General features: G+C 42.1%; 4 protein-coding genes across 11 annotated transcripts; 2 read left to right on the top strand and 2 right to left on the bottom strand.

Annotated features, from left to right (window-relative positions):
• Nucleotides 1-63,501: 63,501 nt before the first annotated feature.
• On the top strand, nt 63,502-118,048 carry APBB1IP (amyloid beta precursor protein binding family B member 1 interacting protein). The gene is made up of 13 exons (XM_075828719.1): nt 63,502-63,573; nt 69,997-70,084; nt 71,237-71,514; nt 72,338-72,415; nt 76,968-77,127; nt 78,282-78,403; nt 94,300-94,374; nt 98,888-99,031; nt 103,935-104,045; nt 110,371-110,469; nt 110,995-111,097; nt 114,588-114,676; nt 117,143-118,048. The coding sequence occupies exons 1-13, from the start codon at nt 63,502-63,504 to the stop codon at nt 117,704-117,706; spliced, it is 1,983 nt and encodes a 660-aa protein (XP_075684834.1). The 3' UTR covers nt 117,707-118,048.
• A 9,227-nt stretch (nt 118,049-127,275) lies between these two features.
• LOC142652087 (protein nucleotidyltransferase YdiU-like) lies at nt 127,276-162,576 on the bottom strand. Its single transcript, XM_075827526.1, has 20 exons — nt 162,120-162,576; nt 159,706-160,008; nt 159,116-159,234; nt 155,374-155,502; nt 154,768-154,832; nt 152,837-152,893; nt 151,827-151,925; nt 151,308-151,375; nt 149,270-149,357; nt 146,465-146,534; nt 144,863-144,935; nt 140,797-140,880; nt 138,768-138,897; nt 136,739-136,783; nt 136,576-136,657; nt 136,395-136,487; nt 133,652-133,731; nt 129,118-129,161; nt 128,748-128,827; nt 127,276-127,453 (listed from the first exon to the last, which is right to left on the bottom strand). Exons 2-20 carry the CDS (start codon nt 159,908-159,910, stop codon nt 127,331-127,333), a joined length of 1,734 nt encoding a protein of 577 aa, XP_075683641.1. The 5' UTR covers nt 159,911-160,008; nt 162,120-162,576; the 3' UTR covers nt 127,276-127,330.
• On the top strand, nt 162,190-182,672 carry PDSS1 (decaprenyl diphosphate synthase subunit 1). Of its 2 annotated transcripts, none has more exons than XM_075827525.1 (11): nt 162,190-162,331; nt 169,736-169,794; nt 173,525-173,657; nt 174,976-175,106; nt 175,602-175,743; nt 176,637-176,748; nt 177,148-177,257; nt 178,322-178,402; nt 179,290-179,403; nt 180,516-180,596; nt 181,512-182,672. In XM_075827525.1, the coding sequence occupies exons 1-11, from the start codon at nt 162,248-162,250 to the stop codon at nt 181,650-181,652; spliced, it is 1,188 nt and encodes a 395-aa protein (XP_075683640.1). In that variant the 5' UTR covers nt 162,190-162,247; the 3' UTR covers nt 181,653-182,672. The 2 variants fall into 2 exon arrangements, with proteins under 2 accessions (XP_075683640.1, XP_075683639.1); XM_075827524.1 differs by having other exon boundaries at nt 173,522-173,657.
• A 9,781-nt stretch (nt 182,673-192,453) lies between these two features.
• ABI1 (abl interactor 1) lies at nt 192,454-261,021 on the bottom strand. Of its 7 annotated transcripts, XM_075827517.1 has the most exons (12): nt 260,797-261,020; nt 234,951-235,118; nt 222,676-222,852; nt 213,759-213,773; nt 212,888-212,988; nt 211,340-211,480; nt 210,086-210,186; nt 208,559-208,624; nt 203,687-203,863; nt 199,050-199,136; nt 194,131-194,316; nt 192,454-193,141 (listed from the first exon to the last, which is right to left on the bottom strand). In XM_075827517.1, exons 1-12 carry the CDS (start codon nt 260,911-260,913, stop codon nt 192,966-192,968), a joined length of 1,512 nt encoding a protein of 503 aa, XP_075683632.1. In that variant the 5' UTR covers nt 260,914-261,020; the 3' UTR covers nt 192,454-192,965. The 7 variants fall into 7 exon arrangements, with proteins under 7 accessions (XP_075683632.1, XP_075683636.1, XP_075683634.1 ...); XM_075827521.1 differs by lacking the exon at nt 199,050-199,136 and having other exon boundaries at nt 260,797-261,021; XM_075827519.1 differs by lacking the exon at nt 208,559-208,624.
• Between the last annotated feature and the right edge of the window lie 21,105 nt (nt 261,022-282,126).

Raw genomic sequence — 282,126 nt, 5'->3', positions numbered from 1 at the left:
GTTTCACGCAACGGACACTCGCTGTGTGAAAACTCACACATGTGTGAATAGCCCCATTGATATCAATGTGGCCGTATGCTGTGCGTTGTTTTAACGCACAGCACACGGACGAGAATCACACTCGTCTGAATGAGCCCTAAGTCTATCATGTGTGATACTGTCTGCTGGGGCCATGTATCTAAGGCAGGATTCACCCGGGCACATTACGTCCGTAATGGACGGAACGTATTTCATCCGCAAGTCCCGGACCGAACACACTGCAGGGAGCCTGGCTCCTAGTATCATAGTTATGTACGACGCTAGGAGTCACTGCCTCTACGTGGAACTACTGTCCCGTACTGAAAACATGATTACAGTACGGGACAGTAGTTCCACGGAGAGGCAGTGACTCCTAGCATCGTACATAACTATGATGCTAGGAGCCCGGCTCACTGCAGTGTGCTCGGTCCGGGACTTGCAGCCGAAATACGTTCCGTCCATTACGGACGTAATGTGCTCGTGTGAATCCAGCCTAAGTCTTTCATGTGTGATGCTGTCTGCTGGGGACATATATCTAAGATTATCATGTGTGATACTGTCTGCTGAGACAATGTATCCAATTCTATCCGGCATGGTAGCTATAGGAGCCTTAGTCTTATAGATATGCTATCTCCGATATGTATTTATTTTTCGGGGGGGACGGGGGTGTAAACACATATAACTCGAGGCTTGTGCCCCTGATCTTTTAAGACCCTAGCAATGCCCCTGGATGTAGCCAAACAATTTTCTGCATCTTGCAAATTTATTCACGTTTTATCGGCATATACGCTAAGCTGTTTGTATATATGACATTTTAAATATCCTGAATGGTTGTAAACTGCATGGGGGACTGAGGACAAGATAGAATTTATGTCCTTTTACCTTATCTTTTTGCACAGATGAATTATATAATAGCAGGACCAGAATCAAATCAGAACCTTACACCAAGACATTAAAGAGAAACTGTCACCTGCCCAAAAACTACAGTTGACATCTCAGTTAGATTGCAGGCACCTTACAGATTCTGATGCTTTTTTTTTTTTTTCTTCAAGCCCCCACCTTTGCTGAGATATCGGGGCGTTCGTTCTGGTGTCTGATATGCAAATGAGGAGTTTGACTGTCAAGTGGGCGGTTCCCCCTTATCAAGTGACAGGTGTAATCCGCCCACTTGACTGTCAAAGGCTTCATTTGCATATCAGGCACCAGAACTAACAGCCTTGATATCTCAGCAACGGTGGGGGCTAGAACAAAAAAAACAAAAAGCGGCAGAATCTGTGAGGTGACTGCAATCTAACTGAGATGTCAGCTGCAGTTTTTGGGAAGGTGACAGTTTCTCTTTAACAATACTAATGGCAGTAAATCATATGTGGAAACAGAAAATACAATGAAGGTCGTGTTCACATTAGTGTCTTTTTTTAGCCTTTTGGGCCTGTATGTTTTAAAACAACTAAAGCATTTTTTGCATCAGTTATCATTGCATCAGATAGGGCAAAACTCGGTTATACACCTGGTCAGTACACCCCCGGCCCTTCCAACCCATAACCCCTATCATGGTTTATTTCATCAATTAATCTATAGGTATTTTGCTTGTGGATATAGTAGACAAAATTGCACTGTAATCTTTTCTCTGGAAATTGAGTTTTGTACGTGTTTATAGGATTAGATTACAGATAAGCAGCAGATCTCCTACTGAAAGATGATGTCGATTCCCCCAACAGTGCAAAATAGTCATATGAGCCGAATACCTACTATCAAAATGGTAAATAAAATCTAATGTAATGGAGAAAAAATGAATAAAACTCTACAGGTCGATAAAACCAATACATTCAAAAAAGTTGTCATCCAGAAATACACAAAAAAAGTATCAATGTCCGCAGTTTATGAAATATATGGGAATTTGCATAGTATATTTTCCTGCATATTTCATTACATTCAGAGGAGGAAGTCGATGAAGATTTAAAGTAAACCAACATTTGACTTTTTTGAACTGTGAAATGCTTATTTTCCCCTGCAGGGGCGCTGCAGAAAAATGAAACACTTGCTACTGGCTTTCACCAAAGATTACAGCTGATCGCTGGGGTTCCCAGCAGTGATATAACTTATGATCTCCTTGTCATCAGGGAATCAAATGTAAAACTTTTTAGGTATGTAGCGGATATGCAACTGATTATATATCCTTTTTAGGAAATGGATCGATTGTACTGTATTGTGACCCCCTAGGTGAATATGTTCACTTTTATTAAATTTATAGTAATATTTGTTTCGTTTTTGCTCTTCTTTTTATTTAGGCCTGAGTAATGTTTCAATCACATAGATATTTGCCTTGACCTTGGATTTATTTATCCACACAGTAATAATGAGGTGACAGACTCATCGTCGGGGCTTCTCTAATGTGATTACATGAGTTATCCAACAGTAATGTAATGCTTTATTAAAAATCCCAGCTATACAAGTGGGTGTAAAGTTTGGTATCACTGAGAAATTGCTTGAGGGAATTGACAACAGTTCTCTCCGTCAAATTCCCCCTCTGTTGGCAGCACTTAGAGCTTGGCAGATGTGTGGTATTCTAGCTGTTAGGTTATAAAGATATTAAGGGGAAATTTTACCCAGCAACTTCTGTGGCTCTTCACAGAGGTGCGGATTATTGGGCATTTCCCTAACAGTGAAGTTTATCTCCCCGAAACCCCACCATGCTTGACAGAAGGCATGAAGTACCGTCCAGTATCCTGTCCTTTTGGGTGTGTTCACATCAGCGTCGGGCTTCCGTTGATGGGTTCTGTTAGACCTGTCCGTCGGAGGAACCCCTCAACAGAAAGGCAAACCTAAACCATAGCTTCCGTTTGCATTACCATTGCAAATGGTTTCCATTTGTTTCCGTTCTGGGTGGTCGACTGTGCTATTGTTTCCTCCCAAAAAAAACGGAAACATTACGGAACGGAAACAAATGGAAAACATTTGCAATGGAAGCATTACCATTGAAATCAATGGTAATGCAAACGGAAGCTATGGTTCCTCAGACGGAACCCATCAACGGAACCCCCGACGCTGATGTGAACAGTTCCTTCATACACCTCAAACATACAGTATACTTATACTTCCATAATACTCTTTTCCAGTCATCCATCATCCAATGTCTGTGTTGTTTTGCTCATTTTAAATATTGTTTTTTTTTTTCATGTATAATTTTTGCCTCTCTGCCTGTAAGATCTAGATCGTGGAGTTCTTTTTTTTACTATTGCAGATTACACTGGTATTTAGTATGTGCAATAGTCACAAAATTAGGACCTATAAGGCCCTATTCACACTGCATTTGCAATCTCTGTCGAAATACTCCAGACGTAAACTTCCAACAGTCGCCCATAGGCTCCCATGTTAAAAATAACATACTGCGCAGTATACATCTTTTTAAGGAACTCCCAGGAACAGGTAACTTTTCCAATATTTGCTCAATCAGCCATCAGCCTCTCTTTGGAACAGTACAGTCCACTATGATATTCCATACAGTTAAATAGTAGACATACCGACCTATATTGGAGCAATGGATGCCAAAAGGACATTCTTTTGGTATCCGTCTGAAGAATAGGGCTCTATAAATACGTTCAGTGTATATGGCCAGAGCTTTCCCAGCGCATACACCGAATAGACGCTGCAGTGTGAATATGGCCTAATGCTACTGTTTTCAAAGTGCAGACTCTGATGTACTTATGCCCTTGATCAGTTGTGCACCTTGGCCTTCTTTTTCAGCCTTTTCTATTCTGGTTATACTAAGTTTGTCATTAGTAAACACGTTTGTATAAAATCTTCAGTTTCTTGGCAGTCTGACATATGGAATAGTCTTTATTTCAAAAAGCAACAATAAACTTTTGAACCCAGAATTGAACTTTAGAAAGGCCAGTGCACGACATACCTGGTCAACTAAGAAAGACAATTTACCTGCTTTACTGAACAATTGTATTAAAAAAAAAAAATGAACTTTTGTAGTATGGACTGTAGTATTAGGCCACCCATACCCATGGGGGGAGCTTTGAGAAAGGATTACAATTTCACCCAGGGGGACTTTTGCTCAAGTGCAGTAATAATGGTCTGAGTCCTTTTCATGGCTGAGACCTTACTTCCAGAGAAGCAAAATCCTAGGCTGTGTTGGCAGTTTCCGTCACATTAGACGGAATAATAGCGCAGCACGAAATGCTATTATTGCGGTCAAACAAAGGACACCACGACATGCTGGTAGAGAATCAATGGAGAGGTGGCCATTCATGTGCGCGTCTCTCTAGTGATTCGAATGGAAGTTACGAAAACAACTGAGCCACCTTACCAAGTGAGACAGGGTCGGGTGACCCCCATTCTGGGGAAAAGAGCAGGTACAAGAGCTGGGACCCACATCTTTCAGACACTGATGCCATAAATGTCTCAAATGGGAATACCCCTTTAATAAGCCAACTTGGAAGAGCGGAGGGTATTTCAACAGCAAAGAGGGGAACAACTCCATGTCATTGTCTATGGCCTCAAAATGAGATACTCAACATCCCCCTATGAATGTGATGTTAGGGTCTTCCTGTTCTGTACAACATTGCTTCAATTCATTGATGTTTGAAGGCATTCGTTTACTCTCCAAAGATCCCATCAAAGCGTCTCAACACAGTTGTGGTCTGTACTTCGACTAAGACATTTCAAGTAGTTGATTTTAGTCTTCTTTAGTCATACAGAAGTTTGCAGGTGAGATGGTGGGCATAGAGTTTAAGGGGGGTGTACTTACTTTTCCCATGACGTATGTGTATGTAGATATATATATATATAAATATTTTAGCCAAATGCTACGGCATTAGAAGAATTGTTGATCCGGAGGAAAAGTTGGATCCCACCTTGAATATAATGATCAACAATTTTTTATCAAGAGGCTATCCCCAACGAATTGTGTATAAACATAGAAATAGGATTCAACAGTACTCAAGAGCACAAGCACTACATAATAACCGTGTCAGTGACAGTCTAAATAGGATGCCTTTTGTTTCAACTTACAATGATTTGAGCCATGAGATCGGTAAGATTATTAGGAACCATTGGTCTATAGTAAGGGATGGACAAAGAGAGATTGTCATACAGACGCCCGACTAACCTAAAAGATAGATTAGTCAAGACTGTTATTACAAATTGTTCCGGAACACAACAATCATACTTAAAATCTGCCAAAATGGGTAGCTTCCCCAGTTTGGGATGTATTCATTGTTCTTTGATGAAGAAAGGGAATGTTTTTGTACATCCACATACAAAACAAATTTTCAAGATTAAAATTTTTTTGACCTGCAATTCAGATTGGATAGTGTACGTATTATGGTGCCCATGTAATCTTCTTTATGTGGGTGAGACTACATGTGACATGAAGACACACTTAAATAATCATAGGTATAGTATACGTAAGGAAAAGATGGATTTACCTGTTTCGAAACATTTTCTTGAAAAGGGACATTGTGAATGTGATCATGTCCCAGTTCCTAAACGTGGGGGTGATAGGCTCACTACTTTGAAAAAGCTTGAACTGGAATGGATCTTTAGATTAGAAACACTGAAACCCAAGGGTCTCAATGTACATTTTCAAATCTCTAGACTGATGTTTAGATAAACCTTGTACAGTATGTAACCTTTTTTAGGTGGGTTTGCTCTTGAGCCTCACCACTGTTCTGCCGACGTTCGATGAAATATAATTGTGATTTGATGATATTCATTTTTAATACTAATTTTTGATCTCTTATCTTATATGCAGATATTGGATGTGGAAAGAGTAGGAGCTACACACCACCCAACAACAGGCGATATTCAGTAGCATCAACTACATTTGATAAATATTAAGTTATTACTGTAACTAATAATTTTCTCCGATGTCTGTCAACGACCAACATAGCTTTGAATTGTCTTCAGTGAGATTTTGCCTGTCAGTCCCGTGCCGCCACTAAATCTGCCTAATCCTCCATAATGTTATGGTTGTAATTTTGTTTGCCCTGCAAATATATTTGACTGTTATGCCGAAAATGTACCGGCCATCGCACATAAGTGCAGATGGTGGGATATATTAAGCATAGAGTTTGCCAGACATACTACATAATAGATGTGGATGAGTGGACAATGACCCGGTCTGCATTTTTAGGGCATTACATATAGATTTTCATTGCATTACCCAGTGATCCGAATAGTGGTGTGCATTGGTCACAAGGACTATGTTGACTGCCATTACGAAGTAACACTCAATGAGCAGGCGTTCTTACAATTAGCGGCCTTGTAGTCTAGACAACGTGACAACTTCTCCTAATTGGCCCTCTATATAGTAATCATGGTTACGGGGGACGCTGCCCTTTGATTGGCCTATGGCTTTTGTTTAGCATGACGTAGAGTAACACATGCGCTGTTGGTTGTTGAAGATGCCGAAGGATTATATACAGATGATTCCAGTTAGCTGAAATATGGGTCCGCAGTTCTGGGATTGGTGAGTGACTCTCTACTCCTCCTCCTTATGAATATGTTTGTATATGGATATTTGATTTATTAAATATACTACACTGTTTTTATCACTTTTCTGCGACACAACGGGTCCAACACTGTATGCAATAAGTCTGTACGTCTATGCACATGTTTTATATATTTTATTAGTCAGGTATTGATACAAATTTTTATGTTTTTGTATTGATTACCACTGAACATGTAATTAGTATTCAAGGGTATAAAACCCTACTGTGCGAATATCACTTTAGCATGAGAAAGTTCCTGTGAGAGGACTGAAGTTTAGCCTTTTTGTGACATGGAACAATAAACTACATTTTCTATTTGCAACAATATCTGCGATCATTTCGTCTTTGGTGTAACTACAGGACTATATGGATTATGGTCAGGCTCGCATAGCACCCGCTACTCTATGTCCTGAAGTCGTGCTTTTTTCTACCATATATATATATATAGAAGGAGAAAGCAGCAGCACTCACAGAGAAACCATTGAACGGGTGCCCAGCAAAAACGTCCTGATCCTCGGACGAAGTGTCAGTTCAGTGTAGATAGGATTGCCATCTGATGCTTTCATTTCTCCGTTTTATCTTTGAGGTTCTCTAATGTTCTCCTTTTTGTGATAATTTATGACACATTGGTATTATTTATTTATTTTTATGTTTATTTCTATGAACACTAATTTTTATATTTTTGCATTTCTTTTAGATCCAAACACCACTCCCAACAGAACTTCGGGATCTCTCATATTTATATCTAATAGTAATGAATTTGTTAAACAGACATTATACATTGCTATATTACGAGTTTTCGGTCCTAGAAACATATTAATAAAATATTTTTTTACCTGGTGTTTATTTCTAGTCTCCTTTTTTTAGCGATAAGTAACTGGGAGATATTGTGGTACTATTTATATTTATATACTATGTTGCGAAAAGAGGCACTATTGGTCCATTACACGTGAGAGGTTGACGGAATATCCTGTGCACATGAAGATGTTGCCAGTGGATTCTGGAAACCCTGGGGGTGCGATCGTTCTGAACACGCAACAGTGAGCAGAGATCCACATACCCACGTGTGGATCAACAGCAGTAATCTCTTATTATAATGACGAAAGTCCGATATACTTAATCGCTATTTTTTTCTTTCCCTAAGATATCTCCGTTACTTAGCAGCAGAAGCCCTCAATAGAGTATATGTTTTTTTCCATTTTTGGACCTATTGACTCGTTATAGCTATGTTATTATGGTATAATAATATATGATAATGCCATCTGATACTGTAGCCACGATGTGCGGCTGATTCATATCAGTTGCTTGGCAACTGAGGACGTCACCATTCACATGATCTAGACAGTGGAACGTACTATGTCGTCAACATGCGCCTTGTGCGCCTTGTTGCCTTGCAATGGTATACTTCCGCTTTTACTCTTTACACAGTCGCACTACTTCTTGATTACAACGTGGTGTACAGCTGAACATCGCTATGGATTCCAATGGCCTGACATGCTAACGAAGACCTGAAGTTCTGATTGTTGAGCGGATCTGTGATGCTTTATTCCAACACTGCTGAGGCTTAAATGATTATGTCCTAATCACTTGTTTTTAACGTTTACTGTACTATGTATTGTTGTTCACAATAATGTAGATGCACATCAGCACTTTATGTATCATGTTTATATGTTCATTGATACCTTAAATTATTTGTTGATAACGATTTTGGCACCAAGCACTTTATTTGTATTTTAATGAAATCAATTATGCAAAGTGATCTCAGCCCTATATATGTTTGCAATACTAGATGTGTCACTATGCTTGATAAAGATCCTATTGTAGGATTGAAACGTCGCTTTTGTATTGGGATTGAATAAACCACCATTTTCTTCACATTGGAGTGCTGCAAATCTTCTTTCTATATATATATATATATATATATATATATATATATAAAAAACTTTGTGAGCTTGGCGGTAGTCCTGCGTTGTAGTTACTGAATTTAGTTTCTTCGACCATGTTATTGATTGAAATATATGGTACTTAACAGAACAAATCACCATGTAGTAATTCTGTTACCCAAAAGGTTTTTCCTGCTGAAACAGCCAAACCTTTAATTAAAAACTACTTTGAAGTGTGTCACGGCTATATTTTTCCAGGTCACATGGTATTGTGTCATGTTATTTTCCTACTGCTACATTACCGGCATTGTCCAGACACGTCTTACTGGGCTATAGAACATTTCTTGCTGTGATTTGATAGTTAGCAGGAACTCCATAATTACAGCACAATGTATTCATTAAATGCAACTGTTTCTTTTTCATACTTTTCCATGGCTTTCTCTGTTCTACATCCTTCAAACACTAACGGAAAAATCGCAGTTCTCTTCTATAGCCACTTGAAAACATTTTAATTGCCATATTTTGCTTCATTCCAGACACAACTTGAGTTATACACAGGTCAAAAATAAATGGCCAAAGGGGAAAAGAATGTAATATGTAAGTTGGATACACATTTTATATACAAATGTCTGTTGGTATTTATATACTTTGTGATTATGAATGTGTAATTTATACCAATACCCCCAGAGTTAAAAGATACAATTCTGACTATCTACAGCCAGAACTAGGGGGAGTTTATTGTATACAATTTATACATTGAATCCAATAATAAAACAGTTTGCAGTTAGCCTTGATCTTCGCCTAGTGGCAGCAAGAAAATTGTTATTTACTCTATAGCAATACAGTGGATTTGGAACTGTCACGATCACAGGGTATGTGGACCCACTAGGCCGCTCCGCCGTAGCGGAGAGGCAGCTGGCCTAGTCACAGTCTATACAAGTCTGTAGTAGTTTGTAACACACGGGTGCCTGAACTGGTCCAGGCAGTGGCTGTGGCTTCAGCACGGATGGAGGTAGGTGCAGAAGGTTGCACCAGACGTGGCGGACAGTAGAAGACGTGGCAGAAGATACTGGACGTGGCAGAAGACACCGGACGTGGCAGAAGACACTGTACCAGGCAAACAACAGCACGTGCAGTAGACACGACTCCAACACTAGTAGGCACAGGAACAAGAACACAGCACGGGATACAGGAACAGGTAACAGGACACGGGTAACACTAAGGGACCATTTGCAAAACAGACTTGGGATAAACTTACAATGCTCAGGCAAGGATCAGAAGGGCAGGGGCTTTCTTATAGTCCAGCAAGTCATGTGAGTTGATGATAATGATTGTTTTCATGTGCGCGCGCTGGCCCTTAAGAGCGGGAACGAGCATGCGTGCGCACCCTATGAGACACAGCGGACCACAGAGGAAGTTAGCACTGGCGTCTCCTAGGAATCCATGGCTGCGGGCGTCGGGAGGTGAGTAAACACGATGGCCCGCGGCCATGGACGCTACAGGAACTCTGTATCAGGCAAATACTGCCCTGACCCCTTTAAAAATATATTATGAATCAGCTAAGAATTTTGGTCCTAAGGTATTCTTATCAGCTGAATTTTTTCTACTTCAATTTGAAGTAAACTAAATATAGAATAATATAGAACATATCAAATCTAATTCCTATCTGAATACCATCCATGACAGACTGTATTCTGGCTATGAGATGCAGACTACAGACTTTTGCAAAAAGTTGCCAAAAATGTCCTAATTCCCTGCAACTTTTCTGCTCCGTGTTTCGCTAACAAAGGGGTATTTCCATTATGCCGATTTATGGCGTATCCACAGAAAATGTGTCCCACACCTAGAGGAAGAACAGAAACCTGTGAATCCCTGTTGGCCAATGCTGCGCAGCCGGTTTCCTCATTGATTTACCTCTCTATTGAAGTTTATGGAAGTTACAGAAAAAGTTAGTGCTGTCTGCTCAGATATTTCTGTAACTCCTATAGACTTGAAGTGCACTTTAATGTTTAGAGGTCATCATTGTAAGTCCTACTATTAAAAAGAGAACCTTCATGGTACTAAAACCAGTGCACGTATAAGTGATGACAGCAGCAAATTAGTTTGTAGACTGTTCTAAAACAGTAAAGATGAATCTATGTTCATGAGTTTCCTGGAGATAGCTGAAAAACAAGATATTTAAATTTTTATTGTATATATATTATATAATATAGTATTGTTATTGTTGCCATTCTTCTTCTAATCATTGAACACAGGGTATGAGATGTCTTCCTTACATCTATTTTTTTTAGTAATTCATAAAAATAAAAAGGAAAATAATAAGCGAATATTTAAATTATTTTCTAAAGACAGACCCAAATAATACAGTGGAATCTATATATCACTATGGGATCACTAATGCAAAACGGCCTCATCGATAACAGCGAGGATAACAAACAGGACTAAGAAAACATCACCTGCTGCGTTAAAATCAAGTAATGTAGCTTGAAATGTTTGGGATTCCATTTATAATCTCTATTGTGTTGGGTGACCTCAATCCTTTTGAGGTTCAGCTAACAAATGTAAGCTATGTCTATGGGTTGAGTAAATAACTAGTACATGTAGCAGGTTGTATAGTAAAACCTCGTCATTAGATCTCATGCACATGGGCATATTATGACTCCATACAAGCCTTGAGGGGTACAGAGCCATACGGCACCCATAGAAGTCTAAGGGGCCATACTGTATCTTCATATGCCTCTCCTTTCATAGGGAGGGATGTTGTCAAATTCATACGAAATCCATCTAAAAGTACGGCATGTTCCACTTCCATCAGATGTTGTACACAACTGTAGGGACGCCAAGCAGTGCCCATAGCTTTGCCTTGAACATGAGCCCTAAATCATGGCCATTACTTATGTTTTGTTTTTTTGTTATACTTCAAAATCTTAATTTTAGATTTCAGAAAGAAGGAATTTATAAAGGGACCTTTGATTTATGTCCAGCAAATTCAAGGAAATATGATGAGTCAGATGAGTAACGATATACAATTCACATAACTTCTAAGAAAGCAAATGACTCCTTATTTAAGAAGTCTGCTACTTTAGGTAAATGATGTAACTTAGGAGCTCCTAACACGTGGGCCGGGCAACAAGTTTAACAACTTCTAGAGAAGCAAGAGTGCTGACTGCATCAAATGGACCATTTGTGGGGATGAGTTGTTGCGGCACAGTGCGGCACACTTACTACTCATGTTTTTTTTTTCTGAAAGCCTTTTATGTGTGAACCTTGCAGTAGGCTGATGCTGTAAAAATCTGCAGCGAAACCCAAGAAACTCAGTAACAGAACAGAAAGAACAACTAGCGATTGTCGCCTGGCTACACCATTCCTCGGTGGCAGCTTTAAAGGGGTTGTCCAGTCATAAGAAAATTATAGCCTATCCTCAGGATAGACCATCAATATCTGATCGGTGGGGGTCTGACTCCCAGCACCCCCGCCGATCAGCGGTTTTGAAGGGGCCGTAGTGCTCTTAGGCGCGCTGCCTCCCCTTCTTTCCTTATCTGCTGTAAATCACCAAGACACTTGTAGCGGCAGTTCACAGTATTACAGCCTTCTGCTATTGAAGTAAATGGGAGAAGGCTGTAATATTGTGAACCGCCGCTACAAGTGTGTTGGCGATTCACAATACAAACAGTGACAATAATAAAGGAAAAGCATTACTGAAGATAGGCCATCAGTTTTTTATGACTGGACAACCCCTTTAACCCCTTAATGACCGGGCCTGAAAAGGTCTTAATGACCACCTACATTTTTCAGTTTTTAGCTCTCTGCATTTCAGCAGCCATAACTTTTTTATTTCTTCACTGACGTGGCCGTATGAGGCCTTGTTTTATGCAGGAAAAATTGTATTATTTTTTTCACTGTTTGGAATTATTTTTACGGCATGAATATAGGAGAAAGCGATTCTTGGTGTGGTTTTTCTTGTTTATTTTTTATCCCGTTCATGTTTCACACTAAATAACCAGTTAGATTAGTTCCTCAGGTTATTACGGTCGTTTAGATACCTAATATGTGTAGGTTTTTTGTTTTTATTTAGTGTAGGGGGCAATAAAATATATTTTATGCAAAATAATTACTTTTTTATTTATTTATTTATTTCGTTACTTTTTTTAAATCCCATTAAGGGATAACTTTAGCATACTCCTGTATACTAATACATTACACTGTGTCACTATGACACAGGCTGCTGTTAGGGCAGCGATCAAAGAGGAAAATTCTGCTTGCCGTGGTCACAGACTGCGGCGATCAAAGGGATAGACAGTTGAGGTCCGAATGTTTTCCGACCCCAGCTGTATTTAGCAGGCTTCCCTAAGATCAGGAGCTGTTAGTTACAGCTCCTGCTTAGAGGATGAGCGGTCACAGGAGCATCTTCTGCAGCGACGCCAAAAGACGTCGCTGTAGACTAAGCACATGCACCGCCTGCCGACAAAAGACGGTGGGCGTCAAGGAAAGGGTTAAAAAAAATCTAGACAGTCAGCACAAGGGTAAGAGCCCAGCTCATTTTTAAGACAATCTCTTTTTGTTAGAAGGGTCCCTTGACTGTTAGGTAATCACAGAATGTTCCGCTGCTGTTCTCCAGTATTCAGCTTTCATTTATAAGGGAACCAAGCAGCAAGTCTTTTATTTCCCTGCACCACCACCACAGGGAAAATAAAGCATTATTGCACATTTCACATTTAAAATCTGGGTAATTTACAGATGTGTCGGGTCCTCCGGGCTGAAGGATGGTCTTTGTAGCCTTTCTCTTCCCTGCTTAATAGATGAGGGTCCTGAATGAGAACCAAAATTCCCTAATATGGTATCTGAAAATGGATCTTCTAAACCAGACAACCACATTTAATATTAAAAGTGGCTCAAAATATTTACAGACCCCCTGCAGTATTCTATTATCTCAATCATGTAAACTATATGCTTCACCTCATTATATTATAATGCTTACTTATTTTATTCTGTACCATATTGCTGTCAGTGTGCAGTGTTCTGGTCCTTGTCTTGCCCTATGTCTGTCGGGAGCAGTCCCGGGATTTTTGCCATGGTCTTTCATGGAGGATGAAAGGCATAACCGATTCACAAAGTACATTAGTTATGCCATAGTGTAAATTTACATGAAATTAGCTCTTATATCCAAAATTATTATAACGCTAGCCTAAACAGGGGATTTTGTAGATTACCCTTTGACTAATTGATATGGATTACATTTTATATATTTGCGTTACTGGTGTTATTTTCTGAGGTGCCTCAATAGAGGCTACAGTTTCGTAATCACTAGACATTTCTGTATAAAAGCATGGCTATGGTTTTTAGGGTGACATGTTCTCTTTCTAAAAGACAAGCTGGTAATTTCCGTACTGACAGATATGTGAAGCATTTATCTCAAGAAATACGGAACACCTTAACCCTATAACTTGTCGTTACTATAGTTAAAACCACAGTTCACAAACTTATTGTTGGTTTTTAAAGAAATAAGAGAATATGAAAATAGAAATGAATGAAGAAAATCCTACCTAGGACTATAATTGTTTACATGAATTTTGGAAATGGTATGGACCATCACTAACAAGCAAAGGGGCTTGAACTAGTGAATGGTAGATACTGATATGAATACAAAAGATGTTATTTTCCAAGTTAAATAGGTTTATTTAAAACCACGTCACCACAGCAATTACTACAGGAAGTTATGTGTTATGCTAGTATAAGGTCTGCTCGCCCCAGGGGGTGTAGGTCCTAGTGCAGGTTGTGTCACAGAATAGATGGTATGCAGACAGGAGTGATGTCTAAACTTTCACACTGGTGGTGAATGGCCACCATAAACAATTACAACAATTCTTCTCAGTAGCCACTGAGAGGCACAGTTCTTAAAACACACGGTTCAGACAGACATATGATGGCTTTATTGCTGTATACTTGTTGTAGACAGGGCCATGGGTGTCCCTCCCTGGTACAGGGGCTGCTCTGGCAATTCAGGGCTAGTAGGCCAAAAAATGGCAGCTGCTGGCTGCTTCACTTAAGGCCTAATGCCCCTTGAGATGGTGCTTGCTGGTTGATGATTCACAGACCTCTAGGCCTAATTTGGGACTGTCTCTACCCTTAGTCTTGCACAATGCTGACCACTGCAGGTACAACCTCTCTCTGACTGGCCTGAACATTTCCTTTACGTTTCCACTAGCAAGCTCTCTGTACAATGTGCGCTGCCACCCCACCCAATGCTCGCTCTGTAGGACCTGGTGATAATACTGGCCCAACGATTAATGCAGTTCGGCCCGGTTTTCACCAGTCTCCTGAAGGCTCCTCAGTTCCGATTTCAATCTGATCGGTCCTGGCTTCTTTCTCTAATTTGTTCCTTTAGTCGGGTATGCGTCCCTTTCTCCCTGTACTCCAGTCACCGCCTAGCTTGCAGTCTCTCTTGAACTTGGAAACATGTGGCGCCCTTCTTATGGTCCCAGCCCAGTCAGTCCCAACCAGTACAGCGAACATGTCTACCTCCGACAGAAGCCTTCTCAGTCATAGCTCTATCTCTCTCTCTCTCTCTCTCTCTCTCTCTCTCTCTCTCTCTCTGCAGCTTCTCCTCACCCAGCAGCTTATCACCATCAGCAGCATGTCACTGCTTCTATCTCCACCAGCGCTGCATCTTGTCACTACTCCTTATTCCCTCCTGCACAGACTTGTTACTTCATGGGCATCACTCAGCACTGTTTGGCGGGCTCCCTGCTGTTCTACACACTAAGCTCATCTCCTGGCACTAAGCTCTGCGCCCAGCAAGGCACCGAGACCGCGCATCCCAGTGCTTACAATTTATATAGAGCCAGCAAGCTAACCAGCCCTTACAAGACCTGCAGGAACAGAGTTAAAAAGCGCTATATACACAGTGGGCAGACTAAAAAAATTTTAGTGTTGTTGGGGAGCTTGGTGATGGCAGCACTGTATAGCATTGTTAGTTGGGCAACTGTATGGAAATTTTAGTTTGGCATTATTGTGACATAGGCACTGTATGGTATGGTCATTTGGACACTATAAAGAGTACAACATTTGTAGGGCATCAATAGAAAGTACTGCACAAAGCACTGTCCAACATAAGCCCTGTGTAAGAGTCCTAACGACCTTACTGATGAGCTTCACTCTGTACTTAAGGGGGTTTTCCCATAATCAATATTTATCACCTATCCACAGGAGAGGCTGTCGAATATAACACTCAACAGCCCCACAGAAATAAAATAGTGGTGGCCGAGCACGCACACTACTGCGTCATTCCTATGGGGCTTCCAGAAACGGCAAGGTAAGCCAGTTCTTATGATCAATAGGGGTTCCAGCGGTCGGACATCCGCTGTCAGATATTTATCACCCGTCCTGTGGATAAGAGATAAATAACAATTAGGAGAAAGCACCTTTAATTGCTGTGCCTACATACTTCTAATATTCTGAAAAAAAATAGGTACACCCCTAAAAGACTTACATGCATACACACTGCAGCTAATTTTTATCATGCACGTATTTAAGTGCCACCACAATGTCACCTTAAGAGAGCTAGCCACACTGCTAATATAGCATTGACAGCCACAGTAACCCGCATAAAAGACAGACAATGCCCCTTTGTACCAGCCAACATGCTACAGCCAATGAGTTCCCATAAGTGCCTGCCTGAGCCACAATGCCCCTACCCCATAACAGTAAGAGTCCCTGTAACAGAGCTTGAACATTATTTTACTGACCTCCGTTTACTTATCCCCACTGTGTGACGTGCTGATGTCCAAAGCTCACATGTGTGGATGAAATGAAGAAAATGCTAAAAGAGGTACAGACCAGCCATAATAGGTACTATACCGCTTATATAGGAACATGCAAAGGTCTGTGTCTGTCCCAGATGACATTAACGGCCTCCATAGAAAGCCAGGTGGAACCTACAGGAGCTGTAAAGACAGTCTGCTTCCCCTAAAGGGATTTGTGGGGGGGGGGGGGCGGGTAAGACAAGTCAGCAGTCGCACTCAGGGCCCTGGTATAAGAGGGGGCCCAAAAGTCCCTCTACCACATAAGAAGACACCAGTATTATAAATGGCACCTGTAACAGGTGCCCTGCTACAGATTTTGCATTGGGGCCCTAGAGTTTCAAGATATGTCTCTGCGTGTTGATGAACCACTAATGTCTGTCATGAGACAATCCCTTTAAGGGTATGTCCACACGGCTTATTTACGGACGTAATTCTGGCATTTTCCGCCTCGATTTATGGCCGAAAATGCGGCTCGATAGCGTCGGCAAACATCTGCCCATTTATTTGAATGGGTCTTACGATGTTCTGTTCCGACGGTCATTTTTTGTACGCCCCGCTGTCAAAAGGCGGGGCGTAAATAGACGCCCGCGTCAAAGAAGTGCCTGTCACTTCTTCAGACGTAAATGGAGCCGTTTTCCATTGACTCCATGGAAAACCAGCTCCATTTACGTCCGTAATTGACGCAGCGAAAAAGCACCTCAACATGCCATTATGGCTGAAATTATGGTGCTGTTTTCTCCTGAAAACAGCCCCGTAATTTCAGCCGTAACGGACGCTGCCGTGTGAACATACCCTAAAGGTTATGTACTCCTTTTAAATAATTTTTTTGTTTTTTAAGAATTAAAAATGTCTAGCAGTGTTTTGTGCAACTTTCTAAATACTTTTTATTAAAAATTATTTTTACTTTTTGAGATACAGCTGTGGACGTGACAGAAACAGGTTTCAGCACTAGATACAGTTGCTCTGTACACAGGATACAAAGCAGCTGTATCTCAAAAAGTAAAAATTATGTTTAATAAAAAGTATTTTGAACGTTGCACCAATCACACTGTTTTATTTAAAGGCGTACATAGTCTTTAAGTTAATTACAGTTTTCTGTGACTGTCTGATCATTTAGAACATTTGATAACCCAGCATCTATCAAGTCATCATGTTCAGATTATAGAAATATCGCCGTAATATTACCTAAATAATTTGGCTTTTCCATTATTAGCTATTTTCCACTCCCTAAAGTAGAATATAAAGGTTACATATAAATTTACCTCTTCCCCCACTCGTTGACTGTTTAGCATTTGCAGAAATATTACACCATCTCGTTGACTACAGATAAATGGAGGATGGCGTAACGATTTTCTTTCGTAACTGTCATCAAAGACACAAGCAGCTTAGGCAATACTTACAGGCTCTTATCATTCTGCTCCAGAGCAAACCTTATCTCTGCTCACTATTCAGAGCCGTCCTATAAACTACGTCCATTTTTCATGAGCCCTTTATCTCATCCATAGACCAATCATGTAAATTAGGATGGAAAGCAACGGAGAATGTAAAGAAGTGACAGAAGTCATTGGATTCAGCACCTGATTTAATATATTCTTGTAATATGCTCGGTTTGGTGTCCTTTGCAATGTTCCTGGGCAAAGACTGTGCTGTCTATTTGCATTAGTGTCTCGTCTACATCATAAAGTCGTGATAGGCCAATATTAGGTGTGACGTTTGTCTCCTCTAAGCTGCAGTGTATGCGTTGCAGCCAGATTAACAGCAGAGCTGAAGCGGAAAATTAATGTAGTTACAGTGTACGTATATACTATATATAGATAGAGCAGCGTTCATAGGAAGTTAAGTGTTCACAGCGTAGGTTAGACTTTCATGAACCTTGACGAATATATTCTAGAATTGCTTGTATGAGATTACAAAAAATAAAAAATTTACATATACGGCGCAGCTCTTTTCCATAGGTTGCATCTGGTATTACTGTGCAGCTCCATTCCCTTGAATGAGACCAACCTGCAATACCAGGCACAACCTGTAGACAAGAGTGGCGCTGTTGCTGGGACAAATTTATTTTTTTTCTTTAGTCTCATATAACTTCTTCGAGTTACAATTCTCTTGTATAGTGTTAGTACCAAAAAAAGTTCCCATTGGCCACTGAAGTAAAATAGCCTTTAGTCTTAAAGTAGGCCGGCAGTAAAGTCACAAGCTGATTTTTTTTTTATTTAACCCCTCCCAGCCCTGCACCGTAATTGTAGGGCAATCAAAGCTAGTAGTTAATGCCCACATTTAGGGCACAATAATCACCCAAGAAGTTGGCAGGGATTAACTATGCACTCACTGAATCAAGATGATGGATTACATTTACCTCTAGTGCTATGGGAAAACCACTGATTACACCTTTAAGGATATTATTTATGAATAATAAGTTGTGACAAATAATGATACTTTGTTGCATGTAACACGCTCAGCTCTGCTACATCTATATTTCGATTTCTTTCTCAAGGGTGAGGCTGCACTTTGAAAGAATCTACATTTTGCTTCTATTGACTTGGAAAGAAGAAGGAAACATTGCAAATGTTCCTATTATTAATGTGCAATACACTACACCCAAACTTTAAAGGGTCAATCTAAAAGCAAAGAAGAAAAAAGAAAGAAACAAAAACAGAGACTCCAAACGCAGCTTCACATGCAGGCTAGCTTTATTTATTTGGATATTTCTGTGTACATAAATACAGTACACTGGGTGTTCACGAGTCAATGAATGAAAACCACAGCCGTTTCAGAACTGTTGACATTCGTGTTACCCTTGTTATGTCTTTCTATTCAGTACGTTGCGCTCACAGCGGTGCACTGCAGGACCTGATATTGTCTTTAATACCTTATTACCATTGCAATAACCAAATGCAGTTATTATGTATTCACATGTTAATGCAACCACTTGGGCATTTATGTGGTCAAGGCGTCTTCCCATTACAGACATCCTGCACATATGCCATAAATCTCTGATAAGCCATAAATAGCTAATAGGCCTGAATGTCTGATCCATAGTAATATACCATCAATGACAACCCCTTTAAAGAACAATGCTGCCAACGTCAGGCGGGTTGCAGCACTTCATTTCCAACCATAGAATGGGTACAGAACTGATTAAATAAAGACATAGGGATACATTATGATACCATGGATAGATAGATAGATAGATAGATAGATAGATAGATAGATAGATAGATAGATAGATAGATAGATAGATAGATAGATAGATAGATAGATAGATAGATAGATAGATAGATAGATAGATAGATAGATAGATAGATAGATAGTACTGAATAGAACGACATAAAAAGGGTAACACGAATGTCAACAGTTCTGAAAAGGCTGTGGTTTTCATTCATTGACTCGTGAACACCCAGTGTACTGTATTTATGTACACAGAAATATCCAAATAAATAAAGCTAGCCTGCATGTGAAGCTGCGTTTGGAGTCTAAAGTTTGGGTGTAGTGTATTGCACATTAATAATAGGAACATTTGCAATGTTTCCTTGTTCTTTCCAAGTCAATAGCAGAAAAATGTAGATTTTTTCATAGTGCAGGCTCACCCTTGAGAAAAAAAAAATCTAAATATAGATGTAGCAGAGCTGAGCGTGTTACATGCAACAAAGTATCATTATTTGTCACAACTTATTATTCATAAATAATATCCTTAAATGTGTAATCAGTGGTTTTCCCATAGCACTAGAGGTAAATGTAATCCATCACCTTGATTCAGTGAGTGCATAGTTAATCCCTGCCAACTTCTTGGGTGATTATTGTGCCCTAAATGTGGGCATTAACTCCTAGCTTTGAGTGCCAATAGATGGATAAATGGATAGATATTGGACGGATAGATACTGTAGATAGATATGAGATAGATAGATATGAGATAGATGGATGGATGGATGGATGGATGGATGGATGGATAGATAGATAGATAGATAGATAGATAGATAGATAGATAGATAGATAGATAGATAGATAGATAGATAGATAGATAGATAGATAGATAGATAGATAGATAGATAGATAGATAGATAGATAGATAGATAGATAGATAGACAGACAATGAATCTGTAACAATCTTTTGTCCCACTAGATGGAGACTGTGGGGCGTAATAATAGGTACATTTAATGCTGCAATGTCTCATCTTATCTTGAAGAACACTGTATTTTAAATGCTTTATGTTATTTAATAGATTCCTCTTTTGTCCAACACGGACTGGATCCTTTATGCAGCCGCCTCATACATAATGTCATTCTCTGCCTTGCCTGCCTTTCTGTTATCACTGGCAGAGCATCATGTAGCTTTCACTAAGGCCCTACATGGAAGGAATATCAATGGGATGGTAATAGCTGTGGGTGACTGAGCTGACACAACTCGTGCGGCTCTGCTGGATACCTGCCAGTAAATGCTGAGCTCAAATTCTTATATACATTCTGCAGAGACGTGCAGCAATTGTACATTAAAAGAGACATCTTACTGATGTACTAAAGACGGAAAATGATCTCTCAATGGTATCTGTTTTCAGTATTACCCTGATGTACAGATAGAGCAGATGTCTCCAACCTGTGGTTCCCCAGCTGTTGTGAAACTACAACACCCAACATGCAGTGACAACGGTTCCTTCCCATTTCAAAATATTTTTCAAGCTTACTAAGGGCGGGTTCACACATGGCGGAATTTCACTTAAATTCCGCTGCGGACACTCCGCAGCGTTAATCCGCAGCGGAGCCGTTTCTCCATTGACTTTCACTTTAATTTAGCAGTGTTCGTTTACACGATGCGTACAATTCCGCTGCGGAGCATAGGCTGCGGAGCGGAATTTGGTGTCCGCAGCATGCTCTGTCTGTTGCGGAGCAGTGGCGGACTGGTTGCGGACTCATGGCGGAATTTCTCCATTGACTTCAATGGAGAGTCAAAATTCCGCAATGAAGTCCGCAGATCTTATGTGTGCTGCGGAGCGTATTGTTTTTACTACCATGACATTTCTTCATTCTGGCTGGACCTATGTATTTCTAGGTCTACAGCCAGACTGAGGAAGTCAATGGGGCTCCCGTAATGACGGGAGCGTTGCTAGGAGACGTCTGCAAATAGTCACTGTCCAGGGTGCTGAAAGAGTTAAGCGATCGGCAGTAACTGTTTCTGCACCCGGGACAGTGACTACCGATCTCAATATACATGTATCTGTAAAAAAACATATAAGTTCATACTTACCGAGAACTCCCTGCGTCTGTCTCCAGTCCGGCCTCCCAGGATGACGTTTCATTCTAAGTGACGGCTGCAGCCAATCACAGGCCAAGCACAGGCTGCAGCGGTCACATGGACTGGAGCGTCATCCAGGGAGGTCGGGCTGGATGCCGAAAGAGGGACGCGTCACCAAGACAACGGGCGGTAAGTATGAATTTCTTTGACTTTCACTAGGGAAAGTGCTGTCCCTTCTCTCTATCCTGCACTGAATAGGGAGAAGGGAAGCACTTTTCCTGCAGTCCGCAGCGGCCAGTCCGCATCAATTTTCTGCACATTTTGTGCAGATCCGCAGCCGTAATCCGCAACCCGGATTAGGTGCGGCATTGATGCGGACAGTTGCGGAGGAATTCCGCCATGTGTGGTCATGCCCTTACAGTAGTAACTCCAGTGGTGTAGCTATAGGTCTCAATCTATTCTTGGAAGACCACATGCCCCATTGAGAAAGGCATGTGTTACAATAGTGCCCCCTAGTTTAGCTTTGATAGGAATTCCTTGTTCCAAAGGAAACCTGACTTGGTGATGGATTCCTTAAAAACTGTACAGTAAATATAGGACTCCCTAAAAAAGTGTTTGCTTTTAGAAATGGTCCCTCGACGATGAGCTAATGGGCCGCGTCTGCCATTCAAGGGAATAGGACCGAGCTGTAATACCAGATATAACCCATGAACAAGTGTGGCGCTTTTTCTGGAAAAAAAATACCCTACAGCCTTTTTGTTTTTATTAGAACATGCAAAAAAAATCCCAAATATTTATCTATGGAAAGGTTACAGCATGCATAGAGGATACACCACCACCGCTCTTTGTATTTTAGATACACCACTTCCTCTTTGGGGGAGGGGGAGTATGCCTAAACTAAAGAAGAAGTTTCACAGTGACTCATAAATACTTAGGTTTAAAAGGTAAAACACATTTGTTTTATGTGTTTTAAATTCTGCCTTATTCCAAGATAGGACAATTCGCAACATATCGTAAAGGTAAGAGGCTATCAACAATGTTACTACGATGGTAATTAATAAATCTATTATTCAGGGAAACTATATCCGCTTTAGAAGTTACTTATGTCAACAGATTATCATAGAAGAGGGATGATAGAAAATTGAGTAACAAATTGGAGCCCTGTGGCTGGAGATATGGTGAATTGTATAGGTTCTAGAAAGGATTCTTTACATTAAGAGTAATGATGTTATAGAGTCTTACTATAAGTGTTATATTTATGAGCAGATTAGAATAGAATAACAGTATTAATAAATTCTTAAATTATATTTATCATTTGCATTAACAGAATGTGGAAATGGAGCTCGTCTTGGTGATTTAAGTACATGTTATATTTGCTAGAAAAGGTTTTTTGCAGTAAGAGCATTATAAGTCTATGTTCACACGTGGCAGAGTAGTTGCAAAAATTTCTGCTGCAGGAATCCATTCTATACATCTAATTTCTGCAGCGTGTGAGCATGTAATTTATTACAAACCCTTGGATGGATTTTCTGTAGAAACTTCTGCAATAGAACTCTACCTTATGTGAACAGACCCTAGAGCGGAACTATAAAGATAAAGTATATGTGTTCATGAGAAATGTTGGCACATTTGGTATATCATTATTGTTATTAGGCTTTCTTTCAAAAAGTTTTTATACATTCCTATGACCATACCAAAAATGTTGATTATCTGGCAACTGTAAAGGCCCCAATGATTTTACTGTAAGTGACTGAGGTTCAATTCCGTTTTTGCCTCTTCTGAATCAGTGCAGTAAAGAGTTAACTTATTATGGACCATTTTAAACATAAATATATTTAATTAAATTGCGTTACATTTTCCTAAGATTGATAAAGTAGATATATAGTATCTGCTCATTATAATTATCCCGTCACCTATATAAAGGAGGAATTTATACAAAATCTAACTGCACATGGAGGATTGTATGACTTAGGACTATGGTCACTTGAAGACCTCAGCTGCTATTAGATCTACCGGAAGCTGCCGAGCCTTCATCTATGGTGTTCAATGCTGCTATAGGGGAGGATGAATAGACGTTGGTCTTGTTCGTCCTACTTGTAATATTGTGAAGTATTTGATCAATCTACATTGCAATGGGGCAACTTTGTTTCATATTGCATGGTAAAAAGTACACTATATTTTTAAAAGGTTAAAACAATGACAATATATATATATATATATATATATATATATATATATATATATATACACTGTGTATGGTTTTTTTTAACGATATCAAGAGCATATAGTTAAGGGGTGCAGAGGTTGTGAGCTATGAAGCTTAAGGTGACCAAAAGGTCCCCCTTTCCCATACGAGGAGACCAGTATTATAAGTGACACGTGGCTGTTGGGGACCCTTTTGTTGCTACTTTTTTTGCAGAACCTTTGACTACAATAAGTTTCTTTCAACATCAACATATAGGAGGCTTATTCTTTGTAATGTCAGTTTGATCCATAGACTATAATGTTGATGACCACCCGGAATATGTGTGTTCCTTTACACAAGCCCATACACCGTAAGGATGAGAAATTTACTAATACTTCACATGCAGCAGTATAGATTTCTATGTTCTACCTGAAGATACACTTTAAAAGTATGAAGATAAAACTCACAAAAATTACCCCCCCCCCTCCCCCCTGGTGTTCCTCTTTTGGAGGGCCAGTCCTTATTTTGACCCAAGTCAATGTTCTTCTTTTTTTGACCTGGGAAATAGATTTGCATTAATGAACTTACTATTTTGTTTCTGAAACGACCGGTCTTGTTTCATAACTGTCTATTACACTCCAACTTATATATCATTTCGTGATTTGGTGCAATTTGGATCTTAACATTTTTTATATTTAGATGATTTTTGTGCTAATATGTAAATAAAAACTATTCAAGCGTGCAGACATGTAATAAAAAATGGATATTTTACATTATGAACCATAAGTGTCCCTCCTTGAACATACATAAAGTTGGGAGGTATGGCTGTGGTAACCGCTCAAGCTTCAGATATGAAAACTTCTGTATATAGTGAGAACTACTTTCTACTTCTAGTGAAGGGAAAAAACGGCAAAACTTGGAAAACATTATTTTACGCCATAAAATTATTCAAAATGCTAATAAAAATAGACACACAACATGCTGATATGGTCTACAGGACAAATAGTGGATAGCGGAACGTTCTATTCTGAATTCTGAGCCTTTACTAACATCCAAGGTATCGTGTGTACACAGGAAATGTATGCTACGATGTATAAAAGATAACAGGAGCAGTGCATTGTGGTTAGGCTTCGTTCACATCTGCGTTGTGGCATTCGTTTTAGTGGATACGTTGAAATTAAAATAATTGACTGAGGGCCTGTTCACATCAGCGTTCGCTTTCCGTTCCGGGGTTCCGTCTGAGGTTTCTGTCGGGTGAACCCCGCAACGGAAAGTGAAACCACAGCTTCCGTTTCAGTCACCATTGATATCAATGGTGATGGAAACATCGCTAGTGGTTTCCGTTCGTCACCATTCCGGAAGGTTTCTGTTTTAACGAAGGAATCAATAGAGGAGTCGACTGCGCTATTGATTCCGTCGGAAAACCGGAAATCTGCCGGAATCGTGACGAACGGAAACCACTAGCGATGTTTCCATCACCATTGATATCAATGGTGACTGAAACGGAAGCTGTGGTTTCACTTTCACTTTCCGTTGTGGGGTTCACCTGACGGAAACCTCCGATGGAACCCCGGAACGGAAAGTGAACGGTGATGTGAACAGGCCCTTAAATATGTTCGTTTTTGATGGATCAGTCAAAACAACTGATTATTTTCTTTCCGTTTGTGTCAGTTTGTCATCCGTTATACTCCGTTTTTAACGGATCCGTTTTTATCTTTGCATCTTTCCTGTAGTCTGTGCATGTGCAGAACAAAAATGGATCCATTGAACGTAATGCATAACTGATACAAACTGATGGCATATCAGTTTGTATCCGTCATCCATTGACTTCAATCTTAAAAAAAGCCAGAAAGCTCCTTTCCGTCAGGTTTCTGTTATTTTTGACTGACACAATAGCGCAGCAGACTACAGTAATTCTTCTGTCAAAAAAACGGAAACCTGACGGAACGGAGCCTAAGGCTGTGTTCCGCTGAAGGGTTCCGTCGGGTTAACGCCTCAGCAGAAAGGCAAACGGAAACCTCAGCTTCCGTTTCCCTCACCATTGAACTCAATGTTGAACCGTTGTGACGGGGTTCCGTAGTTTTGACAGAATCAGAGGGAAATGGAAGCTTAGGTTTCTGTTTGCCTTTCTGTTGAGGGGTTAACCCGACGGAACCTCAGATGGAGCCCCTCAATGGAAGAGCAACGATAATGTGAACAGGCCCTTAGATATGTATCACATAATGTCTGACTTACACTGTATTGGCATGGATTGATTTAGAATTCTAATCCATGTTTCATTCTGCCGTTGTTGATTTCTTCTGCCTTGTTTTGTCAGTGAATTCTTCCTGTTCCGGTAAATACCGGCTGATTAGACTGTGTATGCATTACTTGATTACAGAATAATGAATTTGAAAGAAACCACAACAAAAATTGGAGCCAAAATCATACAAAAATACATTTAAAAACCGCCATGAAAAATGGGTTGAAAAATGTTAACAACTATAGAAAACTAGAAGTTAAAGAACTCATGTGTGAACCCAGCTTTAGGGAGGTGAGCTAAATTGTTGTCTGTTTCCAAGGGCAACCAGCAGAATTTTCAAAGCAGTTATGTTTATGAATAAAGTATAATGAAAAAAACTGTATGAAATAGCAAAAAATCAGTACAGAACATTAAAGCATTTGTAGAATTAAAGATACTCCTTCCTAAAGGGTTATATTATGGAGAGCTGTAAACACATGGCGCTCCAAAATAATGGCTGCACTGAAAATTGTGTAGCCGCAAGTCAGGTGGCAGGTTGTAGAGACGGATAGACACCCAGTAAAGAAGGCAAAAATGGCTTCTGGATTGTTACCTGCAAAGTGCTCAGTGAGTGCTCTGTATACAATTGAGGCAATGTTGGTGTAGGCCAAGAGATTGGTCACGTGAGTTTTTGGGCCTAACTAGACAATTGTCCCAAGATCAGGGCTCTTTTCCTCTGTAACTTGGGCTGCAAAAGGTGTCTCTGCCCCAATGTCTTTACACATGTCAGTTACTTACTATATTTGAAAACCGCAGCAAAAATGTGTCAGAATATAACAGTTAGTAAATAGTCAAGGTGAAATGTTCCCAGAACTGCTTCGACAGAAAACCACAGTCACACATATATTTTTATACTGCTGTTTTGCTTCCTTGAAGATGATGAAGAAAAACTACACAAAAAAAAGTAACATATCTACAAAGAAAAGGGCAGGTGGTGGATTTAAAGAAACACTAAACCTACAAATGAGTGATACAAGTTAACAGGAGATAACCTTGCCTACAATGTTTCTCAGTCTGCAGAATATCCTGCTGGTTCATGAAGCTAAAAGCCCTACTACACCGGCTGATTTTGGCCGATGTAGCGAGCGCCGATCACGAGACACGGAGCTTTGAATAGGGACGAGCGGTCGTTACTCTGATCGCTCGTCCCCATACATTATTATCAGGTCGGCAGCGCGTCTCCCTGTTTACACCTGGAGATGTGCTGCCGACAATGATAATATTTTATTTTTTTTAAACGATACGATCAGAAGATGAACGAGCGTTTGTTAGTTCATCTGCTGATCGCTGCCCTGTTTACACAGGGCAATTATCGGCAACGAGCGTTCCATGAACACTTGTCTGCACGATAATCGCCCACTGTACAACCCCCTTAACAGTCTTGCAGAGAACACAGATGTGAATTTTCTTCTTATTGATGTCTTACAATTTTGGCTGGTAGGTGGCTGAAGGTTGGGACTAAGCCAAGGGGCGGGGTTTAATGTCCTGCTTAATATTCTGTTGCAGACAAAGCAGTGGTGTAGGTTCCTTCTGCAGCCAGTTGTCTTACAACTAGGCAAAGGATCGTCCAGTTTTGTCAGAAGAAGTATAATGGCTGTGTGAAGATAGCCTAACTACAATGTAACATCTGATGACCTAGGCTGTGTTCACACGTCATGGTCAATTAGCATGTTCGCAGCAAAAAAATGGAAATTGCCCCCGACGTGTGTACACAGCCTAATAGTCACCAAAACCGGTACTTGTGGACATGCTCTAATATACTCATTTACAATACATTCTCATACATTAACCCATATGTAAATAAAAACATAGTAAAAAAACAAACAAAAAAAATCAACAAATGATACTTTATAGTTTAAGGGGGTTTTCCCACCAGGGACATTTGTGACATATCTACAGGATATGTCATAAATGTTTGATAGATACGGGTCCCATGTCTGGGACCTGCACCTGTCTCTAGAAGGGGACCCCCTAAACCCCGTTCTATGCTCTGTGTCGCGGCTGAAGCAGGTGAATTCCAACCATAAAGAAGAAAACAGAGTAACTCGCTGAGTTACGCTGTTCTGTAAGTCCCATAGGGCAGAATAGTAGTTACAGAAACAGCGTAGCTCAGCGAGTTACGCTGTTTTCATAACTGACAACCATAAAGTCAGGAAGTAGCTGGAAGGCAGCGAGAGAAGAAGAAGGTAAAACGGGGTTTAGGGGGCCCCGTTCTAGAGATAGGTGCCGATAGGGACCCGCATCTATCTGACATTTATGACATATCCTGTGAATTTGTCATAAATGTCCCTGTTGGGAAAACCTCTTTAAGCATCGATTATTATTTTTTTGAGCAAGCCCTTAGGAATTAAAGAAGCAAATTCATTTGTTTGTGACATTTTCCCCTAAAATCAAAAAAGGCCATCAAATATAAGCTTTTGAGTTTTCCCAAGTTTTAACATAGTTTGATGTAAACCAATATGGCTTGTATTACAATCTTATATAGGTATAACGTACACACCAATAATTAGTAAATCTGCCATTTACAGCAACCTGTAATGTGTGAATGGTATACAGAATACAGGTTGTTGTAAAAGAGCCAGTAGTCTGCTGACAGGGTGGCAGTAAAGAAGCTGGCTCATCTCCTGCATTATTAGACCAATCCCACAGAAGAAATTTGATCATACAACTTGCCTCAAGTACTATCTTTAAAGGGAAACTCCAACCAAAACTAATGTTTGCTATGTGTTCCATGAAGGAATTCCATGTGTCAGTCTTTTACTTGTCCTTTCTCCTGCTGCTTCTCGCACTAAATATGACACTGGATCCATTGTATATCAACAGTGTAGATCAGGCTTCGATTACATGGTTATTCTTTCTTGAGTCACTGGAGAGTTCCTGAGCAACTCATACTGGCACCAGAACTTCCTGTATGATTGTATGAACTTGACTTCCACATTGGCTCTCTACAGAGGGGGCCAAGGGATTAAAGAGGTTGTTTGCTTTTTACAATTCCATTTAGTTAATGGGTCTCCTGAAAATAAGCTAATCATTGGATATCCGTTTGCCGGCACCCCCATCTGTAATTTTGGGGTACAGGGCAGCATGTGTTTAATATCCCTGCAGTGCCACCACTGGCGAAACAAAGCATTGAATGGTGTAAATTGGGCTGTGCGTGTAATGCAAAGATATGCCGGGTTCTCCAAAATGAGACGCTTTTCTCCACTCTTGCAAATAAATGAGGGTCATGAACATAGGACTCCCCTATATTAACTATGACTTCCCTAATAAGTAATTTCAAACTGGTATTTCTTAACCAGACCACCCTTTTATAGAACTCTAAATAGTTAAAATTAGAACGATTCAGTCATAGTAATGCATAGATTAGGAGAACTCATGCTTCTGTATGGCACTATCTACAAGGAGGAGGTGAGGGGTGCTATCTACAAGGCGGAGTTGGGGGTTCTATTACAAGAGGGGGCTGTATGGCACTATCTACAATGGCGAGCACTATCAACAGGGGGGCTGTATGGCACTATCTACAAGGGGGAGGTGGGGGCACTATTTGCAAGGGGGGTTGTATGGCACTATCTACAAGGGGGAGGTGGGGAGTACTGTCAACATTGGGGCTATATGGCACTATCTACAAGTGGGAGGTGGGGTACGCTATCTACAAGGGGAGGTAGCGGGCACTATCTACATGGGGAGCTGTATGGCACTATCTACAAGGGGCAGGTGGGGAGCACTATCTACAGGGGGCACGCTCTACAGGGCAGCTGTATAGCACTGTCTACAGGGGGCTGTATGGCAGAATCTACAGGGGGGGACTGTAAGGCACAATCTACAGGGGGAATGTATGGCACCCCCTCGAAGGGGGGTCCAGTCAAAAGATTTTCTATGGGGCCCAGTCTTTCCTAATTATGCCCTTGTATATATACTGCAAGATCCCAACCTAGAGGAGTATTAAAAATCCCTCACTATTTCCTGGGGTCCTGTGCTGAAAAATGATCTCGTTCTCTCACATTTTTTTCTATGAAATTGGCCCTAGTGTGTGTCTGTGGAAATTTGACTGTGAGCCCTATTAGGTACAGGGATTGATATAAAAGGTGGCTATCTCTGTACATCATTGCAGAATATGTTGGCGATAAAGTTGTCACTACCCCTCATAAAACTTTGATCCTGTGTTCTTAAATATTTGGGGTTCTTTTTACAACTCAGAGAAATGTAGCCTGTCACATTTTTTTTCTCCTGATCCAGATAGGTATTGGTCTGTTGTATTCATAAGGCTAGTTCTCCACCCGCCTCTCCCTACCTCTTCCCCCTTCTCCATTGACTGATGGCCACTTTGTATACAGGGAGATACACTACACCCATCAGTCAATGTTGAGGGAGGTGGGGGTGCTCCCATCTCTTGAATAAAACAGACTCATAATCATAAGCCAGTTCACTGTATTCTGTCTTTGCAGCTATTAACCAAGTGGCAGCATGATTTTTGTTGTGCTGTTTGGTTTGATAGCCCAGTAGACCTGTCATTAGAATATGTTGCCCTTAAAGGGGTTTTCCCACAAGACACATATATCCCCTATTCACAGGATAGAGGATACATGTGTGATCGCTGTTGGTCAGACTGCTGGTACCCCCAGCGATGAGGAGAACGGAGGACCGAAAGTCCCCCGAAGTGTTCCATGAGAATGGTCGGCCAGTGCTCCATTCATTTTTATTGTACTACCGGGAACGCTGTCTCCAGCAGCTCCATAGAAATCAATGGGCCGCTGGTCAAGCATGCGCACTACCACTCCATTCTCATTGAGCACTACGGGGGACTTTCGGTCCCCATTCTCCTCATTGCTGGGAGTCCCAGCAGTCAGACCCATAGCGATAACACATGTATCCCTATCCTGTGGATAGGGATACATGTGATAGTGGGAAAACCCCTTTAAATAACACAGCATTTTATGGTGACAGATCTGCTTTAAAGGGATATTCTGGTTTCAGCAAATAGATTTAACTTTTTGTATAATAAAAAGTTATGAAATTTTCCAATATAATTTCTGTATCAATTTCTACCGTTTCCAAGATCTCTGCTTGCCATCATTCAATAGATGCCTTCATTGTTTACTTCTAGTGGATACAAATCTGTCGTGGTCATGTGACTGACACACAGGTGCACGGCTCGTTACCGTTACAGAACGGTTATTAGAGTTGAGTCTTGTAACGAGCCGTGCACCTGCGTGTCCATCACATGATCACAGAAAGAAATACATCCACTAGAAGTAAACAATGAAGGTTCCTATATAATGACTGCAAACAGTGATCTTGAAACGTGTTTAGATTAGAAAATGCAGAAAATAACATTTATTAGAGTTACTGTGAATTGGATTTCCGTATAGCCCAACCTTTTGAATAGTTTCACAAAACATCACTATGATCATTTCCCCTTGCACCATCATTAGGACTCAAACAGTTCCCTTCATTTCCTCATTGCTTAATATACAAAGAAGATTCTGCATGTTTAACCCATTTGTGGCAGGCAAAGCTGTACCAAAAAACGTACACAAGCTCCACATTCTAAAAAGTCGCTGCACTTATAAAGTTAATGGTTATACAGGAGAGTATGTGAAACTTGATATCAAAAATGAGAAGTGAAACTGAGCGTTAGGGAATAATGTAGCCATTACATATTACTTATTTGTTTAAAATCAAATATTACAAAATTCATTTCTATGATTTGTTTCAAAACTTTCTCTCAAACTCAGGAAAAGTCCAGGCAATGTGAAACGTTTTGGCCAGTGGTGTACGCAGAAGAGAGAGGGCCTCAAAGCAAATTTCCATCTAGGTCCCCCATTATGATGCTGGTTTTGCCATTAAGGACAGAAGGACCTGGTGTTCATTTCCCCTTTTACCACGATCCTTGGGCAAAATCCAGGATCGGCCATAGATGTGGGCGACGCACAGGACGCATATGCCGCCCCTCCTAAAGAGGGCGCTCCAGGGGTGCTTGTGACACCACAAATTTTAATATTTCATTGTTTCGTACTCATAGTCAAGATAAACTTGGCTACATCTGTATGGAAATCGTACTCACACCAAGAAACATTGTCAGTGTCAACTCAGCTTAATAGGTACCTATAAAGATTCGAGTAGAGGCTTATTATTGGGCTGAAATACTTGACAATGTGTTTAAACCATCAGGTGAAAAGATGATTTTTAGCCAGAGCTTAACAGAAGATGGCTGAAGACAATGGAAACCAGGAAAAATACAGTTAGGCAAGAGGAACAAAGGAGGAGCGGATTACATCAGACCTGGCTACAGGATGCTAGTCGGCAGCATAACAGCAATATGACAGTATATAAAATCCATGATTCATGGGACATGCACTCCCCGTCTGAAATCTTTCAATTTTATAATAAACAAACATTATAAGAATGACCTTGTATGAGGTCAGTAGTGGATCCTCGGACCTGAAAAACAAAAAAAGAACATACAAGGATTTCATGGAAAACAACAATATTAGTCCAAGTCTTGTGGTGTGTAGTCCACAACAGTAGGGAACCAAGGTACAAGTTCCAAGTAAGAAACCCATATTCGGATTAGGGAAGCCACAGCTTGCCAATAGTTCTACCAACCCACAATTTTCTTAAAACAGTAAAGTGTTCCAAAGCGTAACACAGCTGGAAGTTTGTGGTGGTATTCTCCCTACAGTGGGCTGTGTCTGATGGACGTGTCTTTCTTTATGTGACTTTTTCCCTCAATTTTTTAATTACGTAAGTGCAGAGCATGGGGTTTGTGGTCCTGATTTTCTTGTCGGACTCAGGATCCATCAGCTCATAGGTGGTGTTGGTAGGAGTTAAGCAGTTTTGGACAAAGGCTCCGTTCACTATTATTGGAATGTGCTGTTAGCCACACGGCTACAACAGCGGCACGATCATTGCCACTGCCTAACCGGTCCCACTGGGAGAAGACTCTATTCTATACACCTTTGTATATTCAGGACCAGATTGCAAAGGGATCTCACCCTGCAGCCTCCACAGGAGAATTCTCTGCGACTTATATGCGAGTACCTGCATACCCACACCACATTTTACTCATGGTGGTAAACTGTCTCAATAATATCTTGTCTTGAGTGATGACGGGGACTATGAACCTAAGAGCATCATAGACACTGTTGACAACAGATAAAACCCCTCGCTTGGTGAATGTGTCTTGTTTGATGTCTCAAAGCAAACCAAGGCTGCCTTGCATGATAGGAACATCAGAACTGAGATTATGGTCTTTCAAGTTGACTGCATGATCATCAGAGGGGATCGCTTTCAATACCTACCACCTGGCTGTTGGAGATAATGTTGTAAAGTCTGAGGTTTGCTAAAGACAGCATTTCCTGTATTCTAGTGAGGAGATCAATCACTTCTTCACTTGTGGGTAAGAATTTAAGTCCATCATCTACATAGAAAGTCTTCTCAACAAATTGACCAGTGTCAGATCCATACTTCTCACCTTCCTGGGCCATCCTCTCTAGTCCATAGATTGCCACAGCTGGGGAAGGGCTGTTCTCAAAGGCATGTACCTTCATTTGGTAATCTTTGATCTCGTTGTTGATGTCATTTTCCTTGTGCCCTACGAAACTTGGGAAGTTCCTATTGTCTTTTTTGACAATGAAGCAATGGAACATTCTGCAACAGGTTCTTGTCCTAAACGAATTAGCACTCCTATGAGGCTGATGTTTAGGTTAGGCCCATTGAGGATTAGGTGGTTGATTGCGACAACTTCAAAATGAGCGCTGGATTCAAATATGACTCTGATTTGGTATGGCTTGCGAGGGTGATAAACACCAAAGGATGTAAAGTACCACCACTTTTCTCCTTCCTGTAGCGGTGGTGCAGGTTCTGCATTATCTCTGTTGAATATATTCTGCATGAAGTCTACAACATGTATTTCCATCTCTGGTTTCCTCTTTAGGGTGGGTTTTAAAGAGGAATATTCAACAACTGCTTGCTGTAGATTGTTTGGTACTTTCGCACTTGGAGAGCTGAGTGGTAAAGGTGCTACCCAGCTGTTGAAATCGACCTGAGCGAATTCTTTGTCCATAACCGTGAGAATTTTTTTATCCTCACTTGCAGGTGCCAACTTCTTCTCCTCACTTCTAAAACTGTACACTGTTGATCCAAGGCTGTTATGCCAGGACAGGAACATGTTCATATTATCTTGGTGGTCATGCTGCCACTTACTGTTGCTCAGTTTCTTTTTTACCCAGTAATTTGTGGGCATGGCTGAAGATAAGTGCTGTGACCATTTGGTAAGATATGTGTGTTAAATTAGGAAATCTTGGTAGGCTTCTTCATCTTGTTTACACAGACGTTGCCTATGATAACTCAGCCTAGATCAACTCAATGGGCAAACGGAGCATCACGTGATCTATTGGTTTGCTGATGTACCTTGTTTACCCTGATAATGTCTCTACCAAGCAGAAGTAAGATCTCTGCACTCTTGTCGAGGGCTGATATTCAATTGGCTATAGTCGCTAGCTGAGGGTGATGAAGAGCATCTTCTGGCGTAGGAATCTCTTCTCTGTTGGATGGTATCTGGTTACACTCAACAACTATGGGTAAGAGTATGCCAATATTGTCCTTGAGAGAAGCTATTATGAGTCCACTGGCTCTTCTTCCAGAGACCACTGTAATACCACTGCAAGTACCCAAGGTATAATGGTAAACATTTCCTTTTAAGTTTAATAGATCAAAGAGTTACGATCTTGTGAGAGATCAGTTGCTAGGATCATCCGGAGTGGTATACACCTTTAGATTATTTTCTGGTTGACTTTTGAGGTATACATTAACTAAATATATCTTCGCGCAGGACTTGTCACAAAACTCTTCTTTGCAGACTTCTGTGCATAAAGAAGATACAATAGTAGAATTAGCTGCTTGATCTTCATTCTCCCCACCATGCCTTGTCATAGGTGGGGAATGTGCTGACAGCGCAGGGTTGAGTTGAGATGGATGAAACACTTAATAGCAGTTTTACAGTCCTTAACAAAATTTTCAGTAGACCAACATCTGAAACATACTCTAAATTTCTTTAAAAGCTCTTTGCGTTCCTGGAGCGGTTTCTTCCTGAAGCCGATGCACTTCTTGAGGGGATGTGGGATGTGGCTTCGTATGATTAGGATATAGGCAATTCGAATTTTATAACCTTTCACCTTGATTGCTCTTTTGGGACTGAAATGGGTGTGGAAAGGATATCAGTCTTTTTCACTGACGCTGGACCTCTGCGGTCCTTCTAGTTAGAGTGCTGTCTGACATACTTAAGAGAAGGTGAACCAGGACCACCGGATTCACCGCAGGAAAAGTTTGGGTCATTCTTGGATTCTGCAATGTTAAACTTATGTTTAAAATTGTTAAAAGTATGTAAACGGAGGAAAAGAAACTTGATATTCTCTTCTGTTTCTTGACACAAGTATAGCCGACTTTTCTTGAATACTGTATGGCAGCTCGGAAACTATTGGGTTTACCCCACGAGCAGTGTCCAGGTAACTGAAGAAAGGTAGGTAAGGGTCTGCCTTGGCCAGCTAGAGTTGAGTTCTATGAGTAGGTCGCTGAGTTCTTGTTTTTTTGATTGTACTTGCCAGATATTTTCGGAAAGCCTTTCAGTCGTTTGAACAGAGCATTCTCTATGTCTTTCGGACTGCCAAAGCTTTGCTCTCGAAAACCATAGAATATGGCCTGCGAAAGGATTATCAATGTGGACAGATCCAAGTCTTTTGACACGTTCTATAGACTGTGGGACGAGCCACCTGATCAGCAGATCTAGCCAAGGCCATTAATTACGGTTCTGAAGACATATTTCCAGCCTCTGTAGTTCTCAGGTAGTTCTCAGGCTGGTCATCAAACCTTGTGAGGTCGGTCTTTGTAAGTTCACTTCGAACCATGTACCTTTCAAACTCTGACATGTCTGATTTCCCTGAGTTTGGGCAGAGAATTGCCTGAGTAGTGCTGATCATTTCGTTTGTGGTGTTCTGGCTAAGAGACATAGGGAAATACGGGTCTGCATAGTCATTCAACCCAGGAACTGGTTTAAAGTCTATAGGTCTAGCCACACTTGGAACTGGAACTACGTGGCTGTCAGAGTTTGGTGACTTGCTGGTATACAGGCATGCACATGGGAGCTGGTGTGTTGAGCTTGCTATGATGTGTGGTCCTGGTGCACTATGATGTGTGAAGAAGTGTCAGGATGACAAATGGGAAGTGCATTATACTGACCTTGGATGCTGCACAAGAATCTGTGCCCTGTAGCTCTGGAGAAATGTCTGCACTGCCAGGAACATTTGCAACAGTCAGGAGTTCATTGTTTTAACTTAGCACATAGTCTCTTGTGCATTTAAAGAGGCTCTGTCACCACATTATAAGTGCCCTATCTCCTATATAATCTGATCGGCGCTGTAATGTAGATTACAGCAGTGTTTTTATTTAGAAAATTATCAATATTGACGGAGTTATGACCTATTTTAGATTTATGCTAATGACTTTCTTAATGCCCAACTGGGTGTGTTTTTACTTTTTGACCAAGTGGGCGTTGTGGAGAGAAGTGTATGACGCTGACCAATCAGTGACCAATCAGCGTCATACACTTCTCTCCATTCATTTTCTCAGCGCATCGTAATCTTGCTAGATCATGATGTGCTGTCACATACTCACACATTAACGTTACTGAAGTGTCTTGACAGTAAATAGACATCGCTTCCAGCCAGGACGTGATGTCTATTCACAATCCCGACACTTCGGTAACGTTTGTGTGGGACTTACAGCAGAGCAATCTCGCGAGATCTCGCTATAAATGACAGCTTACAGCGTGATCTCGATGTGCTGTGCTGTAAGTCACACACAAACGTTACCGAAGTGTCGGGATTGTGAATAGACAACCCGTTCTGGTTGGACGGGATGTCTATTTACTGTCAAGACACTTCAGTAACATTAATGTGTGTGTATGTGGCTGCACATAGTGAACAACGCAGGATCACTATGTGCTGTGTAAATGACTGGAGAGAAGTGTATGACGCTGCTCAGTGAATCAAGCTTGGGTGTAAGGCAGAGAGGTGTATGATGCAGATTGGCCAGCGTCATACACCTCTTTGTCATACGCCCACTTGGTTGAAAATTAAAAAACGCCCAGTTGGGCATTAAGAACCTCATTTGCATAAATGTTCTAAAGGTCATAACTTGGTTAAAAAAGATCGTTTTTAAAATAAAAACACATTGCTAGTAACTACATTCCAGCGCCGATAAACTGATGTAGGAGATAGGGCATTTTTTATCTGGTGACAGAGCCTCTTTAAACAGATGCTGTCTCTTTCCCCGTTCACTGGCATCCTGTTCTAAGACCTTTAACATTGCCATGGCTGTGGCATGCTCATATTGTTTCTCTAGAGCATCATTTTCTGCCTTTTTGCTTGCTGCACTCACTTCCATTTCTGTCTTTTTTTTTCTGCCCCGTCAGCCTGTATCTTAGTAGCCTCTGCTTCTGCATGAGCTCTTATAAGCTGCTCGCTGAGCGTGGAATATTTTGAAGGTCGTGACTTGATGATCGCTATAAATGCCTGGTGGACTCAGCAATGTGAGATAACATTTCCAGTCGTAGTGCAATTTATGCCTTTGTCTTAGACTTAACTTCACGTACTAAGCTCTTTCATTCCGAATTAAGATGTTGGAAACTTTGCAATTCTTCTAAAGAATCCTGTGTATTGAGTTTTTTCAAAATGCTAACATAATCCTGGCTTTTAATTGTATAAATTTCACATATTGTGCAAAGCTTTCATAGATCTGTAGTGGCACATTATATGCAGGCTGAGGGATGTTGGTGATATGATTCAGCAATTTTTTGCCATATGTTTGAGGCATTAGAAAATAGTTCATGTTTTATACTTTCAAGATTCTCTTTAAAGAGGCTCTGTCACCAGATTATAAATGCTCTATCTCCTACATAATGTGATCGGCGCTGTAATGTAGATAACAACAGTGGTTTTTATTTTGAAAAACGATCAATTTTGACCAAGTAATGAGCAATTTTAGATTTATGCTAATGACTTTCTTAATAGACAACTAGGCGTGTTTTTACTTTTTACCAACTGGGCGTTGTACAGAGGAATGTATGACGCTGACCAATCAGTGACCAATCAGCTTCATACACTTCTCATTGGTCCAGCCCAGTTTCTTTCACTGCACAATCACGCTGTAACAATGGGCTGGAAAATAAGAAGTGTATGGTCACTGATTGGTCACTGATTTGTCAGCGTCATACACTTCTCTTCACAACGTCCAGTTGGTAAAATGTAAAAACACGCCCAGTTGTCTATTAAGAAACAAATTAGCATAAATCTAAAATTGTTCATAACTTGGTCAAAAATGATCGTTTTTCAGATTATGTAGGAGATAGAGCACTTATAATTTGGCGACAGAGCCTCTTTAACCTTCCAAGTAGGCTTGTTAGAGGGTTTAGTTTTCTAAATGGACTGCAGACTGGGATCCATACTTTCTTCTTACGCTGATTGTAGGTATCGTTCACCTTGAGAAGATGGTGCAATGTTTCCTTCAGACATGACACCACACAGACAGAACGGATGGAATGAAGTGGTATTTGCCATTAGGCACCCGAGGGCAGTTGTTCTTATTTTTTTTAGTTTTTTAGTTTTGGTTTGTTTTTTAAACAGTTAAGGACACCGCGGTCAGACAATTGCTTAAGAATCCACCAGGAGGAAGGGTGGTTTATCTCAGCAGAAGTAGCTTGTGTGCAGTGATTTGTGTACAGACAGAGTCACTGAAAAAAAATGTGGGTAGAAGACTAATTTTTTTCACAACACAAATGTCAAATATTATGTTGAGAAAAGTGGCAGGCGACTAAACAGGCGTATTCAATCTCAGTGCCTAGGGCAGCATGAATTGTAAATATTGCCCATTTAAAGCCTATGCCCACACCAATTTACATAGATAGATATAATCTATATAAAAGGTTGAGCAATCTATTAAATACAGTATTTGCACCAATCATGATTTATATTCATGTAATTTAGTCAAGAGCTGCATTTAGAATTCTGCTGATTGTCATTGGAAACAGCCATCAAGCTTATTGACAGACAAACCTCTAACAGCTTATCTCAGCTCCTGTAATGTGGAAGGTGAGTGTAATGACAGCGGTGGGTGCCGCTTCTGCCAGCGATCCCTGCCACCAGCCTTGTCCTGGCTGCTGGCATCTGCTGTATGTGTGTTCCCCTGCTCATGGCCGTATGGTTCCTAGAGCGCCTGAGCAACTTTGGCGCAACCTAGTTGTGTCCCACAAAGGTTCCTGTTTACATATGATTCCAGTCCGCCTGTATCCAGCTACCCACTACCAGCCGGTGTTCAGTGATCCACTACAGCCTGTATCCTGTAATCCGCCATCAGTCTGCATCCTGCTGTCTACTGCCAGTCTTCACTCAAATCTGTGACGAGCCTGAAGCTTCCTGCCTATACTGAACTGTGTTGTATGATCCGCATCCACCTGCCAAGGTACCATCTACCAGTGCCTGCACCCTCAGTGTGTGAAAACCGTTGTATCCTTGTCCACTGGGCCAGTCCCTACTATCACGGGGACCACCTCAAGAGGTAGCGACCTGGTAGCCTCCCCGCAGCGAAGTCCAGATCCCCATACGGGGGTTAAAAGGTGAATACCAGGGAGGCTACTTAGATAACACCCTAAGAGGTGGCTGTTAGCCAAACCAGTGGAGTAGTCCAGTGGGTCACCTGCTGGTCATAACAGTGAGTTTCTTTTTCCCACATCAGATTACTTGTCTAAAGACTACATTTCACAGAATGCAAATAACCAGATAAAAGGTGTTTGCGTACATTGAACTAGAAGCAATTCTAGGAGATTTCAGCTCTGAATCCTGTAGAATATTGAATACAGCTCTGGGCTATAATATAGGCTGTAATCCAGGATCAATACCAGATAGGTAATGTAATGTATTTGAAAAGCTACTTATATGAAGCGGTTGACTTGGCATATCTGGGAACTGTTAGATTGGTTGTCGGGGCAAAGATATTGAAAAGGCCTTTCTTAATGGAACACTTCAGGCAATACGGATATACTATGTAATGCCTAGTGCACGACCTGAGGTGACAGTGCATGACTCCAGGATTAAAAGGTCACCCACTGCCGATATAGACCCAACACTAGGCATCACAGTGTATCAGTTTTAACAGAAGCGTTCCTTTAAACCCTGCTATACGCATGATGATTCATAATCACTTGATTTCCCAGCAATCTGAATTTAATTATCGTCTGCCCATTTTTACGCTACCCCTCCTTTATTCACAGAGATCACTATCTGCACCTCACATCCAAATGGAGATGTCCCTTCCCCTTAACAGTTAGGCCTATATCAGCTGCTATGCCTGCTACCCAGATAGTTACACCCATGCAGGGGCATAGCTTTAGGGCCTGCAGAGGGAGCAGATGCACCTCGTCCCTGTTGCCCAAGGGAGCCCAAAAGCCCCTCTGCCACATAAGAAGACACCGGTATTATAAATGGTACATAGTAGCTGGGGGTCTGGTTACATGTATTGTAATGAGCCCAAGAGCTTCAAAATATACCTATGCGCTCATGGAGAGATGTTTAAGAAACACAGGGAAATTTACAAAATAGATAATTTTGCGATCAAATTAAATTTTGCTTGCGTAACCTTTGGCTAAAGGGCCGATCATCTGATGCAATTTCCAACCTTGTATAAGGGCCGTACCCAGGGCTGCCATCATAAATATCTAGGACCCATACAGGCAAATGGTCAGGGCCCCTGTACTCCTGAATAGGACCATTAACTTCCATCTCGTACCCTATTTTGTACATTTAGTACCTGAGGAAGGCTGTTTTACTTCTTCTCAGGTACAGCATAGTGACCTGCTGATTTTGAAATGAAGGGGAATTATATGATCTTTATGCAGTCTCTCGGGTCCATAGCAAATAGCTAATGGGTCCATCTGGGAAATTAAACAGAATATTAATTGGGGCCTTTGAATTCACAACTTATGTGAAAGGAAGGGCACCATGTTGGAAATTAAGTTGGCACTTTATTGTCTAAATAGTGCCCTTTCATTTTGTAAGTGAAAGTTGATAGCTTCTATGCCACAACTGGTGGGTAGACAATGGGTTGAAGCTGACTTTAGGCCCCTTAATTGGTTAGGCCCCTGACAGCAGTACAAATAGTACTGCCATGATGGTGGCTGTTATCATACCCCTGACATGACTATAGATATAAACATTACCTGCATTAGGCGCTACACCATCACAAATATTAGGTCTTTTACTGTTTTGTAATTATTGTTTATCCAGCTTTCAGCCATGTAATGTAAGTGTGTCAGAACAAAAAAAAACTAAATATATACTGTATATAGCATAGCGTATTATAAAAATAAAATACGCAAAACTTTGCTTCCGCATTGAGCCTGTACTGCTAGTATAATCTTTATTGCTGTCTCAAGAATCTTAGTTGTGAAAGGAGAACTACCAAACCACAATTTATGATCTGATCTGATGTTGCATCGGGACAGTTTACACCAGAAATACATTTTTAAATGGAGCTACAGACCTATAGTCTACATGGAGACATATAATCCGAAAGAATATTTGGGGAAACCCCCGCCCCCCCCCCCCCCCATCGCACTTGAAGCCAGGATTGTTTTGTAACTTGGATGTATAAAAGGGATATAATCCGTCCGTATAACTTTAGTTACAGTTAGTGGGAACGAATTGCTGGCAAGTCAGTTTATAGGCTGAAGTGACAGTAAAGATAGCCGTAGACTTAACAATTATCTTAGTGACTTTGTTTTCTGAACCCAACAGAACATTACAATAAGCACAAAAGGAGTCAGTTATGTTGCTAAACCAGAGATTGATAAAACCATAGAAAAGCCTGTACAAAGTATGACTCCCTGGCTGCGCTTCACCAACATCTGGGGGGCACCTCACTGATTGAGAACATATAACTGTATTCTATGATTTCTCCAAGATTGTACAAAAAGAGTTTGTACAAAGTTTAGAATACATAATCTGCTCTTAAAGGGGTTTTCTGAGTTATTTAAAAAACTGGCCATGGCCGGAGGGATGCAAAAAAAAAAAAAACATTGCTCAACTCACGGATCCCTGTCGTTCCAGCTACTCTCCTTACTTTGTGGCCCGCCGCTGTGTATTGACATAGCTGAAGCGATGATGTGCTTGTATGCCACATGATCGCTGCAACATAAGTAAACTGATTGAGATCATCAGAAGATTAAAAACTTCAGAATAAATCCTTGGATTAATGTCCCATCTCCAAGTTCTAGTACCCATATGTTTTAATATTATAACTGTAGACTGTTACAACTATAGAGAAACCTTGAGAAGACCACCCCTGATCTAGATTACAATTTTCTGTGACGGATCTTCAATGCCTTTATATATATATATATATATATATATATATATATATATAGGCCCTCTTCTTTGAGAGGCGCACCCCTCTAGAAGACCATTTTTTCTTCTATTTTGGATGTTTGTTTTAATAAGAACCTTTCACCTGCACATACATGTGCAGCTGAGTGCAGCATGTAATGGGGAGGGCTGCACAAACCCTGGGGCACTTTTAATCTTTTTTTCTACCCTCCTCCGTTATTTAGATATCGGTGCCGTCATATTTGGCGCCTGATATTTAAATAACCCCCTGAACTGTCAATGGAGCGTGTAATGGCAAGAAGGCATGTAACATGGCTGTGACACTGTCCAATCAGCTACGGACAGTATCACAGCCCAGATCGGCAGACAAGTACAAGACTGTGTGATCTCTCGCAAGAGATCACAGTCTTCTTCTTGTCTGCCGAGGGCTGAAGAGTCAGAGCTTGCGTGCACATGCGCTCTCCCCTCTCTCCAGCTCTTGCACTGTCTGCAGCAGTGATATGCCCCCTTGCCATTACATGCCCCCTTGCCAGTTCGGCAGACAAGTACAAGACTGTGTTATCTCTTGCGAGAAATCAGTCTTGTCCTTGTCTGACGATAACTGAAGTGTGGGAGCGTGCGCGCGCACACGCTCTCCTCTCTCCAGCTCTTGCTGTGATACTGTTCATCGTTGATTGACCTGTGTCACAGCCATGTTATACGCACCCTTGCCATTACACGACCCATTGACAGTTCAGGGGGTTATTTAAATATCGGCCGTCTGAAGAGGCATCTGCATTATGTAAGCGATCAAAGAATTTAAACTTCTAGTCCCCTAATGGGACAAAAACAAGTTAAATTAAGTTTGATAACAATAAAACAAAAGTGTCTCCTTCGCCAAAATAAACCCACAAAAAACTATTAGTTTTATTTTTTAAATTATAACCATTACCATTATGTGGTAATGCCGCAATTTTAATGACCTGGAGAACATAAGATGACACATCAATTAAAACGCATTGTGCAGGGGATAAAAAAAAGTAAAAAGGTTATGGTCTCGGAAAAAGGCATTTTATTCAGAAAGAGTATTAAAACATTTATTTTTTTAAACGATATTATATGAATTTGGTATCGCCATGCTTCATTTCCGTTAGTGATCCATCTTGGTCCAGCTGACCATGTGATCTCTATGAGATCTATGAGGTCTGTCATACATTGTAGTTATAGGTTGAGCTCCTTCACAACCCTACAGTACTTGTGAGTGCAAGTTTATTCATAGATACAAGCATGAGGGTTGACTCCAGGATCATTGACAATTTCACTGACCTTTTGACTACATTCATCTAAACACCTGTATACACTGGCACCATCTATTTATATCTAAAATGAGTTGACCCTTGTAATACAAACACTTAAGGTAATAACTAACTTCAATATTGATGGATGATGTCAATGGTAGACCTCAATACATTCCTTCCTGATTGCAAATTTTGAAAATGACTAAGAAGGTATTTGTTCTTTCCTCGGTGGTGACTTTTGTAGGACACAAGGCCATCATTTGAAATATCTGGATGCCATATAGTGAAATGTTCAGGATTCTCTTTGGGCTCCCTCCCATGTGTCTCATGGTCAATCTTGTACACCATTGTGTGCATTTGGCTAACACCTGGGGGACGGTGTTTTTTAGAGGGATAGAATGATATTAATGTAGAATGCAGATCATCTAAGCCCTCCTTCCCATGAAGAGGTTGGGTAATATATGGGCTCATGTGGAAGGATGGATTTGATATAATATGAACTCCATGCAACCTTTAAGGCATCAGTCCATGGGGGGCTGGGATGACCGAAAACTAGTTGGGGTCCATGCAGTCTTACTGATGTAAAATGAGCGGGCACCATGTTAGGGCAAAAACAATTATGAAATAGAGTAGCACTTATTAAATTAATGTAAGTGAAGCTGCAAGGGCTCCTTGTAGTGACTGTTGGATGGCAAATGGCAGCTAAAAAGGGCAAGTGCTGGCCTATTTGTTAGACTTACTTGCATGGGCCCTCGACAGCAATGACTCTCGAGATGATGGTAGAGATCTTGGCATAGGAAAAGACTAAATTAAGTCTAGTATTGTAAGCTATATTTTATTATCCTTTGTCTAATAGTCTAACAGTGATGAACTTTTAAAAAATGTAGTAAAAAAATATATAATTTTTTGCAAATTATTTTGTGTTTTCTTTTTTTTTTTCCGGGAAGAAAGCTGTCTACTAAAATCGGCTCTTTGGAATGTTTTTACTGTTATAAATACTTATTCACATTTGCATAAGTAAGTACTTCCAAAAAATAAGAAGTAATAATGGAAGTTTGCAAAAATAAAAGCCTTCTTCAAGGATTTCCCAAAAATAACTAAGAAAAAAATTGTACTGAAAATTCACCTACTACAAGAACTTGTAAAACAGCAAAAAAAGAATGTAACTTCTTGATAAATATTTACAAGATTATACTGCAAAAGGGAATTTTTCATGTATTTATTTTAGTTTAATTAATTAGATGTAAGTCTGTAGAAGAGAATTAGGCAGTGATAACATTCCAAACAGATAAACAGAGACCCCAAAGCAAATTCCAACAGATTTGATGGTAAGAGTAATAATATTCTACCTTCAAAACAACAGACACCACAACAAAGCCCCACGGATCCCATTCTAAGTCAATACGTTCAGTCAGGCGCCGGCAATAGCCGTTGCACTACTGTTCCAGCAAGACATCGTAGTTTCCATTATAAATAGAAGCCACGATGCAGATGTGAACATTAATGTGTCTTAATATGTTTGTACTTTCTTTAAATGTTGTAGCTATCTTTCTTTTTTGTTTTTTAAACTTTCCTATGGGTGGCCATATTGGAGACGCACTTTTCCTTTCTACACTGTATATACAGTGCAGCAGTGTGTGTGTGTGTGTGTGTGTGTGTGTGTGTGTGTGTGCTTTATGGCAGCTGCAATAAATAAGAGTTAAAGGGGTTGTCCCAAGATTAACATTTATCACCTATTAACAGGATAGGTGATGAATGTGTGATCGCTGGGGGGCTGACCGCTGGAACCCCTACCGATCAGACAACAGGGGGTCCTGAACCACACGTTCTTCCTCACTGCACAACCAGCAACCTCAGTGGTCACACATTTATCACCTTTTCTTTGGACAATCGCTTAATGGATAGAAATGTTAATAAACGAATACAGTCTGCAGGAAGTGGTGAAGTACAGACCCCTCCTGCAGAGACCAAGAAGTGACAAAGGAGATGCATACAAAGACTTATCTTTATTTAGTGTGTCAGAGTAATAAATCTAATAACTGTTAGATTTATATTGTATTAATATTATCAAAATGACTGCATTATATTGTTTGAGATATGTATTAGATATGTTTTAGATATCTTTTTAATCGTCTCTTAAATTAATGTATTCCCTATCATCCAAGATAGGGTAAAGATGACATCATCTGGTATTCCAAACTAATGAATACTAGGAAGAAAGTCATTACCTTATATGGAAGTATTTTTGGGTGTATGCCTATATGTACTTGGCATCATCTGATTGGTTAATGTGTGTTAAGTGAAGGCATGAACCTATAAATAAAGGCTACGTCCACAGCCATTTTAGATTTCTGTACATCAAACCATTTTATGTGCAATCTCTCCCGATCGGTCATTTTTGTAAATATGAATGAATCCTGGACAAATTCTGTTATGGAGAAAAGGAACTCAAGAGTGATGGGGATTAATCTCACAAGTGTATAGTGTTACTATTCAGTTTTATCCAGGTCAGATAATTTTTTTTATATTTAATAACATTTATTAAAATATAATATGTAATGTTGCGATAATACATAAAGCAAATCATAAAGGTTTTTGTTTTTTTAATTCTTTATTTTAGTTTTAAACAAGGGTAAAAAGGGGGAAAGTGTTACAAAAAATAAAAGGAGGTTAGGGACAGTGTTCCAATATAAGCATTTATCCCGGAAAAAGAGGGAACACATGTCTCTACTGTTAGGTACAAACAAATAAAAATCAAAGATACAAATGGGAATATCATCTATATGTATATTGTATATACCTTGGCATGAATTGTCTTAAGTTTGATATGAGACTGACGCTTACATCGTTATTCAAAAATAATTATCAGAGTCCTTTGGAAAAAAATAAAAGGGGGGATAAGAAGGGAGTTCATATTCCAGCGGCACAAGTCAACTGGGCAGACGGATCAAGGCAGAAGGTACATGTAGTCAAAACCCTCGGAGAGTGTTGAAACTCCAACCACTTGTACTATGTTTTGTAGTATCTGTTATACTATTGTATACTCTACTGTTACAGAGGTCAGGTTTTCCATTAACATTATGTCATTGATTTTAGCAATCCCCTGGGATAGAGTGGTAGCTATATTTTTCTTCCACAAAAGTGGGATACATTGTCGTGCTGCCATTACAAAAAAACAAAGTAGTGAACGCTTATATGCTTTAATTGAGACATCACAGTGATGAAGAAGGAACAACGCGGGATCCAAGGGAAAAATAGAATGCAAACGAGAGGGGACTATGTACCACCTGATCAACAATTTATAGTTCGTTTCCTGATATCGAGAGCAAATAGAGGTCTTATGTGCTAGCGTAAGAATGCGAGTCTGTTGTGTAGGAGATAAAGAGAGATCTAAATCCGTCTCACATTTAAGTAAATATGATGGAGGAGCTTGGAGAAGCGAGTAAACCGTGGACAGAGTATGTCTTAGTGGGCCTGAGCCCACACAAAGGGCCTCAAATGGTGTCTCTGTACCTCTAAACAAAGAGATTGAATTTAAGGAAGTACAAAGTTAAAGTGCTCTCCATTGTGCCAACGGACTAGGGTCCACTATGGCAGATAATTCAGGAATTGTAAGCCAATCCGTACTTGAGAGAAAACTGGATGCGCAAAATTTTTGATTAGAAATCCACCTTCGAAAAATCGGATCTTCCAAGCCGGTAACAAAACGTGGGTTCCCTAAAATTGGGTAAAGAGAAGAGTATGTGGGGAGAAACAATGTCCTAACAACTGTCATTGAACAACATAATAACGTTGGCCCAATGGTTGGATGGAAGCAAAGATTCTTTAGATGTTTAGGCTCAATTCATGGAGAAGCCATAAGTTGAATAGGTGTAAACATTTGCCCTAAGGCAACCCAAGGTTTTTCCCTCGTGTGTCTGCACCAGTCAATGACCTGTGCTAGATGGGTGGCTAAATTATAGGATTTTATATCTGGAAGGGAAGTCGTCTTCTCTCCTTTGATCTACACAACAGAGTGCGCCTTAAACGTGGTGATTTCCCAGTCCAAATGAAGGTAAAGTGGCGTAACTACCGCCGTAGCAGCAGTAGCCCGCGGCATGAGGGGGCCCGTGTCGCCCGCCGGCACGGGCCCCCACCATGGCCGCAGGCTCCGCTAGCAGCCGCTATAGCTGCTACAGCAGGACGCCACTGATCACTACGGCAGAGCAGGGAGGTATCTCCCCGCTCTGCCATTAAAAAAAAGACATGTATCTCCTATCCACAGGACAGGGGATACATGTGTGATCACTGGCAGCGATAAGGAGAACGGGGGACTGAAAGTCCCCTGAAGTTCTCCATCACAAACCTCGGACTTCCGGGGTCTGTGTCGGCAGCTCCGTAGAAATGAATGGAGCGCCGGTCGCGCTTGTGCGCATGCGTGACCTGCGCTCCTTTCATTTTTATTGAGCTGCCGACACAGACGCCGGAAGTCAGAGGTTAGTCATGGAGAACTTGGGGGGACTTTCAGTCCCCCGTTCTACCTATCAATGCCAGCGATCGCACATGTATCCCCTATCCTGTTGATAGGGGATGCATGTTATTTGTAGGACACAACAACACTGTAGGTCGCATTTTTTTTGGGGGGACGGGACGCTGTATGGCGTTCCCTGCAGGGGGGGACGCTGTATGGCGTTCCCTGCAGGGGGGGCGCTGTATGGCGTTCCCTGCATGGGGGGGGCGCTGTATGGTGTTATCTACAGGGGGGACTGTATGGCGTTCCCTGCAGGGGGGGCTGTATGGCGTTCTCTACAGCAGCGTTAGCGCCATACAGCCCCCTCTGTAGAAAACGCCACACAGTCCCCCCTGTAGATAACGCCACACAGTCCCCCCTGTAGATAACGCCACACAGTACCCCCTGTAGATAACACCACACAGTCCCCCCTGTAGATAACGCCACACAGTCCCCCTGTAGATAACGCCACACAGTCCCCCCTGTAGATAACGCCACACAGTCCCCCCTGTAGATAACGCCACACAGTCCCCCCTGTAGATAACGCCACACAGTCCCCCCTGTAGATAACGCCACACAGTCCCCCTCTGTAGATAACGCCATACAGTCCCCCTCTGTAGATATCTACAAAGGGGGCTGTATGGCGTTATCTACAGGGGGGGGGGCTGTATTGCGTTATCTACAGGGGGGGCTGTATGGCGTTATCTACAGGGGGGGGCTGTAAAAAAGGCACTTTCTACAAGGGGGGGGTTGTGTGACTCCCAGGTGAGGCCACAGTCAAAAGTTTGCTATGGGGCCCAGTGTTTCCTAGTTACGCCCCTGTGAAGGTGGTTTGTATAGAATTAATCGTTCTAAAAAACGAAGTAGGGATCTTAATCTGGAGTGTCTGAAACATATATAGAATACGAGGCAATATGTTCATTTTGAAGATAGTGCAACGTTCCATCCATGTGAATGCACCCTTAGTCCATCTTGTACAGTCGGCTTGAATATTAAAGAGTAGAGGGCAAAAATGTAATCTGTATATATCTTTTGCGTTTGGGGAGAGAGACACTCCCAGATATTTCAAGGCTTTATTATTCCGTTTAAAACTAAATAACTGTGTCAGGCCCCCCGCCACTGTGAATGAAAGATTGACATTTATTGCCTCAGATTTAGTGAGATTTATCTTGAAATTAGACAGCTGGGTAAAAAAATTTAATTCTTGAATTAAGTTTGGGACTGAAACAATTGGGTTGGTCACAAAGAACAAAAGAACGTCGGCATATGCAGCTACGTTATCTTCTCGTAACCCCACTCGCACACCCGTTATATCAGGATTTAAATTCAGTTTTAATTAGCTACGACCAGACTTGCTTGCCAAAATGAAGCAGATCCAACACCCTGACTCCACCATTAACATGCAGGTTTAATTATGAGGCTAAATAAAAATGTGTCAGACAGTTAAAAATCCAACCAATCCTTGTTTCCACAAATGCAGGACTTTAACATTGATGGCTTACATACACGGATCAACACAATGAAGGGGTCCCACCTGGCAAATGGATGAGCTACAGTATCCGGCAAAGCCGCTTGAATGGACAAGTTGCGGTGCCTATGTAAACAATAAAAGGGACCTGGCACTCTCAGAATTAATGTTAAAGTCCCTGAGAACCTCTTTGAAGTACCTTTACCCTTTATAAGATTGCCAGACTCATACAGTAAAAACTACTGGTCCTCTAAAGACCTTTATATAAACATAGTGGACACTATAAGGCATTTATATAATATGCATGATCTTAATTTTGCAAAAATAATATTTTCATTTTGAGACTTAAAAGTAGTTCACTTTTTCAATAATCACCTGACTTGTTCTTTAATAAATTACTGTTCTGTTAATATAGTCATATGTACTACAAATTATGTATGGTAGAAATATGTTGCTTGGATCATTTGAAGGGTGCGGCCCTGTGGGCATCTCAGGCATAAAGTATGTGGTTGTTTAACACTAGAAATAGACGAGTGGCTCTTTCACTTGTTGATTGTTCTTACACTGCAACAAGAGACCAAATTGAGATTGCAAACTACATGTAAGAACCCAGCCACAGTTTATTATTCCTTTATTATTACTCATTTACGTAGGGGCCCGTAGATGGGGAGACTGCCACTATCTGCCTGCAGAAGATGGTGTGAACCCACTGTGTTGCCAAGGGATGTAAGGTGGGGCTAAACCAGGGAGCAGAGTCTAAGGTAGTCACCCTTTAACCCCTATACAGGGATCTGGGCTTCCCTGCTGGGGAATCCCAGGTCACTACCCACAGAGTGGTCTTCCTTGGCGACGGCCGATGTTAAAAGCTGTGGTACAGAAAAAGCAGGCAGAATGCCAAGGTATTGCGCCACCGTCCCAAGTGAATGGGACAGTGGGGCAATACCTTGCATGGCCGCTACAAATGTAACGGTGCGTGCAAGTACAAACAGTTAGAAAAAACATGTAAACAATGAAGAGGCTGCCGCACTAGTACCTGCGCCGTAGCCACTTCAAAGAGCTGATCGGCGGGGGTGCCAATAGTTGGACCCCCACCGATCTAATATTGATGGCCTATCCTAGGATAGGCCATCAATTTTAATAACTCAAGTAAGACCTTTAACGTTTCTCCACTAGGGGTGGAATGGGGGGCACTGAACCCTATTATCCCAGGACTGAAGGTGGTGTCCAGAACCATCATCAGAAGGAGACCCCATTCTGATGTTTGCTATGGTTACCCTTCCTCTCTACATCCAACAATATTTTATGAATAATAAGTAATAGATTGGCGCACGATTAGAAGCCTGTGTATAACACAACAGCCCATTATATTCTGAACAGTACAGTCATCTTACAACCTATTAACGTGCATCAAATAATATGATCTGCTACATGTTGCCTAATTTGTACCATATGGTGGAGGGGGGGGCAAAGTGTTAATTTCAACTACAACTAGGGCTCATTATTTTTGATTAATGGAAAGTCAAATAAAGTAACTGAAACTCTTCCTGTTACCTGAATGACCTGCGTGATGACCTTGTATTTCTTTTTTCCGTAGTTTAACCCCTTCACATCCAGAGGCTTTACACACAATGGGGTCTAATTATATTTTTTATACTTATGCCATACATTTTACAGGTTTGACATGTCTCTAACTATTATCATAAAATTATGATTAATATAGCTATAGGGAGGGCACAAGTTGCAGTTACATCTAGGCCTGGCATCTGAAGTTACCCAAAGGCCTCTCTGCCACATAGGAGAACAGTAAAGGCATGCCAACATATTTATTTTGCATTTCTTACATAGCACATGGAACATATTCCACAGCGCTGTACACAGATTGTCTCCACTCACATATATATTTTTCTCCCCAATGGGGTTTATAATCTAATATGCCTATCTCACCAACTAGAGCCATGCCATGGAAAGCCAATAAACCATCAGGATGGTTTCGCAGGGGGGAGGATACCAGACTACACAGAGTCAACCCATGCAAACACAGGGACAACATACAGATGTTGCCCTTGGTCAGATTTTAACCCAGGACCCCAGTGCTAACAGAAAAGCCCTAACTTGAAGCTCCAGGGATCCAATGCAAAATCTGTAATAGGGCCCCCACCTAACATGCGCCATTTATAGTACTGGTGTCTTCTTATGTGGCAGAGGGGCATTTGCCCCCTTCAGACACCAGTGCCCCATATGCGACTGCTACCTCTGCACCCCCTATAACTACACCCCTGAGTGCTAACTTCTGAGCCACAGTGATGCCTATAAATATTTCGCATTCAGGTCTACGAGCTGAGACCAACGCTTTTGTCTGGATTACATTATTGGTATTTGTATATATTTTTCTGTCTGAGTAAGTTAATGTGAATATTCCCAAACATAAGATAAACTAAATACTCTCACGAGTCACTGACAGGAAAGCTGATCTTATTTAATAGAACCAGGAATTCTCCCACTACAAGAAAAATATAGTGGTGACATCATTGGCATTACATCACTCTGTGTTCTTCTTATAATGAAGTGGACTTCTGATATATTACCAAAAATTACTTCTAGAGTTTCCCAGTCAATGAACAGTAACCAGAGGCTGTCAATAACAACCAGAGGACCAAGGCGATGAAACAGAGGAGAGCAATACAAAGACTGCAGAAATGGTGAACATGTGTGTATATTCTGCTACCCAAACATACATTGGTGTAGGGGCAGATATAGAGGGTGCAGATGATACAGTCGCACCCAGACCCTAGCCATGCCACATAAGAAGACACCTGGTGGATAGAGGGCCCGTTATAGATTTTGCATTATGGCTCTGCATCTGTTCACAATAGTATCTTTATATTGTCACTACTGCCAGTCCATATCCAGAGTATGCAACTGGAGTGTGACGGGAAAGGGGAGTGGCTTGTCAGAAAGTGCGTGGCTTAAAATGTGCCAGTGTGTGCCAAAAATGGGCCAAAAAACTGGCAAAGAATTCTGGAGAAAAATAAGCCAACTCAAAAGTGATGTGAGGAAAAGGAAAATTCATAGGACATTGGAAAGGATATGGGAGAAAACAAGCATGAAGTCCTCCAGTCCCAGGTGGTTAGCGTTGTACTAGCATATACCAGCAACAAAAAAAGGCACCCCAATTTAATCATTGTAATGGGGCCCCTAACATCTATGTACACCCCTGTGATTGACTGTTAGCTCTATATGCTTGCTCTTACATTGACAGTTGTCAATCACTGATCAGGACCGCCCACTGGACTCCTAAACCCAGAATAAGTAGGAATTTAAATGAAAAAATTCCAAGTTATATTGAACGTTTTCCCACAAAACTAGATATAAATCTGCTCAGCTGCCTGCAGAGCAGTCTGCATTTACTTAGTGACAGGTTCTCTTTAAAGGAGATTTTTAGAAAAACAGATTGATAGCCTATTCTTAGGATACGCCATCAATGTGTGATCAGTGGTGGTCTGCTACATGAACCTTTATCGATCAGCAGATCGAAGGTGCAATGGTGCTATGATGAGCACAATGGCCCCTTCAATGTTTTTACATGCACAGTGGTGTATCCATACACGGATAAATACTGAAGGGGCTGTAAAGCTCTTTAGAACCTTTGATCTGCTGATCGTTGAAGGTCCTGGTGATCAGAACACCACTAATGGTTATTCTTAAAACCCCTTTGAATCTAATGTAGCCATGCGTCTAACTTGTTATTACTAGGTTGAGAGCAATGACATGGCTAGCCTGAGAGCACATGCCCACCGGCCCTCCTTGGGTACTCCCCTGCTCCCACAAGATGCACTTTCCCTTGAAAAAGCAACAAGACGAGACTAAAGGTTTCCTATAAAACCTACAGGACAATCTTAAAACAAAAAGTCCTTGTGCTATTAGAAAAGTATAACCATCAAATTTTTTTCTATACTTTTTTACAGTTTTCAAACTGAATTTTAAGAATATTAATGATAAATGGTAAGCCCTCAATAACCAAGCATGTGGGCCAGCTGCTAGAAACCAATCATCACAAAAAAATAATGACCAACGCCTTTTCACAGCGCTTTCTCAGCTCTGACAGTGTTCACCGTGTTTCCGTCACAAGTACACACACTTCCTCAAGATTCAACTGATACCACAAATTCATAAATCTTAATATGACCTTAAGCGTGTTCTTTTATATTATGAACAAGATCAAACTGACACTGACATCTACTTTTTTAAGATTATTCTATTGAAGTTTTTGCTGCAAGATATTGGACCTTTTTGCAAAAGGACACATATCTACTTATGTTCAAATAACCTCTTTAGTAATATGGGTTAATCGTTAAATGGGTGTTTTAACCGGTTCAGGACCGCCCACTGTATATTTACAGCAGGCGGTCCTAGTCCTTAAAGGGCTTGTCCATACGTAACTGGATTGCTTCATATTTTCCATCCAGAATAGCGGATGGAAAATACGAAGCGTAACGCAGTAGCGGCAAAGTGGGTGTGGTTTAACAAATGTCATTCACACGATGCGGAAAAAATCCATCCACAAATTAACCTGCAGTGCGTAATATTATTTCTGCAGCAGGCCAATTATTGCTGCGGAAAGTGGAAATCAATGAGGAACAACAATTCCGCAGCAAACTACAATGTACTGCGTAGTTTGCTGCTGAAACGCTGTGCAATTTCTTACAGGAGATGGAAATGGCATCACAGGAAGAAGAAATATCACCATCACACAGCCCTTGAAAAAAACACAGCAAAAAAAGAAGCAGAAAATCTGAACTATTTTCCGCAGTAAAAAACGCATGAAATGGTGCGGATTTTCCACAGCGGATTGTCTGCTAGTTGATGCATAAATGCAGCAATTCCGTTACGTGTGGACAAGCCCAAAGCATGCACTATACTATATCTAAACTATATCTATTGCTTGGGCTTAAGCTGGCTGCCTGAGGATCCTGGAGAGAAGACAGAAGTTTTTTTTTTTAGTCCAAGTGATCATTTGACTGGTCACGAAATCGCCGTAATGCCATTAGTGGGAGGCTAACTAGACGCAGAACATCTCTAACTGTGGCAATAGTCACTACAACAGGGCTGATTTCCACTGTAACTGGAGCTGCCCCATTTACAGTGGAAATGTATAGTGTAAAAAATATATATTAAAATAATAAAGTCCTCCAGTGGTTTTTCTGACTTTTGAGGGAGAGACCCAGAGGCGTAGCTAGAGGTTTAGCACAGGGGGGGGGCAAAACATATCTGAGTGGGCCCCAAAACAGTGGGCCCCCCTAACGCATGTTTACAAGAAGAGGCGCATTCGAATTATAAACCAGCATTTATCCCTGTATATAACCCACATCATCTCTGTATATAACCCCAATTATGCCTGAATATACCAGCCATCATCCCTGTATAAACTAGCCATCATCCATGTATATAACCCCTATCATCTTTGTATATACCAGCGTGGCTAGTATATACAGGTAAGATGGGGGTTATAAACAGGGATGATGGCTGGTATATACAGGGATGATGGGGGTTATATATGGGGATGATGGGGTTTATATAAGGGGATGATGGCTAGTATAAAAAGGGATGATGGGGGTAATGCAGGGATGATGGATGGACTACCCATCATCCCTGTATATAACAACCATCATCGGTGTGTATAACAACCATAATCCCTGTATATAACAACCATAATCCCTGTATATATCAACCATCATTCCTGTATATAAACCCAATCATCCCTGTACATACCAGCCAGGCTACCCCTGCCATATAGGTTTGTACGGCGTAAAACTACTGCTCCCAGCATGATCCGAAAAATTGTAAATATATCCTGGGAGTTGCTGTTTCACAAAAAAAAATCATACCACCCATCATCTCGCTGCAGATCATACAATGACTACAGTACTGATTAGAGGCAGAATAAACATTTACATTAAGTGACTCACTAGTGACATCTTTCCAGATTCTAGTTGTTCTTTTTCTCTTTTTTTCTCCATCCGGTCCAGACCTCTATGATGACTTCTCCCGGCCACAATCCATTTCTGCAGTTTGCCGCTCAGATATTTCCAGCTTCTCACTTTTCAAACATTTCTGCAGCTATAAACAAAGATAAAATTCTCATGGTGCCACACACTACGGGACTAATTGTAATAGCGCCATACACTGCACCTCTAATTATAATAACGCCATACACTGTCCATGATTATGAGGCACTATCTACAAGGGGGGGGTTGTGTGACACCCAGGGGAGGGGGGGGCCCCAGTCAAAAGTTTGCTATGGGGCCCAGTCTTTCCTAGTTACGCCCCTGCTGTATGTTAGGGGGGCATTATGCAGCATACCGGTTGGTTTATTCTAGGATCCTGGTTTGGGCCTGTACTATATATATATATTTATTTTCTTGTGGAAGTGCACTTATATGTGGTGGTATATTGAGTGTGCATACTTGCCTTCCCTTGGAGTGTGTAATGCTGTATTATGCTTTATTTTTACTGTGATTCTTATCGTATGTACTGTGGTCCCCTAACTAAAACCACATTCATGTTTTTTAGTTGTGTGTTATTTTAGGTCTTGATGGTAAATTTGCTTTTATGCTATTTCAAATAAAGTATTGCAATTTTGTATGGTACAAATTGTGTGCTATTAGTTATTATTATATTTTGTTATTGATACAAATATGTCTACATATATTCTTATAGGTATTCTTTCATAATAAAAAATAAACGTAAAAATAAAGCAAAAATAAATTCAATAAAAAATACACATAAAATGCACCGTTAAAACAACCATTGTTGTAACTATAGCCCTGGCCCAATTACCCTTAAATAGACAAGTAACACCTCAAAATTTACGGTATACATATATGGACAGTGATGTCAGGAGCAGAGCTGGAGTCCCAGGCAGAGTGCTAGTAGCGTGCTCTCCGGGACTCCTGCTCTGGGATTGCCCCTGACATCACATTCCGGTCCAGGAGGTCTATGGACAGAAACGTCAGGGGCTCCTCCAGCAGAGGAATCCCAGGCCAAAGCGTGGCATCATCTACAAGGGGGCTCTGTGGCATCATTTACAGGGGGGCTTTGTGGCATCGAGTACGGGTGGGCTGTGTGGCATCATCTACAGGGAGGGATGTGTGGCTCTATCTACAGGGGGGCTGTATGGCACTATCTACAGGGGGATGTCTGGCATCATCTACAGGGGGGGCTGTGTGGCACTATCTACAAGGGGGCTGTGTGGCACTATGTACAGGGGGATGTGTGGCACTATCTACAGGGGGGCTGTGTGGCACTATCTAAAGAGGGCACTGTGCTATTATCTACAGAGGGCACTGTGGCACTATCTACAGGACGGCCCTGTGGCATTATCTACAGGGGGCACTGTGGAATTATCTACAAGAAGCAGTGCGTGGCAATAACTACAAGGAGCAGTGTGTGGCAATATCTACAGGGAGCAGTGTGTGGCAATATCTACAGGGGGGCCATGTGGCATTATCTACATGGAGCTGTGCGTGGCACTTTCTACTGGGGGCAGTGTGGAGCATCATCTACAAGGGGCACTAAGTGTAGCAATATCTACGCTGGGTTTTACACTACCAGTAGTGGTCAGCACATATCGCCTAGTTCTAGTGATGAAGTGAGACATCACCTGCCTGTATACAACCGGAAAACCAGAGAGAGATACTGGCTACCAAAATAGTTGTCAGCCAAACTAGTGCAGAAATTTTTGTTAGTTTATTTGTATGCAGAAATTCTGGAAAGCCACGCCCCATCACATAAGCCATGCTCCATAAGACCCACCCACCAAAGACGCCACACCCTAAGTGTCCCTGGAAAAAAAATCAAATGTTGGCAACTATGTAATTGGCCCATATAAAAGGGCCTTAAATTCCAGATATTTATATTTTTGTAGGATGTTGGTGGATAAAAATAGTATGTGTCTATAGTGATTAGTAATTGCCGACACGAGCTACCTAGGCGTAGTATAGATTTGTCATCTTTTGATCTCTCTACCAGTGATACCCCCACAATATTTTTTAAGATCAAGCAACTTATAAGACTGACCAGTGGACAACGTCATCTATCTAGATTAGGGGTCTCAAGCATGCGGGTCGCATGCGGCCCCTGAGACTGTCATCTGCGGCCCGCAGGACACAGAGCCGCTAGTATAGGCTCTGCTCCGGTACTCTGTGAAATCCCTGACATCGCTGTCCATGAATGGACACGCGATGTCAGGATCTTCCCCAGAGCGGAGTCCCAAGCAGAGCGCTAACATAGGCTCTGCTCCGGGACTCTGTGGAAATCCCGACATCGCTGTCCATATATGGACAGTTTTTTCTGGGTCAGGGTGTGTGTGTGTGTGTGTGTGTGTGTGTTTATAAATCGTTTTTGTGTGGGAGGGGGGATTTGACTGTAAATATTATGTGTGGGGTGAGAGGATTCTGTATAAATTGTTTTAGTGGGGAGGAAGGATTTGACTGTATGCCCTATGCACACTTCCGTCGGCCGTTGTACGGCCGCTAATGACAGTTCCGTGAATCACGGACCTCACACAGATGGCTTCCGTGTGCAGACTGTTGTTTCACGGACCAAATCAATGCAATAGCCGAGACTGTTCCGTCAAAAACGGGCAGGAGTAGGACCTGCCCTATTTTTGAGGGAACGGCGGTTAAAACGAGTGTGCATGGACCCATTGAAATGAATGTGTCAGGATGCTATCAGTTCAAACAACGGATAGCACCCTGATGAAAAAAACTGAAGTGGGCATGAGGCCTAAGGCCTCAAGCACACATCCGTTGCCATTTATACGGCTGCATATCACGGATCCGAAAAACAAGGACCGCACATAGAACTATATTGCTTGTAAAATGTACAAATGGCTTTATGCTTCAGTTACATTAAAATAAAAGTGAAAAAAAAAGTTACACCTCATTGATTGGTTGAGAAAGTAAACATGGTGAGTGGGAAGGAGATGTGGGAAAGAGTTTGGGGGAGCACCAAGCTGAATCTTTGCCCCGGGTGCAGGAGAACCTAGCTACGCCTCTGTCAGTGTCTTCCGCTAGCATAGGCTCTGCTCCGGGACTCTGTGGAATCCCTTGACATCGCTGTCCATGAATGGACACGCGATGTCTGGGGCTTCCCCAGAGCCTGAGTCCCGGGCAGAACGCTAGTATAGATTCTGCTCCGGGACTCTGTGGAATTCCCTGACATCGCTGTCCATATATGGACAGTTTTGTCAGGGTTTTCCCCAGAGCGGAGTCTCGGGCAGAGCGCTAGCATAGGCTCTGCTCCGGGATTCTGGAATCCCCTGACTTCGCTGTCCACATATGGACAGCGATGTCTAGGGATTCCCCAGAACTGGACAGTGATGTCAGGAGAACAGCTGGAGTCCCAGTAGTAGCGCTAGTAGCGCTCTGCCCGGGACTCCAGCTCTCGGGTTGCCCCTGACATCTCTGTCCATATATGAACAGTGATGACAGGAGCAGAGCTGGAATCCCAGGCAGGGTGCTAGAAGCAGCTCTGCTCCGGGACCCCAACTCTGGGCAAGCCCCTGACATCACTCTCCATATATGGACACTGATGTCAGTTGCTTCCCCAGAGTTCCGGAGTAGAGCCTATACTAGTGCTCCGCTCTGGGACACCGACTCTGGGGTTGCCCCTGACATCACATTCCGGTCCAGGAGTATGAACAGTGACATCAGGGGCTCCTCCAGCAGAGGAATCCCTGGCCAAAGCATCGGCAACACTCTGGCTGGAGATTCCACTCCTAGAGGGAGCCCCAATGGAGCTGTCTACTGGGGGTGTCTGTTGAACTATCTACAAGGGGTGTGTGTGGCATTATCTACAGAGGGCACTGTGGCAGCATCTACAGAGGGCACTGTGGCAGCATCTACAGAGGGCACTGTGACAGCATCTACAGAGGGCACTGTGGCAGCATCTACAGAGGGCACTGTGGCAGCATCTACAGAGGGCACTGTGGCAGCATCTACAGAGGGCACTGTGGCATTATCTACAGAGGGGACAGTGGCATTATCTACAGAGGGTACGGTGGCATTATCTACAGAGGGCACTGTGGCATTATCTACAGAGGGCACTGTGGCATTATCTACAGAGGGCACTGTGGCATTATCTACAGAGGGCACTGTGGCAACATCTACAGAGCGTACTGTGGCAGCATCTACAGAGGGCTCTGTGGCAATATCTACAGAGGGCACTGTGGCAGTATCTACAGAAAGCACTGTGGCAGTATCTACAGAGGGCACTGTGGCAGTATCTATAGAGGGCTCTGTGGCACGATCTAAAAAGTGGCTGCCTAAATTTGACATTTGTGTTTCTGCCAAACGCTGCCAACTGAGCTGCCGGACTTCATTTAGCGACACATAAACTTTAAAAGTGGATTGTTGAAATAAGCACGTAGAGAAATCTCACAAATTTCCGGTAAGTTTAAACCTAGCGCTATTATATAGTAATGTAGTATTATAGTAACGTAGTATTGTTATAGTAATGTAGTATTATAGTAATGTAGTATTATTATAGTAATGTAGTATTATAGTAACATAGTGTTATAGTAGTTCAAATAACTAATTAATTAACAATAATTTTGTAATGTATCAAATTTGAAAGTAATGCGGCCCGTCAACTTCACATTTTTTCTATATGTGGCCCACTTACCCGGCCGAGTTTGAGACCCCTTATCTAGATGATTTCGCAGTAATAATGTTTTACAAAGGAGTCATTTTGGAAACAAAAAAAAACATAATGGCAAGCACATGTTGAAATCTGTCTGTAAGCCGAAAGCTTTCCTCTCCAAACCAGCACCGTGCGCCTTTGATCACAGACTACGATTATAAAAAGTATCACAAAGTCTTTTATGAATGATGACTTTTTGAACCTACATGTAAATAACAATTTTTTACATATTTTAGTGAAGATCAGTATCAAGACTAACAAATACAGGTGTCCACTATTTTTATGTGTTACCGTAAATGGAAACACTAAGGGTCAATGATATCAACATTTCTAAGCAAATATTACCAGTACATGAAGTTCATGACGACTTGTCAAAACTTTAAAGGTTTGAAAAAGAAATACAACAGAAAATCCAAGGAAAGCCGTCTGCTCTATATACACATGAACAGAAACACATGACTGCTCCCCTCGCTGATCCATATTTTTGCATGCCATAGAACAAAATACGTTTAAGATCTGGGAACTATGACAATTTTGTTGATACAGAGGGAACCTCAGCTCCTTAGTTCAAGATCTCTGCTTTGTGTCAGTCAATGGAAATCTTCATTGCTTACTTCCAGGAGATAAAAATCTGTCCTGGTCATGTAATGATCACACAGGTGCACGGCTCCTTACAAGACACAGCTCTAATATCTGTACTGTAACAATCCAATTCCCTGTGTGTCCAGGACAGATTTTTAGCCACAGAAAGTTAACTATGACGATTCCTAATGAATTAAAGCAAGCAGAGATATTGAAAACCACATGGAATTGTTCCAAAAAGTACAATGAAAAATAATAATCTTTATTTGCTGAAACTGGAATATCCCCTTTAATGCTTTGTCTACACTTGTACTAGTTTCTTTTGGTGTTCCAGTGTTTTTAATAAGAAGAAGAATAGTGTTATCTGCAGTGTTAGGCGCCATGAACACGCCATAATTTAGATCCGGAATTACGGTCCGTAATTGCGGATCAAAGTACGGACCCATTCATTTCTATTGCCCACGAACACCTTCCCGTATATATTTATGTAGAAAGGCTCCACAAAAAATAGAACATGTCCTATTTTTTAATTTTACGGACCGTGCTCCTGTACTTTATAATGGGAGCGGCCGTCCGTGTCCGTAATCACGAACTTGGATTACGGCTGTGTGCAGGGGGCCTTAGTCATATTGTCAAAAACACCAGGGACCTAAAGGAAACCTTACAGACCCCCTTTTCAGTCATTGGGATTCGTCAGGATTTTTGGGGATCAGTTGAAAACACATTAGTCATACCTGTTATGGCATAATGTGACACCATGAATTTAATGTGAACAGAGCCTAACTGAAGTAGGTTGTTTCTCAAGACAAGATGTCATTGTCCACTGCTCTATGGACATGGTTAATATTGTGGATTTGACCTGGTGCAGAACATGGTGCACATACACTGGGCTGTATGTCCAAACGTGCATATTTCCTATACAAAAATACTTGCAGCCAGCTATGGATAGGTATACGGTAAGTAAACAAAATGGTCATATACCAATTACACTTGCTGGAACATTTAATTATCCTTGCAAGTTACTGCTCCCTTTATTGAAATGCTCTATACCTCCATTAATACCTTTGGTGGCTGCACTCAAACATATATCTGACCAAATTCACGCATCTATGCGCTATTCCTGTGAATATAATAGGAACGCTGAACAGAACTGATGTCAAAAAGATATTTTATAAATTCTCAATTGTGCTTCTACTTCCAAATAGAGAGCTGAATTAGGGGGGATACTTGACCCAAACCCAAAGGTGACCTTATTTATGGTGACAAAGCAAGACAACCATCGGATCGGTTTTGGGTCATATAACTATAGCTCCACCAGGGCACTTTTCAGATTCGGAGGGTGACTTTTATTCCCACTATCTGCGCAGCCACTGCCCGGCCTCTTACAACATACCACACTGTCAAAACAGACTATGTAAGTTTGGAACTTGTTTTAAACTAGTTCACAGATGCAGCTATACAGAGATATAACTGGGTACTGGGCTGGAAAAGTGGACCCTTGCAGTACTTGCGCAGTATATACATATAATGCAGGCTTTTCTGTTAGCTTATATGGTTTTTTGAATTACACTATAACAGGTGAATGAGAACCGAACAGTCGACGTGATCTACACGTATAAGCGATCCAAAATAAATAGTCCAGAACGGAGCAAGTTGTGATCAAACCGTTGGACCTCACCATAAATAGAGCAATGACTCCGTTTGCTTGTGCCATTTGTTTTCTTTTTATTGGCATTTACACATTTGGAAATGGAAAGTCAAAACTTTTCTACCACCACCTCAACGTGTCAAAACATTAGCCATTTTTTGATCTACCTTGATTCACATTTTTCACCTTCCCAATACCATAGGGCACCTTTAAAAATATAAAAGGGGAATTCTGCATTAAACAAACTTCTGACACATAGTTAAGAGATATCAGATGATAACATTGGGGAGAGCGGGGTCGGAATGGCAAACCAAAATACCAGAGGATTCTTCCGTGGGCCAGGTCCTTCTGGCACAATAATGGACATCAGAGGTCCAGCAGAAGACAACCTCATTTAATGGCAATGACTTGATATTAGGGACTCTTTTTTTCTGGGTTACTTCACAAATAACGTATTTGACCTTATTTATGATACGTCCTGTGTGTGCGGTGACAACAACGTTTTTTAAGCAAATAACGGCTCATGTGCCGTGTTCACAAACCATGTCAGTGGCACAAGTTGCCCCTTGATGTCCATATTACAAATCCGTGGACGCCCCATGTGCCGTGAAGCACCATATTCTCTCCTAGAAGTAGAGCTTCTAATCCAAGATGCAATGGAGCATGTCACAATTTTTCTTATAGATTTTTCCAGTATTGGCCCATAGGATTCTATGGTTGTCATATTACGGATCAGTTCCACACAAATCTGTAAAACGAAATTATAAAAAAAGAAATGTATTATTATAATTAATTTACTGTAAATAGAAACGGGAACATGTGTCCTTGATTCATTAAATATGTAAATGAATTAAATCTGCTCATTATCTGACAAACTGGAAAATGTCAATTAACGGTATGTCAATTGTCTATTAACGCTAATACAAGATTTCTTGGTAACAAGTGAGATTACGAGATGGTCGCATACACACATGTAACTTTGATATTTTTATTTCTTTTTTCTGCAGATGGAGCAGACCTGTGAAGAAATAGATGAAATGTTTAGTAACCTGCTAGGGGAAATGGACCTGTTAACACAGGTGAGTTCTGTCAATAAGAGAACCACATCCTCTTAAAACAGGCAAGAACCCCTCACAATCCTACATTTGTTCCTATTCCACACTGTACGTTCCACTTTCATGCAGAAACTTTGCAGACTGGATAAATATTGACAAAGGGGATTTCAAAGAGAATAAATTGGTACGGTCTGTTTGGCATCCTTTCCGAATTGTGCGAAGAACAGTCCGTGTGACATCACAGCAGCAAACTGTAAGGAGCAGCTGTATCTCAGGACCACGAACACAGATTTATTCTAAACTCTGGCCAAATTATTTAAAAGCCTAATCCACAATATGTCAACGCATGGTGTTCCCTTTGTGAACAAGCAAATAATTGAAAATCTATTTTTTTTTTAGCAAACACTTGCATGTTCCAAACTCTTAGGGTATGTTCACACGGCGGGCGTCCGTAACGGCTGAAATTACGGGGATGTTTCAGCCTGAAAACATCCCCGTAATTTCAGCCGTAACGGCATGTGCAGGCGCTTGAACGCCGCGTCCATTACGGACGTAATTGGCGCTGCTATTCATTGGAGTCAATGAATAACGGCTCCAATTACGGCCAAAGAAGTGACAGGTCACTTCTTTGACGCGGGCGTCTATTTACGCGCCGTCATTTGACAGCGGCGCGTAAATATACACCTCGTGTGAACAGACAAACGTCTGCCCATTGCTTTCAATGGGCAGATGTTTGTCAACGCTATTGAGGCGCTATTTTCGGACGTATTTCGGGGCAAAAACGCCCGAATTACGTCCGTAATTAGTGCGTGTGAGGGAAGGGAAAACAGCACCTGCTTTTCAGACGTTTTTTGAGCAACTCACGTTTTTCGCATCGTTTTTCGCAGCGTTTTCGCAGCGTTTTCGCGCCGTTTTTTCGGCCGTTTTTGGAGCTGTTTTCAATAGAGTCTATGAGAAAACGGCTCCAAAAACGTCCCAAGAAGTGTCTTGCACTTCTTTTGACGAGGCTGTAATTTTACGCGTCGTCTTTTGACAGCTGTCAAACGACGACGCATAAATGACAGGTTGTCTGCACAGTACGTCGGCAAACCCATTCAAATGAATGGGCAGATGTTTGCCGACGTATTGTAGCCCTATTTTCAGACGTAAAACGAGGCATAATACGCCTCGTTTACGTCTGAAAATAGGTCGTGTGAACCCAGCCTGAACATACCCTCACATTTCAACACAGGCTTAGTATTTATGGTCAGGGGTCTTTTTCTGCACAGGACTCCTAACAGGGCAAAAGTCCCATTATAATGTTTAAATATATATCTGCCTATTATACATATGCTGTAAAATTTTCCTGGAGGTTATCTGGGGATCCTGCGGATCATGGGGGCAGATATTTCTCGGGAATTACAGAAAAGGTTAGAAAGACTTTATGTCGTATATTAATAGGTTTCAATGAAGGTTCGTTGGCCAACCTACTTGTATCTGAGCTCCTGCTGCTCTTCTCAAGGCTCCATCACAGTGAAGGTTTATTCACGTGTGCCAGATAACGTTCCCTCGCCAATGTACTAAACAGAATTGCTAATTGAATCCCTGCACCTACAACCTTATCTGCAGCTTGGACACAGTGCGCAACTAGTTATACAAATAAATTTAAAGGCAGAGAATTTTTTTTTAACCCATAAATGACAAACCCCCCTTCTTTAATGGTGCCCTGGGCAGTTGCCTACTCTGCCTACCCCTTAGCCTGACCATGTAGGTTATGATAAGCCCATGGGGATTTTAACTCTATCAGATCTATGAAATAATAGATGGTGCACCAACATTTTGCTTATGGTGCACATACCTCATATTTTACAGATAATTCATTAACTGGGAAAAAAAATGTTTTGCAAAAACTGAGAATCAAGTTTTGCCAAGGTTACAGTTGGTCTCTTACCCCTCCAAAATATCACTAACACTAAACAATCGCAGTACTGCAATGCACAGAACATGGGGCATCTCTAGAGCAACGGATTCCCATCTTATTACCATGGGGAATCACAAAAGAGCTGTGTCATGAACAGCAAGGTCATCTATATAAAGAAACTCCCACAGACATGTACAAGCAAAGGGGCCACACCACAGGGGAAACAAGTAGGGAAAACTCAGAGATCTTGGATTCTTGGTCTTTTGGGATGTGAGTTTGACACTACTAGAGGCAAATACTAAATTTGAAGGGGTTGTATAACATTAGAAGCAAAGAATCAGATTTTTTTTTCTCCAGAAACAGAGCTGTATCTGGTATTACATCGCATTCCCGTGAATGTGGCTGAGCTGCAGTACCAGAGACAGCCTAGACAAAAGTGGCGCTGCTTCTAATCTTATACAACTAAATTAAGAACATAAATTAATGTTATCACAGCTTGTGCATGGGATCTATGAAATGACCTAAAAAAAAAGCTAAAAGTTGTTTCCATATAAATTAAAGTGATAATGAGTCCCACGTCTAACTCCTTACAAACATGACTTTTCTTGTTTCTTAAACTGGCCATACACCTGAGAAAAAAAGACGCCTGAACTCCCCGATTTCGGCAGCCTTGACTGTCGATCTCATGTGTGTGGGCGCCCCCCGACTGTCCAGATGTCGGGGGAAAGAGGGGTTGGCCATGGTGGATTTCAACAAGCCCAATTCTTTTGTTCTCGGGAGATAAGTCACTACTAGGGGAATCTGACAGCGGTGTATTCCCCTCTCCCCATTGTAATAAACATGCACGCTTATCCAAGCCAAGTATGTTTATGGCCTAGTTGGATAAAATAGCCAGATTAAAGGGTAACTAAACTTTCAAAAAACTTCTGACATGTCATAGTGACATGTCAGAAGTTTTGATCAGTGGGGGTCTGAGCACTGAGACCCTCACCGATCGCTAAAACGAAGCTGCGGAAGCGCTCAGGTGAGTGCTGATCCGCTTCATATCTGATCGCCTTTTCTCCTAGTCTTTCCATACACCAAATGATCAGCTTTCCAGAGAAGAGCCGATCAGGAACCGAGCGCTTCTGCAGCTTCGTTTTAGCGTTTCGTGGGGGTCTCAGCGCTCGGACCCCAACCGATCAAAACTTTGATCAGTGTTTAAAAGTTTAGTTAACCTTTAAGGAGTGATCGTTAAAGGGAAGCTTCCAAATAACATTGTGATGACAGTATCCTTTCATGAATATGACTTTATTCTGCCCCAGAGATTATGCAGCCACTTTTCGACTTGTTACAAGGGATAAGTATTTTCTAAGTTCCAGGGAAGCATCACAAGTCTCCCCTTGGTACTACTGAATGGTTGAAAATACTCAATAAAAGGAGTTGAAAATACTTCAGGATTCATAAGAAATCCTACAGATGCCCTAATATAAAAGGGCTGTTCTCAGTGGAGCGCGCCTTTAATTTATTTTGTCAAATTGTGCCTAGTCCCCATGCCATAGGTGTCCCGGCATTCCAATGCTTTATAGGAGACAATGGTGAGAGAATTTGTAAAAGGACTCCCAATATTGTGCCCAATCAATAAATATAAATTAATGAAAGGAAAAACTCTTTAACACATAACTATAACTATAGAAAACATAGAATGTGCTATACCTTCACAATACCGGGGATGAAGGGGATATTAGAGTTTCAGCGAACAACGCTTATTTATTGTATGATGAAAAGTTATACAATATTCCAATATACTTTTTGTACCAATTTCACAGTTTTCAAGATCTCTACTTGTTTTTATTGTATAGGACCCTTTATGGTTTACTTATAATGGATAAAAATCTGTTCTGGTCATGTGATGGACACACAGGTGCACGGCTCGTTACAATTACAGTACAGTTATCAGAGCTGTGTCTTGCACCTGTGTGTCCATCACATGACCAGGACAGATTTATATCCCCCAGAAGTAAATAATGAAGGTTCCCAAATAATAACATCAAGCAGAGATATTAAAAATTTCCAAGTAACTTAGATTTCCTTGGTACTTTCTGGAATCCAAATAATGAATGCCATATAAGTTCTGACAAATCCATGCCCAGCAAAGAGTTTACTGTTCCTCTTTCGTAGCATGTTCTGTTCTGCTTTTTCTACTGTTTGTATATTGCTTCTCTACAGAGCAATATTCCAATTAATGGGGTCCACAGGATATACCATAAATGTCCAATAGATGTGGGTCCTACCTCTGGAAACCACACCTTTCTCTAGAACGGGGTCCCCTGACTACCATCCTGCCTTTTCTTGCTCTCACTGATTTCCGACAGAAATAAAAGATCTCGCTGAACTACGATGTTTCTGCAAATCCCAAAGAAGGGAATAGGAGTTATGGAAACTTTTGCTATTTCCGTAGCTCCCATTAACTTCTATGGGAGTTCCAGAAACAGAGTAGCTCAGCGAACTTAGCTGTTTCCGTACTCCCGACCACCTCGCCAGAGAACATTAGAAATGGGATAAGGTAAGACGGTGGTAAGGGGGCCCCGTTCTAGTTAGGCCCTCCCATTTCAATGGTAGGCGGACGCTTCTTTTTCCCACTACCTGATTTTTTCAGCTAGCGGACAAAAGAAGCGTCCTGCTCGATCTTCGCACAAACATCCAATTGAAGTTGGTGGGAGTTGGAATCTTCCTGCCCACAGCAGGAATAATTCTGCGGCAGATTTTGCAGCAGGACCCACCAAGCAAAATCCACCATGTGAACATAGCCTTATAGGTGCAGGTACCAGAGGCCTGGCCCGCATCTATCAGACAGTTATGACATGTCCTGTGGATATGCGATAAATGTCTGTTTACACTGCCGTTAAACCTCTCCGTCGGCAGTTACGTCACTTTTGACAGTAAGAATAGTGCAGAATGCAGTGCTAATCTTGTTGTCAGATTGATGGAAACCATAATGGAACACCAATGGACCCCATTGTACGTCAAACGGGTCCATTGGCCACCATTTGTATCCATTGTATTAAGGATACGACACAGCGTCATGGCTTCCATGGTGAACTAAATAAATGACGCAAATGAGAACTGCGCCTTTTCTCCTCTGTGTATGACTCACATTTACATACGGCATGCTATTCAACTAATCTTAAAGTGCAACTCACCTTTTTTTGTTTCAAATTTTACATCAAGCAGAGTGGACCCGGCTGAGTAAGTCTGAAATTTACCTTATTAGGCCTTGGTGTAATATTTCTTCTGTCAGGGCACTAATTTTAGGTTTTACAAAAAATACAAAAAAAACAGGATGTACATTTTAAAGATAATATTAACAAAGAGAAACTGTGACTATTGAAGCAGGGATGTGACTAGACACCCGGCAAGCTGTGGCAGGCCTCTAATAAAACTGTTATTACAATACCGCCATAAGTTATTAATAAAGAAATTGTAGCAGGTGAGAGTTTTGACAGAATTATCTCAGATACAAAGAGAAGCTATATAACCAAATTAATAATTCCCCTCCCCCAAACCCTCTATCAAATAAAATGGTGTAAGCAGCAAAAAAGCTAAAGGGTTGCGAACAGATAATATTAATATATACAATTGTTATACAATGTCCCCTATGTCACATAAGTTGTCCACATATAGGATTAGGTGGTTCAATGACCACACAGCAAAACCACCAACATAGGGATACTGATTTTTACAGTAGACAGGGGGATGTATTGGTGTCAGTGCGAAGTATTGTCAGAGTATCCCCACATAAACCCTAGGTTCAATTCATTATAAGTAAAGACGAGTCCCTCCTCAACATGAACATATCAGTATCCCTATGTTTGTAGTTTTGTTGTGTGGTCATTGAACTACATTGTCTTATATGTGGACATGGTTGTGCATATTTTTAGTATAACAAAAGTTATATTTTTCAATTGGATACAATATACCCAGTGATTAGTTTAAGTCTCCAATGCAGCCTCTAAAATTCAGGCACTATCCCAGTGAAATATGATGACCCAAACTAATAGTATCATAGTAGCACCTATTATAGTAGTACATATGATATTATTTGTTCAGATTATCAGACACAAGGCCGAGCTGGGACGTATGGCCACAATGTGGGCACAAAGATGCACTGTATTATGCTAATATGAAACCGACCTAAAAAAAGACATCATCAATGCCTAGAGGATAAAAAAAAATGTAGGATGACGTTTTTACCCCTGCCATACGAACGATAGATAGATGATAGATAGATAGATAGATAGATAGATAGATAGATAGATAGATAGATAGATAGATAGATAGATAGATAGATAGATAGATAGATAGATAGATAGATAGATATGGGATAGATAGATAGATAGATAGATAGATAGATAGATAGATAGATAGATAGATAGATAGATAGATAGATAGATAGATAGATAGATAGATAGATAGATAGATAGATAGATAGATAGATAGATAGATAGATATGAAGGAGAGGTTACAGATAACATAGTCTTATGTTTTTTCATTTTACGTATTTACAGAGCCTGGGTATAGAAAGTGACCCACCTATGAAAGCCATAACCACAGAAACTGAGATGAACTTTTCCTTTGGGTTCAAAGACTTAAATGGTACGTACTCTTATATGCACATACAGTACATTTAATGAATTTCTAGGGTTTTTATTATTGATCAGTAATCTAAATTTAGATTCTGAACTTGACATGCAGCATGACCTAACTGCATTGTCACGATCTGTGAGTTTGTGTACCCACTGGGCCATACCGCCGTAGCGGGATAGCAGCTGGCCAAACAGGGTACCAGGACAAAGTCTATAGTCCGAGCACAAGGGTACCTGTGGTAGTTCAGACAGTAGTAACCTGGCTAGGCTCAGATGGGACCTTGGCAGCAGTGTAACACAGCAGGCGTGGACGCAAGCAGCACACGACTCCAACTCTTTAAAGATACGAAAGAAGGTATCGCACGGGATACAGGACACAGGTAGCAGGGCACAGGAACATTGGGAAAAGGAAAACACTAAATGACCATTTGCAAGACTAACACGGGTAAACACGACAATGCTCAGGCAATGGGTGAAAGGGCAGAGCCCTTTATATAGTCCAGGGGAATTATGTATTAATTACAGATTTCTGACATGTGCGTGTACTGGTCCTTTAAGGCCTGGCGCGAGTGTCCGCGCGCACCCTACGGGAGCCAGTACAGTGATGCGGAAGTGAATCCCGGCGTCTCTCAGGAGGGAGATGTTACCTAGCACTCACTCGTCCATGGCCGTGGCCGTTGGGGGGTAAGTTAGAACGACGGTCCACGGCTGTGGACATTACATGCATGCAACACTACTTACTTTTTAGCATATAAAGCAAGCCAATGGAGGCGAAGTGGTGCAAATGTAATACATATTTAATACACATGCAATACTCCCTTCCATCTGTCCCTTACATTTTGCTAACTTACATTGGTAGAGTACATTAGCAAGAAGTTTAAGAAAGGCTGGAAAAGAATCTGACTACACAGGGTTTGTTTGCTGTCTGTTACTATGGAGACATATACGTCTGTAAACGAACTCTAGAAAGGAATTAATAGGACATTATTAATTAAGACTATTTGCAAAGTTGCTTAATTTTTCACTAGATGCATTGATACAAATAAATTGGTTTCAAATGTGAAAATTTCCTTTAAAGTCTTAAATTGTTTCATTTAACAAAATGTTGGAAGATGTAGATAACATATTACATATATTTCAGATTTTTTTTCTTTTTTTACAGAGTCACTTAATGCCCTTGAAGACAATGATCTGGACACTTTAATGGCTGACCTTGTGGCTGACTGCAAAGATGCTGAAATGAAAGCAAATAGTCAAAGCTACAATAGTACACCTCCCTTCCCTAATGTGGAAACCTTAAGCAAATATTATCCTAACGATACTGATAATTTTCCCACTGGTTCCATGGATGACTTCTCTTCTCTCCCCCCACCACCCCCTAGTGCATGGGAAATGGATCTTCCTCCTCCACCTCCTGATCCTGAAGAACCAAAAACTCAGGTAGAAAAGATAAAGAGAGGCGGCATTTTTACAAAGTTGTTATGGATAACTATGTGGAAATTGTCTATGTGCTCTTATAATTCGAAAAAATGTGATTACATGTATCTCTCCTAAAGTGGATGTTAGTTTTAGAAAACTAAGTCAATATATGATAGTCCGCATACAGACTGTCTTTATCTATTAGTTAAAGCATTACATGAACAGCCCATTGATTTAAATGGAAACTGTGTAATGCATCATTTCTCCTAAGGTGGCACTGCAGGGGAAATGAACACTTGCTGAAGGGTTTCCTAACAGATTACAGCTGATCGCTGGGGGTCCCAACAATGGAATACATGTCACAAACACTGCCTTAAGTGATAAAATGCTACACATATACTACAAGTATAGAGTATGCCATTGTCAATTTATAATGAGACATGCAACGTTTTATATAATAGAGGGTAACTGCACCTGCAAACAGGGACATGGGACCTTTTCTTTGTAAGTGGTGGTGATCCTAGCAGTCCGACTCACTCCAGGCCATTAATTGCCCACCACTGATTTTGACAAACATCACATGCTCCCCATTGGGCTCCTGATTTATTGTGTTTTGCATACATGGCTAAAGTGTGTCTTAGAAAGAGAACTGAAAACAGCAGTTGTAGCAAACTTCATAAGCTCATGGAAAAGTTTTAAAATAATATTTATTGATATATTTTCTTAATGAACATTGTTTTTTTTAAGACGTCCCAGTTTAAAAAAAAGTTTGCATGTTATGTAATTTGTTCAGTTTTACCAGAAAAGGGAAATTATTTTACTTTTTTGCTATAATTTATTGTAGGATGAAGAAGAGTCAAAAGTCAAAGCTGACAAAATAATGCACGCTTTGGGCAAAATGAAGGAAGCCAAAGTTAAAAAAGTAAGTAAGGCAAAAAAAAAATACACTGCTCCACTATAATATTAGAGGATCTTCCAGTGGGCCCAGGCTCTGACAATATAATGTGCCACCAAAATCCATCAAAAGACAACCCCGTTTAGAGCTTTCTTTGGAGCCAACCACTTACTAGTAGGGTCTATCTCTAATGGGATGATTCCCAAATAACCCATTAGACCTTATTGATGATATGCAATGATATCATCAATTACTACGACGCAATTAAAAGTGGACGCACACATGTTCTAATGGAGGGTGGTCCTCAGAATCATCTCCTCCAGTGGTTTTAAGGAACTCTAGTCCAACAAGTTTAAATACTTTGACATGAATTTTGACAAAAAAGTTAAAAATCTTGTTGGTAGAAACAAAATGCTTTTAGATTATCCAGTTTCCAAGAAGATCTTGCATTCCCTACCATGTTACGTCAACAGTCCGACAAAATGATCATTAGTGGAAATTTGGTCCATCAGTTGTCACTGGTCAAAGGAGTTGTCTTCCTTTAAAGCCATTGTCAAATACCCTATTAGGGAATTCTAAATTAATTGATAGATTTCCCTATTAACCAGAGTGGAGAGTGACTATAAATAATCACGTTGGAGGATCATTGTCCCTGTATTACACAGACAGCCTATTGATTTCAAAGAGGAGTGTGTAATGCTTCATTTGCCCCACAAGGGGGCAGAAGTGAAATTGAACACTTGCTGCTAAGATCCTCCACAGATCACAGTAGATCGCTGGGTTCAAGCAGCGGCATACCCTGTGACTAGCTTTTCATTTAACAATTAAAGGATTGCTTAAAGCAGATGACCCCTTTAAGGTCTTGTTCTTAATTGATCAATTATATGAGAAAAATTTGGTACAGATGTAGCCAACTTTATCTTGACTCTATGACTTTATCTTAAATAGACGGTGGCAAGAAACTATAACTTGACTTTTTCAATGCCTTTTCAATGGCTTTTGTTGGGTGATATCACGCTGCAGCAAGTTATCAGAGTCAACATATGGATTGCTACATTTTTACCGCAATGCCCATAGACATTATCAGTGGCAGCACCGAGTGGAGTTATGAGTTACCTGGTCATCTGGAATATTCCCTCTGCTGGTCATACCTACCTAAATGTGTATTTCACTATTTCTCCAACCTTTGGTCACATTTTGTAGGTTTCTTAAAGAATATATTTGGTAATTGTGCCCCTGCTGTCGATCAGCAGACCACAGGATTTTCCAATAGGCTATAGTTTGCTGATCAGTGGTGGACTGACCATTTAGGCAACCAGGGAGTGCCAGAATATTCCATGGCCACAAAAGATATTCTGCACCATTAAATTGCCAGATCTGGCAAGAAAACCATAAACCAAAGTGCATCAATAAATGCTGCTCAAATACAATGTGTTAGCCCAGCCAAGTATTTCATGACAACACGGTTGGTAAGGATCCAACCTTTGTTGCCCGTGAAACCAGACCATGCTAGCGGTTTTTTGTTTCTGGTATGTTTCAGTAATAATAGTACAGAATACTATGGGATACTTTGACACTTCATACATTCTTGACATTACAATTTCTCATCAGTTTAACCAAGCATCAGCAGATGATGAGTGGTGCCCAGCTGGTGGCTTGGGGTCATATACATCCCACCAGTACTTTATCTGCAGCTGTATGTCTTCAGGACGCATCTGCAGCAAAATAAATCTCTGACAGCGGCAGAAATAGAAGAACCGTTATATCGTTTGACCTAGTAAAACCAGCAGTAGGAAGTGCCAGGCTACATCTGCAGGTGCCGTGAGGTCACAATACTCTGTAATATCTCGCATCACTCATTCTCAATAGAATGTATACATTGTTTTACTATACAGTTTATACGTTTATAATTTATATATTGCTAATATCTTCATTTACACAACTCTGCTCTGCGGGTGCTTCAGTAGAAAGATGTTTCTCCTCCTGAAATATTTCCTTCTTACATTTTGTAAGAGCAAGTACACACAGGAGTTGGTGCAAATCATGAAATGTGAACGTTACCCCCGCTGTAGCATAGGTCCCCTAAGTAATGCTTCACATGGCTGGAAAAGTGATAACCACTCAGGGCCACCCAGTATCAAGAAAATGGTTGCTTTCCCAGAACAGGTGAAAGACCCTCTTATACACACAACCTATTATAGATCATTGAGATATGGATCCATAATACAGACCCAAAAAATTGAATGGGCCCATTCTGTAAGTCCATCTGCCTCAGATTCCAAAAGAATCCATGAGAAAAAATATTGTGGCACGCTCCATCACAGAGGCAGCATATGGCACATGTATTGCCTATGGGTCTGTACTACACACTTTCAGGAGCTATTTGTTCCGCCATACAGGGACTGCGCATGTGGCTGGCGGCTGCTTGGTCGCTCTGCTGCTCGTGGCCGCATGTCCCATAGGGCGCGCACGCGCTCTATGGCTGTCTCTTAAAGGGCCAGTGGGCACATTCACAATGCTCTCCAACCAATCCCTGCTGCTCTGGACTTATTTAAGGCAGCTCCTCTGATCACCTGGCATCTGAGCAACTTTGGTGCAACTTAGTTGTTTCTTGCAAAGGATCCTGTTTGCATCTCGCTACCTGCTATTAGTCTGTATCCTGCTACCTGCTACCAGTCTGTATCACGCTACCTGCTGCCAGTCTGTATCCTGCTACTAGCTGCCAGTCTATATCCTGCTACCTGTGGCTGAGACCTTGTACCTGTTACAAACTGTGACTTCAGATCTACACCCGTTTGTCAAGGTACCATCTGCCGGTGTCTGCACCCACGGTGTATTTCACCGTTGTCTCCTGGTCCGCTGGGCCAGCTGCTACTCACACCGGGACCAACTCAACAGGCAGTGATCTGGTAGTCTCCCTGCAGTGAACTACAGATCCCCGTATGGGGCTTAAAGGGTGAATACCGGGGAGGCTACATAGATAACGCCCTTAGAGGTTGCCCTAAGTCAAGTAGCACAGTGGGTTCACAAGCCGCTGGTTATTACACTCTGTTTGGGTGAGCAAGTGTGTTTATTTAAATGGGGAAAGAGGCACAAGCTTTTTTCTGAAGGGAACAAAGGATCTGGCATGTTGAAATCCAACTTGTCTGATCCCTCTTTTCCCCAACATTTGCCATTAAGGGGAAAGTCGAGAGGCCCCCACACAAATAAGAGAGTCGTCCGTAATGCCTAAATCAACAGGATCAGGTCTTTTATCTTATGCGTATAGCCAGCTTCAGACTTAAAGATATTTGAACTGAGCTGAATAGTACCCTAGTTGGCATCTGATCAAGGACCATGATTTCACACAGCAATACCGGGATGGCGATTGCTATTTTGTGAAATATTTGTAAAGCAAATAAGACGTTTTACATATACTCTCAGTGTCACTATAAAAAAAAAGAGAACTAATTCTAAAATCCACACATATGCAATTCTAAGCTGTGTCCAAATTTTCATTAAACTTTTAACAGAAGTAAAGTTTAGAGAATTTCACATGCTGTTTTGCACTTTCTGCTGTTTTCATTAATATTTCCTGTTTCCTATATATTTCATAATATTCGCCTCATTTCTAGGCTAAAGTTGATTTTCCTGTAAGGGAGAGAGTGATCTACACCATTAAAGTTAACCTAAAAAAAAACAAGTAGTAAGTATTAGGGTATGTTCACACGGCCAAATTTCAGACGTATACGAGGCGTATTTTGCCTCGTTTTACGTCTGGAAATACGTCTCAAATACGTCGGCAAACATCTGCCCATTCATTTGAATGGGTTTGCCGACGTACTGTGCAGACGACCTGTTATTTACGCGTCGTCGTTTGACAGCTGTCAAACGACGACGCGTAAAAATACAGTCTCGTCAAAAGAAGTGCAGGACACTTCTTTGGACGTTTTTGGAGCTGTTTTCTCATAGACTCCAATGAAAGCAGCTCCAAAAACGGACGTAAAAAACGCCGCGAAAACGGCGTGAAAAACGCCGCGAAAAATGCGAGTTGGTAAAAAAACGTCAGAAAAGCAGGGTCTGTTTTCCCTTGAAAACAGCTCTGGATTTTCAGACGTTTTTGTTGACTACGTGTGAACATACCCTCATGGTCCAAAGTCAGCTACAGAGAAGGTTATCTTCTGCTGGGCTACTGTAACCTAAGATCAGAACCTAAGTCAACCATAGAAAGGTAGACTTTAGCTCGTCTTTTTTTTCTATGCAGCTTAGAAAACCTTGGTGAGGTAGAGATCTACTGTAATAATAAAAGGGTCCATTTAGTATCTACTGCTGCTTTAGTCCACCACCTGTGGACTGAAGAGTCTTCATTGTTGAACTGAAGCTCTTCTCAGAGCCTATACAAGATCTACCCTACCAGTAGATCTGGATCTACTGGCTGCCTGCCTAGGGATTTGGAAGTTGTTATTGGTTACTATGTCTTACGTCTTTATCTTTTCTCCACATTAGCTCGGACATATAAGGTCCAATGTTCATCTATTAATATGGAGTAAATTAGCTTTTCCACCTCCACAGTACATGACCATTTTGCTTTTGTCTCCAGCTGATTGTTAAGGTTCACATGACAGACAGCAGCACCAAGACCTTAATGGTGGATCAACGCCAAACTGTCCGTGAAATCCTGGACAACATGTTTGAGAAGGCTCACTGTGACTTTGCAGTTGAGTGGTGTTTATATGAGGAAAATCCAGAGCTGCAGATTGGTAAATACTTTGATGATTAACGGAAAGATTTGCTGAAATAATATGCAAATGTTTCAGGATTTTATGAGATCTCAAGTTGTTATTATGTGTATGTCAAAGTCACCATTGGTAGAATAGGAAGTGCAAGGGAAAATTATCAATTATTAAATCACAACAATCATTATTTATAGAATCAACCTCCACTTAGACAAGTTTCTAGTCTATAAATTCTCTTCACCGTGAGAAGAAAATAGAAAGTCACATTTAAAGCTTATTCAGCTATTGTCCTGACCAACTAAAGCTCCGTTCACATCAGGATTGTGATATATGTTTAAAAGGGTGGAGTTTATGCTAATTTGTTTTTAAAGGGGCATTTGGGGGTGTGACTGGACAGAATGGGTGGGGCTTAAAATGTCCCATGATGTGAGATTCAGCTGTAGGCAAGTATGCTGATACGTCTGCCCTTTGATTTTGATTTGTTAATAATAAAAACTAAAAAAAGTATACTGTAGTGTAATGTATTTTTCGGGGTGCTGACTTGGAATATTGCACAAAACAGTAGCCAGATATATATTTGTCCAGCATATGCCAAAAAGACACTCTATTGGCAAATATCTATCCCATAGAATAGTATGGGTACGTCAGAATATACATATTGTATTGTGGTAAACAAATATATACTTCTCACACAGCCCATAAACATGATGTGAACCTAATATTGGGCCTCATACACCCAGTCATATTACAGATAAATGTTGCACGCATATGGGATACAGTATCCATAAAATTCTATAGGTTCATTCTCTACCTCCACATATTCACACGGAAGTACCTAGTAATGACAAAAATTGTGGCATGCACCAAAACATGCCGTATTGCAGAGTTATTACACTCTAGAGGTATTGCTTCAAGGGGAGAATACGGTCCCACATGTGGGCACTATATAGCAGTATGCGGATTGCCTAAAGGTCCATTATAGAGCTGTGTAGTCCCAGTGTGCTGCTGGACAAGCTTTATGAACTTAGCATTGCCATGTGTATGAGCCCTTATCTGGATATTTTTAATATACTAGTACTGAATACTGTAGAACGGCCACCTTGGGGCAAGAAAATGGATTTGGCTGGGTGGAGGACTAGAATGGCAGAATATTAATGCATCTTCATTTTTTCATCCAGAGAGATTTTTTGAGGACCATGAAAACATAGTGGAAATCCTTTCAGACTGGACAAGAGATAGTGAAAACAAAATTTACTTTGTGAAGAAATCTGAAAAATATGCTGTGTTTAAAAACCCTCAGGTATGTACCCGGGTGTAAATGTATTCATTAATCTGTAAGTATCATAAGTTTTCCATACCATTTAATGTATAACTCCTTGTTAAATACTTTTCTTTGTCGAAGTTGACTTTCTAAGGGTATGTTCACACGGCCTATTTACGGACGTAATTCGGGCGTTTTGGCCCCGAATTACATCTGAAAATAGCGCCTCAATAGCGCTGACAAACATCTGCCCATTGAAAGCAATGGGCAGACGTTTGTCTGTTCACACGAGGCGTATATTTACGCGCCGCTGTCAAATGACGGCGCGTAACTAGACGCCCGCGTCAAAGAAGTGACCTGTCACTTCTTTGGCCGTAATTGGAGCCGCTATTCATTGACTCCAATGAATAGCAGCGCTAATTACGGCCGTAATTGACGCGGCGTTCAAGCGCCTGCACATGCCGGTACGGCTGAAATTACGGGGATGTTTTCAGGCTGAAACATCCCCGTAATTTCAGCCGTTACGGACCCCCGCCGTGTGAACATACCCTAACTCTCAAAACGTATCTAGGCTGTTGCAATGCAGAGAATAGCGGGTTCTCCCGGTTTGTGTCCCCCAGATCATGATACAAAAAACTCTGTCCTCTACTTGCCAAGTCCTGTGACATTCAGTGGAGGGAGTCTTTCCACATGCAACCAGGACCATTAAGGCAATGCCATATTGGTGTCATGATCTGGAAGAAGTGAGTCAGGAGAACCTTTAATTCTCTGTATCACTAATAAGTACATTTTTAAGGAGTTAAACATTAACTCTAACTTCAACAGATTTTTTTTTTTAATTGACAAAAGGGTGTTACTATTTCCCTTGTCAAGGGACGTGTCCCAACACACTATGATACTGTCTGTACTGGTTGGACTGTGTCACACTGTGTATGGATTTGCCCCATTGACAAGGGAAATGGCAACACCCAGTTATCAATATATTCAATTTCTAGGAATATAAGGGAGGAACCGCACAATGCAGAATTCCAAGAAAAGATGCTCTAGAATTGATATTTCATGGGGAATACAAGTATTTACAAAAACAGACCAGTCAGGAGAGGTGACGGTTCTTCTTTAAATGAAAAGGAATTATTTTTATGCAGTTTTGAAAATGTCATCTATTTGATCACAAATCTATAAAATGTGATGTTTAAAGCGGATCTGGCAATATACTATGGTGCATAGAATCGGGATAGGTCCGTTCTCCTATAAGTCCAAACAGCACAAAAAATATTTTGACATCTGGCTAATAAAAGTCAAAGAACAATGCGGGTTTATAGTTATGAGTCTGGTGTATTCATGAGGGGAGTGATCCCGGCCCCCCTGCCATCAGATAAATGAATGGGCTGCGGGACTGAGCTGCTGTGAGCTGCAGTACTATACACAGCCACAACCACAATAATAAAATGGCGCTATGCCTGGGTAAACATTAAAGGGGATGTGGTACATGCCGGGAGTTCGACTCCCACCAATCAGATATTGAGGTCTAAACACATCTCTCAACCATATTTATGCAAATATGCACCAAAGTGGGCGTTTCTGGCCAGAACAAGGGCGGGGGCTTAATCATGTCCCGCGAGTGGGGGATTCTAATGTTGGAAGGTATTTATCCTAAGGATAGGCCATCAATATTACAGTCCAGGAAAACTGCATTATTCCTCTAATAGAAGTAATAGTAACGTGCTGATTATGTTAATTTCTGTGTGATTTTTGCATCTAGCCTTTTTCCCTTGCTGTATTTAATTTACATAATAATGTGACCTTTATTAAATAAACACAAATGGGCTCATCACGCCGACGGAAATCACCAGAAGAAATGCAAAAGATTTGTAATTATAGAAAAATTTACATGTTACCATTTACATAAATGACCATCAACTGTGCAGAAGCAATGTCAGAGTCAGAAATCCTAAACTGCTGGAGATCCAAAATGTTTCTAAACAACTTCTCTAAAAAGAAAAAAGTTAAACCTACAATATTGGCCTGTAGTCATCATGTAGTATTAATACGTCTCATTAGCAGAGCAAACAACCTAGGATATAAGTATTTTCAATGCATGTTAACAATAGGCCCGGCCGGGGAGACTAAACAAATACTTGTCGGCCCATGATGAATTCCACCTGTGGGCGCAGGATGAGTAATTGAAGGAATTTTGAGAATAATATTTATTATCTAATATCAGGCTCAAGTCAGGAAAGTGCAATGAATCACAGATGATGAGTATTTGCACTATGATATGCATTTCTTTTTTACTTTTGCTGACTTTTCATTAATTTAAGGTTTATTTCTTCTATCCATAACTTTTATACCCACCCCAGCAGTATTTTTTAATAGTCCCTTATGTAGTGATGAAGGATCTATCTCTTTATGTGTCACTGATAGAGCAGATGGGGCCGTCTTAGCAGAAAATAAAAGCGTCCTATCCCCTCTTCCAGTTTATGACACAATCTTCATTATTGAAAGCCTGAAAGAGAATGTCCACCTGTGAGGACTATTTTGGATCTTATTAACCTAAATAGATTCACAATTCTGTAGTTGTCAGCTACCACTAGAGGGAGCTCAGGAGCTTATTGCATACTGTTCATACATTGAACTCAATAATAAAACAGTAAGCTCCTAGACTCCCTCTAGTGGTGGCTGCAGGCACACAGAATTTTATCTTTTGTCTTTGCAGGGGATTTGGAGCTCTGTAGCAGAAAAAGGATAGATAGATAGATAGATAGATAGATAGATAGATAGATAGATAGATAGATAGATAGATAGATAGATAGATAGATAGATAGATAGATAGATAGATAGATAGATAGATAGATAGATAGATAGATAGATAGATATAGATAGATAGATAGATAGATAGATAGATAGATAGATAGATATTAAGGCCTTATCACAAAATTCTGGACCCAAAAACTACATAGTGTTAAAATTAGGACATTCATTTGAAGCTTTTTGCCCCCCATGTTCTTTAGGCACCATGAACCTCAGTTTACCAGCCCCCTGTGCTGCTAACATATGGGTGACTGTGTTTAAATTCACATAGGACAGGCCCTTTCTTTTATCCCCACAGCAGCCACAGAGGTTGCCTCAAAAATACATATTCCCCTTAATAATGAAGCATGGGTTTGACTCTATGTGTTTTTTGTTTTTTTTTAAATGGATGAAGACAAGTCTTTCTTAGCCAATCACATGAATGCATCTCTACTATAGAAGCAGAACACCCGATTACTATGGGGCTCATGCTTGTAGTGACACTGTAAAAGTGGCCACCTGCAGTCGCCACTAGGGGGAGCTCACTGCAGACACATTTATACAGCCTCCATTAAGTTCAATACTAGCTGTATAAATCTATATGCAGTTAGCTCCCCCTAGTGGTGGCTGTCTGCAACTAAAATTATATAATTTATCAAGTCTGAAAAACAGTGTTCCTTTTTATAGACACATGAAATTAATCAGCATTGAATTTTGGTCATAAAGACAGAATGGTGGACGCTAACTTTTATAAAGACATTATACGTTTGGTAGTCTCTTGATAGGGCGTTTAACTAATTTTGTGTTTTAAATGCGGACAATGTTTTATTTCCCTTGTCCACACCACTCCATCAAGCTGAAGTCCAATAGGTAAATTGATATGAGCAATCACCATCCTCTATTCTATACATTATCGCTCTTGGGGCTGCTCATTGGCTATGAGGCACCTAGCTATAGGGCCCCTCATCACAGCATAGATATGCGCATTATTTTATTTTGTTGCCCTATTGTAATACCCTGATTGACAGGTTCGCGGCAGTATAGTGGCTGCAGTAATCCACCAGAAAGACCTGTGAAAATATTTAATGATGAACCCTAGTGCCCGGCCTTTAAGTGAGATCCAAAAGTTGGAGATGGCCCATTTGGGGAAATAATCTTAGACCAAGTGTAGCTAATCCTCAATTGTTCTAACTTATTTCTTACCACATTCTTGGAAATTATAGAAACCAAGCGTCAACCTAGATTTTCTATAAATAGGCCTTAATGACTGGGGGGTTGGCTAATAGCAGTAAGATGGATTTAATGGTAATATCTTCTTTATTTGTGGTATTGCCTCTTTATAGTGATTATATTTTTATTTTTAACTATATCAATATTTGCTGAAATAAATGAAATCATTACAGATCATTAGATCCAGTGAGTGCACATGCTTGAGTCTATGTTTTTCTAAGCCAGGCTCCTATCCAGCACAATATAAACAGCAGTGGCGAGCGTTGTAATAAAAGCATGACGGTATAATTATAACTGTCTAAATATTTTCCTTTCTTTGCCCATACCGCAGTGTTTGGCATTATAACTCAAGGTTTTATGCACACTACATGTTCTCTAAGGTTATTCATGTACCACCCAGAAGTCGTCTTTGACATCTCAATTAAGTCTTGCAGATTAGAAGGTCTTAAAACGTTATGCTCAGTTATATCCCCTCTAAGAAATATAGATTGATATACTAATGAATGAAAACACTATCCCAAAAAATATTCGTATGCTTTTATTTAGAGGGGTTATGTGGGGACCAAAAATTATTAGCACTGCAGTATGTGAGTACTCGCTAATATACATTCCTGTCCCTTGTTGTGCTGATTCTGAGATTTTCATAGATTTTTATAGCGCTGGCGGGGGACCGACTGTCTAGTTGCACAGTCTTCTTTGATGACGATACGGCTCTTCGTCAGGTGATCGGCCCCGCTGTACTCCATGTACAAGAAGTAGCAGTAGTACAGCGATTACATAGAGTGCAGCAGTGAGTGCACTGCTAATAATTTTTGGTTCCCGCATAACCCCTTTAATATATATATGTAGAAATTGCATTTTATGTTTCAGCTACAGGGTGATTTTGGCTCACACAATTTGTGCAACTTCATGCTTCTACAACTTTTGATCGCAATGCAATACAACTCAAGTTGTGCTGTCAGGTCCGTATTTCACACCGAATAACCACCTCTGTAAATTGAAAGCTGAAGGCATGCCTGGAGAGAAGTACACCACACAGATGTTTGGTACAGCTTCCCTCTCTGTCAGGAGGAAGACTGAAAACTTTTTATTCAGAACAAAGAAACACAGAAAGAGACACATGCCTCCTCCCCAGAGATGTGGGAGTGCCCAAGCCCCCACCAGTTTCTCAGACTCACTCTTCTTGCATTCCAGGGGCCAGTGTCTTCCATAGGTGTGTCCGTCATGAACAAAGAACTGGTTATATATGTCAGTATATTACACAAAGAACTGAAATGTATATACATATGTGTGAGGATAATATTTTTCAAACAATATACATAGTAATGATCCCTGACAGTCCCCCCTAAAAATATTATTACTCTATCCCTGAGTCTTGCCTAGCAAACTATCACTGACCACTCGAACCAGGCGGGTAGGGGTTTTGGATTTCTTCACCAGCTTGAGACGAGCTACTCCTGATGAGTAACCCCCCTTTGTACCTGGACTTCCAAGGTGTCGGAGTGGTCCTAACTTTCCCTATTCTCCTCTGGATACAGGATGGTTGTCTTGATATAATCTACAAACCGCTGCTGGTTGTAATATATATATATAATTAATCCGGTCTACATTTTATTAATAGTAATAATTGTCGCACTGTCACTTACTGTCCTAATGGGACTTTACCCCTGCAGATATGACAGGTCATGGGCAGCACAGTGACCTTCACCTCACACCTCCACATAAAACTCCTCAGATTGTAATTTGCAGCACCGTGGCATATTTACACACATTATAATTATAAACCTCAGACATTATAAACAATAGGGCCTCAACTAATTATCATAATGCTATCACCCTCAGGTTTTGGGTCCCATCAGTTCATTGCCAGTCCTGTACACCATCGCCTTCTTCTTCTCCTGTCTTCTGCTCTTCACTGACTGTCACCCTCAGGGTAACCCACACAATTGTGGAGTCAGACTACGTTGGTGTCCAGTGGGGGAGTAATTATTACCCCCTCCTAGCCACTTACTTATCAAAACACTTGATCCTGCTGACGGATTCACTCAGGTCTTTGGTCTTTACTTTGATCTTTGCTGATGTCATCAGGACTCGGTTTGGTCCTTCTCATCTGTCCGACACCGTCTCCTTTAGTTTACGTCATCAGGCTGTACATAGCACCTCATGCTGTGAGCCTGGGGTGAGATCCCACGTAGGCGGATTAGTGGAGTTGTATTGTGACTATCAAACCCTCCGCATCTGTACTCTTCCTCTGGTAAGTTACTTGTCTGGGCGGCCGCTTAGAATTGTGACACTGCCGTCAGTTCATGATAAACGCGTTGTAGTGGCTCAGGCTGCGCCTGCCGCATCTCAGTGATGGAGTTCATCGTGTTAAAAGTCTTTTAGTTCATATTTACTGCCACTTGCTGGGGACCCCCAACTCTTGTCAATTGTTAAAATAAATACTAATCTGGTGATAACATCATCCGCATGCACTATAAACGTTGTTCTAAATACATACAATAATGTCAGGCCCTTAAATGACATCAAACACCTTATATATATATATATATATAAAGAAAAACTTCTCTGTTCCAATGGACAGGGAACTTAGAATATGTGTGATTACTGGGTACATTTCATTTGCACTTGGTGATACTCTTTCAGCAGGATTTGTACCTTGATCTCAGCTGATTGCCTAGAACATCTCCACCTCACAGAAACATACACAGATTCCACATGTTTATTTCACAAGTATCTCAAACCAATTTTTTCTTACTCTAATCTGGTTCGTTCTACCTGGGAAGGCCTCTCAAGGTCGGTTCTCTTCGTGGGAGGCAGGTATGATAAGGTTGGCACCGGTCTGCCAGGACTGTTCTGTAGGCAAATCAAACAGCTCTAACAGAATTTAGCAGCGACAGCTGTAAAACCTGGGACATACCAATTAGATCTTACCAAATCGATCCTTGCAGTCTTGGGGCATATGTGAGGTCATACACCATCAATGCAAGTGCCATCAAGAGTGCCTTGGGTGTTACCGGTTTACCTTCCTTTATCCGTCCACATTCTGTCAGAATCTGGTTCTCACGCCTTCCGCTCCCAGTTGGACTCTTCCTGTGGAGAACAAGCTTTTCATAGCCTAATCAGTAATTGATCTTAATCAGATAATTAACTTGAAGGAAAACATTAACAATGACAGATTTATTTTAAAAGTTCACACTGGTCAGTAACTAAACCTTACAAACTGATTCTTCTTCTTTATATACATATCTATACATACACATATACACTGCACAGAATTCTCTGCTCTAAAATTTCCCTTTCACAACAAAAATAAACAAATAAAAATGTTTTCTAATGGGAATATTCCGCTTCTGTACCTTTTATCTGACGCATGACTCTAATAGTCCAATGCTAAAGCTGGTCTAGAACTTTACATAAAACTTAACTTCAGAATTTAATATTCCCACAACACTTCTTAAATACAGTTATTAAACAAACTAACTTTGGGACAACGTCTAGAGAACTGCTAACATCTTATCATTGTACAAACATCAGGTCAATACTTGGGATAACACTGTTCCCCTGTCACTTACACACAACGTCTGCAGTGGGGAAGATACCGGCCGGGCTTCAGGCCCCCCTGAGAACAGATCTACACACACGAGCACATTGTCATACACTTCTACCTCGGGTAGTTGTATGTTCTGCAGTCGCTGGGACTGTTAATCTGGCCGGGCTGCACTTTTCATAGGTACCTTTGCTGTTTTACCTATGTCATGCCGTACGCACATCATGCCGGCTGCTACAAAACTAGTGGTGGCATTATTGTATCCAGGGACAAGCCAATTTACTGACACCTGGCTGCACATATCCTTGTTGTCAGGTCTGTCTTCTCTCGCTCTCTCAATTGGCTTACCCGATGATCCAATAAAGTTCCTACTACCAATGGGCCCATAATTGTGGGCGATGCCAAAAGTGTACCTAGAGTCAGTGTAAATGTCGGCCGTCTTACCTTCTGCCAGGTTACAGCCTCAGCGAGCACCTCCAGCTCCGCTCCTTGTGATGAACAAGAAGGTGAGAGTGGTTTCTGGATGATTTACCTGGTGCCCCGTATCCTGTCTTGTACATATTGTATAATAAAATATCTCTTTATTACAAATTTACATTAAAAACCCATGTAACATATAGATAGAACATCTCAAAGGGGTGGCGTCTTCATCCTCTAAAATAAAACCAAATGTTATACACTTCTCCACACTCATCTGATAATCCAGAATACTTTGAGAATCTCACTTTTATCAGGTTCTGCAAATACTTGATTAATACAAAAACAAATAAAAATAAAACATTCCTAAAAACTTTACATCAAATTAACAATGTCCAAACAATTTTTGTTTTGCCTTCTCCCTCATCTAAATCCATAAAGACTCGTGTGAGTGACGTCACCTCTGCCTCCTGTGTAACTTTGCTGGAGGTGGATGGTCTCTTACACAATACCTCATATTGGGTGGAGACTACAGCACAGCTTACCCAGTGCCATATTTACTGTTCTGGAAAGATCTGGAACCATCTACACAGAAAAAACTCAAAATGTAGGTTACTCTCATACACATTTAATCTGGATTACTCATTGGGGTCTCTTACACATTTTTAGATCTCCTGAAACCAAATTAATTAACTCAAAACAAACCAAAATTGTACCTGATCAGTTCCTTCACCATTCCCCCCTTTGTGGACTCTGCGAAAGTAATGTAGTAGAGTTCAAAACTACATCTCAACATAACACTAGTTTAACCCCCTGTAATGTACAACAGCCTGAAACAAAAATGACTTTTTCCTGACAAATACATTTGATCTTTACAATGACATAATTTATGTGTGAAATCAAAAACAAAACAATTGTAGTTAGTTATTCAATAAAACAGAAAATATTAGCTGATAACATTAATTACTGCAAACCAATAAACTGTATATAAAAATAGGGAACGGTGGGGGCACATACATTTTCAAAAACCCGTGTCTCACAGTATCTGTAGTTTAATACATCTGAATTATCAAAACACATGAAATCTGATCACATCATAACACATAAATATCGTAACTTTTATAAACAACAGCGCATGCGCAAAGAGAAGAAATTTATTTAGGTTTGTAGACCTTACTGATATATATCTAGCAGTGCATATTGAAATCCCTTTGTCCCATCAGCCCTGCAGACTGCACCCAGTCAGCCCCCCCTCCTCCTCCCAAACACAGCACACTACAGGGGGGAGGGGGGGGTCTCACACTCACTTCTCACAGCGTCTAGTCTCACAATCTTAACACTTTCAATGCCGGCAAAACAACATACGTATCTGCAATCATTCATCACACTATTGTATAGGAATTATCTACGTTCAAAACATCAAACACATAATTTGTAACAGTGTACAATCTGTCGGCCACCATCTCTATATTATGATGACGTGTTGCTTCATCAGTGAACAGCGTCCTGAACACTACAAATGACAAAATTAACAAGGCGATTATTTCATACTGATTTGGTTGGGCCGGGCGTGGCCACATCAGGGGTGGGTGGTGGGGGGCAGCCTCTCCCATTGGAAACACATTGCGCAGCCGTGAAGGGGGGGGTTTCCCACCCACAATGATGACACACTCAACATGAGGTACGGACGCCATTACCGGGCATCGGCTGTTCCTGTGTTTTCTAATACATATAACATACAATACCTTTCTTATTCCTAACTTCCATTCACTTCACCAAATCATGAATAGGATCGGGTGATCCTGATGATTTGAATATGGACCGTAAACCATCCATTCTAACAGTCTATATTATACACGTAACTATATAACAATTTTCGGTCTACAACTCTCTGGTCTGGCCACTATATTTACCTACAAATCTATTACACGTCTTATCAGTGCATCATTGCACCCCGCGTGCACCTGTCTCACGTCTTATCACACGTCTTATCAGTGCATCATTGCACCCCGCGTGCCCGCGTCTCACGTCTTATCACACATGTACTTATGCCCGCGTGCCTATCCACGACTTATCACACATGTACTTATGCCCGCGTGCCCCTGTATAAGACAGGTTATAATACTATCCACGACTTATCACACATATATATTGTGTCCGCGTATTTTCTATCTAGTCCCTAATTACCCAGAGGATGGTTAGTCCGGCGCGACTAAGGTCTCACAGGTTTTTGACCTCACAGCGGAAAATATCACCTCTGTCGCCTGAGATAATCCAGGAAATCAACAAAAGGGTTCTACAGATCGCCACAAGACTGCCCACTAACACAGATAAGACGAAGATTTATAAAATCAATTAGCTTACCGTGTTATTGCGGAGGTGATCAAATTCCTTCAGTGGGCAACTTTGAGTTATCTGTTTCACCCTGTGATTGTCGATTGTCCGGATTTTGATATTTCCTCGAGTGGGGTCCCATCTGGGGTGCCAAATGTCAGGTCCGTATTTCACACCGAATAACCACCTCTGTAAATTGAAAGCTGAAGGCATGCCTGGAGAGAAGTACACCACACAGATGTTTGGTACAGCTTCCCTCTCTGTCAGGAGGAAGACTGAAAACTTTTTATTCAGAACAAAGAAACACAGAAAGAGACACATGCCTCCTCCCCAGAGATGTGGGAGTGCCTAAGCCCCCACCAGTTTCTCAGACTCACTCTTCTTGCATTCCAGGGGCCGGTGTCTTCCATAGGTGTGTCCGTCATGAACAAAGAACTGGTTATATATGTCAGTATATTACACAAAGAACTGAAATGTATATACATATGTGTGAGGATAATATTTTTCAAACAATATACATAGTAATGATCCCTGACAGTGCGACAGTCGCATCCCATTCCTTTCAGTGGGAGACATATGCAAATTTTTTGTTGTGTGACTTACCATTACAAAATAATAAAATTAAGAGAAAAAAGATGTGCCAACAAAACGCATAAAAGTTGAGCAAAAGTCAGAACAGTGACGTGACTAGGAGTTGCGCAACGAAAGTTGTGATGTAGCCCTAGTCCTAGGGAAAAACATTTCAATAAAAATTTGCTTTAAATAATTATTACATCACTGTAATTGTATAAGTAATAGAACTAGAAATAGGTAATTACAACGGCCTAACTACCAGGGTAACCCGCAAAGCAGATGCAATGGGGCCCGACAGCTCAAGGGGCAACTCCACCGAGTGGCAAAGATCACGTTACTAAAGCTCATTCACATGACAATACCGCTGTATGTGGAGGCAACGAAGTGCGTCTAGGGGGGAATGTGGTCAGCATAGACATACGATATATCAATACTGCGTTTCATTTGTTTTCATACTGCTGGTAAGAGATTTTAGCCCACTAAATCCAAGACATACATTTTTCTCAGTAATTTTAGATGTAGGTTTGGCTTTTGTATTTTGGATCTTTATGTTGCGATTCTGCTTCAGCTTATGTAGATGACTGTGCATTCTCCTTAAAGGAGTTGTCCGCTTTGGAAAATTGCTTTTTGTTAGGAGGGTCGCCTGATGATAAGCGTCCCCACACAATCACATCCCCCTGACAGGGTTGAAACGTTGCATGTCCATGTTTTTGGTGAATTAAAGAAAACTATTTTTTTCTACTTGGAGTGCTGCAGTCTCTCCTTTATATATGGATTCCTGATCTCCTTTGGACCGGGGATACTTACCCGCGTGCACTCCCCATTAAGTTGTTATACCGTTGTTCCGTCTTATTGCTGGTCGTGCTGAATATCCAAGTGTTTGATTCAGTAACCAGAAATATTGAATTCTCCCCCCAAAAAATTTTGAAAAAAAAACCTTGAATGTAAAAAAAACAATTGAGCCGTCTGATCTTCACACATCATATACATAAGAGTAGATTCGACGTCACAGCATGAGCACCGGGTAGGGCCCACTGACATTGATTTGTAAAATAAGCCTATTACTAAACGCATTTTATAGAATCTCTGGTTACTGATTATGGGAAATATATCTCAAGCATCCCCCTGATCAAAGGTCAAGTAATGATTTGCATGACCGAGTCCTCTCTTCCGCAGCTGTAAGCCATTCAGCATCATGGAAATACAATTATGTCCCTTATGGAAGAAGTGGAAGGAGAGTAACTGAGGTTATGAATGAAATGTATAGTGGTGACTTCCGCCATCAAATTATACTCTGCCTGTTACAGACATTCACAGATTATATGTATACAGCAGTATATATATAAAGGCGGCTTAGAGCACTGACTTGATGCGAGAGATTTTATTTCTGTACAGACACGCAAAGCAGATATAACTCCATTCATAGATAGACATTACATAGAAACCTATGGGAATTTTACTATATATTTTTGTAGACTTTTTTGGGGTATACAAACCAATACACCAAAAGTATGGGCCTTATGTGAACAGGGCCTAACTCCATCAGATAACGTTTTTTAAATGGTTGCCTCGGAGTATGGCTCAGGATGAATAGCCTCTTACTTTATGGAGTTGTGTACGTCTTTTCACACAAATAATTTCATATAGTACGTCTATGGATGAATTAAAGTCTTTGCACACAGTGCATTCATAGAATCACCTATATGATTGTGTGTGCATAAAGATGTTAGTCTAATGTGTATGGCCACCTTCAGACATAATATATAATCTGTGAAGAAACCTGGCAATAAGTGATCAATTTCCCTGCAGCGCCACTAGAGGGCATATTAAGCATTACACAGTGCCCATTCATATCAATGGGTTGTCTGTGTCATACAGGACAGGACAAGTCCTCCAGAGTGAGAGATGCTCTTTGTAACCGCTCTCTACTCTGGGCAAGAGATTAGGGTCCTGAACAGGGCACCCCCTTTAATAATTTGCAATTCCCTAATAGATTATATGAGGATGGGTCTTCTAACCCCTTTAAAAAATGAAATATCAGCAGTAAATATAAGTACTTTAAGCTGTCAGCTTCTGTCAGAATGTTCAAATTTATGTTCTTGTATCTTGTAACACTTGTATCTGTTTTTGGGAAAGCTGATAACCTACCTGGTCTCCTGTCCTCTATTACAGCTCCAACTGGGGGTGTTACACAGCTTTCCCAAATTCCTGAACAGCAAATCTACCCAGTTAGGCAGCCATGGCGGAGCCTGAAAGCTGAGGGATCCTCTCTGAGTTTTGGCTTAAAAAAAAACCACCTTAAAAAACGTGAAAAAACTACACCGTGTAAACACTCCCTTGCATGCTATAATGCACATACGGTTTTCTAGTGGTAAGAAAGTGCCCCAAAAATTGTAGCATTCAGACATAAATGTTTGCCACATCCCTATATATTAGCTATTCATTTATAGAATGCAAGACAAATGCCCCAATTATTTGAAGCACCGGTAAAGTCATTTGCACAGACTGTAATGACCTTCTAGGGGAGAATTTTTTTATAATACAGCATGCCACGTATAAAATTGAAGGCACACATTTATTATGGGCTCATACCAGGCTATGGGCGCCATATTGCAGATCCGTACATAATGGTACATGAGGCTTTAGGCTGAGTAAAAATTAGTGATCCGAAAATGCAATAAATATTTTACCTATAAAAGTATCTATTACCTAAATCGCTTTATTTCCCACAAAATGAAGATGGATGATGGTCATTATGACAAGTGGAATTTTTGGGGTTCTCATTTTAAAATTTCCAATTGCTGCTACGGCCACTGAAGTTGCAGACAGGCTATTAATTGCGGCATGAGAAGACTTTAGTGATGCTGTTCTACTCTCTGCTGGAGACTGACTGCTACATTCTATGTATTAGATATTAGGTAATCGAACACCATGACAGCTGCAAATAATCAGCACCGTGTTAGGAAATGGTAATTGGCCTCTCCGTGTGGATAAATCATCATTTCCAAAATTGCACAGGTATCAAATATAAGGATATACACAAAATGTACAACGATACCAAGTTTAAATGTAAAGAATTACCAGATTAATCTATCACCCATGTGGCAGCTGGAATGAAATATTCGATCGGTTTATGTATTCATGTTACTGGTCACACTGGGCTCATTGCCCTGAGTATAAATAATCAAGTCTCAACATCATCTGACTTTATAGTTATGTATCAATGGGCTTAACATTATATCTATAATACCACAGCACCTCATCGGAGTGTTATTTATTCAGTATATTAATCAGTTAAATGTAGGACTTGTCAGGGTTTATACTTGTATTGTGACATCACTGGGCAATTACCCCAATACTGTGACATAATTGTTCGCATGTTTCTTAGTCTGTATCTTTGTTGAGTGGATTATCTGGGTACTGTGACATCACATGTATATTATCTCTATGCTGCTACATCACTGTGTGCACTTTCCCTGTACTGTGACATCACTGTGTGCATTATCCATGTACTGTGTTATCGTTATGTGCAATATTTGTGTGCTGTGACATCACTTTGTGCATTAAGCCTGTACTGGGCATTATCTTGTTACTGTGATATCACTGGGTGCATTATGCTTGCACTCTATTACGACTATGTGCATTACCCCACTATTGCGATATATTAATGTTTGCATGATTCCTGAGCTGTAACTTTCCTGAGTAGATTATCCCTGTATGACGTAACTGTGAGCATTATCTCTAAGCTGTGACATCACTATGTGCACTGGAAAAAGAAGCAATGACGTCAGCATGAGGTAAGCTTTTCATAGATTGTACTATGGGGCAATAAACGGATTTGTTTTTTTGGAATGCTGACGTCATTGATTCTTCTTCCTGTGAATCCTTGAGTGGGCTGGAGCTGCCCCCTAAAGACCGCCTGTTGCATTCTTACATCTCCATTTAAAGTGACGGTGGTGCTGTTCCCATCCCTATTTCTACAATATCAGAATGTGTATTATCCCTGTTTATTAGGAGAAGACACATTGCACAGTCAGGTGACCAAAATAATTAAAGGCGTTCATTTGCGTTTTAAGGTGGTCATGGTGGAGTGGGGTCCCGTAAATACTTCTTACACTCCTGCTGTGCAAGTTCACAGCCCAAAGCAAAGGGGAATGGGGACAGCCTTAACTGCTCCCTTTCTGATGGGCCCAATAGCAGCTGGATGGGTTGCCTCTGTGGGATGTACACCCATGGTATGGAGTCATACAGAGAGAGTAAGGGACAACACTGTGTATTCAATCTTAGGCCCAGTTTTTTTACGCTGATTTTGATGCGGAAACCGCGTCGGAATCAGCGGCAATAAAATGGCGAAAACTCCTCCCATTAATTTCAATGGGAGGCAGAGGCGTTTTTTTCACGGCGGTTTTTAGCCGCTCACAGTAAAAAATATGGTGTGTTCTCTCTTGTCGTGGTTCCACCTCTGACCTCCCATTGAAATCAATGGGAGGCAAAGAAAGCGTTTTTCGCAGTGTTTTTTGCCTAAGGGGAAAAAATGCAGCGAAAATCATGGCAAGAATTTGCAGGTAGGTCAAAATGTGAAGGAATTTTGAGGCAGATTTTTCTGCCTGAAAAAAAAATCAAAGTGAACACCATGCACACGACTGTCCCCGTAATCACTGTCCGTGATTAGGGGCACGGCCGGCCGCGGACAGTCACCTGCATTTGCGGGCCCTGCTGCCATTCTAAAATAAAAAAAATAGAACATGTCCTACTTTTTAGAAAAGCTTTCTACGACCCGGACACCCTCCCGCAAACATACGGGAAGGTGTCTGTCGGACATAGAAATGAATGGGTTCGTAATTACGGATGAATTCTACGGTCATGTGCATGGGGCCTTAAAGTCTATATCTGCCTTCAAAAAGGAATGGATGGTTTCATACCTCATAATGAATATTTAAACATTTCATAAAACAAAAGGTACAGATTTATTTTACTTGTAAATTTTAATTTAATATTAATTATAATGTTTGTTTTTCATTTCTTTCTCTCTTTTTTTCAGAATTTCTACATGGCCAGGAAAGGAAGTGCAGACATGAAGGACATGAATGAGAAAAATAAAGTCTCTTTACTAGAAGTAAGATGAAATCATGAAATATATGTATGATCTTGGAAATTTTAACTGTTTTTAATCATTCCAATGTTCAGCACCGTTAGGCTTAGGTGGAAATATTTCCTAATAATTTTTTTCTGATTTTTCTTATGCTTTCATGTCAAGCATAGGAAAAGTTTTACACAGCAGTAACAAATAGGCCTCAAGAACATGATGACATTTAGGACCCTTATCACATGTATCCCAAATACAGTGGCAGTGTATTTCATCAAAGGCTCATCAAAGATCTCAGTATCTTTGAGCTGAAAGGCCCCTTTATTCTAGTGATCAGTGGAGGTTTCTGCTCCACCAATGCAAACTTCTGGCATGCCCCGGAGGGTAACTTCCATAAGTCCTTCAGGAACAGCAGACGTTTTTGTTGAGGTATTTATCATAGTTACTTGCATTTGTGGCTGGTAACATAGTAAGAGTGAAAAAAGACATACGTCCTCTTAGTTCAACCTATTTTCCTGAAGTGTTGATTCAGAGGAAGGCACAAAAAAACATGCGGTAGACGCAGATTTTCCTTACCTTTGGGGGAAAATTCCTTCTCGACTACCCTACAAATATAATCTTAACATGGGGTGTGTACACAGTGGCATAGATAGAAGAGAGGGGGTCCCAAAGCAAAGCCTAAAACAGACCCCCATTATGGTGCCGATTTTGCCAACCAGAAGAGGCCAGTGTTTTTTTCCCCCCCTTCACGCCCTTTCCTATTCCTAACAACGCAATTCCTTTGGAACTGAATATAAGGACTTGTCCACACACAACACAATTGCTGCAGAAAATTTCAGAAGTTTTGGAAAACGCAGACATTCCACTGCTGCAAAAACCCACCGTTTCCTGAGTTTTTTACAGCAGAAAATTGTGCGTAAATTGCTGTGTTTTTCCCAATGCTAGGAGATAGTGATATCTCCTCTGAAAAACGCAGCAATTCTGGCCATTTTCCGCAGCAGGAATTGACATGCTGCGGTCCAAAAAATACGCACCGCAGGTCAATTTCTGCTCGGGATTTTTACACAGCATGTGGATGAGATTTGGTAAATCTCATCCACTTTGCTGCTACTGTATACTGCTACGTTTTTGCCATCTGAAATTCCAGATGGAAAAAACACGGCAATTCCGCAGCGTGTGGACGAGCCCTTAATGTTCCCTTATATCTGTTTGACATATTCTCTTTTTAACAATTTTTTTAATCTTTTTTACTTTTGTTTCCGGTAATTAAGGCAAATTATATCACTTCGTCCTTCTGTTTATACTACGGCCAAACAGTCCCTTATTATTTGAATCTTACATTTGGAGACCTCCTTGCAGCCGTCTTTGTGACAATAATACATCTCTTTGAAAACCTACACATATGTCTTGGTTCCTAAATTAGATTTGTTGATCTTCTCTGTTCTTGTTCCAAGAATTCTGTTTTCCATATAGCAGGATGGTTCAAGCTGAACTCGCTATTCACCATATGTCTAATCAAAGCCTTGTAACATAGACGTATTTGCTTTTTCTAACATTGAACCTTTAGTATGATATCGCTGTTGAGCCTCTTTGTTGTGTATATACAGTTAGGTCCAGAATTATTTGGACAGTGACACAATCTTCATGATTTGGGCTCTGCTGCCACCACATTGGATTTGAAATGAAACAACCGAGATGCAATTGAAGTTTAGACTTTCAGGTTTAATTCAAGGGGTTGAACAAAAATATCCTGAGAAAAGTTTAGGAATTGCAACCATTTTCCTACACAGCCACCTCAGTTCAGGGCCTCAAATGTAATTGGACAAATTAACATTATCATAAATAAAATGTTTTTTTTAATACTTTGTAGAGAATCCTTTGCAGGCAATGACGGCCTGAAGTCTGGAACCCATGGACATCGCCAGACGCTGGGTTTCCTCCTTTGTGATGCTTTGCCCGGCCTTTACTGCAGCGTCTTCAGTTGTTGCTTGTTCGTGGGTCTTTCTGCCTTAAGTTTTGTCTTAAGCAAGTGAAATGCAACTCGATCAGGTTGAGATCTGGTGATTGACTTGGCCATTGCAGAAAATTCCACTTCTTTGTCTTATAAACTCCTGGGTTGCCTTCGCATTATGTTTTGGGTCATTGTCCATCTGTACTGTGAAGCGACGTACAATCAGCCTTGCTGCATTTGGTTGAATCTGAGCAGAAAGTAAATCCCTGAACACTTCAGAATTCATCCGGCTGCTTCTGTCTTCAGTCACATCATCAATAAGCACTAGTGACCCAGTGCCTTTGGCAGCCATGCATGCCCATGCCACCACACTGCCCCCACCATGCCATCACACTGCCTCCACCATGTCATCACACTGCCTCCACCATGCCATCACACTGCCATCACACTGCCTCCACCTTGCCATCACACTGCCTCCGCCATGTTTCACGGAGGATGTGGTCTGCTGTGGATCATGAGCCGTTCCAAGCCTTCTCCATACTTTCTTCCACTCATCATTCTGGTACAGATTGATCTTAGTTTCATGCTGTTCCAGAACTGGGCGGCTTCTTTAGATGTTGTTTGGCAAAGTCTAATCTGTCCTTTCTATTTTTGAGGCTGAGTAATGGTTTGCACCTTGTGGTGAACCCTCTGTATTTGCTCTCATGAAGTCTTCTCCTTATGGTAGACTTAGATACTGATCCACCTACTTCCAGGAGAGTGCTCTTCGCTTTGGTAGATGTTGTGAAGGGGTTTTTCTTCACCATGGAAAGGATTCTGCGATCATCCACCACTGTTCTCTTTCGTGGACGTCCAAGCCTTTTGGTGTTCACAAAATCACCAGTGCACTCTTTTTTTTTTTCAAGATTTCAATAAACTGTTGATTTGGCCACTCCTAAGGGCTTATTTAGATGAACGTATAATAGGTCCATGCAACTCACGTTATTTTCACGCGCCTCGCACGGACTTATGTTATTCAATGGGGCCGTTCAGATAGTCCGTGATTTTCACGCAGCATATGTCTGCTGCGTGAAATGCACGACATGTCCTATATTTGTGCATTGTTCGCGCATCACGCACCCATTGAAGTCAATGGGTGCGTGAAAATCACACGCAGCACACGGAAGCACTTCCGTGTGACGCGTGTGATTCGCGCAACAGCAGTCAAAAGTATGAATGAAAACAGAAAAGCACGTGGTGCTTTTCTGTTTACAAACATACAAACAGAGTGTCATAATGATAGCGGCTGCGCGAAAATCACGTGAGTGACACACGGAGCTGTTAAGTACCTTTTGCGCGCGCAAAACGCTGCGTTTTTTGTGCGCGCAAAAGGCACACGCTCATGTAAATCCGGCCTAACATTTGTGCGATCTCTCTGATGGATTTCTTAATTTTTTTCAGCCTAACGATGGTCTGTTTCACTTGCATTGAGAGCACCTTTGACCTCATGTTGTGGGTTCACAGCAACAGCTTCCAAATGCAAATGCCACACCCGGAATCAACTCCAGACCTTTTACCCGCTTAATTGATGATGGATTAATGAGGGAATAGCCCATGCAGCCCATTAAATAGCTTTTGAGATAATTGTCCATTTACCTTTGGTCCCTTGAAAAAGAGGCAGCTACATAATAAAGAGTTGTAATTCCTAAACCATTCCTCAAATTAAGATGTGAATACCCTCAAATTAAAGCTGAGAGTCTGCACTTTAAGCCCATATTGATTATATAACTGTACATTCAATATGTTTCGGTAAACAGCTGAAATGCCAAAACTTGTGTCACTGTCCAAATAATTCTGGACCTAACTGTATTCTCTAATATTTTTTTTTTTATTGTGTTGCTTCACCATCTACACTCTGATTATTTAATCTGATGTCCGGAGACTGTATAGTCATGAGATCACACTGGAGTTTAAAGCTCTGTGGATTATATTGAGGTTTTATTGCGCCCGAAACAGTTCCCGTTATTGCCCTTATGAGTTCCAGTCCTCGGTCTGACTAGTTGAGGCTTCTCCTGCTCCTGGTAATGCACACAAAGCACCGTGCTGCCATGAGGTCTTCTAGAAGTAGCTGTGATCAAGGAGAATTACATTTTTGTCTTTGAGGTGGATCCACGTTGCCACCACACAAATAGGTCACACTATAGCACCAAAGAGAGAAGCAAAGTATAAGAGAGTCAATAAGAATCTTGTTCCTACTTAGACCTTGATGTCCATGTATATACAGTACTCAGTCTTTGCTTGTGTCCAATGATTATTTGCTTTATCTAAAAATTCTTTGCCGCAACAGAGCTGCTATTAGATAAATAATCCTACCACAAAACAACAAAAATATTACTATCCGACCAAAGCCTAGATTGTTCTTCATGCAATGGTCACTTGTGTTGGGTGCCAGTGATAGTGGTAGGACAGAACTACTGACAACTTCTGTGCATGCTCAGATATAAACCTTAGAACATATTTAAGACATTCTGCCACCAAGCTGTCATATCTAAAGTTGTGAAATACTTTTTTATGGTTCAAGTCTATAAGCCCAATCGACTTCTTCTGTTGCAGCAAAGCTTTTGTGGATCATCTGTTGTCGTACCAGATCTTGAAGGAGCTTTCTATTTAAAAGAAGATGGCAAAAAGTCTTGGAAAAAAAGATATTTTCTCCTACGTGCTTCTGGAATTTATTATGTGCCTAAAGGAAAAACGAAGGTCAGTATATAAAAGAGGAAAAAGTCAATGGGAGAAGGAGTGGGCACTACTAATGGAGTTTAACAATTTTTATACGACACTGTTGGTATCCTTTGTTCCATAAACATCTTCAGGTGGTGCTCAGCAACAAAGCATATCGTCAAAATCATACAAAACTGAGATAGAAAAGAAAACCGAGTGGCACTCACCCAGATGTAGTTAAAAGTCCTTTATTTCGGCAATAAATGTGGGTTATGGAGGGAGGACGAACGGACAAAAATAAGCAACAGACTGTTTCACGCTTCCACTGTTTCCAGCGCCCTAGAGCGTTAAACAGCCTGTTGCCTATTTTTGTCCGTTCGTCCTCCCTCCATAGCCCACATTTATTGCCGAAATAAAAGACTTTTAACTACATCTGGGTGAGTGATGCTCGTTTTTCTTTTCTATCTCAGTTTTATATAAAAGAGGAAACTATTCAGGAATAAAGGAATTCATGAGGGTGAAAAAGAATTCCCAAGGTGGGTTCTTCTGGGCATGTCTGGTGCACACGAGAGTTGCACCACTTGTGTAAATATTAAGATTTTGCCTTCTGTTGCTCTTCTGTGTGTTCCATTAGCAGACATAAGCGTATTAGGTTTATTTTAGCCAAAACACTTTAAATTGAGACCTTGACATTCTTCTTATAAATGCAGCCACATTAACGCTATTCCCCAATGGATGGCCAAAAAATGTATTTCGACTGCATTCAACGTAGACATATAGTCACCAAAGCAACCCAGGCTCACTGTGTTCATCAATAGAACAACTGTCTGTTGGCCAAATATGTTAAATTGCAGTATGTTAATGCAAATATTCAAAGAAGATATTTGAGATGTTGCTGATATGGTAACACATTCTTTGTAGACAAGAAAATATTGACTCACATTTAGCTTGATAGAAATGCTCTCAAATTCTTGGCACGAGTTCTAGCTCATGCAACATTTAACAGATTGCAAAAATTTTGTTTTCTATTTTATTAGCGGACAAAATGAGCCGTGTTCTAGTGGATTGTGCCCCATTATATCGTATAGTACGAGACAATATAGTGCTTTCTGATGATATAATGGAGAAAGGGCCACAGATACATTTCCTACACAGTCTTCCAGACCAGGGCTCGAAAAGTTGAAGGCTATGGTTGCTGGTGTGGACGAAGCAAAGAATTTCTTTCAAATCAGTAAATGTACAGCAGAAGCCATATTGTGAAGTCCTATAAGTGCCCTATAACCCATAGATTAGTTTCCAGGGACCTTCATTTGTTTTTTTAAGTAGAACTTCCAGCCCATCATTAGGGCACCCTAGCACATCTCAGCCTCATGGTTCATTCATATGGCCAAGGACATGCTCATATCCCGCTCTGGGACACCAGGAAAACATTTCCCAAACAGATATCCCATTCTTAGTACTAAATATATCCCTCATGTATATGGAGCCATAACTCGATCGTTAGAAAGAGCCGATAGTCGTAGTCTTTTGGCTAGTCACCATAAAAAGCAGGATTCCTATTACTTAGTATTGCACCTCTGCAATATCTCCCCATCTGCAGTAGTAGTCCCTACTAGTCACTAGTAATAGTCCTCTATCATAGTTCTTATTAGTAGTTTTCCAGCATGCCGCCTACCCTTATAGAATAAGTTATAGATTGCAACAATGGGATGGTTTGTTTTGGGTTTTTTTAAAAAAAAGCATTTATGACCTTATCAGACACAATGTCTAGAACAATATTAGGTTCCTAGAATCATATAGAATATGGAAAAAAAAAATCCAGTGGCAGTATTAAGAACCAAATTTGTATATTAAAGCGGTTATGCGGGCACCAAAAATTATTAGCAGTGTACTCACGAAGTGTAGGTGTAGAAAATGAGGGGTTAATAAATTGGACTATATAGGTTTATAGAAAGAGAACTGAAAATTAAACCGGTTGTTGCGGAATGTATACTATTAAATTTGAGTCCAAATATTGCTACTCTACATGCCAAATGTAAACCAATAAAAAAAAAATCTCTATTGGATGCTGTGGCTTTCTTCCCTTTTCTTGGATGTTGTTAGCCGGGTATTTACATCTGCCTTACATATGGTCCCTCAGAATTGGGATTTGCAGCCAGTCTTCAAAAGAATCCCAAAGAAAAGTCAGGGATGCGGCCACACCACCTAGTTGACAGTAAAGTGAGCTGTAGTAATGCAAAAAGAAGCATAACGCAAAAAATAGGAGGACGCCGATACAGTAAAATGTGGTGATCAGACCCGGGGCATGTGCCCGTGGTGCCAGCAACGCCACTGATGTTGAAGCTCATTGAGTCATTTGAGCACTTAGTAGATCCCCATACACAGACCATATATGAAATAGTGACAATAAGAAAGGCAATTTCATCCAGAGGTCTGTTATATGGCAATAATTCTGCTTATCCCATGAGATAGATGGCACCGGTGGTATCTGACTCGGCATCGCTACCATAGACGATGAATCCATTACAAAAGCAAAATCAATATATATATATTTTCCAATTGTTTGAATCCTCCTGGTTTACAATAACAATGAATTGTGTAGAGACAATGAAATGGCTTGCGTTGCTTCCAGTAAGATGCCATCGGTTAATTTGATGTATTCATTAAGTAAGTGACTACATAGCGCATGATGGAGGTTTCTGTATGTGCATTTATGTCATTTCTTTGTCTCGTGGAATATTTTAAATTGTGAAAAATCGGCGCAGCATGAAATGGTTGCATCCAAATAGCTACCGTGTCCCCGTTATCTCAGGTTGCCATAGCAACCACTCAGGAACAAAAGAGCGACTTTATAACGAAAAAGGTGCCGCATAATAGCTCATCTATTCTCCCACTGTAATTTTGCATAAAAAGAAAACAAATGCATTCACTTCCCCTGGGAAAGCAAAAAAAATATAAAAAATGCAGCAGGAAACGTTTTTTCCTTAAATAAAAAAATATGATAGAAATCGCCATGTGGCATACTATGTGACATCAACAGCGTGTTGTGACACAACCAAAACTCAATTCTCGTTTACTTCACCCTTTCTCTCCTATCTCCTCACCTCTCCCTTCCTTGTGTCTGTGTGAGTACATTTACTATAACCCTGTTGTATACACCGGTGGGTAAAAATGGATGAGTGGAGTACTGCAGTGTATTCATTGTGCTGAAAAATAATGCAGCCTATAAAGCTTTCCCTACGAGACATACAATACACGTCTAGAATTAGCTTTTTTGCATTGATATATTATTTAAAAAATGTAAATTAGGATGCCCAATAGGAATTCAGTTTAAAGTTAATGTCCACACTTGAATACCATCTTGTTTTACTTTATGTCATTTGTAACTTTGTTTTTCTGAAACAGAGCTCCAAATCCCCTGTACAACAAGGTTAAATTATAAAATTCTGGCTTCGGCAGCCCCCACTTACTGTATACATCTATACAGTACACTCAATAATAACACAGTTTACAGTAAGCTCCTAAGCTCCACCTAGTGGCAGTGGTAGTCAGCCCAAAATTCTTCTTTTTGTTTTTTACTTAAAGGCGTTGTCCAGTTTAGAAAATCCATTTTCATAAACCCTATTGGGGTATTCTGAGTTAATAGATGGGGTTCCTCAGTTCAGGATTCGCATCTCTTGGCCAGAGTGGAGAGCGGTAATAAGGAGCATCTCTTGCTCCCGAGGACCAAACCTGTCCTGCATTAGACAGACAACCTATTGATATGAATGGGTTTGGTGTAATGCTTAATTTCTCCTGTGGCGGCGCTGCAGGGTAAAGAAAAACTTACTGCCAGATTTTCCTACAAATTACAGCAGATCGCTGGGGTTTCCAGCAGGAGGACACTTTGTGATCAGGTGATTTATGTTTTTCTATCTGAGAGCAGCATGTTAAGGAGAGATAGAAGCTGAGCGCTGTGATACTTAGGTTTACAGTATATGATTTGAGGCAGGATGTCTGAGTGAAAAGCAAATAAAATCCTAAAAAAAACTCTTAGGAAAGACGATGAGAGTCCCATGTCATGTCCCTTTTGAAAAACGAAAATTTCAAATTGTCTCATATGTTAAAAGCGTTGTAAAAGATTACTTCCAGAAATAACGCCACTCTTGTTTATAGGCTGTGTCCTGTATTTACTTGAATGGGACTGCAATATCAGGCACAGCCTATGAAGAAGAGTGGCGCTGTTTGTAGGGAGAAAGCAGTCATGTTTTCCTAATCTTATACAAGTATCTCCAAACAGTCTTAACTGTATGACCAACATGGACTAAGGGCTCATTCACACGAGCGTGAATCTCATCCGTGTGCTGTGAACAACGCACAGCACACAGACCCATTGATTTCAATGGGGCTATTCGCGCAGCGAGTGTCCGATGCATGTCCTATATTGGTTCGTTTTCAGGCACCTAGCTGCCCATTGAAGTCAATGGGTGCGTGAAAACCATGGACAGCACATGGATGCACATCCGTGTGCTGTCTGTGTTTTACACATCAATAACATTGAAAAAAAAAAAAGTGCGTGAAAAACTCGTGCCACTTGCTAAGCACACTGATGCATAATGCAATGCACATGGACAGACTAAACACGTGTTTTGTACGCGCGTAAATCTGTCAGGCTTGTTTGGATGCAGCTTTATTCTTCCTTTTTAGGGTACTTTTAGTTGTGACACATTGAGAAACTTGCCCCAACATATACATCATCCAATATACAACGCCGTAGACACATCGGAGAACCATTAGGAGTGAATTTTGCTGTTTGGTGACTGGGATCAGAGTCAACACTATATCATACCATTATGGAGCGCCAAAGTCAGTTTATTACATATGTTTATTTTCAGATTGAAAACTGTGTAGATATAATAATTTTCTTCAATTTCTTAATTACAAGCATGTGTTTGTTTTGCAGACGTCTCGTGATTTGGCGTGTTTTATACAGTTTGATAATGTTAACGTTTATTATGGTATGCAGTATAAAGCGAAGTACAAAGCTCCCACCGATCACTGCTTGGTCCTGAAGGTATGTCGCTGCTATAAACTGAAGGATAAAAATCAACGCGACTGATTCTTACAGCCTCGTAGGAAATCCGCCCTTCAGACGGCTAATTATGAATGGTTTGTTATTACATATGGGGCTTAGCAGGGGCGTAACTAGGAAAGACTGGGCCCCATAGCAAACTTTTGACTGGGGCCCCCCCTCTGCTGGGTATCACACGACCCCCCCCCCTTGTAGATAGTGCCTCCCTATAGATTCCACCACACAGCGCCCCCCTATAGGTAGCACCATACACAGCCCCCTATAGATAGCACCATACACAGCCCCCTGTAGATAACGCCATACAGACCCCCTGTAGATAACACCATACAGCCCCCTCTGTAGATAACACCATATAAGCCCCCCCCCCAAAAAAAAACGGCCTATAGTTTGTCCTACAAAAGACATGCCTCCCTTATCCACAGGATAGGGGATACATGTGTGATCGCTGGCAGCGATAAGGAGAACGGGGGACCGAAAGTCCCCCAAAGTTCTCCATGACTAACCTCGGACTTCTGGCGTCTGCGCAGTTCAATAAAAATGAAAGGAGCGCTGGTCACGCATGCGCACAAGCGCGACTGGCACTCCATTCATTTCTACGGAGCTGCCGACACAGACCCCGGAAGTCCGAGGTTTGTCATGGAGAACTTAGGGGGGACTTTCGGTCCCCCGTTCTCCTCATCGCTGGGCATCCCAGCGATCCCACATGTATCCCCTATCCTATGGATAGGGGATGCATGTCTTTTGTAGGAACAACCCCTTCAGTGGCGTCGCGCTGTAGCAGCCATAGCGGCTGCTAGCGGAGCCTGCGGCCATGGTAGGGGGCCGTGCCGGCGGGTGCCACGGGCCCCCTCATGCTGCAGGCCCCGTAGAAGTCGCTACAGCTGCTATAGCGGTAGTTACGCCACTGCGTATAGGTTTGTACGGTGTAAAACTACAGCTCCCAGCATGGCCGGAACAATGGTAAGGATATGCTGGGAGATGCTGTTTCACAAAAAAAAATCATACCACCATCATCTCGCTGCAGATCATACAGTGACTACAATACTGATTAGAGGCAGAATAAACATTTACATTAAGTGACTCACCGGTGACATCTCAGATTCTAGTTCTTTTCTTCTCCCTCCGGTTCAGACATCTATGATGGATTTCTCCCGGCCATGACCCATTTCTGCAGTTTTCCGTTTAGATGTCTTCAGCTTCTCAGTTTTAAAACATTTCTGCACCTATAAACAAAGTTAAAATTCTCAACACATCTAAATATAACTGTCTCACACAAACACACACACACACACACCGTGCCCCCTGTAGATAGTGCCCACATATGGACTCCAGAGCTGCAAGACAATAGCGCTAACCACTGAGCCACCGTGCTGCCCTACATATAGCTTCCCCTATAGTTAGTGCTCCACGCATAGCCCACCTCTGTAGATAGTGTCTCACATATAGCTCCTCCTGTATATAGTGTCCCACATATAGCCCACCCCTGTAGACTGTGCACTACATATAGCCACCCTGTTGCTAGTGCCCCACAGGTATCCCACCCCTGTATATAGTGTCCCACACATAGCCCACCCCTATAGAAAGTACCCTAAAAAATAGCTCCCCTATAGATAGTGCTCTACATATAGCCCACCCTTGTATAGTGTCTCACATATACTGCCCCACATATAGACCCCCCTGTAGATAGTGGCCCACATCCCCACATACAGACCTCCCCTGTAGCTAGTGCCCCACATATAGACCCCCCCTGTATATAGTGGCCCACATATAGACCCCCCCCCCTGTATATAATGGCCCACATATAGAGCCCCCTGTATATAATGGCCCACATATAGAGCCCCCTGTATATAGTGGCCCACACCCCCACATATAGACCCCCCTGTAGCTACTGCCCCACATATAGACCCCCTATATATAATAGCCCACATAAAGACGACCCCCAACCCCATTATAGATAATGCCATTCACATATTTGAAGAAAAAAATAAATAAATTGCCATACTCACATGATCCCGTTCCCACGCTGTTCACTGGCGATGCAGACATGCTCTCTTCTGAGCATGTCTGCAGGAGCTGAACGAGCGTCCTCCAATGACGCTGATTGGCGGGGCAGATTGACTTGCCCCGCCAATCAGCACCTTCCCAGCATGGAAGCGGCGCGATGATGTCATCGCGCCGCTAGCCAATCAGTGTCATTGTAAGGCACTGGATGGTCAGGCACGGAACATGCCCGGCCATTCAGTGCTAACACATGTATTTGGCTGCCGCTAGCACTGGGGCCCCCTCCGGTGCTAGCGACACCTACAGGCATGATGAGAGGGCCTGTGTAAGGCTCGGCGGCGCGGGCCCCACAGTAGCGGCGCTACCGCTGTAGCAGCCATAACGGCTGCTAGCGGCGCCACCGGGCATTTGGGTGGGCGTGTCGGCTGGCGGCACGGGCCCCCTCAAGCCCCGGGCCCCGTAGCAGCCGCTACTGCTGCTACCGCGGTAGTTACGCCACTGGGGCTTAGTTTAGTTTTCACCTTTACCCCTCAGCTGTTCCTTTAACATGAAGAATTACAGCAGATGTGTCCAAACCCTAAAATTATTGTGGGATCATGAGGGACAATTTGGTCTGATGGTAGAAGATCACTGTGCAGCACATGATTTGTAGAGGGGCATCTTGCATAAATAAAGGTGTCACTTTACATTCCCTTCTGAAGTTTTTCTACCAATGAATGCTTAACTTCTAAAGGAATAATAGGTGGTTAAAAGGAGATGGTAATTATTGAGGAAGCCCATTTAGCTCCTATGGGGCCATTTCAGGCTAGCCCCCACCACCTCTCCTATGGGTTGGGACCTTGCACAGGGCTGACCCATCCACGATTAAAGCAAGGTTATCCAAGAGATAGGGGAAAACACACAATTGGTCATGCCACCATTGTCTTCTAAAACCAAAGAGCGAGGGGGACAGTGACAGTGACTATCCCCTGACGTCGCCTATCAACTCTCCCATAATTACGGGTGTACGCACGTAGCCACCCGTAATTACGGGAGCCCCATAGACTACTATGGGCCTGCCCGTGCCGTAATTGCGGCCTGAAATAGGACATGTTCTATATTTTTCAACGGCCCGGGCACCTTCCCGTAAGCAAACGGGAAGGTACCCGTGGCCAATAGAAGTCTATGGGCACGTAATTATGGGCGTTTTTACGTTCGTGTGCATGAGGCCTTAGTAAGGAGAAAGGGACATATGGAAGGGAGCAAAACTGAGGGATCAGACTACATAGGGTTTGTTTGTAGTCTGTTACCATGGAGACCCATAGGCCTGCAAGTAGACAGAAAAAAGGATATTTTTAATCTTAAGTTTATTTGTAAAGTTGCTTCTTTTATTATTTCAGATGCATTGGAGCAATAAAAAATAAATAGTTGCAAAGGTGGACTTAAGCCCCTATAACACCGGGCGATAATCGGTCGGTGCAGCGAGTGGCAATTAACGAGACACCGTTGATCGGTGCTCATTTGCTCCTGTCACAAGGAGCTATGTATGGGGACGGGCACTCGTTACTCCGATCGCTCGTCCTCATACATTATTATCATGTCGGCAGTTTGTCCTCCTGTTTACACAGGGAGACGTGCTGCCGACAACGATAATATTTAACTTTTTTTAAACTATACGATCTGCAGATGAACGAGCGTTTGCTCGGTGTCCTGCTGATCGTTCTCCTGTTTACACAGGGCAATTATCAGGAACCAGCATTCTATGAACGCTCGTCTGCCTGATAATCGTCCTTGGTAAAACACCCTTTACCCTTCAATATTGCAAATTTTTAGGCTACTGCAACCCACTTATTTTCTTAATTACTTTATTACCCTCCTCTGAATCCTTTCCAGAATGCAATATCTTATCCCAAATGATTTGAAACGCACCATTCTTAAGAAACGGTACAAAACGGCAGCTCCCTCAGCGTCTACGATATTGTTTCTTTGAAAGAAAAAACGGAAACCTAGTGGAACGGAAGCAAACTGAAAGAACAATAATACCATTCGTTTCTATTTGGCTTTCCGTTCATCTGTTCCTCTGACGGAAAGGTTGAACGGAACAGATGAACGGAAAGACAACGCTGATGTGAATGGGCCCTAAGGCAGCCATTCACATATATGTCAGCAGAATGACGGTCCAACAGTCACCTTCTCTATAAACATGCTCATTCAGTGGAGCCTAATAGTTATGTCATTTCAATATTTCAATATTAGGTTTAAGATAAGCGGCAACAGGCATATCCTGAAACGCTTATCTCGATGGGAAACAAAAGATCGGAGAGGTTAAAATCCAACTGGTCTAACGCTTCGTGCCTGCATCATGCACGTTAGACTTTTGGTGGATCATGTCAAAATTAGTGGGCTTTGCCAACAAATAGCTAATGTTTAGCTAGTAAGACATCATCGGAAGGCTCAATCACTATGACAGTGGTGATGACAGGAAATGCATTTTGCTGGCCTAGTTGTATTAAGTTCATCCAGTTTACCACATCTGACATTACTTATCTCTCTAATGTTTTAATGATTTTTGTCCACTGGATTTGCATATAACCGTAAAGTGGACCGCGTTCACGGTGAAGGCATCTGACCTTGATTTACGTCTGCTGAGTGTTACATAAAGTAGATTACCATAATTTGGTTTAGTACTTTCTATCTGACACATGTTTGTCATATTTCTAATTAAGCTTCGAGTTCGAGCATCATTCACTTTAATCCAATTCTTTTTACCTACATAGTTTACGTCAGATCAGGTAGTGGCATTCTAGAGGATATTCTGCCATCTGCTGGTGCAAGTAGGGAAAAACTGCATGAAAGTTCATTGTTCTTATTATTATTGTTGTTATTATTATTATTATTGTTATTATGGATTTCTATAGCACTTTTATATTCATTAGTATACAGAGGAAACATTACACACAGTGTAATACACATATATTTGGATAACATTAGCAGAGAGAGATGAAGGAAAACGCCATAGGATCTTATAATCTAAACATTTCCCAGCAAATAAAATGTTGTTTGCAGCAGGGGAGTACTGTTCTTTTTTTTTTTATCAGAATAAGTATTTCAAAGTCTTCCTAAAAAAAATATATTCCGGAAAATAAAAAAGGTGACTTTTTCTGCCAAGTTTTAAAAAATTCGCTCATCTAGCTTTCCTAGGGACCTGAATGGCTATTCTGATATTATGTCTCAATATGTGAGCATGACATCATAATTAGGTAGACTTGCCTATTAGTAGTCTGGAAAAGTATGGAATACAGTAATGGTGGCCATCCAAAGGGGCCGTCTGGTTTAGGAAATCCAATTTCAAATATTCTAAATGAGAGGATAGTTAATAGAGAGGAGTCTCCTGTTCAGGACCCTCATCTATTAGCTAGAGTGGAGAATACCTACAAAGAGCACCTTTCAGTCAAGAGGAGGACCCGACACGTCCATGCATTACATGGACAGCCCATTGATTTTAATGAAAACGATGTAATGCTTCATTCTTCCTGTGGTGGCGCTGCAGGGAAATTGAAAACTTGTTGCCAGTTTCCTCCACCGATCACAGTTGATTGCTCGAGGTCCCAGCAGTAAAACGCTCTGTGATCAGCTTATTGTGAGGAGATCCTTCTAATAAAAAGAGAATTGTCCAAAGTGGACAATTGTCATCTAGGATTTAAAAATATATATATATAACTAAAAAAGGGCTGAATAGATTTTTTTATGAGCTCAAGCATTTCTGTGTACCATAGGATTTTAGGAGAAAATTCTCTAGAAGTTGCTCATTGCATTTTATTAAAGATCTTCATACCTTTCATACCTCACTACATCTGTACACAGTACTCCCTATGGGGCCAGCAGGGTTGAATTTTGGTTTCCTTAGATCCAACAGAGGACACGATTCTGATGACCCACACTCCAGCTATACAGAGCAGCACGTTTATTTTTTTATATTACCATAAACTCTCTTGTTAGCATCGTACACATACACGTTATCAAGGGATCCGCTCCATTTTCAGCTTCAGACGGGGGTGTCCACCGCTCAACATTATAGACCCTGCTGTGTCTCAACACCATTGCCATGCCAGAACATGGGCCCACCAGAGTATCCTTTGTTGGGCCAGTCCAACCCTAATGACAGCCAGTCAGTGACATCGAAATCTATCATTCAGTAGGGAATATATACAACATGTATTATATCTGCAACCAAATTTATATTACCATGATATGAGAAGCTATACATGGCCTTTACCATTTACCATGCATTGAAGCCGCTTTGCTAATTGTTACATTATTTTCGTAGCATCCTCAAATTCAAAAGGAATCCCAATATATAAAATACCTGTGCTGTGATGACCCATGGGCTCTCCACCAGTGGGTGACTGGTATAAGAATAGCAAAGGTAAGAGAATAAAGTACCCCTCAACAAATCCAATATACTTCATGTGTGGGGACCTCTCGCTTCTGGGATGTTTCTGCAGACACATGGTAATGATGTTTAATTATTTAAATGAAATAAAAAATGAGTCTCATTCAACCACAATGACCCCAAGCTAAGAGGACCTGGTATGAGAATAGAGACATGTGGCTGCAATATAATTCTTCAGAAGACGTGCCACCATTCTTACAACCAGTGCTGGCAATAGGATACCATCGATGAGCCTGAAGACCCAACTCTTGGTCAGGCCTTGGAGTTTTATCTCAGAACTTGGGAGGCATAATTTCTATGATGTCGTTTGGAGGCCTTCGAAGTCATTGTGCACATTGACAAGCGCTAGCCATACAGAAGTACCATACAGGAGAAAAAAATCTCCGGTGACTAGCATGAATTCACTGGTAGGAGCCCTCAAAAGCCTTCTTCCCATCCCCCGGTTCCAAAATATTCTCATATTAAACTAATAGCAAATGTAACTTTTTTTGTTTCCAGTATGGAAAAACGTTATATGACAACTATAAGGCGGCTGTCCACAAAGTTGGCCTTGCTTCACATTGGTCCGCTCTCAGCAGTTCATCAGTACCAGGCACAGCAGGTAAGCATTATATATAGTTTATTATAAAATGATTGCTAGTTATTCTCGCTCTTTTTACCTTCGTGAAATGTCTTTCATTTGGTGATGACAATTTGGACTATGATGCTGGACGGTCTAATGTCAAATAAATACATAGGGCCATCATCTTAGGTTAGCTTTAGGGTTATTCTTCTGCATTCATAATGGCTAATAACAGAAGTCAGCCTAGCGTCACATCAGTCCAGTCCTTGGGGGAATCACATAGAAACAGATAAAGAAGTTATGGGTATCTTTATCCGAACGTGTACAGGGTGAATAAACAGGAACCCTAGAGTGCAGGTCAAATGAATACTGCTCTTTAACTCTATAGTTGCCCTCCCTGCCATATTATGCCTCAAGCAATTATAGGGAAGATGTACTGACAAAGGTGACCACATACTAGATACATGACCCTAACTATGACCTCAAAAAGTCATCCGCGTTATCCTTAGTCAATGCTCTTCACCAAAACTGTTTAAGTAGACATCAGGAAAATGGGCATAAGAACTGGTGGTCATAATCTGGCAGTGATTCGAATCTGGTAGTGGTCAAAGACAGCTTGAAATTTACAGATTGGTTTGCTGGAGCATTTTCAGGAATAACACTTAGATTTATGCAAGTTTAGGGTTTAGCCCAAGTGAGCACTCATCTTCCGCAAACTATGTTTCCAATGGTATGCCTGGGCGTGGATGTCGTCCTTAAGTATGGCTACTCGTAGTGGTATATTATTGAAAGTGATACCTGTAAATTTAGAGGTCAAGGTGTTGCAGAACGGGATCTACATATAGGTTAAAGAGGAAGGCTGGAACTGGACATCCCTAATGTGTAGCTCTGAACATTTCCATAGGTGGACTATAACTCCCGTTGACCCACAGCCCAAACTGTTAGGGTGGATTCACACGAACGTGTATTGCGTCCGTGCAGGCCGCGTGGTTTTCACGCGCCACGCACAGACCAATACAAGTCTATGGGGCAGTACAGACAGTCCGTGCTTTTTGCGCAGCGTTTGTCCACTGCACAAAAAGCGCGACATGGTCAATATCCCCGCGTATTTCGTGCATCACGCACCCATTGAAGTCAATGGGTGCGTGAAAACCACGCTGGTCGCACGGAAGCACTTCCGTACGAACTGCCTGTTTCGCGCACCAGCTGTCAAAAGGATGAATGTAAACAGAAAAGCACCACGTGCTTTTCTGTTTACAAACATCCAAATGGCGTGTCATAATGATGGCGGCTGCGCGAAAAGCATGCAGCCGCGCATCATATGATGCTGCCTCACGGAGCAGGCAAGTGGCTTTTGCCCAGGCAAAACGCAGCGTGTTTTGCGTGCGCAAAACGCCACGCACGTCTGAATCAGCCCTTATAGTAATGGCCTATAAATAGTTTCTTTTTGACACATATAGAATTTATTTACATTAAAAAATGAGTAAATTTGGGAATACACTGCAGTACTAATCCTCAATTACAGTCTGTATTATATTCCAGAGCTGCATTCACACTCTTACAGGTTTCAGAGCTGAAATCTCCCTGCGTTCCTTGCTAGTTCTGCACAGAGTTCTCTCAGGCAATTTGCATTCAAGTGTAGTGATACATCAATGTACAGTTATCTGATGTAGGAAATAAATAACTGGACAAATGCATTATGGGAGCTCAGCTAAACAATTAGAAGAGACAAGCTTCCGAAGACCACCAGCAAAATTATGAAAGAAGCTTTGCAGTATAAGGTTGTATTCACACATGCAGCTTTTGATTCAGTTTTCATTCCAGTTTTTAAAACAGGTTTTCAGCCAAACATTGGAGTGGATAGACAAGAGAGTAAATTTACCAGTTTTATCTTTATATGTTTCCTGTCTCTTATATCCACTCCTGGCTTTGGCTAAGAAACGGAATCAAAAACCGAACGTGTGATTACCGCCTAATACAGACTGTAACTTAGGCTGGTGTGCGTTTCGCGCGCCCCAAAAACACGGCGTTTTGCGCGCGCAAAAGGTCCATAACAGCTCCGTGTGTCAGCAGCGTATGATGCGCGGCTGCGTGATTTTCGCGCACCCGCCATCATTATGACACTCTGTTTGTATGTTTGTAAACAGAAAAACACGTGGTGCTTTTCTGTTTTCATTCATAGTTTTTACTGCTGTTGCACGAATCACGCGCGTCACGCGGAAGTGCTTCCTTGTGCTGCGCGTGATTTTCACGCACCCATTGACTTCAATGAGTGTGTGATGCGCGAAAAACGCACAAATATAAGACATGTCGTGAGTTTCATGTCGTTAAAATCACTGACAGTCTAAACGGACCCATAGACTAACATAGGTCCGTGCGACACACGTGAAAACCACGCTCGTAACACGGACGTATTACACGTTCGTCTGAATAAGCCCTTAGGATCATTGCAAGATAAAGAATGCAATGTATTTACAACATCTACTTTTATGTCGATTATATTTATATATAAACTGTACAATTGTGCTCCAAGGAGGACATACCATTTAAAGAGGCTATGTCACCAGATTTTGCAACCCCTATCTGCTATTGCAGCAGATCGGCGCTGCAATGGAGACAAGAGTAACGTTTTTATTTTTAAAAAACGAGCATTTTTGGCCAAGTTATGACCATTTTTGTATTTATGCAAATGAGGCTTGCAAAAGTCCAAGTGGGCGTGTTTAAAGTAAAAGTCCAAGTGGGCGTGTATTATGTGCGTACATCGGGGCGTTTTTACTACTTTTACTAGCTGGGCGTTCTGACGAGAAGTATCATCCACTTCTCTTCAGAACACCCAGCTTCTGGCAGTGCAGACACACAGCGTGTTCTCGAGAGATCACGCTGTGACGTCACTCACAGGTCCTGCATCGTGTCAGACGAGCGAGGACACATCGGCACCAGAGGCTACAGTTGATTCTGCAGCAGCATCGGCGTTTGCAGGTAAGTCGATGTAGCTACTTACCTGCAAACGCTGATGCTGCTGCAGAATCAACTGTAGCCTCTGGTACCGATGTGGCCGACACGATGCAGGACCTGGGGCAGGAAGTGAGTGACGTCACAGCGTGATCTCTCGAGAACACGGCTGTGTCTGCACTGCCAGAAGCTGGGCGTTCTGAAGAGAAGTGGATGATACTTCTCGTCAGAATGCCCAGCTAGTAAAAGTAGTAAAAACGCCCCGATGTACGCACATAATACACGCCCACTTGGACTTTTACTTTAAACACGCCCACTTGGACTTTTGCAAGCCTCATTTGCATAAATACAAAAATGGTCATAACTTGGCCAAAAATGTTTGTTTTTTAAAAATAAAAACGTTACTGTAATCTACATTGCAGCGCCGATCTGCTGCAATAGCAGATAGGGGTTGCAAAATCTGGTGACAGAGCCTCTTTAAACACCATTAATTTGGAAATATATTTGTTTATTATTATTATTTTTTTTATTCAGTATTATTTCGTTAGTTCATTCACTCTCTTTTTTGTTATTTTAGGCAAAGCTCAAGGAAATGGACAAGTACCTCAAAATGTAAATGTCAGCTCAAGCTTCTCAGATGCCTGGAAACGTGGAGAAGCAGCTAAGGTATATATATATATTTATATAATCCCCCAAAAAATAATCCAAAAAAAATTAAGAGGCAGCACTCCAATATACATATATATATATCATTCATAATATGTTAATATATTTTTTTAGTATTGCCATTGTTATGGGTATAGGCTCCATTCACATCTGCGTCAAGACTTTCTAACGGATCCATCATTAACACATCAAGACTGAGTTATAGCGGACTTTTAATTCATAACGGAATTTACTAATGTGATCCATCAGGTTTGCAATTTTTTACACTGGGTAGAAGAGTGTAGCAGACTGCTGTTCTTTCTACCAAAAGTATCAGAAATCTGTTGGAACAGAGGCTTTCTGGAGGTAATTGATGGTGTGTGCCATCAGAAAAATCCCATTAAAATCAACATTCACATTAATTTAAACATTAACAGTAAAGTAGAGAAAGATATCAGTGTGAATAAACATACAGATGTGTCCATTGTTATATTTGCTTGGTTAAGGACTCCAATTTCTCATGAAACAAATTCAATACAATATCGCGACATGCTAGCAAAACCCTTGACACACCGCAATTCACATCACAACCACTGGCCACACTTAGCATAGACATCTCGTGACAGAGTATCACAAACTCATGTTTTGTTTTTTTCCAAAGCTAGTCATCTCGCGCCACACATATATGAAATCAGCACTACCCAGCTGGCACCTATCATGTGTGTTTAACATATAACGCGCAGTGTCTTGCAAAAGCCAATCAGGACTTCAGAAGTTATTCAGTGGGTGCTAGAGCGAAAAGTGGAGTAGTTGTCCATAGCAACCAATCAGATTCCACTTTTCAATAATTCTTTGGAAAGCAACAACCTGAATGGTTAGGCCTCATGCACACGGCGGTGCCCGTAATCACTTTCCACGATTACGGGCACAGTCGGCCGCTGGCAGCCGTGGACATCCTCCCGCATTTTCGGCCCATGCTCTTTTGTGGAGGCTTTCTACGGCCCGGAAACCTTCCTGCAAAGATACGTGGTCCGTGGTCAATAGGAATTAATGGGTCCATAATTGCGGACTAAATCTACGGTCATGTTCATGGGGCTTTACTATGGGCAACAACTCCACTTTTTTCATTTGCATCAGTTTTGATCAATCTCCCCCATTGCATTACTTATTTCTACTTATAATGCATTGAGAAAATTATGTTCTGTTCTTTTCTCATTTGACTTATACATGAATCTCCAAGTTGTTCTTTTTTTTTCACACTAAAGGTTCAGTGATGACAAATAAGCTGCATTACTAAATGATGAATTACAAGACAATGACCTGTACACGATGCTATAGAAACATTGCTGTGAAATTAACAGTATTCTCTGCTATTAACTGTCCTTTAGAAATTCAGCCTCTAGTGATCTTTCTCATATCAAGAAGACAGATTCCCGGAATTACATTTATTACTGAGTAAACTATATTATATCTATTTAAAGTAATGGTAGTGAGGTGGTCCTTGAACAAAGAGCTCCATCTATTACCAAAATAAAGGGACCCATGCCATGTGTGCTACAATCTCATTTATTTAAATGGAATGCAAAATAGCCATCCTCCTGGAGATAGAAAATTGTCTCTCTGGTGCCCCCTGTAGGTGGATTACTATTAAATTAAAAGGGTTGTCCATTTTGGACAGTCTCTACTTGTTAGAAGGGTCTATTAACAATATGCTGATCACAAACTGTCCCTCAGCGATCAGCTGTAATCTGTGGTGAAAACTAACAGTGTTTCCCTGCAGCGCCACCACAGGATAAATTAATTATTACACAGTGTATATTCAAATCAATGGGTGTTTGTGCAATATAGTGTAGTTCCTTCAGAGAAAGAGGCATTCTAACTTTAATGCCAGACCCAAGGAGTCTTGAAACGTGACTTGATGCATGAAAGCGAGCTTTGCCCCTTCATTCTCATGATTAGTCTCCATTCATGGACCCCTGTCATTGACTTTTGATATATCTAATGACACTAAAGAAAAAAAAAAGAAAAAAAAAGAAATATATATATATATATATATATATACACATATATCAAACATGTCAACAAAATGCCCTGTATGAACCTGGCCTTACCAAGTTGTCCTCACTCTCTATAGCTGTCAAGAGCTTCCAACTTATGCGTTTGAGATTATTACTGAAGACAGTATTATTAATGGTGGATTTGGTAGACTGCCTGAGGCAGGCCATGCAAGTGTAGACCTATTGATACTCTCAGTCATATCACCTTTCTGGCAAATGGTAAGACCGCAGAACAAAGATTGGACAATGGTGAAAGGTAGAAGCCGTGGTCTAAATGTTATTGCCCGCATTTCAGAAATAGGATAGGCAAATGAAAAGATATCACTGCGCTCCCACGGTGCACACTTTTGTAGTAGAACCCGTATGCAAGAACTAAATAATGAATATTTTTGGATCTCATGGATTGTTCTTTTGCATTTTATTCTTGTAGGACACACAGTTAAATGAGATTTCCAAGCCTGAAGCTATTAAACAACCAACACCGACATTAGCGAAAAAGCCTCCAGCTGCACCTATAAGATCCTCTTCCAGTGCAGTGCCAGCACCACCATTACCACATAAAGCCAAACCAGGTGGAAACATGCCATTGCCACCACCCCCACCTCAGTTTGAACCTCCAGAAGCTTCAGAACTGGATGATGATTTCCTTCCCCCTCCTCCTGCTGACTTCTTTGATTTTCCACCTGACTTTTTACCTCCACCACCTAATGCTACGTCTGGTTATCCTCCACCTCCTCCGCTACAAATAGCAGTTGCAACCACGGGTGCCCCTGTAGCACCACCTCCTCCTCCGCCACCACCGCCACCTACTGCTTCAGCTCCACCACAGCTTCCAGTGAAAAAGCAGCCACCTAATCCTCCAAGAAGGAATGACAATAGAGGTTTAATGTCAAAGGAACAAAGCACAGATGCAAATGGGAGTGCTGGTGGTCAACCAGATTTTATGTCAGATTTGATGAAAGCTTTAAAGAAGAAGAGAGAAAACACAAACTAAATGGACGCCATACTTGTGTAAGAAGGAGATGAAGAATGATCATTGTAAAAATAGTGTACACTGTTATATAGGACCACATGTATAATATAGGAAAACTAGGGCTTCAACAATCAAGAAACACAAATTTTCTTGCCACCCTCTGTTTTCAGCACAATTCACTGTCAGGGTTTATTTACAGGTGTGCGGAACTGGCCCCAATGGAGCCATAACAGTGATATCTAGCAACTCTGTCAACGAAAACTATTTCTATATTCTAACATGACGTCATCAGAAACATTTTTTTTGCGTGTGTGTATAAAGATGCTGGGTTAAAAAGGAAAAAAAATACTTTTTATCTGACAATGGTGCACTTTTTTCTTGGAAACTAGGGTCTTGTATGGTCATCACGATGTATGGTCCAGCCACAAATTTATTCCCAATAGTGGTAGCACGGTTCTTTGTATCACGGAGTACTATGTAAAGTACTTAACAAAACCATGCACAGATAGCATAGGTTCAAAGGGGTTGTCTGGTTTAGAAAACTTATTTTTAAATACCTTATTAGGGAATTCTGAGTTAATAGAGGGGATCCCTCATTCAGAATCCTCATCTATTAGCCATAGCAGAATGTCGCTACGGAGAGGGGTTTTCTCTCTGAAGGGCTCAGAAGGTCCATGCATTACACGGACAGCCCATTGAGTTCAATGGTAACTGTGGGATGCCTAATCTTCCCTGTGGTGGGACTGCAGGGGAATTGTACACTTGCAATGTTTCCCCCACAGATTACAGATTACTACTGGGTGTCCAGAAGGAACAAATAGAAATGATCCAAAGTAGAAAAACCCTTTAAGGGGGTTGTCTCATTAATACAACCCCTGTCCATATGTCCTATTAGGACATATGGACATCATAGAAGTGAGTCTCCTGGTCAGGACTCCCCTTTATGAGCCCAAGCGGAAAGTTGCTAAGGAAGAACAGCTCTAATTATGGGGGACTCAGCCTGTCCATGTGTTACATGGTTGGCCAGTGAAAATGTATGGTCAAACAAAACTCTCTCCAGTGATAACAGCTGAACATAGGGGTTCCAGGAGCCACACCGGCCACGATCACCGGATGACCGCCATAACTGTTTTTAGAGTAGGGATTGTCACGACGAGACAACCCTTTAAGTCTCATCCACATCTTTGAGGTACTTTAATATTTTGGTACTTAGCTGTTGGTAAATGCCACCCATACCCCTAACTAGAAGTACAATTTGGGGGATGGTTGAGCATAGCCAAGTATTGTCCTGGTGAGAATGTTGCCATAAAATGTACATGGGAATTTATGGCATCTATAAAGGCGTTAGAATAGTTTTTTTCTATGGAGTATATATATTGCTTTATTGACTACGACTGATGTGGCTATGGCAACAGTTAACATACCTGCAAGGAAACGTATGCCAGAGGAAATGTGGAGGTACAAAGGAGATCTGTATATGCTAATTCTCACATTTATTACTGGATATAAGCTGGAGCATGCTATCTTTCTGAATTTTGATGTTTTTCTCTACAAGGTCTGTGTGTAAAGAACTGTGAAGATTTGTTATGTGGTTCTTTTTATATTTTATGATTTATGAAGAATTGTTTTTATTACATTGGTGCTCAAATCGTCATTGCTAATTCAGTCTGAGGTATTCCGTCTAGTTCTAGAGAAGTGTCTATCTGGTAGGGAGTCTAGAAGATCCTGAGATTAAGCTACACACTATTCAAGGAACTGAAGCACATCTCCATTCAAGTGCACAGATAATGCTTCGTTCACATCTGCGCTAGGGCTCCGTTCCGACGTTCCGTCTGAGCTTTCCGTCGGAACGGAGCCCTGACAGACACAAACGGAAACCATAGGTTTTCATTTCCATCACCATTGAATGGTGATGGATCTGGTGCCAATGGTTCCCGTTTGTCTCCGTTGTGCAAGGGTTCCGTTGTTTTGACGGAATCAATAGAGTAATTGTTGTCTCATGCTGCAGCCAGAGATGTCAAAATGATTAAGCTTTTCAAAATATATTTATACAGTAAAATTCATTTTATCCAGCATAGAAAAGCATAGGAAATATACTTGTAAGGGAAAGAAATTCTTAATTAAAACATCCAAAAATAAAATGCAAAACATGCCACATCACTTTTTTAAATCACAATTAGTTCATAATTAGTTCTCTCTGCTCAGTCCTCTGGTTCTAGCCTTCTGAAATGTAAAACTCTTTTAATTTACCCTTGCCAAAAATATAGAAATGACTGAATATAAAAATCAGCAGAAGAAAAAAGAGGAAGGGACATTAAATGGTCACCAACTTTTCCGCAACCGTGGCATAAATCAATAGTACAAGTGACTATAAGAAACTTTGAAATGTATCTTACTAGAGATAAATGTCTCTTTCGCCACTAATGAGACTCCTTCCCCCCTTCCCCATAACTGATCAATTACTCATTTACGGCTAAATCTGTCTACTCAAGACAAGACGGACTATCGGATCACTAAGGGATCAGGTTACAGCTGCCCATAACAGTCTAAAGAGAGGGGAGGGGGGAAGGAAGCAGTAGTAGAGTGAGAAAGAGGCAGAAAGACACACAGAGACACTGCAACAGCTTCTAGTGTCATAGCTCACTCCAGTGCTGGATTCATAGCTACACTGCTCATTACTGCTGTATAATGTCCTCCATGCTGCTGCTACTGATGATGTGCTACAAAGAGACAGGAGAGCAGGATGTTCTGTTCACTATGTTGTGCAATGTATGGCAGACATGACAGCAGTTAGGTTCCAGCCACTAGGTTAGAGACAACTGAGAATTATAGATAGAGCCTGCAGAGGGGAAAGCTGGTGAAAAATTACACATACAAGTCATATAATTGTCAGAAATAGTATTATTCCTCATGAACACATATATAACAGCCTATTCTAAAAAGTCATCTGAAATGTAAGGTACACCTGAAATGTAGAAAATACACAAAAATTACTAAACAATTCCTCCCTTCATCTTCTCCTCCTCACTTAATCTATCTCCTATTGCAATAAAAACTGTGAAAAATATATAAAGAATTCTTCTATATGTGTCCCAGGAGATCTGCCACCCCCCCCCCCCCCCCAGATATGTTATGTGAATAAGGCCTCAAGCACACAGATGTATTTTGGCTCAATTTTATGATAGGTCACCCGTAGAGGTAAATGTGGCCCTTAGGGTATGTGCACACGATAACGACAATTACGGCTGAAATTACGGAGCTGTTTTCAGGAGAAAACAGCTCCTGCATTTCAGACGTAATTGCTCGTACTCGCGTTTTGCGAGGCGTCAATTACGGCCGTAATTTGGAGCTGTTCTTCATTGAAGTCAATGAAAAACGGCTCAAATTACGTCCCAAGAAGTGTCCTGCACTTCTTTGACGACGCTGTTATTTTACGCGCCGTCTTTTGACAGCGACGCGTAAAATGACAGGTCGTCGGCACAGTACGTCGGCAAACCCATTGAAATGAATGGGCAGATGTTTGCCGACGTATTTGAGTCGTGTTTTCAGGCGTAATTCGAGGCGTAAAACACCTCGTTTACGCCTGAAAATAGGTTGTGTGAACCCAGCCTTACTGTTACTTCATATGACTCCATACAGCGGCATAAGGAGATTATTTGCTGATCGATGTTGTAACAATATCACCACCATGTGGCACCCAACAGAGCATGGCACAGCAGGAACACAAAGTCCCTGCAGCTGGGGTGCCACCCTACAGGCTCCGTGTGCATGAGGCCTTAGGCCAGTTTAACACAAACATAATACGTTCACATTTTAGCTTAATACGGATGCAGAAATGCAACTGTGTGAAGATGGTAAAAAGAGGTTGTCTCATCAAGACAATCCCTGTCCATCTGTCCTATTAAGATACAGTATATGAACATCATAAAGGGGGTTTCCTATACAGCTGAACAAAACTTCCTTGGCGATTTCGGCTGATTGCTGGGGTACCAGGTCTGACCCGCAGTGATCAACTGCCCCTTTAAGCTGTATCTGGCTGACCAAGAAACTAGATGGGCATGGTGAAAAAGTGAACATAATTGCTATGCTAATGACTTAATAGGAAACACTTAAAATTCTACAAACTCTCATAATTTTGCCGAAAATTAACTGTCAAATGTAAAATAATCGTTCTCTGTGAATATAACCCTGGGTGAGAGCAATCTGTCCGGAAGAGATGCTGGCAAGCAATGCAGTTTGCTGTGTTAACGCTACAGGCAGGAGGGTCTGGCGTTACCTACAATGACCACCTGCTCCAAATTAACACAGACCTGTTCAGGCAGCTGCGCTTGGCACGTAATTGATGAGAGTAATTATAGATGGGTTCAATTTGCTAAGAAAAAGATCTTCTGGAACGGATGAGAGAAACCATATATACATTGTACACAGTGCTACTACTTCAGACATCTTCTTCTACAGAAATAAGCAACAGGTCCAGATTGCAGAATGCATATGCTCACAGGCAAAATTAATTATATGTATTACATATGTTTGATCATTTCAATATTACGATTTAAAAATTGCACAATTTTTATTCCCATGAAGTGCAGCTTTGGTGCAGTTGCGCGTGCGTTTTTTCTTACATTTTTCTTTATATATATATATATAACACAATCCAGAAAAATATTTTTTTGCAAGTATGTATTGTTACGAATAGTGGTGAACAACCACTAAAACATCAGAGTATGTTCCATAAACATAAGGTGGGACAATTATAAAAATGGCTGGTTTAACAGGGACAGATCTACGAGCCCGGTCTACGAGCGCTGGTAAAAGCATGTCAATTGGCGCTCGTTTAATCTTTCAAATGGAGCAATGATCAGAATGTATGGGGACGAACGATCTTTTATACGATCGATCACCCACATGCGTTTTGCATCATGTTGTTTACACAGGGAGACCTGGTGCCGACAAACTACCATTTTTTGGGCCACATAAAAGACAGGTCAGGCGACAAACAAGGGTCAGGATTCATGTTTTCCAATGAGCTAGTTTCTCCAGCTTGTGTAGATTATCCACCTTTGCTGTCCATTGCGCTATTGTAGGAGCGGTGGAAGATTCCCAGGATGATTGACAGCAAAAGTCTAGCCACAGAGTGTACCGGCCTTAGCAATCTAAGGTTACGACAGCTCAACGTAGAGGGGGAAAGGTGAAAAAGCTCAAGGGAAAGCTCACTTTTACAGATTATTTTGAGATTTATTAAAGAGTTTGACCAAGTAGTAATGTTACGAAGATTTGAAGAATAAGTAATAGGCGGGGGAAGTCCATCTGGTCATGGGCATGGTTTTTGGGACATTTTTGAGAACTTATCTGATTGGTGTTGAGAAATAGAAGGGAGGTCTATGGTCGATAGAAATTCCCTACTCAGTTCCAGCTTGTGACTTGTGATATCAGGTTAGTCCGATTTAGTTAAGTTATAGAGGTCAGAGAAGAAGTTCCAAAATTTGTCTGCTATCAAGGGAGTAGTTAGTTGAGAGTGTCTACCATTGGAATGTAAGGCTATGTTCACACGGGGTATTTTGCCGAGTTTTTTTACGCGGAAACCGCGTCGCAAAACTCGGCAAAAACGGCCCGAGAACGCCTCCCATTGATTTCAATGGGAGGCGTCGGCGTCTTTTTCCCGCGAGCAGTAAAACTGCCTCGCGGGAAAAAGAAGCGACATGCCCTATCTTCGGACGCTTCCGCCTCTGACCTCCCATTGACTTCAATGGGAGGCAGAGAAAGCGTATTTCTCGCTGTTTTATGCCCACGGCGCTCAATGGCCGCGGGCGAAAAACGGCGCGATAATTGCCGCGAAAATCGGCGTGCAGGGAGAGGAATATCTGCCTCAAAGTTCCAAACGGAATTTTGAGGCAGATATTCCTCCCCCAAAATACTCCGTGTGAACATAGCCTTAAAGGGGATGTAGTACTTTGCTTTTCTATGTTTAATATGAAATAAAAAAAATTGTGGGCTTGTTTCCATGGGCATAAAAGATTTTGGCTGAGTGTAGGTTAAGTTCTTAACCTCTAAATGGAGGGTAGTGTGATATCCGAGAACGGTGTCAGATATGGTTCTTCTGGAGACGCGTTCATGCTTGGATATTTGAGCTAGTAAGGTAGAGAGTTTTTAGTTATGTTCTTTTTCCACATGGGTAGCCAAGGCTATGAAATCCCCTCTCATATTGTGAGTTTCCCAGGTATGAATGCTTGCGTCATTAAGGTAATTTATTGCAAAGAATTCCACTCATTTGGACTTCAGATTTGTGAGGTTTTCATGAGATTTGAGTAATTTCATTTCGTTTCCAATTTAGGGGTTTTGGTGAAAGATTGCGTATTAGGTATGGTGTATTCCTATGTGGAGTGATCTGAGAAAACGTGGGAATAAATAAAGGGTTGCCTACAATTAAAGAGGATATTATGTGGAACACAAATGCGGTAGATTCTCTGGTATGATCTATGAGGTGCAGAGAAATGTGTGTAGTCTCTTTTGTCCAAATTGAAGTATTTATTAGAATCGACTAAATGTTCTTCGTTTCGGGTCCGTTTAAGTTTAGCTAAAGATCTGTAGGAAAGTGAAGTAACAGCTGTCGTGGTGTCTAGCCCGTTAGTGACCGCCAATACGCCTTTAAACGGCGGCCACTAACGGGCTTTATTCTGATGCATATGCCTTTTTACGGCACTGCATCAGGATAAGTAAACAGAGCAGGGAGCCGTCAAATCTCCCTGCTCTCAGCTGCCAGATCTCACATGTTTAACCCCTCAGATGCGGTGCGCAATAGCGAGCACCGCATCTGAGTGGTTTTGGAGAGAGGGAGGGAGCTCCCTCTCTCTCCCAACAACACCGGGCGATACGATCGCCGAGTGTCTGTGTTTTCTATGGCAGCAGGGGGCCTAATAAAGGCCCCCAGGTCTGCCTGTCATGAATGCCTGCTAGATCATGCCTCTGGCATGACCTAGCAGATGCCTGCCCGTTTTAAACGGACAGGCAGTAATACACTGCAATACAGAAGTATTGCAGTGTATTATAATAGCGATCGCAGAATCCCATATTATAGTCCCCTAGTGGGACTAGTAAAAAAGTTAAAAAAAAGTTTAATAAAGTTAATTTGAAAAAAAATTTGAAATAAAATGAAAAACCCACCTTTTCCCCTTACAAAATGCTTCACTATTAAAAAAAACAAAATAAATGAAAAAAGTTAGGCATATTTGGTATCGCCGCGTCCGTAACGACCCGCACGGTGAACGCCGTAAAAAATGTAATAAAAAACTATGGAAAAATTGTTTTCTGTGAATCCTGACTTAAATTTTTTTTTATAAAAAGTGATCAAAAAGTCGCATCTACTCCAAAATGGTACCAATAAAAACGACAAGTCTTCCCGCAAAAAAAAGCCCTCATACAACTGCATCGGCGGAACAATAAAAACGTTACGGCTCTTCAAACATGGAGACACAAAAACAAATAATTTTGAAAAAAAGCGTTTTTACTGTGTAAAAGTAGTAAAACATACAAAAACGATACAAATTTGGTATCGTTGCAATCGTAAGAACCCGCTGAATAAAGTTATTGTGTTATTTATATCACACGGTAAACGGCGTAGATTTAAGACGGGAAAAAGCGTGGCAAAATTTCAGGTTTTTTTCTATTCCCCCCCCCAAAAAAAGTTAATAAAAGTTAATCAACAAATAATGTCCCCCAAAATGGTGCTATTAAAAAATACAACTTGTCCTGCAAATAACAAGACCTTATACAGCTATGTCGACGCAAAAAATGAAAAAGTTATAGCTCTTGGAATGCGACGATGGAAAAACGTAAAAAATGGCTTGGTCATTAAGGTCTAAAATAGGCTGGTCATTAAGGGGCTAGGGATGGGTCCAGCACCGCACTGAAATCCCTTCCTAGAATAGAGCCGCCTTCTGCAAATATATGGAGTTCTTCTAATGCATTTATTCGCCAGGTTATGTGATTAGCGTTGGGAGTGTAGATGTTACCTATGGTGATTGGGTGCCTAAGTTGCTTTTCAGGAAGAATAGTTTAGCATCATTATCTTTTTTAACGTCTAGTGTAGTGACGGAGGTATATTTAATGATGCCAATACAAACATCTTTAGAGACTTTGTTGGTTCAGAGTGGAATTACTGAGAGAAGTGAGATCTGTTCAGATTAGATATTTTGAAGTGTGTCTCTTGAAGAAGACATATATGTGCTCTCTCCTTTTTCGTGTATGCTAAAACCTATCCTCTCATACCTGGGGCATTTGAAAACGGTTATTCCCACCTTAAAGAGGCTCTGTCACCAGATTCTCAAACCCCTATCTCCTATTGCATGTGATCGGCGCTGCAATGTAGAGAACAGTAATGTTTTGTTTTGTTTTTAAAACGTTCATTTTTGGCCAAGTTATGAGCTATTTTATATTTATGCAAATGAGCTTTGAAATGGACAACTGGGCGTTTTTTTTTCGTTATGTCCAACTGGGCGTGTATTGTGTTTTTAACTGGGCGTGTTTATGTGTATGATGCTGACCAATCCGTGACCAGTCAGCATCATACACTCCTCAACATGTGCACGCTCCTCTCCTGAAATATTCTGTGCTGCTGTGAACTCTGCTCTTACCATTACGTAGCTCTCAGTCTGTTACCTCTCCTCCACTCCTGTCCTCAATAACACCTTCACATGATTGGCAAGTCACCACCCTGCACAAGATCCTACTGCACGGCTGATAGCCGTCAGCTGTATAGCTAACAGCACGGTTGTATTGAAAGCGCGCTCTGCTGTGTCTCACTTAGCAGCTGGGTGTGTTCCCCTCATCTAGCTGCTACGTTCTATCCTGACCGCCGGTGAATTCTCCGTGCGGTCTTCGCAGTGCTGCTACCCCGTTTACCTACGGGAGCAGAACGCGGCTCCTGAAATACTCTGTGCTGCCTTAAACTCTGTGGACAGGTCAGCCTGACACAATACACGCCCAGTTGGACATAACGGAAAAAAACGCCCAGTTGTCTATTTCAAAGTTCATTTGCATAAATATAAAATAGCTCATAACTTGGCCAAAAATGAACGTTTTAAAAAAAAAAAAAACTTTGCTGTTATCTACATTGCAGCGCCGATCACATGCAATAGGAGATAGGGGTTTGAGAATCTGGTGACAGAGCCTCTTTAAAGAGTGATGGCATATCCCTAGAATATGTCATCACTTCATGAGCAGTGGCGATCCGACCTCTGGGACCCCCACGAATCCGAATAATAAAAGGGCCGCAGGGCTAATTTAGCGCTGCACCCCCTACTAAGTTTTTTCCTGCACAGCCATCCGGATGTGCAGAAAACTGGAGCGGGGCGCCGCTGTGTAGGGAAATACAGTGAAGGAGCACAGTGCTGCGGCCCCTTTATTCTCAAGATCGTGGGGGTCCCAGAGGTCTATCTACCGTGTGCTTGAGTCTTTTCGTTCCAGTTCACTGGATTGGAATACCCCATTATAACCATATGCTGTGCATTCACTTATTTTTTAATACCCCTATAGACCGGGCAGCTTAACAGCAGCATTTGTATATATTGTGCATTGACAAAGACATGGAGCGATGAGCTATATACATGATTTTATTGATAATTCTTAAATACAAGGTTTAAGGCTGTATCAGGAGGAGCAGCTGACTTTCAAGTCTTTGGCCCATTCTGGAGTTTTTTGGGAGTATCCTGCCAGCTCAGCCATCTTCTGCGTTTGAAAAGGTCGCTGTAATACTTTCTGCAGGAGGTGAACCTGTGGAAGAGTGAGTAATATTATCAAACTTTTCTTATTTTCCAAAGCAAGTCCCAGAATACCCCTTTAACCCAACTCAAATAGCTGTAAGGTTCAGTGTCCAGCCTTGTTCACAGAGGCCCGTTTTGATGCAAACATAGGATTGAATCCAGAAAAAAACAGAGAAGTATAAGTTTGTCTTCCCCTGATCCTTTCTCATTTCCGTCATGAACAATGTTGCCTTGGACGTCTTTTATGGATCCAAATTCCCATTGATGTCCCCACACTTAGCGGCCACTATTCAAGCCAAGTAAGATGTAGATATTATAATATTTGGTGATTTGGATCCACACAAGGTCCTCATCACAACACTGCACCTGTCAGTAATCAGATGGGGACATATTGTCATCAGAATCTCTCAGTAGTGCAGCCTCAGGAGTTGAACCTATAACTTTGAGCCCTTATATTCCAGTATAGAAGTAACATTACATTTTTCACATTTTAATAAACACTAAAGGCCCCTTTTAAAATCTTTATTTTGGAAGGTCCTTTAGTTTAGACATAAAACAATCTTCAAATAGGCCACTACACATTGTATATACTTATATAGTGTATCCCTATATCCTGATGTTTATATGCTCAGTCACATGTATGATACAAACATTTATATTTTTACTGCTTCATTTTTTTTTTACAATTTCTGATTCACACACATACACAACTTTGATAACCCAATAATAGCTGTAGATACTGATAGACAGACAGACAGTGATGGATGGATGGATAGATAGATAGATAGATAGATAGATAGATAGATAGATAGACAGACAGACAGACAGACAGACAGACAGACAGACAGACAGACAGACAGACAGACAGACAGATAGATATGAGATAGATAGATAGATAGATAGATAGATAGATAGATAGATAGATAGATAGATAGATAGATAGATAGATAGATAGATAGATAGATAGATGATAGATAGATAGATAGATGATAGATAGATGATAGATAGATGATAGATAGATAGATAGATAGATAGATAGATAGATAGATAGATAGATAGATAGATAGATAGATAGATAGATAGATAGATAGATAGATAGATAGATAGATAGATAGATAGATAGATAGATAGATATGAGATAGTGAGATAGATAGATAGATAGATAGATAGATAGATAGATAGATAGATAGATAGATAGATAGATAGATAGATAGATAGATAGATAGATAGATAGATAGATAGATAGATAGATAGATGGATGGATGTTGTGTGGAGGTGAATTAAAGGTAACAATACAAACTAACCTCTGAAAAGTCATTCATCTCTGCCTTACGAACTGCAGATTCTGCCATCCAGTTCCGCAATATATATCTAGGGTTAGTAGCTGTGAACAAAAAGTTGCTCATTGTTAAATACAGTAAAAAAAAATCTTATCTTTAAATGGATTGTTCCAACCGGGTGACCCATGTTCATATAACTTAGTTGGGCATATGAATGTCATAGTGGTGGGGGGGGGGCTCTTTGGCCGCCTGCAAATTCATCTGGCAATAACAACAGTTTCAGCAACCAGATCTGAGGTGTTTAGATGGTCACTGGTTTGAATCAGTACAACAACAATGGGAAGGCACAGTCAACAAGAAACTATGGTCCCAATGCTTCCGTCACAGATCTTACTTTTCATCCGTTGTCTTCTTTTAGATTCCGAGTCATCTGGATTACTAAGTAAAAAGAGAAAATTAGATATAAAATATTGATTGGATTTATCTGAAGAATACAATATACTGTATATTACAGACTAAGGCGTCTCTGCAGACAACATATAAAGCCAGAAATTATTTCATAGTCCGAAAGGTACTTGCAAAAAGGAATCACTCCTTCCTGAAGGCGCTCCTTTCGGACTGTTTCTTACAACGGACCACGCTGACCCTTTAGCTACCGTTGCCCACTCCGAAGGCCAGCAGACTGCCAATCTATGGTCTCCACATGCTAGAAGTTCGAGTTGTGCCGATCAGCTTGCACAACCGTAGAAGGTGCCTGTATTATCAAACACCCCCTCCTCTCCTTTTTGTATGAGCCATTTGTTTTTGAACCTACGTTATCACCTTAGAGGAGCGCCCTGTATCCTTTTTTTTCCTATAACTTTCCCTATAAATTATTTCATGTGTGGCCTACCTAATAGGCGGTATCTAAGGCGACATTCTGGATCTACAGAATCCTTAGCTCCGGCAATGGGCGGACATGAGATTTCTTGTAATAGGGACTGATACAGATTAAGTGCCACTACACAGCCTGTTCTATTACAGTAGCAGCTTCCACTACCTCATCATTCATACTAATGTATATTTTCTATGGTTGTACAAAACAAAAAAATAAACACATCTTCCAAGAACACTGGTGTTATCTTACCGGATCTCTACATGAGCATAGCTCAGTGGATGGTGTTCATTGCTTCTGATCACTGTAGCTACTGCTAGAGCTGACCTAAGCATCTGGAAGTACTCGGAGATGTTGGGTTCCAGCTCCGTCACACACCATTTACTTAATAACAATGCAGATGTCGGTATTTAATGCACATGCTTCATGTTAAAAGTCATTTAAACACCATCAATTTGTGATGGGCAATCAAGACATGAAGTCCCTGTATACATGTTCATTCCTCCCGTTTTGTGAAAGACCAAAGGAAGCAGAAGTATTCCAGCATTTATAGGGTGTTATCTGTACACGTCACTATGTGCATGTTTAGGCAATGACCAATAAGAGTTCAAGATCCGGAGCTTTATGAGTTCAGGCATTGCTCAGCGTTGGCTCCTCTTGCGTCTTGTAAGTTTTGATGCCATGAATACTAGTTGACCAGCTGAAACTTAAAGTGAATCTCTACTTTTTTAAATCATGTCATTTTTAGGTCCAAAATTATTTTGTGATTCTTAAGGTTCACGCTTTATTTTTCTGATACAGAGCTCCAAATTACATGCATGATTATATTGTCACCACTAGGGGGAGCTTACTGCATACTGTATTATTATTGAGTTCAATGTATAAACAGTATGCAGTAAGCTCCCCCTGGTGGCGGCTGCAGAATTGTATAGTTTAACTGGAGACTTAGACCTTGGAGTTCCAACCATCAAAATAAAACTTCATTTTTTTGAATTTTATTTAAAATATTTAATTAATATATCTAATATATAGAATTGTCAGATGTTTTATGATTGTTCCTTAACCCTTGGAGAAACGTCCAGCTTGAGTTTTTTCATTTTCGTTTTTTCCTCCCCGCCTTCCAAAAGTCAGAACTGCTTACTTATTTCGTTGACATAGCCATATAAGTGCTTGTTTTTTGCGGGACAAGTTGTAGTTATTGGCACCATTTATTGTACTGCATAATGTACCAGGAAGCTGAAGAAAAATTATTTGTGGGGTGAAATGGGAAAAAAACAGCGATTACCCAATTTTTTGGGGGGTTTTGTTTTTACGGCATCCATCAGGCGGTAAAAACTACATGTGCACCTTATTCTACAGGTTGATACGATTACGGCGATACCAAATTTATATGTTTTGTTTTATGTTTTACCACTTTTAGAAAAAAAAACTATTTGCAAAAAAAGACATTTGTTTCTCAATGTTCTGAGAGCCATAACTTTTTTATTTTTCCGTCAATTTAGCGATTTGAGGGCTTAGTTTATGCGGAGCGAGCTGTAGTTTTCACTAATATATGCGACTTTTTGATCACTTTTTTTGTTAGGGCTAAGGTGATAAAAAAAACAGCAATTTGTGCATTTTATATATATATTTTTATGGCGTTCACAGAGCGGGTTAAATAATGCTATATGGTGATAGTTCAGACATTTACGGATGTGGCGATACCAGTTATGATAACTTTTATTTTTTTGTGAGCGCGCTTCATACTTCCCCATGACGACAGCTCAGTAATAGTACATCGGATGTCGTCGAGGGGTTAACCCCTTAAGGACGCAGCCTTGTTTTGGCCTTAAGGCTCAGAGCCCATTTTTTAAATCTGACATATTTCACTTTATGTGGTAATAACGTCGGAATGCTTAAACCTATCCAAGCGATTCTGAAATTGTTTTCTCGTGACACATTGGGCTTCATGTTCGTGGTAAAATTTGGTCGATATATTCAGTGTATATTTGTGAAAAATTGCAAAATGTAGAGAACATTTTGAAAAAATAGAATTTTTCTGAATTTAAAGGCATCTGCTTGTAAAACAGACGGTTATACCACCCACAATAGTTACTAGTTCACATTTCCCATATGTCTACTTTAGATTGGCATCGTTTTTTGAACATTATTTTATTTTTCTTGGACGTTGCAAGGCTTAGAACATAAACAGCAATTTCTCATATTTTTAAGAAAATTTCAAAAGCCTTTTTTTTAAGGTACCTCTTGAGTTCTGAAGTGGCTTTGTGGGGCCTATGTATTAGAAACCCACATAAAACACCCCATTTTAAAAACTAGACCCCTCAAAATATTCAAAACATCATTTAGAAAGTTTTTTAACCCTTTAGGCATTTCACAGGAATTAAAGCAAAGTGGAGGTGAAATTTGCAAATTTCATTTTTCTTTTTTCATTTTTCTTTTATTCCATTTATTCCATTTTTTTCTATAACACAGAAGGTTTTACCAGAGAAATACTACTAAATACGTATTGTCCAGATTCTGCAGTTTTTAGAAATGTCCCACATGTGTCTCTAGTGTGCTTGCGGACTAAAACATAAGTCCCAGAAGCAAAGAAACACCTAGTGCATTTTGGGGCCTCTGTTTTATTATATATTTTAGGCAGCATGCCAGGTTTGAAGAGGTGTTGAGGTGCCAAAACAGTAGGAATTCCCCAAAAGGGACCCCATTTTGGAAACTACACCTCAAGGAATTCATGTATAGTTGTTGTTACCATTTTGACCACACAGTTTTTTCACAGCACGTATTTGAATTGGGCTGTAGAATTTTTGATAAAATTTCTTATTTTCACAAGAAATAAAGTACCCCATTTTGTTGCCCAATTTGTCCTGAGTGCGGCAATACCCCATTTGTTGTGATAAACTGCCGTTTGGGACCATGGGAGGGCTCAGAAGGAAAGGAGCGCTATGTGTTTGATGGAGTACAGATTTTGCTGGATTGGTTATAGGGTGCCATGTCGCATTTGCAGAGCTCCAGAGGTATCAAAGCAATGGAAACCCACCAGAGTGACCCCATTTTGTAAACTACACCCCTCAAGGAATTGATTTATGGTTGTTGTTACCATTTTCACAGCACGTATTTGAATAGGGCTGTGAAATTAAAAAAATGAAATTTTTTCCAATAAGATGTCATTTTTGATAAAAATTTCTTATTTTCACAGGGAACAAAATACCCCATTTTGTTACCCAATTTGTCCTAAGTGCGGCAATACCCAATTTGTGGTGATAAACTGCCGTTTGGGCCCATGGGAGGGCTTAGAAGGAAAGGACCACCATTTGGCCTACTGGAGCTTTTCTGGTGCTAAGTCATGTATGCAGAAGCCCCTGAGGTTCCAGTACAGTTGAAACCCCTGCGAAGTGACCCCATTTTAAAAACTACACCCCTTAAGACATTCATCTAGAGGTCTAGTGAGCATTTTGACCCCACCGGTATTGTGTAAAAGATAATGCGCAGCAGATGGTGCAGTCTGAGATTTGCAATTTTCTATATATTTATGCCATTCCAGTGTCCAATATATTGTGCCCAGCATGCGCCACCAGAGATATAGACCCCATAAACTGTAATGTGGGTTCTCCTGGGTACGGCAATACCATACATGTGGCTGTTATCAGCTGCCTGGGCACATAGCAGGGCTCAGAAGGGAAAGGTGAGGGGGATAAGCTGTGCGGAGTGCGTCAGGGTTGATTAAAAATCTAAGGGATGTATGATACATTTTAAAACACTTTCATACAAAGCCCTTGTTTTTCGGGACACGTGTCCCATTGATATATTGTGTCCTCCCTTATCCCCCTCTTATAGCAGACTTTGCACCTCTTTTGACTTTTTCCCTTCTTTCCACCTAATGACCTCAGCATTTAAAGGGTTACATGGTCTCTACCATCAGAGCAGGAGCCTGGCTGTCGTCAGACAGCCAAGCACCCGCTCCAGCCTGCACGGTAGAGAAGGGCGGCGGCCTAGCGTTTAGTGACCGCCGTGAAAAGGCGTATTGGTGGTCACTAACGTGTTAATATTGTTTTACCTTTTTAATCGTTGTAGGTATGCAGTTACCCATGCCGGGAAATCCATGTGTTGGCTGATATCATGAAATGCCCAGTATCCCTTTAACAATAAGCAAAAACATAAAAACCACCAGTTAGTGACATGGTGAAAATATTTGAAATCAATCCGGCCCAAATTCTCATTGTAATGAATCCTAATAACACATCAACAGAAGAGTATCATCAATATCATAGTAACATGCCAACACAGAGTAACAGTTATCATCAGTTTCTGAAAAGTCAATTCAAAGGTGACAACTAATATGGCGGAACTTCCTGTTGTCACGTTGGCAAAAATGTCCGCCACAACAAAACAGAAAGATACCGATACTCTGTTAGTAAATAAGATACAATGACCAAACTTTTGCTAGTGCTCTAACATCTAATTTACTAATATATTACGCTTAATGTGGAAACCCTATATGACAATAATCTTTAAAGAGAACATATCATCACCTGTATGGTACTTGTTTAATTATAAAAAGAAAAAAAAATGTATTTGAAGAATTTTTAAAAACAGCTAAATGGCCCAATTCTCCGCAAGAGTCAGATCCAAATCTAGTTTTTTTTGGTTCTGGCATTCCCTTTGTCCTCCCGCAATCCCCTACAACAGTCTACAGACTCAGAATGCAAGATCATGCTGGTTACCGTAAAATTTCACGATCTGCTATATTAATACAGTAATTGGTGCTCTTTTAGACAGAACGCGATATCTATAGGCTGCCGTGATGGATTGTGGGAAGATGCAGGTGATATGGAAAATCACCAAACCCAGAAGTTTGGACTCGACTATTGCGGAGAGTCCGGTCATTTGCAATTTCGAATGACATGTATTTACTGAAATATTTTTTTTATTAAGGGGTAAATGTATTTTTTAAATAAAACAAGTACCCCATTGGTGATGAGAGGTACTCTTTAAGTCTATGGCCACTTTAAGAAAAAACATGTGTCGATATTGCTGTATATAAGACTTGTTTTATTTGTGTTGCTGTTGGACGGTACTTCTTAAATTTTCTACAATTGGAAATGGAGGTAAACTGTATAACAGGTCTAGTCTTGAATGGTTGTGTTCTAATCCTATAGCACTCTGTACCTTCCGGTGCGTAAGGGCTCATTCGGAGGAACGTGATTCTCCTCCGTGTGCTGTGCGTTGAAACAACGCAACAGCACACGGACCCATTGATTTCAATGGGGCTATTCACACATGCTTGAATTTTTACACAGCGAGTGTCCGTTGCGTGAAACTCACTGCATGTCCTTGTCGCCCATTGAAGTCAATGGGTGCGTGAAAACCACGGACAGCACACGGACGCACATCCGTGTGCGGTCCGTGTTTCACGTATCAATTACATTGACAAAAAGAAACAAGGAGTGCTTGCAAGTGAGTGAAAAAAACACATGCCACACGCAAAGCACACTTATGCAAAAATGCAACGCACACGGACAGATTTACCCACGTTTTTTACGCGCGTAAATCTGTCACATTCATGTGAATGTAGCCCAAGTAGGCTTCCACGCCGGTATAATATAACAAAACCTTAGCACTCCAGCATATTTTAAAAAAAATGTATATTGTTTGATCCATATAGTAGGTAGTTACCCAAATTAAATATAAAGTTTCGGTCTGAACTCAGACACTACAAAGTAATACAAAATAATGTTGTAAAAAATCAACTTAGCAAAAATATACATAAATTGTACTATATATACAAATCCATCCTGTTCTAGAAGGAAACAAGGTCAGGCATAGCACTGCAAACCAATACAGTTATAACTGATACACATATTATATGCGGTACACAAGCGAATCTAATGGATCGAGCCATAATCAGTCACATGACAAGGAAAGTGAGGTAACAGGAGATGGCACCAGTTATAAGTCAACCATATATAGTAAGGTATTAATGATGTTACGATATGTATATTACAAGCCGTCTTAGTAAATTATATACCTATAGTGGTGCAGAGAAATAAGTATAGGAGACACACAGAATGCACAATCTCTGTATTACACACTGAGGACTGTATATCCTTTTGTTATATATCAATTCCGGTTAGTCTACATTTCTCGCCTCATCGTTTTTTGTCCATTACATCATTATAACCCTTGACCTGCATTCACCCCTACATAAACACATATATACATACTATATACACACTATGATGATTAACTTACCGTATATGGCACCTTTAAACCACGCCCCCTACCTGACGAACAACTGTTTGTCCAATCAGGACTCTATGCTGTCACCATAGACCTTTTTACATGGAGAGACCGGCACTACGTCATTATGTCCGTCAACCTGTCACGTGACCGGCAATAGGACTTAAATAGTGCGAGGATGCAAACATGGGCAGCGCCATTTCCTAACAGCGACTGAGGTCACATGCGCCGCCTGATTATATTTCTAGACACAACCGGGTAAACATTAACCGTTCTATCTCCAATAACCTCCTGGTATAACCTTCTTTTATGCTGCATGCGTCTACCCAACTTTTGGGCCACTGTTCACCGTGTCCTACGGACAGCTGCACTACGTGTCTGCACAGAATGACAGGGACTGAGCTGCAGTACCAGGCACAACCACAACCTGTGCCTATGTAAACAAAGAAGAGGCCTGTTTATTCTACTAATCGCTAGGGGTCCTGGGTGTTGGACCCCCACCGATCAAATATTGATGACCTATCTTAAGTCCAGGAAAGCCGCTTTAATTCTACAGATACCTCAGGAATGGTGAGATTCCTTAGCTCGCAGTCTGTTATCTCACTCAGCTGTCGAAATGACATAGTAAAGTCAGCCCTTGTATCTTCCATCATCTGTAAGAAGATAAAACAAAAATACAATATGATCTGCTGTTGGATCTGAACAGTTTATTTACCCTGTGATCTGCTGAATATCACGTACATTAAGAAAGGACACAATCAAGGTCAAGTCTTCCTCCCTTTCACCTGAAAATCCCAGTTTGTCCCTATAAAGCTCTATGAATCTGTAATCAAGGAGGAGATCATGAAATGGGTTTTATTTGCCAACAATGACCATTAGGAGTTAATTCCTAATAATGACATACCTCTGATAGTACAGGTCTGGAAAGCCGGCAAGAATTTTTGAAGCCCTGATAACAAATAAGAAATAACAGTCAGTAACGCCGCATGCAGATAAGGTCTCGTTCACATCTGTGTTGGAGGCTCCGCTAGGGGCTTCCGCCGCAGATCCGGCCAAAGTTACCAGAAATAGTGCAACATGCTGCGCTAGTGTTTCCGGAAAAACCACCGACACTCTGACAGAGCCTATTAAAGTCTATGGGTTCCGTCGGCTGCCGGTGGTATCCGCGGTGCAATGGAATGGGCGTGTCCGGTATTTTCGTTGCTCTGCTCCTATGACGGAATACCGAACGCATGTAAAGGTAGCCTAAACGGTGTGTATACCACAAATTATTTTTTTCACTTCTACAACACATCTGAGGCCCTGTTCACATTACGTCTATGCTTTCTGCGGAGTGTAAAACGCTTGAATATCAAAAAAAAAAAAAAGGTATTCAAACGTATTCCTCAGTCTATCCGCTGACTTTAACAGGCCAAACGTAGTCCAAAAAAGTATACTTACGACTGTGTTTGACCGCCGTACACAAACGTAATGCTTTACATTTGCATACGTTAAACACAAACTTTTCTTAAATCCTTTTTGGTAGAAGAAGAAAAAACACATTTTAACGATTAAGTATAGGTTAACTGACTTTACAAACTCATGCAAACGAATGCCTATACGGGTTACGTATACGTCAAAGAATCTGAACAGCGCCTAAAATAAATGAAGCAACTTTGCAAAATGTCTTGATTAAAATAAATCCTACCTTTTTGTGTATACAGCTCTTATGCAGACCTATGGGTCTCCATGGTTACAGTACGCAAACAAAATCTGTGTGTAGTCTGATCCTGCAGTCATGTGTTACTTCCGCCTGTACCTTTTTCTAGACAGCAATTCTATGCGAATAAACAGTGTGTGCGTGTCGTGTTTGGTAGAGAGGCCTAGAGTCCGGAATATGCAGATTTTCAGCCAAAATCCCCTCCCATTCAACTTGGTATTTTGTATTGTTGTATGGTAGATCTGTTCATGTGCAGGATTTGAGAGGGATAGCAATGAATGAGCATATATGTTCCGCATCAATCAGAAAATGGGTATGGCAAAGGTTACAGTATATGAGTGTGGGAGGATGTATAAGAATCCTGACTGCTGCACTATAATACCCAAAGAGAAGTTTTTGCGGCTGACAGATTCCCTAGAACAGTGAAGCGGCAGCACTAGGAAAGAACTGCGCCACTTTATATCCAGTCGGCTCTGCTTGGAGTTTTCTAGAGACCGCATGGTGGACCCATTTTTTATTAATCTTTTTATTTTTGGAAAAAATACTCCTTAAAGGGACTGTCTAGTTTAGAAAACCCATTTCATAATACCTTATTTGGAATTTCTAAATTAATAGAGGGGAGTCCCTCATTCAGTAAAATCATCTATTAGCCAGAGCAGATGGAAGCTACTACGAGGGTCTCTCCAACTGGAGGACCGATTACACAGACTTTTTGTTTTAGATGGAAAACTGTGTAATGCTTCACTTCCCCTGTGGTGGCGCTGCTAAGGAATTGAACTCTTGCTACTAGATTAATCCACAGATTACAGTTGATCGCTGAAGGTCCCAGCAACAGGATAACCTGTGATCAGCTTATCATTGGGAATCCTTCTAACAAAAAGGGATTGTTCAAAGGGGACCACCCCATGAATACATGTGCTCTTACCATCTACAGAAGTTACCCTGAATGAGGCTTCGGATTATGCTTCCAGTGGGCTGTCGTGCTGCTTTTGAACGTGGGTCATTCTTCTTTTGCAAAAATAAACACCTAATTCCATCTGTCATTGGTCATTTCTCAACACAACATTTTTCAAAGCTGTCATAATACTTCAAGCGATTTAGTATCAACATGTTCAAAGGGGCAAAAGAACACACATACCCGTCATCAGCAATCTCCGCTGCCACCATACCAGTATCACGGGGTCCTGAGGGTAGACAGAATAAGGGTGTTTTTGACAGAGGGGGAATTACTCACATCTGTTTTTGGATGTTGTCCATCAGGGGGGTTAAAGCTACAAGCAGCTTGTTCAGATTAAACATTCCAGCGTTGGCCTGGTTTCCGATCCGGTACCTCCCGTCATCGTCAGATGTGTTTGGAACGTAATCTATTTAAAGAAAATAGAGCACAAATTACCAAGGTACCGAAGAAAAAAGGTAATTTAAATAAATAGTAATTGCAGCCATTTCAACAATAGACCTTATTTCTGCCTCAGTTACTTAATGGGAAACTTAAAGGAAACCAAAGTCTTCCCATTCACAGCGCTGCAAGCTATAGGGTATTTATTTTCGCAGGAGAGGCCGCAGATTTCCAGATGCTCTCCACCATCGTCCTCCTCGCAGACACAGATTGTAAGGCAATTGATTGTTAGTAGTACGTAATAAACGTTCCCTGTTATGTTATCCAGAGTAATCTGGGTAAGTTGTGGCAAGCACATAATGCTCATCTATCATCTTGAACATTTGTTTTCTTTGGAAAATATGTTAAATCCTTCCGTGCCAGGGGCAAGGATTCCAGATTGCGTTTGTGTTCTGCACAGAAGGTTAAAGGGATTGTTATAAACAAGACTATGGAGCAGTGGCCACATGCAAATGATGCGTATTACGTGCGGATTTGCTGCGTGGATTTTCCTGCAACAAATCCGCAGCGTAAGGACTTATTTACACGAGTGTATTTCACATCCGTGAAAACACGCGCTTCGCACGGACCTATGCAAGTGAATGGGACCATTCAGACACTCCGCTGCGTGAAACTCACTGTATGTCCTATACTTGAGCGTTTTTTGCGCATCACGCACCCATTGAAGTCAATGGGTGCGTGAAAATCACGGACCACACACGGACGCACATCCGTGTGCTGTGCGTGATTCGCGCAACAGTTGCTCAAGAAATGAAGGGAAAAAGAAAACCACCTCCTTAATTTCATTTTGTAAACATCAAAACCGCGTGACATAAGGATGGCATATGCGCGAAAATAACGCAGACACGCACCAAACACTGATGACACACGGAACTGCAACGCGCGCAAAACGCACACGTTCGTGTAAATAAGGCCTAGTACAGTACTAGCAAAGTAAATGAGTTCACAAGTAAGCTCAGCTACACGTTATGGAATTCGTTTTTCTCGTAAATTGACCTATGGTGTGGACTTTAAAATCTCCAGCATGTCAATTTATCTTTCCTTCTCAGAATTGTATTTGAGTATTTTTTAGGAAAAACTTTAATCCAATTAAAACCGCACCGTTTTCCGAATCAAAATGTAAAGTCTGCATCTAAAACCGCATTAAAAAATTCAATATTAAATGTGAATTTTACCTGCGGAGTTACCTGCGTTTATCTGCGGTTTTGATGCAGAATTTCTGCAACGTGTGCATGTAGCCGTAGGCTAGACTCACACATCGCGTATTTGTTGCAGATTTTTACGCAGATTTTTGAGCCAGAAGTGGATCCAGGGGAAAGGATATTTCAGATTCCTTTTAACACCACTTCTGACTTTAGCTTCAAAATCTGCGAGAAAATCAGCAACAAATAAGTAATGTGTGAATCCAGACTTATAGTGGTTTACGATGCAGAAGTGTGTAAAACATATTTCTGCAAATATTTAAGATTATTTACCCACTAATTCATCCAAGAGGGAAAGAAACATTATTTGTGCCAGTTAAAGGGGTATTCTGATTTCAGTAAAAAAAGTTCATGAAAAATGAATCAACTTTTTTGTATACCAATTACCCACAGTTTTTGATGTACCTAAACGGCAGCTAGCAAAGATAGTGGCTCCCAAAAGGCAGTTAACTATCAACCCTTCTATGTACATTAAAAATGGTCTTCACCAAATAATGACCAATGTGATTTAATGACACTAAAAAGTTAATAGGTCCAGGACATTATGTAAATCCCTCTGCTGGTTATATACCCTTGACCAGCTCATTATTCCAAAGCATACATAGAACTCCTTACCGCAGCTAGGAGGATCAGAGAATCAGTATCAGCAGGCAGTGGAAACTCACCAGCGTCATAGTTTTCCATGAAACCAAAAGGACCATAATCAATAGTGATTGACAGGAGGCTGAAGTTATCTGTATTGCATACACCTGCATTAAAATCAATAGAAAACTCCTATTAACTCTTGTCTTACTGTTGTAATATATTCCATTATGTATTTAAATGGACACTAACTTTTAAAACAATGTATGCTGATCTAATATACCTGATATAGAACAACTTTGTAATTTACTTACTGTTAAAAAAATATATATTTTATCCATGCAAATTCTGGGTGAAGTTACTGCCACTAGGCATGTCCCTTCCTGTATTCTGATGCCCAACTCCTGTTTAAAACAATGTCGCTCCCTGGTTACAAAGCAGAATCGACAGGCTGCAGAAGGTGGGGGTGTCTCTTCACTGCCTGCCTATACAAGTCTATGGAGAGGGGGGAGGAAGATGGAGCAAAAAGAGGGAGTCAGTAAAACACATGCTACATACAAGTTTATGGAGAGGGGAGAGGGAGCAGGGTGCAGAAAGAGACACCGACATGCTTCCTATAGAAGTCCATGTAGAGGGGAGGGGAGCAGGAGGAGGGAGCAGAGAGAGGCAGAGACCCAGATGCATTGCATATACAAGTCTATAGAGAGGGGAGGGGTGAGCAAGAGGAGGGAATAGAGAGAGAGTGAGTCAGCAACAGACACGCTGCATGTAAGTCTATGGGGTGGGGAGGAGTGAGCAGGGGAAGGAAGCAGTAGCAGAGAAAGAAAGACACAGGCTGCTGGTAAGAGTTATATGTCACCCCAGTGCTGGATTCTCAGCTACACTGCTCGTTACTGCTGTATAACGTCCCACAAGCTGCTGCTGTTTCTTTATATGTGATAGATAGAGATAGGAGAGCAGGATTCTCCTCTTCTATGTGTGCAGTGTATAGAAGACATTATAGCAGTTAGGCTCCGCCCACTAGCTCAGAGACAACTGAGAAATAAAGAGCCTGCAGAGGGGAAAACTGCCAAATAATGCAGAATACAAGTCATATAATGGCCAGAAATAGTGTTATTCCTCATGTAGACACATGAAACAGCCTATTCTAAAAAGATACTTGAAAAGTTAGGTATGCTTTTATTATTATATATTCTCTGCACTGAGTTTCATATACAGTGGAGGAAAACATTTTGGGTACAGAATGACATGAAATGATCAAATCATCATCAAATAATCCATTATATTTCATGACCAATTATGTATAACTTAAATTAAGTACTTTGCACGATTTACAATGTCATTCATATGATGTTGTCTGCTGTGTTATCAGAGAGGTTTTAAAGCAGATTTTATTTTCTTGGCTACATCTAATGGCTGCTTCCTGGGAGCATAAAACAACGACTCGGTGACCCATCAATCTTTTATTATCCACAGTTGTCGGAGTGGTACTGACAGTGGTAGCGCAACAAACATGTATGAAAACGGCTATTTTGCCAATAGAAACCAATGAAGGTCAATATTTAAAAAAATCAAAGCTGAAATGTAATTGATGACTTTGGCTTACATGGTCACTTATTCTCTCACACAGATTTCGTGATTGATGCCCAAACTTTACCAATCAGTCTGAAGCTGGCCACATATAAAACAATTTTAAGGCCCGATCCAGCAATCCCATGAGAATAGGAGTCACTGTGCATGGGCATAAAATGTATTTCTATTTTGTCAATTCAATAACTCCTTTATATTCTGTACTTTGCGCATGTTTATCAGATTGTTTTGTCGAGGTTCAAGGTAGCCAAGCAAAACCAGCGATCCTCTAATACATGAATCACCTGATAACACCAGAGTACTTGACCGGAGCCGGTATTGTGCACCTTAGCAGCAGATTCCGAATATATTTTTACTGCTTGATTCATTCTTATCAAAGAGATCCAGGTAACGGAAAAGAGCGGCCCTGGGGAAATCAATTTCCCAGCGGCTGCTTGCCCATCTCCCTTAGCAGAATGCAGATGCTACTTACGCTACCTGTATTCTGTCAATGGAGAGAGCAGGGACTCCTGTATTGTGCTGAAAGGGAGCAATGTCGATTACACAATACTAAGGGAACTGCTGTTTCGTAGCCCACATCGGCCGTCCCGGCTAATTTGAAAGGTGGAATAAGGCTGCATGCTGGGCTCTTTTCCCCAACAAAATGACGGAAACCACAACATAACCCAACTGACCCCATTGTAAAGGTGGGCCAAAGTCGAAACAGAACCCATAAGGTCCAGTAGCAGACAGTCCCATCTGAAGCTACAGTTTTGCAGATTACTTGCTCCTGGGGTTTATTACCTTTTAATGTATAAATAATACCACATTGTGCAGCTGGAGAGGAGTCCTCAATATCATTTACTCTTCCGAACTCAAGTCAGTACTGCAGGAGACTATTTAAGGCTCTGTTCACATCTGTTTATAATGGAAACCACACCGCTATGAGCACTTATATTTTGGAGGGCGAGTTGTAGTTTTCATTGGTACCATTTTCGGGTACATACATCTTTTAGATTACTTTTAAATGCTTTTTTTGGGATTACCAAAAAAAAAGAGAGTTCTACCATTATTGTACATGGTTATTTATTCATTATTTTTTTTTACAGCATATGGCGTTCACAATGATATATTAAAAAAATGTCATTCCATAGTATGGGTCATTACGGATGCAGCCATAAAAATGATGTGTAGTATTTTTATTTTTTTATTTTTTTTTCATTATAAAGCATTTTGAAAGTGGAAAAAACACATCATCTAAAGGGTTCAACGGCAGGGATCTGAGTTATGTTCCATCCTGGCTGAGAGAGTTGAGTGTAAGGGTATGTTCACACGGCCTATTTTTGGCCATTTTTCGGGAAGTAAACGCCTGAAAAACGACAAAAAAAATCGGAAGCAGAACGCCTCCAAACATCTGCCCATTGATTTGAAAGGGAAAAACAGCGTTCTGTTCCAATGGGCCGTTTTTTTATGCGGCGGTTTCGAGCAGTTTTCATGGACTCAATGGAAAAAAGCTCCAAAAACGGCCATAAAAAACGCAGCAAAAATCGTGAGTGGCTTAAAAAAACGTCTGAAAATCAGGAGCTGTTTTCCCTTGAAAACAGCTCCGTATTTTCAGACGTTTTTGAGTTTGTGTGTGAACATACCCTAAGGGTAAGGCCACACGGTGCGGCCAAGTTGCATTTATGTTGCGTGTTTAAATTGCAGAAAGTCATTTTTCAATGGAAGTCAATGGTGAAATGTTTGTTATGGACAGACTGCTGCTATTATATCACAATGTGTTTTTTGTGCGGTTGAACGTATCTTCATAACGTCCGACCGCATGCGGTTAATGACCGCGCTGCCAAAGTTGTTGCTGAACTGCTTGCGTTTTTGCTAACCGTTCTGCAATGCATTGTAATGAACTATATACAGGCAGCACCTAACAAACCTCAACACCAGTGAATACTATGTCCATAAACTATTTCCATTTAAAAAACGCAACAAAACTGCAGCATTACAGGGACAAAAAAACGCATGCAGTTGACCGCATGCGGTTTTCAAACGCAACAAAACCGCAACAAAACCACGTCAACGACACACCGTGGCCTTACCCTTAGATGTATAATAAAGCCACCACCCATAAGTGGGGCGGCGGTTCGTGGGAACCAGGGCCTCACCGCAACATTCTATCAAAGCTAAAAAGTGTTAGGCCAGGACCACACGTACAGTTTTGATGCAGTTTTTGGCTCCGTTTTTTTAACCAAACACGGGAGTGGACACAAAAGAAAGGAGATGTATCGGTTCTTTTCTTTATACCTTTCCTTCCTTTTGGATCCACTTCTGGCTTTGGCTAAAAAAAACTGAGCCAAGCCAAAAAATGCACCAAAAGCTGTGTGTGTGTGTGTGGTCCTGGCCTCAAAACTTAGATAATAATAGAATTGCTCCTATGCATCTAAAAAAATATATATATATAATAGTCTGGAATTTTTTTTATATTTAAGAAACTTTGTTGGTCCTGAGCAAACTGGATTAAGAGTGAGATACTGTATTAACTTAAATTGAGTAAATTGAATAAAAATTGAGTGAATATTAACTTACCATGTGCAAACCCTATGGACATCCACCGTGCAATCATATCTGCAGTCTGAGACACTACAACGTTGAAGAAAGCCTGCAATGATAAGTCCTGTTATACACCATGCAAACACAGCCACTGCAGCCACCCACAGAGCTTACAGTCAGGCACATACACAGCGGCCATCAACCAATGATGAGGGAGGCGGGAGGATGTGGGGAGAGGCGGGGAATCGCTCTAGTCCACTGTACCTTCTCTTAGTGTCTATCAACCATGTAACTATGTAACCCAAAATGTCATATTTTTGTGCCGTTTGGTATAATAGCCCAGCAGACCATCATTATATTATGCTGCCCTTCAATAGGGCACCATATTCTGATGGCAGATTCACTTAAATTACCCGAGAGAAGTGGTGTCGGAGTAATTTTCTAGTAGCTCCTGAAAAAGATGAACCTTTCCGAAGAACGAAATGTGAATGTTAAAAGGGTTGCCCAGTTTAGAAAACCCATTTTTCATACACTCTATTGGGGAATTGTGAGATAATAGAGGGGGTCCTCTGTTCATGATTCTCATGTCTTGGCCAGAGTGGAGAGCAGTTAAAAAGAGTGTCTCACCCTCTGGAGGACCTGTCCTGTCCTGCATTACACAGACAACCCATTGATTTGAATGGCCACTGTGTAATGCTTCATTTCCCCTGTGGTGGCACTGCAGAAAAATTATACACTTACTGCCAGGTTTCCCCACATAATACAGCTGATCGTTGGGGGTCCCAGCAGGTGGACACTTTGTGATCATCTTATTATCAAGGGAACCTTCTAACAAGTAAGTATTGTCCACAGTGGAGAAACCCTTTACTGTGGCAATCAGGGGTCATAACTGCTGGAAAACAACTTTTAGCTGATAGTTCTAATGCGTGTATGGTTAGCACAATATAAACATGAATATTCATTAAAGTAGACACATTTATGTTTTCTCAACTATATTTTGCCTTTAAACTAATGGGATTGTTAAATTTTGGGTGATTCATTGTCAAAACTGAATCCTCCTATACCTGTAAGCCCTTTTAATAAATCTTTCAATTACCTTGGGTAACTGGATATTACATTTTGTCAATATGAGAATCCATAACTTTTTATTAGATCCCTACTGATTTCCTCAGGACAAGTGGATAAAGTTACAGCTGATGGGAAACCCTAAACATTTGTTATGAGAAACAGTTTGACCAAACTTACATAATGCAGGGTTGTCGCAGGATGACAACCCATCCATTGCCCTCTTAGGCTTCGTGTCAGGGTCAAAATGACGGAACCCTTGCACAACTGAGACAAACCGAAACCATTGGCACTGGATCCATCACCATTGAAATCAATGGTGATGGAAACGGAAACCTATGGTTTCCGAATGTCTCAGTCAGGGTCCCGTTCTGACGGGAAGCTCCGACGGAACGTCACACCGGGACCCTGACACAGATGTGAACGAAGCCTTAGTCAGGTTCTGACATCAGAATGTGATGTTTATACAAATATTATTTGAAATATAAAAACTCCATTGACCTATATTATATATACAAATAATAATAATAATAACAACAACAAAAAATACATTATATAGGGGTGTGATCTCACCAAAATTCTATTGGGATCTGTTTGGATGATAGATGGAAAGTTTTCTTTAATGATAAAGTCGACTAATTCCCTAGAAAACAAAATGTATATTGTAAAAGAAATATAGAAGAAACATGGACTGAATGTAGCCACAACATAGAGATTATATTTTTATAAGCATTCACCTAGACAATTATTTTCTTTCCTGTATAACTGATATATTAATCAAGCTGCTAGAATATGAACTTATTCTCATCACTTGGCACAATTTCTATTCAATAATTGCTAAGCAGTAACCTGTAAACTTCAATCATTACAACTTGTGATGTAAACTGCTGCACTATTTTTCTTAAAGGGTACATCTAATCATACATAAATGAATCCTTCATCCTAATAAGAAGTAATGGAGGGGTCAGAGGGGCCATAATCACTTTTATGTTCTCGTCCTCAACTGGGCTGTATATAATCTTTCAAATGTTTTTGATGATCCTTTCTGCCCACTTGCGATCATCTGTAATATGTGTTGAATTTCCCTGCAGCACCACCACAGGTGATAGGATGCATTACACAATTCCCTATGCTGTCTGTGTAATGCCCGGACGTGCTGAGTCCTCCAGAGCAAAAGACACTCTTTGTAACCACTCTCTAAAACAAGGAACCCCCCTCTACCAACTTAGAAGTTCCTAATATGATATTATGGATATACTAATCCAGGTAATGCCTTTAATCAAAGTGGGTAGTAGAGGTGCAAGCAAATTATTTGTATTTAATCTAAGCTGGTACCATAAACCTAGTAGGTATAATGGCACAGGTCATAGCTTTCAACCACAAGTAATTTTACAACTCGATCAGCAGTCTAGAACTCACTCCTCATAACCACTCCACAACTTTGTCCTGTTAGAAACCAAACTGGGATGGTCATTCAAGAGTTATGCACAAGAGGGTGGTGTATAAAAGCAAGAGAAAAAAAAAACCCAGTGGTATTACCTATGGCAATTGCATTTCAAGTATCAGCTACAATCTGGTTTCTGTGGGAAGCTAGAGGGTGGCTGGCAGGGCAGTTGGCCTGGGCGCTATTAGATATGGATGGGGAGGTGGGCGTAGGACGTGGGATTGTCGAGGTCCTGCCTTCCCCCTCCTGCTTTAGTTTACATTGGCCGGAGCTTCCTGCTGGCTGTTGTAACTAGATACAGGTTATTCCTTCCAAACAACAGTTATACCGTTATATAGTGGCTTATCTCCCACGGGAACAAAGGATCAGGCATTATGAAATCATCTGCAGTCGAGGTAAAGTTAGGAGACCCCCACACACGTTAGATAGTTGTCTGGTGGTCCTACCGAAATCGGCGGGTCCAGCTGACTTTCATGTAATGTGTATAGGCACCTTAAGACTTCAATGCTTCACAAATGTGATTCCAAAAAAACATTGTAAGAATTGTTAACATGTTGATGTAAATAGCCCTTAGCAGGCAGCGTAGCGCAGGTGGAGGAGATATTAAAATATTTCTATGAGCAAATGAGTTTAATTACCTAATCAACAGGATCTTCAAAGTGAATCTCCACCTTTAAACCTCATGTAGTTTTTAGGTCCAACATTCTGTGCGGATTAATTTCTTAATATATCTTTATACGGCCGGTTTCACACAAGCTTAATAGGAGCGCATCTCTGCACCCGTATTACTGCTGCAAATCCCAGCCCAATATGGGTGTATTGTCCGAAACTAGGAGCATTGTAGGTCCCTATGCTGCTAGTTCGGGTCAACAGACCCGCGGTTCGTCCAGGATTCCCAGCCATAATACAGGAGCAGAAATGTGCCCCTATCACGTTAGGTTAAAACTGGCCTAGCAGTCAAAGCTCTGTTTTTTTTGTTTTTTTTTATACAAAGCTCCAAATTACCTGCATAGACAACTCCAAATTCCCTGCATAGACAATAAATAACTTCAAATCCCCTGCATTGGCTCACATTTACTAAGCAGTTTATGCCATGTTTTGCGCCCCAAAAAAGTTGCAAATGGGACATGCGATAAAATTGCAGTAAAGTTTGTGACTTTTCTCGCCACTCGTGCAGTGGGCATGGTCTTCATGGAGGCGTAGTTTAGTTAGATTTAATATGTAAAGGACATTAAGAAGGCGCAAGTTTTGGCACAAACCTATGCCTGCTTATAGTAATCGTAGATTTGATTTTCTTCCTGTCCGACAAATTTATTAAGAGGTGTACCCCTTTTAATAAATTTGGAGCAAATCACTGGCCTCAGCAATCTCGTGCTATGCACCACTCAGGCCAGTGATTGGCTGCAGTGGGTATATGTTCACGTTATTGCTGCAGCATAGTAAACAAAGACCAGCAGAAGAGGACCATAGGAGCGGCAGCGCTGCAATGGTGGGGAATTATTTTAGGTGAGTAATGGGTCTTTTGTTACTTTTTGGCACTCTCTCCCCCACTGTGGCCAATTTTTTTCCTATCTCGGAAAATCCCTTTAAATCATATGCAGTAAGTTCATAAACATCCTCTAGTGGTGGCTGAATGCAGAGAGAATTGTATTATTTAACTTTATGACTATGCATGGTATTTGGAGCTCTGTATCATAAAAACTGAGATATGATTGCTGTGAAGAAACATTAAAAGATGAATCAATTCCAAATTTTGGATCTATTTATTTTGGACAAAATGGTGTTCATTCATTTTAAAACAACCAAGTATTCAGAAGTATTGTATGGAATAGTCTTTACTGGTCACATCTCAGTGTGAAAAAAGCTTTGATTTGATCACTTATTGAAACTAAAAAAAAGTTTTAAGTAGAATATTTTTCCAATATTCCCCTTACCTTAACAAGTGAAATTCCCCAAACTTAGTCAAAATTTCAATTGAACCAAAACGAAACCAGGATTTGGCAACTCGCAATACCACTGCTCCTATATAGGAAGGAAAATGATATAATGATCACTATGCTTCTGTGGTGCTTCATTTGTTCATCTGCTGGTTCTACTGCTTCTGCCATTTTTTTTCCCTTATAATCACATAAAGTGGAATATAAATTTCAAAACGTGCAACACTGTAGAATAACTGTATGATGATTTGATATTTTGATATTTTTTGTTTTATTTGATTTTGTATATCTTTGGGTTATTGACTTTCTGTGAGCTATTGTCTTATGAATTATCATGCTTTTCAATTTTATATATATTATATATATATATATATATATATATATATATATTTATTGTGAGATAGTGACAGGTAAAGTCATTGAGGGAAGGTACATTTCCCCTGTTGTATGTGTCTTGGTCTCCAGGGAATGTTTAAAATGGAAAGCTCAGACTTCACAGAGCTGGATAGTTTGAAAAGGACCTGGAGTTGGACTGGGGAAGAGTAGGGTGGATTCCCAAATCTCTAGTCCATCTCTGTCATTAGGACTAGACTGCTGGTCAATGAGCTGCACCTGTGTGCCTAAAAAGGTGCAGACACAGGGTCGACTGGAGCACTTATGGGTCTGACTCCAGAGGGTATGGTCACGCGCTAATGTAAGAACGACTGTAAAATACGGAGCTGTTTTCAAGGGAAAACAGCCTCTGATTTTTAGCCGTTTTTAAAGCATTAAACGTTTTTTGATGCGTTTTTTATGGAGCCGTATTTGGAGCTGTTTTTCTATTGACACAATAAAAAACGACTCCAAAAACATCTCAAGAAGTGACATGCACTTCTTTTTACGGGGCGTTTTTTTTAAACGGTCGCGTAAAAAAATGCCCCATCTGAACGAAACGCCGATTTTCTCATTGAAATTAATGGGCAGATGTTTGGAGGCGTTAAGCTTCCTTTTTTCAGGCGTTTACAAAGTGTTTACGTCTCGAGAAACGTCTGAAAACATATATCCTGAGTCTGGGACATTGTCTGCTGTCTGTGAGTAAAAATGTGAGTTTCCAGAGCCTAGTAGGAAGGTACCTGGTATAGTCAGGGACTGCATTTGTGTAGTTAGTGCTCAGCCGAGCAGGTTTCTTTTGTTTTTGCCAGAAATGTAAAAGGCTTATTTTTTCTCATTTTGGACTATAAAAATAAAACACAGACACGTCCTGTTGGGACTATATTTGCTGCATCACTTTCACTTACTGCTGTGAACTTGCTTGCCTCGCTCCACTGACGCTAAAACCCTCACAATACGTATACATTTGTTGGTTTGCTATCTTTGTCGAACATTCCCTAAAACCCACAGATATTTTTAATGTTTGGCATTGGTATTATAACTTATTGGAGTTGCCTATTTTCTAATAAATGGCTGTCAGATGTAGTAAAATTGCGTTATGATATTTAGCGTTAAGTTGATTCTGTCTCCCCATAAACAATGGATAAAGTAGGAGCGCACATACGCGACCGCCGCTCCATTCAAAATCCTCCTCATATCGTGCAGTGAGGAGGAACAGGGGTCAGGACCCTTGTTCGAGTGATTGGTAGGGTGCCCAGTGGTGGGGGGCCCCTAGCGATCATACATTTATCACCTATCCTGTGGACAGCTGATAAATGTTCTTAGGCTGGCCTTACATTTCCGATAGCGGTCTTCTGAACGATCGTTCGGGCGACAGCTATTCCTCTTGACTCCCCCATATACATGCAAGCCGAGAGTGCATGTGTTCTCAATAGGGAGAAGGGAGAAAGCTGCTGACAGACTCCTCTGGCAGCGGCTTATCTCCTTGCAAACAAAAGGATCTGCTGTCGGAGGAGAGTTGGGACACGACCATACACATTAGAGGGTCGGCGGGTTCGGCCGACATACATCTAAACTGTATGGCCACCTTATGTGGGGAAACCCCCTTGAGGATGACATCAGCAGCATATACAGCTGTCTCCCAGTACATTATCACTGCACATACCCCGTTCTTTCTTCACATTCCCATTGTAGAACTGATCCCTCCAGACTACATCACGGCTTACAACAAGGCTGTTTTACAGAACAAAAAAAGGTCATTAATATCAGATCTTTAGGATTGAAGAATTGATTTATATTATTCAATCATTGATGAACATGAAACTCCCACATCAAGAGGTGCAGCAGCAGCTAAAGTGTGTATTATTGGTAATAATGTGCTCATTATTAATTATTAAGAATATTAGGTCACCCCCAACCCTAAACGAGGTATTGGCCGCTATTATAGTATTGTATAGAATAATTACTATACTACCTGTTCAGATATGGGAATGTCATTCATTTCATATAAAATGACTTTTCTTGTTCCCATGAAATAGCTGCTACCACTATGTGTGGGTAACCGGTGCGTTTTATTAAATACCTCCACCTTATGTGATAAACGTTATAAGTGGAAGCTGAGCAAACTGCCCATTGGGAAGTAATTGGTTCATCTGCAAGACAAACTTTGGATGTATACAGGTACCTGGCCGCTCTGCTGGTGGGAATACCCAGGTGGTGCATGGCCTCACTGCACAGGAACTCTCTTACAGAGGAGCGAAGCACGGCTCTCCCATCTCCACTCCTAGGATCACATAAAATAACAAATATTAAGACTATAATGAGTATATTTAGGCCACGTTCAGACGTGGTGGATTTTCAGTGCAGATCCTGCCTTAAAAATCTACAATACATATGAATGGGATTTTTAATAAAGCAGTAATTTTTTGCTACGGATTGGAGGACATGCCGCAGATTTTCAAATCTGATGATTATGTCACGGATTTTGTATCAGATTTGTGACAAGACCCTTAGCGAAGTCATTGGCTTGTCCTGGGCGGGTGCTATAGAGGGTGCATAGGTAGCAGTTACATCCAGGACCTAATGTCCGGGGCCCTCTGCCACATGAGTAGATATCAGTATTATAAATGGCACATGGTAGGTGGGGGTCTTGTTACATATTTTGCATTGAGAGCTTTAAGTTACACCTCTGACTTGTTCTATTCAACCTCCTCTTAGTTATATCTGATGGTATGTTAGGAAAGCTGGGTGACAACAATGTGGCCATTATTATAACGCTAAAGAGGTTACCCAGCTTTCCCGGGCTCTGAAATAGTTTATCTGCCTTGTAATGCAGTAATACATTACATTACCTCGTATTATTATCAAAGTAGGCAGACAAAATCCGTAGCCTAGGAAAGCTGGGTGGAAACTTTTATGAGATTTTTAACATCATGACAGGAGAGGGCAATTTAATGATTATAGTCACTGGTCTGTTATCTTGATTTTGCTTTCTTCTTGTAAGTCCATCAGGTTTCCATCAGAACTGCTTTGTATACTATTCTGACCGCCAATGAGCAACGGACACCTGACAAACAACTAGTGGAAGTGTGAACAGAGCCTTAGATAGTGTTAAAGTACCAAAGAGCCGCTTGACCTATACATAAATCAATCACACACATTAAACATACTGTCCATACAAATACTGTGTGTTACCTAGAATAAGGGGTTTTTCCTGATCCTTTTAACTGAAGTTCCCATCTTTCTCCGTATCTGCCAGAAAGATTCGACATATTAAAACGGAAAAATAAGAGAGAGAGATATTTATATTGTATACAAGAAACAAAAGATTGGAGCAGCACTGTGGTTCCACGCCAGCAAGGCCGGTGCTGAGCTTCAAACGAAGGAGTGAACCCTTCCATGTACGATAAACGTCAGATAAAGAGAAAGCGAAGCAGCACTCAAAAACAAATGGGTTTATTCATCCAACATCCACTACAACGTTTCACCTTCTCTATGAAGGCATTTTCGAGATAACAGCAGGGACCGCGCACGCGCGTTACAATAGAACAGTCCTTACACGGCACGTTACAAGTGACGTGTCGTATACCCGGAAGAGAATTGAAGATCAACACAGCGGCCAGAGAGTGACGTCACCCATCAGGTACCTTACGGCGGCAACTGGAAACGGGGCCAATTTGGAAAATTTAAGTATATTACAAATAAATTACAAACATTAACACATAGTCATTTTATCTCGGAAAACCCCTCTAATGTTTCCGTATAAGGAAAAAAAGTAATGGGACTGTCACATACACACATACATAGTTAGCAGGCGATGAAGTGTCGATGTGGAGACCTAGCCTTAGGGCATCTGGACCCCACAGGGTGTTTCCTGCTCAGGACTCCCCTTAATTAGCCAAAGCGGAGAGCCACTAACTAAGGCTCTGTTCACATCTGCGTTGGGGTCCCATGCTGATGTTCCGGCTTAGGTTTCCGTCAGAACGGGACCTCGAGCAGACACAAACTGACACCGATGGAAACCAGAGGTTTCCGTTTCCATCACCATTGATTTCAATGGTGACGGTGCCGATTGCCCGTGGTTTCCATTTGTCTCTTTTGTGCACCGGATCCGCCGTTTTGCATGAAGCAATAGCGTAGTCGACTACGCTATTGCTTCCAGCAAAACGACGGGTCCGGCGCACAACAGACTCAAACGGAAACCACGGGCGACGGCTCCGTCACCATTAAAAGTATTGGTGATGGTAACGGAAACCTCTGGTTTCCGTCGGTGTCAGTTTGTGTCTGCTCGAGGTCCCGTTCTGACGGAAACCTCAGACAGAACGTCAGAATGGGACCCCAACGCAGATGTGAACAGAGCCTATGAGCTCTGGCAGATCTGATCCGTCCATAAATGTCCAGGTTCACTACTGTAGTGGCAATGTATGGCCCTTCGTTGCTTCCATTTGCAATAACAGCGGACTGCCGGGCGTTTCTGACGACAGACCCAGGTCGGCTTCAATCTAAATAGGGTTTGTTGTGGTGAGACAACCGCTTTAATGCTGTCAATGTGAATCAGTAGTTTTATCTCTGTGCAGATGTTGCTGTATATTCTGCTGACACGCAAAGTCTTGATATATATATATATATATATATATATATATATATATATATATATATATACAGGTTTTAGGCTGTGGTCACACATGACATTATTATCATACGGGCCAGATGTTACATGCTAGTAAACAGGATTTTTAACCCTTTCACTAAGAATATGAGAGTGCTTTAATTGCTTAGGTGGCTGGGTAATTTTGATCTGCAACTGTTCAAGGATCACATCTACAAAGAGTAATTCACTTTTTATTGGTTCCCCACTTGAAATTAACATACATCATGTAACAAGTGATGATGACATAAATGACAAAAAACAAAAGAAAAAATAATAATATAAGCAATACGAAATAATGATAATCATTCACAAAGGATCACTAAAGCATAAATTACAGACCCAAAAAGGCCCCCAAGACTTAAATATAAATATATTATTATTATTATTATTATTATTATTATTATTATGTTATATTATTTATTGGTGATTGAAATCTTATCAGACCTCATTATTGGCATATGTAATAATAAGATACCTGTTGATGTAAGTGGCAATTATATGTGCTCTGCCATCTCCCAGCTGGCCTGCCCAAACGCCAAACTAACGGGACACAAAGCAAAAAAAAAAAAAGAATAAATAAATAAAAACAACTTGCAAAAACTTACCATGTCTGTATTATAGAGTAACTGTCTGACATGTCATAGTGACATGACAGAAGTTTTGATCGGTGGGGGTCCAGGTGTGTATACCCCAACCGATCGCTGAAACGATGAGCTCAGCCGAAAACAGCGCCCTTTCGGCTGTAACGGTATCCTCTTCTTTTTTTGAGACACAGGGTTAGCTGAAGATGAGTTTATAGAAGTCTATAAGTCTGTCTTCAGCTAACTCCAGTTTTCCGAAAGGAGCTAAGAATACCGTTACAGCCGAAGGGGCGCTGTGTTCGGCTGAGCACTTCTCGTCCTTCGTTTCAGCGATCGGTTGGGGTCTACCCACTAGGACCCCCCACCCATCAAAACTTCTGACATGTCTCTATGAAACGACAGTTACTCTTTAACAATCTCTATAGGAATAGCGTAGATCTACAGACAAAGATTCCCTAAGGGCAGAAACGACAAAAATTTGTAATCATTTGTATAGTCACCTGGTAGCCTCCGTATCGATGTGTCAGAGGAAGAAATCCTGAAATTGATCTATCGCCGCTAACAAAGTGGAGGAAATCATTTGTGTTTGCAACAGAAATGTCTAGGTCCAGCAGATTCTCTAGTACATCCTGTGAAAAATTATAATATATTTTCAGCGCATTATTTTAAGTACCATATAAGATGCAATAACTGACATGGCCCAGATAGCTGTATACACAACAGAGTCATCAGGTAGTGCATGTTGTATGTTTCAGGAACTGACATTGTGTACATACACTAAATGGAGACGATATACAATTGCAAGAAAAAGTAAGTGAACCCTTTGGAGTTACCTGGATTTCTGCATTGATCGTTAATAAAACGTGGTCTGATTGTTATCTAAATTAGAATTATAAACAAGCACAATCTAACTAATCTTATAACACACACAGAGTTGTACTGTTCATGTCTTTTATTGAGCACACTTAGTAAACATCCACCGTGCAGAGAGAAAAGTAAGTGAACATCGGTGTCAATGACTTCTCAAAGAGGTAATTGGCAAAAGGTGATTAAATTAAGGAAATGACATTAGAAGTGTGGGTTTCACAGGTGCTTTATCCACGAAAGGGAACCTGTCACATTCAAACTGCAGTCTAATCTGCAGGCAGCATGTTATAGAGCAGGGCTGAACCGATTGATATCTAGTTTTGTAGGAAAAGACTTAGTATAACTTTTAAAGATAGCTGTCAATCACTGAATAAGACCGCCCACTGGACTCCTATATATAGAAAAAGCAGATTTAGATCTATAAATTACAAGTTATACTAAGTCTGTTCCCACCAAACTATATACAAATCTCCTCAGCTCCTCCTGCTCTATATAACATGCGGTTTGTGGATCAGACTGCCTTTTCAACATGACGGATTTCATTTAAAGGGACTCTATCACTAGTTTAGTAATATCCAATCTCCTAGCTAATCTAATAGGCGCTGTCACACTGATAATGCTAGTGAACATTGTGTCCCAAAACGTTTATTATTTTAAAAGTTATGAGCTTTTTTCTAAATATGCAAATGAGACAATACTAGACAAGTGGGAGGTAACAGCAGCGATTCTCCTGTGGTGGAGCCTCTGACGCTGTCCTATCAGCATGAAGCTGCTTCACACAGTGTGAGAGACTAAAGCTGGAGGGAAGGGGATCACTTAAAACAGCCATATCTCGGGCTGTGGACCACCTAGACCAGTGATTCTGGTGGCATGAGATTCTAATCTTTCATATGACACCAGTTCTAGCTGTGAAACAACCGGAGATATCGCCAGTTGAAAACACAATCGGGAATGGAAGCTGTATACTAAATGATCGGTCTGTGTTGCTGGGCAGGGAAGGGGGAGAAGCTGTACGCTGATTAGACACCGTCATACAGAAAACATTTCATCGACCCAGAGTGAAAAGAAAAAAAGTCACCTCCTATTTAGCTATTAGAGACAAATTAGCATATTTAGAAAAATGCTCATAACTTTGCAAATAATAAACATTTTTTAAAACAAATTACACTGGAGTTGTCAGAATCACAGCGTCTATTAGATTAGTTAGGAGATAGGGAATTAATAATCTAGTAACAGATCCTCTTTAAATAAAGGCACACAAAGCCTGGTTACTGACAATTCTGTTCTTAAGAAAGATGGGTTAGGGTCAGCCATGCATCGAGGCAAATGACTTTCATGATCTAGAGACGTATGATGATGGAAAAAGCTACAAAAGCATTGCTAAAGTCCTGGTGACACAACAAGACAATGCCCCAAAGCACAACAAGTAAATCAACTAAAGAATGGCTGAAAAAGAATAAGATTTGTGTTTTGAAATGGCCAAGTCCTTATATCGATAACTGCTATATAAATACTGTAGACAGCTGTCTTTTTTTGGTCAGGGCCCTGAGATCTTATGATAACTAGCGGGCTCTTGTGGCTTTACACTGTATGCTTTGGGGATTTATGGGATCACTGATGGGAATGACAGGAGCTGCTGGACAGGAAGTTCTGATCTGACTCCTGCGGGTCCATTTACATTTTATGCGCGCACCCTGTAATGCATTTTTTGCCCTTATTTTCAAATAGTTATATTTAGTTATTTATTTTTGGGAGATATTTCAGTTTAAACACATCATATTAGGTCCGTTTTTAAAAAGGTATTCCCATCTGGCAAAAGGAGGACCTGCTGGTGGTGATCAGTTTGGTAAGCATATAGAGCTGCTGTATACTGCAGAGCGTGTCACCAACCGTAGCTATAGTCTGCTCTACAGAGATCCCGATCTCCATAACGAGCACTGATTGTAAGTTAAGGGTTCTTCTTCAAGATCTACAGATTATTAGAGCTCTTTGTACTAATACAATTTGAGAACCTGTGGCATATGTAACTAAATTGTGTATAAAGGTAGATAATTTAGTATACCAATAGGCACTGTATATAACATTGGGTCCCAAGGACTAACCAGTTAAAAAATGGAAATGACTAAATGAAAATAATAAAATACCCAATACCATTTGCTACATAGACCTTAAATGTCTCACAATGGTGGAGTCTGTGCGCTTGGACCTCCACTGATTTCCAAATCTATGAATGGCCTAAACCCCTCTGGTATAATTTAAATGGACACTAACTTTTCAAACAACTTATGATAATCTAATCGTTTACCTGATATAGATCAACTTTGTAATTTACTTACTGTCAAAATGTAGTTATTATATCCATGCAAATTCTGTGTGAAGTTACTGCCACTAGGTGTCTCCCTTCCTGTAATCTGCTGTCCACCCCCTGTTGTCAAACAAATTCTGTCTTCTGTTACAGGGGGACTGCAGAAGGCGGAGGGAGAGGGGGAGCAGGAGGAGGGAGTAGGAGCAGAGTGAGAACGACACAGACGTGCTGCAGTTGCTGGTAAGATTTCTATGTCATCTCAGTGCTGGATTCTCAGCTACACTGCTCATTACTGCTGTAGTCTGAACCATGCTGCAGCGTATGTATTTATTTATTTATTTATGTATGTATGTATGTATGTATGTATGTTCCTGTGTGTGCAGTGTATAGAAGACATAATAGCAGTTAGGCTCCACCCACTAGCTCAAGAACTGAGAATTAAAGATGGAGCCTACAAAGGGGAAAATTGCTAAATAATGCAGAATACAAGTCATATAATGGCCAGAAATAGTGTTATTCCTCATGCACACACATTTGACAGCTTATTCTGAAAAATCCCCTTAAAAGTTAGTTACGCTTTAAAGATTTACATGGATCTATGGCATGTCAGGAGAATATTCTTGTCTTGAGTTCCCCTTTACTATGCAATAAGCATCCAAACAAGATACAAGAAGGACGGGAGATCTGCTTCTAGCATTTTTGTAATCATATGCAAATGTTCCCTTCAGCAACCGCTCTTCCCCCCAGAGCCATCTATAGGCAATGGACTTCTGTACCTATGGATAAATCCAGCCCTGGGTGAGACCGTTAGCTTTTCCTATCATATTACTGGAGAGTAACTGGTGTAAAGGTTACACTTCAATTACAAATCACTAGAGAAAGCTCCATGCAGACACTGAACAAGCAGGGCTGAAGCCTGCAGAATTGTGAATACAGCTCTGGAGTATAATACAAGCTGTAATTTACAAAGTCACACATTTGTTTATATAGATTAATTCACAATGTAAACTGTAATACAGTGTTCAGAGGTGGACATGTGCTTATATTACAATTATATTAATGGTGCTTACCTCTGAGACTGCAACGAGTTGTACATCCGACATAAATGGAGTTGGGTAAACATGAGAGAAGATGCAGTCTTTCACCCTTCTTACATAATTGAGTCTGATTGGGTCAATTGGCAATTTGGCTGCAAATAGAAAAAAGAAATTCTTATGAAGAGACAAAATCAGACCAAATGTAATTATTTTAACATCCATTCTTTTTTTTTTTTTTTTTAAAGGGACTGTCAGGGCACCCAAAATATTAGCATTCTTATAAAATAAGACTTGAAGCGTCTTTTCTTAGGACTCTACATTGTCTCGTTCCTCTGTTATTCCTCATGGAGATGTAAGAATAAATTGACAACGGAGTGTTATCATTCCCCTTGTTAATAAGGCATGCCCCTACACGGTCTGGCACTGATTGGACAATCTCAGAGTGTGTAGGGACACACCTCTTCTTGAAGGGAAATGGTAACAACCATCTGTCATACATTTTCAAGAGGAATAACAGAGGAACAGCTCAATGCAGAGTTCTAAGAAAAGATACTTCAGAATTCTATAACTTTTTTCACCTACGTTTTTAATAAGGAACATATAAAGTAAAGAATAAATTGTACCTAGATCATCATCCAGCGATGCACTCCACAAACTCATAGAAGATACTTTCACCTTCCTTCCACAATATTCACTGTTGTTCAATGTACTCATGAAAAATGTCTGCTTGCTGTTCTCTGTGCTTGGGGGGATGTTATGTTTCCAGGTCAGACAGTCACTTCCATATGTTGCCCATAAACAAACCAGAGCAATAAAGCAGTTCTGCATCGTGTTGAGCTTATCCCATTTATTCAGTATTAGATCGTCTACAAATCAGCACGATGAGCAGACGAGTATCAATGTTATAAAGCCACATTCCCACTCTGCTGGAAAAGAAAAAAAACGTAATTTAACGCTATTGCGTCCGGCAAAACAACGTGTCCGGTGCACAACAGACACAAACGGAAACCATGGGCACCGGATCCGTCATCATTGAAATCAATGTTGATGGAAACGGAAACCTCTGGTTTCCGTTTGTGTCAGTTTGTGTCTGTTCAGGGTCCCGTTCTGGCGGAAAGCTCAGACGGAACGTCAGAACGGGACCCCAACGCAGATGTGAACGAAGCCTTAACGTGCACTGTGTGCACAAGGCCTAAGGCCGGGTTCCCACGGGTCGGATACGCTGCGTAAAAAATATGCAGCGTATCTGTCCTGGAACCCGCAGCACGTTGTGCGGAAAGCAGCATAGAAAAAAAATCCCAAAACATTTATACTTATCCCATCTCCCTCCGGCTGCAGCGGTCACATGGTATGAAACGTCATCCCAGGAGGGCGGACTGCAGGAAGAAGCAGGGAGTTCTGGGTAAGTATGTTGTTATTTTATCCCGAGTTGCGATTTTTGCGGGGGAATCGCTGCGATTCTGCCGAAGAAGTCGCAACACTTGGATTTCTGTTGTGGGACTTGCATCCCCATTGAATTATATGGGGGAAATCCGCAACAGAAATGCAACGAAAACGCAGCATAAATTGACGTTGCAGATTTAAATTCCGAACCGCAGGTCAATTTATTAACGTTTACACTGCGGGTTTTTTCCGCAGCGTGGCCATTAGATTTTCTAAATGTCAGTCTGCTACTGTAAATGCTGCAGAATTTCCACACAGAATTCCGCTACGTTATGGTACGTGGAATCCCGTCCAAAGGGTGCAGTCACATGCGCCAGATTTTGAAAATCAGTACCATTCATCTGAATGGGTTTTTTCTGCAGCTGGTGCATGGAATTGAATGGAACAATTTTTCAGTAGTAGAAAATTTCTGCAACCAAATCTGCAGCTTGCGACTGCACCCTAAGGAGGTGTTTTTAGTGCGGACCATTAATTCAACCATAGCGAGAAGACATTTTTGGTGAGAATACACTGTGGAAAGTAAGGCTGGGTTCACACGACCTATTTTCAGACGTAAACGAGGCGTATTATGCCTCGTTTTACGTCTGAAAATAGGGCTCCAATACGTCGGCAAACATCTGCCCATTCATTTGAATGGGTTTGCCGACGTACTGTGCAGACGACCTGTCATTCTACGCGTCGCTGTCAAATGACGACGCATAAAATGACTGCCTCGTCAAAGAAGTGCAGGACACTTCTTTGGAACGTAATTTGAGCCGTTTTTCATTGATTCCAATGAAGAACAGCTCAAGATTACGGGCGTCAAAGATGCCTCGCAAAATGCGATAAGGAGAAATTACGTCTGAAATTACGGAGCTGTTTTCTCCTGAAAACAGTCTGTCATTTCAGACGTAAAAGCCAGTTGCACATACCCTAATTAGGCGAGTGTTAGTAAAATTATGGCCCTCCATTGGGTAATGGAAATCATGGCGCGTATGTTTTGCGGATTTTGCTGCGATCAGTGGCTGTGGTATAATTGCTATCTGGGAGTCTCATGAACGAAAGCAGGGGGATCTGACTTGAAGGCTGGCAGCTGCCACTAGGGGGAGCTTACTGCGTGTATACACAGTGACTTCCAGGAGAGATGTATAAATACATATGCAGTGAGCGCCACCTTGTGGCGGCGGCAGGCAGTCATTATTTTATCAGCTGGGGATTTGGTGTTCTGTAGCGCTCTGATCCCTGTGTTGTAACAATAAACAGCACAGGATTATGACGCTATTTATAGTAAATGTGCTGCACTGTTTATAGCAATATATACATTCACAGTCATGCGCTCTAAACTTTCACCCGACCACTACTTCTATACATGACCCTATTTCTACCAAAGCAACGTAGTAGGCAACATCACGTGACGTGCCAGTTCCATATATGGAAGTATACGGAGGTAGAGGACATGGCAGCAGCTTCCACGTCCACTTTTGATGACGTAATATCATTTTAACCCAATGACATTAGAATGATCAATACATTCCTAGTAATACCGTAACCTAATAACTTGTAAATGCGACACGGTAACACTTTACGTTACTTCTAGAGCAAAATGTAGTCTTACCCTCACTAAATATGGCCAACCAGTCATTTCCTACTTCCGTCCAATAACGTCCGGTTCCGGGGTAAGTGTCAAGGGGGCGTGGCTCGACGGCTGTCCTGCGCCGGGTGGTGGCAGAGAAGTGAAGGGTGATGATGGGCTGGGGATGGCGGTTACGGTGTTGTGGACGTCACGCTGCTGCCCTGTCCGGGAGACGAGCTGTACACATAAGCCAGGTAGGAGGCTAGAGCGGGGCCTTAGGAGGAGGGAGAGCAGCTGCCAGGAAGGTGAGGACTAGGGAGAAGGTCAAAGTGTCACTAGCAGAAACCATGCTGTTCTGTGCTCTGCAGCTGTATCGATCCCGTGCTGCTGTATATTACTGCACGCCCTGCACTGACCATGGCAAGTAACGTCCTGATGTGCCCCGCACTGTACCCGGCTTATAACATCCTGATGTGCCCCGCACTGTACCCGGCTTATAACATCCTGATGTGCCCCGCACTGTACCCGGCTTATAACGTCCTGATGTGCCCCGCACTGTACACCCCACACTGTCTCCGGCATATAACGTCCTGATGTGCCCCGCACTGTCTCCAGCATATAACGTTCTAATGTGTGCTGTACGCCCCACGCTGTCTCCAGCATATAACGCCCCGCGCTGTCTCCAGCATATAACGCCCCGCGCTGTCTCCAGCATATAACGCCCCGCGCTGTCTCCAGCATATAACGCCCCGCGCTGTCTCCAGCATATAACGCCCCGCGCTGTCTCCAGCTACTAGCGCTCTCATATTTTCCGTTGACTTCTGTTGAGTATCGGATCACACAAGATTTTTACAATTATTGTGTGTGGCTGCAGTGCTCCCGGTCCTTCCCACGCTGCCTCATTGTTGTCCCTGATCCTTGTCCTTATGGAGTGAGTGATCTACATTCAGCAAATGTGGATGTCCTTCCCTGTGTTTTGATGTGAAGTCTCTGCCTCCGATATTGTGGAAGTAACTGGTTCAATTACAGCCACTAAACCCGTGATCCCCTGTAAGACCACAGCTTGATTATGACATTCAGTCTTGGGGTCCACACTGTAAGAAGTATACACCTCCAGCTGGAGAGGGTTCTTTGGCAGATGTCTACATTATTAGTGTCTGCACTTTTCATTTGTTACAGAGACATATCAGAAGTTTGTATCGGTGGGGGTCCGGGTGCTGAGACCCCCACTGTCGCTGAAACAGAGGTGCAGAAACCCGACGGAGCACGTTAAAGTCAATAGGCGTCGTTGGTGTCCGTAATGCAATGCTCCAGCACAGCCGTTTTTCCGTTCCTACGACCACAGGTGTGAACGAAGCCATAAGCTAAATCCAGAATTGTGTTGTTATCCTGCTACCAGGCAGTGCATTGTTAGGCTGGGTTCACACGACCTATTTTCAGGCGTAAACGAGGCGTATTATGCCTCGATTTATGCCTGAAAATACGGCTCCAATACGTCGGCAAACATCTGCCCATTCATTTGAATGGGTTTGCCGACGTACTGTGCAGACGACCTGTCATTTACGCGTCGTCGTTTGACAGCTGTCAAACTACGACGTGTAAAAATACAGCCTCGTCAAAGAAGTGCAGGACACTTCTTGGGACGTTTTTGGAGCCGTTTTCTCATAGACTCTATTGAAAACAGCTCCAAAAACGGCCGAAAAAACGGCGCGAAAAACGTGAGTTGCTCAAAAAACGTCTGAAAATCAGGTGCTGTTTTCCCTTGAAAACCGCTCCGTATTTTCAGACGTTTTTGGCTCAGCGTGTGAACATACCCTAAGAGCTCAGATGATAACACTCCTGACAACCGATTGGAGATTAGCGCTGTCTGTTGCCGTGGACAACCAGGAGAATCTTAAAAAGCAGCTACGGATATGAATAGGAAAATTTTAAATAAAATCATATAAATGTGTGACGTGGAGACATCGTGCTGACCACATTTATGTGTATTATGATTGGTAGAAGATGAATATCAGGACATAAATCTCCAAGTTGTAATCTTTTATTTATTTAGGAGGTGCGCAGGTTTATGGATCCAGGTTTGTCGGTTTATGGATCCAGGTTTGTTGGTTGTATATTGCATGTGTCTTCGTTACGTGCTTGTGTATGACATTTGTGTGTCATGTCCTTGACTATACGCCATGTTTTAGACTCTAACCTCATAGGATGATCTATAGGACGGAGCAGAGTTGTATTCCTGATGATCTTTACAGATAGTTATTGATTGGTTATTGTGTTCGCTTTGCATTGTATTATTATACTTCTGATTTACCAATCCATGTAGAGAAAGGGCGAGTATTTGTCCACCTTTGAACACCAGTTTATATATAAAATGAATCTACAAAAAAGTTGAATAATTGTGGAAAAACATTGCGTTACCTAATCATGTAGTGATCCGGAGTTACAGCAGAAACGGAAGAAAATTTCGGCAGCAATTCCGTTGAAAGTATCAGACTTTGCGCTGCGGAAAAAAACGCACCATTTCCTGTGTTTTTTGCGTTTTTTACTGCAGAAAATGGTGCCGATTTTGCTGCGTTTTTCTCAATGTTGGGAGATGGTGACTTCCTGAAAAACGCAGCAATTCAGTCCACTTTACGCCGCAGGAATTATTGACATGCTGCGATACGAAAAATAAGCACCACGTGTCAATTTCTGGTCGGAATTTTTACGCAGCGTGCGGATGAGATTAGTTAAATCTCACCCACTTTTGCTGCTGCTACTGTATTCTGCTGCATATCTTCCGTCTGCAATTCCGGACAGAAAATACGCAGCAATTCCACTACGTGTGCACAAGCTCTTATAGTCCAGAGCTGCATTTGCCGTTTTTCAGGCTTCAGAGCTGAAATCTCCCAGCATTCCTTGCTCTCTGTGTGTGTCTGATCAGAGCTTATTCTGTTGGTAGTATTCTGGGAAGTGTCCTGTTTACACCAGGCTCTGTACAGTAATCTAATGCAGAAAAACAAACTGCTCCTTGGCATTGTAGGTGCTAAGGCTGTGCTGTTGTGTTTGGCGACAAACTTGCTGACCGTTTCCAATTAAGGAACCATTAACTGTAAATGCTGCACAGGTGTATAATACAGGCTGTAATGCGGGGTCAGTATAAGAGCACCAAACCTGCATAGCGCCCGGCAGCCGAAACAGCTGATCGGTTTGGGGTCCGGGTGTCAGACCCCACACCAATCATATACTGATGACCTATTCTATGGATAAGTCATCAGTATAAACAGCCACCAACCTGACAACCTGTTTTTAAAGAGCAGAGTATTCGACCTGATCCGAATATACTCTGCGTGCTGATCATCCCCCTCATTCATAAGGATCTCTGATAATCTATACTTTTCTTAAAAGGAATAAAATGACAAGTTATGGACACTGGATTACTAAAGATGGGTCGTTGTTCCAGGGTCTTATTCTGGAAGGAATTTTTCCTCTGGATCATCATTGCAGGAGAACTGGAGGGACTTTTTTCAACCTTTATTATTTAGCTGTATATCCATAGTGATCTATGTGTATATGGACCGGCTGCATATAAATAATGGGCTCCCAGTTTCCCTATAAGGCCCCTTTCACATGTTCAGGTTTTCACACACTAAGGCTATGTTCACACGGAGTATTTTGGGGGAGGAATATCTGCCTCAAAATTCCGTTTGGAACTTTGAGGCAGATATTCCTCTCCCTGCACGCCGATTTTCGCGGCAATTATCCCGCCGTTTTTCGCCCGCGGCCATTGAGCGCCGCGGGCATAAAACAGCGAGATATACGCTTTCTCCTGCCTCCCATTGAAGTCAATGGGAGGTCGGAGGCGGAAGCGCCCGAAGATAGGGCATGTCGCTTCTTTTTCCCGCGAGGCAGTTTTACTGCTCGCGGGAAAAAGACGCCGACGCCTCCCATTGAAATCAATGGGAGGCGTTCTCGGGCTGTTTCTGCTGAGTTTTGCGACGCGGTTTCCGCGTCAAAAAACTCGGCAAAATACCCCGTGTGAACATAGCCTAAAACCTGCATGATATCCGCCTCCCATTGTTTTTTAATGCGAATCCGCGTAAATCTACTGATGTCGCAGAAAAGCCATGGTATTTCCACTCATCGGTGAGCTCCCTTGTAGAGGGCTAAACTGGGTGCGGATCCGCTGCACGGCAAATTGCAAATTCGCATTGGATTTTTGTGGCGGCTCCACGGGTTGGATTTGCTTATGGCAACTCTGATTTGAAGAAAGCCTGATAGTTTATCCAAGTGTCAGCAATGGTTTGTTTTGGAAGAAAATATCATCGATGTATGAAAACTGAAGTTCTCCTGTCATTGGCACCAGATACATGGCTTATGAACAGAGATGTAATACAGATCTAATATTAATTAAAGCGGTATTTCAATCTTAAAGGGGTTTTCCACTACCGGGCAACCTATCCACCAGATAGGTCATCAGTATATCATCGGAGTGGGTCCGACACCCGAATCCTGCACCGATCAGCTTGTTCCGGTGGCCTGCGTGCTGCTGAACTGCAGGTCTGCTCCTATTCACTTGAACAGTACTGCAGCTCGGCCGCTATTCCATGACCCGAGCCATCTGCTTCCGGCATGAACGTCCGGTGTCTGGAGGCAGCTGGATTGGCTTAAAGGTGCGGGGGTCCGGGTGTCTGACCCCCACAGACCATATACTGATGACCTATCCGGTGGACAACCCTTTTAAGCATTTATTAAATATTCACAGGATCTGGCATTCATGCCCGGGTGATGCTGGTCCTACCTCTCAGACACTCACTAATGCATTGTGTTATGCCTAGTACAGGGCCGGAGTGGGCAATTCCCCCTCCTCCCCACACCCACGGCCCTGCACTAGGCATTATACAATGTATTTCTTTTTCCTGGAGTGTTTCTTAGAGATGTGAGTACCCATACACAGCGTGCCCAAAATATATTATGTATTTTAGATACTTTTTGAAACTTTCTTGATCGTTTTTTGAAAAATATCTAGAAAAAGGAACATGGCTAAGGCTTCGTTCACATCTGCGTCAGGGCTCCGTTCCGACGTTCCGTCTGACTTTCTGTCAGAACAGAGCCCCGACTGACACAAACTGAAACCAAAGGTTTCCGTTTCCATCACCATTTAATGGTGATGAAAACGGAAACCTTTGGTTTCAGTTTGTGTCAGTCGGGGCTCCGTTCTGACAGAAAGCTCAGTCGGATCGGAGCCCTGACGCAGATGTGACGCACAAACTACGGAATGACCCCGATAGCTGGCGGGCAGCGAACATTCAAGGAAAACCAAATGTGCATCTGAGCACAATCAATACTAAAGAGGATACTCCTCTCTCTAAGTGCATTCGATCCTTCCATAACGGTACTACCACCTCTTTACAATTTTGGGGCATCACCCAACCCAGATTGGGTCCCAGAGCTGGTAATCTGGACAAAAAACTTGTACAGGAGGAAGCGAGATGGATCCATAGACTAAAATCCTACTGGACTTAACGAGGGTTTCACCTTCGTGGCCTTTCTTTGACGGATCATATTGGATTTCTCCTATTCCTCTGTCTTTGACTTCCCCTCTTGCCATTATTATTATTAATATGAATACACTGGCTTAATTTGAGGCACATATATTCTTGCCAAATAATAGCCAGAGTCCTTTTCTTTTCCCTCCTAATAATATGGTCATGGGTATCTTGCACTCCTATATACTCTTCTCTGAAAAAACTAAAAATATTGACTATTATGTCACATCTATGTTAATGGAGGACAAAATTTTTTGGGGAAATACATATTTCTCCTTCTCTAATACTCGATCTGACGGCCTTAACGAGCACCTCTTGACTGTCATCGGCCGCTAAATAGTCCTTTTCCTCTCAACCATACGTCTCTATGTGGCAGCACCTCGCAATATACCCATAATTACACTATACTTTAGTAACATGGCAATTGCCAATTGCTGTCCATACATCTCGACCCATATTTTGTGGCGACTTTTAAGCGGTCTGATATGTGTCTTCGACATTCTTTCATACTTCAATACTTCCCTTTTTACTTGTGATCAGCGACATCTATTCATCCTCCTGTGATTGTGTCCGTATCTTTTAGGTTATCCGTTTTCTACGTGCAGATACTTTGGTCACCTTTTTCTTCTGACAGCTGGTTTTCCTGTTGCACGCATGCGCCACCCAAGCATTTTGATTGGCTGCGGATCCTGCCCCTCTGATTGGACAGTACTCCCGTCCATCATATCAGCTGGAGGCTCGTTACCCTCTAGGCATTTCTATTGGTCTGGTTCGGGCTGCACCTCCATGCACATCACCTCCAAGGTTTTAAGAGAAGGATATCTCGTGCTTGCCACCATTAGCCCCATTATACCCCTGAGGAGCCTACGTAACATGTCGGGGGGGGGGGGGGGCTTCGGTGCTTTTAACAATTCAATGTTGGGCCAGCAACCTAACTGTGACTGTCAGTGGCGGAGCGCACGATTGCCGCTGGTCTGATACACTGGTGCTTAGTTGCACTCGCTCCACTCGCTACATTTATGATCCTAATCCTTGCTGGTCTTCCTTGGTTACTTTTAAAATGACACGTTGTGTGTCCCAGTTTGTCCTTTTAGCTAGATCTATTAAAAGTGACATCTTATTTCACCCCACACATTCTATTGATAGCTGGTAAAGCTGGGTAATTTGTGTGCTCTGGCACATTTGGTTTTCCTTAACTGACACGGATGTGAACGTCGCCATAGAGGACTCACAAAATGCGTCAGATTTGTTAATGAATATTTTGAATGCAAAATTTTGCCTGCCATGAGAAAAAGTGTCTAACGAGTTGTGCCAAATAGATCATACAGCGGGTGATAAATTTGGCACCGTTTCTGCCTGTCTAGTTCTCTCCTGTCTATATTTAGAACACTATTAATAAATGTACCCTAGGGTATCACGTAGTCTGTGAGCATGGAGACACATAAATATGCTCAGGAGCTGTATACAGAAAACGGCAGGATCGCCAATTTGCAAAGTTGGACTTTTTGCTTTTTTTTCTTTATTTTAGATGCACTGTGCAAAAAAAAAAGTTTTTAAAAGCATACAGACCCTGTAAATAAAAACCAATGCAGACGCTATATGGATATAATTACAAACTCACATTCAGGCTCAGTATTTAATACTATATTTTATGTTTACGTGCAGTTATGTGAACAACACCTTAGGCCTAATGCACACGGATCCGTTGTCCATTTGTCTGCCAAAAAACCTTCCGTAGTGCATCCGTGTGTCATCAGTATTCACGGATCCGCAAATAAAATGGAAGACTGGAATTGATGTCACCACTTGGTCCCGACCCCCTGAGTAGGTCAATATAGACGGTAAAATGACATGTTCTGAGTTTTTTCGGCCCGTACTCGTGGCCCCCACACGGATCTGTAAACATGACGGTCGTGTGCACGGGGCCATATAAATGAACGGGTCTGTGTGCTATCCGCAAAATTGCAGACAGCACACAAACAAAAAACCATAGTCATGTGCATTAGGCCTAAGACTGATGGTGTCCCGCTGAGTCCAGATCGTGTATTTGAACGCTTAGTAATGATTGGTCCTTCTCTTCGGTTTTGATGGACATGTGACGCTGATGGTGCCGTCTTGCTTCTTTTGCAGGTACATTTCCCTCTTATGAAGCCAATGTTATTTAGAGCATCAGTGACCCCTCCATTGTGGTAAGTGCCCCGGGAATCGCTTCTCGTCTTTTATTCAAAGGGAATCTAAAACAATTTCGTTTTTGCCTGATTGTCGATCTCTCACCCTCAAAACACCTTAAAGGGGTTTTCCTGGCATCTTAAAATCTCTGCATTTGGACTAAAAAATAAATAAACAGTGCAATACCCTTACTTTACTAACTCTTCTCTGATCTCCCGCTCCTCCTGTTGTTCCTCCGTGCAAACTAATGTGATGTCCTTTGTCAGGACACATCAGGTCACCATGGCAAACAATCTCTGGCCCCAACAGTAACGGTCTGTCCATAGTAATTTCACTGTGGCGGCCACCTATTTGTCCCTGTGGTCACCTCCGGTATTGGCAATACGTTGACCATGACCGGATGAAGACCTCACATCCCACGTCACCATGCAGTTACAGAAGAAACAGTCACTATAAAGTTTAATATAAAGAACGATCTTTAATAAACCATTCATACCGCCTTGAGCTGTGAGGAAGGAGATCAGGGGAAACCTTTTTATGCAATGTAACTAAATATTTGTGGGGAAGACCCTGATAAAAACTGGATTTTGCATGGTCTTTGCCTGGAGATTCATTTTATAGGTATTGCATGAGATTTCCCAAAAAGTCCAGCTGTGTCTAGCATTGCAGCTCCATCCCATTCACTTGACCTTTTTCGTACAACCGCTTTAACCACTTGGCGTCCTATTATGCGCGTTCAGGAGCGGGGGTGTTATACACAGCTGAAGCTCCGCTCTTATGGCAGAGATAAGAGAAATCTCTGATCTCCGCCGTTTAACACTTTGTGTGCTGTGATCAACGCTGTTCAGGGTACGCATAGGGAAAGACTGTAGGGGGGGCCCTCCTTTATTCTTGTGGCAGGAAATTCCCATGATACCATTAGGGCCCATACCTGGTGCACAGGGTCCTTTTGAAGGACCCCAGGACAGAATGTCCTGCTGTTAGGGAATACCTAGGTATGCCCTGACAACTGCCTGAGCACTAGTCGTATAAAGTCTTATGTGCTGGTATATAGATATATGCCAGGACGTTATAGTTTAAAAAAAAAACGAAATTGAAAATCGCCCTTTTGTGATTGAAAAAAAAAAAGTGATTTAAAAATAAATAAAAGTGAAAAAAAAAAATCAGTCACAAATAAAATACACACAAACACGCACTTTTTACAGTAAATAAAAATATATTAAAGGGGTATTCCCATCAAGGACATTTATGACATCCACAGGATATGCCATAAATGTCAGATAGATTCGGGTCCCACCTCTGGCACCCGCACCTATGTCTAGAACGGCGCCCCCTAAACCCTGTTCTACCTTTCTCTGTTCTCGCTGCGACTTCTAATTTCCGACAATGTAAGTTACCACGCTGATTCCGTAACCGCCAGTCACTGCTATGGGAGTTACGTAAACAGCGTAGCTCAGCGAGCTCTGCTGTTTTCTACTTACATGGTTATAAGTCGCAGCGGGAACAGAGACAGAATGGGGGTTTAGGGGCCCCCGTTCTAGAGATAGTTGCAGGTCCTAGGGGTGGGACCTGCATCTACCTGACATTTATGGCATATCCACAGTATATGCTATAAATGTGCCTGATGGGAAAATCTGTTTTAAATATAATCCGAACATAAACAAATATACACCTATTTGGTATCGTCACAACCAGACAACCTACAATAGATTTAGAAAATCCTCATTCACGATGGTCCGTGTTTGGTGTAAAAATGAAATAATAAAAAAACTGCAGCAGATTTGCTTTTTTTTTTTTCCTGCATTTTTGCTTAAAGAGGCTCTGTCACCAGATTTTGCAACCCCTATCTGCTATTGCAGCAGATCGGCGCTGCAATGTAGATTACAGTAACGTTTTTATTTTTAAAAAACGAGCATTTTTGGCCAAGTTATGACCATTTTTTTATTTATGCAAATGAGGCTTGCAAAAGTACAACTGGGCGTGTTTAACGTAAAAGTACAACTGGGCGTGTATTATGTGCGTACATCGGGGCGTGTTTACTTCTTTTACTAGCTGGGCGTTGTGTATAGAAGTATCATCCACTTCTCTTCAGAACACCCAGCTTCTGGCAGTGCAGACACAGCGTGTTCTCGAGAGATCACGCTGTGACGTCACTCACAGGTCCTGCATCGTGTCAGACGAGCGAGGACACCGGCACCAGAGGCTACAGATGATTCTGCAGCAGCATCGGCGTTAGCAGGTAAGTCCATGTAGCTACTTACCTGCAAACGCTGATGCTGCTGCAGAATCAACTGTAGCCTCTGGTGCCGATGTGTCCTCGCTCGTCTGACACGATGCAGGACCTGTGAGTGACGTCACAGCGTGATCTCTCGAGAACACGCTGTGTCTGCACTGCCAGAAGCTGGGCGTTCTGAAGAGAAGTGGATGATACTTCTATGCACAACGCCCAGCTAGTAAAAGTAGTAAAAACGCCCCGATGTACGCACATAATACACGCCCAGTTGGACTTTTGCAAGCCTCATTTGCATAACTACAAAAATGGTCATAACTTGGCAAAAATGCTCGTTTTTTAAAAATAAAAACGTTACTGTAATCTACATTGCAGCGCCGATCTGCTGCAATAGGAGATAGGGGCTGCAAAATCTGGTGACAGAGCCTCTTTAAATAAAAATTCCTATAAATTAAATACTAGTGCATATGTAGCAAAAAATGTATCCTATACCAAGTACAACGTGTCTGACAAAAAAATAAAGCCTTAAAGAGGCTCTGTCACCACATGTAATGTAGGTGACAGTAATGCTTTTTATTTAAAAAAACAATCTATTTTCACAACGTTAGGAGCGATTTTGGTTTATGCTAATGAGCTTTCTTAATGCCCAAGTGGGCGTATTTTTATTTTCGACCAAGTGGGCGTTGTACAGAGGAGTGCATGACGCTGACCAATCAGCATCATGCACTCCTCTCCATTCATTTACACTGCACTAGCGATATAGATATATCACTATGTGCAGCCTCATACACAAACCCTAACATTACTGCAGTGTCCTGATAATGAATACACATGACCTCCAGCCTGGACGTCGTGTGTACTCAGAATCCTGACACTTCTGAATCTTTTTTGTGAGATTCCGGCAAGTGAAACCAAATCTCGTTTAGCTCCGTGATCTTGCGAGATTTCGTATCCGTTGCTGTAAGTCTCACAAAAAAGATTCAGAAGTGTCAGGATTCTGAGTACACATGACGTCCAGGCTGGATCTCATGTGTATTCATTATCAGGACACTGTAGTAATGTTAGGGCTTGTGTATGAGGCTGCACATAGTGATATATCTATATCGCTAGTGCAGTGTAAATGAATGGAGAGGAGTGCATGATGCCGATTGGTCAGCGTCATGCACTCCTCTCTACAACGCCCACTTGGTCGAAAGTAAAAATACGCCCACTTGGGCATTAAGAAAGCTCATTATCATAAACCAAAATCGCTCCTAATGTTGTGAAAATAGATTGTTTTTTTAAATAATAAGCATTACTGTCACCTACATGACAGCGCCGATCTCCTTATGTAGGGGATAGGGCACTTATAATGTGGTGACAGAGTCTCTTTAAACCGCTAAATCGAACAAAAAATAACAAAATTTGAACCATCAGAATGCGAAAAGGCAAAATCTCAAAAATTGTTAATGTGGTCAAGGCCAAAATTGTCCCGGTTCTCAATGTCTTGCATTGTAATTTGTTTTGTGACTCTCTAGCAGGCCACAATCCAGACTCCTCCATTCATCTGGTGTAGCGTGCTGCTACAGTAAGACCAACAGTGAGGCCAAATACAAAGACCCATTTAAACTTGGGAGCAGCGACTTGAAGAATCTCTACGATGATATTAAGAAGGTAACCAGTCCTCAATATTACACTACGGATGGATATCGGATTCTTTGCTTGTTCTGCTTTCATGAGAATTTGATTTGTTGATCATCTGTCCAGAACACTCCCAAGTCTGTATTTTCACCTCATAGGGTTCCTACATTTCCAGCTCATGATACGACACCGGTCAAGATGAAATAAGCATTTATCAGCGCTGGACAAAACCATGTCCAATGGCCACTAGAAAATCGGCCCTGATGACTCGGTTTTGTTCCCTGCCGTTCATGCATTTGGCAGCTGGGTGATGATGGGCAGAGAAAGCACACGGCAGCTGTGATCTATTCTGTGCCATATGCTCCTCCTGTTAGCATGAAACTGGGGCTGAAGCCTACAAAGGGCTGCTCATATGTAGCTTCCTGCCAACAGAGGACACATTGTGAGCGCGTGCGGGAGGTAAATGGACGGATGTGACTACTGGGAGAGGGAAAGGGGGTTATGGGAGTCCTGCTTTGACTGTCTGCTGAGGATGGGGGGTGTTGGCCTGCAGTGATCACCAGGGGAAGGCGTTGGTCTGCTGTGATCACCAGTGGAAGGCGTTGGTCCGCTGTGATCACCAGTGGAAGGCGTTGGTCCGCTGTGATCACCAGTGGAAGGCGTTGGTCCGCTGTGATCACCAGTGGAAGGCGTTGGTCCGCTGTGATCACCAGTGGAAGGCGTTGGTCCGCTGTGATCACCAGTGGAAGGCGTTGGTCCGCTGTGATCACCAGTGGAAGGCGTTGGTCCGCTGTGATCACCAGTGGAAGGCGTTGGTCCGCTGTGATCACCAGTGGAAGGCGTTGGTCCGCTGTGATCACCAGTGGAAGGCGTTGGTCCGCTGTGATCACCAGTGGAAGGCGTTTGTCCGCTGTGATCACCAGTGGAAGACGTTGGTCCGCTGTGATCACCAGTGGAAGGCGTTGGTCCGCTGTGACTACTGGGGAAGTAAGGGAGGATGCTGTGACTACTGGGATATTGGAAGAGCGCCTGCTCAAACTACTAGGGGGAGAAATTAGAATGGCTTGTGGTAACAAGTGATTGAGCCCTCTGTGACTACTATGGGGTGGTCTACTGTTACTAGTGACTCCTAATGAAAACATGTTGGTTGTGGAACATTTTCAAGTGCAAGAAATGTTGGAAATGTACGACAGCAGCCGTGTTCTTGTGTGCACCACGTTCCTAAACATTGTGCCAAATTTTTATAGACACGCCTTATGCCTGTGACTTGATCTCCATAGTCCTTATACAGAGCAGTAGATACATTTTTTTCCCATCTATGTACAGTACATTTCTTGTGTTCTTATTACAGGAGCTTTTTATAACGACGCAGGAGCTGAGGGAAATGGTGGAATATTATTTTGATGGGAAAGGTAAAGCATTGAGACCAATGCTGGTGGTGTTAATGGCACGAGCCTGCAACGTGCACTATAACAATAGCCGGTAAGTACAGAGCCATCACATCCGGCCTCGTTGCTGCAATTCTTCACGTTTATTGTTTTAGGTCTGAAAAATTACACTTAAAGGGGTTATCCAGGCATGCGGCGGTTTTTCATACTAATGACCTTTCCACAGGATCGGTCATCAGTATATTATCTTGGAGGTCCGACATCTGGACCCTGAACCGATCAGCTATTGTGACACCAGATGTCATTCAGTGATCGGAAGCAGATGGCCCTGGTCACAGGATAGCGGCCATCCTGCAGTACTGCAGCTCTGCTTCTATTCCCTTGAAGAGGAGCAGAGTTGAAGCACGGCCGCTATACAGTTGTCGGAGCCATCTGCTTCCGACACCGACCGCTGCATAACATCTGGTGCCCGGGCTACCCCTTTAATTCAAAGTACCTTGAAATCGACACAACTTCCCTTACTGTACAAAAATAACTATTGTTGCAATGCTGTTGTAAGTGTGATGTAATCTTTTCCACGCCAATACAGGGAAATGCACCCCGGCCAACGTTCTATTGCAGTCATTGCTGAAATGATCCACACGGCTAGTCTAGTGCATGATGATGTCATCGATGGATCTGACTCACGGAGGGGAAAGAGGACTGTCAACCACATATGGGGTGAAAAACAGGTACAGTGTACAGCCGTTATGACAGATATCAAACAAAAACACAGGAAATGTAAGTTTTACCCTCCATGCCCTAATCTAAGCCCCCTCATAATGTTGCCTCTCTCCCCCCCCCCCCCCAAGACAAATCTAACCTGCTTATATTCAGATGACGTTGCTTACAGAAATCACACTGGTCTCCCACGAGAAGCAGCATCCTTACTTGGTGCCTAACCCTGGGTCTGGCAGGGGAGGGGAGCTCCTCTGCTGGAAGGATCTCATATCCAGGGGATAGGAAAAGGATCTCTCTTTGACCATAACAGATCACACTGGATAATCAGGATCTGCTGTCGTCACCCATGCAGGCATGGACTGTTGCTATACAATGGCCCAGGCAAATTCTGGTAGACATAGTGCAGAGCAGTTGTGGTGAATGCAAATTCCCTAAAACTGCTAGAATACATGTGTATTTAGAGCAGAGAGGTAATTGCGGTAATATCAGCACATCGTGACTTACTCTTGACCTCGCTCCATTCAGATACTACAGTCGGCTGTGAACATCGCCCATATTCTTCTGTCACCTATAGATGAACTCTCATCCACCACAGCAGCACCACACTATTATCTGAAGCATTCCCACTGGTAAAGAGGTGACTCTGGTAATAGATATTACGTCATTGCTGATTCCCTAATACACCAGAATCACCCGCCAGTGTTACCTCCTAGGATTTTGGTGCCGTTCCTATATAGAAGTTTCAGCCATTAGAAGAAACACACGGTCCACAGTGGGTCTGACCGGTCAATATCATATAACGCTGTATGGGATTTTTTTTTAACAATATTAAGGGTATTTTAACACCCGGGACGTGCGTGCGTTATTTAATGTCTAACCTGTTTTATTGCTGGTTGTCTTTTAGGCGGTCCTGGCTGGTGATTACATATTGTCCGCAGCCTCGGTAGCCCTGGCACGAATTGGAAATGTCACCGTAATTTCTGTGTTATCTCAGGTCATCGAAGATTTAGTACGTGGTTAGTAAAAATAACAACTATATGTATATATTCTGTATTTATATTTTTGTAAGAATAGGAATATTTGCCATTTTGTGTGATATTGGGTGAACGTCTCTGAATTAAAGGGGTTGTCAAGGAAAGGGGGGCAGACCCTATTATTCAGATTGACGAGCTGCTGCAAATATCTTCTAGCACTCTGGAGGACCTGGCACCATGGGCACCATGTATTACTATATTCCCCCCAAGTAGCCACGGGTGGGACAAGCTCTCTTGGTGCTGGAGGCAGGGTTTTTTAGCATGCGCCCTTGTCCCGGACTTGAATGTAGCCATTGCATAAAGCTTTCATTGGAATATTGAGTATTGCATCAACCCTATAGATAGATGACCATGCATTCATCTTGTTTATTGGTTATTTAGGTGAATTTCTTCAGTTGGGCTCCAAAGAGAATGAAAACGAACGATTTGCTCACTACCTCGAAAAGACGTTTAAGAAGACGGCGAGTCTGATAGCCAACAGCTGTAAAGCAGTATGTACGTTCCGCATTTTTTATAGCTAAATGCATCATACCGAGCTCTCGTGACTGTTGTGTAATGTAGGCTCGTTACCGGCCCGTAGTTCTAGTACATTGGGCGGGGGGGGGGGGATTTTACGAAGCATAATGCACCATTTTGCTACATGTTCCGTCATGATGTATTGGTGTACATGTGTCTAACATGCCTAGCAAATTGTGTTTAAAGATATTATGTTATGTGCGCCATTTGGATAAATTTGGCGCAATTTGCCCAATTTTTGCTGGCTCTTGCATTTAATGCCACCTTTGATAAATCTCCCCCACTCTTCTATTTTTTTTTTTTTAGTTTCTATACAAATCCTTCTACTCAGGCGGGGTAGTAAGTAGTAGGCTGCTTTAATTCGCTACGGCTCAAACTGATCTTTAGTAGTATCCGTAGATAATTAATGATGTTTTTATTAACCTAACTTCTTCCTGCAACCCAATAGTTATAGAGGACCGGTCGTCTTTCCTGACATGTCTGTCTTAATAAATCATAGCATTTCCAATTTAAAAAAAAAAAGAATAGAAAAATATTCTGGAGCATCTTTTCTTAGAACTCTGTGTTGTGCCGGTCCTCTGTTTTTCCTCCTGGAAATGTATGAATAAACGGACAACCGGTCGTTATTTCCCTTGTCGATAGGATGTGTCCCTACACACCCTGACACGATCAGCACTGATTGGACAGTGTCATAGTATGTAGGGATGTGATGCAGAAGTATCAGCCCCTCCTCCTGCGCAGATACAGATCTGATTGCATAAAACGTATCCAAGGGAGACCTAATTCTTTACTGGGAGTTTTCCGGCAGAATCCTCATTACTGAAGGATCGCATTAAATCTGGATGTTACCGGTGCGCCTGCAAAGCCAGTTTCCCAGTTTCCATGCGATGGTCTGGTGGTCTTGGAACTAATAGTAACTTAGCAGAATGGTGGCGCTTGTATGCATTTGTGTTGTGACTATATAATACCACTTGCTCGTAGCAAAGGTACAATCTGTGTGTGTAACAGGTACTCACTGTGGCTTTCTCTGTAATTTCAGGTGTCAATCTTGGCCTGTCCTGATCCTACGGTCCATGAGATTGCATACCAGTATGGCAGGAACATAGGGATAGCCTTTCAGGTAGGCATTACCTTGATTATTTTCTCCACTATGTCAAATACGATATTGGTGCAAGATCTTCTTTCCTAAAGGGTTATTACAATTTCTAGGATTTCCCATTACTTTATGATTGGTGGGTGTCCGACCTCTGGGACCCCCACCGACCTTGAATGAATCGTTGGAGCGTTGAATCAGTCCCCTTCTAAGTTTTCCCTGCACAGTGGTGCTCCCGGGGAGGGGGGAGGCGCTGTGCAGGAAAAATTAAGAAGGGAACGCAGCACTAGCAAAGCAGTGCGGTGGCCTCCTCATCCTCCAGATTTGGTGGGTTCCTAGAGACCGGACCACCACCAATCATAAAGTGACGTCATACACTAGTGAAGGGAATAACCCTTTAAACCCATACCAACCCCTCCTGGTTACCGGATGATAATGGCGTGCTGTGAATAGTATTTCTCAGTTGCACTTTAATATATAGTCCTACATAGAACAATAGGGCTGCCTGAACTGGACAAAATAATGAAGCCAGCAGAATACTTTATGGAGCCCAGAAAACTGGGGAGCCATTAACTTTTCTATAAATCACTACATTGGCACTAGAAATAATAATTTAGGCTTAATTACCTGGCTTCTGACCAGTTGACTGGATTACATTAAAAACATCTGCTTTGTTTTACCCCAAATCAGTGCCATGCAAGTCATTGGATGCAGTACCAGAGGCAGCCTAGGGATAAAAGTGGCAGTTTCTGGGGAATTTTTTTGGGCTTGAACGGCTGTGTCATTATTGTGGCTTCTATAAGGGGGTTAGCTGGACACCCCATTAATCACTGACTGCATATCATGTCATAACCTCAGGAACCTCTTTAATAAATGTATTGCTTACATCACCCATGGTATTTTCTACCTCGTAGCTCATCGATGATGTGTTGGATTATACATCTTGTGCTGATCAGTTGGGGAAACCAGCAGCCGCAGATCTGAAATTAGGATTAGCCACTGGTCCAGTTTTATTCGCTTGTCAACAGGTAACGTATGGGAGAATGCGCCTGCCCTTATATTCCCGGTGATTGTGTAAAGCTATACGGTTCAGCGTGCCTCTACTGGTGTATAACAAGAAACAAATCGTGTCCTTCATCTGCCCTCCTACCAAAAATAATGACAGACCTCCAGTTTCCCAACTGAATCTGCCAGTAGAGACTCCACAGATCCAACCAGCGTTCTAATATTTTTGTTGCCAACCCAATTCTCACTGAGCGGGACATATACAAACAGATATTTCTCACAATGTGAATCTATTGTAAGGCAATAGTATAGTCCCCTCTCCTGACATTCCCCATGAAATAACCATTCTGGAACATTATTTTCTAAAAACTCTGCGTTTTGCTTTTCCTCTGTTATTCCTCCTGGAAATGCATGAATAAATTGACAACTGGATGATGCCATTCCCTTGTCAATAGGGTCTGACGGTATCCAGTCAGTGATCACATCGTCAGGCTGGGTAGGGAGACACACTATTGAGGAGGACGTATTTCTGGAAATCTTACTTTGGGTCTAAGAGACTTTCTGCATCTGCATGAGTCTTAACGGCTGCAGCTCCAGTGATGGTTTTGACCAGTCACTATCACTGTTGCACAGAAGTGAATAGAAGGTCACATGACAGACCAATCAGTATTCGGCTTGTAGAGGAAGCTGCTCAATTATGTATTCTAAAAGGGCGGAAACCCTAATGAATATTCATGAGCAGCCATTGTGATTTAATTATACAGATGACATTTAGAAGGATCACAGTGAGAGTTATATGAAGACAATGACCTTCTCATAGCGCAGAATAGATTAATTATATCATTCTAACGTGATTTGTGAAAAAACAAGCAAAGGCGCATTGTGTCTTTTAATGGCACCATTTACCCAGCATGGACAATTGATTAAATGGGTTTTTCTATTGTCAAAATGTATCACCTATCCACTCTATAGGTGATAAATGTCTGATCAGTGGGTGTCCGACCACTGGGACCCCCACCGATCCTGAGCACGGGGTCGTCGAGTGCCCTATGTGTATGTAGCGGTACTGCTCAGGCTCGGCCAGTGTTATGTGGAATGTTGTAATGATTGACATTAATGTGTCCTCTGCCTGTAGTTCCCTGAATTGAACGCGATGATAATGAGGAGATTCACTTTAGCGGGAGACGTTGAACAAGCGTGGCAATATGTTCGACAGGTAAGAGACGCTCTCGTTACTAACACTGCATTCCCGTACACATTTAATTACACCGTAAAGTCACTGACTACTGGTTCTGTAAGTCCTTGAAAAAGCAAAGGTTGTACTGCTGTATTCAGGTCTACCCGCTGCCGACATAAAGGGCAGGGTAGGTTTACCCTTGGTGAGCAAAAGGCGAACCTACACACAATGTTAGAGCTGCATATACCGCAGTCTCTGGTAGCAATATACTTCAAGTATGGCAGCCGTTAGGGCTCAAGGTGTATGAACCCTGTACAGCGGCACATGGAGTCCCTATGGTTCCATATTCCAGACCTATAGGCACCCGGCCTCTGCGATGCACCATATTCCAGAGAATGTTTCATAATCTGGCCTACAGTGGAGCATCTCCAACCTCATTGTGCCTCTGTATAGAATTGGAGGCATGGAGGTACAGAATGGGCATGTAGCAGTCTATGGAAGCCATACTACCGACCTGTCCAACATGGATCCACAATCCTGTTCATTAAGCATTATTCTCTTTGTGGAGCAGCAGATGCATTGAGACTTGTGTATAAAGTTCTGACCCTTGTTCTTAACTCCCAATAGAGTGAGGGGTATAAGCTGTTGCCGGACATCTTCACCGCTTATCCTCACAGGATTGGATAGGATAAAATGTAATGTTTCAGATACTTGTCACCCCCCCCCCCCCCTTATAATATTGTTGGTCTGCCAAGCTCCATAGACATTAGATTGTTGGCGGATCTGCTGTCGAGTAATAAAGCAATTCTGATAATACAAGATGTGGTGACTTTGTATCGTCGCACAACGGACCCTGAAGATAGAGATGTGGGGGGGGGGGGTCAGGGCTCTCCATGTCAATGTATGATGTAACACTATACAGATGAGTGACTTCTCTTTCTTTCTGATGACTAGAGTGACGGTGTCCACAAAACCACCTACCTCGCCCAGCGCTACTGTAGTGAAGCAATCCGAGAGATCAGCAAGCTGCAGCCGTCCCCCGAGAGAGACGCTCTTATTCAGCTGACAGAAACTGTGCTCACGAGGGACAAATGATGGACAACTGGACCAGGACCAGGCAGCTACCACCAAACTGTGCCTCAAGCAACACGTACAAAACACAGCCGGTTTTGCTTCCTGTGCGGGCCACCAAAAAGACTTTTATGAAAAAAGTTTGAGATGTTTATTATGCCTTTCACCATGACAGTACTGTATTTTTTTATGGTTAGATTTTATCAGTGAAAGCCATATCATGTGTAAACAAAAGGGGATAAAAAAAGAGTATATATACAACAGGATAAAATCTATTCTAAACTGAAAAAAGTAATTTTTTGGTTTTCTTATTTTATTTATTTTAGCAGTTAGTCAAATGCCAATATCTTAATTGAAACATAATTAATGAAGTGGCAGAAATTGCATTGGTTGCTGTATCTCCAAGCTAAAAGCATGAAGTAAATGATAGGGACTGTGTGGGACCAGCAACAAATTTAAATCCAAATAAATCCCTATAATCTAGGATGTGACAAAAATATTGTCCCAGATTAACATAAACACAACGTGATAGGCTGGTTCAGCAGGCGGCCAGGTAGGTCCTAATTGTAAGGAATAGTGTATTGGTGTAAAACGATCTATGTAGTCCTCATGCAGAAGCCTACAGCACATTAACTACTGCAACCTCCTATGGGGAATATCTGTGTCCTCGCATCCGCACCAAAGACCCAAATGTTGTGCTGTTCTTCTCGTTTCAGACTCTATTGTATTATATTGTGGATGTAAGTCTCTGTTCACATTGCATTCAGGCTTTACATCTGGCGCATATGCCAGGAAAATCTACCGGCCTGCCATACAGGCATATCATGCATAGGCCTCCATGTTAAGAAGTATACCGTGCGCTATACTTCCTTTTTCGCGGTGGTCCGCTGTAATGGAAAGCACAGAAGCCCGGGCGGATCACAATAGGACACCCATTTGTTGGGTGTATAGAGCTCTATGGATGCGTTCGGCATATGTGCAGGGAGCTTTCCTGCCGAATGTACACTGCAAACGCAGTGTGAATAGCGCCTCATGGCAGTAAAGGTAAAAAAAAGGGGGATTCAAATAGGGCGCTGCTACTCAATGAAGATGCATGAATTGATAGTAGTATTTATTTGTAAGACGGCTACGCGTTTCAATGCCGCATCGGCATCTTCCTCAGGCCTTTTGTATGCCCTGAGGAAGATGCCGGTGCGGCATTGAAACGCGTAGCCGTCTTACAAATAAATACTATTATCGATTCATGCATCTTCATTGAGTAGCAGCGCCCTATTTGAATCCCCCTTTTTTTACCTTCATTCGATAACATTGCACGGTGACCCATTGGCGTAACCGTTTGGGATTTCGGCAGCAGCACTCACCATGACTTTCATCTGTTTCAAAGTGATTGACCTATCCAGCTGTGGTAAGCATCCATTCGTCCTTCTCCGACTGTTATCTTGGGCTTACTCACACTATGTGGCGCCGTGTTTGTTTCTTGTATTCATCTATTCATGGCAGTAAAGGAACACTGGCCATAGAATAAATATCCCAACACTTCCTCCTTTCCTTTGATCCTATTCTGGCTCATGTTACAATCAAAACTGAGAAATATAAAAATAAATCTTCTCTATATGCCCCGGCCCAGCAGTGTCCCCTCTTCTCACGATTCTGTGTAAACCGCTGCCCATACACCTGAGATAGTGATCGCCGCAATGTGGCCGAACAAATCGTCTGTGGGGTCAAAACAGACAAGTAGTTTCTGCCGACCACGCCCTGACATTTTCCAAACCAACCAATCACGTTTTCAGCAGACAGACGTCGGCCATCGCAAACGATCTTCTGCGTTATGTTGCGAGTAATGGTCGGCCAAAATCAGCCGGCGTTTCGCTTATGTGGATGGACAGCTGCAGACAACTGGTTCCTTCCTCCCACCAGTCTGTCTGCACGAAGAGACCAAGAATGTTAGAATAAGCCCCACATCCCCTTCCATTTTTGGCTGGCAGATGGATGAGATCCAAAGAGATGTTCACTGCAAGATTTTGACAGGAACATGCCGAAAAATCTAGACTAACAATCAGGGCAGGCAACTTACTCCTGGTGACGGAGTTTAGGATTTCCTTGGTATTGCACAGGTAATATAAGATGTTCTTTATGGGGTGTCCTCAAATCGTGATTGCTGGGGTACTTGGGGGATGAGTCGAGAAACACTTAATTAGACTAATCCCAGTGTCTCCACTGTCATTTCTTGATGTTTTAGTTATGAATTTCTAGGTGGTGGGTGTGGAAATTGACTTAGATAATATGACATGATATATCATCATTTATGTAACCGCAGATTTAAATGTTCTCAGAAAGTCCATGTTCTTTCAGCCTGTCATCCAATAATGAGATATTTTTTTTGGTTCAACAAACCTTCAACCAAAACCACACGTTATCCATCTCTTATTACTCCTGCGGAGGAAAGTGAAGCAATTGTACAAGGAATTCAGTAGATTCAAGAAAATATAATATATGATCGGATAGCCGTATCACTTCCAGTCTGCGCTAGGTTTTTTTTTTTTAATATGTTCTTACGGTCGGCCACTGACTGCCATACTTGTCACAGTACAACTTCCTTACTGTATACAGCTACTTTATGGGTACGTGGCCTAGTGACGGGTACAACTACTGCCACTCACCGTCTTGTCCACAGGACCCACCTGCACAATTGGTATATTCTTCCCCAGAACTTTACCATCCTCTTTTAATGGCTTGGTCCGCACCCATATTCCTAGTTCATGTTCCCTTCAGTATTGGATTCAAGTAGAGATGAGGATCTTTCCCAAATTCTGCCCTAAGCACTAATGGGAACGTTGTTGTAAATAGCAGGGTCTCCCAATCAACAGTAGGCAGTTTGCCTTCCTCGATGAGGACAATCAGAATCTGTTAGAAGACTAAACCTTCTAATATATATATATATATATATATATATATATATGAGTGAGCTATATATAGCGCCAGGCAATATATCTCAGACTGCCGTCATCTGTGCCAGATCTTTGCTCTTTTACCAAGCCTTGTTTACACCAGTGAACTCTCTAGGGTAGATTTATCAGTGTGATGTAGGTATAAACCCCCTTTAGAAGAGACATTACAGGATTATAGTGGGGGCATTACCTATTAGTCACCTCTGTTGGGTGTAGCTATGGGGGTGGAAGTCACTGAGGCCATTCTGCCACATACAGACACCAGTATTATAAATGGGACACGGTAGGTGAGGGTACGTTGCAGATCTTGCATTGAGGCCCACGCTGGCTACTGTACAAAATATCGATGTCTACGATTGATCATGTGATACTATTTATAATGCCGCCCCTCGATCAACGCACGGAATGTATCTGCTATTGTGTGTTCCACGCTCATGTCCTCTCTCTGGCCAAAACTTGTGCAAACAATAAAAGACAATGACACATTTTGTGAATTTTTTTGTCATTCTTCCTGTGATCGACAAGTGCCATTCTGAAACAAATGCTGCATTGGATTACATAGGAGAATGGTTTATTATAAAAGACTGTACATAAAATTTGAACAGGTTATATACAAATGAATAATAAAAAAAAAAAATTACTTTATAGAGTTCATGTTGTATAACAAGAGAGCGTTAGAATTAACGGTTTTAGATTTTCGGATACAAACAAAATTTCACAGCAAAGCGCTGCATTAAATACAAAATACCCCTCGAAATAGCACTACACCTAAATGTACGGGTTACCTTCTAGAAAAGAGCTACTCCGATATCCACAAACGTATATGTAAAGGATTCAGGAGCTTCTCACACAAGTGGCCCCGTCAACATTCATAGTGAAGGACCCAGCCACCATCTATTTTACCGATAACACCAGCGTGAAGTCTGCTCCGCAGCAAGTGGATATTGTTTTTTTCATGTATATTTGGGAACCATTAGCTTAATGAATCACTCTGACAAAGTTTTTTTTTTCCCTTCTTACGTTCGAAAATGTGACGAAGTGACAGGTCGCGTGGTTTATTCTCTTCACTTTTTTTTTTTTTTTAAACTGTTGGCTGTTCCGGGCCACCGTTTAGTCACGTGACCTGCATCCTGAATACCCAAATCCTACAGTGTCTGCGGTGTGGACCAGAGGCCAGTCTCAGTACAACTCTATCTCACATCGGCTTGTATTGGGAGACCGACTTCCGATTCACACAGCAAACTCTGTAGGCTTCAGGGAGTCACAAGTGTAGATCGCATGACCCGGACCAGAGCGGCCAACAGTAAAATACATTGCCTAGGGAGGAGGCGAGGATACACTACTTTTTATTTAAACATGTTTTCAAACCTAGAGAGGGGAAATATTTTTGAATTCTTTTTTTTTTTTTGCTGGAGTGATTCTTTAAAATGAGAACTGGTATTTTTGCTTTAGTAAATCTTTCATAGCAGAATCTTGTCCCTCAAAACTGCTCCAAATTTTTATACATCTGTGTAAGCTGTAACTCGAAGATTATTTTTGCATTTTAATGACCTCCCTCTTTGAAGGATTACCGGTCCAGGATTAGGGAAAAGAGGGGGAACAAAAACCATAAAATCATCTGCTTTCTTTCTCCCAGAAACCGTGCCACGACTGCCCATGGGCTGGAATTGCAGTTTAGCCTAATTCACTAGAATGGGGCTGAACTGCAATGACTACGGTTTTCACTTCATCATACTGAAGTTAAAGGAGAGAAAAAAAAAAAGGTTGTTTGAAGCACCTCGGGGGACGGTCCTGGTGCATTCCAGACACCAACTTGAACGTAGAAAAATGTATCGCAGTAGGTGGAACCAGCACTTGTCTGCTAAAAAGTACTTTTTATTTGTAACGAAGTCAAAACATCAATAACAAAAAACGGAGCACCCACAAAGAATTAATCAAATTGACGCGTTTCTGACAGTCCTTATGGTGTTAGGACCAAGGACGCGGAGTCAAAAACACGTCAATTGGATTCATTCTTTGTGGGTGCTCCGATTTTTGTATTGATGTTTTTACTTAGTTACAAATAAAAAGGACTTTTTAGCAGACGAGCGCTGGTTCCACCTACTGCGATAAATTTTTCTGACGTTAAAAGGAGTCATGCAGCGACCTGCATTGTGCGTGACCCATCAGGTATAAATGTGACTGCACTCGAACGTGGCGTATTTGCCAGGTACTTCCGGCATAAAAAAAAAAAAGGTTATGGAAAATTACCGTGTACGCTTATGGGAAAAATATTCCACTAGTTCTTTGGTAGCGGAATATTTTTTTCCCCCATAAATATACATTGTTTTCCACAAAATATGAGTTTACGCTGCAGATATACAATGCAGGCATGCCACGTGTGAGAGAGAGCACCCTTACAGTCATGTGAATGAGGATTGAAAGCTGAAAAATAAAATCTAGAACAACCTGGACCATGTTCACATTGCAAACCAGGAGGTGTCCTGCTGAGGCATACAAACTGCAAAAACTGACTTTTAGTCTAGATGACAACTGTAGAGGTTGGGCGGCTATTACATAATACGACCCATAGGAACGCATAGTCGCAAATCAATGCATCTGCAACACTAGGTTCAGCCATCTGCAACTTATTCATTATCAGTGCACAACTGTTATGACGATCAAAGCAGTCGGGCAATTGTCCTGTTACATCTCAGAAAAATATATATAATAAAAAAAAGTTGTATTAAAATGTATAAAACACCCTAACAAAATTAAATTAGTGTGTGCATCTCAACCCCCCAATAAGGGGGCTAAAATGTTTATTACACAACGTGCCAATAAGAGGCCCAAGTTCTCTCTGGGGCAATCCGGTGCTGCAAGAGGGCTCAAAACGGCAGCTCCTCCCACCTGAGCCGACACAGACTTGGAGGAGTCTATCCCAGTGGAAGGAGCCACCATATGCCCTGGATTGAGGAGCATCTAAATGCCCACGAGGGCTCAGGTTACTTACCTGGCATAGTCACATTAAAACACTGGGCCCCAGCTGTTATGGATTCAGATGCACCCACTAACATATCTGTTATGGTACCTTATAGATCCCCTATCATTAAAGGTCTTTTCCAGGATTAGAAAAACATGACTGCTTCCTACTAGCACCACACCGGTCCATCGGTTTTAGGTCTAGTTTTGCATCTCAGCTACGTTGAAGTGAATCGGGCTGAGCTGCAATAACACCTGTGGCCAGGTGTGGTGATCTTTTGAGAAGGCAGAAGCCGTTTATCTAATCCCGTACAACCCCTTGAAAGGTTGTGCCGGTTGATAGATACCCTTTCATAAATGCCAATTCACTCACCCTTGAAAAGGTCCTAGCATTGGAGAAGATTTAAGGCCTTTTTTTTTTTTCTTTATACACATCACTTTAATTACTCCCAGAGTAATGAAAATTTAATTAAACTTGGAAAATCTTTCCATTTTATTTTCACCTAAGTGCTGGATTCAACTTCCTTGTTACCTCTACTCCCAGAGTCTATGAATCCATAAGTTGAAGTATCAATAAAAAAAATTGGCAGTTCTGTTGATTCTGCAATTATATACAAAAGTATATCCCAAAAGCCCAGCACAGCCTCATTATAATACTTTATGGGTAGTGCGATACTAAAATTGCATTGTAACACTTGGGTTCAGCCATAAACCCCCCCTCCCGCAGTCCCATTCCTATCAGTGTAGTACGGCCCGGTCATGAGAGTACAGAGAGGGTTATACATAGGGACCGTTCTAGGTTTAAAGGGCACCTATCTAGAAACAAACAAGGAGCACCACATCTAGGAAGTTGGCCACATGCTCCACTAACCTTTGGTGCTCTGCCGCCGGCTGTTGTGTAAATCGCTCGCACGCACGCACGCACCCGGTCATTAGAGGACATAACCTAAACTGAATATACCTAACAATTCTAGGGGGAAGTGGTGAAAATGACAACAGCCTGCAGGAGAGGAAGAAACGGAGAGCAAATTATTAACCCCTTGTGGACCAGCAATTTGTTTTTTGTTTTTTAACTTTTACATTCCACCAGTCATGACTTAGTTAATTTTATATTAACTTCTAAAAAAAATGCAGAAAGAAATATTCAAATTTTTTTCCACCATAATAAAAGTTACATTTATTGTATTTGTTACAGTGACTGTGATAACATATATATTATTTGTGGTAATTTAATACATCTTTTTTTTTTTTTTTTTACTGATCTGATACAAACCAGGGCTGACTACCCACATGGACTGAACAAGGGGCTAAACGGCAGCGATCACAGATTTGCCGCGGTCTTTGTCATTCAGCATATTCCAGACTGACTAGATATGAGAAGTTTGGTTTGTTTTTAGGTTGTAGTTAACAAAAATCGGTACAGAAGACAGGGTTTTGTTTTTTTTAAAGGGTAGATTTACACACAGTAGATTTGTTCCCATCACCTGCATGGGACTTGCAGAAATCTATGCACATGCTGCAGAAACCACTATATTGAGGTGTATAGAATAGATATTTCAGAAATGTCTGCAACAAATCTGCCACATGTGAATATACCCCCAACACAGTTGACCGCTTTGGACAATGCTTTTTGTTAGATGGGTCCTGAAAATTCACTGATCACAGTGTATCCAGCTGCTGGGACCCCCTGCAATTTACAGAGAATTCAATTCCTCAGCAACGCCACCACAGGTAGAATGAAGCATTACCTGTAATGAACAGAGACTGAGATGCACTTTGTAGTTTCTCTGCTAGCTGATTGAGGACCCAAATGAGACGCTCCCCTCTACTAACTCAGTATGCCCTACACCTGGACGGACACACACGATTTCACGGCGCTATTCATGAGGCTTTTGTTGGCTTTTTTGTAAGCTCAAAAACACTGCGGCCAGATGATACTTCAAGGTCCGTTGGGAAAAGTCTACATACACAACCTTTTAGTGCATAGCGTTTTATGGTTTGGTGAAGTTTTGGGTTTTTTTTTGTTTTTTAGATACAACATGCTCGGAGTTTTTTTTTCCTATAGGCTTCTCTATAGGACTTGAAAAACACTTGTCTAATATGTTTCAAAATAAAAAAAACAGCGTTTGAAGAAAGCCTAATAGGGCCTTTGAAAATGAATTTGTTATCCATACTAGCCCTAAAACCGGTATTGATTCAGTCAAAATGACGGATCCCTTACACAATGGTCAAAAACGGAAGCCATTTGCACCGGATCCATCACCATTGAAATCAATGGTGATGCAAACGGAAACCTATGGTTTCCGTTTGGATTCCTTTCATGGGTTCCCCTGCCGGACAGGTCAGACAGAACCCATGAACGGAGCCCCGACGCAGACGTGAAGGAAGCCTTATAACACGGAGTTAGGACGTATAACAGCATCCTATACGTTAAACTAAGGCTGTGATGGATTCCCTAACAGTGGCATCCGTCACCATAGACTTTAATTGTATCCATTAAATATCTTTATAGTCAAAAGTGGATGGCTACCACGATTAAGTATTAGTTTAACGCTATCCGTGAACCTGACCACTCTTGGCCTCTGTCGGGCTAATGCGAAGGCAGCCTTAAACTTCTCTCCATCCGCGCCACGGCTCAGTTCACGGGTTCCGTCAGACCTTTCAGTCAAGGAAACCCACAAACAGAATCCAAGCAGAAACCATAGGTTTTCATTTGCATCACCATTGACTTCAATAGTGACGGGTCCGATGCAAATGGTTTCGGTTTGTCACCGTTGTTTAAGGGTTCCGTCGTGTTGACAGAACGAATAGCGCAGTCGACTACGGTATTGATTCAGTCAAAACAATGGAAGCCTTACACAACGGTGACAAACGGAAACCATTTGCACCGAAACAGTCATCATTGAAATCAATGGCGATGCAAACAGAAACCTATGGTTTCCATTCATTGGTTCCCCTTACAGAAAGGTTACGTAAGGAGCCATTAAAGGGGTTTTCTGGTCACGGGATGATTTTTGATACTGATGAACTATCCACAGGACACACCGATCAGCTGTTCCAGCATATTAGATCGGCGAGTGTCTGACATGGCCGCTACGCTCTTATGAGCACCGTGGCCCCTTAATTGTTTACACCGATTTCATTTCTGCTCGTACTTGCACACACCGTTACCGTCATAGCGGCTGTGCAAGGTATTGCAGGATTATTCCATTCACTTGAAGTACGAATAGAAATTAAATCCATGTAAACAATGAGGCGGTTGACGCAATCATACGCGCACCGTGGCCCCTTCAAACAGCTGATCAACGGGGATCGCCAAACCCCCAATGATCTAATATTTGATGGCCTCTCCCAGGGATAATCCAGTTTTAAAGTCCCAGATAACCCCTTTAACTTCATATCTGACAGTTTGGTAAATGCTGCTACACCCACTAGTTTAGTAGTATTAAAACTGAGGAGCGGGGACAGGGGACTTCCTCCACAACAGATTCTACTTACCAGACTATCAGTTACTACATTACATAGCAAAATTTATCAAAGACCGTAGGCCCCAATTTGTTACATTGGTACATTAAAAGTCAGCCCCACTTATTCCATACTTTATTATAAGAATAGGAATGTTAATATTTCCTGCAGGTGAGTACTTTGTTATATATTATTCTGCAGCCCAATGACTCCTCTTATATAAATCTGCATATTTCATACAATATTAGCACAAATGTCAGTAATCAGAATTCCCTTTGTTTTCATCCCCTTTATTTGAATAACTACAGGATGGTAGGCGCGGACGCCATGTGGGATTTCAGGTTATTCCAGCGGAACTGGATCTGCCGCCATTATACTATATAATCCATGGAACTTCAGGCTACAGTGGAATTCTCACTATTATTTCGTAGAGCTGCTTCAGAGGGAAATTGTAAAAACAAAAAGTTATGTCTAACCGCTGATCTATGTACATTTTATAACATCGCGTTGAACATCACAATCTCATACATGCCGCACATTTACAATCCACCCACATGAACTGCAGAAATGGAATTTCGGACAGACCTCTTGTAATAACCCTACCCAATAAACGTGTGATCATAAGACAGGTACTGCCGTGCCCACAAGTAAAGCATTTGGTCAGTAAAATCAATGACGACATTGCAGAGCTAAATCAGATATAAAAAAAATAAAAAGTACTTTTCTCGGCCTGGGTTGCCAAGCCTGGATCAATAGGCCATATGTTGGGCCAACATCAGAGTGGTTTAATATGCGAATCTTGCCATGCCACCCAATCACATGACAGCCGTTAATCCGATACTGTTCAAACAACTGTATATAAAATGATCTCATATTAAAAAGGTCCGAGCGCTTACACATATGATCAAAGTAACATCCAATTGTGTTTAAGACATGCAGTGATGTCAGCTGAGCTGTATACATAGTTTATTACAGACAGAATAAAACCAGGTGTCGTTTCCAAATATATATATGTGTAATTAAAAAAAAAAAAAAAAAAAAAAAAAGAAGGGTTATCCAGAAGTGTCTACAGGATTTCCTCTTCCTGTGCTAAATTCCAGAGGAATTGTGCCTTTAAATAACACTTTTTGTCCATATTGTGGCTCCGCATTACAGGAAAAAAATAAAATCAGCAAGCCGTAATAGCCGTACAACTTTGGTGGGATTGCGTTGAAGAATGGCGTATTCGAATGACCAGCACAGAAAGTCAAAGCAGTAGAAATGACAAAATACAGATTACAACCATTATCGTTACACAGATGGACAATTTTTTTTTTTTCCTTTTTTTTTTTAAACCGGTGAGTACTTATAACAAGAATTCGGAAGCATTGCGGATTTTAAAAAAAAATATTTCAGTACATAGAGAATTTTTTTTGTATGCATGCTTTAAAAACAAATCAATTTTAATATTAAGAAGGCAATACAACCGGCAGTAGCATCGACTCAGAGTCCAAATGTTAAATGGTAGCCTAACGTAGTGTTAGTTTTCATGCTGTATGAAAAACATATGTTAAGCGTGTAACATGTCAGTGGCACAAGATGATTGATCAATGGTTATTACACGCTATACCCTACTTCCCAATGAAGTACTGATTCGAAAAAAAAAAGAAATATTTTTTTTTGCAAAAACGAAATTTACGGAATTAAAAAAAATTGAAATACACAGGCTTAAACTGGCGCCAGCTTTGTTAAGTCCATCAACCAATTGGTCTTGAGGCATTTGGGTAATATTAAACCCAAATATGTTCTTGGTGCAAGAACAGATCTCTAGCACTTAATGACTTAAAAAAAAAAAAAAAAAAAAAAAAAAAAAACGCTACAGTTTTATATGTATGAATACATTATTTCTTAAACTTAAACTTTAAAATCAGAATAGATTTAGTACTGAATTTAGGGGGGAAAGAAAATGAAAATATATAAAACATTAATCCGCATAGTGCATGATTGATTCAACGTAATTTCCAGGGAAGAGGCCGGTGACTCCATTGGAGACCCCTTCATACCAGCCGTCGTCGTTCTTCTTAATGACGTAAATTATTGATCCCTCCATAAAAGACAGCTCGTCCTCTTTGTCCTTTGAGTAGTCATAAATGGCAACCACTAGAGAAAACACAGCAGGATGATAATACAATAGGCAAATGATCAGTAATAAAAACGGGTGAATTCAGCGAGGACTTTCAATTTTGGTTGGCAAATCAATTAGACTCCACTGAAATGTATGGGAAATGGGGTCCAGTATCCATGAAAGGATCTAATAGGTTGGATTTTAAACCAGGCTAATCCTTTGTCAATAAAAACGGTTCAATTTGTATTGACCTGCAACGATCACAACACAATTGTAGAAATACATTCAGTTTCTTGCATATTGGGATCACAACTGGAAACACCATCTTAAGAGCAGAGAGTAGATGGACTGTTCAGATCTCCATAATAATGACCATTGATTGGAGACACTGGATAACACCATGGTGACGATTACCCAAGGATACCTCGAATCCTATTGAATTTCCAGCAGGCCAATGGCCTAGTCACATCTCAATTGGAGGCTCCGTTAGGGGCCACCATCACCGATCCAGTCCAAAATGCCAGAAAAACTATGGACACCATGACAGAATCCCGACAGAACCAATTAAAGTCAATTGTGTCCATCATGCAACAAAAGCGGAGTTTTGGGTATTTTCGTTGTTTTGCCTCTTCAAAGCAGAGCAACCAAAACACAATGCAGATTTGAACAGGCACTAAGGCCTCATGCACACAGCTGTGCTCGTAATCACGGTCCGCGGTTACAGGCACGGCCGGCCGCAAACAGCCACCTGCATTTTCAGCCCATGCTCCCATACAAAGTTTGGGAGCACAGTCCATAAAAAGCAAAAGATAGGACATCTCCTATCTTTTGCAGAGGCTTTTCCATGGCCCGTCTATACTGGAAGGTGTCCGTGGTCAATAGAAGTGAATTGGTCCGTAATTGCGGACTGTAATTACAGTCCGCAATTATGGACAAATTCTACGGTCGTGTGCATGGGGCCCAACTCTTCCTTTGACACCAAAAACCATCAACAGTACTGAGGACAATTTAAGGGACCACTCACCTTTCTCAAGATATGTCTTGGGAGCCCATATCGGATCTCCATCTGCATAGGGGTCATTGTATTGGACCACAGCAGCTTCTTCTTCCTCATAGTCTACAGGGGGTGGAGGTGGGGGAGGAGGAGAGTCATCGAACATCGGAATCTCATCAGGTGGGGGCGGAGGCGGTGGTGTAGGACTATCGGCAACTTAGGAAAAAATTAGGTAAAGAAGAGTACGTTACATGTGTCAACAAGCTATGGTTTAACCCTTTTACTATGAGAGTTTATTTTTTTTAAGACCACAATATTTTCTTTTATTGGGAACAAAACTTTCAAAAGTGAAAGTGTTAAAACACTTATTGAACGATATAACTTTTTATATACGGGCATGCGTTATGCGGATCATGCATCAGCCACAGCAAGTAAGCACCTGCAACCACAGCTTTATGTTTATCTTCTAAGACCTCGCCATGACAAAAACATTCAAAATCTACCCAATTGACGACAGCAACAATAAGGCTAAGAAAATACAAACTCCCACTCTCCACTCTCATGGCAACCCCTTAGATGGAACATGGACTGAGCGCAGGAAATTCATAACCTGCTTTTCAGGATCCCACAAAATGAAGGGGGATCAAAAAATTCAGACAGTCATTATTAATGTCATTCCAGTCAATGCGCCCAAAGACATCAAACACATAAGACGACATATTAAAACGTTGGCATTGGATCAGTCTAGTGGTATGGGTGCGAGGGTTTAGTTATTAGAACATAAGATGTTATTAGGTTATCAGGTTTTACTTTGCCATTTATCAGATTGCAGTAAGTGAACAGTTCTGTGTTCAAACACTTTCTCCTCATGCACACGACCGTTGTGCCACTCGGGCCGTTTTTAATGATAGTTTTCATGGACCCATTCACTTTAGCGAGTGAATCGGGTCCGTGAAAACTGACCCAATTCTCAGATCCGAGGAAAGATAGGACATGTTCTATCTTTCCTCGAATCACTGACGGTACTCGGGCGGCGCACACGGTCGTGTGCATTTGGCATAAGTGAAGAAGCTATCCATTCCTCACCCAGAGCAGGAAATCCCAGCATGATCTTAACCCATAAGGACCATTTTTTTCATTTTTGTTTTTCACACCTTGCCTTCCAAGAGCCATAAGGTTTTAATTTTTCAGTCAAAAGAGCAGTGAGGGCTTATTTTTTGCGGGAGGATTTGTGGTTTCTATTAGCACCATATAACGTACTGGGGAAAAATTCTGGAAAAAAAAACAGATACCTCCATAGTTTTTGTCTTTTGTTTTTATGCCTCTCCATGCGGTAAAAAACTACAATTTAGCTTTATTCTACAGCTCAATACAATTAGGGTATGTGCACACACACACACACACACACACACACATTACGTCCGTAATTGACGGACGTATTTCGGCCGCAAGTCCCGGACCGAACACAGTGCAGGGAGCCGGGCTCCTAGCATCATACTTATGTACGATGCTAGGAGTCCCTGCTTCGCTGCAGGACCACTGTCACGTACTGAAAACACGATTACAGTACGGGACAGTTGTCCTGCAGCGAGGCAGGGACTCCTAGCGTCGTACATAAGTATGATGCTAGGAGCCCGGCTCCCTGCACTGTGTTCGGTCCGGTACTTGCGGCCGAAATACGTCCGTCAATTACGGACGTAATTAGTGTGTGTGCACATACCCTTACAGTGATACCAGATTTAGAGGGTTTGTTTTTTTTATATTTTACTACTTTTACAAAGAAAAAAAATATATATTTGTTAAAAAATTTTTTGTTGTGTCGCTATATTCGGAGAGCCATAACTTTATTTTTCCGTGGATTAAGTGGTGTGAGGGCTTATTTTTGTGTGACGAGATGTAGTTTTTATTGGTACATACAACTTTTGGATCTTTTTAATATATTATTATTTTATTTTTTTTAGAGCGAAGGTGACCAAAAACAGCGATTTTGGAGGTTTTTCACGGTGTTCAACCGGGAGTAGAATAATCGCATATTGTAATAGTTTGGACTTCTACAGAGACAGCTATGCCAATTTTGTTTACTTTTTACATTACTTCAGAGGAAAAAGATGGTAAGAGTTTTGTTTTTGAACATAAGTTCATTTAAAAAAAAAAAAAATGTTTATTATTTTTTTTTTTTTTACACATTTTATTAGCCCCTCTAGGGGGACTTGAACAAGCGATCGTTGGTACAATACACATTAATAATAATGTATTGAATTATATTGTCATTTTTACAGGCTTCTGTCAAGCCATGCCACAGGTACGGCTTAAAGAGGCTCTGTCACCAGATTTTGCAACCCCTATCTGCTATTGCAGCAGAGAGGCGCTGCAATGTAGATTACAGTAACGTTTTTATTTTTTAAAAACGAGCATTTTTGGCCAAGTTATGACCATTTTTGTAGTTATGCAAATGAGGCTTGCAAAAGTCCAAGTGGGTGTGTTTAAAAGTAAAAGTCCAAGTGGGCGTGTATTATGTGCGTACATCGGGGCGTTTTTAATACTTTCACTAGCTGGGCGCTCTGAAGAGAAGTAACATCCTCTTCTCTTCAGAACGCCCAGCTTCTGACAGTGCAGATCTGTGACGTCACTCACAGGTCCTGCATCGTGACGGCCACATCGGCAGCAGAGGCTACAGTTGATTCTGCAGCAGCATCAGCGTTTGCAGGTAAGATCGACTTACCTGCAAACGCTGATGCTGCTGCAGAATCAACTGTAGCCTCTGGTGCCGATGTGGCCGTCACGATGCAGGACCTGTGAGTGACGTCACAGATCTGCACTGTCAGAAGCTGGGCGTTCTGAAGAGAAGAGGATGTTACTTCTCTTCAGAGCGCCCAGCTAGTGAAAGTATTAAAAACGCCCCGATGTACGCACATAATACACGCCCACTTGGACTTTTACTTTTAAACACACCCACTTGGACTTTTGCAAGCCTCATTTGCATAACTACAAAAATGGTCATAACTTGGCCAAAAATGCTCGTTTTTAAAAAATAAAAACGTTACTGTAATCTACATTGCAGCGCCTATCTGCTGCAATAGGAGATAGGGGTTGCAAAATCTGGTGACAGAGCCTCTTTAACAGAGGCAGCGTGAAGGCAGTCCTGGCGGCCTTCTAGGCCCCTGGGCTGCCATGACAACCATAGTCACCCCCTGATCGTGTTGCAAGGTGGGGGGGGGGGGTAGATGAGATGTCTATTCAACGCCTCAGATGCTGTGGTTGCGATTGACGGCAGTATTTGAGGAGTTAAATGAGCAGGAACAGCGTGATCACGGTTTCCGGCCATTAGTCCCGGGTGTCCGCTGTAATACAACGCTGACACCCGCTGAGTATGGAGCGCACTCAACCTGTGAGCGCACTCCATACTTCCCAAGGACGCTTATCATGTACGTGACAATGCATCAAGGGGTTAAGTACCAATTCTCAGTGGAATTACAAACCGCCAAACAAAAAATTTACTAGGTTATACATACAGGCTTTTATTTTTTAAGTTTAGAATATACGTCAGGAAAGCTCCCAATGAACACGCTAAACGTGTTCATATTGCACCTTTTTCCCATTGAGTCCAAAAGAATCTACTTTTTGCCTCCTTCTGGCCAGTATAGCGCAAAAAAAGCAAAGTCCAGTTAAAAAAATTTGTATTTCTTTTATGTAGTGTGACATCCATACCCATAAGCTACCCTCCATCATAAGCTTTACAATATCTTTTCACAACGTATACAGTAAACGGACGACATTATAGCCAATAAGTGACAGATGCATTAAATGAATGCCTAACATTGGCATCAGTCACCCATAGGCGATAATGGTATCTGTCGCATAATGGTATCCGGCGTAAACGGAGACAAAAACTGTGTCCACAGGGCTCCATTGTCAATGTCAAAATGTAAAATTGGCCATATAATAGTAAAATCATAAGTCAGGGCAGGAATCAAAGTTTAGGTTTTATTTACTTAGAGGAATTTTCCAGTTTTGCAGCGGCGGCCATTTTAGCAAAAGTGACAACAGTAAGTGCAGCCATATTGGTATTCGCTTTTTTTAAATTAGCTTCTCAGAAATGAATGGTTGAAGATGCTGAGAGAATGATAGTTAAAGCGTACCTAACTTTTCAGCTAGCTGCAATGTGTGTGTGTTCACATGAGGAATAACACTATTTCTGGACATTATGGGACTTGTATATGGGGTCTTTCACCAGTTTTCCCCTCTGTATATCCTGCTCTTCCATTTCTCTGTAGCTCAACCTCAGAAGCAGCAGCATGGAGGATGCTATACAGCTGTATAGAACAGGGTTACTGTAAATCCAGCACTGGGTTCAGATAAAACACTTACTAGAAGCCGCAGAGTCATCATGTGGAACTCTCTGCCTCTGTGTCTCTCTCCAGCAGCTCCCTCCCCTCTCCATAGGCTTCTATGGGCAGCACGTAACTGGATTATCAGCGAGATGATAATCCATCTCATCTCACAAAACAGATTTACCAATGAATTTTGAACAATCGGTGCCATAGACAGAAGGAGAAGTGGCTAAAAAGTGGATAAAAGGGGCAATCTTATATTATTCTTGTACTATTGGTTCACGCAAAGTGTGTTGAAAGGACAGTGACCATTTAAAGACGTGTTTTCGGAGAAGCCGATTTAATGGTGACAACCGATATGGCTGCACTTCCTGTTGTCACTTTTGCAAAATGGCCGCCCCAGCTAGGGTTTGAAAATTATGATGTACTAATATATGACCAAATTCTCTAAGATTGCTTACATAAGGCCAGATACCATGCAGATTTATGGCCACCGTAAGATAAAAGCGCCTACTAGAGCTTTAACCACTAAATGGCAGAAGCGCAACCGGCAGCCATGTTGCTAGCCATGCATAGAGCGAGGCTTCGTGCTCTTTAGCAGTGAGTGGAAGGACTTACTGTTTTCTTGCACCCTGGCCACGAAGCCTGTGAGAGGTATCTGTGGAGTCAACTGAGGCATTGGGGGAGGGGGAGAAGCGATAGAAACTGGAAGCAGCAACATCACAGTGGAGACGGAAAACGGGTGCGGAAAGAAGAGACAAACAGGCGGCAGTCAGTAACAAAGGACCAAAAGCGGCAACATGTCTACAAATTACAACACTGGTGCACATCGTGAGGAAGCGCTACAATTGAGGTGTCGTTTGTGAAAATTATGATAAAGTGAATTAGGCATCATTTTCGATGAAAACTGAAGTAACGCAGGTTTATGATTGATATTGAAAAAAAAAATCCAGAAATTGGGAGAGTGAACTGTTCATCCCCTGTCACAAGTCAAAATGGCTTCCACTTTGCCTCAAGACATGGAATCTATGCCATGAAAATATGGTTCCTTTTACTTATAATATTCACTATCACATAGAATAACACGGTACTTCAGTCTTCATTAAAATAACTTCAGAAAAAAATAAAAAAATCGAGTGGTTCACTTCCGTTACTGGATTTATTACTGACAATTTACCAATAATACAGATTTGTGACCATTTAATGTAGTGAAGTACCGTCTCATGACCAGCAGATGTCACTGTTCTATATGAACAGCAGCTTACAAGACGTGGACTATATAAAGAGGGACAAGACAAAAGGATCTCACAGCAATGGAAGCAGCACTAGGATAAGCAGCACAGAGGAAATAAAACCGTGAAATACATTGTATCTTGTTACACAATTGTAAACGTGCAATCAAACAGTCCAAAGAGGTAACGGACCTGCTTATACGACTCATTAGTATAACGGACAATGACCAGTAATTAAATAGGACCAATCAGAAAAAGCCACAATAAATGTTGGAAATAGGACATGGAAAGAAATTAAAGTCAGGAGAAAAGAAAATGGGCAACATAACTAGTTCTATATTGTTCCAATCTCCTCTACCTGTAAGATATTCTATGTTAGGCCAAGGTCACAGCGTTTTTTTGGTATGGACTCTGCGTCAAAAAAAGAAAAAAAAAAAACTCGCTCCAAATCTCCCTACATTGATTTCAATGGGATGTAATGCGATTTGGAGCGACTTCGTTTTTATTTTTTTGGGCGCAGAGTCCACGCCCAAAAAAACGCTGTGATCTTTTTTCGGGCAGTCTGACTGCTCGCTGAAAAACAAACAAAAACAAACAAAAAAACAAACAATGTGATGCCCTATCCTGAAGCGGTTTCTGCCTCTGGACCTCCATAGAAATTAAATGAGGGAAAAAAATATTTTAAAAAAAAGTGCGCCGTTCATTTGGAGCATTGTGTGTCGTGGTTTTTGCATTTGCCTCAAAAATTCTGAAGGAGTTGAGGCCTATTTTTTTTTTCTGCTTAGCATAAGGTGAAGTTTATGTAAAAACCGCAAAAAACGCTTCATGACCAAATGACGTTAATGAAGGATCCCCCAAGCCATATCACACACCCTCCCCCTCAAATTGGGAGGGCATTTGTAGAGGTAGGCTGGACCTCCTTGTACCAGGCGGTGGGAGTGGGAATATGCCAGGCTGAAAGGTGAATACTAATGGAGACTTCAGCTTCCAGGACAGCCCATATGCCTCATGCCCACTTCAGTTATTTTCTTCAAGGTGCTATCAGTTTTTTTTTACGGATAGCACCCGGACATTCATTTCTATGGGGCCATGCACACTTCAGTTATGTCGGTTCCGTTCATCCGTTCCATCAAAAGTAGTGCATGTCCTACTTTTGTCTGTCGTCCAGGGACCGTGGGGCCCATTGAAGTCTATGAGTCCATCAAAAAAAACGGACGGCACACGGAAGGCATCAGTGTGCCGTCCGTTTTTCACGGATCCGTTTAAAACAGACCAGAACGGACACAGACGTCCCCACGGAAACCACACAGACCAGTTTTAAACGGACGTGAAAAACGGTGAAGGATGTGTGGATGAGCCCTTAAAGGGGTTCCCTGGAACTTTTAAACTTGATGACCTATCCTTCGGATAAGCAATTTTTAATCAGTGAAGGTCCAAACTCCGGGACCCTCGCCAATCAGCACAGTGAAGTTGTTTACATAGACACAGCAACTTGTCCGGACAAACAATGCAGCTCATTCATTGTGCTGATCGGCGGGGGTCCCTACATTCCAGGGGTGCCATTAGTGATGTGGAAAAGAACGGCATCAAATAAGTTGACAGCTAGAATTGCAGATTTCACTCTAACAAAATAAATACAAAAAACTAAAAAAAGTTACGCCATCTTCACCATTGAAGCCAATGGATCAACTAAAAAGGTATTAGAAGGCATCCATTGCTTTCCAGTCAAACATTTTGACACAAGGTTAACAGGATCCTAACCAAAAAAAAAACAAAAAAAAAAAAAAAAAAAACTGTCCCCGTTGCCCATAGCAACCGATCACGGGACAGCTTTCCTTTTACCACACTAGTTTTAGAAAATAAACCTCAGTTCTGACTGGTTGCTATGAAAAATAAGGCCAGTTTTCCTTTAACCGTTTTGATAAATGAGGCCCAATTAATAGACTTTCAATCTGTTAATAACGGAAATGTGATGGTAGTGCGAGATTAAATACCTTAAGGCCCTATTCACATCACGTGTAGGCCGTCCGTTGGAGGTATACGCCATGTGGGATTAGTCGCCCGGGATTGGTCTTGGGAAACTCCTGACGTCACTGTCCATATATAGACCGTGACGTTAGGAGATCTCCCAGGCTATTGAAGCTCCCGACGTCACTGAGCTGGAGTCCCCGAGCAGAGCATCAGCTAGCACTGCTCCGGACGACACTGTACATACATGAATAGAGATGTCGGGAGCTCCCTGAGGTATACGTTTGACGTATAGTGGCAGTAGTCACCCATAGGTTCCCATGTTAAAGAACCTATACCGTGTGGTAGAAGTTTTTTTTTTTTTGTGGGGTCCATCAGGATGGAATAGTGTAGTATTCTACGCTATTCCATCCTTCACAAAAAAAAAAAAAAAAAAAGGTTGCTGACTTCTACACCGGCCTGACTTTGATCACAGGACACTTTTTTTGGTCTCCGTCAGGATAATGGAGCCCTACGAACACTTATCTTGTACATTGGGAGCTTTCGCGTTGTACAAGATAAACGTAGGGCAATAATGTGATGTGAATGGGGCCTAACTCTTAGGCCTGATTCAGACGAACGTGGCGTTTTTGCGCACGCAAAACACGCAGCGTTTTGCCTGTGCAAAAGCCACTTGCCTGCTCCGTGAGGCAGCATCATATGATGCGCGGCTGCGTGCTTTTCGCGCAGCCGCCATCATTATGACACGCCATTTGGATGTTTGTAAACAGAAAAGCACGTGGTGCTTTTCTGTTTACATTCATCCTTTTGACAGCTGTTGCGCGAATCACGCAGTTCGCACGGAAGTGCTTCCGTGCGACCTGCGTGGTTTTCACGCACCCATTGACTTCAATGGGTGCGTGATGCGCGAAATACGCAGAGATATTGAACGTGTCGCACTTTTTACGCAGCGGACAAACGCTGCGCAAAAATCACATCCTGTCTGTACTGCCCCATAGACTTCTATTGGTCCATGCGAGCCGCGTGAAAACCACGCGGCCTGCACGGACGCAATTCACGTTCGTGTGAATCCGCCCTTAAAGAGGTACTATACAAATCAGTGTGGCTCTGAGCAAGAAGAATGGGTCTGTGGACATCTGCAGAGCCTGCGCCCTGCTCCCATCTTTACTTGGGGAGGTGAAGACGGCCACTGATTGTAATGCAAGGCCATGGCCCATCTTCCCCTTCCTTTGGGCACCGTGCTCAGCAGAGCGCTGCAGCCCCTTTATTATAGCTATCATTGGGGGTCTCAGTCCTCGGACCCCCACCAGTGTCATGTTATACTAGCCTGTACCAGGATATGTAGGTTACTCACAGCTGATATTTATAGAGACCGTGAATTATATTACATTCTCGATAGCTCCAGGCACAACAGTTTTTTGCTTAGAACATACAGCCTATGCATAGTTTAACCCTATGTTGTACTGGTCAGGCCCTCTAAACAATCGGATGATTACACCCAGATAAAAAAAAAAACACAGATGAAACTATACATCATGTGACAAACACTGCACATAGCAATATGACGAGGGGAACAGTCAAACAAAAATTGGCAATATATAGTTGATATTGGTGAAGATCCGCGAGCTCAGAGCACGCAATTCCCAACCTGAAGGGCACAAGTTCAGTGGAGCAGTGGCATGTGTAAGAAATCGCCATCTACCCCTAAAGGATTTCCCTATATACAGTAATAGACCATTCAATTTGGAAACTGGAGGGCATCAGAGCTCAAGGACTGCAACCAATAACCTCTTCTGACATACATACTGATATGCGGTCACTCTTGTCCATGGGCTATATGGTATAGTAGCTCCGTCCAATTAAATTGTGAGCTGCAATACCAGAAACTGCCCATAGAGGAGTGGCGGTGCTTCTTAGAACAAAAAAATAAAATAAAGTCATAAATAGATCAAAATAAATGACTCCAGCTGATAAGAATACCACCAATCAAATTGATATTTGGTCATTTAAAATAAATACATTCTTTAAGAGGTAAAAGGAAAAGCACTAGCTTACTTGAGTTTTGAGAATAGAGAGGCCCGCCGTTGATATGAGGTTGGACCGAAAACTGGGAGGTCACAGATGGCGTCCGTCTGTATCCCCCAGAAGAAGTAGTAGATGTGTTAGAGTTGTGCCTAGAGATCTGCCTTGCCATTGAGCCAAACTGGGAGCCGGGAGCTGGGCCACCGCCAACTGCAAAGAATTAGCCGAGAAGAACCCCGCAAAGAGCTGAATAATTATTATTATTCATTGCATGGAGAACAGAAACCACGCAGAGCCTCAAAACCGCACCAGAAATATCTGCAGTCATCTCGTACCGCAGTACTTTAGAGAGTAAGAGTGGAGGATGTAATGCATGGCAGCTCTGCGCTGTATGATGCCATCTTCCTGACAACATAAGTAAGTGAACTGCCATCCTGTACGGAAAGTCACTCGCAGATAAAGTCAGAGCAATGTCGTCACAATGGCCACAGCGCGCCAACTTTGTAGCATGCACCACATGTATTACAATGTAAAGTTGGATTGGACTTTGCATCTGGGCGCCATGTTTTGAGGATGCTCAAGCATGCAACAGTTCATAGATTAGAAAATGTATATGAACATTATTATATATTCAGAATGATCACCAAAGATGGAAACAGAGTCTAAACTTCCTAAAAAAATATTGCTTTGTTTCTGCAGAAATCCAGCACCTATTCCACTACTGTGACTCGGAGTTGATAAATATGGGATCCCTTTATGAAGGCCCTCATCTATTAGCAAGAGCAGAGTGTGGCTACAATGAGAGTCTCACACTCTGGAGGACCAGGCACGTGCATGCATTACTCATGCAGCCCATTGATTGGAAGTGTGTAATACTAAGTTTCACCTGTGGTGGCACTGTAGAGAAATTAAATACTTATTACCATGTTCCTCTTACAGATTACAGCTGATCGCGGTAGGTCACAGCAGAGGGACACTGTAATCTGCTTTTCTTTGGAGGGCCCTTATAAAAGAAAAGGATTGACCAAAGTGGACAATCCCTTTAGGTTGGGCACTTCGTTTGCCACCATGAGAGGTCCCATCTAGTAAACAACGCTACAATAGTGGGTGCCATGATGCTCTCTAAACGGTCTCCAAAAATGCTGATCAGACAGGAGGAAAACAGCATGCCACATACGCCATACTTCTCAGAGGTACACCCATTATATTAAGTGATCGCAAAATCGCTAGGATATGCTATCAGCCTGATCAGTAGGGGACCTCCACCGATCTTTAGTAAAGTCCTGCTGCTCCACAGTTTTTCCCTGCACACCGAAGCTACCAGCCACGCGCTGTGCAGCAAACTGCAACACAGCACTAGTCGCTCTGTCCCTTTGTTCTTGTGATCGGTAGGATGCCCCTAGAGGACAGACCGCCACTGATCATATGGTCATGCCAGATCGCTAGAATAGACTATAACATTATAAAATAGGAATACCCTTTTAAGGCTTTTGCGCTGACACTCAAAAAGCGTTAGTCAGGTCAAATGACATGATATATCCCTATAGTCCTGACACCTGAGAAGAGTAAATATCTTGTTTAAAGGAGTCAGAAGGGAGTGCTTGCTTAATCCTGTCCCCTGCCTGGCACCTTGGGATGCAGCCATACGCCGCATTGTACAGAGGTTGTTGAAGTTGCACTAGCAACATTTGAGCAGGAAGTGCCATATCCATTGCACGACTGACTCGAATGGTGCCCGATGGAACGCATTGACTTTAAAGAGGCTCTGTCACCACATTATTAGTGCCCTATCTCCTATATAAGGAGATCGGCGATATAATGTAGGTGACAGCAGTGCTTTTTATTTAGAGAAACTATTTTAAACCACTTTATGAGATTCCAGCAAGGCAAGTGTAATCTCGCGAGATTACGATGTAATTGGTCATTTCAAACGAGATTACGCTTACCTTGCTGGAATCTCACAGAAAAGATTCAGAAGTGGTCAGGATTCTGAATAAACATCACGTCCAGGCTGGTAGTGATGTATATTCGTTATCAGGACACTACAGTAATGTTAGTGTTTGTGTATATGGCTGCACATAGCGATATAACTAGATCACTGTGTGCAGAGTAAATGAATGGAAGTGCATGACACGGATTGGTCAGCGTCATACACTCCTCTGTACAACGCCCACTTGGTCTAAAGTAAAACACGCCCACTTGGGCATTAAGAAACTCATTAGCATAAAGCTAAAAATCGCTCAAAGTGGTTTAAAATAGACCGTTTTTCTAAATAAAAAGCATTACTGTCACCTACATTATAGCGCCCATCTCCTTATATAGGAGACAGGGCACTTATAATGTGGTGACAGACTAATGGGTTCTGTCGGGGTTCCATCGTGGTGTCCGTTGTTTTATCAAACAAAATAGCACTGCGTACTGCACTATTTCGACCAGAAAATTTTCACTGGATCTGCGACAGAGGCCGCGACAAACTTGGACACCGCTATTCCACGTTCAGCTATCAAACAAAAAACGACACCACAAAGACTCTGGTTCCCACTCTTCGGTGATCATTCTCATTACAGAGCATTTTATATTTTAACTACCAATGGATCGTAGCATCTAATCCATCACCAGGACATTAAGACATCTGGAATTAGCAGTTTTAGAATCATGCAGAATAAATTATTTATTCTCTGGATGAATGAAAACATCTTGAACACTTTCCTCCTTGCCAGGTTTAGACCATGTTATTTCATAGAATTCCAGCACAAGATAACGGCAGATTCCAACGCCAACCGTTACGCTATAGGTCGGGTCCGATGCGTTGCTTTATTATAATTTATGTGACAATGTAATAATAATGTGACTTCTCCGCTATGTACTCGTGTAATATTATACATCACACTACCGGTAATACTGTAGTCATTACTTATTAACAATACTCAATGAAAACACTGACGGCGAGGAAAGTCCACAAGACGTTTTGCAAAGCCTCTAAAGTGAAATGTAATTTGAGAAAGTCCTGGTAAGACAACCTCAGCAGTAATGAAGCAAGGAAAACCGGAGCCGTGAAGTGCTATATATCCTATATGTGAAGACACGGACTGTGCCAGGTATATACCACTGCTGTATCACACCATAAATGTACATGAATTATCCGAGGCATGCCGAGCGTTTTATGCTGGAGGTTTTCAGCCTATACAGATATTCTTAAAGGGCTATTCAGAGTTCAGCAAATAAAGCGTATTAAATTGTACAATGAAAAGATCAGGAATTTTCTAATATACTCTGGTTCCTATTTCCTCATGGTTTCAATATCTCTGCTTGTAGTATTGGAATGGTAATTTAATTCTGAATGATAAAAGATTGTCCTAATCAGGTGATGATCACACAGGTGCAGGGAGTGTAATCCGACCTCTTATAACGAGCCCTGCACCCATGTGATCCTTACATAATCATCCATAAATTAAGGGGGCTGTCTAGTTTAGAAACTCCCTGAATTGAGAAAAGTGGTGTCCCCCGTTCAGGATCCTCATCTATTGGCGAGTGGAGAGGGGTTACAAAGAGCGTCTCTCGATCTAGAGGACCTGTCCTGTATTACACAGACAACACATTTATATGAATGGCTACTGTGCAAGGCTTTTTTTCCCCTGTGGTGGCGCTGCAGGGAAATAGAACACTTACTGCCAGGTTTCCCACAGGATCACAGCCGATCGCTGTGGTTTGTGCAGCAGGTGGCCAATTTGTGATTAGATTATTGTCAAGGTACCCTTCTAACAACTAAAGGGTTGCCCAAAGCAGAGAACCCCTTTAATATTGAAATACTAAAGTAGAGATTGTGAAAACCATAAGGAATTGATACACAAATTATATTAGAAAATTGCAGAACTTTATTTTACAATGAATAACCTTTATTTCCTGAGATCATAAGACCCCTATAAACCTTCATAAGGAGATGTACAGATACAGAATAGTTTATTTTCAACTATGTAGGCATAAATGTGCCTGTATAGGATGCATTCAGGTACTAACAGGTAGAGTTCCTCTGGCCTTGTGGGCTGAAGTGGTCAAAGGCAAATGCTTTAAATGAGTGAGCAAAAAATGTAAAATAAAAACCTAAAGCCCTATATACAGAAGACTTTCAGAATATAAGCTTTATACAAATATTGCTAAAAGAGCTGTCCAAATTCCGAATATATAACCTGATAAAAAAAATATGTGATGGGTTATCAGTGAAAGTTACAGAACCCCTGTAAGAAGGGGTTCTCAGTCTGTGCTCCCCATGACAACACTTCCTACCTTGCCACGCTGCGTTGTCATTGGATGTATTCAAATGTCATTTTCAAAGCCCACATAGCTGCTATTAAAGACAGTTAGGGTGCGGACACTGATGTATATGGAGATTTGAATCTACACACTGTCCCCATGACAACACAGTCACTGGAGAACTAGGCAGCAAGTGTTGTCAGTGGGACAAAGACTTATTTTTTTTATTTTTTTTCTAAAAGATGGCTTAAGCACATCCTATATCTAAAATGAAGAACTTTACGATCTTATTTATATACTTCCTAGATAAAAGGTTGCATGAGAAAAATGAAGTCCTTATACAGAGACATGCAATATAATGAGGCAAGTCATCAAACACATCATCAGAATGAATGATGTCACAAATAAGTGGCGCCTGTTTAACACACATTACGGAAACACAGATGGTTACATATTCGGCCAAACACTAACTTTACTTCACTTCAGAGGCTTTTACACCAAATGACATTACATGGATTAGAAACATGATAAATCGTGTGAGTCACCTATGGATTATTAACACCAGGAAATGAATCTACAAATCATTTGTACACCTTGAAACCACCATGGATTAATGTAGAAAGGCACCCATACTCCGTGTTGTAGAAGTCTCACCTGGAGGAGGGGGTGGAGGCGGAGGAGGAGGTGGTGGTGGTGAAGGTGTGGGACCACCAGAGATACCTGGGGGAGTTTGGGTAGTGAAATAACGTGTATTGTCAGAACAGACAAAGGTTGTAAAGTGACGCTTTGTAGTCTCAACACATGATATGCAATAATCTGATCAATACATAGCACTTCATGAATACTTTCCTAATTCCTAATTGTAAGGTTGGCCATACACCATACAATTTTAATGGAGGAGGATGACAAAAAACAATAACTTCAGGATGATCAACGCCCCCAACATAGTCCAAGATGAATATACATAGGCTATCAGTGAGGCAGTAAGTCAATCACCCCTCTATAGTGGACAATGTACAGCCAAAACTATTTTACATGTTTGGGAGTCCCTGGTCATGGCTGTAAGTAACAACTCAACGCGTACACATTTTTCTACGTGATGCAGGTGTTTTTTGACCAGGAACCTAGGCTGTGGTCACACTAGCATCATGGCTTTATAAAGGAGCCATCTGTTTTCATACCACGTATATCAGCGAACCCAGACAGACCCCTATTGACTTTAAGAAGGTCCGTCTGGGCTTTTGATATTTATTATGACAAGAATAGTGCTGCAGACTGCTCTATTGCTGCAGTCAAAAATAGGAAATGGCAATGGAGGCTCAGAACCCTGGTGCGAAAACTATGCAGCTTATAGGATAGTCTATCAAATCCTCCTCTAAACTCCTGTAAAATTGTAACGTATATGGCTTTAAAAAAAACAACAAACATCTTGCATAGTGAAACGCGTGTGGATCAGAGGTCATCTGTTATATAGACATTCCTGGGAATTCCAGTTCGATGTAAAAACTACTCCGAGTAACTTGTCAACTACCGCCCTCTATAACAGCGGACTCTAAATAACGGATTCTCAGACGACCTGGTGCCACAGTAGGTGCAGTCAATGAATAAATTGGGGACACCAGGAAATCTGAATGTAGTTGAGTAAAATCTGAAAGCTGGCGGAGAGGGCAGAAAAGGTCAAATCCCTTGTGGTCACCCTCCATATAGCACAACTGTAACCTGATCAGTCCAAGCGGCAATGAGTAGTCTCGAACGCTCATTTTACCTATTGATAAAATCCATAAGATCCCATGATGCCAGGTCTATACCAACAGTGCCCACATCTCTGTAGGCAAAAAGTTGATTTGACCATACAAGTACTGTTGTGTTAATAACTTGTCTCAGATAGTGCTATATCCAAAATGCCCTGCGCACGTTGAGTCTCGGAGATACCCAATCATGAAAGGAGAAATACATCTCAATGACCAATTCTAAGCCTAAGCCTAATGCTTCTGGAGCGGTCAAGATCCATATACTGATGTGGTGAAGAGGAGAACGTTCCCTAGATTGACCTTCCTTGGTTATGTCTTCTATGAAGTCTGACTAGTGTAACAATTCTAACTTCTGGATACCACACAATGAATCACTGTGAAGATCATGATTAACAAAGGCAACAAAAGAAAGAAAAAAAAAAAGTCCTACCTTGCCCAATGGTTGGCGGTGAAGGTGTTGGCACAGCTATAGGAATGCCAATGCTGCTGCTGCCACTGTTTTCTCGACTACCGCTTCCACCACTGCTGCCACTGTTGATGCAACACATCAAATTCAGATGTCTACCACTTATTTTCCTGCATTAAAAGTGGTCTTTGTATATTCGGTACAAAATTGGGTGTCTGGGTGAGAAGAATCCATGAGGCACTTATAGCATGATATGAGCCACCAAACTACATCTCCCAGGATGCCCTCACTCCACTCATCCAACCGTTCACCTGCGAGTTAGGTTGGGTATACACATGTTGAACCGTCCTGCCAACCGCTTTAAAATCCGTGTGTTACATGCAGATTTCATAGTGGCTAAAGCTGCAGATTTTACTCATTGTAACAAGTGAAATCATATGAAAATTGGTGGCAACAGAGAAGGAACGCTGCAGATTTGTCAAGCTGTAAGTACATGTTTTTTTTTAATGGTACTGTACTTTGTTGTGGCATTTCAGTGTGGATTCTGCAAGAAATATGTGGTGTGAACTCGGCCCTAGAGAAAGCAGATATGATGCTCTATTTGGGGTTGCATGAAACATCAGTTGACGCAAATCCTTTTGAAAATTGACCAAGACACCCTTGTGTGAATTCAACCACCTACAAGCCGTATATGGAAAACAGCAGCAATACAAAGTAGATTAGTATTTTAGTACTTTAAAAATAAGAAAAAAAAAATGATACAATTATTTTTTATTATTATTAAATTAGTGTTTTCAGGTTTTTTTATTTTTGTTTTTTTTAAACTAAATTAAAAAGGTGCTTTGTGATTTTAAGCTCTATTTTGAAAAAAGTTAGGTTTTGTATCTTTCTTTGGCAATTTTATCAGTTCAGCTGAACGGACGTCTCAGCTGAGAGTGCGTCCTGTGTCTGACACACAGGATCCACCTGGTATCAAATCACAGTTATAAACTTATATTAGGTGGATCCTAAATAGGACCCACTCAGCCGCACCGTCAGTTTAGCTGAACAGACGGAAATCGGCTGAGAGAAAGATATAGCATCTATGTGTACTGGATAGACAAAAGAAAAAAAATGCAATAAATAAAAATCGACAAAAAAAAAAAAAGTGCTTAAAATCACAACACACTTTGATTTAATAAAAAAAAAAATTAAAAAAATTAAAAAAAGTACATAGACTTCAACCACTTTTGAAAATGCCCATTGCTGACCTCTACCTGCACCTGTAAACCTCATTACCTGTGTGTTCTTGGTCTCTGGGTGAGAGATGCGGTCCTGCCTGGACTGTGCTGACTTCCAAGCCTAGCCGGACTGGTCATGTAATCATTAGGAACTGTAGGAGGTTTGACGGGTTCCAGGGTTTTGTACGGGGTATTCCGCCTGTGTAATGAAAATAAATGTAGATTCCATGTAAAGATAGGTCCATAATCCATTTAGTTTTTTAGCCATTGCATCGTATAGGCCTGCAACCCGTACACAAGTACACTGCAGTAAACAATCAATATACCGTGAAGTATCTAATAAAAATATATAAACCTGATGACATTTTCAGGGAAAAAGGAAACGACGTGTGAAGTCTAAAATATTTCATACGGGCCGAGTTATTTTTGTCAAATAGATGTTGGATTTCCAAAAAGTGCCACTTACTGCAGCTATTACAGTGCTAGTCAGGCAGGCTTCCCGTAAACCCTGAATGGCATAGGAGTGATTACACAAAGCGGATTTCTGAATACAGATCTACATGACGATTGCGAAAAGCTGGGTGAAATTTCCAATAGACATTGTAATAGCTGCTTACTAAGGAGGAAAAGTGAGCAACTTATATTTCCAGGTAATTTCTGGTTAAAAAAAAAAAAAAAAAAAAGGGGAAAATCTTTTTAAAGGGGTTATAACCAGTTGATAGCAAAGTGTATAAAGTATAAGAAAGTGTATAATGTATAAGTGTAGAATTTAAAATTCTGCAACTTCCTAATATATTTAATGTTACAATTTCTCACCTTTTTCTAGATCTCGGATTGTGATCAATGAACTTAAATATTTTTGATTTACATACGAAAGCGAAAACCCGTCCTGACCTACTCCTGTTCACAGCTGAGGGTTTGTCAAGACAGAATAAAATTGTAGCAATCTCCTGTGCTGATGGTTGAACACAATGTATGAGCGTAGGTAAAAAGTATCAGCCTGAAGTCCAGGCTTTTCAGCTCACAGTGTATTATCTATACTGGATATAACCGTACCAAATCAGCTGTGAGAAGTATTAGATCTGTATAGGTTCTCAGCCTCTGACAGCAAGTAAAGATCTTAAAAAGGTGAGGAACTGAAAAAAATAAAAAAAGTATAAAAAAAATTAAACTAAACCTTTTTTTGACATTTATAATTAAGCTTTCTTGGCATACAAATGGTCTGCTTTAGAAATCCCATTTTCGAGCATCTTCTTAGGGAATGTTGATTTAATAGAGGGGTCTCCCATTCAGGACCTTCATCTATTAGCCAGAGCAAAGGGTGGCTACAAAGATGGCCAATCCTGAAGACCCAACTCGTGCATTACACACACACAGCCAACTGTTTTCAATGGTAAGTGCGTAATGCTTCATTCCCCCTGTGGCGGTGCTGCAGGCTAATTGAACACCTGCTACCAGGTTCTTCCACAGATTGCAGATGATCGCTGGGGATCCCAGCAGCAGGACACTGATTAGCTTATAAAGCAATAAACTGTCAAACAAAAAAAAAAATATTCCACACAGCGATAAACCCCGCTTAAAGCAAGTTTGTGTTTTGTAGTCTTACCCCAAGGTACCCCGGCCCTGCATTGGTGGACTGGGCGGCTTCTGTGTAGGAGGATTTGTCCTGCTCAATGTTCCGGTTCTCGCTGCCTGGTTACTTCCATGCTGGATAGGAAAAATTAAAAACACATTAGAAAACGCGTTTATATCAGATTAAAATTGTTATTATAGATTATATTAGGATGTCAGGGTTCCCAGACACAGCTTGAGGATGACGTAGGCAGGTAAGCCAATGATGCCTAGACTAAGTAGTTTTTCGGCATTCATTCTCCACTTACCCAACACCATCCGAATATCATTTTAAGAAAATAAATGTAGTTTTTTTTTTTCCTACTTGCCAAAAAGGAAAATATTACTCAAAATATCTCCATCTGGGTGAGATTGCAAGTTTCAGGAAATACCAAAGGCTAAGAGGAGCAAGAGCTTTACAGAACAGTGTGACCCCGTTTTGGGGAACGGTAGGGATGTCAACCTACGGATCCCAAATCTATTTTTTCCTCTGATACGACTATAGCTGCCCTAATAAAAAATAAAAAAAATCGCACACAAATATATGTACACTATAGAAATAGAATAGTCAATTTGGAAAACCATATACCCTTAAATACACAAATAAACCGTCCAACTTGTCTGGGAAGCCTTCCATTAAAAAAATAAAAAATAATGCAAGTGAAAAAAGCAAGAGGTCTATGATAAGGTTAGATTAATGAATAGCTATACTACAACTAGAAGGTCAATACATCAATAATACACGGTCACATCAAGCTGCACTGAATAGAGAGGACTGAAAGACGGAAGCTGTAATGATCGATAGCTCTGCAGCCGCGGTTATTAAAACTACGGGATGGGATGAAATGACGAAGAGCATTGCTTACCTTGGCTTTTAGCCACTTAATGATTGCAAAGGGAGAAACAGAAAGGTAAAGATTAATGAATGGTCACAATGAGAGGTCATATATTAGACATACATGGAAAGAACTCCAATAAGGGACTTCAGCTTTGAATACATTAGAACAGTATCCTGCCTTTAGTCTTCAAACCAATCTACACCGGCAAAGGCCAAACTGCGTACACCAGGGACGGACAAAATGCTGAAGATTTTAGACGTCAGCCAGACCACTCCTGGAGCCAGTATGAATTTAAAGGGGTTTGCCAGTACATAAATGTGTAGCCTATCCGTAAATAATAGCTCTCACTAGGGATGTCACGATACCAGAATTTGGACTTAGATACCGATACTTCGTTTAGTATTGCGATTTTGATACTTTGCCAACAATAATAATAATTTTAAAAAAAAAAGTTCTTCCATTTTCTAATGTGAGGAGCGAGGTGTGACGATGAATTTAACCTCCACGTGCCTCACATTATTAGTCATTAATCCCATCAGGTTTCTCAGTCATAATGGGTTAATGAGTAACGTACATAATGTGGTTAATTACAATTAATGTGAGGCACTTGGAGGTTAAATTCATCACACCTTGTGCCTCACAATAAGTGAAAGTTGTTATTTTATTTTTTACAGCGTACCCATCGTAAAATGACGCAAAAAAATTGTTGTGCAGGTTATTACGGCCGCGCCAATACCGAATGTGTGTAAATTTTATGTATTGAGACTTATTTTAAGGTTTATTGTAAAAAAAAGTGTATGTGTATTTTTTTTATTTAATATTACTTTATTTTTAAACTTGAATGTACTGGCATATATCTATATGCCAGTACATTAGCCTGTGTACGGATAGTACACAGGCAGTTGTTAGGACATACCCAAGTATGTCCCAACAGGAAATATGGTAAGACAGCCCTGGTGTCCTTCAATGGACCCTGGGCTGTCTGCCCATATATGGTATATCCCTCAATCGCGTCACAGAAATTCCCTGTGACGCGATCTAGGATTATCCCCCCTTCTCATTTTCTCCTGAATGCTGCGGTGGTGGTCAGCTTTGATCGCAGCATTCAGGGGAATAGCTGTGCAATACAACCATTGCCCCGCTCCTGACAGGAAGTGCGTGCGCGGTCAGCATGAGGAAATGCGGCCGGCGCTGCACTAATGAGCGGCGGTGCAGGCACTGAAGACTGTTTTGCACAGCGCCCGCCATGTTGTCTTCCGTTCCGCCGCTCATTAGTGCAGCGCTGGTCGCACCACATCTTGACCCCGCGCACTTGTCAGGACTCAGGAGCGCGGCAATAACTATTACACGGCCGCAGCCCCGCTCTCATCCATCCATCCATGTGTTACTATACCGAGCTGTGCGGCCGCACAGCTAAGTATCGAAATACCGGTATCGAACCGTTTGGGGATGCACAGTATCGAAACAGTATCGAAGTTTTGATGCATCGTGCATCCCTAGCTCTCACCTCTCGACAGGTCTTTAGTAAATACTTGTATTTTCCATTAAATAAATTCTGGAATATATTTTCTTAAAACGGTTGTGCCATTTCTCGGTTATTCCTCCTAGAAATGTATTGACAACTGGGTGTTACCCTGGTCAAAGGGGTGTGTTCTTACACAGACTCACTCAACATGGATTGGACAGTGCCCCCCTGTGTAATGACACACCCACAACTGGTAACACCCAGTTGTCAATTTATTCATACATTTCTAGGAGGAACAGAGGAATGGCACATAGTAGAAATCAAGGCAAAGATGGTCCAGAATTTTTTTTATATCAGAGAGAATACAATTATTTCCTAAGACAGACCAGTCCTCTTAAAAAATAGGACGTCAATCAATATTCGGTGGGGGTCCGGCTAACGGGAGCACGGAGGCTGCATCATTCTGCTAATCGGTGGAGGTTGAACCCCCACAGTCAAATACTGATGGTCTAAACTACCATTTGAACTAGGACACTTCAGTCTGGCTATCTAAGAACAGAATCACCATCTCCTTCAATATGTAGACAATAGGTACACTTGACTTTTGCTGGCATATCCTTCAAGGATGGCCGATCAAATGTTTAGTTTTTACCTGCCAAAACAAAACCTCTCTGAAATAGACCAAGAACTAAGCCCAACATGTGATCCTTCGATATGGAAGAGCTTTCAGAGGTTGTCTGGTCACGTTTCCTCTGGATCATGTCGGATGAGTGACCCGGCCATGATCCACCAGGTGCAGTGTATAAATAAATACCCCCTGCTCTCCAGGATCAGGATGCCCTCATTACCAGCTTAAACAGAGGACCATTTTATGAAGATGATGAGGGTGTTGTGAACTGGAGGAGACAGGCCAGGAGAACCCCAGATACCTCCCTACCGTAGGACCCTGGACAAGTAACATTTAGGACACAACAAGCCTGGAGTTAAAAACTTTAGATTGCGTCCATCTATATTTACATCTACACAGCTCAGGATTTACGAAGCCCAGGGGATCAGAACACTGGCTTCCAAGATGAACATGCATGATCCCAGCTTTCTGGCAGAGTTTGAATTTAAATAAGTAGGAGATGCCAGCAAAATAGTCCGTCCAATTACACAATTTCAAAACGATACAGCGGATTTCATTTTACAAACCAAAACAGGCTTGACGTGTTCCTATATGAACATCTACAAGAGGTGCAGGTGCATGCAAGTTGTGCATTTCCTCCCACTGTGCTGCCCAGTAAACTGGCACAGAGTTGGCTGCAGCCTCATAAAGCCATCTATGTACCACGCACAGCTGTGGAAGTGGCGTAGAGCATATAACGTCCCTATCTACCCTGCCAGCTGCAGCCTCGGACATGTGCTACACCCCACAACTTCCTCATCAAAAAGACAGAAATGTCAGTCCATGCACAGCCAAGAGCGGGGCACGGCGGGCGAGAACACAGCAGGGCTGCGAACACGGAAAGTAAAGCCATATTTTACCACAGCAAACTACTGAAAAAGCCTCGAGACTAAATGATCCGGAAATGCAGGTTTTTTCTTTTGTTAGGTCATTTTTCCTCAACGACATATTGGGAAAGGGGCTGCAGCAGGAAAGCCAAATTGTTTCTAGAGACAAGAAATTCTAGGAAAAATTCCTAAAAAATTTGAGGAGCTAACCAAAAAGTATTAGGAGTCATGACCTAAACCTGACACCATATCCTGCGACTGATCTCGAAGACTGATAATACTTTGCAAGCCAACATGGTGGTCAGTAATCAGCAGATTTAGATGGGACGGGTATATCACGGCAAAAAATACCCCCACCGCCCTTAAACAGGTGACACCACTTTTATTAACCATACACCAAAGATAGATGTTGGCTAGAAAGGCTATCTCCTCATAGACATGCGTGTACTTATAGGAGAGCATCAGTCTTTATAACTTTATGTAAAAGTAGGATAAGCAGCTGCCAGTAGTGCTTATCTCCTGGGGGAATATAAATAATCAAATACGTTGTAATTTAATTCTCTTGTGTATGGCTAGCTTTAACCACTACCATATTCTCTATGCAGGAAGGTGCTAGACATACGACAATTCCTAGTACTATATTCTGCGCAGGCTATGCTTTCACCATGTGTTTCTAGTCCGACTGCAGGGAATTGAAGGGACATTTCATTTCCCCCTCCTTGCATTGCCCTATTGTGCGATTTCTCGAATTCATAAAGGATGCAATTACAAGGATGTATATGCAAATCCATAAGGTTAACCAACACCACAATAATAACAGTGCGGCACGCATCAGTGATGATCTGAACAATGCGCAGGACGCAGATTTATTTGCAGTGTCCTCCGCACGTGATTCTATCTGAGAGTTCGTACCCTTTACATCATCCATATATCATGAAAAACAAAAGGCAAAAATAAATCTTCACAATGTCAGGACAGACCAGGGACTCTCCCAGAGACGTTTCAGAAAAGGAGATGGAAATGATTATATGGACTGGCAGGACAATAGGCTCGCCGGAGAGAAAACACATTCCGGATAATTGTGTTGCTGCGCTGATCTTACAACTCCAGGAGGAAAATATCTGTCTTGAGACAATGATCGTTACTCATAGGAACAGATTCCATGATTTTCTTCTTTTTTTGCAGCAGATTACGTAATAAAAAAACGGAGACTCAAGTACTAAATCTTCATGTAGTAAAGCAAGAACATTCTGCTATAGGATTCATACAATGGCCCTCATTTATGAAACTGTTCACACACGTCAAATTTGCTAAAATATTTTGCAACTTTTATCTTTAACCATACATAGCTCAAAGACTTTTGTTGCCTGAGAGGAGAAAATGTGCTAAAAAAAATTAAAGGCCATGTAGAAATATAAATATATAATTTTATTTTTAATAAATGTATTTTGTGTTTAAGCAACTTTAAAATTCACTTTAAAAAAAATCTTAAAAAAAAAAAAAAAAAGAAGTACTTTGTGATACAGCTTCTATGTATCCTGTATACATAGAAGCTGTATCATGCGGTCTCAGCTGAACTGACAACTAGGCTTAGAGTGGGTCGTGCGAATCTCCGACACATAGAATCCAGCGAATATCAATCACACCTAAGTTCATAACTTAGATGTGATATATATTAGCTGGACCCAGTGTGTCAGAGGAACAAAGGGATCTGCTTTCAGTCGAGCTATCAGTTCAGCGGAGACAGAACAATCGAAGCTGTATCGTAAAAAGAAAAAAAAAAAAAAGAAGAAAATACAAAAATACAAAAAAATGAATAAAAAAAAAAAAAGTCAATTAGAAAATGGTTTAAAAACACACTTGGAGTTTATTTTTTTATCAATAAGGTGTACATCGCTTTTAAAATAATCTTCACTATAAAACGAACAAGGTGACTTCCCAAGAGCATCATTTACTAAATTCATTTATTTTTGCACTTATCGGTTAACAACCCATCTCTGCAGGGCATGATGGGACATGTATGGCAGGTCATGATGGGGCATGTCAGCAGGCGAGAATGAGAGCGCTGTTGGCACGTGTGAAAGGTCTACTCTGCCTCCTAGTAGGTGCATAGAGGTTTATCTTTGTGAAGCGTGGGCTGTGTACTAGAGCTCCGTGCAGCGGACAATTACTCAAATGCTATTTAAAGAGTAAAATCATTAAAAAAAAATTAAAAAAAATAAAAAAGAAGAACACAATGACTTTGATGTAAGTGAAACCCCATAGTGTGAGCTGGCCATAAACACTAGATTTCTGTAAATTGACAATTTCTGTGAAATAGATCAACAGTAATGACTATGGTTCCCCTGGAGATAAGCAGTATCAGGAGAAATATGATGGCTGCTGATCTATTAATAGAACATGAACAAAGGGTCTGCATTTTTTGTTTCCAGCTACAGCGCCACTCTTGTCCATGGGCTGTGTTTGGTATTGCAGCCCATCCTCATTCAAGCGAAAGGGGCCGAGCAGAGATACCAGAGACAGCCATTCCTGGAACAAAACCCCTTTTCTTCTAATCCTGGACAACCTTAAATGAGGGAACTGGGGTAAAGTATATGGCCAGCTTACTCTTCCTTGCCAACTTTCAAAGTACAAAACCCTGAAATTATGTAAGAAAAAAAAAAAAAAAGCCTCGCTCAAAACATTTATAGCTTGAAATGCAAAAGAAATTGCATACTGAAGAACAAAATAAAAAAAGAAATGGAAATTCCTACATTCCCAGCTGCTGGGTGACATGTTACATTGGCGTTCGGTAAAAGGGGTTGTGTTATTTGGACAATTCCTATTTGAGCCTATTAACGTCACAGCGGTGGGGCCTCCTCTATGAGCCAGAACAGAGGACCGTGGCAACGTGTCTCCTGCTCTGGGAGGCTCAACATCACCATGTATTACATGGCCGCCTAGTCATTGTAATGGGCACTACATAATGCTACATCTCCCCGCAGATCCTCTACATCGGTAGGTTGATTGGTCGCATGGGGAACATTTGAACACAGGTGCGGCTTCATTCTAACGAAGGGGTTGCCGAGGTAGGACAACACCTTTCAAGTTGCTACCCAACTTTCCACAGACCCCAAGATATATGGACTATTGCAGTAGATTACACGGTAATCTTTATTTATTTATTTATTTTTTTAACTGTGACATGCCAACGTATGGCATCCGGTAAAGGTAGAAGTCATGAGCTTTACACGACGTACACCTAAAACTAACGCGGATAAATCTTTTGGAAGATGAATGCCCGTGAAGGATACTAACAGTGACATCTGACACACGTACAATTAACAGATCCCACAATAGTATAAGTCAGGAAAAGTTTGAGAGTTCATGACACATACGTTAGACGTATCTCAGAAGCGTACGGGTGACGGATGCCGCTGTGATGCATTAAACGTAGGCTGGAATGAACGCCTACGTCCGGAGCTTTTCCCGGAGCATACGTTAAACACAGGACAAAAGTGTGATGTGAATGGAGCTTTACACTCAAGTAAAACGCAGATTTAAATACCATTGAATGCCTGTGGAAAGCCGTGTGCCTGCCCTATGTGCATTATAAAAAGGTAGCTGTTAGCGGCTGTCACCAAGCATCTGTAGAAGATGAAGATCGCTGCATACAGACGTAAGACAACTTGGGGACGGTTATTTCCAACTCGTTTGAAAGGGGGAAAATTCTATTTTTTTAATAAATATGTCTGTGTTTGGTGCAACTTTTTATTAAAAATGTTCACTTTCAGATACAGAGGTTTTGTATCCTGTATACAGAGCAGCTGTATTGTGCGCGGAGACCTGAATCAGTCAGGTCCGCGGTACTGAGGGGTTCAGAGTCCGCTAGTCCTGAGCGTCTGACACGCAGGATTGAGCGGTTACCAATCACATCTAAGTTCATAACTTAGATTTGATCGATAAGAGGTGGATTCTGTGTTTCAGAGACACTCAGGACTCGCTGATACTGAACCAGTCAGTGCCGCTGACCGGACGGATTCAGGTCTCAGTGCACGATACAGCTGCTCTGTATACAGGATAAAAAGCAGCTGTATCTCAAAAAGTAAAAATATTTCTTAATAAAAAAAAAAAAAAAAAACAGCATTTAGAAAGTTGCACCAAAAGCACATTTTTATAAAAAGAATTGATTTCAAAAAGGTGTACACAGCCTTTAATGTCCCTTTAATGAATCGTCCAAACTGCAAGCACATGGGCGCTGTATACAATAAGAACGAAGTCACAGCTGTCGTCTTGCCGGGATTCAATAAGAACTCCAGTGTGTGTGAGAGAAGCGAAACGTCAATCTTCTCTTGTTCTAAACTCTACAATTTATTTGCGGTTCTAGGACCTTAAAAGATAAATACAATATCGAGTGCTGACACCTAGGAAATAGCAGAGCGCTCCGTGTTGCTAGGAGATATCGCTGCGGTTAAACTTTTATTTCTATTTTTTCGTGTAGGTGGATCTCAAATGCAAAGCCTGAAAAGACGTTATCCTTTCAAAACCAATGAGCCAGCCTGGTTATGTGCTTGAACGCTGCCTGGGAAGCACAGGAGGTAGAACACGCACGCACGCACACACGCACACACGCACACACACGCTAGCTGGTATGCGGTGCCCAAGCAAGTAGGCATGCCATGCTCTGTAGTAAAGCTTGCTTTATATTAAGAAACACATGCAAGTGGATCTGCGGCCAGGCATATCCATCTATTACACTGATGTAGTGGTTTAGGGAATTAGTGCCCAGCTTCTTTCATATCCCCCAAGGGTAAAGAGTGCCTGGGGGCAAAGCCTTAGGAATTACACGCAGAATTCATAACATTTTTCACCCAAAAAAAAATGTAGAAACGTAATTTAAGTTCGGAAGATATAAACTGGTATCAAGCAACGTAACAGTAAACGGATAGTCAATATAGAGATTAATGAAAGTCTGGAAAAGATCAGACAAAAAGAGCCAATTAAAGATGACAAATCCCATTAGTTAGAGAGGCCTGAACCATGTCTGCCACAACAGATCCCTTCTCTGCAACTGAAACCTACGTATTAAAGGAAACACGTCCCATATAAGTCTTTTTATTGTGCGAGAAAAATTTCATTTCAGTGACAACATGAAAACCAAGTGTAAGAAGATCTGTTCCACATGACAACACTTCCTGGCTATTCACAAATCAGGGAGAGACAGCAACCATTTAATCATTATATTTTATTTTTAATTTTAAGGAACAAAATGGCATAAGAAATCATGAAATGCTATGAGGCCCAGTGACAATGAGCTATAAGAGTACAGGGGCAGGAAGTGTTGTCATGAGGACTCAAATAACCGGCCTCCTGTGAAAAATGTTCCTGACAACCTTTGCCTTTTGTCTGCAATAAGGAAATCTAGATCACCAGTAATCGAAGGATCAAATACCCTCTGCAGGAAACCAGCAATAAAGCTTTGGCTGTTCTTGTGCAATTCTGTCTACATCCCGAGTTTCAAGGTGGAACATATTTGTTACTGCAGGACATTACATCACTATGGACGAAACGTCAAGGCCTATAGCAATTCACTGCCGCGGTCACATGACATGCCTCCATTATGGTAGAGAATAGGAGAAAGTTACCCAGCCTCCAACCCACCCAGCCTCCAACCCACCCACGTAAACAAGTGTTATAGGAGCCAACAATGAGGGGTCTCGCTGCTAGAAAATCTAAATTAGGAATGATTGTGAGAGATGACCGCCATACAGATCATTGATCTACCAGTGTGACGATCTGCAAATGTGACGGAGAAGATACACCGAATTAAAAATAAAATTAGGGAAACTAGCAGTGTGTTCTGAGCAGATCTTCCTTATCAGATCAAATCCCAGGAAATGAAATGTAACTTCTGACTAACTCATCCCTTGAGAAAGAGGAAAATCGGGTAGGAAAGAAGTAAGAGTTGGGCGTATGGGAGGACATTAGTAAGGAGCGCTTGCTTACCTTCACTCCATGGCCTACATCGTCAAGCACCGTGTAGTCTATGGGCTTGCGAATGTACCTGACTGGACGCTCCATGTTGGTTGGAGCTATAATTTTATGGCTCCGTGCCGTGTTCTTGTTGGTAGTTAAGATGCCGATCTCTCTGCGAGCCACCTTCTCCTTGTGGATGTCCACAGTCTGCATGGAAAAAGACGAGACGTCAGATTGAATGTTAGGATTATATTCTCTTGGGAGTAGAATTATAAAACGTTAAACACCTTTAATCTACCACTCATGGGACTTGATAGATGCCGGACTGTCAAATGTCCTGGATTATTGGACAGTGACGTATATCAAACTGAATAGTAGAGAACCTCTTTTGGTTACAATTGATCAGATCTGCTCAGCCTTTTGATTCGGCTCTTGAGAAATTCGAGCTCATCTTGCAGCTCTGTACCGGAATATGAGGAAGTTCACTAGGTTATTAATTATAAGGGAAATTCCGGGGAATTCTTACCCAATGTATAAAGACTGCGGTTTCCCCTCACATTCTGCATAATTAGTTATCGGAGAGAATTTGATTAGGATGTTGCATAGCAACCAACCACACACGCATCAGGTGACAACAGCGCGTCCCACTCAACTAGTGTGCCAAACAGTCCCTCCCTGCAGCGGTCCCGTGCTTCCTGCCTCCACAGAACAAGGGTTTTGGCAATAAACCTGCTGACCAGAATCTTAATCTGACTATAGTCTAGCTTACGGGGAAACAAAAAAAACAGCACCATTATGACGCTTAGGTTAGGGAGTGATGTGACCATTTATCAGGATGCCGGAGTTTCCCTTTAAAGCGGTTGCCTCACCCAGACAACCCCATTTTTTTTTTTTTAAAGCAATGCCAGAGTGGCGACCAGCACAGATCCTGCTTCCCTAACCTCTGGCGATCGGCAGTTTTCGCCAGGGGGATAGCATTACATGCAAGCCATTCTATCAGAGGGGCTCTCCGGTATGGCTCAGAGGGGGAAATCCTGAACAGGGGCCCTCCATCTATCACATCCATATACCTATTAGTGCATATGGATGTCATAGAGGTCCATATGTTCTAATAGGCACAATAGATAACCCCTTAAAAAGGTTACCAGTGGCCGAATCCGAGGTGACCTAAAAAAAAAAAAAAACATTTTCCACTGCAAGAATCGAGGCATCTGTCCATTTCCTCAGGGATTAATATACATAACTATATAGGATTCCCCTACAAGGACTATCATGTACCTGCCGTTCGTTACCAGACAGTAAATGTAGGGATAATAACCAGAGACGAGCCAGGCAGCATATTTTCGCAATTACATTAAAAGCTGCCATATAGGTTACATGTAAAATGTCACGTACTACTCCCGGGTTGGTCATACCCACTGCCGAGGACACGAATGTATAGGCAGGCTGCAGGAGAGTTCTGCCAGAAAACACCTTTGATACCTCTGGTGGTGGGGACAACTTATGGGGGGGATTTGATGCTTCCATTCTGGGCAATAGTTGTATTTCGGCATTGTCTGGAGTATCACTTTAAGGTCATGCATAAAGAGCAATTCCCTAATAGACTTGCAGTCATCTAATGTGTTATGAATGGAACAAACCTGATATTAATATGGAGTTCAAATTCCAATCTCCCACCTCAGGGACTATACTAAATTCAGACAGTCATTTACTCTATCCATCTATATACATACGTGTATATATACACGCAAGGGGTAGTGGACAAGGAAGATTGAAATCCCATCGTACGCGAAAACACGTACCAACGCAAATGAATATTTGCAAGGCTGGGAACCTTCGTTGCGGATATCATACAATATATGCCCCTTGCCAGTGTCCTGATTTAACATTGGTCTGATCAGGGGTACATTGTACCATCTATAGCCAGCGTGTAGGCATTTTCTGATGCAGGGAAACACTCTAAAGACCTTTATTATCAGTGAAAATCACTTTGAACTCAAGTCTTCGTCTGGTATTAATGGGACGCGATCAATGACGGATTATTAAATATCTTTCAAAAAGTTCATAATTTAATTGGAGTTTTTTTAATTTTTTACAGAGTAATAAAACCTTTGAGAATAGTTTTGGTAAGTTAACATGATGCATTCTTTATAAAGTGTAACGGTGGCCTTAGAATTGACATCGATCCAATGAAAGTTTCACAGAAAACCAAATATATGAAAAAAATGATAATTCTACCCGATTAGCGCAATTGCGCTTAAAAACATGCATTTACATTCAGTTTTGCCGTAGGAACCAATTTACAGTAAAAACGCTTATATTGACATAAAAATTTGCAATTGTGCTGTAACTGCGCAGATCTCTGCCGCCACATTAATGTGAATGTACCTAATGGCCATGTTCACACGTTGTGGATTCTGTCTTCTGTTAGGTGCAGATTCCATGCCTCAATCTGAACAGAATCTGCAACAATTCTGCAGGTAAATCAGGTGTTTATGCCCCACTCACATGCTCAAAAAATGAAAAAATAACGACTGTAGACCATTTTATAATCCGTAGTCTGTTTAATTTTGTCATTGCACTTTGAAAAACCACAGATTACATAGTACTTCAATGGATGTATGTGAATCCACCTGCCGATCTGTGGCAGAAATCAGCTTTGGCTACGGACTTCTGCCACAGGATATCCTCAAAATCCACATTAGAGTGGAAATTCTCCCCGTGTGAATATAGCCTATACATTATTTTCTGTGCTCCCCCTTCTGCATCCCTAGGGGTCAGTGCAGGCTCCCCACTTCCTCAGGCACAGGAGCCCCCCCCAGTCTGTCCGAAGCCCAGTAATCACAGCAGGGTTCACCCCCAAGGATCAGCCGTGATCTGTGGTGGAAAGCAGCTGCAAGCGTTCAATCATTGCAATCAATGGGCTGTCCATGTAATGACGCAGGGATGCGTTGGGCCATCCAAACAGACAGATCGGCCCCATGCACACGACCGTGCCCGTAGTCACAGTCTGATTACAGGCACGGCCGGCCGCAGACAGCCCTCCGCATTTGCAGGCTGTGCTCCATATAAAGTACGGTTCGTAAAAAGCAAAAAAAAATAAAATAGGACATGTCCTAACTTTTTTGGAGCCTTAGCATGGATACCTACCTGTAAATATACGGGAAGCTGTCCGTGGGCAATAGAAATTAATGGGTCAGTTATCACGGTCCGTAATGACCGATTAGTTCTACAGTCGGCATGGGGCCATACTCTTTGCAGCCGCTCTCTACTGTGGTTAATAGAGGGGTGCAGTGAATGGGGGGGACCCCCCCTCTATTAACTCCTCACAATAGGGTGTTTGATAATGGATTTTCTTAACCACACAACCTCTTTAAGCTTAAACAAATCAGCCTCCCATCATATCCCCTCTCACCAGGGAAAGAGTTGAACAACCAGCTGTAAAAAAAAAAAAAAAACTGTACGGCACATTTCTATTAGGGCATTTTCCCAGGTAGACATTTAGCCCGTCCTTCATACTTCCTCTTTAAACCTGCTATCTAGAGCAGTAAATCAGGAGTATTATTCCCACGCCTCTGTCAGTTCCGCCTCGCCGGCCTCTGACATACTAATCACATTTGAAGGCATGTAATTGATCTCTTCCGTGGCAAGCTACCAGCTAGGATTCCCCCACACAAGTCATATTTTTAGAACAAACAGATTTTTCTTACAGGGCTGATTAGTTCAGTCGATTTAACAGAACACAAAATGTACTCCTAAGATCCAGTATTGTATGGGCTGTGGCTTAAAGGGATATTTCCATCTCAGTCTGATAGATGCTGGTTGCCACGCTGTGACCCCCACCTATGTGGAGAACGCACCTACGTACTACAGGAGTTCTAGAAACAGCAGAGCACGTGTGTTCGGCTGTTTACGTAACTTCCATTAAAGTAAATGGACAAAATAGTGCGCCAAAACTTCTCCATTCATTTTCTGTCCGAGCTTCCTCACCAGGCAGGACAGGGGTCGGAGGACCCCCGTTCGACATATGTGCAGGCCCAATATCTATTAGAAACGTATGGCATATCCCTTGGACATGCCATACATGTCTAAGATGGGAATAGCCCATAAAAGACGACACCTTTGGGGTCTTATTTTTATTATGAATTTTTTTTTTTTTTAACTATTACAAATTTACTTTCATTTAAAAAAAGAAGCACCGTTTTACTTCTGCAGCTTCTATGTATCCTAGTACATAGAAGCTGCAGAATCGCATTCGCAGCTGCATCAGTCAGTGAGCCACTCTGACGGCTTGGTCTGCATCACATAACCCCAATATTGATCATATCACAGTGGATCCACTTGACTTGATCAGAATGGAGCTTAGAAGATCTCAGTGGCCGCAGCAGACTGAGCAGTCAGTGCAGCTCACTGACCGATTCAGCTGGGAACGGGATTCTGCAGCTTCTATGTACTGTGATACATAGGAGCAGCAGAAGTAAAAAGGTGCATTGGTATTTTTTCTAACTGTAAATTACAATAGTTAAATTTAACACAAAAAATTAAAAAGACCCCAAAAAAGGTGTCAATAGTCTGAGGGATGTGGAATCTTGCACAGCTACATTATACCTTCTAAGTAGCTCTGTACCTTTAGTATTCCGTTTTTTAGTGTTCCTGCACCGTATTATAATGAGCATAAAAGGGTCATATCTTCATTCCTCAAGTATGCACACACGAAATCCCGGGCTTGCAGATCGATGTCCTGTTATGGTGCGTGCGCACAACCGGACACCATAGCGGCGCACGCGCAGTAACTAGGATTAGAGGCCCAGACGAAGCAGGGAAGGGTGTCGGACCATACATGACGGTCGCATGCATGCTATCTCGGACGAGATTTCGCCATTCAGGGCAGGCCAGTTTGATGGTGGGCGGGCATACGTAAAGGAACAAACGAGACTGACGGATTATTACCATAAAAGGCGCAAAGTGTTTGCAGACCGGCCTTTACAGTTGGAGGAGTTTAGGAGAGAGGATAACGACAATGAACATAACAGCAGCGGCGGGGAGTATAGTCCAATAGGTAAAATACTGGGGACAGGTTCCCTATAAAAAGAGAGTCATGTTTGATTTGGGACCGAGACTGGCAGCAAACTAAACCTACATAGTTCAGCCAAACCGTATTATAGGCGGAGCGTCATGTCCAAAATGGCTGCTTATCTTATCGCAAAGGTTTTTTTGCCATTAGTCTAGGACCGTTCTCTAATTTAGTGCATCTTTAGAAAGCCCCAACATCATACTAGCGGGAGGGAAAAAGAAAGGCACACAATATAAGCGAATAAGCTTTTTTGGAGACTTCCCCTTGCTCAGACACCTCAAGTGGGATCTACAATGTAATGTAGTGCCGGAAACATCCAGCTTATAGTAAATCGGGCAGATTATCACATTATCCCTCAACCATTGGGTAAGTAGGATCATTAAGAGGAAGGGGCTTCTTATTAGAACACATTTAACATTTTTAAAGACTTTTTTTTTTCCCACTTTTTCACCCTTCGGGCTTGTCCACAACACGGAATTGAGGAAGAAAAATACACAGCAGAATACAGTAGCAGCATAGTAATTAATAAATCTCATCCACACGCTGCGTAAAATTACCAAGCAGAAATTCACCTGCGGTGCGTATTTTTCGTACCGCAGCATGTCAAGTTCTGCTGCGGAAAGCGGACAGAACTTCCTGAATTTTTCAGGGGAGATATCACCATCTCAAAGCAACAATATACGCACCGTTAAAAAAAAAAAAAAAAAAAAAAACACCACGCAGGAAAATGGTGCTGTTTTTCCACAGCGGAATTTCTGCTGGTTTTGCGGAATGGATGCAGAAATTTTCTGCAGCAATTCCGTTATGTGTGAACAAGCCCTTACTTAGTCGGACTGGCACACAAGAGTTCCATAGGATCCTGTGATGGGCCTTGTTTAGGACACAGAAACGTAACCCTAAAACAGCAAGGCCCCAAAGAACAAGCAGAACACAACCCTACTTGGAGCTGAACCAGTCACTTGTCACTAGGGTCTATTCCTTAGTCGTGATATGTCCTGTGTGTGCACAACAACAACTAAAAGTTTATCATTGAATTAAAAGTAGATGTTCACATGGTCTGTATTAATGCAGGGTGGGCTATCAGATTTACTCTGGTGGTCCCAAGAAACCCTAGTCCGACACGGTCCTTGCAGGCTCAGCTTTGGAAATCTTCTCCGGTCATAAAGAAAGTACCCAACGTACGGAATACTTTTTTTTTATGTTATCCATTTGCCCAAAAAAAAAAAAAAAAAAAAAAAAAAAGAAGTGGAAAAAAGGGTAATGCCCGTCGGGTAATGACAGGGAAAATACAAAGCGAAGCTACAATTCTGAAGTTTTAGTGTCATACGGTATCTTAAGTGCACACAATATCTCCAACTGGTACTTAGTGAAATCCCACGTTTGAGACACTTTGAAGGTATAATAAAAAAAGGTATGCATACTTTAGGAACCATTTTTATTAACTTTAATGCATTTTTTTTTTTTTTTTTTTAATTAAGCAACTTTGCAAACCGTATTGGCTAAAGAAATTATAGAATTGTGTGTACAGCCCCTATGCAGACTTGTGTGTCTCCATGGTTACAGACTTGACAAATCCTGTGTGGCTTAAAACTTCAGTCATGTTACTCCCCCCTATCTGCCCTCTAATTCTACTGTCTTTAGGTTAGCAAGAAAATGGGTCAGACTGATGGGAGGAGCGCATGACTGCAGCATCAGACTACAGACAGGTTAGTTTGTAGTCTGTAACCACAGGGACACATCGCTCTGCATAGGAGTTGTAAACACAAACGTTAGGATATTAACAAAGACTATTTTAAAAGTTGCTCCATTTTTATGCGTTGTAAAAATAGAAACATGGTTTTCAAAAGCGTACATAGCCTTTAAGGAATTTCTAAAATTAAATTCCTCTATTAACAAGTGGCAGTAATCCAATAATAACCTTGTAGGAATCATCAAATTTCCTGCTGCAGGCTTGCAATGTGTTGCAAGTAAAATAAAAGGTGCTGTTTATGGCAGCCTGTATCTGGCAGATAGATCACTCATTTACTAGGGGAGGCTATAACTTTATTGGATAGGACCTTACTAAACTTATATAAACATTTTCTATGATCAATATTTAAAATGTGAGGCTTTAATTATAAGGATTTGTTCGGGCTGTGTTCACACGTTCAGGATTTGCCACTGTCAAAATCAGGCTTGGATTTAAAAAAAAAAAACTGTGGTTGAATTCCAAGGCCGACACTCAAATATCTGTCTGACACAGATGTGCCAGCTAAGGGTCGTTATAGCCATTTTTTTAATTTTTCCATCGTCTCATTCAAAGAGATATCTTATTTTAAAAAAAAACTGCAATTTTGCCACTTTTTTGCATCCTAAATTTACGCCGTTTACCGTGTGGTATAAAGAACACATTAACTTTATTCAGCCGGTTGTTGCAATTGCAACGATACCAAATTTATATAGATTTTTTATGTTTTACTACTTTTACACAATGAAAACGCTTTTTTCAAAATTTGTTTTAGTGTCCATATTTAAAGAGCCATAACTTTTTTTTTTTCGCCGATGCAATTGTAGGAGGGCTTTTTTTTTGTACAATTTTGGAGTAGATGCGACTTTTTGATCACTTTTTTTTTTTTTTTTTTTTTTTTAAGGCTGGATTCAAAGAAAATTTCATTCATTTTATTTTATTGTTTAGTAATAAAGCAGTTTGTAAGGGGAAAAAGTGGTTGTTTTTTTCACTTTTTATTAAACTTTTTTTTTACTTTTTTACTAGCCCCACTAGGGGACTTCACTATGCGATTATCTGACCGCATTTATAATACACTGCAATACTTCTGTATTGCAGTGTATTATGCCTGTCCGTATAAAACGGACAGGCATCTGCTAGGTCATGCCAGAGGCAGGACTTAGCAGGCATACACTACAGGCAGACCTGGGGGCCTTTATTAGGCCCCCAGCTGCCATCGGAGACACAGACACTCGGCAATCTTATCACCGGGTGTCAGCGGGATGAGAGGGAGCTCCCTCCCTCTCTCCAAAACCACTCAGATGCAGTGCACGCTATTGAGCGCCGCATCTGAGGGGTTAAACGGGTGAGATCAATACAGACATCGATCTCACCCATTCGATCAGGGATGCCCCCAGCCCTCTAGTAGCTGAGAGCAGGGAGATTTAACGGCTCCCCGCTCTGTTTATTTATTCCGATGCAGAGCCGTAAAAAGGCTATTGCATTGGAATAAAGCCCGTTAGTGGCCGCCGTAAAAACACTATGGGGCGGTCACTAACGGGAGGTATGGTTTGTTTATTGTAGATTTTTGATTGGACATAAGTGGGAAATAGGGGTGGTAGAGTGGGATCCCATACTAGCATTTCTATGCAGGATATTGACAGCCAATGAGTCGAAGATCACCGTTATAATTCCTTTGAAAGCTCAGCTCGTCGTCGGGAGAAGTGATTAGTAGGACTTGTTCACACCTAACTGAATTGCTGCGTATTTTCCGTCCGGAATTGTGGACGGAAAATACGCAGCAGAATACAGTAGCAGAAAAGTAGACGAGATTTAACAAACGTCATCCACCCGCTTTATAAAATTTCTGCCCAGAAGTTCACCTGCGGTGCGTTTTTTTCCGTTACGCAGACTCAACTACTGCTGCGGAAAGTGGACTGAATTGCTGCATTTTTCAGGAGATGTCACCATCTCACAGACTTGAAAAAAATCGCCGCAAAATACGCACCATTTTCTGCAGTAAAAAAAAAACAACTCAGGAAATCGTGTGGTTTCTCCATAGCGGGAATCCTGGTAGTTTTAGTGGAAATGCTGCAGAAATTTTCTGCAGCAATTCAGTTACGTGCGGACAAGCCCTTAAACAGGGATTGTTCAAAGTGAACCACCTCTAACAGAATACAGACTGCTGTAAACAATGCCAGGGTAAGGTGGACTTGACCGCATTTCTGAGGACGCTGCAACGTCAGACATGGTCCGTGGTGCGTCTGGTTTTGGTGTGGTGTCCCAAAAGCAGTTCATTTCACATATAGAGTGGGAATCCGTGCAGAAGTGAAGTTTCCATCTTGAGCTTGTGGTTGGACCAAGATACATTATTATTATTAGCTTTCCGAACTCTTTAGTCAAGTCCTTTTACAGGTGATTGATTTAAAGCAGCAACAGAGAACCTAAAATGCTAATATGTCAGGTGACGTGCGTGTGCATGGAAATCTAAGGAGAGAATTAAAGAAGTTCTCCAGTTTTCATATCTTCTTGCAAGTTTATTAAACACGTCAGTAGACAACAGAAGTGAAAGCCTCGGAGCTGGGACCCCAGTGAAGACCCAAATATATGGCTCCCGGCTTCAATGGACTTCATACATTTCTGTAGCTTGGAACGGCCTTGAGGAGAACCATACTGATTCCAATACAGACCAGGGCTAAGTGCCAAGACCTCCCAGTCCATGTCCCAGACCGCCACCCCACAAAGAACCCCTTCACTGGTTATCTGGTATTATGAAGATGGTCACATTTGATGGTCATTGACAGTAAGGTGACAGAAGTCACAAACCTTCTGTATAAGTTTCTTTACCACTTCTTTATAACCTTTGATAAGGGTAAAATCTTTTATTTGGGAAAGGTTTCTCAGCTTTCCTCTGACGGGATCCGATCCCGTTTTTGGCACAAAACATACAAGGACTGTTCATATGGCTGTGTGGATGAAGCCTAAGGGTGATAAAAGGCACAAGTCCATCAAGTTCAAGTGTTGATCCAGATGAAGGACCAAAAAAAAAAAAAAAAAAAAAACTGTAAAGCTGGCCATAGACGTAAAAATTCTGATACCAAATAGATATTTCCCAGGTGTTTAACGGGTACGGCAGATTTCCATTGGTCAGAACACAATATTTTTCTTTATTTTTTTTTTCGTTTCCACAGAATGTTTTTGGTAAAACGTTTCTTTTCCACAATAGCAAGTTATGACATATTGCTAGGATAGGACATCACTTACCAAACCACTTCCTACAACACCGGGGTCTAAGGAGAAGTGACCCATTTGACTGTGCACATCACTGCCCCATTAGCTTCATGTCTGCACAGTGCCCAGTCAGGTAGGGCACTATGCAGAGAAACAGCCAAAGGGGTCATAGTCACTTCAATCTCGTGATCAGTGGTGCGTCCAGCGGTCGAACCCCCACCGATCAGTAAACGATGGTCTATCCAAGCAATTAACTTACCGTAGTGGGAAACCCCTTTTAACAATCGTAAAAATTTGGGGAACAATAATAATCATTAAGTCTATAGCCAGCGTAATATACATTTTAGGAAACCAGAAGCAGCTCAAATATATTCGTAGCCAGGCATTAGGAACTTCCATAGGCACCAGCAGCAGCTTTTTAGGTCTACAGGCTAACTGGGATTAGTCCAGCCCTCGATACATATACAAACCAAAGCACGTGCATGTTTAGGAAGCCCAGAGCCACTTATGCAGTAAGGAAATATTTCATGGGGATTTAAAGCTTTAGTGTAAATGTCACCCCAGCTGTAGTCATTCAGATCGCAAAACATGGAAAATGTGATATTGCAGTTGAAGATTATGCAAATTCTGCTCACTTTCCAAAACTGAAAATATGCAAAATGTCAGCAGGTGCAGCTCAACTACCTAGATCTTCTCAGATCCACTAATAACTCATAGGAAGGCCTGTTCTACCGGCGGTAAGAGGCAGATCTATAGCAGTGACATTATAAGGAGAGGTGGATACTGCAGATTCTTCGCTCTGATTGCTCGGAGGACATTATACCGCCATGTCTGCATTCTGTGTGACGGGTTTATTTTGCACGGGCCTCACCGAGCCATCATGACAAAACAAAGATTTCCATCTGCAAGAACACCTTGGCTGCTAACAAGCTGGTATGCTCCGAGCCCATGGTCCCGACTCCCAACTGTATAAAGGGGTTAGCCCACGAAAAACATTCATCGCCTATCCACAGGATAGGTGATAAATATATGATCGCTGGGGCCACACCACTGCATTATGCGTTATTCTCGCTGTCAAGTGACGGAAACCTAAACGGGACCTCCAAGATAGGCATATGGCACGAACGTGAACAGAGCCAAACAAGAGATTATATAAGCCAATGCCCAGAGAAATATTCCCTGGTACAAATAAGGCTTTTGTTCTAAATTTGGAGCCGATCACTCTCAATCTTGTAGGTCTCATGTACGGTCTGCCCGTTTACCTCTATTATTTACATGTCAAAAATCTAAATATGATAGCGGGTGATACTAATTAGAGTGGACAAAAAAAAAAATTCAAACGTAAACCTTTTAGGCATATGCTTGCCCCAGGAAAACATATTATAGATTTGTATACTACGGATCGCTATAGATACATTTTCCAGAAAGCACAGAGGTTGTCATCCTCCCTGACAACTAATGTCTCACAGATTACTCAGGTCTTCAGCTCAAGGCTAAACTTACACCAAGCCAAGGGCAAACGATGGGCATGGAACCTCGGCAGTGCTTAAACCACCCCTGTCCCTCCCGGCTATATAAAAAGAACCCCCCACAAAAAAAAAAAACTAAAAAAAATGATCCAGTCATGTGGAAACCACACACCTGAGAACAGTAAGGGTATATTTTCATGCAGCAGAAATTTCTGTGACTGTCTCATTTATATGTACGGTGCTTACAGAAACCCTTGGACCTGCTGCAAAAACAACCCCATTGAGGTGACTGAATCTCCCGCGTGTAATCCGTTTATTAGCCACCTGTTCTACCATGGAAAAACCTGCTCTATTTTATAAAAATTACCGAAAATTATTATGACGGATTTGTTACAATGGGTTTCATTTTTCTTTAACTGGGTAGAATAGTGCAGCTATTCTGGCTGTCAAAGGCAAACAGGAACCTGACGGAAAACAGATCCTTATTCAGGAGTAACGATACAGCCTGTATTAAGGGTATGTTCACACACGCAGATTTGTTGCAGAAATCTCAGAGACTGAAAATCTATACATCTGGGTGACTTTTCTGCAGCATATGAATGGATTTCTGGAAGATGAATGGAACAGTCCCGGAAATTCTGCAACAAATCCGCCGTGCATACATATACCCTTATAGTCCAGAGCTGCATTCTTAATTCTGCTGGCTTCAGCACTCCCTGTTGGCTCACTGTCTTGCAGGATTGTGAATTCAGCTCTGGGATATAATACAAACACACATTAGGTTGTCAGATACGGTGGCAGATGAGCTGTAAGATTATGACTTTACCTGGGAGATGTGATTGATGGAGGACTCCATCCTCCGCAGCTGGGAAGCTTGGATGTCCAGCAACTGCAGTACATTGTTGGCCAATGCATTGATTTGGTAGGCAACACTTGCCAAGGATTGGGTTGTGTAGGCCTTGGTCTCTTCTAATGCTTTCCTCTTGTCTGGAGCCTGAGGGAGAGAAAAAAAAAAAAAGTTAATTGTAGTCAAATTTTTAAGACTGTTCAAATTTAGAGGATTGTTTTTGTGGTTATAAAGCTATGTTCACACTGAGTTTTTTTACGCGGAAACCGCGCCGCAAAACTCGTCAAAAACGGCCCGAAAATGCCTCCCATTGATTTCAATGGGAGGCGGAGGCGTCTTTCCCGCGAGCGGTAAAACCGACTCGCGGGAGAAAGAAGGGACATGCCCTATCTTTGGGCGTTTACGCCTCTGACCTCCCGTTGATATCAATGGGAGGCAGAGAAAGCATATTTCGCTGAGTTTTATGCCCGCGGCGCACAATGGCCGCAGGCGAAAAACGCAGCGAAAATCGGCGTGCAGCGAGAGGAAAATCTGCCTTAAACTTCCAAACAGAATTTGGAGGCAGAAATTCCGCCTTCAAAAAAAAAACTGAAGTAACTATTTACATGCGTATCTGAATTTGGACACACATACCAAATACCCTACAAGGGAATTCGGAGTAAGGCCTGATTCAAACGAGCGTATTTTACATCTGCGTTACGGACATTAAAACAACAGCCGTCACACGGACCTATGTAACTCAATGGGGCTATTCACACATGCGTGGTTTTACAATCAGCTGGTGTCCGCTGCGTGAAACTTACTGCAGGTCCTATTTTTGTGCGTTTTTGCGCACCACGCAGCCCATTGAAGTCAATGGGTGCGTGAAAACGGCCAGCACATGGATGCCATCCGTGATTCACGCACCAGTTGCTAAAGAAATGAGAAAAACAAAAAACACCTCCTTCAGGTTTTTTTGCAGACGTAAAAAAAAAAAAAGACGTAGACGCGCACAGTACAGAAGCCACACGGAACTGCAACACAAGAAAAACACTTTACGCGCGCAAAACGGACACGTCCGTGTGAATTTAGTCTCTTCGGGCCCATTCACACGAGCGTGAACCTCGTCCGTGTGCTGTGCATGGAAATCACGCACAGCACACAGACCCATTGATTTCAATGGGGCTGTTCACACATGCAAAAAAAAAAAAAGTGTGCTTTGCGAGTGCGGGAAAACCCCGTGACACTCACAAAGCACAGACGCAATAACACAACACACACGGACCAGATTTACGAGCGTTTTTTTTTTTTTACGCGTGTAAATCTGTCATGCTCGTGTGAATGTAGCCTAAGAGGGAAGTCCATGAGAGCAGCCATAAACCGTGTCTCTCTCCCTCTCGAAGGCCAGGCACGGCCGTGCATTACAGGGGAAAGGCTTTGATTTTAATAATCAATATTAGAGAAGGACCTCGAGAGGGAGAATGAAGCATTACACTGAACACTTGTGGCTGATTTCCTTCAAAGAATATAGTGAATCACTCGGGGTCCACGCATAGGATTAAGCGTGGGGTTTGGACAATCCTTTTAGTTTACGATTTGGTAAGGATACGCTTTTCATGATTCGGTACGTTGCGTCGCGCTGCCTGGAAGAACAATCTTACACTCTCCCATGTGCAGACATGTCCACAATCTCTCCGCCATAGGAATGTACAAACACACAAGTTAACAATGTCATAACCTTGTAGAAGGCGCATGCTTCACATAGTTGTGACATCCAGAGGAACATTCCCTATTAACCCTTTACCTCCAGAGAACGGAAGTCTGAAGTGTCACGGAGATTAAATACACTTCTAGGTCTTCAAAATCGAATACTCGCTTGTAGTCAAGGGGTGTCACGCCGGTACCCCAACTTTCCCTTGTATTACGTTGAGTACATTAAGCACACTCTTAATATGCTCCCATCAGAGTAAAGGCCCTATTACACCGGCCGATAAAGCAAACGCCGATCGATCGTTGCTCATTTGCTCCGGTCACACACAGCTATGGATGGGGAAGAGCGGTCGTTACTCCGATCACTTGTCCCCATACATCATCATGTTGGCAGCGCGTCTCCGCTGCCAAACAATAATATTTACCTTTTTTAAAACGATACGATCTGCAGATGAGCGAGCGTTTGCTCGTTCACCTGCTGATCGCTGCGCGGTTTACACGAGCGTTATATGAACGCTCGTCTGCCCGACAATTGCCCAGTGTAAAACCCCCTTTACCAGCCGCACCCCAGACAACTTGACCTGACCGCGCTGCTCTGCCCAATGACCTACAATTCCCCGGTGATAAATAGTCAATCTTAATTCGATTACATTAGGGAATTGCTGTGCATGTATTGTCCCAACATCAAAACTTTCCCCTAAAAAAAAGTAAATATAAAAATCAGCGTTATTCCTGAAAGGTATTCTGAAGACTTCCATCTATGGTATATCTATATGAGAAGTATATGGACGTTGTACTGCTGGAACACGCTCCAATCAGCAAAACAGCGGCCCCGTGTCCATTATGGTCCACTTAACGGAAAACTCAGCAGGTCCGTGCTCCTCTAACCACCGGCGGCATTAAATCGCGGCAAGCAACGTAATTACAGTGAACTAAGTTTTACCCTGAAGCGCTGCGGCGGATCAGAGAAAACAGTTATAAACGTTCCGGTCTCGGGAAGAAGTGTCCACCGCGCAGATCTCCTCTGGGGGATATACACAACGTTCTGCTCCTACACACAAAACGTGGAAAGCCTAAGAAAAGGCCTCCAGTACATAGTGTGACGGAGCCGTCAGTCGTGGGCGTCCAACTTCTGGCAGCCAGGTAACCATGTGCTTCTATTCTGCCGCTATTATACCGGTGACACACCGGGATCCCTTTCAGCATATAGTTCTATTGTATAAGGGGATCCAGCGGCTCAGTACGGATTATCTATTGAGCAGAACAAATTCCTTCTCAGGAAACCATTTCAGATTCAAGCTTTTACATATCTATATCTGCCAGGAACAAGGGGTCAGAAGGCAGATTCTATGCTCTTCAATCACGCTGAACCGCTCTACCTGGGTACGGCCTCATGAACACTACTGTGCATAGTTTCTGCAGTTGCGGGTAGTGTAGAGCATTTTCTATCCTATGCGCCAATGCACACGACTAAGGTTTCAACAGTCCGTGCATTGACCAGAGGGGGGGGGGAATAAAAAAAAAAGTAGGACATGTTATACGGTCCACAATTGCAGTCCGGGCTCATTGAAGTCAATGCACATCTTGTGTGTGCACAGTCCGTGACTGCGGACGGCTCCGCGGATGACACTCAGCGGCCCGCCCGTGACGTAAATCACGGACCGTGCACATCTCTACAGTTGTATGCATGAGGTCTAAAGCTCAATGCTGCAGGGAAGCATCGACTAATAAAGACCAACAAAAAGACCCCCACCCCCCAACATACTCAAAGGCAGCACTCACACCAGAGGTAACGGTGCAGTCCGACAGCAGTCAGAGTGCTGTGAAAAAAAAAAAAACACATCCGATAACCATATGCGTTGTCACCGCAATTTGGTGCATTTTTTGATTAAAAAAAATTACCGGGAAAAAAAAACAAAAAAAAAAAAACCTCACATAAATTGCGGTAAAACCGCATGCCCACAAGGTTTGAATACACCCGGATTTTGATCCAGCTTTAGATAGAGGTGGAGGAGGGGGAAAAAAATAAAATCCAGGAACCCGAACTACTGAAACTTGTATATTTGCCCTTAAAGGGGTTGTCCAGACAGGGGACATTTTGTTCATACAGATGACCTACCCACAAGATAGGTCATCAGTATAGGATTGGTGGGGGTCCGACACCCAGACACCTCACCAATCAGCTGTTCTGGCTGCCTCTGGAAGTTATGCAGTGTTGGTGCTGGAAGCAGATGGCTCCGTACACAGTATAGCGACCGTTCTGCAGCTCTGCTCCTATTCAGTTGAATAGGAGCAGAGCTGCAGCATGGACGTTCTGCTGTGACCAGAGCCTTCTGCTTCAGACACCGACCACTGCAGAACTTCCAGAGGCAGCCAGAACAGCTGATTGGTGCGAGGGCCAGGTGTCGGACCCCCACCAATCCTATACTGATGACCTATCTTGTGGGTAGGTCATCTGTATGAACAAAATGTCCCGTTAGTATATTTGTGACCCTTCCCGTTATATCCAGTCCGTCCGGCCGTCTGCAGCTCAGCGGGCAAAATATTAATCGTGGGCACACAATGCAGTCACGATTCTCATTTTCAGACCGCTGAAGAGCAGGATTACGAAGACCCAATTCAAGACAACCTGGAGAGGGTTAACACCGCTCATTATTCAGCTCTTTACACGAGTCACATTTGTATGCAGACTGCGCGGTATTTCCCTTACTGTTCTACTCGGGAAACGCTGTGTACAATAGCGGCCTGATCTACACGACGGGAAAATCATCACCAATACATAAACAGAGAGCAACCAGAGGAGCCCTGCACCCCTCAGCATTAACAGGGTCAGCAAAGAAAGAGGTATACAATTCTCTTAATCCATTTTCAAGATCTCTGCTTGCTGTCATTCAATAGGAACCTTCATGGTTTACTTCTAGTGGATATAAAAAAGAAAAAGAAAAAAAAAATCCCTGGGACACACCGGTGTCCTGATTACCACAATTAAAGCTCGAGTTACACATTGCGGTCAATATGTTTTTTTTTTGGCCATAAACTGCGGCAAAACGAAGCCAATTTGCTGCGATTTCTGTAAAAGTTTAACTAAATGGTGCAGTTTTGCTGCGATTCATGGCAAAATATATATATATATATATATATATATATATTTATTTTTTTTTTTATTTTTTTTTTTACCTCGACACATGAACCTAGCCTTATCAGAGCTCTTGTAACGAGCCATGAACCACTGTCTGGAAGTAAACAAAAAAAAAAGTTCTTTAAAATGACAGCAAGCAGAGATCTTAAAAGCCAAAGAGGAATGGATACAGAAAGTATATTGGATAATTGTATAACTTCATTATACACTAACGTTTATTTGCAGAAACCATAACGCTTCTTAGGCTAGGTTTACATCTGCGTACAGAGTTTCTGTGGCTCTGCTCCGTCATAGGAGCAGAGCAACAAAAGTACCGGAGTCACCGATTCCGTTGCACCACGGACATCACCGGCCAAGAAAGTATCATTGCAAGAAAGAGAAACGATCAACAGTATAAGTGCACAAGAAAATGTGACTGCTACGCGCCGTCATATCACATTTGCGTAATACATGAAGTACAATAATATTAGAGAAAGACAGAAAGGGAAATATGAGGGGAGGGGAATGAGACCACCATACAGATCTAGACCAGAATGATTATAGGGTTGAGACAGCAATGGCCCTATACTCCAGCGAGGACTGAAATCAAATCCAATGGTACCAGGCTTTGATGAATTTGGCATGGGTTCCTCTCATAGATGCAGTAAGATCCTCCTTTCTCGTGATCTCTTGTATTTTACCAACCACATGACAATCGCCGGATGGTGGGATTGCCTCCACGACGCGGGAACACAGGCTCTAGCTGCATTCACCAGATGGCGAACCACAGAACGCCTGTACGTAGACATCACCACACAGATGGAGCAGGAAGGCGGCCGGTGAACGCGGGAGGAAAATCCGTCACTTTTGAGGGGATACGCCACACTTCTGACCAAAAGGCAGTCAACTTCGGACATTCCCAAAAGGTGTGTAAAATTGTGCCTACATGGTCTACACATCTACAAAACGGCGAGGAGACCGCAGGTATTAATGTGTGCAATCTGGAGGGCACTATACCAGCACGACAGGATCTTAAACCCGGCTTCCTGGAAGCTACTCGCCATGGAAGATTTATGGGTCATCGTAAACAAAAGTTAGGCCTAAGTCTCTATCACAGCTTAGCAAACAGGAGGGTGTAGAGAGATTGGATGGGGAATTTAGAAGGACAAAGTCGGGTTAGCGTATGACGTATTGTGCCCAGGCAAAGAAGTTCAAAGTGGGTCTGATCTCGGGAGAATGATGACGGGTTAGAACCAAATTAAGTTTAATGGGTTCGATCGGTGTGTGTGTGTGTTTTGCCAGAAATAGCGCAGCATGCTGCGCAACGGTTTACGGTAATTTCGGCCGGATCTACAATGGAACCCCCAACGCAGATGTAAACGAGGCATTAAATGAGTTATCCCAAGAGCAACATTTATCACCTATTCAAAACGCACGAAAAACGCACCATACATTTCAAATGTTTTTAAAGTGTGTTTTATTTATTTTAATGCGCTTTTGGTGGAGTTTTTTTTGTTTTTTTTTTATTGTCATTTTGTGCAGCCATTTTTCAAAGTCCCACAGAGAAACCTACGCAAAAAAAAAAAGCCACAAACCAAAACACTGTATTTAGCCTCTCAACATCTGGCCACACCATTTATTTTTTGTATAAAATATATATATATATATATATATATATATATATATATATATATATAAAAATAAATGCAATGTGTGAATCCAGAAAAAATTAGAACAAAAAAGTTTGGTGTTAAAATTACCATCCTTCCCGCCAAGCACACGTAAATTTTAAGGTGTTTTCCTACTCAGAACCTTGATCATCTACAGGAGAAGTGATGACCTCATGATCGCTGGGACCCCCCACCGTTCACTAGAATCGTGAACTAGATGGTTTTTGTCAGCCCTGTAGGCATTGAATGGACCGGCAGGGCACATGCTAAACCGCAGCTCCATTCAATAACCTCCTCACTGCTATTGTGCACTTAAACCATATATACAAAAAAAAAATAATCTTAGATGCCAAATATGCGAAAATATGAGAACGGCCCCCAAACACGGTAATCACGATCACACTGGCAGGGGCGTTTCTATAGATAAAATCAGAGCCATGTTCTAGTTCCCTAAATATCCTAGAAACGTACAGTAAACACCAGTGTGGGCGAGCGGCAGGAACTTCGAGAGGTTATGCAATGTTGATTCTCTCACTGGTCTCTGTTATGGGAAATTAAGAGCTGCAAAAAGGTCCTAAAAATGGCATCTGTACTCCTCTCAGGTCAATTTAGGCCTTATTCACACAACAGTGATAAACTGAATGTTTTCAGAACAATGATGTTCTATGGGTGTATTCACACGGCCGTTTTAACGGCCCGTGAATAATGGCCATCAAAAAATAGGACAAGTCCTATTTTTGGCCGTTTTAACAGCCTGACGGCCCCCATAGAAGAAGAAGGCAATAGATCGGTTTTTAACGGCTGTCAATACATGTAACAACCGTTAAAAACGTGTCTGTGACATGGTGGGTTTGCAAGGGAACTACTAGTTCCCTTACGGGCTATCGGCGGCATCAGCGACAGGGAGGCTGCGCGGCATCAGCGACAGGGAGGCTGCGCGGCATCAGCGACAGGGAGGCTGCGCGGCATCAGCATCGCGTAAGAAAGAAAAAAAGTAGTCGAGGCAATTCTTTGGCACAGTTTTGTCTAGTTCCCTTAGTCACTGGGAGTCCTAATTAGGCGCTAAAAAACGCGCTGAAAGCGTAAACAAAAACGCCGGAAGCATTTTAGGAAAACTAACATTTGACACTTTTACGTGTCTTTTTTTGTGGACAACGCCTCAGATTTATTTTTTTTCTGATTCATACTAAATCTAAGGGAACAAATTCTACAGTGTTCCACTGCATTGGAATACGGAGCCGTGGGTACTCTATGTGCATGATGTTCTGTGGTTATTTCCCCTCCCTGTAGTACAGGACATCACACTTCACATGGTACTTATCTCCACTGCGCTCTGCTCTACCCTTAACCTGTCTTTGGAGGGATCGTGTTTCACATGCTGGGCAGCAGATCTCAACATGTGTGCAGCAGAGCTGTATCTCAATAGCAGGCAGTGAATGATTACAGCACTAGCCTACACCTTTTAATAAAAGGGACATGCAGGCAGCTGTAAATCGAGGCATCACTTGAGTTGTTAAGGCACCATGGGAACTGTAGTCCTTTACATGGTAATCCTGCCCACAGCAAGACCTAGCAAAATGGAAAAAAAACAATGCTGCACAGTGCTGCGGATATCCACTCACATCTACGTTCATAACTTAGATGTGATAGATTACAGGTGGATCCTGCGTCATGTCAGGGGCACACAAGACCTGCTGTCACTGGATCCGTCAGTCCCGCTGACCTGACTGATTTATGTCCCAGCGCAAGATACAGCTGCTGTGCATACAGAATACAAAGCAGAAGTATTTAAAAAAGTAAAGTTAATTGTTGATAAAAACGAATTATAAAGTTGCACATAAAAAAAATAAAAAAAAGTGTATCAGTGTGTTATTTATTAAAAAAAAAAGAAAAAAAAAAAAGAAAAAAAAAAAAAGATTTTTGCGTTTTACATAGCCTTTAAGACGAATTGGTACTTCACTGTTTGTTTTTTTACTCCTGATGTGACAAACAAGGTTACCGCACTCCCACATTGGAAAACCGTGGCAAGTTGCTTTTTGCCGCTCTGTTTCATGGGTGAGTGGCACACTACCGGCACGCGGCCACTAGGTGTACGGACTCCTTTATGGTGTAAGCCGATTTATAGAGACTCATACTATTGATATTGTAACGCAGCAGTCTCCAATGTGGAGTGTTGTAGTTTTGCAATAACTTTAGAGCCAGGACTTGGAGACCATAGTTCTAATGAATAGAGACAAGTCATCATTGAGCGGTATAAGGGCCAAATAGCCAATACGCCCTGAATACCGGCAACTAAACGCTTAACTTTGTTTTCTATTTAGGTCAATGAAAGTTCTTATTGTCGGCCAACAGAAATCCCTCCTACGTATATCTACGGTATTTTGTCTTCTTAGTATCTTCCATGTACCAAGTAAATCCGCAGGCAGGAAGTCCTGACCTTCCAGCGACAGGGAAAGTTAATGTAAACTCATACACGCTACACCCTTTCCTGCCCTCCTCCCCTCCTGACCTCAATGATGAGCCAACACAAACTAGAAAGCACTTTATATACTCTCCACTGACACTTCCAGACTCTGCTGGGAGCCACTGATAAAGTCCTGAACTCTGGCACTATAAATAGGCCGGGACTATGGTCTATACCCTGCAGTAGAACAATGACGACTTCTCTTCCTTCCACCAGTGCGTAATGGTACATGACGAGTTCTGCTCAGGATACGTCAAGTCATGTTCTGGAGACGTTCCTCGCTCTGTGTAGATAAACATCTACTGCGGGGAGGACGGTGGGAAAAACAGATCAGCCGAGTGGAGAACGCTTCAAAACATGTAAATAATGGATGCGGCTAGGCTGGGGCAATATAATGGTGTAAACCAACAGACTTCTAGAAGCTCCTCATCCTCCAGCTCAAGTTGAGACCAAGTCCCTAGATGAGTGTGCCAAGCATTTTCTGGTCCATTGCAATAAGGACTAAAGTGCTGATCAAGCCGGCGCCGGGTTTGGTTATATCAGGACTCCATTGCTTTTTGACGGGAAGAAAAGCATTGGTCTGCAGCGCTGGTCTTCCTTTCAAAAACACCAGAAAACATAAAGCCAGAAACACTATGGACTCTCTAGAAGGATATGGTGGGGTCCGTCAGAGTGGTCAGCGCTCCTTTAATAATGGAAGTCATGACACTAATGTGAACAGATTCGCTACAGAAAGATAAGTCACGCGTGAATCCAGCCTTAGGCTACATGCACACACTGCGTAACTTGGTGCAGAAAATACGTGGGTAATGCCGCAGGTAAAAACCGCACCCATTAGTGAATTTTTGGATGCAGTTTTTACATCATAAGGGTCAATGCACACGATGCGTGTTACGTGTGGTTTTGCCACGCATATGTGTGTGCGGCAAAACCGCTGCATAGTACAGTACCAGCATAGACAGACAATGAGATTCCAGGGAATCTCTATGCCGCTCGCGAATTCTATCCTTGTGGTTCTACAGAAATACACAGCAAAACCGGCAGCATGAAAACGCTGCGATTTACGTAGCAAAACGTAAAAAAATAAATACAAAAAAAAATAAAATAAAAACGCATCTTCAGGTGTTTTTTTCCTACGAATGTCTTGCGGTATTTCTGCAGCATAATACGCAACGTGTGCATGTAGCTTGAAGCAAAAATAGGTGCGGCTTTTGGAGTTTTTTTTTTTTACAAACTTGTCAGACAATTTGCAAGCGGAAACGCAAAATAAAATTGACATGCTGCAGATTTTAAAATCCGCACTGCACGTCAATTTACATGCGGAAAAATTCTGCAATATGTAGATGATTACTTGGAATCTCATTTACTTTGCTGGTCCTGTATTACGCTGAGGATTTGCCACAGGAAAACGGACTCAGCAAATCCGCACATAATCCGCATCGTGTGAATTTGGCTTTGAAGATCACATCTGCAGAGGAGCCGCTATCCAGTCTCTGCCATCCATACAGGCTGCTTCGTACACAAGGGAAATCTGTTAGCATGTACCCCATCCAAACTGATCATCCGTCCATACATGCCAGGCTTTCGGATGGATGGAATACGTCGCCCATTTGGGTGTGCCGTTACAGTGTGTCACATATCTTCTTCACATCTTCCAGATTCTGTCACATTTTGTCTTAGCCAGATGGAGCCACTAAAGAAAAATCATCTACTAGGGTGGTGCCAAAGGAAGAGGAAATCAGCCGTTGTCTGCAGCTGTTCTCACTGTAAATCAGCTCGGAGTACAAGCCTTTGATGGGCCATTTCCTGTTATTTCTTCTGTGAACACGTCTCTGCTGTACAGTTTACGCTATACCATTCCTGCGGGCCGCCACTCATACAGACACGGAGAGAATCTGACAAAATCAACGTAAAGTAGTGACGCTCCCCCAGCCCCCCTCGTGAAAACACAGGACCAGCTATTTCTTCGTGAACACAGGGAAGCTTTACCTTCACAGCAATTTAAATTATTAGATTATGGAATTTATAATGTAAAGATCTTAGAAAACATGGAGGGTGAAGTAGAGGAAAACAGGTCCTGGAGGACATTTGCCCACCCGGTAGTGTTGGGGTACAGGTAGGCTCTCCCCTCGTTGGGTGTAGTTATGTGGCAGTGCCTTAGAGGCGCGAATAAGGGCAGGCTTTTATTTATAAATGTAGACTAAGGCGACCACCTGAAGGTCGACGGGTTTGATCCCTAAATGCACGGTCTACTTATTGACATTTCGAAATAAAAGCCTGTCCTTATTTCCGCCGCCATGTATCCATTTGAATTACTACACCCACCAAAAGTCGAGTACGGCCCTGTTCACTCATTTGACTCGCAAAGTATACCTCCGACAGAAGGCTGCGACATATCCCACGGTATAGAGTGAGATACGTCACCCACAAACACCCAATGTCTATCAAAAAGAATAAAAAGGGGGCCATACCACACTGTATACGCGTGTGTTACTGTATACAGTTTCATGAAATAGCGTAGGTCTGGCTCGCTATACATACAGGTTTTTGGCTTTTTTTGCGACTTACAACGTACCGGAGGCCAAGAGGACACTCTTCTGGCCTTCGTTGGGTTAATGGAGTCCTATGGACACTTACCATGTACACTGGGAGCATTTTCCAGAATACACGCTAAGCGCACATGACTAACAGGGCAGGAGAAGGCTACCCACAGCAGCCCAAAAGCTGGCCTGTTCTTTCCAGTGATGATATCTAGATTATTTAATGCCATAACTAACAATACCTTAAATGCCAATGCAATGATTAGTCTCTGTTCACACCATGTTCGGTGCATACATGGCAAAGTCTAGTGATATCTACGCCATATGTATGACCACATTTATAACTTAATGGCTAGATTCCTACACAGCGCATTATTATGCTGTGGATTGGTCTACTGCAAAATCCTTGCGTTACATGTGGATTGGAGTGCCGTTTTGAATGCGGACATGCCACGGGCTTGCTGTGGTTTTCGACCTTTGCATTGCTAAAGGGTGATAAAAACACGTGCAGATTTTGTGGCAGAATTTCTGTGACCAAATCCGGCACATGTGAATCCAGCTTGTACCATAAAGCTGCATATGTCGCTCAACGGCGGTCACTAAAAAAAAAAAAAAAAATTTTTTTAAATAAAATTTAAAAAAAAAACACCCATATACTGCGCAACATATTGGGTTCTTTTTTTTTTTTTATCCCCTACATATAGTTAGCATAGTCTATTATGCTTTATAATACGGGGGAGGTATACCGAAAGGGCTCTCTTGGCTTTATATTGGGCCCATATATGGCTATAGATATGTTTGGCGTATATACGCCTGGGGCATAGTGCAGATATAGGCTGACGATTGTACTTGATGCCACTATAAATAGATTTTTCTGACAGATTACATGCCAATATTCTCCACAGTTCAGCATTATTACCGGGAGACTCACCATTTGTATTGGGAACACTGCTGATATATTCGGGGATTGTCATTTCAGTATTTCCTTTTTTTATTTATTCAAAGCGGTTTCCAAAAAGAGCTTTATATACAGAGGCTCAGAAAAACCTGACAAGTGATCCCTCCTGTGTCCCAGTGATGATGTCTGGCTGTAAAGAACATGACGAATCCTGAAATACATGGAAATGCCAGCAGCAGTGCCGGGAGAGGCAGAGACTGGGGTTCCCTATCATATTATAATTATATGGCAAAGTCCCTGTGCGGGAAGTCAGTGCAGCGTAAGTGACGGGCGCGGCTGCTCTTGGACCTTTCATCTTTTACTATACTGTAGGTCAGCTACAGATGTTACCCACATTGTAGCCCACTTAATGATAGACCACAGCTTGGCAGACATCACCAACATACGGAATACTGAATCTGTGACCCCCACTCCCAGCATTTAAAGGGGAAATCCACCTAAAATGTATATTTAGACATACCAAAAGAGACGTCAGTGGGTCACATCATTGAGTCTGTAAGTTTGTACTTTAGTCGATTTCCAAAGTTATAGCAGGAAAGTTATAGCGGGAAACCACAACGATTTTGCACCACAATCAATCACATAAGCTGGGTCAGCCAATCACTATCGCCGTACATAAACACATCGTAGCGAGTTCATACACCCTGCCGCCTCAACAGGAGCCATTGCATATGGACTTAGTGTGTTTTGTATGTACATGTAGGGGCCTCAATCATGATTGGTCTCGAGGCTCTGAGAGGTCGAAACTAAAAAACTGCTAATTTTTTTTTGCATAGCGGTGTAGTCTTATCTGGACAAAGCTTTATATAAATGCAGCCCAGCCGACAGTTAGCCGATTGATGAGACCAAGGGTAGGTATACACGAAGCGGCCGCTGTGCGAACAATAAGCGACGTGTGGTGGGTATAATTACAAGCAGCAGTTGAGGTGCCACATCTAAAGAAATGCATGTGGTTTTAAGTTTCTCGATTCGGTTGCGTTTCCCGTTTTGTTTTTCAGGTGAAACATTTCCTCAACATGTTTCACCTGCAAAATCCGCATCCGCAGGAGTTCCTTCAAATGCGATTTTATTAAGTTTTTTAGAGTCACAATTGCTAAACTGTTCACACGACAAGCTGGTGAACTTGCTCTTAGGGTACTATTTTGCACCTGCGGTACGTGGATTGCCACACATAGCCGTGCTGCACCGGTCTGGTAATACGCATGCAGTTATCTGTGCACCATTAATAGTGGCCTTAGGCCATGTTCACATCTCGTTTTGTGCACACGTTTGTGGTATAAGACAACGTATACGTTTTTAAAAAGTTACAAAAACGTATGCATTTGTAACATAGGCTTTCGTTTTTTGTAGTATACATCGTATATGATTTTATAGGTTTGAGTCCGTTCTTACTTCTAAAAACACACTTTTTTGTTTTAGAGCTAAATCAAACTTTGTAAAGTCAAGATTTCCCATATACGGTGACAAATAACGTATAAGTTTACGTATGCAAACGTAGGGTTTAAGATTAAATACGTCATCCATACGTCACCATTGACTTCAATACAAATAAAAACGTATACATTAAAAGTACTGAAAAGAATAGTAGATTACGCTTTTCAGGACTTGGGAAGAAATAAAAAATAAAAAAGGGTACAACGTAAGCTCACAAAACGTGTTCACAAACGACACCATTAGGGCGTCCGTCCTGACCTTAGAAATCAATGTACACGCTGTGGTCACATTTTGACACTTTTTTCATGTCAAAACATGCACGTCAGACGTACAGTAAAAACGGGATGTGAACTGAGCCTTATTAAAGGTAGGAGCGCATTTAATTGAAAAACGGACAGCGGCTCGGGATGGCATCATTTTACCAAGGTGGAATATAACAATCGCAGTTACTGCGCCGGAGCAGAAGAGATAACACAGAATAGATTTGCTGTCCGACCTTTATTTACGGCAGACACAAACAGGCTCTGCATTAGTGAAGATGTAAGAGATGAAATATTCATGAGTTATTCCTCTTATGAAACCGCTTTTATTCCTGCAGCATCAGAGCCCAACAGAAAACTTGGGCAGAGATTTCACGTGAAACGTGTGGAACCCAGACAGACGATTATTGATGGCGGATTAAGGGTGGAGGTGGAAGAACTGGATTCTCTGGTCTGTCTGCGCTACAAAGCAGGACAAGTACAGAACAAGACCAGTAACAAAGGATAAAAAAAGGCTTTTATTGTCCTCTCCTTACAAGATTTTTTATATATATATATATATATATATTCATTCTTGTAAGGATTGTGTGCGTGAATATATATATTATTATACGCGCACACATCACAATCTAGCCTTTTCCGGTTATACCTGCTTCTGGAACAGCTGGGTTGCATCCAATATGCCGGTCATTAAAACACCTGAACAGGCTACCCCTTGGTCTTCCCATCCAAATCTGTGCAGTAACTGGATTGTATATAACTAAACAAACCTTGGATCCTGGGAACATTGGGTGTACAACCATGTGGGAGTTGGGCAAGATTCACATGGGCGTGTTCAGCCCGTGATATATGGACCGTATGCCGGCAGTATTTCCCGGACCGAACACACTGCAGGGAGCCGTGCTCTTAGCGTCAGTTATCTATGACGCTAGGAGTCCCTGCCTCGCCGCGGGAAAACTGTCCCGTACTATCATCATGTTTTTAGTATGGGACAGTATACCACAGAAAGGTAGAGACTCCTAGTGTCATAGATAACGGACGCTAGAGCCCGGCTTCCTGCGGTGTGTTCAGTCTGGGAAATACTGCCGGCATGCAGTCCATACATCAGGGACCGAACACACTCGTGTGAATCCGGCCTTACAACGGCAGCCATAAAGGATGTCACCAAAATTTCCCAAAAAGAGAGCTCGTCCCTCACTCAAAGCGTCTGGCAGGGAGATGAGATCAGTGTGGCTGGTTATTAGGAACAGACTGAAACAATCTGTTGTAGAAATACCAAATGCACCGAGACATTGTGAGCACCGGGTTTCAGGAGCAGGTAGCATGAAGCGTTCCCCACACTAGCATGAAGCGTTCCCCACACGGAGTAGCTGCATTCAGTGTCAAATAATTTTCTGAACATTTCTACAGCACAGACACCCATCCATAGCGATACAGAAATGTGTCCGCGTTCAATGGAAGTGAATGGGTCCGGTTATGCAGACCGGAATTGCGGTCCACAAAAACGGAGGATTTTTACGGTCGTGTGCATGGGGCCTTACAATGAAAGGAGGCTGAGGGAACAGAATGACGTTTTTCCCATTGAAATCAATGGGCAGATGTTTATTTTTAGCTGTTTTTTTGGGGCATTTACGGCCCAAAAAACAGCTGAATATAGGTTGTGTGAACATTCCCTCATAGGAGCACAAAGAATACAGCGGAGGCATAGGATAGAGCGACACAGAGACGCGTGTCACATGCATGGGCATTGCTGGACTAAAAATCACACCCAAAAAAAGTTGCAACAGCAAATAGCATTAGTTGTGTGTGAGTCACATGTGACTGACTTTTTTTCCGTGACCTTAGAAAAACCTGTCACACCCAAGTAACAGTCGCATCAGATTTACATTGCGGTCCATGAAAAGTTACGCCGCGTGAAACTTGCTGGAATATTCAGTCTCAACTGTTCTGCCGTACTTGTAGCCTTAATATGCTGCCATTACATAGGGCACCATAATAAGCTGACAGGTCGGTTTAAAATTTAGGAGGGAATCCAGTTTAAGGCTGGAATTACACACACAGCTTTTTTTTTTGACAAACCCAGTAGTGTATCCAGTAAGAGTGAACGGTACAGGTCCTTCTTTTATACTTCACATTCCTTTTGAAGTCCTTTTGAATGAAATATTTCCTATTAGGCTCAAAGAACTGCCACAAAAACAAGGCTGGGTTCTCACGTCATGGTCAAAAAGGATGCAAACCATGACAAAACTGTGCCATCTGACTGAAGTGTGAACCCAGCCTTATGAGAACGTTCATGATAACAAAAACATGGCTACCTTCGTCCAAAAACAGCACCACACATGTCCACAGATTGTGCTTGGTATTGCAGCTCAGACCTAATCACTTCAACTGAGCGGACCTAATCCTGGACAGGCGTGGTGCTGGATTTTGGAACTAAGCGCCCATGTGTTTCTAATCCTGTACACATTCTAGCCCGGGTACGACACTACCTGGACAAAACACACAACAATTTGGAGACAGTTTAGTGATGATTTTGGTGAAGTGCTTAACTAGTGATTCCCCGATATCCCATGCTCCACTACAAGTGGCAGCAATCCAAGCATAATGCATTCACTTCTGGTTCTATATTCACTGCACCCGGTCACCTCCCTATGCGCTGCCTGTCAGACAGTCACACATGCAGTGCCAGCACAGACAATACAGGCCACCTATACCTAGATTTAGTCACATTCCCCAGAGCCTGGGGCAGGGGTATCAGATCACAAGAGGTATTCTACATATTTGGGAATTGCTATTTATGTAATTCCCTCATACATTAAAGTGTCGCCAAAATTATACACATACATCAAGCTTGAGAAAGGTCCCTGTTGGGGGCTAAAACGTCACATTTGCATATGGGTGAATAAAACTTTACTTAAACAATGTGGAGTGCTGCCTATCTAACTGTGGGACTGGAAGTCAAGACACACACACTATATATTTATTTGTTTTTTTTTGCTGTGCCAAGAGGTTTTTACTTCCTAATTCCACATGCACACGACCGTAGCGGTCTGCAGGGTCCGTGATTACAGCACGGACGGGCCACGGAGTTTAATCAGTGGACCGTCCATAAATCACGGACCGTGCACACACAAGGTGTATTGACTTCAATGAGCCCGGACCGCAATTGCGGACCGTATAAGGACATGCCCTTTTTTTTTTTGCGGTCCGGATAATGCACAGATAATGGAAACTACGGTCGTGTACATCGGCTGATAGGATAGCATGAGGCCTTGGTTTCCACTACCAGTTAAAAGGGTTATCGAAGGATTTTAAAACTGCTGGCCAACGCGAAGCCAATATTTGATCGGTTTCAGTCTAGTTTGTGATGGCACACGCAGTTACTTTTTTAAAGGCTGTGCATGGTATTGCTGCGTCGTCCCATTCACAGCCACTAAGTATCGGCGTGTGCAAGTATGAACCAGACTGAAACCGGTGCCAACAATGAAGAGGCTGCAGCACTCGCACAAGCACCGCGTCCCCTTCAAAGAGCTGATCGGTGTAAGTGCCGGGAGTCAGACTACCACCGATCTAATATTGATCCTCCGCATAAGCCATACATTTTTAAATCGTTGAAAACCCTTTCACAGAAACTCTTCAAAAGTTAAGTAACATGTAATTAACAGAGCTTAGAGAGGACCCTTCACCTCTCCGGACAGGTCCATTTTAGTAAATGCTTGTATTCCCCATGAAACAACAATTTTGGAACAGATTTTCTGAGAGCTCTGCTACGCCATTCCTCTGTTATTCCTCTTAGAAATGTATGAATAAATTGACAAATGGGTGTAACCATTCCCTATGTGAGAGGGGCGTGTCCCTATTGTCTCACTCTGTCAGCACTGATTGGACAGTGTCAGTTTGTGTAGGGACACACCCCCCAACTAGTAACATCCAGTTATCAACTTATTCATACATTTCTAGGAGGAATAAAAGAGGAATGACAACGTAGCGTTCTAGGAAAATATGTTGCAGAATTGTTATTCAATGAGGAACACATTTACTAAAACAAACGTCAGGAGATGTGACAGATCCGGTTTTAGCCGGCCTTACACAATAGATAGCTGTCGGCTTAGTGAGACAACAGTCCGAAATAAAGTCATGTTTGGAGCCGATTTACAACGGACCAGCTCTGTAACCACGTATGGATTACTAGTGAAATCATAACCTTTACCTCACAGTAGGAAGTCGATACTTCCGGTGGCACCACAAATGAGGTAAACGTGCCGGCTTATAAAGTATAAGGAAGTAACACTGAAGCCATCGCACACGAGTCGCAGATTTGGAAAGGTTAATAAATACCGCACGACACCGGCCAAAGTCAAATCAGAAAATACATGAAAACTTCAAATACACGGGCACATGAACGCTCGTTCATCGGCTGATCGTATCGTCTATGCAGCAGAAAATATCGTTGTGTAAACAGGTAGACGTGGCTCCGACACGATGGTAATGTATGGGGATGAGAGATCGGAGTAATGATTGCTCATCCCCATACACTTAGTGATCGCAGCTCGAGCGGTCATTGACAGAGGCTTGTTTTTACGGCCCATATTGGCCGCTGTAAAGAGAAAAAAAAAAAAGGAGACCCTAACTGTAAACTACACAAGCCACTGTTCTCTGGTATCAGGCAATACATGATGTTCAATTAAATAACTTGCGAGTGTTCCTAGGAGAGAAACAACGAGAGTCTAGTTCAGATAGTCCATATTATTTAGGGGTCCCCCTTATGTAATCCCCTCCGCCACTTTTTTTGGAGGTAGGAAATGGAAGTATCTATGTGAACCCCTGAGCACACACTGAAATCCGCAGCTGTCCGTGGCCTGGAGATGTAGAGCAGTTTCTTAGGATTCACCAAGAGACAGGAATCCTGACCAGGGAACTCCCTACAGCAGCTACAGCCGAGCAAAGACCCCAACACAGAAGAGCATCTCAGCTGAAGGATGGGGGGGGGGGGGGGGGGGCAGTAGTAGAGATTGTGTTCAAGGGGGTCTCTCCCTTCTACTCACAGAGTTAAAATTAAAGAGGCTGTCACCAGATTATCAAATCCCTATCTCCTTGCATGTGATCGGCGCTGCAATGTAGAGAACAGCAAAGTTGTTGATTTTTTTTTTAAAAACTATCATTTTTGCCCAAGTTATGAGCAATTTTATATTTATGCAAATGAGATTTTCAATGGACAATTGGGCGTGTTTTCTCGTTTTACCAACTGGGCGTGTATTGTGTTTTTACCAACTGGGCGTTGTGAATAGAAGTGTATGACAGTGACGAACCAGCATCATACACTTCTCATCATTCCCAGCCAGCTTCTTTCACAGCAGACACAGCGTGACGTCACCCACAGGTCCTTCAACATTGGCGTCGGACGGGCAATATGCTCGTCTCTAGGGAGTTTGCTATGCTTACCTGCACATACCCTGCACTGTACCCTCTGACGCCTGGAGCTGATGTGTCTTCTCTCTTCCGACACCAAGGTTGAAGGACCTGTGGGTGACGTCATCATTCCCAGCCAGCTTCTTTCACTGCAGACACACAGCGTGACGTCACCCACAGGTCCTTCAACCTTGGCGTCGGAAGAGAGAAGACACATCAGCTCAAGGCGTCAGAGAGTACAGTTGAATTTGCAGCAGCATCACCATGTGAAGGTAAGCATAGCAAACTCCCTAGAGACAAGCATATTAACCTTCTGGACGCCTGGAGCCGATGTATCTTCTTTGTCCGACGACATGGTTGAAGGACCTGTGGGTGACATCACGCTGTGTCTGCTGTGAAAGAAGCTGGGTGGGAACGATGAGAAGTGTATGATGCTGATTTGTCAGCGTCATACACTTCTATTCACAACGCCCAGTTGGTAAAAACACAATCCACACCCAATTGTCCATTGAAAAGCTCATTTGCATATATATAAGATTGCTCATAACTTGGGCAAAAATTATCGTTTTTCACAGGGTGGAGGAATGGTGAAGAACCCCTTTAAAGAGGCTCGGTCACCAGATTTTCAAACCCCTATCTCCTATTGCAGCAGATCGGCGCTGCAATGTAGATAACAGCAACGTTTTTGTTTTTTTCAAAAACGAGCATTTTTGGCCAAGTTATGACCATTTTTATATTTATGCAAATGAGCCTTTCTTAATTACAACTGGGCGTGTTTAAAGTTATGTACATCTGGGCGTTTTTACTTGTTTTACTAGCTGGGCGTTGTGAATAGAAGTGTATGATGCTGACGAATCAGCATCATCCACTTCTCTTCGTTAACACCCAGCTTCTGGCAGTGCACAGACACACAGCGTGTTCGAGAGATCACGCTGTGACGTCACTTCCTGCCCCAGGTCCTGCATCGTGTCGGATGAGCGAGGACACATCGGCACCAGGCGACAGAGGCTACATCGACTTACCTGCAAACGCCAATGCTGCTGCAGAATCAACTGTAGCCTCTGTCGCCTGGTGCCGATGTGTCCTCGCTCGTCCGACACGATGCAGGACCTGGGGCAGGAAGTGACGTCACAGCGTGATCTCTCGAGAACACGCTGTGTGTCTGTGCACTGCCAGAAGCTGGGCGTTGTGAATAGAAGTGGATGACGCTGATTCGTCAGCATCATACACTTCTATTCACAACGCCCAGCTAGTAAAACAAGTAAAAACGCCCAGATGTTACACACACAATACACGCCCAGTTGGACTTAAGAAAGGCTCATTTGCATAAATATAAAAATGGTCATAACTTGGCCAAAAATGCTAGTTTTTGAAAAAAAATAAACGTTACTGTTCTCTACATTGCAGCGCCGATCTGCTGCAATACGAGATAGGGGTTTGAAAATCTGGTGACAGAGCCTCTTTAACTTCAGTTAAAGCTGAATTATTTGGGTTTGGCTGGAGTTGTCCTTTAATCAGATAAGTCTGCCAATTGGCTATAACTATTCACTGGACTCTGCGATGTTCACAACACAAACGTGAAAAGTTCCCAACGTACACACTAAACATGTCTATAGGGCGCCATTAGACCAACTGGGGCCAAAAGCGTGTCTTTTTGGCCCCCGCTTTGCTGGTAAACCTCTTTATAGATATATGGAATAGTGGAGTAATCTAGACTATTCCAAACAACGGGCTTTCCATTACGTATACATTAAATGGATCCCATAATAGTCTATAGATGACGGATGCCACTTATCTGCATCTTATTTACAGCCTACGTTTGACGTATAAGTTAAACGTAGGCAAAAATGTGATGTGAATGGGGTCTTACCAGACAGTTCTGTGCCAGAAACAAGTGTCAGATCATCAGAATATGGCCTCATGCACATGACCGCAGTGGTGTGTACGGCACGTCAATTGCGGCTCGGACGGCCACGGAGTATCATTCCCAGGCCGCCCGAAAATCGCGGACCGTGCACACATGAATTTCAATGAGCCTGGACCGCAAAAGGCAGCCCATATAGGACATGTCCTATCTTTTTGCTTAAGCTCCCGGCCAATGCCCAGACCGTGGAAACCACGGTTGTGTGCATGGGTCCATAGAAATTAATGGGACCGCAATTCACTTGCAGATTTGCGGGTGAATTGCAGTCATAAAAACACATTCGTGTGCATGAGGCGTAAGACTCTTAAGCCCTATGCACACGGCCGTGCCCACAATCACAGCCCGCGATTGCAGACACGGCCGGCCGCATTTTCGGCCTGTGCTCTCATACAATGTATGGGAGCACGGCCCGTAAAATGCCAAAGAACGGACATGTTCAATAATTTTCTGAACATTTCTACGGCACGGACACCCATCCGTAGCGGTACGGAAACGTGTCCGCGGCCAATAGAACTGAATGGGTTCGTAATTGCGGATCGTATCATGGTCCGCAATTACGGAGAGTTTTTACGGTCGTGTGCATGGGGCCTTATTTTTCAGGATCCCTAGTTTTGCAGAAAGGCTGATGACGGCATCCGTACACTTCTCCCAATAAGTCCCCAAATAACCATCATGGGCGTAACCATGTCTATCATGAAATCATATTCTGCGCAGCTGTTAGTCACACTTCCAATATGACTTAATGGACTTTAAGACTAAGACTAGTTCTTCTACCGCCTCCAGATCCTAGGCTCACAGCACATTCAATTACTGCTGAAGTACAAGATAAGCAGCCTGAAAAACAATTGTATTACCCAGGTAATGTGCACGGAGAAGCAGAATAAGGAGCCGGGGGGTGAAGAGACCAGAAACATTAGACTGTACAATTCCTTTAATCTGGCATGACAAACTGGAAAGGTGCCAGATCACCAAACACCCTAGATAATCTGTTGCTGATAAAATCATCAATGGGTCTTTCCTGGCAGAGATGAGTGAGTGAGTGAGTATAATTTTGTTTAATCTGTCCGTTTTTCACCATTTGAAACCCATGGCCATATGTAAATAATACGGCCGCAGTCCCTTCATTCTAGCAATAAAGTCTTGTTTGACTGCAAGAACTTATTACATATCCTTGTAATATGTGATAATATATTGATGGGGATACCCCTTCAATCTCATGTCCGCAGCAGGAGGGAGGTATACAAATATGACCACCCACTCCTGCCAAATAGCCCACCCATCACGAGGTCTCCATCAGCTCTTGAGGACTTAAAGGGGTTGTCATTTTATACCGATGGCCTGTCCTTAGGATAGGTCATCAGTATCAGATTGGTGGGGGGGGTCTGTCTCCCGGCACCCCCGCCAATCAGCTGATATACCTCCGTAGCAACTGTGCCTGGGATTCCAGTTCAAGTGAATGGGACCGAGTTAAAATCCCAGACACAGACGCTACCGATGTATACGGTGCGCCTGGTGAACAATGAAGAGGTCGCGGCAACGAAAGTTGCGGCCCCCTCGGTCAGCTGATCGGTGGGGGGTGTCGGGAGTCGGAACCCCACCGATCTGATATTGATGACCTGTCCGAATGATAGGCCATCAACATAAAATGGCCGGACTCCACATTAAGGCTTCATGCACACGACCGTGCCCGTAATTACCGGGATGGCCAGCCGTTTTTACGAGCTGTGCTCCCATTACAAAGTATAGGGGCACGGTTCGTAAAATTAAAAAAATAGGACGTCCTATTTTTTTCCGGCAGGTTTCTACAGCCCGGACACCCTCCCATAGATATACGGGAAGGTGTCCGTCGGCCATAGAAATGAATGGGCCCGTATTAACGGGCAATATTACGGTCGTGTGCATGGGGCCTTAAATTGTAACAGCAGTCGAAATTAAGTATTATGTGAGCCTCTAGTGCTACATCATTTCCAGAGAACCCCTATGAGGCAGTATTTAAACAGTTGAGGAACAGACATTTAGTGCAGAATTTGACGCAGAATCCGCGCCAAAAAAAGTCTGCAATAGTTTATTTCAATAGGAGGCAGAGGCGTTTTTGTTCCTGGGCTGCTTTAAGCCACTCGCAGGGGAAAAAAAAAATCAGCATGTTCTTTCTTGCAACGGCTCAGTCTCTGACCTCCCATTGAAATCAATGAGAGGCAGAAACCAACCTGCGGTGCTCGTTTCCAAACATTTTTCCCAGCATTTTTTTGCCTGCGGTCCTTGCATTAGCTTTAATGGCCGCAGTTGAAAAAAATGCAGCGAAAAACCACTGCAAAAAACTGTCAGGGCCTTAACGAGTATGCCGGGAAAAGCTAAAGGTGGTCATAAACATTAGATGTATGTCGGCCAAACCCGCCGATTTCGGCAGGAACATCCGACCAGCTAGTGTGTATGGCGGTGTCCCGACTCTCCCCCACAGCAGATGTCGGGGAAAAGGGGAAGGGGAAGTCGGATGGAATAGCTGTCGGCTGAACGATCATTTAGCCAACCGCTATTTTACGTTTATGGGCAGCTTAAACTTATCTAAAGGGCTTCAATAGCCCAACGGAGGTAAATAGAGCTCTGTCGGGTCAGTATATTTTAAAAAAAAAAAAAAATTTAAAAATGGCCGTCGTATGGCCTATACAGTAGGATACATTGCAGGCCTCTGTTGGAGGTAACCGGGAGCTTTTCCAGCTGCAAGTGTCAAATGGAGGCCATTATCGTGGTGTGAACAGGGCATTAAAGAGCACTCGTCTGCTCTCCTGACACGTCTGTTTTAGCAAGTACTTATAAATGAAACAATTCTGGAGCATTTTTCTTAGAACTCTGCATTTGGCTGTTACTCGGTTATTCCTCCTGGAAATGTATTAAATTGACAGCTGGGCTTTACCAGTTCCCTTATCAATAGGGTGTGTCCCTTTAAACTAAAAACCATCAGCACTGCTTGGACGCTTCATTCTGTGACAATCAGAATTATACAGAAGTCTACATAATGTGACAATTAAAAAAAAAAAAATTAGAAAGTTGTAGAACTTCTAGAACCACGAAACTTTGACCTAAAACCAGAAATGCCCTACAACGAGAAAGCGAGCGAGATTTTCTACACGAAAAAACAAAGAAATAAACATTGCCACACAAACCCGCGTGTACATCTACACTGCAAGGCGTGCTCATTGGCACCGTACTCTGCCACGCTCCACGTCCCAGTGTACATCGCCACGGCTGACTTTTCCCCTCACCGGCTCTGTATAGGAAGCTGCTTACAAGCACGATGAGAAGATCCACAGAGATCGACACTCAGTTATCCTTCCTGGTTTTCACACAAGTGACGAGCCGATCCCCCAAACTACAGCCAGTATAGTGGGGGTGTCCAGATGTCTCACCAACATAGACATAACAGCCACCCCACCATCTACGGTCAGCTTCAGAATTTTTGCATTCCAAGTGCCCCCGGGGGGAGTTTACCCCCCACCCAGAGAGGAGAACATTGAATTCCTGAAGAACAGGAAGCAGTAAGATGTTACGAAGGCGGACGAGGTCTCACCAGCTGTCACTTCTGCAATACCAGGGTCACATGTACCACCCTAGATCACAGGAACTCACGACGACGTACGTATACAGAATCCGGAGCTAGTATTACACAACAAACATCATGGGAGTCGTAGTCCCAGTGTCATTAGCCGGCTACAGGGACTGACAGGTTAATGTCCTCCAGCTATGGCACTGCCCTTCGTACACGTCCATGCCTGATGTGGCCGAGCACATATTACAGTCGCGTACCATAATACAACGTTATCACACCAGGTAAGGCGACCCATGCAACCGTAATAATCATGGCGCCGCCAACCAACATTCACAGGGGTTAGAAGCGGATGGCACAACTGGCATGCAGGACCCTCTTAAAGTGACAGAGCAATACGTGTATAGTAGGATAGGTTGGCACCGGGCATATAATGGGCATTGCTTCCGTCTAGACATACAAAAGCCTGATATTATTACACGTCCTGGAGGGGATGATGGGACACCAGAGACCTGCTAATAACATGCTGGATACTGCACCCAAGAGAGATGATATGAGTCATGTAATTAAACAATAAGGCACACCCTGTGGGCAGAGCAGGGACCCCGCCGCCGCCTGCCTCACTTTACCGCCGCTGGCCTCCACAGAGGAGGCGGGAGGGGACGAGAAACGACAGAATGAAATCTCCGCACGGCATGGAGAGGAGACCCCGGAGCCAACACGGTCAGCCCCACTTCCTGTACTGTGTGTGCAGACCTCCCCTCTTCCCAGCCAGCCGTTCCCCCCAGCACCAGTGACATCAATCACGCAGCTGTCACCTGGACGTAGTTGCTCTCGCAGTAATCCGCCACTCGGGTGAGGTTCTGGTAACTCTCGATAAGCGCCCGCTTTCCGGCAGGGATCTCCTCCTCTAACAACATCTGCAGCTCTGCCATCTTACAGCCCTGTGCATCTCTTCCTCGTACAGCGGAGGACAGACAGCTGAGCCCAGACCCGCCCGCCTGCTATTCTGGGATTCCGAGCCTCGCTTTCATCTAGCCCCGCCTTCCGACACATATCACACACCCTGACGGCTTCCGTACTGTGCGCAAAGGACGAAGGGACTTGTATTTTTTTTTTTGTTGTTTTTTTTTTGTTGTTTTTTTGTTTTTTTTGCCATACCCTTTATTTGCGCTTTTGGAAATTGCAGAGATTATTCCGTGATAATAAACTGTAGGGGACAAGATTAAACATTTTAATTGCACAAAACATCCAGCAGCACTTCTATTTACAGGCTCTTAAAAAATTAAAGCAACCTCCTATTGGTTGCTACAGGCAACTGATTGATTTGAACTAGTTTTGATAACTTCCCCTAACGCCATGTTCTTATGTGGCAGATTTGCTGCGGACAAAAATATACAACAAAAGAAAAGTATAAGGCTGGGGCTACATGGTGGCTTTGGCCACAGTTAACATGACCAAAAAATTGTTGTGTCGCTCCGCCTGTATTAGTATTAAAAGTGACTGTGGCCACGTTGCGACATGACAATTGCAAGAAATCCGGACCTGATGGATTTTTTGCGACTGTCACGACAACCTGCGGTTCACAAAGCGGCAACATTCACTTTCACACTGTGACAACATTGCTGAACCTAGACTGTCTGACCACCTATTTGTTGTCTTCTCCTGTACCGAATTCAGCTCTGCTACTCTGTTTCTATAAACTTCTGGCACATGAGTAAACTATCTGTTGTTACCCATAGCAAATGCAGCTCAATAACCCTCTTTGGGCTCGTCCACACGTAACGGAGAATGTCAGAAGTTTGTCAAACTAATTGTTGTGTGAAGGAAGCCTCACTTTGTATACAGGGCTTAGTGAATACCATAAGTGACTCTAAAGGCAAACTAAAAAAATAAATTCAGTTTTACCTTTTTATGTCCTGAACGTGAATGTCATGCCGTTCACACTGACTAATATTATTATCCTGAATACTAAGCTGAAATAGATTTCTCAATGTCTTATGTACAGCTCTATATGAATAAAGGTTATTTTATATAACAAAAAAGTTGAATACTGAATTGCAGTAGTGCCAGCACTTCCAAAATATCAGCACAAAGGCAAACTCATCATTGTTTATTATGTATAGGAGATAACTACAATGGCCAATGATTACTTGATAATTACGTGTTATTGTGAGAATGGCTTCAATGTAATGAATACAAGAGGAAACTGGCGGCTTTTGTTAGATATCAGAGGAAAATGCAGTACACATCCGTTATATCGAATATTTAGGTTATGCACAGAAATGAGGGAACATTGAAACTACCATTTATGAGTTTTTTTCAGTTAGTATAGTTTCAATATGGCAGTCATTAAAACCCACCATGGGGGTTTCACTCAGCTGTCCCAGACTCCTGAAAGACAACTCTGTCTTGTTCTGAAGGCATCATTTAGACTTAAAATCCTCTGACAACGTTCAGATCGACTGTAGAATTATTACCTTCTCCTGAGTGGCGTAACTAACGCTGCAGCAGCCATAGTGGCTGCTACGGGCTGCGCGGCATGCCGCCCATCGACACGGGCCCTCTCCATGCCTAGTGGCGCCACTTGCAGCCGTTATGGCTGCTGCAGTCGTAGCGACACCACTACAGGGCCTGCGCCGCCCATCCTCTAACATTTATGGGCCGGGCGGCACAGTCCCCCTCATGCCCGGTGGCGTCGATAGCACTGGAGGGGGCCCCGGTGCTAGCGAAAGCCACATTCACTTGTATCTGCGTCCTCTGGATCTGTATCTGCGTCCTCTGGACATAGATACAAATTAATATTATAGGCTGCTGCTGCCTCTCTGAGGGGGCGGCAGCCCCACTGAAACCAGCCGTCGCCCCTCCTGCAGTAATTGTAGCTGCGTCTATAACACGCAGATACAAATACATGCATTAGCGCTGAATGGCCAGGCACGTTCCATGCCCGACCATTCAGTACCTTACAATGACGCTGATTGGCGACTTGCTAATCAGCGCCTTTCAACGATGCTAGCGGCGCGATGATGTCAAAGCTCCGCTCGCATCGTTCAGCCCCAGCAGACCTGCTCAGAAGAGAGGTCTGCATTGCCACCGGACTGCGCAGGAACGGGATAATGTGAGTATGCAAAGTTTTTTTGTTTTTTTCTAATAAAACTGAGTAGCATTATCTACAGGGGGAGCTCAATCTACAGGGGGGCTATATGTGGGGATGTGGAGTACTATATACAGGGAAGCTATATGTAGGGCACTCTACAGTGGTGGGCTATATGTGGAGCACTATCTATAGGGGGAGCTATTTGTAGGGCACTATCTACAGGGGTGGGCTATATGTGGGACACTATATACATGGGTGGGTTACCTGTGGGCACTATCTACAGGGGGACTATATGTAGGGCACTGTCTACAGGGGTAGGCTAGATGTGGGACACTATACAGGGGGAGCTATATGTGAGGCACTATCTAATGAGGTGGGCTATATGTGGAGCACTATCTATAGGGGGAGCTATATGTAGGGCAGCACGGTGGCTCAGTGGTTAGCACTATTGCCTTGCAGCGCTGGAGTCCATATGTGGGCACTATCTACAGGGGGCTGTATGTGGGGCACTATCTACAGGGGCTTCTATGTAGGGCACTATCTACAGAGGCTCTATGGGGGTCACTATTTACAGGGGGGCTATGGGGGCACTATCTGCAGGGGGCACGATGTGTGTGTGTGTGTGTGTGTGTGGGACATAGTGTATGGTACTATTATAATCAGGGACACAGTGTATGGGGCTATTATAATTAGAGGAGCAATGTGTATGGTGCTATTATAATTAGGGACACAGTGTATGGTGCTTTTATAATCAGGGACACAGTGTATGGTGCTATTATAATCAGGGTCACAGTGTATGGTGCTATTATAATCAGGGACAGTGCATGGCGCTATTATAATTAGAGGTGTAGTGTATGGCTCTTACATATTTAGGGGTGTTGAACATTTTATTTTCGTTTATAGGTGCAGAAATGTTTTAAAATGAGAAGCTGAAGACATCTGAGCGGAAAACTGCATTAATGAGCTGTGGCTGGGAGAAATCATCATAGAGGTCTGGACCGGAGGGAGAAGAAAAGAGAAAAGAACTAGAATCTGAGACGTCACCAGTGAGTCACTTGATGTAAATGTTTATTCTGCCTCTAATCAGTAATGTAGTCACTGTATGATCTTCAGCAAAATGTTGGGCGGTTTGATTATGATATGTTTTTGTTTTTTTGTGAAACAGCATCTCCCAGAATATCCTTACCATTGTTCGGGCCATGCTGGGAGCTGTAGTTTTACGCTGTAAAAACCTATACGGCAGGGGTTGCACTAAATTGAGCTGTATTTGTTCTCGTGTTGTATATATGTACTGAGCTTGGTTCTGGGGTTGTATATATGTACTGAGCTTGATTCTGGGGTTGTACTTATGTACTGAGCTTGGTTCTGGTGCTGTATTTATGTAGTGATCTTTGTTCTGGTGCTGTATATATGTACTGAGCTTTGTTCTGGTGCTGTATATATGTACTGAGCTTTGTCCTGGGGCTGTATATATGTATTGAGCTTGGTTCTGGTACTGTTTATATGTCAGAGCTTGGTTCTAGTGCTGTATTTATGTACTGAGATTGGTTCTAGTGCTGTATATTTGTATTGAGCTTGGCTCTCGTGCCGTATATATGTACTGAGCTTTGTTCTGGTGCTGTATTTATGTACGGAGCTTGGTTCTGGAGCTGTAATTATATAGGATATATTTCTAATAACAAAATTGCAGGGCAGATGGAATTGTTTTCAATTCATTGTATATTTAATGGGAACCTGTCTGGTAGTTTTAACCTCTTGAACTGTCACCATGACCTAATAATATTTCCACATGTATGATTTTTTCAGATGCAGCAAAATCTATAAAATCAACTTTTAAAACGGCACACACTATATGCTAATTACTCATTAAAGGCTCATGGGGCGGTGCCGCTATCCTGAAGGGTCACATAGTCCTGCCTCCAAACCCACCTTTCCATGTTTGATTGACATCCCCCTGGCTGCTACAACTTTCTCGGATGTGCCATTGCTTTGTACTACTTAGGCAGGCACCATGCAGGGACGTGTACTCTGCCCGGCTACATCGCTGCACCGCGCATGCCAGGGGAGTACAAGGCAACGGCGCATCCGCAAGAGTTTGAGGAGGCTGGCAGTGATGTAGAACAGCCAGGGGGATGTCAATTAAAATCTGCGGGGCGCCATTTAAATTTTCGCTTCAGGCAGCAGAAAAGCTAGAAGCGGCTCTGAGGTTGCAGGCCAATTTAGGCCTGCAGCCTATAAAGTGCTGGAAAGACTCCCTGGGTAAGCCGGCGTGATGGCGTCACTGCATCACGCTGGTCTGCGCATATGTCTCGACCGGGGCCTGTGTATCGCTCTGTCCATCGCAAGAACGGGGCTAGGTAAGTACAATATATATTTTTGGGGGGGGGGGTCTGTGTGGCACTATATACAAGGGGGGACAGGGTGGCACTATATACAATGGGGAGCAAGGTGGCACTATATATAAGGGGGAGCAGGGGGACACTATATGCTAGGGGTGCTGTGTGGCACTATGCAGGGGGCTGTGTGGCACTATGCAGAGGGGCTGTGTGGCACTATAACAAGGGGGAGCTGTGTGGCACTATATACAAGGGGCTGTGTGGCACTACTAAGGAGGGGGCTGTGTGGCACTATCTACTAGGGGGCTGTGTGCCACTATCTACTAAGGGGGGCTGTGTGGCACTATGTACTAAGGGGGGCTTTGTTATGGGGCCCAGCCTTTCCTAGTTCCCCTGCTTCTCCTCCTAGTACAGGTAGCTCCATGGCCCTTGCTTCCCTAGTTCTCAGTGTGGACATGTTGTGGTTTCCCTCTCCCACTTCTTCGGGCCATTATCCCCTCGCCCATTTTTTTTTTTCTTGGTAAGGTTTACCAGTTACTATGTGTCTTTACATATTGCCTTTTTGTTTAATGTTGTACCCATTTTGTGATGTTTATACCATAGATGTGAATGTTTGAGGACTATGCATAGCGCTTGTTTGTACCACTGTTTTATCGATGACTGTTTTGTTATGTGAACCTTTCACTATATACAGTACATAAAGGAAAGTTATTGTATGCTTTCTGTATACCTTATATTTTCCATACTTTATTTTTTTCTTCATTTTGCATTTTGGAGGTCAATGGGCCACTTCCAAAGATTCCCTTGTTGGCGCTTAGTTATGTATGGGTTACCTCTGCCCATTCCAGTGACAGGTACCTGCTGGTGGCCAGAGCTCCGGCTGCTAGCCGCATCTGGTTGCTTGACAACCTTCTCACCTGTCCTCATTCCTGCGATGCCTCTCCTTGCTGCCGGGTCATGTCGAATTGCCTTAGTGACCAGCGCCTGCTGATTATGTCAGGCAGGGCAGTCTATTAAGAGGGAAAAATCATCCTGCCATTATTTGCCTGCAGATATTTTCTCTGTGTTGTATTGTTTCTGAACTTCACTCTGACTGATCCTGACGTTGACTTTATTGAAGGATACTGTCTCGCTCCTCGGATTTGTCGCTATTTTCGAACTCCTGGCCCCTCCTTTGACTACGACCTTGTCTTGTCCCCTGGCTTGCCCCATCCAGATCACTCTCCTGGTGATGACCCTTGGCTCCATCCCTGACCATGCTACTGCTTCCCTCAGTGTACCTGCCGACAATCGCTGACTATTCCTGGGGACCACAATCTGGGAATAGGACTGGCAAAGTCAATACCTACTTTAGCGTTAAGGGTAAAGAAGAGTGAGATTCCTTATACTCCGCACCCCAGTTTAGCAAGCGTAAAACTGATTGCAACTTAGAGGATTCACATCGCCGGTGAGAGACATTACAGTATGTAAAAAAGACTGCAATAAAAACCTTGTGAATCGAATCGGACCGTTTTTGTTAAGGATCTGCCAGACACAGCTTCTGTATCCACGCCCATAGGTAATCAGTCTGCACCTGCTTCTATGTCTGTGAGACTGACTCCATCTTCCACCACTCAGGATGGCAGGCTTAAGAGTGGGAGAGCCTATCACAGCCTGGCCAGACGGAGCTAGCTCCCGCCCTCTGTCTATTTATACCTGCCTTTCCTGTTCCTCCTTGCTTGTGATTCTTCTCTGTTGGTTTCCTGGCCCTGCTGCAGCTTCTTGAACTACTTGCCCCTGCTTCGTATTGACCCTGGCTTACTGACTACTCTGCGTTTGGTACCTTGTACATGCCTGGTTTGACTCGGCTTGTTCACTACTCTCCTGCTCTACGTTTGGCACCTCGTACTCTCCTGGTTTGACTCGGCTCGTTTACTACTCTTGTTGCTCACGGTGTTGCCGTGGGCAACTTCCCCGTTTCCCTTTGTTCTGTGTCTCCTTGTCTGGTTGTCTGTCGTGCACTTATTGAGTGTAGGGACCATCGCCCAGTTGTACCCCGTCGCCTAGGGCGGGTCGTTGCAAGTAGGCAGGGACTGAGTGGTGGGTAGATTAGGGCTCACTTGTCTGTTTCCCTATCCCTGTCATTACATAATCACAAGCCCATATACCTACTCTACCCCGGTCCCTCACACCACTATGGATCCCCTTGAGACCCTGGTTCAGCAAATGCAGGGTCTCTCCCTACAGGTCCAGGCCCTGGCTCAGAGGGTCAACCAGCCTGATGCTACCATGGTAGTGCCCCTCACCTCTTGAACCCCACCTCAAGTTGCCTGACCGGTTCTCAGGGAACCGGAAGACTTTTCTCTCCTTTCGGGAGAGTTTTAGGCTCTATTTTCGTTTAAAGCCCCACTCCTCAGGTTCTGAGAGCCAGCGGGTGGGTATAATTATGTCCCGGCTCCAGGAAGTGCCCCAAGAATGGGCCTTCTCCTTGGCTCCTGATGCCCCTGAACTTTCCTCCGTTGATCTTTTCTTTTCTGCTCTCGGACTCATTTATGACGAGACTGACAGGACTGCCTTTGCCGAGAGTCAGCTGGTGACCTTACGTCAGGGTAAGAGACCTGTTGAGGAGTATTGCTCTGACTTTAGGAAGTGGTGCGTAGCTTCTCGGTGGAATGACCCTGCCTTAAGGTGCCAGTTTAGGTTGGGTCTGTCGAACGCCCTGAAAGACCTGCTAGTTAGCTATCCCTCTTCTGACTCCCTAGACCAGGTTATGGCTTTAGCGGTACGACTTGACCGACGTCTCAGGGAACGACAACGTGAACGTTTATGTGTTTTCTCCTCTGACTCCCCCATGATGCCTCCCGAGGTTCCGTTGCTTCGTTCTTCCACGGAAGACTCGGAGGTACCTATGCAACTCGGGGCCTCCGTGTCCCCCCAACAACGTAGAGAGTTCCGCAGGAAGAATGGTCTCTGCTTCTATTGTGGGGATGACAAGCATCAAGTGAACACCTGTCCTAGGCGTAAGAATAAACAGCCGGAAAACTTCCGCGCCTAAGTGATCATCGGGGAGGTCACTTGGGCGCACAGGTATTTCCCGTAAATATGAAACGTAATAAAATCTTGCTTCCCTTTCAGGTCTCTTTTTGTGGTAGGTCTGCTACCGGCAGTGCCTTCGTGGATTCAGGGTCGTCTGCTAATATCATGTCTGTGGAATTTGCTATGTCTCTAGCTATGCCTTTGATTGATTTGCCTAAACCTGTCCCGGTAGTGGGTATCGAATCCACTCCTCTTGCTAATGGTTATTTTACACAGCATACCCCTGTTTTTGAACTCCTTGTTGGCTCCATGCATTTGGAGCAGTGCTCTGTACTGTTGATGCAGGGATTATCGTCCGATTTGGTTTTAGGCCTTCCCTGGTTGCAGTTGCATAATCCCACATTTGACTGGAATACTGGGGATCTTACCAAATGGGGTAATGAATGTTTGACGTCATGTTTTTCTGTTAATTCTATTTCTCCCCCTGAGGAGGTGAACACTCTACCTGAGTTTGTTCAGGACTTCGCTGATGTTTTCTCTAAAGAGGCCTCCGAAGTGTTACCTCCTCATAGAGAATACGAATGCGCTATCGATTTGGTACCAGGAGCTAAGCTCCCTAAGGGTAGGATATTTAATCTCTCTTGTCCCGAACGTGAAGCCATGAGAGTGTATATCCAGGAATCCCTGGCCAAGGGTTACATTCGCCCCTCTACTTCTCAGGTAGGTGCTGGCTTCTTCTTCGTAGGGAAGAAGGATGGTGGTCTTATCATCCACTTCTCTTCACAACGCCCAGCTTCTGGCAGTGCAGATCTGTGACGTCACTCACAGGTCCTGCATCGTGTCGGCACCAGAGGCTACAGATGATTCTGCAGCAGCATCGGCGTTTGCAGGTAAGTCGATGTAGCTACTTACCTGCAAACGCTGATGCTGCTGCAGAATCAACTGTAGCCTCTGGTGCCGATGTGGCCGACACGATGCAGGACCTGTGAGCGACGTCACAAATCTGCACTGCCAGAAGCTGGGCGTTCTGAAGAGAAGTGGATGATACTTCTCTTCAGAACGCCCAGCTATTAAAAGCAGTAAACACGCTCCGATGTACGCACATAATACACGCCCAGTTGTACTTTTACTTTTCAACATGCCCAGTTGTACTTTTGCAAGCCTCATTTGCATAAATACGAAAATGGTCATAACTTGGCCAAAAATGCTCGTTTTTTAAAAATAAAAACGTTACTGTAATCTACATTGCAGCGCCTATCTGCTGCAATAGCAGATAGGGGTTGCAAAATCTGGTGACAGAGCCTCTTTAATCTCTCTTGTCCCGAACGTGAAGCCATGAGAGAGTATATCCAGGAATGCCTGGCCAAGGGTTACATTCGCCCCTCTACTTCTCCGGTAGGTGCTGGCTTCTTCTTCGTAGGGAAGAAGGATGGTGGTCTTAGGCCATGCATTGACTACCGTAACTTGAATAAGGTCACTGTAAGGAACTAGTATCCCCTTCCTTTGATTCCTGATCCCTTTAATCAGGTTCAGGGGGCCCAATGGTTCTCTAAGAATGATCTACGGGGGGCGTATAACCTTATCCGCATCAAAGAGGGGGATGAGTGGAAGACTGCGTTTAACACGCCCGAAGGTCATTTCGAATACCTCGTCATGCCCTTTGGGTTGTGTAATGCTCCCGCGGTCTTCCAGAATTTCATAAATTAGATTTTAAGAGATTACTTGGGGGTATTTCTTGTAGTGTACCTTGATGACATACTTGTGTTTTCCAAGGACTGGTCCTCCCACATTGTGCATGTCAGGAAGGTGCTCCAGGTCCTTCGGGAAAACAAACTGTTTGCGAAGACCGAAAAATGTGTGTTTGGGGTGCAGGAGATACCATTTTTGGGTCAAATCCTCACTCCTCATGAATTCCGCATGGACCCCGCCAAGGTCCAGGCTGTGGCGGAATGGGTCCAACCTGCCTCCCTGAAGGCGTTACAGTGCTTCTTGGGGTTCGCTAATTATTACAGGAGATTTATTGCTAACTTCTCGGTCATCGCTAAGCCTCTTACGGACCTCACTCGCAAGGGTGCTGATCTCCTCCGCTGGCCTCCTGAGGCTGTCCAGGCTTTTGAGGTCCTTAAGAAGTGCTTTATCTCGGCCCCGGTGTTGGTTCAGCCCAACCAAATGGAGCCATTTATCGTGGAGGTTGACGCGTCCGAGATGGGAGTGGGGCTGTCTTGTCCCAGGGTACCAGATCCCTCACCCATCTCCGTCCCTGTGCATACTTTTCCAGGAAGTTTTCGCCCACTGAGAGTAACTATGATATTGGCAACCGCGAACTCTTAGCCATTAAATGGGCATTTGAAGAGTGGCGCCACTTCCTGGAGGGGGCTAGGCACCAGGTAACGGTCCTTACCGACCACAAGAATCTGTTTTTTCCTAGAATCGGCCCGGAGGCTAAACCCGAGACAAGCTCGATGGGCGTTAGTTTTTACCAGATTCAATTTTTTGGTTACCTATAGGGCTGGGTCTAAAAATGTTAAGGCTGATGCACTGTCGCGTAGCTTCATGGCCAGCCCTCCTTCGGAGGAAGATCCTGCTTGTATTTTGCCTCCAGGTATAATCATTTCCTCTATTGAGTCTGATTTAGTCTCTGAAATTGCTGCTGATCAAGATTCAGCTCCCGGGAACCTTCCTCAGAATAAGCTGTTTGTTCCCCTGCAATTCCGGCTAAGGGTACTTAGGGAAAATCATGACTCCGCACTATCTGGTCATCCAGGCATCCTGGGTACCAAGCACCTCATTGCCAGAAACTATTGGTGGCCTGGGTTGCCTAAAGACGTTAAGGCCTACGTCGCCGCTTGTGAGGTTTGTGCTAGGTCCAAGACTCCCAGGTCCCGACCAGCGGGCTTACTACGTTCTTTGCCCATTCCCCAGAGACCTTGGACCCATATCTCCATGGATTTTATCACCGATTTGCCTCCATCTCAAGGCAAGTCGGTGGTGTGGGTTGTAGTAGACCGCGTCAGTAAGATGTGCCACTTTGTATCCCTCAAAAAACTACCCAATGCTAAGACGTTAGCTACCTTGTTTGTCAAACACATCCTGCGTCTCCATGGGGTCCCTGTCAATATTGTTTCTGACAGAGGGGTACAATTTGTTTCTTTGTTTTGGAGAGCTTTCTGTAAAAAGTTGGAGATTGATCTGTCTTTCTCCTCTGCCTTCCATCCTGAAACGAATGGCCAAACCGAGAGGACTAATTAGTCTCTAGAACAATATTTAAGGTGTTTTATCTCTGACTTTCAATATGATTGGGTCTCATTCATTCCCCTCGCCGAATTTTCCCTTAATATCCGGGTCAGTAACTCGTCAGGGGTCTCCCCCTTTTTCTGTAATTTTGGGTTTAATCCACGGTTCTCCTCCGTTTCACCTGGTAGCTCCAACAATCCCGAGGTAGAGGTCGTTCATCGGGAACTGTGCACAGTCTGGGCCCAGGTTCAGAAGAACCTAGAGGCGTCCCAGAGCATACAAAAAACTCAGGCAGATAGAAGACGTTCTGCTAACCCCTTGTTTATGGTCGGGGATCTGGTGTGGCTATCGTCAAAGAACTTGCGCCTTAAAGTCCCGTCCAAGAAGTTTGCTCCCCGTTTTATAGGGCTGTACAAGGTCATTGAAGTCCTCAATCCTGTTTCATTCCGACTGGAGTTGCCCCCATCTTTTCGAGTACACGACGTGTTTCATGCCTCCCTCCTTAAACGCTGCTCCCCGTCCTTGGCTCCCTCGAGGAGACCTCCTGTCCCCGTTCTCACCCCTGAGGGGGTAGAATTCGAGGTGGCCAAGATTGTGGACAGCAAGATGGTCCAAGGCTCCCTCCAGTACCTGGTCCATTGGAGAGGATACGGGCCTGAGGAGAGGACTTGGGTACCCGCCCGGGATGTTCATGCTGGGGTATTGGTCAGGAGGTTCCACCTTCATTTCCCCAATAAACCAGGTCCATCTAGAAAGGGTCTGGTGGCCCCTCATAAAAGGGGGGGGGGTACTGTTAAGGATGTGCCAGACACAGCTTCTGTATCCACGCCCATAGGTAATCAGTCTGCACCTGCTTCTATGTCTGTGAGACTGACTCCATCTTCCACCACTCAGGATGGCAGGCTTAGGAGTGGGAGAACCTATCACAGCCTGGCCAGACGGAGCTAGTTCCCACCCTCTGTCTATTTATACCTGCCTTTCCTGTTCCTCCTTGCTTGTGATTCTTCTCTGTTGGTTTCCTGGCCCTGCTGCAGCTTCTTGAACTACTTGCCCCTGCTTCGTATTGACCCTGGCTTACTGACTACTCTTCTGCTCTGCGTTTGGTACCTCGTACACTCCTGGTTTGACTCGGCTTGTTCACTACTCTCCTGCTCTACGTTTGGCACCTCGTACTCTCCTGGTTTGACTCGGCTCGTTTACTACTCTTCTTGCTCACGGTGTTGCTGTGGGCAACTGCCCCGTTTCCCTTTGTTCTGTGTCTCCTTGTCTGGTTGTCTGTCGTGCACTTATTGAGTGTAGGGACCGTCGCCCAGTTGTACCCCGTCGCCTAGGGCGGGTCGTTGCAAGTAGGCAGGGACTGAGTGGCGGGTAGATTAGGGCTCACTTGTCTGTTTCCCTATCCCTGTCATTACAGTTTTGGTTTTTTTTCTGTGCAGCGCCGTGCCCTTCTTACAGTTACTTATACTGATGGAAGCAAGCATTGTCTCTTTTCTTTTATGAAAATAAACAGATGTTGTCAAAAGACCTCGCTGTCAGTGAGACATCTCCCCTTTTATGGCCAGCATTATACATTATTTCTTAGGCAAATACAAAGTACAATGTTGCTTTTAGATATTTTATTATGTCTTCTGCTAATGACTTTTTAACCCCTTGGATTCGCTGTATTTAGGTCCCAAATGAAAATCTTGGAGCTCTTCTGTGTAGTTTCTTAGTAATTCACTGCTGACATGAGGAGCTGTATAGATTGATATATTGTTTTGTGGAGATTGATTCAGTATAACTTGAATTTATTCATTTATATCCCTGCTAATTCTAGTTTTAGGAGTCGTAATTCACTGCTGACATGAGGAGCTGTATAGATTGATATATTGTTTTGTGGAGATTGATTCAGTATAACTTGAATTTATTCATTTATATCCCTGCTAATTCTAGTTTTAGGAGTCGTCCAGTGGGCGGTCTCACTCAATGATTGACAGTTCCCGCAATATACACACTCATTGAGTAGAACCGCCCAATGGACTCTTAAGGCCAAAATAAGCAGGGATTTAATTGAATACATTACAAATTATTTTGAATCTTTCCCCACATAACTATATAAATCTGCTAATCTTCTCCTATATCATGATGCCTGCCGATTGGGCTGCATGTTCAATGGGACAGCTTCGCCTTAAGAAGGCCAATTTGTGTTTCAGTGCTTACTGTGTCACTTTGTAAGCTCTTGCCTTGGCTCTATGAACTCACAATGAACCGAGGAAATTAGGAATGATGTGTTTGGGCCGGGCACCTTGTCACTAGAGAAAATTTTAAATAATTTCATCCTAGAAAGGAAACTGTGATGTGATGCGTCATCTTTTACTTTTATCTTCCCTATAGATAGGCAAATAAATAAACTTCTGCTTAATAATGTGACTATATAAGGAGCAGTTACCCAAGTCCTCTTTTTACATTTTACATTAGACTTCATTCACATGGTTTATACACCTATATATAGCGTGAGCATTAATTCATAAGCAAGCAACTATTTGTACAATTAAGACCAAAAAAGGTCTCAGCTCAAAAAATCATATGACATGCAGACGATTTAGTCTAAAAATTACAATCTTTATGAATCCAAACTCATTTTTTTGAGCCATTATTTTAAGATCGCCGAGTGTCTGTGTCTCCAATGGCAGCCGGGGGCCTAATAAAGGCCCCCATGTCTGCCTGTAGCGAATGCCTGCTAAATCATGCTGCAGGCATGACCTAGCAGATGCCTGTCCGTGTTAAAAAGTGATCAAAAAGTCGCATCTACTCCAAAATGGTACCAATAAAAACTACAAGTCTTCCCGCAAAAAAAAAACCCTTATACAACTGCAGTGGCGAAAAAATAAAAATGTTACGGCTCTTCAAATATGGAGACACAAAAACAAATAATTTTGAAAAAAAAGCGTTTTTACTGTGTAAAATTAGTAAAACATATAAAATCTATACAAATTTGGTATCGTTGCAATCTTAACAAGCCACTGAATAAAGTTATTGTGTTATTTATACCACACGGTAAACGGCGTAGATTTAGGATGCAAAAAAGAGTGGCGAAATTTCAGATTTTTTTCTATTCACCCTAAAAAAAGTTAATAAAAGTTAATCAGTAGATAATATGTAACTCAAAATGGTGCTATTAAAAAATACAACTTGTCCCGCAAAAAAACAAGACCTTATATAGCTATGTCGACGCAAAAATAAAAAAGTTATAGCTCTTGGAATGCGACGATGGAAAAACGTAAAAAATAGCCTGGTCATTAAGGTTTAAAATAGGCTGGTCATTAAGGGGTTAAGGAAACAGTCGATGCCAGAATGCAGCCACCAGGGCCTCAATGTTCCACAACAGTACTCCCGCCAGGGTGCGGAAGTGAATGGCGTACACGCTCACGGATGTGTCTCCTTATGCCTCCAGATGAGACCCATCCAGGCTCCTCAAACACCATGTGAAAAGTCCGGAGGAAGCCCTGGAAGTCACGGGTCTCTGGTCCTTGTCTCTCCCAGATAGCGTTCGCCCATGCAACGGCCTTGCCAGTGAGGAGAGAGATGATGAAAGCGACCCTTGCGCTATCAGACGAAAATGTCCTAGTATACAGGCTGAAGTGGATCTGGCACTGGTTCAAAAATCCACGACAGGTACCTGCATCTCCATCATAGCGGTCAGGATGTGGCAAAAAAAAATGCGGGTCAACACTGCCAGGAGGTGTAGTCTGAGGAACGGCAGGTCGTGCCTCTTACCGACGTACGAGAACGTTCAACGCCTGAAGGAGTTTTTCCTGTCGAGACCAGAGGTCTAGCATCTCCTATGATGTCGTTATGGTCTTGAATCGACCGGCGGGGTCCTTGGCTTAAGCGTACTGTCTCGTAGGATTCGTGGACCCACTGGGCCGTACCCCCTTGGCGGTATGGCAGCTGGCCAACAGGGCGCAGGTTAAAGTCTATAGTTCGTATAGGGTACATATGGCAGCTCGGACAGTAGCAAGGCAGGCTCGGCTGGGACTAGGCAGCAGGCAGATGTCAGGCGTGGTGAAGCAGGTAAAGGCATGGTATACAGCACAGCACAATTCTGGCTCAGCACGGCACACGACCAGGATAGCACGGATACAGGAACAGGAACAGAATCAGAAACAGGAACACACTAGGAGACCATCGCATAGACAAACTTAGAGTACGACGACAACGTTCAGGCATAAAAGCAAGGGACTGAACCCCTCTTACAGTCCAGGGCACTCATGGGCTAATAGTTTATCATAGTGCGGTGCGTTCGGTGCCCCTTTAAGAGCGGGCACGAGCGTGCGCGCGCACCCTACGGGATCCGGCCGAGGTGAGTGAAAGTGAGCGGCGGCCGTCAGGGGGAGAGTGAACCTGACGGCCCGCAGCCACGGACATGACAAAATCAATAATATAATATTCCTCGTGCTATCCCTAAATTAATATGTTTGGATTTTTTTACAGAACTTTTCTTATATAAATTTGTATTACATGTGGAGATCAGGCATTGGAGAGTTGTGGAAAGCGCTTCTAGCAAATGTCACTGCCTCGGTCTAATGCACCTAGGATGATGGGCAATGTTGGACTGAGGTACCTGAGGCCCACCTCAAAAAGGAGACTAAAGGTCACATCCTCTCTTACAGCTGCATAGAACAAGTACATGTTCCCATTAATTTTCATCGAACCAATACCATATAATCACTACGGACTACTTGGTTGCCGAGAGCTAGTCTAAAGAAAACTGATAAAGCCCATCAGCTGCTGAACCTTGTAGGCCCTATTGCGGCTGGAACCAATTAAGGGTTCACTGGTGGGCCAGTCCGCTACGGCCGATGAGAGTAGAAGGGTACAGCCTGGACATGAAGGAGTTAAATCTAATAAATAAACTGATGATATCTTAGATTTTCCTGAATGCATTTGCTTGATATAACACAGGGGACAGCTCGGATACTTCACCATAAAGACCTTTTAAGAAGCATTTCTCCCAAGCCACTTATCCTATTATATGTTATAGTGCTGAATCTGTCTAATATAATTGTAACCAGCTTTTTGTGCTGAAAATGGCACACAGACTTGCTCCATATTTACATAGTATTTGGCCAGCAGTTTTTGCAGATTTCCCTCTTGTCTGACATTTTTCAGTTTGGAGGCGTTCTTCAATTTCTTGCAGGCACGCCTCAAATTTATGAACAGCAAGGTTAGAGAAAGCGTACAAAACCAATAAGCATTTATTCATTCGGACATGAAGTTTTCGCCAAGGTCCTTGCCAGGAGATTACAAAGGGTTCTCACAAATGTGATACATGAACACCAGACAGGCTTCATGATGGGTAAATCAACAGATATTAATATAAGGCGTCTCTTCTGGAACGTACAGGAGGAGGAGGTAGGAGTTGGGGATGAGAGGGCAATTCTGTCTTTAGATGCCAATAAAGCCTTTGATTCAGTTGAATGGTGCTTCTTGTGGGAGACGATGAAGGCATGGACTTTGGTGATAAGTTCATAGGCTGGATTCAGCTATTAGATACTGGTCCAATGGCAAGAATATCAATAAACAGTAGTACTTCTGATTTATTTGAGATTACTAGAGGTACTAGACAGGGGTGCCCTCTCTCCCCACTTCTTTCTGCTTTAGTGATTGAGCCATTGGCTGCGTACGTTAGAAAAGACCGAAATGTGATGGGAATTAAGATTGGTGATATGGATCAAAAGACATCACTATATGATGATGTTATGTTATTCCTTGGCTCAAACCAATCGATTGAAAGAGTTTTCCAACTGTTTTTTAGAATTTGGGGAGTGCTCCGGACTTAAAATTAATTGGAGTAAATCAAATTTGATGTGTTTGAGGGTTCATATGGACCCAAAAAATATACCAGTAAAAATAGTTAAAGAACGGGAAACCTTTAAATATTTGGGTGTCCAGATATTTCATAAAATATATGACTACATAAGGTACAATGTAATTCCCTTGGTTTCCTCACTTAGGCCCTGTTCACGCAGAGTTTTTTGCAAGCACAAAAATCTGCCTCAAAATTCCTGAAGGAATTCTGGGGAAGATTTTAACCTGCTTGCTCTCTCTTTGCCACGTTTTTCGCTTTGTTTTTTGCCCGCAGTCAATGAGCACTACGGGAAAAAAACGCAGTGAAAACCGCTTTCTCTACCTCCCTTTGATGTCTATGGGAAGTCAGAGACGCAACACCAGAAGAAAGGGCATGATGCTTCATTTTCCCTGTAAGGCTGGGTTCACACGAGCACATTAACGTCCTTAATGGACGGACGTATTTTGGCCGGAAGTCCCGGACCGAACTCAGTGCAGGGAGCCGGGCTCCTAGCATCGTCATTATGTACGACGCTAGGAGTCCCTGCCTCTCCGTGGAACTACTGTCCCGTACTGAAAACATGATTACAGTACGGGACAGTTGTCCTGCAGAGAGGCAGGGACTCCTAGCATCGTACATAACTATGATGCTAGGAGCCCAGCTCCCTGCAGTGTGTTCGGTCCGGGACTTCCGGCCGAAATACGTCCGTCCATTACGGACGTTAATGTGCTCGTGTGAACCCAGCCTAAGTGTTTTTTTCCACTCGTGAGAAAAAACACCTCCGCCTCCCATTGAAATCAATGGGAGCCGTTTTCGGACATTTTTTGGCACGGTTTCCACGTAAATAAACGCGCCAAAAAACTGTGTGAAAGGGGCCTTAGGAGTAAGTAAATTTTTTTAATCTAAATATGGGTGGGAGGATAGCTTTGTTGAAAATGGTTGTGCTCACCTCTTTAGTGTATATTTTGAATAACAGTCCAGTATGGATTCCTGAAAAAGTTTTCAGACTATTCGAAAGTCTAATGAAATATCTGGTATGGAGGGGAAAACATCTTAGAATTAAGTGGGAAGTGTTACAGAGAGAGGAGTAGCAAGGGGGTTTGGCTATTCCGTCTGAGCTTTCTGTCAGAATGGAGCCCTGACTGACACAAATGGAAACCATAGGTTCCCTTTCCATCACCATTGACCTCAATGGTTTCTGTTTGTCTCAGATGTGCAAGAGTTCCGTAGTTCTTACGGAATCAATACCGTAGTCGACTACGGTATTGATTCTGTCAAAACTACAGAACCTTTGCACAAAAGAGACAAACGGAAACTATTGGCACCGGATCCGTCACCATTGAAATCAATGGTGATGGAAACCGAAACCTATAGTTTCCGTTTGTGTCAGTCAGGACTCCGTTCCGAAGGAAAGTTCTGATGGAACGCTGGAACAGAGCCCTGATGCAGATGTGAACGAAGCCTAAACAGTATATTGTCTCCAAATTAGCTTTGTATGGTAATTACGATATGGTAGAGATTTTGGAAACGATGGCACTGGGTGATGTACCCTTTAAAAAGTTTTAAAAATTTAATATTTGTCCTAATGCATAAGGTTTGGGTTAAAGAGGCTCTGTCACCACATTATAAGTGCCCTATCTCCTATTTTTATGCTAATGAGTTTCTTATACCCAAGTGGGCGTGTTTTACTTTAGACCAAGTGGGCGTTGTACAGAGGAGTGCATGATGCTGACCTATCAGCGTCATGCACTTCTCTCCATTCATTTACACTGCACTAGCGATATAGTTATATCGTTATGTGCAGTCACATACACAAACACTAACATTACTGTAGTGTCCTGATAATGAATATACATCACTACCAGCCAGGACGTGATGTTTATTCAGAATCCTGACACTTCTGAATCTTTTCTGTGAGATTCCAGCAAGTAATCTAGTTTGAAATGACAGGTTACATCGTAATCTCGTGAGATTACGCTTGCCTTGCTGTAAATCTCACAGAGACGCTACAGACGTGTTAGGATTCTGAATAAACATCACGTCCTGGCTGGTAGTGATGTACATTCATTATCAGGACACTACAGTAACGTTAGTGTTTGTGTATGTGGCTGCACATAACGAAGAAATATCTTCATAATGAAGGTTGTTATTGGTTGAAATGGGGCATCTATAAAGTGATGCATTTTTTTCAGGGTAACCGTCTTAAATCACTTTTTGAGTTAAAAAGGGACCTTTTATGTCGGTGAAGAGGCATGGTTTTATAATGCCCAATCTAAAAGTGCATATGAAGAAGAAAAAACGATATTAAATTTTAAATTTAATAGTTTAGCACTGATTGGCCTGTGGGAAAAATTCGCTAACAGAAAAAGGTTCCTTGCGAAAGTTTATAAGGAGATTAAAATCGAAAAATAATTTAAAAAGACCTCTCCTGCTCTGCGGGCCTGGGAGAAAGAGCTAGGTTATATTTCCGATAGTCAATGGGATAGAATTTTTGAAGCATCAGCCAGTCTGTACGCTGTTTCGCTTCCAGAATCGCTCAGTTTTATATAAATCGCAGATTATTTTTTTCCCCAGTCAAACTTGCTAAATTTGATAACGAGAAAAGGTAACTGTCCAAAATGTGGGAAAGAAAGAGCGGGTTTCCTGCACATGATGTGGGAATGTGGAATTCTGGATTGAGGTTTTGAGCACGATTGAAAAAAAAACCAATAACGATGGATGACATTGAGATATCCAAAACCCCTTGGTCTGTATTTTGGGTGGGGGATATAGAAAAAAAGTTTAATTTAAGTGCTGTTAATCCAAAAAATATAGGAGATTCGGTAAAAAATTTTTGTATTTTTGTAAAGGATCTGCCAGACACAGCTTCTGTGTCGACGCCCGTGGTTAGTCAGTCTGCACCTGCTCCTAAGTCTGATAGAGTGGCTCCTTCTACCACTCAGGCTGGGAGGCTGAGGAGTGGGAGAGCCTATCACAGCCTGGCCAGACGGAGCTAGCTCCCGCCCTCTGTCTATTTATACCTTCATTTCCTGCTTCTCCTTTGCCTGTGATTCTGCTGGTTTCCTGGCTCTACTGCTGCTGCTTCTACTATTTGTCCTCTGCTTCATATTGACCCTGGCTTTACTGACTACTCTCTTGCTCTGCGTTTGGTACCTCGTACACTCCTGGTTTGACTCGGCTCGTTCACTACTCTTATAGCTCACGGTGTTGCCGTGGGCATCTGCCCCTTTTCCCTTAGCTTCTTTGTACCCTTGTCTGTCTGTCTGTCGTGCACATAGTGAGAGTAGGGACCGTCGCCCAGTTGTACGCCGTCGCCTAGGACGGGCCGTTGCAAGTAGGCAGGGACTGAGTGGCGGGTAGATTAGGGCTCACCTGTCTGTCTCCCTACCCCGTCATTACAATTTTGCTAAGAAATCTATAGCAAATAAATGGATATCATGGGTTACCCCTATTAAGTCCATGTGGCTTCAGCATTGTAATAGTGTGGTCGGACTATAAAAAATGCACTAAAAGAGTAAAATATCTGAATATTTGGGAAACATGTGAAGATAAGGTTTTAAACAGATGAGATGTGTTTTACCCTGTGCGGAGGTTAAAGTGAGGGGAGGGGGGGGGTACAGGATTTATTATTTTGTTGTAATTTGTCTGTTGTATTTGATTTAATCTTGTATTATTGTGTCTCTCTTGTTGGAGGGATTGTACAATTTGATGTATAAATTTTTTGCGTAAATTGTTAAATAATAAAAGTTGTTTGAAATAAAAATAAAAAAATAAGCATTTATTTCATGACATTTGTTACATTTTAGGTTTTAGTGAGCATGCTTCCAAATTAAATACTTGCGTCACATTTGTGGCTAATGCAAACAACATTATTATGGCTCCAATCAACCCCAAGATGTATGGAGCTATAATGCAGCAACCATAGAAGTCTTAAGGGCCCTACTGTACCTCCATTTGCCTCAGAATTTATTCGGAGGCATACATATGAATTTTGGGGAAGAACTCTGTGTGCCTCTGTACAGGATCTGTGCATGAGGCCTTACATCATATACGTCATGCCATAGGGACAGCCCATGTGGCTGCTATTGGGGCCCTTGGAGAGATGGTTGGTTTCATCCAGCTACTGGATGACAGAAACCTGGCACCACAATGGGAGGCCCATTTTCATTTCTGCTATGGGGTCCCCTCTCTTCTATGAATGCCATTGTCTCCGACAGTTTATTGAATTAGGCACAAGTCCGATGACTGCATACGTTTTTGCAACACTTTTTCAGGCATTGATAAACTTTTACTATTATAAAAAAGTTACAGGAAATGCTCCTAGAATTTTTTCCTTGGAAAATGCTATTGTTTATTGTTATTTTAAGTCATCCATTTTTTGCCAATTTATATTAAATGGAGAGAAAACGCCATGCAATGGAAAGGGACGCAGTTTGCCTAATGCACAAGTCTTTTTTTTAAAGGTCTGTAAAGGGGTTGTCCAGGTTGGGGGCAGTTTTTTTTATACTGATGACCTATTCACAGGATAATTCATCAGTATATGATTGGTGGGGGTCTCAGTGCGCTGGAAGCTATGCAGTCGTTGGTGTTGGAAGCAGATGGCTCTGTATACTGTATAGCGGCTGTGCTGGGTCAC

The sequence above is a fragment of the Rhinoderma darwinii genome, chromosome 5, assembly GCF_050947455.1.
Source record: "Rhinoderma darwinii isolate aRhiDar2 chromosome 5, aRhiDar2.hap1, whole genome shotgun sequence".
Lineage (NCBI taxonomy): Eukaryota > Metazoa > Chordata > Amphibia > Anura > Rhinodermatidae > Rhinoderma > Rhinoderma darwinii.
Note: the sequence above shows the minus strand (reverse complement) of the source record. Positions and strands in the feature narration are given on the sequence as shown.

Coding starts and splice junctions, on each gene's coding strand:
- APBB1IP (XM_075828719.1), top strand. CDS start 63,502: ATGGAGCAGACCTGTGAAGAAATAGATGAAATGTTTAGTAACCTGCTA. Junction 78,404..94,299: donor CTGTGTTTAAAAACCCTCAG/GTATGTACCCGG, acceptor TCTTTTTTTCAG/AATTTCTACATGGCCAGGAA. Junction 114,677..117,142: donor AACGTGGAGAAGCAGCTAAG/GTATATATATAT, acceptor TTATTCTTGTAG/GACACACAGTTAAATGAGAT.
- LOC142652087 (XM_075827526.1), bottom strand. CDS start 159,910: ATGCAGAACTGCTTTATTGCTCTGGTTTGTTTATGGGCAACATATGGA. Junction 152,894..154,767: donor ATTGCCACTTACATCAACAG/GTATCTTATTAT, acceptor TCTTTCTGGCAG/ATACGGAGAAAGATGGGAAC. Junction 140,881..144,862: donor GTCCATAGGGTTTGCACATG/GTAAGTTAATAT, acceptor ATTTTAATGCAG/GTGTATGCAATACAGATAAC.
- PDSS1 (XM_075827524.1), top strand. CDS start 162,248: ATGATGGGCTGGGGATGGCGGTTACGGTGTTGTGGACGTCACGCTGCT. Junction 177,258..178,321: donor TAGCCAACAGCTGTAAAGCA/GTATGTACGTTC, acceptor CTGTAATTTCAG/GTGTCAATCTTGGCCTGTCC. Junction 178,403..179,289: donor ACATAGGGATAGCCTTTCAG/GTAGGCATTACC, acceptor TCTACCTCGTAG/CTCATCGATGATGTGTTGGA.
- ABI1 (XM_075827517.1), bottom strand. CDS start 260,913: ATGGCAGAGCTGCAGATGTTGTTAGAGGAGGAGATCCCTGCCGGAAAG. Junction 211,481..212,887: donor CAGGGCCGGGGTACCTTGGG/GTAAGACTACAA, acceptor TTCATTACACAG/GCGGAATACCCCGTACAAAA. Junction 199,137..203,686: donor TCTCTATTCTCAAAACTCAA/GTAAGCTAGTGC, acceptor TGCTGCTTCCAG/TTTCTATCGCTTCTCCCCCT.